General features: G+C 34.7%; 6 protein-coding genes and 1 long non-coding RNA gene across 9 annotated transcripts in view; 2 read left to right on the forward strand and 5 right to left on the reverse strand.

The window, feature by feature from the left end:
* Positions 1 to 21,567: 21,567 nt before the first annotated feature.
* Positions 21,568 to 35,117, reverse strand: LOC148941209 (uncharacterized). Its single transcript, XM_089103830.1, has 3 exons — positions 35,015 to 35,117; positions 31,842 to 31,952; positions 21,568 to 24,435 (listed from the first exon to the last, which is right to left on the reverse strand). The coding sequence occupies exons 1-3, from the start codon at positions 35,115 to 35,117 to the stop codon at positions 24,092 to 24,094; spliced, it is 558 nt and encodes a 185-aa protein (XP_088959956.1). The 3' UTR covers positions 21,568 to 24,091.
* Positions 35,118 to 35,126: 9 nt separating this feature from the next.
* Positions 35,127 to 64,187, reverse strand: LOC148941210 (uncharacterized). 3 transcript variants are annotated; one of them, XM_089103826.1, is made up of 4 exons: positions 64,143 to 64,170; positions 48,114 to 48,355; positions 38,832 to 38,957; positions 35,127 to 35,356 (listed from the first exon to the last, which is right to left on the reverse strand). In XM_089103826.1, the coding sequence occupies exons 3-4, from the start codon at positions 38,914 to 38,916 to the stop codon at positions 35,127 to 35,129; spliced, it is 315 nt and encodes a 104-aa protein (XP_088959952.1). In that variant the 5' UTR covers positions 38,917 to 38,957; positions 48,114 to 48,355; positions 64,143 to 64,170. The 3 variants fall into 3 exon arrangements, with proteins under 3 accessions (XP_088959952.1, XP_088959953.1, XP_088959954.1); XM_089103827.1 differs by lacking the exon at positions 64,143 to 64,170 and adding an exon at positions 64,047 to 64,065; XM_089103828.1 differs by lacking the exon at positions 48,114 to 48,355 and having other exon boundaries at positions 64,143 to 64,187.
* Positions 64,188 to 69,558: 5,371 nt separating this feature from the next.
* On the forward strand, positions 69,559 to 130,593 carry crn (pre-mRNA splicing factor crn). Its single transcript, XM_089104413.1, has 9 exons — positions 69,559 to 69,687; positions 89,150 to 89,239; positions 94,076 to 94,272; positions 104,306 to 104,466; positions 106,956 to 107,246; positions 111,710 to 111,882; positions 115,961 to 116,182; positions 121,130 to 121,912; positions 130,369 to 130,593. The coding sequence occupies exons 1-9, from the start codon at positions 69,640 to 69,642 to the stop codon at positions 130,513 to 130,515; spliced, it is 2,112 nt and encodes a 703-aa protein (XP_088960539.1). The 5' UTR covers positions 69,559 to 69,639; the 3' UTR covers positions 130,516 to 130,593.
* Positions 130,594 to 136,463: 5,870 nt separating this feature from the next.
* LOC148941212 (uncharacterized) lies at positions 136,464 to 143,576 on the reverse strand. The gene is made up of 2 exons (XR_016143290.1): positions 143,527 to 143,576; positions 136,464 to 137,011 (listed from the first exon to the last, which is right to left on the reverse strand). It is a non-coding gene; the product is annotated as an uncharacterized LOC148941212 (long non-coding RNA).
* Positions 143,577 to 168,603: 25,027 nt separating this feature from the next.
* LOC148941213 (uncharacterized) lies at positions 168,604 to 196,843 on the reverse strand. Its single transcript, XM_089104027.1, has 5 exons — positions 196,704 to 196,843; positions 194,838 to 195,053; positions 180,457 to 180,566; positions 176,738 to 176,892; positions 168,604 to 168,793 (listed from the first exon to the last, which is right to left on the reverse strand). The coding sequence occupies exons 1-5, from the start codon at positions 196,798 to 196,800 to the stop codon at positions 168,649 to 168,651; spliced, it is 723 nt and encodes a 240-aa protein (XP_088960153.1). The 5' UTR covers positions 196,801 to 196,843; the 3' UTR covers positions 168,604 to 168,648.
* Positions 196,844 to 212,768: 15,925 nt separating this feature from the next.
* LOC148941214 (uncharacterized) lies at positions 212,769 to 223,943 on the forward strand. Its single transcript, XM_089104028.1, has 3 exons — positions 212,769 to 212,985; positions 216,526 to 216,691; positions 223,724 to 223,943. The coding sequence occupies exons 1-3, from the start codon at positions 212,769 to 212,771 to the stop codon at positions 223,872 to 223,874; spliced, it is 534 nt and encodes a 177-aa protein (XP_088960154.1). The 3' UTR covers positions 223,875 to 223,943.
* Positions 223,944 to 228,012: 4,069 nt separating this feature from the next.
* ScsbetaA (Succinyl-coenzyme A synthetase beta subunit, ADP-forming) overlaps positions 228,013 to 288,358 on the reverse strand; it is a 101,870-nt gene continuing 41,524 nt past the window's right edge. Inside the window, exons 4-7 of the mRNA XM_089104120.1 lie at positions 274,388 to 274,531; positions 263,653 to 263,813; positions 236,902 to 237,021; positions 228,013 to 228,285 (exon numbers count right to left, since the gene is read on the reverse strand). Coding sequence (XP_088960246.1) covers positions 228,121 to 228,285; positions 236,902 to 237,021; positions 263,653 to 263,813; positions 274,388 to 274,531 — 590 coding nt within the window. The 3' untranslated portion in view covers positions 228,013 to 228,120. The remainder of the gene's footprint in view (positions 228,286 to 236,901; positions 237,022 to 263,652; positions 263,814 to 274,387; positions 274,532 to 288,358) is intronic.

Consider the following 288,358-nt stretch of genomic DNA (forward strand, 5'->3'; position numbering starts at 1 on the left):
AGTAGGTAAACAGCTAACAAGAGTGGTGGCAACCATAGGTTTATTACGAAATTTACCATAGATCTTAGTTCCTCCACTGACTCCAGGGGCACACAGGGCGCCAGTGAGTATCCCCCAATCTTCACTCAATTGGACTGCTGCGTAGATGTCCCCCCACCCTGGGATGAGATTCGTCTGGAGGGCTCTTCGGTTCGTACAAGCAACATATAATGTACAAATAGCAATGCATTACGCAAGCAGGTAAACAGCTAACAATAGTGGTGGTAAAGTGGTGGCAACAATGGACTTGTTACCTCAATTAATACCATTTAAAGTACAAACAGCAATGCATTACGCGCCCAGATAAACAGCGAACAAGAGTGGTGGCAAAGGAGTGGCAACAATTAATTTATTATTTCAATTAATACCAAATAATATACAGACAGCAATACATTACGTAATCAGGTAAACAGCTAACAAAAGCGGTGGCAATCAATGACATTAATAGCGTATCACACCTGAATAACTAGTTTTACCTTGTTCAATCACATTCAAACTTTCCCGGTGACATGGAAGAAAAAGCGCATGATATCAGCCGTCTATTATAAACTAGTACGTTTATGGGGAAAATCTGTCAAAATGGATCAAACGTTTAACCTTGAGGAAATTGGTCACCTTCAATATTAGCTACTATTTCCTTTTCTCCCCTTATGTATCTCAGGACTATTTTGTTAATTTGATCATTGACTAAATATTATTCTATTGGTTAATTGTTCACTTAAAATTTAACGACTTCTTGTTTTTTTTATGGTTGAATGTGAGGTACTACATACATAGCTCACATACTGAATATACTTCCATTATGAGAAGACGAAATTGAGCTTCATTACATTCGTCAATTTGGATTCACAACACAGCTTCCCATCTCGTAGCTGCCAACCCTACTGTTCTGAATCCACACAGCACTCTATCCCACCACTTCCCCACTTCATATCTTCCAGTCAAACGACTACCCATCTTTACAATTCACTACTCTATAACTCTCGGGCTGCAACTCCTCTGCCTAAAGACCCTTAAGGAAATAAAAAAAAAATATTTCTAACTTACATTAAAATCCCAATTTTCAGTTTTGATGTTAATGAGGCGAAATTTGCTCTATGATCATTAGGATGGCCAATTCATGAAATAACAGGGGAGGACAAATTTAGCAGGGGAGCTAAATTTGCTCTATGATCATCAGGATGGCCAATTCATGGCTCTAGAAGTGATTGCTCTAACTACCGTGGAATAACCCTACTGTCTGTCCCGGGAAAACTTTTCTCAATGGTCCTGCTAGATCAATGTCGAAATATCATTCGTAAAATCCGGCGACTGGAGCAAGCTAGTTTCATGTCGGACCGTTCAACCATCGAGCAGATTTTTACGATCCGACAAATCATAGAAAAAGCCACGGAGTTCCGACAAAGCTTTTTTTACCTTCGTCGACTTCCGTGCTGCGTTCGACTCAGTGGACCGAGAAGCTCTTTGGCGGATTCAAGAATCGACAGGCCTCCCTGAGAAATACTGCAGACTATTCAAAGCTCTACACCATGGGACGGAGAGCTGTGCTCAAGTGAACGGCCGGCGCAGCCCGTTCTTCCAAATCACGACAGGAGTGCGCCAAGGATGTGCAGTGGCCCCAGAGCTCTTCAATGTCATCATAGACTACGTTATGACAAGGACTACTTCACGTATCAGCTTTGGACTCAAGTTTGGAGATCGTGTCATTACAGATGCTCATTTTGCCGATGACCTGGCCATTCTGGCGGACTCCATGGAGCAGTTTCTGGAAGCGCTTCGAATCCTACGAGAAGAGGCTGTAAAGGTAGGACTGCAGATAAATTGGATTAAAACGAAAATTATGACGATAGACACATCTTCCCCAGCTGCCAATCCTTCAGTTAGCCTAGACTAGCACAACTAGCATCGAAGCTGTCCAAAGGTTCATTTACTTGGGCTCCCTAACTTCTTCCGATGACTGGCTTCTTTCTGAACTACAAACGAGAATATCCAAAGCGTCTTCTGCCATGGGCAGACTGAACCGTCACCTCTGGCAAAAACCAAACATCAGTCGCACAACGAAGCTGCGGATTTTCAACGCCCTCGTCAGCACTGTGATGCTGTATGGAGCTGAAACGTGGCAAGCTTCAGCCGCAACCCTCAAGGCAATTGATGTCTTTCATTCGAAGAGCCTGAGGAGGATCGAAGGTCTACGATGGCTCGACTTCGTCAGCAATGAGAAGCTGCTGCAGCTCAATAAGCAGTCTCGGTTTTCGACCCAAGCAGCCGAGCGAACACTTCGGACACCTACTTTGAATGCTTCCACACATACTTGCGAAAACGATCCATGACTTCGACCCTGTCAAAGCCGGTCGGAAGTGACCATGCGGCCTACCAAAGGAACAATGTTCTGATAGCCTGTTTAAGTCCCTGCCGATGTCAAATATCAATTTGAGCGTTGTGCAGACACTTGCCATGGACCAAAGTGGATGGAAGAAACACACACAACTCTCTACGCCAAGCAGTGCCCGGCAAGATACATGAGTCAAAAGTAAGTCAATTCATGAAATAACAGGGGAGGACAATGATTTATTTTGGATTGTTTTTAAATTAAGATACAAAACAATAATATTTGCACAAACCAAGGGAAGGGTTGTGTAAAATATATAGGTTGCTTTTCCCTGATTTTTAAAAAAATTAAAATACCAAATATGGTATGTTCCAAACTATAAGGGGTCTCTTATTGGCGCTCCTGATGGGCATCTTGTGCAAGTTTGCCTTATTTATACAATTGGCTCAATAGGCCTAATTTATAGAAACTTGTTTAATATAGCCCTGAGCTAGTATTTCCCAAGTAAAAAGCCATTATGTAAAATAACAGTAAGAAAAAGCAGCATATTTCTATGAAATTAACACAAATAAACTAATATATCATATTTCCCCATGCTTGGAGGATTATACAAAACTAGCACTTCACTGAAAACACAAAACAGTATTGGATTTCTGTGCACTGGAAACATATACCTTTGAAATATATTTCGGAGTAGAAAAATAAAGCGTTTTAGGATGTTGTATACGTCCTATAAAAAAAAAGCCTAAACAAAATATACAAAGAAAAAAATAACTGATTCTAAATAAAAAAAACTTACATGGAGATGACTCAATGCGGTAAAATTCATTGGAAATGTGGTTTTTTAATGTGAGGCTTCCTTTCGTGTTCTTTTTTTCTTTTTTCCTTTTTTTTAGCGTTTGTTGTGTTTTGTTGTTTACATTTATATGTTTTGTTGGGGCTAGTTTTTATTTCATTAACTAAGGATTCCGGATGTGAAATCAAAACATTAAGACTATTATTATGATTTTTGTATTAGAACTTATTTTGATTTTTCATTGTCTTATTTAGAAAATAAATCTGTTTTAAATATACTTCCGCTTCAATTGTTAATGGAAAGACGGTGTGGTCCTAGAAACTATTGGAGTTTAAAAAAAATGGGAGAAAACCAATCGCTTTAGAACATTCAAAAAGTTATTTATATAATTCTTAAATCACCAGAAACATCAAAATAACATAAATAACAAGAACATCAAATAATAAAACAACAGAACAAAATTTGCATTTACTGAAAAAAAAACAAATATACGTAGATTTTCTGATATTTGTTCCTGAAGGTCTTAATAATTTTTGATTTCTTATAGCTAACAGAGTGAAAACATATGAAATGTTTTTTTTAGTAAAGTGCAAATTATGTTCTGGTCTTGAGATGGCATGGTGGTTGTCAGCCCTTTTTATATTAATTTCTGCTAGTTTTGAGTTTGACTCGGTTATATATTGTAATTTCTGTTCGTTTTGAGTTCCATTTACTTATTGATGGTGATTTGTGGCAGTTTTACGCTTGGAAGATTATTTCACTTAATTTCTGCTCATTTTTTATTTAATGTAACCCTTTACCTTTCTTCAAAAAACTTACTTTGTGAAAAATGTTGTTTTTAATCAACTGTAGAAAAAAAAATATAGTAACACGCCAGTAGTCATCCAACATGTTTCATTTTCAATATTTAAGTTTCCTGTTTTTTGCTGTTGCTTTTTTTTTTTTTTTTTTTTTTTTTGTTCGATTAATAATATCTTATCTGATATTCGACAAAATGCTTGAAAGTGGAAACAAAATGTAGTGTTTGGCCACTACTGGACTAGCTTCCGACTCCTGTGGCCTGCAGCAAGTAAACCTCGAGTGTCAAGCCTAGAAGCAACATCTTCCATATTAATCCATATTAATCCACATTAATCCACATTAATCCAATTTTGTTGTTTGTCGCTCCAAGCTGATCAACGGCATTCTCTTTGAAGCTTCTTACATCTCCTGGATTTGAATAGCTCATTGCTTGCTATTTCTCCGCGAGCTTTATTGTTTTCTCCCAATAAACACATCTTTCATGTCGTCTCTGATGGCCTAAAGTGACTTCTATAGATCCTTTAATAACATCCTGGAAAGTCTACCATTCTTCTCCAATACTTGTGATTTCTTGATCTTGAGTGTAGAGAAACGAATAAACAGTCGTCCAGGCTCTTTCTCTTCTTGAAAACAAGCAAAGGCTTAAAGAGAGCTTTGGAAATTTATTGTTAAAGCCATTTTTTTTTTATTCAGTTTGTGTCACCGGTAGACAAGGCTAATCTCAATCTGGGGTGTAATTTGCTATGACAAATTACGACAACTTGCTAATTTGCATAATTTGCTTTGCAGACCCAGTTTTTCCCCGAGACCTCATTTTGCCCCCTCCTCTCTCAGCTGAAATTTAGTTTTTGCAAAAAATCTTGTCTAAACTAAGATAAGCATACATAGTTCAAGTATCCAGAAAAACAGGTCAGTTTTCTTTAGTATATCTTTGCCTTTATGATAATACATGGCTCATTTTTCAGTTTCAACTGTCATTTTCACTTGATTTGGGAAAATTGGCTCCAATTTTACCACCCTCCTCCAGGATTATGACAGAATTACGCCACTGTTCTCAATGGGGGATGCCCAGAATCTAAATGTTCGAATAAAGTGAAGTTTGAATCTTGCCCTTCCGTATTTTGCCCTCCACGAGATTAGATGTGAAAGTCAATGCTCGAGCGCAATATTTAAAGATAAAGAATGCAACATCAGACTTGACAGTCAATACCGATTGAACTGATCTCTTTTTCATGGTCGTTCAGCCCAAAATGGGATAGGGTCTTCGGGGCCAGCCATCCTGTGCTTTCTTACACCATTCTTGATAACCTTCCTCAGACTTCTCCAGGTACCCATTTTGGAGGAGGGCCAACTCTGGTGGCTATTCCCATATTGTGGAGCATTGTGAATAAAGCAGCTCGGCGGCATCGTGTTTCAGAACACACAAGACCTATTTTGGTCTTTCATTGATCGCTTTTTGGCCTCTTCTTGTATTTAGTTGCAGAACATCTCTCTTCGCGACTTTCCATGAAAAGTGCACTTAATGAGTAGCATCAGCATTGGGTCTGGAGGTGTCAAATGGCGGGGGATACATAACGGCCTACAACTATTAAGCTGTTGATAGATAAAAACTAGGGTAGATGGTAGGTGGTATGATAGGTGGATGGTAGGGTAGGTGGTAGAGAAAAACTAGGACAAAAGCCCTAATTTTATGTGATAGACCTTACTATGCTTTACCCCAAGGTGCTTCCTAAGTCTGAATATAGAAAATGAACCAAATTAAAAATTATAACTCCACCATCTACATCTTCCGAAACACTTTTTAATTCTGTTACTGAAATTTTTTTCTTCCCAGTCACAAAATTCTGGTAGATGCAGTGCAGCTCTGGCATATGGTGGAGGGATTGGCCTCTTTTTCACACTCAAAACACAGTGTTGAGTTTCACCCAAGAGTTCTTCGTTGCTATTTTCTTGACCTCGTGACTCCAAGCTTCCTGAATTGAGCAAAAACTCGGCCATGTTGAAACGAAGATCAATGAGCTGTTTGAGGTCACCCGAAACTTCTGGGCCATGGCCCTTCAGCTCATGAAATGCATTGGCTAGTGCAGCATCCACAAAATGATGAAACACACGCAGTCCATTTTTTAGTACGCGTCTCAAACTGATAATAGCTGACTATGCGGTCCACAAGGTCGACCCCATCCATGTAGGTGTTGTAGTCGGAGACTACTAGTGGAAATTTGACCTGCACGTAAGACCTCTGGCGCTTTTCATAACGTTTGACCTCTGTCTCCTCTTCTATACCTTTGCAGTTTGAAGACAGGAGAACCACTTTGTTATCATACCGCTAGGTCACGGCTACTTTTCTATCTGAGCGCACAGACATGACAGAGGTTCCTCTGCCCTTCCTTTTCATTTCTGTTTCGGTAAAAAGCGTTGGGCCGTTGGCACCCAAACGGTTCTTCATGATAGTTCCGGTCGCATTTATTTTTCTTTCAGCCAGCATGTCGAGGAGCTTAACAGACGAGAAGAATCGGTCAAAAAAGAGGTAGGTGCCTTCTTGTAGGGTTTCAGACAAGCGCAGTACGATCCCAGCTGACAAGCCATGTGCTACCAGCTGTTCTCCCAGGGTGGTGGCTCCCTGGTAGATTTGGAAGTCAAGTATCAGCCCTGAGGAGCTGGCAAGGACAAAATTCTTTAATCCAACCGGATTGGGCTTGTTAGGGACATATTGCTTGAGAGTCGACATACCCTGGAAGGGTATCATCTGTTCGTCAATTGAACAGTTCCTGTCACGTGGCAACTGGAGACAGATATTCCTGAAGTTGTCGAGGATCGGCTGCACCTTCCAAAGTCTATTTTTGTTTTTTGTTTTTTGTCTGAGATTTCTGAATCAACAATGAACTTCAGGTTCGACCGGATTGTGAAGAATCTGTCTCGAGTCATCTTTTGCGATATGACTTCCACCCTATACTTCCCAGACCAGTACATGCGGATCCGAGGAAACTTGAGGTTCCCCATCAGGATGACAATGCCAAAAAAAGTTTTCAGCTCGTCTGGAGTTACATTCAAGCTTTTATGGTGGGCCAACTGATAGTTGTAGTTCATGCAAAAAGCTGTACGTTCGAAGAAGCTCTCTGGGTAATATTGCAAAAGAATTGTTCTGTACTCCAATCGTCGTGGTCCTGGAAATGAGCGGGGCCTACGTCCGGGCCACGATGATTATCGAACCGCCGAGACTTCCTCCAGGACAAGGTTGCTGCTATTTTGTCAGCCTCCAAGCGTTTGGCACGGGTTGTTAAGGGTACGTCATCATGAGATTCTTCACTTTCAACATCTGGAAGAACAGCATAACTGCTTGATGACGGAATGGCTGCAACAGCTGGCTCACCATCAGAGTCTGAAGACGACAAAGAGTGGTTTTTTTTATCCATTCCTCATCATCATCTAAATCAGAGAGGTCCAGGTCACTCTCATCGAGCATTCCAAGGGTGTCAGCAAGGGAAACTACAATAAAGGAACAGGTTCAGTAAGCTTGAAACCAATAGGTAGATAGATAGATAGATAGATAGTGATTGGCAAAAGAACAATCACAAACCCTAGTGGACCGAACTTGCATTTCTTAGTAACAAAAAATACAATAACAAAATAATACAATAACAACACATAGTTACCACTGTAACGAAAACACGTAAGGTAACAGTCAGAAAATACAAGTCATAAATATAGGTCATAACTACAAAATATTTTAAAGGTCATAATATAAAAAGATAAAAAGGGTAACAAATAAAATAACCGAATATTCAACAATGAAAAAATAATATAGCCTACAAAATTTATAGCAGACTTGCGGGTTGTGATTTTGGTTGATTTTATTTGTAAAAAAGGGAATAAAAGTTTTTTATAACGTAAGGAAGAAAAGGGTATGGGAGACAGGATGGGGGTGGGCGGGGACACTATATGGGGGTGGCGATTTCTTATGGGTGAGTGGCGGCTAGGTTGTTGCCTATTTAGTAAATAAAACAATCATTGGCCTCTGCTATCCCCGTTAGAATCAAGATTTGAACTACGAAAAATCAACCCTAGCTTTATACTCGATTGGAACCGCCTGTCCACAGACGTGGACATGGAGGTTTTCCAAGTTCCAAAAGATGGCACTTATCAAACTAACTGCTTTTAAAACTTTCTAAGCACTGTCTACAATCAAGAGAGTACACCTGATTTTTCTCAGAACTCGTTCTCACCACTTTCTTTTTTTTTCTTTTTTCTTACCTTTGCTTTTTTTTTCATCTCCTTATTTTAGCCTTTTCTAGTTTGTAAAAACACCATTAAAAGTCGCAGAAACTTTCTGAAAAAAATCATAGATGGCTTTTCAGGTCCAAAAAGCACGTTGAAACAACGAAATCTTTGCTAGATGGCGAGGCCTTTGCACAAAAAATATTTTATGGGGGTGTCCACAGACGTGGACACCAGGTCCCAGGAGGGTATAGGAAGGGGGAATGAGTCCATTTCAAGATGTAAAATATTTATCGTTCCAAAAAATGGAAATGGGTTAGGGAAAAAGAAAACAGTTTTTTATACTCATAACCAGTTTTTTTTTTTTTTTTTTTTTTTTTTTTTTTTTTTTTTTTTTTTTTTAAGCTGCAATCTAAGCTGACTTGAAATTCATCAGTGGGAGTACTGGTCTGAATGACATTGGCATGAAATATTGAAAAGATTACAAACACGAAAGAAAGAGCTATTTCCTTTCACTTAAATCAAACATCTTTAGATTCCCATGAAGTTTACTTTTTCAAGCTTCAATCATTGCTCTTAGTGACACAACATTAATCAGAGTTCTTAGGAGTTTCCGCTTTTTCGCATAAAATCGATTATACAACTATTTGTCTATAACTAATGGAGATTCCCAACATGGGTCCCAAAAGCAGCAGGGACTAATTCCCTTGAATCAACATAATTTACTGAAGATGTTTATTTTACATAATTTGAAAACTCTCTTAGGATAGTGAAGAGTAGCATGGACAAAATAAGGTTTGAAAGAGAGAAATATAAATTTATTCTAGCAAAAAAAAATTAAAAATAAAAATAGTTTAACGGCCACCCTGAGAAGTCAAAAATATTCTGCGGGAAGCGGTAAATTACATACATTATAATAACAAAAACTTGATAAACAAACAGGTCACATTTCCCCTACTGCCCCACAAACTTTATAAGTGAAGATCACACAATAATAATGCCACGAGAGCCCAACCTCCCCCCCCCATCAAAAAAGGAAACAAAATTAAAAATCATTCTTATTAAGAAAAACCCCTGGATAACTATCTTGAAAGAAAAATATGACCAACATTTTTTATAATTAAACTGTTCGTTGTAACGAACTGTAAGTAAGGAGCGACTCGGTCCAATTGTAACCAAAATTCTAAAAATTGAATTTTGATACTTATTTGTACATAAACAGAAGACACTGTTTATGTTTGCTCCATATATATTAAATTAATTAAGTTTAATGTTACCCACCAAAAACAAATGTTACCCAATAAAATGTGCTTGATTTTCGAGCTCAACCCCCCCCCCCACAACTACCAAAAAAGGAACATAATTAAAAATCATCCTTATTTTAAAAAAATACTGGATTACTATCATGAAATAAAAATATCACCAATATCTTTGTTTTAAATAGTTCGTGGCAACGAACTGTAAGTAAGGAGCAACTTGGCCCAATAGTAACCAAAATTCTAAAAACGGAATTTTTTTAAAAATTTGTACATCAAAAGAAGTCACTTTTTTATGCTTGCTCCAAATATATGAAATTAATTGAGTTTAATGTTACCCATCACAAGCAATGTTACCCAAGAAAATATGTCTGATTTTCGAAAAGCTGGAAAACAACTCCAAGAACTCAAGCAATCCTAATGAATACCACACCATCAGATTCAACATATCAGAGAGCCCTACTGTATATATTTCAAGCTCTTATCTATAAAAATTCTATGATTTCGTTTTTTTTTTGCCAGAAGAAAAATCAGGAATTCTTGTATTATTTTATCATTTTTTTCCCCAGGGGTGATTGCATCGGACCAATGGTCCTAGAAGATCGGGATAGGGCTGATTTGAACGAAAATCAAAAGTTCTAGGGCCCTTTTTAAGTGACCGAAAATATTGGAAGGCAACTAGCCCCTCCTCCCACGCCCTTTTTTTCCCCAAAGACATCAATTGAAATTTTGATATAACCTTTTCATTCAGCATGTTGAAAGGTTCATTAACTATGCCTTTGGGGATGACATGACCCCCCACCACAGCCCCTGGAGAAAGAGCTGTAAGTTGTGTATATTGCCCATCGTTTATATTTAGTATTTGTTATTGGGAAACATACAGATTTTTTGGGCGCAGGGGGGGGGGGGTAATTCTCTGAGAGGCAGAATTTTCAAAGGGGAGAATTTTTCGTGGGGATAAAAGTTTCCAGAGAAAATTTTGCACGGGAGGAGGAAAGTGGACTTCCACATAGGATCTGAAAAAAAGGTCAGAAATTAAATAAAATACTCACAAATTTTTTCAACTGAAGTTTTTCAAGCCTAAAACGAACAGAAATTATTCCGTATATAAGGGGGGCTGCCCCTTTCTCAACTCTCCCTCTTTTCGTTAAAGATCCACTTCTTGTCACAACTATTTAAGAAAGACTGCTCAAACACAAGGGTCACTGAGAATTAATGAGAAGTATTTTTAAAGGACTTAAGACTATAGCGCAGCGATCCCCAAAGTGATTCAGGTGGAACCCTAGAGGGTACACAGGAGACTCGACAGGAGTCTACGTTGACGAGACAAAAAAATATAGGTTCACAATTTGCAAACTAGGGTCCACGATAAACTTATCTGGTTTAGATTGTGAATATTGGCTTGATTTCACCTATCAATACTAATAGGATTACTACTACTAAAACTACTGCTAACAACTCACTAGAGCACCAAGCTCCTTGAGGCCAACATAGCAACGCATACTTCTCGTCTATCCGAATCTAGTTAAAGCCTTCGTCTTTACACCCTCCCAGAAAGTTTCAATTTCCCTTAAATCTTTCCTTATAACCTCCTCCCATTCCACTCGGGGAAGACCTGCTTTTCGTTTGACCATAGAAAGTTGGCTGACAAGGACGATTTTTGGCAATCTGTCATAGGTTATCTGCAGAACGTGTCCTAGTCATCTCAACCTTTCTTTTGTTATAGCCCTAGAAAGTGAGATTAAATCACATTTGTCTTACAGCTAATTGTGTGATAAACGGTCAGTCAGGCAGGTACCCAAGACAATCCGTAGATAATTTCTCTGGAAAATGTCTAGCAAATCCTCCTCAGTTTTTTTGGAGCGCCCACTCTTCAGAACCACTCGGTTGGAGCACCACTGTCATCATTGTACCTTCCAATATTATGTAGCTAAAAAACAAGAGTTCGCAAACTTATCTCCATTCTTCCAAACTTTTTTAAACTCTGAAAAACAGCCTGGACCTTGGCTATTCAACTTTGGCATCTTCGCCGCACCACCGTCATTATTAACAAATAAACAAAAAAAAAGTATTTTCTACTGAAATTAAGGAACAACATTGAAACTTAAAACAAACATACATTAAACCGTATGGGGGGTGGCCCACTCCTCAATCCCTCGCTCTTCACGCTAAAGTTTGTCAGTACTTTTAAAAAGCTTCTGTTTTAATTAAACCGTTCTTGTGTTTCATGAGTCATTCTAAAAGAGTTAGGATAAAAAGTCAGACTTTACCGTAAAGAACAACGTATTGAGGAGGGGCAACCCCCTCATATACTGAATAGCTACTGTCCGTTTTAGTGTTGCTCCTAACTTTCAGTTAAAAACTGGCTTTTTTTTCATTCAATTTCTGATCATTTTTCAAATAATGCCGGGAAATGTGGTTTCACCTATTCAGAAAATTCCCTCCCCCACGGAAAATTGCTCAGTGAAAGTTCCTCCCACAAAAAATACCCTACCAGAAAATTCCTTCCGGACAATTCCATCCTCTCTGAAAATTTTTTGCTGACGATTCAGTCTGAAAAATTCTCCTTAGTTTAGAAAGACTTTAATTTCTGATCGTTTTCAAATCATGCCAGAAATCCCCCCTCCATTGGAAGTTATTCCCGGACCCCTCCCTCCAGTGGAAAGTAGCTTGCCCGGAAAATTCCTCCATGGAGAATTTCTCCTCTGAAAATCCCTCCCTAACGGAAAAATCCTCCAGACATTCCAACCCCACTAAAAATTTCCCCCGGGATATTTCACTCGCCTGAGATTACAAGTGGCCAAGCCTATTAGGTTTAGGTCACTTTTTCACCTGTGACTCCAAGCAAATTCAGTCCCCCGTTTTGCATATAATTCCAGTGGATATTGTCCGTCATGAGTCAACCCAAAATCATCCCGATCATCCATCTCTTAGTTTTATGACCATCTACCATAGTTCCTCCCTAGGATGGATGGATGATAGATTATCTATCAACAAGTGAAATGTCATCTTTTTTATACAATTCTAAAAAAACCTTATGCCAGGCTTGCCTCTCACTCACAATATCTGTCTTGGCCTCTTCTCCAATTAGCCACAAGACGGAATAGTTGCAAGGGATTATAGTTCAGGAGTTTATCATTAGATATATTGGCCTTGGAAGCGCCTACCATGTAACCAACATTCAAAGACATTTTGGTAGCTGGCAAGCTAACCTTCATTGAGTTCATTATTCCAGTACATTATGATGCGGGAACAGTGGAGGCAGGGGCATCAATTGGGTGGGAAGGGGTATTATTGCCCCCTTACATTTTATATTTATCTTTTTTGGAATTTCCACTAAAAAAGTGCTTTCCCTAGATCCTGGAAAATAGTTTTCTTTGTATCTTCATAAATGAATACCTTTCTGGTACTTTCATAAAGAAAAAAACTTAAAGAAGCAAAAAGAAACCTTGAATCAATAAACATGAACTAAAAATTAAACAATAAAATAAGCCCCTTTGTACCGTCATAACCAGTAAACAGCTGACGCACTAACAGTGACATAGCTCACAGTTTTTTGTTGTTGGTTTTTCTTGTCTTTTTTTTACGTCCGCATCATAAGCAAAACGACTAAATTTTTAAGCTTTTTTTTTGTATCTCCATAAAAAAAAACAAAAGAGGATCCCCCTCCCCCATACACAAACTCACATTTTCTTGAATTAGCGCCTCTGAACGAGAAGTTCACAGAGGTCTTGATTTGATACTCGTTTAACATAAAAATCCCCGCAATGCATTGGAGGGATTTACATTCGAGGGATCCTCATAAAAAATCCCCATACATATACACATACATTTTCTTGATTTAGCACCTCTGAACGAGGAGTTCACAGAGGTTTTGATTTGATACTCGTTTGACGTAGGCAGGGTTTGGACAGGTCGGTTCGTATGAAATTATAGGCTCTGTCCTATTTCTATAGGATGTCCCCGGCCAAAATATAGGCCTAATATAGGATTCGGAAGTCTTCGGGATCAGCTCGGTGGTAGATGGCGCGGGTTGCCTGGTCACATGAATTCGTCATTTCCCGAGTTTTTGCATTTATCTTTTTTTTTTTTTCAAATAAAAAATGTACAAATAGTAAAAAACAGTAAAAAATAAGATACTCATACTATGCCAATGATTGACTGATACAAGTAAAATATTTGGAATCACTCTTCCTGCTTCTTGGGTATCAATTTCGATATGAGGTCAATTTTTCAGAGACTGCTCCATTCTCACAGATTCCACCACCTGCTCTCTTTCACTTGTTCTGGACTTCACAGCTCCTTCGAGCAAAGAAACAGCTAGGGCAATGTCTATTGAACTCTTGGACTCGGCAGCCTTCTTCATTCTATCGGTCGCTTCCTGAAGTAGAGTATCTGCTACTGTTCTCTTTTCTTGCTCTGATGCTCTAAGTTTTTTCCTTTTGCTTTCCAGGTCTTCTATTTCTTTCTTTTTGTCGTGGACCTCCTGCAAGTTCCGCTTGCTGTCCTCTTCGAAAGCTGCTTTCTCCTTCTCGGATAGCCTTTCTTTTTTCTTTTCATCCAGATATTCTTAATACCGAGACCCTGCGGAACATGCAAGATTCAACAGCTCTTTTGTAATAACAAACCGTTCTGGTTTTCCTCCATAAAGCCTCAACGTGTCATATACCATGAGTCTCGCATCCAGAACGCGTTCAGACATCAAGGCCTGGTCTTCACCGAGAATCCTACCCACGCTCAACATCTGCGCTGCCATGCGACAACGTCAGCACCGCTTTGATAAGCTTGGTAAGTTCTGGGTACTTGCTGTCCCCGCGCTCATTCACCAGTCCAAAATAATGGCTCCAAAAATGATCGATCCGAGTAATGTCCTCACGGGGTCCAGTTTCCGTACGCAAAAGCAGCCACTCAGCCTGGGCGACGTCTGAGCTTACTCCAATCGCAATCTCGCGTACCACAACCGCTATGTCTGCAATGCTTTTTGAATCCTTCATGTTGATCGGACTCAAAGAGCGTAAAGGCTCTAGAAAACCATCCTTTTCCAGAGGACATTTGTTCAAAATATAGCGAATATCCGCAATAAAATTTTTTGGCACATTGACATAGAAAATGGCCTTGTTCAGTGTTGCTTTCTCACCGAAAGCTCGTTCCACATTTTCTGAAGCTATGGGTGAGAAATTTTCAGTCTCGGTCAGGAAATCTGGAGTAAAGACCCGTCTGCAAAGCGTCACAACTATTCTTTTGATCCCTGAGTGCAGAACATGAATGAGAGGCTCTTATTTCTGGAACAGTTGGGTGAAACTCATGAACAGTTCTGCTGAGGCTAGAACAAACTCGAGTTGGGCCTTCATCCTTGCATTTTTGATATAAGCCACAATCTTCAGAAATTTGGGAGTGGACAGAAGATTCTTCAGTTTTTTCTCTCTCAGCACGAAGTTCAGGAAGTACTCTAAGATTGCCGGCCACTGCTGCATGTCGTATGCCAGCGGCTTGGGACATGCTTCATGAAAGCATTCTCTGGCACTTCCATTTTCTTTTGGCACTTTCGATAGTCTTCACAACGTGCAGGTCAGTCGTAAAAAAATGAATGCACAAGCATAACAAAGTCGGAACTTTCTTCTCCGAACACCTGGAGACCTTTCAAGAAAGTTTTATGAATTATATGGATGTTGCAAGTACCTGTGTTCAACATTCCCTTTCTCGTCACTTTCTTTTTTTCGGCATTGAACTTGTTCCAAACGCTTTTGTTGACGTTTGGTCCGTCACTTCCAAGCGTGATCAGTTTTTCAAGTGGCAGCTGTTTCTGCTCAATGGCTGACATAATCTTCCTATACAGGTCATCACTTGTCGCGTGGCCCATAAAACTTGTGCATAAATCTCTGCTCTGGATTTCGTTTCCGTATGAGCACCAATATCAAACACGTATCTGTAACTCTTTCATACCAGTGTCGTTATTGTCTAGTCATATTCTAGTAAAAAATATTACTAAATTTACTTAACAAACAATTTCTTACAGTAGTGATTCAGCCCATAGGTGTTAAGATAAGTGAGTTTCTCAGCACATAGGGACATTCCGTCGGGGATCTTACCTGGGAACATCGCATGGAAGGTTGCGAAAATATGGTCTGAAGAGTTAGCAGACATAGAACTCTGTACCGTCTGAAGTGCCCATATTAACTCAGCTTTATAAGCAGCAACACGCTCACAAAACATGCTTGTACCAACTAATGGTTTATCCTTGGTTGTTTCATCAACTCAAGATTGTCTGGTCAGGTGCAGCTGTAGTGGATGCAGTTGAGCAGTAACTGCAGCTTTTTATTCTGTAGATCGTACATATTGGCTTAGCCGAGCAACCCCAGCTGTGCAACCAGGATTTTTCAAGCAGAGTTTGCAAAAGAACGAGTACTGGTCGTTCCCAGTCTTACACCTTTCGTCAATTTTTCTACCGCTGCAATCCGTCTTAGCAAGCCATGAACTATTGAACTTGGTAGGCCCCATACTTAATTACTAAGCGTCACCTGCAAAATAGTATCCCGCGATTAAAAGGCCATAAAAAGAAAAAATGTGGATATGTCCGAAACTGGGCCGTATTCGCATCGGCCTTTTATAGCGTTCAGCCAGGAAACACATAAGTCGCAAGAGCTCAGAGTCTCATTAAGCAGAGACTGCTAGCCTATATACTGATCTTCACTCATTTCAGACAGACCCAACATGACAAACAACAAAACATAGGCTATTAAGTCGACATAGCAGCATAGACTAGGCAGAAGCAGCTTACTAAGCTCGACACAAAGCATTAGTTAAGTTCAAACAGCTCAACAGTTGTAATTAATTATCGATCTACACTGAAAGACAGCACAGTCTACAGGCAGAGTCAAAAGCAAAGAAAAGCACATCTTGGCTTACTTACGAGCAGTGAAAATTGCAAATCATGAGCAATGTTCTTGGTGCTCTTCCGCCGACAATATAGGAATAATAGGATTTTAGCCAAAATATAGGCATTTTATAGGAGTGCATTAAAATATAGGAATTTATAGGCGAGTCCGAACCCTGCGTAGGGAATACCCACATTGCATTGGAGGGATATCCATAAAAAAGGACCCCCCACACACACACACATTTTGTTGAATTAGCACCTCTGAAAGTGGATTGCATAGAGGTCTTGATTTGATACTCGTTTGACGTAGGGAATCCCCACAATGCACTGGAGGGATCTTTATACCCCCCCCCTCCCCACACACATATTTTCTTTAATTAGCACCTCTGAAAGTGGATTGCATAGAGGTCTTGATTTGATACTCGTTTGACGTAGGAAATCCCCACAATGCATTGGAGAGATTTACTTCTAAATTAGGAGACTCATCACTTGTTTTACCTTATTTTATTTTACTCACCTTTATTTACTCTTATCTTTTACTAAAAAAAAATTTTTTTAATTTAGATTAATATAAAAAAAAAATTAATACAATTTTTTTTTTTAATCAGAATGCTCGAAATAACTAATAGTCTTACAATTGTTTACCGGAATCACACAACCAAAACCGAAAATTTAATTTATTTCATTTTATTTTTTAATTTACTCCTCGACTTGCGTGGTTTGATGATGCATCAACCGAACTATTCGAACCTTTTTTTAAGATTTTTCGAGTTAAGGCTTCGGTAGCTAATAAATTATGTTTGTAATGTATTGTCTTTTACTAAGATGAAAAATTAAGGTTGTGAGTTTGTTTCATGTAGATCTAACTTTATTATTGCGTTACAGGCCCGCAAAGATTATTTCTCTTTGGTTGTTAAATTAGTACTTTTTTTAATGTTTGATTCATGTTGATTACCTGGTAAAGTCCTTAAGGCCAACCTGTAGCTTCAGGAATTTTCCCGTAATTTTTCCTTTTTTGTGTATTGATGATTTATATTTCTCTCTTAATCAGTGAAGGAAAGCATTTTTCATCAAGCATCGATTTTTATCGATTATCATTTCGATTTTTACCCATAAATGTATTCGATATTTTGTATCGCTTTATCCGATTTCTTGATTTTTCAATTTAACAATTTTATTCTTTATTGTCAAGTTTCGATTTGTATCAATAAACTTTGAATCTAAAAAAAAATAAATGTGAAAAAGTGATAAACACGAAAAAGTGACAAACAACAGAAAGAAAAAAGTAAAAAAAATGGAACTTAGATAAAAACACATTAAATATTAAAAAAAAAGTTGATATACTAAGCTTGTCATTTAATCAATTCATCAGTGAATTATTTTATTTGTGGCCTACAATACAAAATTAAAAGACAAACAACAAAAGTACGAAGAACAAAAGGGAAATCTTTTTGTAAGACAGTGGAGATAATTTGAATGAATATTTCGGCCCTATGTCCAAGGGCCGTCCTCAGCAAGACAAAAATATATAACAGAAAAAAGACTCACAACAACATCCGACCAATAAAACCAAAAAAGTGGAAATTCTTTCAAAACAATCCTAGCATCATTACTTCAGCGAAGTTCAACCAGGACTGATAAAAAGTAAGGTAAAACAAGACGATTCAATGAAATGAAAGAAAATAAATTAAAAACATGTTCTTATTGCTAATCCAGCCTTTTTGGCAGCTAACCTCAAAGGTCTTTTTTGTAACCGGTTCTGTGTTAATGTCTATCGGTTTTTTAAAATATTTTGTAAGATCATTTTTAATTAAATTTGTGTATAGAGCATTTAGTGTTAATTAAACTATTAATTAAAAATGATCTTACAAAATATTTTAAAAAACCGATAGACATTAACACAGAACCGGTTACAAAAAGACCTTTGAGGTTAGCTGCCAAAAAGGCTGGATTAGCAATAAGAACATGTTTTTAATTTATTTTCTTTCATTTCATTGAATCGTCTTGTTTTACCTTACTTTTTATCAGTCCTGGTTGAACTTCGCTGAAGTAATGATGCTAGGATTGTTTTGAAAGAATTTCCACTATTAATTAAAAATGATCTTACAAAATATTTTAAAAAACCGATAGACATTAACACAGAACCGGTTACAAAAAGACCTTTGAGGTTAGCTGCCAAAAAGGCTGGATTAGCAATAAGAACATGTTTTTAATTTATTTTCTTTCATTTCATTGAATCGTCTTGTTTTACCTTACTTTTTATCAGTCCTGGTTGAACTTCGCTGAAGTAATGATGCTAGGATTGTTTTGAAAGAATTTCCACTTTTTTGGTTTTATTGGTCGCATGTTGTTGTGAGTCTTTTTTCTTTTATATATTTTTGTCTTGCTGAGGACGGCCCTTGGACATAGGGCCGAAATATACATTCAAATTATCTCCACTGTCTTACAAAAAGATTTCCCTTTTGTTCTTCGTACTTTTGTTGTTTGTGATGGAAAGGCAGTGTGGTCTTCGTCCCCAAAATTAAAAGAGTGATACAAAAGTTTAGTTTATGATTCAAAACATAATACACTTAAATAACACAAGATTTTAAAAACACAAGAATTAGAAAAAAAACAGTTGAACGGCTTTCACACTTTTGCAGATTATGGAGAAGGCTATATAAACCCTTTTCTCCACAAGTTGCTAAAAAGAGCACTTTCCCTAATATCCCCAATAAGAATATCCCTAATAGTATCAACAAACAATATAAAAACAAGAAAAAGCCGATATGTATAAAGAAAAAATATTTTTTAATTAAATCAAGTACCCAAAGACAGGCATTAGGGGTGATTTCCTTGCCAACAAAATTATATAAAAATAATAATATAAAAAATCGGTCGTTTTATATTAAAAAAAAACGGTCGTTTCTCAAATGTCAGCTATAATCAAGTAAAACGAAACGACGGGAAACTGAAAAGAAACGAAATTCAAAGGGAGAAGATGAAAAAACAGAACTAAGTAGAGACGCAAAATTTAGACCAAAAATTGTCGCTATCTATGTATAGGTTGCGTTCCAATAGCCATTAATAGCAATTAGTTAATTGCTTATTAATTAGTTAATTAGCAATTAGCAATGTCATTAATAGCAATTAGTTAATTAATCGTGATTCCCTCAAAAACACCAAAAAATGTATCCCGTACGTTCTTATCCCATACGTACTGACACGTACTAAAAGCGCGGGAGAAAATAAAAAGCGGGTCCCTTTATTCATTATGAGCGTAAAGGGGGGTGAGGGTGCTGCCATCCACCAATTTAGGATGGAGGTAATGACAAATAATAATGAAAAGTATTTATTTTAATTCTGGAACGCAACCTCACTTATATGTAATTATGATTAAATGCACAATTTAACATAAATCCTTTATCTCAATTCTGTAAAGAAAAGCTTTCTTGCAGGTAATTTTCAGAATAAAACCCACTAAAAAAAGAGAAACAAGTGTAAAGCAAAAAAACTTCTAAAGCAAATAAATGTAAATATAAAGCAAATAATGCAAAATAATATTAAAATGTAAAAATAAAGCAAATAATATAAAGCAAATAAACTGCACATTTCATCAAAATCTCTTGAATAGAATTATATGGGCCTTAGTCATGCAAATTATGTCGGGACTTATATATCAGAGAAAAAATTCAATAAAAAAAAAAAAAAAATTCGCAGAAAAATTTCTTTAGTCGTAAAAGTAAAATGTTATTTTGGAAACGAATTTGCAAGGAATTTTTAAAAGAGCCAGAAACCCCTCAAAAATGACACAAGTTTTGCGGTGATGTCATTTTTGAGGGCTTTTACAATGTTATAGGGAAATTACTAGTTAAGTTTAACATGAAGGTGCAAAAAAAAGGCCTAAAATATTCGACCCTATTGTTCCTAAACATAACTTTTACCTTTAAGATCATATTTTGGTTTGATGAAACTAAACCAAAATAAGAACTCCGTTGAACTTCTATATGAAATTTTATAAATTTTAGGGAAATTACTAGTAAAGTTCAATATGAAGGTGCAAAAAATTAACGCCAAAAATTTCATGCTCAATTGTTGCGAAAATTTTTTTAGCTTCAGCATCGTTGCATAGTTTGATGAAAAAGAACCGAAAATAATAACTGTGTTGACCTTTTACAAAGTTTTAGGGAACTTACTAGTAAAGTTTAATATGATGGTACAAAAACAGGGCTAAAAATATTCAACCCCCACTGTTCCTAAATATTTTTTTTATTTTTAAGATCATATTTTGGTTTGAGGAAACAAAACCAAAAAAAAACTACGTTGAACTTTTATATGAAATTCTACTAATTTCAGGGGAATTACTAGTAGAGTTTAACATGATGGTGCTGATGGAAAAAAAAAAAAAAAAAATCATGATTACTTTGAGCTTTGACAAAACAGGGGCAAGGAGGATGTCAAACCGCTTGAAACTTAATTAAAATGTAATTTAATTAAAATTCAATTAAGACAAGCTGTGATCTCTTACAACAATAATGCCGAAGAAAGAAATGTAAATTCAGAAAGGCAACTAACCAAAACTTGAAATTATCTAGTGAGATGCAATACGGTCAAACAAAGTCAGAAAATATAAACATAAAACATAAAATAATAGAAATATTATAAAAAAAAACTAAAATAAAAAAGAAAATCTAATGTCAAATATAAATAAACATTTAAATTTCCGAATTCAAAGTCATTCCGTCCAATTGCTAAACGAAACAAATTTCATTCGCTTTTTCAATTTTAGTCTTATTTAAATATCTTCAACCTGTTCTAACTTTATTTGAGTTACTGTAACAAACTTAATTTATAAGCTGTATTTTTGATAAGCTAAATAAACTTATGCTAAAATGAACTGTTTTAGGCTGCTTTAAACTGTATTAAACTGCGTTATAGGTAAGATTTTTCTATAAAAGACAAACTCATTTTTCTAGAATTTTCTATAATAAGAAAAATGTGCTTATAATAAGACAAATTTGCTGTAATAAGAAAAATTTGCTATAATAAGAAAGATTTGCTATAATAAGAAAAATTTGCTTATAATAAGAAAAATTTGCTGTAATAAGAAAAATTTGCATTAATAAGAAAAATGTGATATAATAAAAAATGTGCTATAATAAAAAAAATTTGCTATAATGAGAAAAATTTGCTATAATATGAAACATTTGCTTATAATACGACAAATTTGCTTATAATAAGAAAAATTTGCTAAAATAAGAAAAATTTGCTATAATAAGAAAAATTTGCTTATAATAAGAAAAATGTGCTTATAATAAGACAAATTTGCTATAATAAGAAAAATTTGCAATAATAAGAAAGATTTGCTATAATAAGAAAAATTTGCTTATAATAAGAAAAATTTGCTATAATAAGAAAAATTTGCTATAATAAGAAAAATGTGCTATAATAAGAAAAATTTGCTTATAATAAGAAAAATTTGCTATAATAAGAAAAATGTGCTATAATAAGACAAAGCGTGTATTTTTAATGATCCACCTTGCTTAGCATTTCATTTTGAGTTAGGCTTGTTTATAGCGTTTTACAAGTAAGAGGAGTGTTCGTCATTATGAGAATCATCTTGAGGATATTTTCGATGTTTCTGTAAATAAATAGCTATTGAGTTTTATGTTTTTTGTCTGTTTTAGTGTTTTATTATTACTATTATTATTATTTTTTGTTTTTTTTAGTATTTTTTATATATATATCATTTTTATTATTATTCTAATTTGTTTTTCATTTTTTGCTGATTAAAATTTCCATATGTGAAACCAAAATATTAGGTAAACTACTATTTTATTTAACTCACTGTTGTAACAGAAAGCTTTTCAATTATTACGGTATATATTTCTACACTTCAAATTTATTCACAACATATTTTTATTCCCGTGACTGTCATAAAACTAAAAACAGAATTTATATTCACATGGGTCTCTCTAAATATCCAAATTATTATAACAGTTATACGAAACGAAAAAAAGAGAAATTTCCAGAATCATTCTTTTGGCAAAAGAAATAGCAAAAAATTTTCAGCTTTAGATTGAATATCTTATAATGCATATAATTTTTTTTAATTTTTAATTAAATTAATTTAATTTTTAATTAATTAATTATAATTTTTACAAGCTGTTTTCCATAGTCAAATTCAAAAAACCAATGTAAAACCCGTCCCTTATCCCGTGAAAAATTGTTATTTGCCCTCCCCCAAATCAGGTTTACGGGTGCTCCCCACCTTATATCTATTAAAATTTTAAATTGAAAATTTAATTTAATAATAAAGATTACAAATTTCTTTCAAATCTTTATAGCTGAAAATTTAAGAAATTAAAAAAAAAAGATTAAGATTAACAAACTCTATATTAAAGATTAGATGACATAAATTTTTCATAATGACACCAGAATGAATTCCATAAAAAATTAACTTCCATTCAACTTCATTCAGAAACTTTTTGGTACCTGAATGAAAGTCTTTAGCTGAATATAACTTCTTGGCACATATCCAACACATTACATTATTAAATGTGACACTTTTCCTGATAAGCATATACAGAAATGGCACCATCAACACCATGACGACACCATGGACGGAATAAATTACAACCAAAAAGTCACTGTTAAGTAACGAAAACTGAAATAATAATATCGTTTGGCAGATATAAACGTCATTTCATCAAATTTGGCAAGACATATGACATTAAGTCTAAAAATGAACAAAAACAGAACTAAAAATCTGAGGAAATAAAAAACAAAACAGAGAAAAGGAAGAACTGGAAAACTGACAGAAAACATAAATTGAAAACCATGAAAAAAGTGAACACACAAAAGCATAAAAAAGGAAAAAAATCGAAGATAAATATAGTGCGTAGTAAAGCAAAACCAATAGACTGAAATAAAAACGATTATTTTTCATTGTTTTTTTTATTTAGGAAATTTTTACTTCTGTTTTCTATTCAGTTTTAAACTTTTGAAATCAATAACTACTTAAAGGGGGAAAAAATACTGAAACATAATGAGATTCATAAGATTAAATTTAATTATAAAACTGCATTTGCAAGCCTATATTGTAATTTGTTTTCCAACTTAAACATAGTTTATAGAATTTAAAAAATCCTCAATGTTTTTTCGTCTTCTAATTTACCTGATTATTACCACGGTTTTCTTTCAGTTTTTATATTTTTCTTCATAGTTTTCTATTTAGTTTAAATGACACATTTCTAGTATCTATTCCTAGCTTATTCCAGTAATTGTTTACTAACACTCATTTGTAAAAAAATTATTGATCTTTGTTTTTAACTATAATTTTCTATGCATATCTATATAGATATGCATAGCTATGCATATCTAGGCAGTACAGCTTATAATAATATGTCTTTGTTTTTTTTTGGGTGCCTTTTTTTCCTTTTTTTCTTATAATTTACATATAAAATTTTTATTTCATACGATAGAAAACAAAGACCGAAAAAAAAATAAGGAAAAAAAAAGCCAAACGAAGGTAATTTTCACCCAGTGAATACATTTGGGTTAATTTTCTCTTCTGTGCAGGTTACTTCCAAGGATTTTTTTTTCCTTTTCGTTTTCTTTTTCCCTTTCGTTTCAGTCTTTTTCATTGGCTGAAAATTACTATTTGGTTTTATCTTTCGGTAATTACCATCTAGTAGTTACCATACGAAAATTACCATTTGCCTTCGTTATTATATTTTCTTCAACTTTTATTTTACGTCATGTAGAGCCAGTGTGGTCTCAGAATATATATATGAGTTCTATAGGCTAAACATTTCCTTTTCCAAATATTTTCCAACACTATTCTCTCCTCCTAAATCTCTCGCAGTACTACCTTTCCTATCCTTAATCATCAGCAGCAACCGAGACACTTTTAAAAGAAATATAGCTACATCTAGTCTATTCATTTGTGCCGCTTTGTGCAGTGGTGTTTGTCCATCACAATCTAAAACCAACGGATCAGCACCTTTTGATAATAAAAGTGAAAGTATTTCTTGATGACCCTGATACGCTGAACGATGTAGTGGTGTCGAGGAGCATGAGCGCGTTTGCGCATTGACGTCGGCACCGGCTTCTATTAACATTGCGCAGGTTGTTAATGCTCCTAAAAGTAGAACAGTAGCTTAAATTCGATAATGCACATTAGAAGAGTGTATTGGTTTTAGGCGACATGAAGCCATTTCGTGCATCGACACCAACACCACAGACACCGACACCAACACCGATTTCTATCAAACTGCCCAGTCTCTGAGTGCTTCTGAAAATCGAGCACCAGCTGGAATTGGATAATTGTGGATCCCAAGCTAGACAGCAGGACCGCCGATTGGGGGTAGGGGGGTGTATTGCTCTCTAGATTTTGAATTTTTTGTTACTTTCCTCTAAAAATCGAAACACAATGCGAAAATTTAGCATTTTTTAACAGCGATAGCTCAAATTCGATCACACATAATAACAGTAGATTAGCGCAAAAACACAAAAGTGTGTTCGCACTATGATATCAGCTCCACTTTCAATGAAAATTTAAAGTTTTTGAGTACTCTTAAAAATGGAGCGATAGCTTAAATTCCATGATGCGCATTCACAGAAAGCTTTGGTGTCGAGTGACACGATTGCGTTTGCACCTCGAAATCGACACCGGTTTTTAAGATAAGCACTCATTTTGGCTTACAAATGTTTCTTAACACTCCAAACTTGTTCAAATTGTTTTTCTCAACCCACTGACCATTTTTTTTTGCTTTTCGTCAAAATTACAAGACTTGATAGCGAAGCGATCAGAACACTTGCCAGTCACTGTGGTAACTTAGGTTTCAACCTTACATAGACAAGTTTTAAAAAAACTCAAAAATGGAATTCGAAATCCAACTTGTTCCAATTGGAAACCAGCAGGGTATAGTAGTTCGAAATTTTAAGCGTATAAATATTTACAAAAGAATGAATACAACTTAATAATAATAAAATCAGAAGACTAAAAATTCAAAAATGGCATAAAAAAAAATAATTCGCATTTTCAAATAGGATTTTTTTTTCCCAAAAAACGAGGGGCGCAAAGTATAACTCTATTTTTTATCTTGTTTTCCTCGGTTCAGCTACTTTTTTTCATTTATGCAGACAAATGAAAAAACAAATGAAAATAAAACATGAAATAAATGAAAATATCTATAAATGTCAATAAATGAAAATAAATGAAATAAAAATAGAAATTGATGTATGTGTAAAGAATCCATTTTGTGCCCCTCTTTTTCCCCTATTTTCATAGATTCTCGAAAAAAGATAAAAAAAAAATCTACTTTTTAGTCCATTTTGAAAACGAATCTACCAAAAAAAATATCTGCACTTTCTTGGCTGAGCCTCCATGTTTGAAATTTTTTAAAAATTTACCGACAAAACAATTACCTTTTTTTGATTAATTAAAAAAAAAAAAAAAAAAAGTTTTTTCCACTCAAAGTAAGTAGCAACATTAAAACTTAAAACGAACAGAAATTATTCTGTATATCAGGGAGGCTGTCCTCTCATCTATACCCCTCTCTTCACGTTGAAGTTTTTTAGTATAATAAAAAAGTTTATGATTCTAACTAATCGGCCCTTGTGTTTCAAGAATCGTTTTTAAAGAATTGGGATAAAAGGTCGAACTTTAGCGTAAAGAGCGGGGTATAGAGGAGCCCCCCCCCCCTCATATACGGAATAGTTTCTATTCCTTTTAAGTTTTAATGTTGCTTCTTACTTACAGTAGAAAATACTTGTTTTTTTATTTAATTTCTGATCGAGTTTCAAATAATCCCAGGGAATCCACCTACCCCTCCACGGAAAAGTTTCTCCATGGATATTTTTCCCCCCACGTAGAATCCTTCCCCAGGACCATTCCATCCTCCCAGCCAATTTCCCCTAGAAAATTTCTTGCGTACGATTCTGCCTGAAAAATACTCCTTAGCATACTTTCATCTGAAAAAGACTTGTTTTTTATTTAATTTCTTCTCGTGTTTCAAATAATCCCAGGGAATCCACCTCCTCCTCCACGGAAAAGTTTCTCCATGGATACCTCCCCCCCCACGTCGAATCCTTCCCCCAAGAAATTACCCCAGGACCATTCCATCGTCCCAGCGAGTTCCCCCTAGAAAATTTCTTGCGTACGATTCTGCCTGAAAAATACTCCTTAGCATACTTTCCTCTGAAAAAGACTCATTTTTTATTTAATTTCTCATCGTTTTTCAGGTCATGGCGGAATTCCCCTGTGTGGAAAATTTTTCCCGGAAATCCTCCCCCTAATGAAAATTGCTTCTCCCGTGGAAAAATCCCCATGAAGAATTTTTCCTGGCAATAATCCCCATGGAAAATTTCTCCCGTGGAAAATCCCCCAGAGAATTCGAACTCCACTGAAACTTCCCGCCGGACAATACCTCGGAGCATCCTCACATGAAAAATGTGGTCACTAACGACAAAGTAAGAAAAATAAAACGAATTTCGTAATTTCCTCTGGGAAGTTCAGCCTTGGAAACTTCCATCTCAATGGCAAATTCTCCCCATAGAAAATCCCCTCCCCCTGAGAAAAATATCCGTATATTTCCAATAACAAATACTGTTTGTAAACAATGGGCAAATTTCATAGCTTGCGGCCCTTCCTCCAGGGGCTGTGGGGGGTCATATCATCCCCAAAGACCTAGTTATTGGACCTTTCAACTATTCTAAACAAAATGGCTAGTGTCAAAATTTTGATCGGACAAATCTGGGAAGAAAGGGCACGGGAGGGGGGATAATTGCCCTCCAAATTTTTTGGTCGCTTAAAAATGGCACTAGAACTTTTAAATTCCGTTCAAATGAACCCTCTCCCAATCTTGCGGGACTGTTGGTTCAATACGATCATCCCTGATAAGAACAAAGAAAAAAAAAACAAAAAAAAAACAAATAAACACGCAATTGTGATCTTTCTCCACGCAAAAAATACGAAATTCCACATTTTTGAAGATGGGAGATTGAAAACTCTATAGGAGGGTTCTCCAGAAAAAACTGAATCTGACGGTCAATTTTCAATAAGATTCCTTCACTTCTGGAGAATGTTTCCTCTCTTTTCGAAAATCAGGCAAATTTTCTCGCGCTCGTAGCTTTAATGGGTAATAATAACTTTATGAAATTGACATATTTGGAATCAATATAAAAAGCCAATTCTTTTGATCTATTTTTATCAAGATTCTGTTTTTTAGAGTTTCGGTTACTATTGGGCCTCGTCACTCCTTACTTACAGTTCGTTACCATGAACTGTTTAATAGAGCCAATTTATTCTTTGCAAGTGTACGCTTTTAAAACGATGGAGTTAAACACGTCTATCTATCTCTTTAAATTCTATAATACTTGCTTTCATAATTTTCAACTCCTAATTTGAATTGACAGAGCCTTCCAGGAAAAGCAGAAAACAACCAAATGATATTAGAATTCAATTTAACAAGATGGAGAATTGTGTTAAAGAGCATGTTTGTATCTAACAAACCTTCCAAAATGACAGAAACATGACGAAAAAAAATAATCATGCTTAAAAGTATGATCACATTCAACAAACCTTCTAAGAAAATAAAAACCTTATGAAGAAAAGAAATAATCCACATATTAAAGTACCAAAGACATCAAAGAAACTACATGTTTCCCCCTGGACCCATCTTAGGTTTATCCATATCTTAAAACAGTAATTCATTAATATTTTTCTTTTGGTTGTTTAAACATTTTTAGGGCAGCACCAATTTTGTCAGTGTTATCATGTTGAACCGTCAAAAAACCGCAAAACTTATTATTTAAGTTTGGCAACTCTTTTCGTTCGTAAAAATTCAAATGTTAACAATCTGTTAAACCCCAAGGACAGCTACACCTTCTTAAGCGGTTTGATGCATAGCTTTTAAGCTAACTTTTCATCCATTCTTTTTTTTTTCAATTCTTTCAAATTTTTTTTCAAATTTTCGATTTGAAAATTTTCAATTTTTTTCAATTTTCTATTTTTTTTTTTTTTCCATTCCTTTTTTTTTTTTTAATTTCATTCCCGCTACAACCACAATCTGCATAGTTGCGTATAAGGGTCTTCGAAAACTACGTTCTAAACTTTTTCATTTCCACATAACCAATTCAAACAATCGGATTTATTTCCCCTGTCCTCTGTGCTTTAAATTTTCATACAATGGGGAAACAACAGTAAAACAGAAAATTTACTTGCAAGAAATGTTGAGGCTCGAAAACGTTTCGTTCTTTTTTTTGGCTAAAATTTTCCATAAAAAAACAATCAGGTCGTGTGATAAATTTACAGGCCCGAAATTTTTCTTAACAAGAAAGTGCAGACAATTTTGAGTTATTTGGCTTCCTTTTCTAATACACGCTAGTAATGTTATTGGATTAACCCAACAAGTCACAAAATTGTAGGATATTTATCTGTTTTTCCTATAAATAAAAATAGCTTCATTTTATCACAACAAAAACCTAAGTATTTGATATAGAATTCCAACTGTTCTATTTTCCACTCCAAAACGCTGGCTAAATCCAGAACTTGTGGAGTGTGCCATAGGATGGAAACCAAGGACGTGAAAAGATTATTTTCTAGGGTAGGCGAATATACTAGGCTATCTTGAGTATACAACTGCAAGACGGCAAGTAGGCCATCCTCAGCTCTTGCAGACAATCTTGTAGGCAAGTAGGCCATCCTCAGCTCATCCTCGGCATTCTCATTACTAAGCTCTTGTAGGCCATCCTCAGAGCAAAGTCAATAGTTGAGTCAATAGTAAATTTTTTGACCCGAAGAAAGAGAAAATCCAATTCTTTTGATGTATTTATTTTTATCAGATTTTGTTTTCAGAGTTTCGGTTACTATTGGGCCGACTCGCTCCTTACTTACAGCTCGTTACCACAAACTATTTAATAGAGCTAGTTTATTTTTTGACCTCTTGTAAATCAAGGAGAAACATTTTCAAGAATAGTTGATCATTATCATATGTTTCATTACCTATCATCATATGATCCGATATCGTAACATCATATGATCATCAAACCAAATTATCATTACATGTAGGCTGAAGGGATGGGGCACACTCCAGGCGGAATGTGTCTCAGATCACTCCCTCTCCCATATAAATTCAAACATAGCAACAGGCAAAAATATTTTGGAATATGGCTCAACCTGATAAATGAAAAAAAAATTAAAGTATATCCATTTAGGGTAGTTGTTAATTATGCAAGGGGGAAAATGTCATAATTAAGTATGAGCAATTAAATTCTATGTTATGACAAATAAAACTTATTCTAATTAGTCACTGACATGATTTGTAATAGCTAAAATGTCATTATTTATTAATGTATACTCTTTAAACCTTTTGGAACGAGGACACTGGCTTAAACACAAGAAACAAAATATTAAACTTACACCCAAACATAAATCTAGGAATATAATGCAAGATGATTAGTAATTACCAACGAAAATATAATATAATTAAGAATGACAAGTTAGACAAGGCATTGATAGGAGTTGTAATAGCGAGAAATGGCATTATTTCTCAATCTCTCATTGTGGAAATCCCCAAAACATCTGGAAGGCAATATTTCTTCTTTTCTTTCTTGATATACTCGGCACTCACTGTATGTACAGCAGAAACTCAATTATCCAACCCCAAAACGAATTCGTGTTTATTCGGACAACTAACCCTGATCAAGTAGTACACAAGTTTGCTTGTGTAGTAACTTAGGTTTTGTCTACTTTGTCCTTATTCTTTTCTAATGCTGAAAGTTTCAAGACAACCGTCGGCCAAACTTCTGTGGCCAAACAAAAAATGAATCGTCCTCGAATGGGATGGGAGGACTCATCTTAGGTCTACTGAAATGCGCTGCAAAGTTTTCTGGACATGTTTCGTCTGGCAATAAACTGAGAAATAATAGGGTTTTGTGTTCTTTATGTAATATTGCCAGTAGACTACCATATTTTTGTTAGTGTTGCCACCAAATAGTATGAATAACGGATAAGAGTGGAAACTAGCGCTAGTTCCGAAAAAAAAAATTACCGACGCCATCTAAATCAAGTCTATGCATCGTCGCCATCTAATTTTCAAGTCAAGTCTACGCATGCACGGACGGGTCAGAACTAGTATTATTAGTCCATGACCCACCGCTCTCTGTCTAAACATTTTGTTACTGTATTAGTCTAGTTACCAACTGCTATTGGACTCCGTTGTGCCGTATACTTACGCGATTTCAACCACATTTTCGTAAAGCCTTGTTTTGGTTAATACCATTCATCCTGCCCACACAAGTTTTTATAAGTGGATCATTTTTTGACAGTCGGCTATGATTGGGCAGCCAACACAATTGTAGAGCCTTCAAAAATTTCGAAGGCTTTGATTAGCTGTCCAATCAAAGCTGGCCCTGCTGCTGGCAGGATGAATGCTGTCACTCAAGACGAGGGTTTACTGTTTTACAGTTGTATAAGTTCACTATGCATCATGTTTGTATAATTATTGATAAACTTTCCGATTATTAATTTCAATCAACTGTGCTTTCAGTAAAGTTCGTGGTTTCCGCCCAATTTTGTTTCTTGCTCCTAATAGGATTCTTTTTTTCTGCCTTAACTATTAAACAGATAGAGAACTTTTCTAGCAGCATAATGTAGAGCTGTCTATGGTGAAACCACAAAAAAAACAGAAAGTTTACTTGTAAGAAGTGTTGAGGATCGAGAATGTTTCGTTCTTTTTATTCGCTAAAAATTCCCATAAAAGAACTGATCATAATTATAATAGCATAATGTAGAGCTGTATATCATGATCAACGACTGGTATCAGAATCTGTTTCTTTAGGAATTTCTTCCTCGACCATTGCCACTATCTGAAGCTCCTTATAGGATTCTTTTTTCTTCCTTAACTATTAAACAGGTAGAGAACTTTTCTAGCAGCATAATGCAGAGCTGTATATCATGATCTTTAATATATATATATATATATATATATATATATATATATATATATATATATATATATATATATATATATATATATATATATATATATATATATATATATATATATATATATATATATATATATATACATTAAATATTAAACTTGTTTAATTAATTGTTTAATTTTATTAGACATAAATATTTATATTAAATATAAGTATTAAGCTGTATATTATGATTCTTTAAGAATTTCTTCCCCAACTATTGCCACTATCTGAAGCTGCAAACGAATTGTCACAGCATACAAGATGAAAATCAACATGTATGCCACGGTAAAACAAAGAAGAAGAGTATCTTATAAGCAATAATCTCTTTCATTTCAATTTATCTGAAAACCAAAAAAAAGTATTTAATAATGCTAAAATATCCAAGTGACCAGAACAGACTTTTTAAGTGAGGTTTAGTTATATTGTTATTTATTTAATGCAACTCTTTGTTTATTGAATTCAACCATCTGTGTTTTCCGTAAAACTTGTGCTTTCAGAGGAGTTTTGGACTTTACTCCAAAAAGGATTCTTTTCAAATAATAGGCGTACAAGTACCTTTTCTGGCAGCATAATGAAGAGGTGTATACCCCGATCTATCTCTGGTATCAGGATCAAATCCAGGTTTCTCTAAGAATCTCTTCACCCGACTGTCGTCACCATCTAAAGCTGCAAACAAAATTGTTAAAACAAAGGATGAAAATCAACATTGGTTTATAATTATACATAAATCGGTATATACATATGGGGCATTATGGGTTTATATGTGTATATATGTGGTTTAGTGGTAATATGATTAATTCTACATAATAAATGATAAAGAGGAAAAAGAAAATTAAAGATTGCCCAGTGATAATTCAATTGAACCTGTTTCATAATAAGGCGATACATTAATTAGTACCACTAAACGCCCATCACTATATACAAACTTAATTATCCAGAATCGTAGAGTTCAAGCACGCTATTTGAATTAAAAAATCTAACATTTTTCACAAAAAGCTGAATCACACAAGGGACGCGATTCAATTTACTCGATTCCGATTTCAAAAACCTCGATCCCCATCATAAATTCCCGATCCAATTCACTGTCTCATGACAAAAAAAAACAACAGTCGATTAGACTCAATTCCTCCGATAATTTGGTAAGGAAATCTACTTTTTTCGTTTTGTTTTTTATCCCCATTCTTATGCGCTTGAGCAGAGAGAACAGGTTAAAGTGCATTTCGACAAGGAGATTATTCAACTACCTTCTTGCTTTCTTCTCCGTTTTCTTTTGTCATTTTATAGTATCAATTATCATCTTTGGGAATTTTCTTATGAGCTTACTAAGTTAAATGCAGCGCTCCATTGGCAGCCATCGGGTCCACACCGCAGGGGCAGACCCAGAAACACCCTACGTCGAACGTACCAGACAGATCTCCGTAAACTGCACACATAAATCCAACCTCAGTGGGAGGACATACTTGCAACAGCAAACCGGCGGGAAGATTGGCGGCCCCTTCTTGATGCCCTGGGTGCCTCTGGAGGCACAGGCGGATCTAAGGTTTAAGGTAAGGCTTACTAAGTTCGGTTAACTTAGTTTAATTAACGCAAATGCCAATTAAAGACTTTTGACAGGTTTGAGCAGCCACAAAACTAACCTTATTTGTAGTCATTTACATCCATTTTAACTTTGCCTTCATTTATCATTGTAATTGGGGCCTTTTATCTTTTATTTCTTCGCTGGTAGTAATTTCTTCACGTTCCAATTTCAAATTCGCTCATTAATGCTTATGAAGAATTGTATTTTTGAAAATAAGATTACATAAGAAAAAGTTTGAAACGTGTAAATTAGTTTATTCAATAACGAATTTCATGTTTTACTATTGTGTTACGTATAGTAAATTGGTTATTTTTCTAATCAAAAACAAAGAATGGCATTTTTTTGTGAATTGTATTTAAGCAAACGAGAGCTTTTCAGTCGAGACTATTTAGCCCTTTTCCTTTTGACTGACTCTTGAGTCAAAATGAGCTTGATTTTTTCCAATTCATTGGTTGCTCCTTATTTATCTTGAATCTTCTTAAATATCTTGCAGTAAATCATTTGATTTTAGGAGTTTAAATATCAGAGGATATACATTAAGTTCTGTGCTCTATGTACAGGTATGGTCTGCTAGACTCTTAGCTGATAGTGAGATTTTTTGGTTTTTGAAGTAATCTAATAGTTAACATTGCAGGGTATAATGCGCAGACGAAAGCGTACTACATTCAAATAGGCATTGGTCAATTGTTTAATTTTTTATATTGCAATGTCTGCAAAAAGGGGATGAGAGAATTGAGTCACTTGAATTAGGAAACTGATACAAAAAACCCTGAGAATTTATCCCATTTGAGCCAGACTGAATTCTATGATAAATTTTAGAAAGGTGCTTATTGGAGAAAGGAGATCAATTTGGTTCATTCTTATTTAACATTACCTCTGATAATCTCCAGTGATAGATGTCTCTGATGGGGGTTAGTATCCTGGTTGGTTGGTCAATATTCAGAGCATTTTTGTGAATTTCGTCTGCCTGGTGGTTACCAGTTATTCCCGAATGGCTTGAAACATACTGAAGGTATGTTCTTATACCTCTTGAAGCAAGAGTGTCAATAATGCTAAGACAATAAAATGCGTCTATATCCATCTTATACTGAGAAGCTGAATACAGCAGCTCTAGGCTTGACAAAGAGTCAGAATAAACTATAATATTAGTAAATTAGGAATCAAAGGTTGATTATTCGTAAGGTGCTCTAATGCCATAATTTTGACATTTAACTCTGCAGACATTATAGATATATTATCATACAGTCTCTCACCCATTCCAATATTAAGGGGTGGGAAAAAAGTTCCACTTGCCACCTTCCCATTCATTTTGGATCAACAGAAATTAGGAAATGGTTTTTATATGTATTGTATTAGATTCAGCAAATTTTTTCAGATGAAAGCTATTTAGTCCACTTTGAGAAATTTGTATTTATTATGGGGATTGACCAACTCCATGGGGGGGCAATGTAGGTACAATAGACTTTGCTGGCACTGGGAATTTCTTCTAGGTACTGGCAAATACATGGATGGATTTCTAAACCAGTTATGCTGGGTATGTAATCTATTGGCTTAAACTTTTGTCAGATAATTTATTAAAAGAAACCTTCGTCTTTCATTTATTGTTGATAATCCACTCTCAGTAAGGAGAAATTTGGTGAACTATTGAAACAAACTGAAATTATTTTTCTTCTCCTTGAAATGCCAAGCCTTCTAGAGTCCACAGCGGTCTCTTTTTGGCTCCACGACAATTTTCCTAATCTATTCGCATATATTATTGTGTTGCGGGAAGCAGTCTTTCAGCGTTAGCTGGTTAAGTTGAGTTTACAGGTAAGCTAGGCTTGAGAGCAGCAACACCTTGATGTCAGGGATATTTGCTTCACTGAAAATTTTCCTAATATTTATTACTTCTTGCTGGATGAATTGGAATTGAAAATCACGTGGTTCAAGGATTTTTGAATAGAGTTACAAAATCGGCAGCATGGATAGGTTCGTTTATGCCAAGTAAACTCCTCATTTTTCAATATTAAAGAGTTACTCTTAAATTTATTTTCACGCTCATCAAATTAAAAAACAATTAAGTCATGCAAAAAAAGGATTAGTGTACGCATTAGCAAGAAATCTAAGATTTTCATTTTTTTTCCAATCGAATAAAAAAAAAAAATCTCACCTGCACTCCAAATCATTTTTTCAAACTCCATTTCATAAATTGTCTGCATTGTAGATGGTGTTGCTGCCTGATGAGTGCAGGAGGTATGACTACGCTGAGACATTACCAATGGTTATTCGTCGTCTTCTGGTTCAGGTTCAGGAAATTCTTTCCTTAAAGTCCAGCTTGATATAATACTACAGTCATTGGTTTTACCAGAAACAGTTGAAGAAGTTACAACTCGATAGCCAATTATCTCAAGAGCATTGAGGATGACGATCGGATGATTACGGAAAATAAATGAATGCTTATCATTAGATCCTTCAATTATTAGGAGGGATTTCAGTTCTAGAAGCTCGTTTGCTAAAAATTAAATCTACATTTTATAACTGCTTATTAAAGGATATCATAGAAAGATAAAACACAGAAAGAAATTTGTTCTTTGAAGAAGAGCCAATGTCTTTTATTCATTTTTTTCTTCTAAAGCAGTATAATACAAGCGTTATGCTAAATTCTGTTTCTTGCAAATAACAGCACAAATGCAAGTGTTCAAAAAAGTGATAAGCATGTTTAGCTTATAGCTTACCTTGTAAGGGATCAATTTCTTATATGTATATTATTTAAAAAAGGAAATATAGAAAAAGGACTAGACTAATGTTAAACCAAGAGATCTAAAATACTGCCCCTACTACTAACAACCCACTGCAACACCAAGCCGCCTGAGGGCAAAACAGCTGTACCCACTCCTCCCCTACCGCAATCTATTCAAAACTTCCCTCTTTACACCCTCCCAAGAAGTTCACATTTCCCTTAAATATTTCTTTACTTCCAAACCTATAAATTCATTGGTTCTGATGTTACCCATCAAAAGCTAAGAGCCTGACGAAATGTGTTTGACACTCGGAAAAGAAGGGTAACACCCACAAAATTCAACTGGTCTTAGGAAAGTCACACCATCAGATTTGGCATATCAGAGAACCTTACTGCAGAGGTTCCAAGCGCCTATCTGAAATTATGTGGAATTTTGTATTTTTACCAGAAGAAAGACCACGGATGCATGTTTATTTGCTTGTTTGTTTCTCCCAGGGGCGATCATATCAAACCAACGATCCTATAAGATCGGGAGATGACTCATTTGAACAAAGAAAAGTTATAGTGCCCTTTTTATGAGACTAAAACAATTGGAGGGCAAAAGCCCCCTTGCATGTCCTATTTTCCGCAACGAAATCCAGTCAACATTTTGACAGCCATTGAGTTCAACATGACTGAAAGATCCAATAACTATGCCTCTTTGGAGGACATGATCCCCCACCGCCCCTGGGGAAATTTCCTTTAAATCCTTTCTTACAACCCCTTCCGACTCCATTCAGGGACGATCTGCTTGTCTTTTGACCCTATATGGTTGACCAAAAAACATGATCTTTGGTAATCTGTCAACCATCATCTGCAGAATGTGTCCTAGCCATCTCAACCTTTCTCTTATTACAGCCCTAATAAGTGGCATAGAACCACATTTTTCATACAGCTTACTGTTTGATATACGGTCGGTCAGACGGGAACACAAAACAATCCATAAACAATTTGAAGAGCCCACGTTTTAGAACCATGCTTGAGCACTGTCATTACTATAGTTTCCATTATTTTAACCACTTAACTGCCTATTCTTCCAAGCATTTCGTAACTGGGCCTTGGACATCCTACATTTTATATTTTCACTGCATCTACCATCTTTACTAATAATACTACCCAGCTGAGTAAACCCATCTACTTGATTGATGTTCTTGTTACTCACCATCACCTCTTCACCTTCACTTATTCCCAGCCTTAGCCACTTAGACTCTAATTTATAGACTACTCTGGTTTTTGGAGTGAGCAGGCATGTGATTTTACTTTTTTGCATATCCTAAAGTACAAAGGACAGTGAAAGTAAAATCTAGTCTTACTGATTAGACAAGTAGAATCTTACCCCACTGTACATATCTTTAAAAATAAGAAAAACCGGAAATTGAATTTTTATTTAAGAAACCTCCATTTGCAGCAGTCTGTGCCAAAATGAAAATAGAAGAAACATAGGTGAAAAATCAGCAAAAAAATAAGCTAAAAACACTGGACACCAAACAAATGTTAATGTTTGAATTTGTGTGAACAAACAGCATTAACAAATGTAATTAATTAGTTTTGCTTATTTATTTTCACAGTTGGCAACACTGACGAAAATATGGCGTTTTCCAACAAAAGTCATGATTTTGAAAAAAGCAAAAGAAAATTTTTTAGAAACTAAAGGCTTTCAGATATGAACAGACAAAAGTTGGGCACAGTGCACAAAAGATATTTTGATTTTGATGTGCTTGGTACTTTGAGGATTTCATGACAGACCTTTCATCACTCAGTAAAAGTACTTAAATTATTGCCAGAATTTCATCAGCCTAGTTGTCCTACCTGTCTACCATGAATTAAATTAAAAAACAAGTTTTTTCAATGGAAAGTAAGGAGCAACATCAAAACTTAAATCAAACAGAAATTATTACGTGTATGAGGGGTATTGCACCCTCCTCAATACCTTGCTCTTCATGCTAAGGTTTTTTTTAGAACTTTTAAAAAGCTTATTATTCTAATTAAACAATCCTTGTGTTTCAAGGGTCATTCTTAATAATTGGAACAAAATTCAAACTTCCGAGTAAAGAGCATAGAGTAACACTTTTATGGGGTGTTTCCCCTTTTTTGAAAGTCAGGCAAATTTTCTCAGGCTTGTAGCTTTTGATGGGCTAAACAAAAAAACATAGATATATTTGATTACATATAAATACAAAAAAGTAAATGAAGAAAAACGCTAATAAAAAATCACTACTGGCATGGGAATTCAACATAATACCCCTAGAGACTACCCAGAGCCTCTAAGCCATGGACCAACAGATACCCCTGGCAATCTTTCCTTAGAATGCTATTGTAGAGTTTACAATGTAAAAACAGCATGAGATTTGTGGTATTTTAACTTCACTAACACAATAGATGTTGCACATAACAAGATTTCGTAAGGCTGGTTGTCTTATTTATAAACAAATTTAATAAATAAACAGTCATGAATTAAATAAATTTACAATGAAAAACACTCACTCTGAACTGGTTGTGAATCATGAATTTTTGTGAGGTGAAATCTAATCAGCAATGGAGTCAAGGAAAAATTTAGCACTGACCCATCAGTAATTTTAATCAGGAATATTTGTAGTTATTGTAATGATCTTAAAAATCATAATTTTTAAAAACAAACAGTTTTGTTGATAATTAATTTTACAGGTGATAAGTCTTTTCCTTAGACAGCCAAAAGAATAGCTTTTAGATTACTGGCTCTTTGCCAATTTAAAAGCTCTGATGCCTATGTTATACTGCCTAATGCCTATGTCAATGTCAATGCTTATGTTATAGAGCCAAAAAAGAAACTACTAGAAATTATAACAAACAATGAACAAAAGTAAAAACAATGAACATGAACAGACAATGAACAGTATAAACAATGAACAGAAGTAAAAAGAAACAGATTTTGGGCTTAATTAATTAAAAATTAAATAGACATGACTGCAAGTAAGTCTCAGATGAGGGGAGTGAAACATATCAAAACATTTATATTTCAAAATATCTCAATTTTTCAGAAGAGTTCTTTAGATCAATATTACAGATATTCCCTCAATTTGCCATGCGTGTAAGCATGAAGAAAAAAACGGTAATTGTAGTTTTTAGGAAAGGTGGAAGAATATGGTAAGGAAAGATGGTGAATATAAATTACTTTCATTATCACTAATAACTTGGCCTATAGGTAATTATAAAATGTTAAGCTTCTTACCTTTTAATCCACTGACAGTAACACCAGAATTTTTACTTGAGGAACTCCCAAAATGTAAAGGACCAGATACTACAACATAGGGCATACTAATACGATTTTTTCTCAAGTTCGTACTATCCACAGGTCCTAAAAAAACCGAAAAGCAATAAGTTTTATTTTACTATACTTATCTATTTATTTTGCCATGTTTATCTATTAGATTATTCTTACAATCTTCAGACATTGTATTTTGTTTTTCAACTTATACAAGCAGTATAGAGCTCTTGAAAAAGCTGTCAAGAAAAGTGCCTGTACTGATAAGCAAAACTTTTTAGAACATAAAGCAATGGAGGCAGAAGAAGCAGCAAAAAGAGGAGACTCAAGAACTGTTTACAGAATCACCAATGATATCATAGGGAAACGACCGACTAATAGAGATAACCCGTCACAGATCCATCGGGGATGCTGGTGGCAAAACAGAATGAAGTCAATTAACTATGGGCGAATCATTTCAAAATTTTACAAAATAGACCCACCCCAAAAGAGCCCCCTGACATTCCAGAGATTCCCATCTTCTTCCTGAATATCAGCACAGATTCACCTTCTGCCAGTGAGATACAAGAAGCAGCAAAGAAACTGGAAAATGGAAATCTCTGGGACTGGACTGCATATCTGCAGAGATGACAAAGGCATCAATATCCTCATGTATCTTCCTTTGGTCTTTACTCTTTCCTTAGATTTGGACAACGGCCAAAGTACCATCAAACTGGAAACGCAGAACACTCATCGGTATATTCACAAAAGGAGACGCTATCGAACTGGGAAACCGGTCGGGTATAAGTTTACTGTTAATACCATGGAAGATCCTCTCACATATTATCCTACAGAGGATCCGAACACAACTTGATCATCATCTCCGAGACAAACAGTATGGATTCCGGCCAAATCACTCATGTGCAGAACTTATATTCACGCTTAGTCTGAAGAAAGCAGGGAGTGGCGTTTGAAGACTTATATGATCTTTGTTGATTTCGAGAAAGCCTTTGACTCCGTAGATCTTGAAAGCCTATGGAAGATTCTCATCCACTAATGAATCCCTGAAAAAAGAGTGACAATTATTACCGCCATGTATGAGGATGGTGAATATTGCATCAAGACACCAGAGGGCTTTACCCGTTTTCCCGGATTTGTTCAGGAGAAAAACAGGGATGTGTTCTATCACCATTACTTTTTGTAATAATGGTTGATTACATCCTGTGAAACACAGGGACAGAAGGCATCAGATTAAGCCCTGAAGTCCAGGTCAATGATATTGAATTCAGAAACAACTTAACAGTGCTTGAGTCAAGCAAAAAGCAGCTTCAAGAATTACTTGACGAGGTCACGGTAAAGGCAAACCATCTTGGCCTACGTGTGAATGCTGAGAAAACCAAACGCATGGTGTAAGTAAGTAAGTACGACGGCACTAGACCCTTAAGGTCCAAACCGGCGGTGCTGATCTCCGTTTCGTGGCCCTTTAGCCAGGACTAGTCAACGCATGGTGACTAGTGACTCTCCCCTGTCCATTAAATATGGCAACCAAAATGTTGAGCAAGTTGTCCAGTTCAGATATCTGGGAAGTATCATTGAGAACACCGGCTCGATAGTGAAAGAGATACTCATCAGAATAGGACAGGACAAATGGCGCCTTCAACAAACTACGTCAAGTATAGAGGTCTCAGAGGTTTTTTTAAAGCTACGTCTTTTCAACAGCAATGTTATGCCAATACTACTCTACGCAGCAGAAACATAGCACCTGAATCCAGAACAAGAGTAAAGAGTCCTGGCTTTTAAAAACTTGCGTCTTCGTAGAATATTGAACATCCATTGGTCACAGAAGGTGACAAACCAGTCAATCCGTGAAATACGCAACAACCTCTAATAACCGACATCATCAGAGTCAGAAGGTCGAGATATTTGGGCCACGTCCTACGTATGGATGACCATAGACTCCCAAAAGCCGCTTTACACTGGCAACCACCAGGAACTCACAGCAGGGGAAGACCCAGAAACACACTGCACCAGACCTATCAAAGAGATCTACGAAACCTGCACACCTCCGTTCTACTAGAATGGGAGGACGTCACTGCAGCAGCAAACATGAGGGAAGATTGGCGGCTCCTCCTTGATGCCCTGGGTGCTTCAGGAGGCACAGGCGGATCTAAGGTCCAAGGTAAGGTTTTCAACTTATAAAAATTATTATTTGAGGAACTCCCAAAAAGTAATGGACCATTCACTATAACGTAGAGTCTGATAATACAAGTTTGTCTACAGTTCTTATAAAACAAATGTCTGTGCCTAATGAGCCTCAGCAACATTGAAATCCAGCAACATTGTGTGTCAAGTAAACAATAAGAAATATCTTATGCTTATCCAGTTAACATATATTTTTATGATTAATGTGTCGAATATGGAAAGAGTTAGACTTTGGAAAGAATAATGAAGAAGCCTATACTTACGTATATAGGGAGTAATTTCCCTGTCTTCTATTCTGAAATTATTTTCAAAGACCCCTTCCCCCTCTTACATGGGTTCACCTCTAAAAACACCCTTTTTTGTATATTTGACTCTTCTCCCACACTAAGAAGAATCATCTGATCTGCCAACCAGTGGTTAAACCTATTTTAACTAATGATTACATATAGGCATTATTGAAGAAAAAGCAATAAGTTTTATCATTCTAAATTTATCTATTTATCTTACCATATTTATCTATTAGATTATGCAACCATCAGACATTGTGTTTTGTTTTTCAGATTATAAGAACTATTATTTGAGGAACTCTCAAAAAGTATTAGACCAGGCAGTATAACATAGTCTGCTGATACAAGTTTGTCTATAATTCTTACAAAACACGAATCTGTGTCTTATGAGTCCTAAGGAAAAAACAGAAAAGCAACTATTTTTGTCTTACTAAATCTATTTTATATTTGTGTATGTACCTTCATATATTTATCTATTAAATTATGCTTAAAACCATCAGTTATTGTGTTGGTTTTTTAACTTATAAGAATTATTACTTGAGAAACTCCTAAAATGCAATGGACCAGACACTATAACAAAGACCATCTAATACAGGGTGTTCTGAAGGTCTTATGATCCATATTTCATAAAGAAAGACAAAAAAGCATTGAGTTTCATTGTAGTAAATCTACTTTCTTTGTGTTTATCTTTTTATCTTACTGTGATTAACTATTAAGTTATTTTTCCAACCATCAGTTAATGTATTTTTCTTTTCAATGCATAAGAGAATAGCAGTGCAGCTCCATGCCCCCCAAAAGAGGGGATGGGTTGCAAATTTATAGTAATATAAGCAAAGGAGTGAAATTTGAGCAGCAGAGTGGAGTAATCAAAACAAAGATCCACTTTAAAAGAAACAAAAAGTGGCAAATTGCCATTAATTCTTGCACTCTAAACTTTTAAAAGGGACTGAACCTCCATTCCAGATGTTTCTGGGTGCATCAGCTTTATCAACTGTGCTGCCACAAGGTAGTGCTTCTCCTTGCAACAGGTAGGGTTGAACAACAATCTCCAAGATCTCCTGGCATGGCCCTATCTAATGCCCTATTGCAAGGTTATATTGATATTGTAAGGCAACAAATTTGATAGGAAGAAAAATATGCATAATAAAGTAACAGAAATTGAACTGAAGGAAGGTAGTTAAATCTAAATAAATAGTCAAAGCTTTGCCCATTCTTTGAGTACCATAGTTACACAGATGCTATCTATAATAACTGATATTGACTGACATCCAGCAACAGTGTTCGTCAAGTGCAAAATAAGAAACATTTTAGGCTGATCCAGTTAACATATATTTTTATGATTAATGTTTCGAATATGGAAAGAGTTAGACTTTGGAAAGAATAATGGAGTAGCCTATACATACATGTATAGGGAGTGATTTTGCTCTAACATGGGTTCACCTCTAAAAACGCCCCTTTTTGTATATTTGACACTTCCCCCAAAATAAAAACAATCATCTGATCTGCCAACCAGTGGTTAATCCTATTTTAGTTAATGATTACACATAGGCATTATTGAAAATAAAAATACTACTTCAAAAATGTTTTCATTTTATGATATATCCTTCCTTCATCTGCTTTATTGGCAAGTTCCAAATCCCTTCAAATTTAACTAGCAGCTAACAGAAGTTTGTCGCATTGATGGTTAGAGAATTCGAAATGATTTTTTGGCATTGCTTATAAAGAATATACACAGATATATCACAATATATTCTGAAAATCAAAGCAATTTTTGCAACCATCCCAGCTGAGTGGTTAGCATACTAGACTTGAAATCCTTTGTCTGTGAGAATATAGGCTTGAGTCCTGGTGATACTTGTTATCTGGTTTAGAATGTGGGCCAGCAGTATGTCTCTGTAAGCTCAGCCAGAGTTGACCCAGCTCCAAAAAGGTACGTGGAAAAATCTGGGGGAAAACACAGGAAGCACCAGATGATTTGCTGCCAACCATGCACTGCACTCCCATCCAAATGCAAAGGAATCAGGAAGTACCTGCACTATGCAGACCATTGGTCAACATGAATAAAAGTGTTTTTTTTTAAGCAATTTTACTTAACTGAAAAAGTTCTGTTAAGTTGAATTTAAACAAATCACAATAAACTTTGACTTATGCACCCTCAAAAATGTTCAATAGATTTTGCAAAAATGAACACAAAAATTTCTCTCAACCTTAAAATCTGTAGACTCTGTCAATAACTAAAAGTCGAATAAGATATGCTTTAAATGTTTTTTGGATTTTTTTAAAAATAATTTTGACTTATGTTTCTTAACATCGATTTTGCTTCCAGCATCGATTTTGCTGGAAGAGTTCTGGCAGAAGTCGACTTCGCTGACGATGTTGCGTTGGTATGCAAAAATCTCACTGACATCAAAACTACCCTGGAAACGCTAGCTTCTGTTGCAGGAAAACTTGGTTTAAATGTAAACTGAACCAAGACCAAAATATTACCTGTGGACAAGACACCATGCAGCTCCCTGAAAACTATAGAAGTATGTGGCCAAGATGTTGAGATAGTCAAGCAGGTCACCTACCTTGGTTCAATTGTTTGCACAAATGGAAATCTAGGTTAGATTCAGACATATCAGCAAGGGTGGCAAAGGAAAACGCCGTTTTCGGCTGCTTACTGAGAACAATATTCCACAAACCCCAGATCAGCCGTCTCATGAAAGCTCGTATCTACTCTGCCTAGGTAGTAAGTGTCATGTTGTACTAGTCAGAGACTTCGCCTTTGACGGAGTCGCAGATCATGAAGTTAGATGCTGTCCAGTCAAAACACCACTGCAAGATTGAACACGTTAGGTGGCTCGACAGGGTACAGAACATAGATATCATCCAGTCCTTTAAATTACCCCCCTGTCCAAACAGCTTGAGTCCCGCTCGCTGCATTGGTACAGTCATTTACTTCGCCTACCCACTGAAACACCTGCCCGAGCTATATTTGACTTTGACCCAACTGCAAACAGCTGGAAACGCCCAAGAGGTAGACCACATATGAGATGGGCGGATATCATCCGTGATCGACTCACAGCATGGGGCATCGACCCCAATGAAGCTCCTACCCTGGCACAAAACAGGCCACTCTGGAGACGACTAACGGCGCTGACGTCTGGTTCCTTCTACGCTGGCGACGCTGCCAAGCAGGAGCTTTAAGCAAGCAAGTATGTTTCTTAAGCATGTTTATTTAGCTTGGTGGTAAGTGCTGTGCTTTATACTGTTTGTATTAGTCCATAAGGGTACTGGTGGAGTTCATGTCAACATTTGAAGGAAATGTTATAATAAAAAATTTATTATTAATACAGCCTAGTCAGGAAAAGTCATTATTATACTAAATGTTTTTACTATAGATTGTTCCTCATTATTCACTGTAATGAAAACCGTGGTGAAATCCAAGCACTAGCATCCCATGAAATCGGACATGCTTTTGATTTGTTGATATATAAAGGTATAGTACTTGATATAAGTGTTAGATGTGTTGATCCTTGTAGTTTTGGAGCCACTCTATGATGTGTATTTTCACTTAAAAGCTGATCTTTCGATTCCTGCAGCCATCGGCGCGGAACAGATCCCATTAATTGACAGTGCCATTGAGTTGTCACCATGCAGGGGTCGGTCGCGACGAGGTGCGCGAAATAAGTGACTTTAGTTACTTGAGGACACCAAAAAAGTGACAAAAAGTGACTACTCAGAAGCCGTCAGAGCATAGCAAGATGGATTACAAGGATCCCAATTACTACCGTAAGATCATCACTGGTCTATGAGAGCCCGAGAAGTTACAGACAGAAAGGCTGAAATCCTTATTTTTTTTCTTCAATTGATTTTATTTACTTATACAAAACAATTAAAAAACAAGCATCTACCACAACTAGGTATAACCAATCACTGGATATTATGTCATCACTTCTTTGACTTTTTTGAAAGACAATCAATTAGTTTAGATTTCCTCTTCAGAACAAGTACTTCAACCGATTCATCATTACCTGTCCTTTCCCTTTCTTTGGAGCGAGCTTTTAATGCTGCTTCCAGCATACTTTGAGCAAGACCGATGTTCAGGAAGTCCTTCTCTTCCACAGCTTTCTTCAACCGTTCCCCTGCCTCTCTCAGAAGGGTATCGCCTATTTCCTTCTTCTGCTTAACCATCTCTTTTTATTGTACCATGTCTGACTCTAGGTCCTCTATTTTCTGCTTCTTCCATACCATCTCCTGGGTTTCTTGTTCAGCATCTTTTTTCTCAGCTTCAAGCTTCTCTCGCTCTGATTCTTCCTGTCTTTGCTCAAAAAGGTACAGTTCATAGCTGACTCTAGCTGATCTAGCCAGACAAAGCAGCTTCTTTGTGATCAGCACACGCTCTGGTCTGTTCTCATAGTCGCGGAGCGCATCCGCAACAAAAGCCTTAGCATTCAGTGCCCGCTCTTCTGTACGCGCTTGAAGGCGAGTCATCAGTAGAGCTGACCGAAAAAATCCTCTCTCTATGTCTGCACTTCCATGATAGAGCGACATAGCTGCCCAGACGATCCAACCTAAGGACTGATATTTGGTTTCACTAGATCGTGTCTTCAGTTCCAGGATCTTTTGCCAATAGATGTTGATTTGAGTACTCTCTGTGGGTGGTGGCACGGGATCTGACTGTGATAACAACCATTCTCCCTGGACTTGCTCATGTCTGTCTCAAATGGAAGTTCTCTCGCGATGTGGAGGATATCACAGCAACTTGCTCCTTGACAATCTTGACTGGGACTGGGCAATCTACTTAGGCAGGCAAGACTTTGGAAAAACTCGTTGTTCACGGGGCATTTTGTCAGCAGGTATTGTACAGCAGCTTTTATATTCTTCTTGATTCTCAGGAAAAAAAATATCCTGTCTTTCAGAATAACTTTTGAAGAATCCAGGGCAGCCATTACCCACTCATAACACAAGGCTTGCTGTAAGCAAACATCTACAGTACTATCGAAGTCTTCAAAACTACCGAGGATCCGAAGATTGACATCAACAGCCAGCACAATCTGCCCCAAAAGAACTGTGCATAACCGTCTCAGCTCAAAGTGTACCACATGTCTTAACGGCTCCTGTCGTTGAAATACACCAGTGAAAGCGGTGAAAATTGCTGCAGCGTTTATAATGAACTCAATTTTGGCTTTCATTGTTTACTTTTTTAGCCAACTTACAATTCTCAAATATTTTGCATTTTACATCAGGTACTTCAGACTATTTTTCTTTGGCATAAATTCTAGGAAATATTCTATCAATGCAGCCCACTGTTCACAAGCGGCTTGCTGCTTCTCGTGTGGTGAGCCATCTCGTGGGGACGTGCTTCACAAACTTATGCTGAGGAACTTTAGCTTTCCATTAGCACTCGCTGAAATCATCAGAGCGAGCTGGTCATCCGCTGAAAAAGTGGTAAACAGCGATTATCATATCAGAGCACTCCTCCCCGAGTTCTTGTAGCCCTTTCAGGAATGCATTATGCACTGCGTGAATGTTGCAGGTTCCAATATTCAATAAGCCTTTTCAATACATTTTTCTCTTTTCTGAGTCTACGATTGACCAAACTTTCTTACTGACAGCTAGGCCATCACTTGCACGCATCAGCAATCTCTCAAGTGAAAGTCCTTCACCTTCAATACTCTGTAGAATTTTCTTACTGGTTGCATGTCCCATATAATATGTCTGAAGATGCCAAGTAACAACTTTTTTCCGCTCTTTTGACCAGTATTGAACTCTTATTTGGAGCTCCTTTACCCCACCATTGTTCGTTGTTTCATCATATTCCAGCACAAAGTCAGATTTCTAAATGTCTTTGATTAGAATTTCTCGAAAGTATGGATAAATAGCCTCCGTCAACAAGTATGTCACTTTTTTAGCATTTAACAAAAAGCCTTCTGGTACAGCATTGGGGAACATTGTTCGGAACACCTCGGCAATATGATCACACGAAGCTGCAGCAAAAGAACTAGCAATAGTCTTTAAAACCGAAACTATCTCCGCCCTTGACGCTGCATCTCACTTGCAGAGCAATTCCAGATTTTTTTGTGGTACACTATCGCCAGTCTGTGAGTTTGGGTGGTTTCCGGTTGGAGATGATGCAGCGAGTCTCAACTGACGCTGGTTTAACATGACAGAAGCATTCTTTTTGTGATCTTGTGTGGCTCCATGTTGAAGAAGGGCCTGGAACCCTTTCTGGCAGCTGAGTGTCTTTTTACAAACTTTACAATAGAACGAGCTGTCATTGTCACTCCCTTTTGTGCACCACTCTTTCACTTTACGCCCAGCGCCGTCTTCCCTACTGAGCCAGCTCTGCAAAAATTTTGTCTTGCCCATTATTTACAGCGACCTGAAATAAGAATGGGTTTTAGGACGGAATTCAAAAACACATAAAGCTAATACAAATACAAACTGAAAAACCAATGAAAACACGAATTGAATCTTACATTTTGACGTCCTCAGACCTGTGGGCATGCATGCCTTTTGCAGGAAACGATCTAAAATTCAAGAAACTGGTTAACACTGAAAATATACAGAAGGAATCTCGGCCTAACTGTCCATTTGCTAAGCAACCAGGCAAGAATGAATGCTAAGTGAACCAACGGCCTGAAAAGAACCATAGGCAGGTATGGTATGGTAGAACTAATTTAATCAATCATCTTATTGGCAAGAGCCTAGATTTTAACACACACTAACCACATTAATCAAAGCCATAGACATCATGCATGTTGAAATATAGTTCAAACTATCAAAAAAAACTTACCTTTTTTATGAATTATGCCACAGTCGACAGTCAACTATAACATACAGTTTCAGCAAAAAAATTAGGTCCGAAATGTCGAAAAAAGCGACTTTAGTGACAAAAAGTGACAGGTCCCCAAAAAAGTGACAAAAAGTGACTGCAGCCAATCCCTGCTAACACTGAAAATATACAGAAGGAATCTCGGCCTAACTGTCCATTTGCTAAGCAACCAGGCAAGAAGGGATGCTAAGTGAACCAACGGCCTGAAAAGAACCATAGGCAGTTATGGTACGATAGAACTAATTTAATCAATCATCTTATTTGCAAGAGCCTAGATTTTAACACACACACACATTAACCACGTTTATCCCAGTCATAGACATCATGCATGTTGAAATATAGTCTAAACTATCAAAAAAAGACTTACCTTTTTTATGAATTATGCCACAGTCGACAGTGAACTATAACATACTGTTTCAGCAAAAAAAATTAGGTCCGAAACGTCAAAAAAAGTGACTTTAGTGACAAAATGACAGAAAGAGTGACAAAAAGTGACAGGTCCCCAAAAAAGTGACAAAAGTGACTGCAGCCAATCCCTGCACCATGTACCAATCCTATGTTGCCAGTAAAAAAAGGAATAAGGCAGGGTGCTATTACTTCACTGACTGCATTTAACAATAGCATTATTAAACCTAAGTCTAATGCCCTGACTACATGTATTCTTCTTGGAATTGATGTATTTATTTTGAAGTGGTGTTTTCTTTTGTTTTCTTGTTTTGCTCCATCTGCCTTTGTTTTTGATGGGTTTATATATATATATATATATATATATATATATATATATATATATATATATATATATATATATATATATATATATATATATATATATATTGGGAGTTGAGGAACAGGGTGAAGTAAAGTGAAATGCTTTCAGAATTAGTATTAGGCTAGTAAAAAGCCTATAATGGGTTATTCTAGGATTTTTCAAGTTGTAGTCAGAGTTTTTTTTAATATTCCCTTATGATGTGGCTTAACCATAGACTAGTGCCAACATAAATTGAAAAAAAAAACAGTACGCCTAGATGCTAGAAATGCCTTCAATCCCATTTTTTAAGCCATAAGAATGGAAAAGAATAAAGATAAGAGCTAGAAAACATCTTCCTACTGTATAATTAAGGCTCTGAATTCCTGGGTAAATTTGCAGTTGGCTATATAATTTAGCTAGGATGAAAGTGAAAATGTCACTTGATGCCTTTTTTTATGCTTTTACATAATTCAATAATTGCTATTCTACTTTTTATAGTTAACTGTGGGGCTGTTTCTTTTCTCTTGCCAATCTTTTGTTTTGTTTGTGTTGAAGTTTTGCCCAAGGTTTTTCAGGTTGTCTGTCAGTTTGTCAACATCTTCTTGAATGATGACTTTGTCCATGTGTGATGCCATTTTTCTATAGAGTTTAGTGTCATCTGCAAAAGTCTTGGTTGAGCTTAAAATACTGCTGCTAATTTTGTTGATAAACAGTATGAACAGGAGGGGCCAAAGAACACTACCTTGAATGATTCACTTGTCACTCTGGCTGGTTCAGAAATTCTGACCAACTCTGACTCTTAGCGTTCGGTTTTTCAGGAAATACTCAACCCAGTTTGGTAGTTGTGACTGGAGACCGAAATTCTGTAATTGTTCGACGAGATGTGGACAGGAGATGCCCTCAAAAGCTATTTCAACATCAAAAAATACTTCCAGAATACTGTGGCCTTCTTCCAGAGCTTGGGTCCATTCATTCAGCGTGTCTAATAGTTTTGCGGTACAACTTTTGTTTGGAAGGAGCCCATACTGATCTGGGTTTATCAGTTTGTTCTCTAAAGCATGGTGCAATATGCAGTCTCTGATACACCCTTCCATTAGTTTATAGACCACTGACGTGAGACATACTGGTCTGTCATTTTCTGCATTTGCCCTTTCCCCTTTCTTATAGATGGGCACAACAATTGCTTCATGCCAGATTTTTGGCAGCTCCCCTTTGTCTATAGATGTCTGGAAAATCTCCAGCAGTGGCTCAACAATGTACTCAGCACATTCATTTAGCCATACTGCCTCAATTCCATCTGGGCCTTTTGACTTGTCTGTCTGAAGCTGGTTCATTACTTCTTCTTTTATGAGTGTAATTTCAGGGGTTAGTTTCTCTTTTGTGACAGCTGGGTTGTCTTGTTTTGGTTTAAAAACTGAGCTGAAAAAGGAGTTGAAGGCAGTTGCCTTTTCTGACAGTGTTGTGGCTGTCAATTCAATTTTGTTGACCAGGGTTGGTATTTGTTTCCTTGATGTGAGTCTGGAGTTGACATGTTTCCAGAACTTTTTAGGGGGTGTTTTTGCTTTACTTGCTATCTTTTTCTCATGTTCTCTTTCAGTGTATCTTGTTGCATTGTGGAGTTTGTTTCTGGCCCTGTTGTACTGCACCTTAGCATGTTGTGTGTCCAAGTTTAGAGATTCCAGTTTTCTGATTTTCTAAATTTTTGACTCTTAATGTTCATCAGCCGCTTCAGCTGAGTGTCAATTTGTGGTAGTGTTCGAGGCTGACAGCTTTTCTTTGTTTTGGTTGAGCTTTCAGCACTACAAATTATAATGTCTCGGAATAGTTCAAATTTCTGGTCACAGGTCTCTCCCATCTGCAAGCAAGTCCAGTCCACTTGATTAACTGTTTCTTTAAGCTTTGATTTATTGAGCTTTCTGAATTCCTTTCTGTTGTGGTACTGTTGTTTTGTTTGATTTAGGTTCAGCTGGACAAGTAGAGTGATGTAGTTGCTTTTTCCTAGTGGTGGGAATGAGTTTAGTTGATATACTGTCTCAGGACTGCAAGTTAGCACTAAGTCCAGGGTGTTTTCCTTAGCATTTTGGCAGAATCTGGTTGGTCCATTTACCAATTGAGTCAGACAATGGTCTTTGAGCATACTGACAAAGGGATGATTAGGTGCTTGGTTTTCATCCCATTTGATTTATGGGAAATTGAAGTTGCCTAGTATGTACAAAGGGTGTTTCATGTCTACGAGTTTAGTGAGAGCTGCGTTAAGGAGGTGTAGGGATTCTGTTTTCTCTTCAACTGTTTGTGATGGTTACCTATAGACACAACCAAAAACAGCATTGGACACTTTTATGAAGAGTGTCTCTATTCCAATCTTGGTGCTATCTGCTCCTGGAGAGATTTACTGGTATTCACACCCAGTTTCAACATAGATGATGCACCCTCTGCTGCACTCCTGTAGGTTTGATGCTGCAACTTCATAGTAGGGGATATGTATTTCTGAATCCTGGATAGCTATGTTTAACTTTGGACAGACTTTGGTTGTGCAGATCATGTCTGCTTTCACATTGTGAAAAAGGAGCTTCAGTTCACCCAATTTTTTTTAACAGTTGGTCAGCATTGGTATACAGGATGCACAATTCCTTGAGCTTTTTGTCAGATTTCCAGATCTTCTTTCTGGGAAAGTTGTCACATTTCTTATTGGTCAGCACTTTGGTAGCAGGGTCTTTGGAACCTTTGTCATTGAAGATGTGGTCAGTTACAGCATGATAAGTCTTTTGTTTTTTTGGCAGTCTTGCTGTTCTGAGAGTTTGAGGATTTCTTGGGTTTTCAGTTGATGTCTGGTTACTGTTCTCTAAGGTTCTCAGTTGTCTATGTATGTCATTTTGGAAGAAGATCTGAAGACTTTGCCTTTTCTCATATGGTTTTTGGACTATGTCCCTCTTCAGTTGTAGTTCTGATTCAGGGAGCGTAATCAGCAATGGTCATCCTCTAGACCTAGCATTTGCTTTATTTCCTTTCTTGTTTCTGAGCCTGGTGGCTTTCACAATAGTGGGAACCAGTAATTCAAGCTCATTTTCTATTATTTGCTTAACCTCAGACAGGCAATCAACATTTTTGTTCTCTGGCAAGTTTTTCACAGTGATGTTTGTTTTTTGTTGCTCTGCTTCCTGTAGGCAGAAAGCTTCTTCTCTCATAATTTTTCTCACTTTGTCTGTGTTGACAACCATCTGTGAGTAATTCTGTCAGATGTTTTCAAGCCTTGAATAGAGGTCTAAGAATGCACCATCTACATAGTGGTGCATCTTGTCAAAACTTCATTTCTGGGCAAGCTCTGATCTTAGGAGTGCTATTTCAGAGGACATTTGCTTCACAGAACTGTCAACTCCTGCTATCAAGACAAACATGACTTAAATTCCTGGAGACAGAGTTGGGGTGGGAGTGTTTGGTAGTCTAGTTGGGTTTTTTGCACCTTGTTAAGATCCCCTACTGGAAGGAGTTGGTTTTTTTGCACCTTGACAAGGTCCCCCACTGGATGGACTGTAGTATTTAGGTGGGTTTCTGTTCCTGGTATGTCTGTCATTCATGATTTGTTATTTATCTAAGGGGGACTCAAGCTATACAAAAGCATAGTATATACAATTGGGTAAAATTCTACTTTAGTTACTTTTGGCTATCTTGGAAAGGAGTTGGGTTAGGAAAATGAAACTTTCAGGGATGGATGTACATGCTAAGGTTTGTCCCGGGAAGGTACTTTGAAGTACCTACCTCCACTCATCCCCCCCCTCTATATAAGGGTAAATTACTGCAAATTACTAGTTGTTTTTAAATCATATTTCATCCTATATTACTCTCATAAATATAAATCACTGCTTACCTTACACAACTTCTGCTTTTAACCTTGTTCATTAAAATATATTCCAAAATACTTTTTAAATCCTAAGCCATTTAATTTTCAACCCATGCGGACTTTCTTTATGGTATATGAAACCCAGTTAGTTGTGATGTCACACTTGCCTTATCAGACACACTTACCCTTAAGAGTAGCAGGCACATGCCAAACGACTCTGTTGATAAGACCATTTAAACTGTATTAATTAGGGAAAGGATTTCACATGAGAGATCAGTAAAAATAACCTACTCCTTTTTAGAGGACAAATTATGTCATAGGAAGATGTTTAGGAAGCATTAATAGATAGAGTGCTAAAAACATCAGAATCGACTTCAGAGGACACGTTATATCACGGGAAGAGGTTTTTAAAATCCCCCTTCCCCCCAAACTAAAAATGTACAAAATTTTAATTTAGAATGTGTTAAATTTTTATAAAGCAATAATAGATAGAGAACTAAAAGATTCAGAATGGACTTCAGAGGACACGTTATATCACGGGAAGAGGGTTTTAAAATCCCCCTTCCCCCCCCACTCAAAATTTTCAAAAATTTTATTTTATAAGCTTTTTAAATATTTCTAAAGCACTAATAGATAGAGAGCTAAAAACATCAGAATCGACTTCAGAGGACACGTTATATCACGGGAAGTGGTTTTGAAAATCCCCCGTCCTCAAAAACACAAAATTTTACAAAATTATACTTTTGATGCTTTTTTAAATATTTCTAAAGCGCTAAGACATAGAGTGCTAAAAACATCAGAATCAACTTCAGAGGACACGTTATATCACGGGAAGAGGTTTTGAAAATCCCCCTTCCCACCAATCTCAAAATTTTCTAAAATTCTACTTTAGAAGCTTTTTTAAATATTTATAAAGCACTAAGAGATAGAGATCTACAAGGTTCAGAATCGACTTCAGAGGACACGTTATATCACGGGAAGAGGTTTTTAAAATCCCCCTTCCCACCAAACACAAAATTTTCAAAAATTATAGTTTAGAATCTTTTTTAAATATTTATAAAGCACTAAGACATAGAGTTCTAAAAACATCAGAATCGACTTCAGAGGACACGTTATATCACGGGAAGAGGTTTTTAAAACCCCCCTTCTTCCCAAACTCAAAATTTTCTAAAATTCTACTTTAGGAGCTTTTTAAATATTTCTAAAGCGCTAAAACATAGAGTGCTACGGGAAGAGGTTTTGAAAATGCTCCTTCTAGGATGATTTTCAAATCACTCTACGGGAAGTGGGATTTAAAACCCCCCTTCCTCCCAAACTCAAAATTTTCCAAAATTCTACTTTAGAAGGTTTTTTAAATATTTCTAAAGCGCTAAGACATAGAGAGCTAGAAATATCGGAATCGACTTCAGAGGAAAAATTATGTTATGGGAATTTGTTTTTTAAATCCCCCTTCCCCCAAACTCAAAATTTTCAAAAACTTTACTTTCAAATCTTTTTTAAATAGTTCTAAAGCGCTAAGACATAGAGTGCTAAAAAAATCAGAATCGACTTCAGAGGACACGTTATATCACGGGACGTGGTTTTGAATATCCCCCTTCCACCCAAACTCAAAAATTTCAAAAATTATACTTTAGAAGCTTTTTAAATATTTCTAAAGCTCTAAGACATAGAGTGCTAAAAACATCAGACTCGACTTCAGAGGACACGTTATATCACGGGACGATGTTTTTTAAATCCCCCCTACCCCCAAACTCAAAAATTTCTAACATTCTTATTTAGGAGCTTTTTAAATATTTCTAAATCTCTAAGAAATTGAGTGCTAAAAACATGAGTCTAGACTTTAGAGGACACGTTATATATCGGGACGTGGTTTTTTTAATCCCCCGATCACCCAAACACAAAAATTACACAAATTTTTCTTTAGAATATTGTATCAATATTTCTAATTCACTAAGATATAGAGATCTAAAACTAACATAAGTGACTAAAGAGTACAATTTATTTAACGGTAAGATGTTTTTTTACTCGCCCGTCCACCATAACTCAAAATGTTCAACATTTCTTATTTATAATATGTGTCTATATTTCTAAAGCTTTTAGATATAGAGTTATACAAAAATCCTAGTCAAATTAAGAGGACAACTTATATCACGGGAAGATTTTTTTTAAATCCCCATTCCACCAAACACAAAAATTTCCAAAACTTAACTTTAGTAGCATTTTTCAATATTTATAAAGCGCTAAGACATAGATTGCTAAAAACATCAAAATCGACTTCAGAGGACACATTATATCACGGGAAGTGGTTTTTAAAATCCCCCTTCCTCCCAAACTCAAAATTTTTAAAAATTATACTTTATTATCTTTTTAAATATTTCTAAAGCTCTAAGACATAGAGTGCTAAAAACATCAGAATCGACTTCAGAGGACACGTTATATCACGGGAAGTTGTTTTTAAAATCCCCCTTCACCAAAATCTCAAAAGTTTATAAAATTCTGCTTTAGTAGCTTTTTAAATATTTCTAAATCTCTAAGACATTGAGTGCTAAAAACATCAGAATCGACTTCAGAGGACAATTTATTTTACGGGAAGATGTTTTTGGAATCCCCCTTCCCCCCAAACTCAAAATTTTCCAAAATTCTACTTTAGAAGCTTTCTAAATATTTCTAAAGCTTTAATAGATAGAGTGCTAAAAACATCAGAATCAACTTCAGAGGACACCTTATCTCACAGGAAGATGTTTTGAAAATCCCCCGTCCCCCCAAACTCAAAATTTTCCAAAAATATAATTTAGAAGATTTTTGAATAATTCTAAAGCTATAAGACAGAGAGGGCTAAAAAAATCAGAATCTAATTCAGAGGACACGTTATATCACGGGAAGAGGTTTTTAAAATCCCCCGTCCGCCCAAACTCAAAATTTTCAAAAATTATATTTTATAAGCTTTTTAAATATTTCTAAATCACTAATAGATAGAGTGCTAAAAACATCAGACTCGACTTCAGATGACACGTTATATCACGGGAAGAGGTTTTTAAAATCCCCCTTCTCCCCAAACTCAAAATTTCCTAAAATTTTACTTTAGGAGCTTTTTAAATATTTCTAAAGCGCTAAGACATAGAGCGCTACAAACAACAGAATCAACTTTAGAGGACAATTTATGTTAAGGGAAGATGTTTTTTATGTCATTTGAAGATGTTTTTGAAATACCCATTACCCATTGAAATTTTGACAAAACAACATTTTACCTTAATTTTCAGTTATCAGTTTCTTTTTCTCTGGCTATAGTTCTGAAAATGCAATTTCAGTTATTTGAGTAGAATTTTAAGCCATATCAATGTTTTATTTCCAAAATTTAGGAAATGTATTTGCATATATTTAAAACCTTATAAGTTGGGATTGAGAAAAATTTTGAAGCTGAAAACAATTTTGTTGTACTTCATTTAAACAGACCCATTTACAAGTTTTACAGTAAATGGTCCATATGAGTGCAAAAATATGGAAGAACCAAGAAAAAATGTAGTTGATATGATTCGACCGTACGGATCTTAATCTAACAAAATTGGAGCTCCTGGCATAAATTTTTTCCAATGTCACGCTTTGAACAACCAAGTTTTCATAAATTTTGGTACTAAAAGTTGAAGATAACGCTTCGACCTAAGACCTCAGTTCCTCCAGAAGCCCGCAGGTTGTCGGTGACTAGCCTCCAATCGTCTCACAGGTGAGCCACTGCGTATATTTCCTCCAGCCCAGGACTGAGACTCGTCTGGAGGGCTCTTCTGTCACGTTCGCACGTCTTACGAAGCGCATTCTTTGGTCCTTCTCGATGACTTGTGCCTCCCGCTTACCGCTGAAGGAGTAGATTTGAGAAGTCTATAGTCTAAAATGTGGAGGGTCTAATCATGTTCGTTTTTTCACAACTAAGGCAGTGTTTTGTTGCCTTGTTTGGGCACGGATTTTGTCGTTGCCGACATAGTCTTTCTAGCGCATGCTTAGGATCTGGTGAAGGCAATTATTTTCAAAGGCAGTAGGAAACGTCTCTAATTCTGCAGTTAACTTTGGATATTCCTAGGACTAACTCAGAACATACCAAACGCTGCCCTGAAACAGCCAGAATCTCAGCTTCCACGAGTGAAATGAGTCACTGAAATGCTGCGTTAGCCACTGGTTAACTAAAAATTTTCTAAAATTATGCTTTAGGATGTTTTTTAATATTTATAAAGCTCTAAGACATTGAGTGCTAAAAACATGAGAATCGACTTCAGAGGACACGTTATATCACGGGAAGAGGGTTTTAAAATCCCCCTTCCCCCCTAACTCAAAAATTTCCAAAATTTTACTTTAGAAGCTTTTTTAAATATTTATAAAGCACTAATAGATAGAGCACTAAACATGTCATAAGTGAATACAGAGTACACATTATGTTAAGTGAAGTTGTTTTATGACTCCATCGGCTCCCAGTAATAGAAATTCCGCAATAACCTTCCCCATTACCCCCAATCTAAATAATTTAAAAAAATATCCTTTCTAAGCTTTATAAAAATTTATAAAGCATTTAGATCTTTAGTGATAAACCCCTCAGACTCAACTACAGAGGATAGCTTATATCATAGGAAGAGGTTTTTAAAATCCCCCGTCCTCCCAAACTCAAAATTTTCCAAAAATCTAATTTAGAAGCTTTTTAAATATTTCTAAAGCACTAATAGATAGAGTGCTAAAAACATCAGAATCGACGAGGATATTTACATCTGTTAAGAAGCGACTATTTCAAATGCAGGAAAAACCCATACTAAGTTGACCTATCTTTCCAATATATTCATAACCCAATTCACTGTTATCTTTGTTCGACTATTCCCGCCGTTTAACAATGAAACAATTACTTAAAGCCGCAATAGATATTACGAGTTACAGCTTCAGTCTTTAAATGACAATTATTGAGATATGTCTTGCAATTTTTGTGAAATAAATTTCTGTGGTGGTATCGTTCAATTTTCTACTGTTGAGGCAGTCTTAGAGTTGTATTATAACCATGGCATGTTATTGAGAAGCAGGAATTGTGATATTTGTGGCCCGATTTGCGTAAAATATAGAAAATCATTCCGTTGCCAGAAGTCTAGGCTTATACCTATCCGAGGTGGCCGTGAATATTCTCAGGTAAAGTGTAATTTTTCAAAATCGATCTATGACAAAACATGGATGGCTCGTTCATACCTTTCTGAGCTAGAAAATTTCCGTTTTTTGAGGATTTGGCTTCAAATACCACCTCCAAGGGAGGATTTCATGATCAACAATGTTACTTGTTGTAAACAAACCTTTGTGGATTGGAGCCCGTTCTGCAGAGAGGTTTGTATGTACATATGTCATTCAAACTTCGCTCCTTTGGGAGGAGAAGGAGTCATTGTTGAGATAGATGAAGCCCATTTTGGGAAGCGTAAATATAATAGTGGTCGGATTGTCAAGGGTAAATGGGTATTTGGTGGAATAGAGTAAGGAACTGGTAATTCATTTATGGTTTCTGTGCCGGATAAAAGTAGTGCCACGTTGTTGGGAATTATCCAAAACCAAATCCTGCCAGGGACAACAATTATCAGCAACTGTTGGAGGGCCTACGATTGCCTGGCTAGCCAGGGCTATCAGCATTTACATATCAACCACAGTATAAATTTTGGTGACCCTGCAACAGATGCTCACACACAAAACATCAAAAGACACTGGCATGACGTTCAAGACAATATACCCAAATATGGCAGAAAAGAAGAACATATGGAAGGATATCTGGCAGAGCACTATTTCAAAAAAAATATTCAATCTCCTCGAGAATGCACCATTTCATGAAATATATATCGGAGCTTTATAACCCCAACTAATTTGTTTTTTATGGGTATTATTTACTAATTAATGTTTAAAACGTTGTAACAGGAAATTTTGCAATTTACAGTATCTAAACCCATTTGTTCTTAAAGCAATTCAAATGTTTTTGTCCAAATAGTTTAGTGTAGCAATCTTCATTCTTGAAGCTACGAGACGTTATTAAAGTGTAAATAGGGAGAGGGAGAGAGGGGGCAGAAGTAATTATTTGACTATAGATTATTCGGTACTTGTGCATTATAAATAATCCACAACTGTAAACTAAATAAGTTAATTTTTGTTAATGTTAATTAAATAAAATAAAATATTATTAAAATATAAAATTTTATAAACATATTTTGTATTGTTATGTGCACAGTCGGGGGTGGGGCGAAACTCAGAGCATATATTAAATACGTAACCTAACCCAGGTACCTTTTTCCCTCCCTAAATCCAAAAAAACCACAGTTTAAATATTGTAAACGCAATAAGAAATCACGCTTTGCGATCCATTTGTCTAACAAATACCCGTTTGTCTGGTTTCCTCGTACAGTCTATAGTGGTGGGCTATTTATAATGCACAAGTACCGAATAATCTATATTCGTTTTATTATTTTTTTTGGAAACCCCTTAACATTTTGAGTTGTGTAACAACATAAAACATATTCAAATAGCTTAATCCTATAATGTTGAAAAATTTTGCTTTTCTTTTTTACATCCGCGATTTAAAATATGTAAAAAATGTTGGAACTTATATAAAAATTTTCTTTCGAGGGTGTAAAGGTTAGTTGAAAGGAGATTTGATCGGGGGGGGGGCGGCCGGCCCCCCCCAGGTGTAAGCAAAATGCTCGTGGTGTCCTTGCTTCTACTAATCTAAACTGACAAGTTTGTTGAAATATTTTGCAGCAGAAACATACTCTAAAATCTGGTTGGTAAATTGCATGTCTAACAAATTTGTCTGAGTTTCGTAAAAGGGGAAACAACCCCTAAAAGTAAAAGATTTTAATAAAACTCATACCATCAAATTTGTGGTTCTTGGCGAATACCCGCCGGAAAATCCCCCCCGGAAAATACCTCCCCGCAGAAAATACCCCCCTCCCCACGAGAAATACCCTCACGGAAAATCCCCCCTCCCCCCCAAAAAATACCCCCGTGGAAAATAAGGCTTTTAAAATTTCAATTTATCAACCAGATTTTAGAGTATGTAGTGGGAATGGGATGAATGGTAAGGGAGATTTCTAAAACTTTGAGTAACCTTTAAAAATTTGTGAGTTATAGCAACTGAACCTTGCAAAATAGATCTTCTGTTTAAATGAAGTACAACAAAATTGTTTTCAGCTTCAAAATTTTTCTCAATCCCAACTTATAAGGTTTTAAATATATGCAAATACATTTCCTAAATTTTGGAAATAAAACATTGATATGTCTTAAAATTCTACTCAAATAACTGAAATTGCATTTTCAGAACTATAGCCAGAGAAAAAGAAACTGATAACTGAAAATTAAGGTAAAATGTTGCTTTGTCAAAATTTCAATGTGTAATGGGTATTTCAAAAACATCTTACCATGACATAAAAAACATCTTCCCGTAACGTAAATTGTCCTCTAAAGTTGATTCTGATGTTTGTAGTGCTCTATGTCTTAGCGCTTTACAAATATTTAAAAAAGCTTCTAAAGTAAAATTTTATGAAATTTTGAGTTTGGGGGGAAGGGGGATTTTAAAAAACTCTTCCCGTGATATAACGTATCCTCTGAAGTCGATTCTGATGTTTTTAGCACTCTATCTATTAGTGCTTTATAAATATTTAAAAAGCTTATAAAATATAATTTTTGAAAATTTTGAGTTTGGGGGGAAGGGGGATTTTAAAAACCTCTTCCCGTGAGATAACGTGTCCTCTGAATTAGATTATGAGGTTTTTAGCACTCTATATGTTAGTGCTTTATAAATATTTTAAAAGCTTCTAAAGTAGATTTTTTGAAAATTTTGAGTTAGGGGGGAAGGGGGATTTTCAAAACATCTTCCCGTGATATAATGTGTCCTCTGAAGTGGATTCTGTTGTTTTTAGCACTCAATCTATTAATGCTTTAGAAATATTTAGAAAGCTTCTAAAGTAGAATTTTGGAAAATTTTGAGTTTGGGGGAAGGGGGATTTCAAAAACATCTTCCCGTAACATAATTTGTCCTCTGAAGTCGATTCTCATGTTTTTAGCACTCAATGTCTTAGTCCTTTAGAAATAATTAAAAATCTACTAAAGAAGAATTTTAGAAATTTGTGAGAGTGGGGGGAAGGGGGATTTAAAAATCAGCTTCCCGTGATATAAAGTGTCCTCTGAAGTCGATTCTGATGTTTTTATCACTCTATGACTTAGGGCTTTAGAAATATTTAAAAAGCTTATAAATTATAATTTTGGAAAATTTTTAGTTTGGGTGGAAGGCGGATTTTCAAAACCACTTACCTTGATATAACGTTTCCTCTGAATTCTATTCTGATGTTTTTAGCACTCTATGTCTTAGAGATTTATAAATATTTAAAAAAGCTTCTAAATTAAATTTTTTGAAATTTTTGTGTTGGGGGGGAGGGGGATTTAAAAAAAATCTTACCGTAACATAACGTGTCCTCTGAAGTAGACTCTGATGTTTTTAGCACTCAATCTATTAAAGCTTTAGAAATATTTATAAAGCTTCTAAAGTAGAATTTTGGAAAATTTTGAGTTAGGGGGGAAGGGAGATTCCAAAAACATCTTCCCGTAACACAATGTGTCCTCAGCACACAAGTCTTATTAGTTGATGTAAATAAATCTGAGTTAATTCTAACTATTTAAAAAAGCATAGCCAGTAACATGGTGGACAATTTTGAGTGCTGGGGGACGGGGGATTCTCAAAAACTCTTCACATGATATAACTTGTCATCTTAAGTCGAGTCTCATGGGTTTAGAAATATCTGTCTTATTGATTTATAACTAATTAAAAAGATCAAAAATCAGAAATTTATAAAATTTTGTGTTTGGGTGGACGGGGGATTTTAAAATCCTCTTCCCGGGATATAACGTGTCCTCTGAAGTCGATTCTGATGTTTTTAGCACTCTATGTCTTAGCGCTTTAGAAATATTTAAAAAGCTTCTAAAGTAGAATTTTTGAAAATTTTGAGTTTGGGAGGAAGGGGGATTTTCAAAACAACTCCCCGTGAGATAAAGTGTCATCTGAAGTCGATTCTGATGTTTTTAGCACTCTGTGTCTTAGCGCTTTATAAATATTTAAAAAAGCTTTGAAAGTAAAGTTTTGCAAAATTTTGTGTTTGGGGGAAGGGGGATTTCAAAAACATCATCCCATAACATAATTTTTCCTCTGAAGTCGATTCCGATATTTCTAGCGCTCTATGTCTTAGCGCTTTAGAAATATTTAAAAAACCTTCTAAAGTAGAATTATGGAAATTTTTGAGTTTGGGGGGACGGGGGATTTTCAAAACCTCTTCCCGTAGAGTGCTTTGTAAATCCTCCTTGAAGGAGGATTTTCAAAACCTCTTCCCGTAGCACTCTATGTTTTAGCGCTTTAGAAATATTTAAAAAGCTCCTAAAGTAGAATTTTAGAAAATTTTGAGTTTGGGAAGAAGGGGGTTTTAAAAACCTCTTCCCGTGATATAACGTGTCCTCTGAAGTCGATTCTGATGTTTTTAGTACTCTATGTCTTAGCGCTTTAGAAATATTTAAAAAAGCTTATAAAGTAGAATATTTGAAAATTTTGAGTTTGGGTGGAAGGGGGATATTAAAAACCTCTTCCCGTGATATAACGTGTCCTCTGAAGTCTATTCTGAAAGTTTTAGCTCTCGATCTCTTAGAGCTTTAGAAATATTTAAAAAACCTTCTAAATTAAAATTTTGGAAATTTTTGAGTTTGGGGGGAAGGGGGATTTTAAAAACCTCTTCCCGTGAGATAACTTGTCCTCTGAAGTCGAGTCTGATGTTTTTAGCACTCTATGTCTTAGCGCTTTATAAATATTTAAAAAGCTTCTAAATTATAATTTTGGAAAATTTTGAGTTTGGGAGGAAGGGGGATTTTAAAAACCACTTCCCGTGATATAACGTGTCCTCTGAAGTCGATTCTGATGTTTTTAGAACTCTATCTATTAGTGCTTTAGAAATATTTAAAAAGCTTATAAACTATAATTTTGGAAAATTTTGAGTTAGGGTGGAAGGGGGATTTTAAAACCCTCTTCCCCTGATATAACGTGTCCTCTGAAGTCCATTCTGAAAATTTTAGTTCTCTATCTATTAGTGCTTTATATATATATAAAAGATTCTAAAGTAAAATTTTGTATATTTTGAGTTTGGGGTGAAGGGGGATTTTAAAAACCTCTTTCCGTGATATAACGTGTCCTCTTAAGTCGATTCTGATGTTTTTAGCACTCTATCTATTAATGCCTCCTAAACATCTTCCTATGACATAATTTGTCCTCTAAAAAGGATTAGGTTATTTTTACTGATCTCTCTTGTGAAATCCTTTCCCTAATTAATACAGTTTAAATGGTCTAATCAACAGAGTTGTTTGGCATGTGCCTGCTACCCTTAAGGGTAAGGGTGTCTGATAAGGCAAGTGTGACATCACAACTAACCAGGTTTCATATACCATAAAGGAAGTCAGTATGGGTTGAAAAATTAAATGGCTTAGGATTTAAATAGGATTTTGGAATATATTTTAATGAACAAGGTTAAAAGCAGAAGTTGTGTAAGGTAAGCAGTGATTTATATTTATGATAGTAATATAGGATGAAATATGAGTTAAAAACAACTAGTAATGTGCAGTAATTTACCATTATATAGAGGGGGGATGAGTGGAGGTAGGTACTTCAAAGTACCTTCCCGGGACAAACCTTAGCATGTACATCCATCCCTGAAAGTTTCATTTTCCTAACCCAACTCCTTTCCAAGATAGCCAAAAGTAACTAAAGTAGAATTTTACCTACATCAAATACAAATCCTCCTGGGTATATACAGCAAAATAGGATAATTGGTATTTCTAAAAAGAGATCCTTGTAGGTAAGTCAATAAACTAATAATTTTAAGTATTTGATCTTAAATAATTTTAATAAAAAATATATTAATATACAGCTTAGATTATTAGCTTTTCTCTGGTATTTATAATTCTTTTTAATTACTCTTTGGTAACAAAATGTGAGGGTTTTACTTTTACTTAATTTTACTCAATTGGATACTGGTTTTTTACCCTATTTATTAAGCCACTCAAAAATAAACATTTTCCTACTGTTTTAATTTAACTGTGGGTTTTTTTAATGCTGTAAACAGAAATAGCACTGAATTTTGTGATTATTTTTCTCTTATCACACCTACTTTACAAGATGGCAAATAGCCTTATCAGCTAGAATTCTACACATGTTACACAGTAGGCCTAAACATTTTTAATAGGCTAGGCCTAAACAGAATACACGAAACTACAAAAAAAACACCTGAGGTCATGGACATCTTTCAGAACCATTTATGAGATTACTTTCTCATTATTCAACAGCTGGCAGATATTAAAACCTATGATTATCATAACATACCAAAGTTTAACAAAAGTGCAAATTTTTATTTAAAACCTTTTGCCGTTTAGAGCAGTGTTGCCGACTGCAAACGTCATAAAAGAGTAGAAATCAAGGCCAAAAAAGAGTGCAAGTTGTTAAAAGCGTGTGCAAGTCAAAAAATTTGCTGTTCTTCCCCTTTTACTGTTCTGACCATTCTTACGTCATTTACACATAATTACCAGTTATCTTTCGATCGATAATTTTTCAATTTTTCAATTGTATTTAAAATAAAGTTAGTAAATCAAACTGTAAATAATAAGTTAGATAATGATTATCATTCTTTTTTTTCGCTTAAAAGGTAATGCTATTCATGAAATCTGTTGATGTTTATTTTAATTGCTTAGATCTTTAACTGAACTATAGTTGACTGCATCCAATGTTTAGTTAAAGTTTTGTCACCATTTTATCCAAACGTTTTGAAAGGAATATAAGAGGTCCAAGTAACTAGTCGTGAACTATAGCTTACTTCACTGTAATCAAGTCAAGTACCGTGTCCTAGCACAGCGAAAAAAAAAAATGGAAACAGAAACAAAACGGATCTATCAAAGGAGATAAAGGGGCCCCCAAAGGTAAACCATTTATTTGTTCGAAATACTCCCCTCTAAATTGAAAAAAATAAGAGAACTTATTGCACAACCTTACTAAATACATAATTACAGAAACTTCCCAATCTGTTTTGCCACTAATCAAATCCAAATTTCTTAACAGCTTTCCATCTAGAAGAGTTTCGGCTGCTTCCACATCAATATTTTGTACATTGATACAATGTCGAGGCTTGAAAGCAAAGAATTCGAAGAAATTTCTACTTTTTTCAGTTTTTCAACCAAATTTGAAGAATTCTTAATATACGAACTTTGTGTAGACAAAAGTGGTTTACAGATTGACACTAACCATTTGCTCAAAACACTTGTTGGTGACCTTGTATTTGACACAATTGGTCGTAATGGTAGGTTAGGCTTATGAATTTTGGGAAGACCATATAATTTAGGGCACAAGGAACTGCGTGGCAGGCATTTGTAATAGAGTTGAGGTGTAATTTTTCCTTCATCCTTTAAGCACTTCAATTCGTTCTTAAACTTATTTGTAAAAGAGTCTATTGGATTATACGATAGCTTCTTGTATGTTTTTTCATCATTTAGTAAACTCTTTAATTTTGATTCGTAGTCCTCAGTATTCATCACAACTAAAGTGTGACTCTTATCTGCTTTTGTAATGGTAATTGAACCATCCTTTTTCAAGTTTTTAAGAATTCTTATGTCTTTGATGGTCGTACTAGGAAATTCCGGTTTCAATACAAAATTAGACAGGGTTTTTACGGTAGAAGCTCTTACTAAGCTAACATCTGGAATGATAGTAAAGCATCTTTTACGTTGGTTGATAAGTGGGCATAGTTTATTTAGACAGTCAAAGGTCTTTGATTCTCTTTCGGAGTCCAAATGCTGAATTTAAAGTTCGATATGGATGACTTGCCAAATTTATTCCTGATCATTTTCTTCCAATGAATTTAGAACTTCAAGACAGTTAGCTCATTCAGTGACAAAATTAAGCTGTGTAGTTTCATCGAACGATTTTGATTAATCGTATATTGACTGACATAATGGTGTAGATAATTTCTGAGACCACACTGCCCGTTTTTATGCAAATTCAATTTACATTTGGGCACTTTCAAGGAAGAAAAGTTTGAACGAAGCTTACATTTCAAGACTTCAAATCACATTATTAATGATAAAAGTCGAAAAAGAGCTTTAATAGTGAGAGATCAACTCTCCCTGGAAAATCTTATATCAAAAAAAGTTAGTGTAAGTGACTTTTGTTTTATTCAACAAACAGGAAAAAATCACTTCAATCATGACTTTCGCCTTTCCAGAGAAAGATTGCTAAAAAGGCTTTCAAAATAATCAAAAAATATTGCGGTAATACCTTCGTCAATTCTTGGACCAGGTTTGGTTAATTTTTAAGCAAGAATTTTAACGATACAAGAACAATCAGTGGTTGAAAAGGGTCCGAAATTTTGTTTTAAACCAGATAAAGTCCCCGTGGAAGATAATATCTCTTCAACAGAAACATATTTGCATAAAAACGCAAACCTAACAAAAGATGTTAGCTTAGTAAGAACTTCTACCGTAAAAAAACTGTCTAATTTTGTATTGAAACCGGAATTTCCTAGTACGACCATCAAAGACATAAGAATTCTTAAAAACTTGAAAAAGGATGGTTCAATTACCATTGCAAAAGCAGATAAGAGTGACACTTTGATTGTCATGAATACCGAGGACTACGAATCAAAATTAAGAAGTTTACTAAATGATGAAAAAACATACAAGAAGCTATCGTGTAATCCAATAGACTCTTATACAAATAAGTTTAAGAACGAACTAAAGTGCTTAAGTGATGAAGGGAAAATTACACCTCAACTTTATTACAAATGCCTGCCACGCAGTTCCTTGTGCCCTAAATTATATGGACTTCCCAAAATTCATAAGCCTAACCTACCATTACGACCAATTGTGTCAAATACAAGGTCACCAACAAGTGTTTTGAGAAAATGGTTAGTGTCAATATGTAAACCACTTTTGTCTACACAGATTTTGTACATTAAGAATTCTTCGAATTAGGTTAAAAAACTGAAAAAAGTAGAAATTTCTTCAAGTTCTTTGCTTTCAAGCTTCGACATTGTATCAATGTGCACAAATATTGATGTAGAAGCAGCCGAAACTCTTCTAGAAGGAAAGTTGTTCCGAAATTTGGATTTTATTTGCGGAAAAAGCGATTTAGATGTTTCTGTAATTATGTATTTAGTACGGTCGTGCAATAAGTTCTCTTATTTTTTTTCAATTCAGAAGGGAGTTTTTCGAACAAATAAATGGTTTACCTATGTGGGTCCCCTTATCTCCTTTATTAGCTAATATTTTTGTGGAGAATATTGAAATAATTGCGTTAGATTCATATTTTTTAAAACATATTTTCTGGGGCCGGTATATGGATGACATTATTTCAGCATGGGATTATGGGGGGGAGCAATTAAAAGGATTTTTGGAACATCTTAATTGTTTGGGAGGGGATTTAAAGTTTACCGTTGAATTGGAAGAGAATGGGAAACTTCCTTTCCTTGATGTTCTTCTTTTGAAAAGTCAAAATAGTCTGGATTTTAAAATTTACAGAAAACCGACAAATAACAATAGATTTTTGTCTTATAGCTCCGGTCACGCTTGCCAAGTAAAAATTGGTTTGATCATTTTTTTAACTGATCGGATTTTTAGTATTTGCTCTCCAAAATTTGTTGAGGATGAGTTGTCTTTTCTAAGGAAAATACTAATAAGCAACTTCTATCCAGAATGGTTAATTAACCAGACTGTTTCAAAAAGAAGAAAAAGATTTCTAGAGATTTCTAAGGAAGTCTTGGAGACAACTCGGGAGAAGGACGTTTTTTGTTCCTTACCATATGTACCAGGGCTAAGTGAAAAACTTAAAAGAATTTTACAAAGCAATGGTCTAAGGGTAGCTTTAAAGATTAATAATACTTTGGGTAGTTTTCTAAATTCTGGGAAGGATCTTACTTCATTGGGGCAACAAAGTGGGGTTTATCAGATCCCATGTACTTGTGGAAGCTCATATGTGGGACGTAGTAACCAGAATTTGGAAATGAGATTATTACAGCATAGAGATTCTCTTTCGTCGGCTTTAAAGCAAGATTCTAAGTCTGAACATTTTACTTCAGCCGTTTCGGAATAAATTTTTAGCTTTCCAGATCATTTTAATTTGTTTGATAAAGTCTTTTTGATTTCTAGGAACCGGGGTTTAAAGCAAAATTTTCGTGAAACTCTTGAAATAAAGAAAATCTTATTCAAGAATATTACTTTGAATCGGGATACAGGTGAATATGGGCTGGACTCCATCTATGAAAATTTATTAAAATCTGACAGAGTAAAGTTCAATTCACCCAATGTAGTTGACTTTTGTCCAGATGTTATATCATTAAACGCTAATGAACCAAATCCACGAAGGTCAAAGGGAATAGCTTCCGCCTTTGCTTTAAAAAGAATTAGAGATTTAAACAATATGTAGCGTAATTTAATTTCGTATATAAAATTTTGTTTTAAATCGTTTTATTTTAGTTTTACTACTGATGACGGTTACTGTATATGTGACAGAAATATAAGGTATTTTTTGTGAATTTCTATCACTGTTATCATCATCACTGTCTATTAAAAGGATTTTATCCCTATTTGAACTTTTATTTATCGTCATGGAAAGGCAGTGTGGTCTCCGAAATTATCTACACCATTATGTCAGTCAATATACGATTCATCAAAATCGTTCGATGAAACTACACAGCTTAATTTTGTCACTGAATGAGCTAACTGTCTTGAAGTTCTAAATTCATTGGAAGAAAATGATCAGGAATAAATTTGGCAAGTCATCCATATCGAACTTTAAATTTAGCACTTGGACTCCGAAAGAGAATTAAAGACCTTTGACTGTCTAAATAAACTATGCCCACTTATCAACCAACGTAAAAGATGCTTTACTATCATTCCACTTTACATCCCATGCTGTTTAAAAGAGCCAACAAGACACAACTATTGACAAATAGGTGAAAAACCCTCTATAAATGTTGACATATTGACTGGAAAGCATCTGAAGTGGAAAAAGCTGCAAAAAGAGGTGACAGTTTTTCTATAAAATTTGTAGAAAAATTATCGTTACAAAATATGACAAAACCATGGAATGGTGACATCAAACTCACCATTACAAATCAAGTACGGAGATAGAGAGTTTGATTAGATGGTTTAACTAAAATACATGAAAGCGTTGTCCAAACGTAAGAATACTACAGAGAAAAGTGGGTCTGTTTTTGAAGTTAACCAAATGGAGTTTTCAATAGAATGAAGAGAACTAGGTATTAGAACGTCATCTCGCGTCATCATAGTAGTAGTAGTACTACTACTTCTAGTAGTACTACTACTACTAGTAGTAGTGTTTTTGCTCTTTTTTTAGGCAGTGCTATTGCGCTGCCTACGATAGTGAATTTAAATCATTTTTAGTTTTTACGTGATTTTTAAATAATATTTTAATTTTTTTCCTAATTCAGCCCATGTCAACCGTTTTGTTTTGGGTAAAATCGTATTGATTTTTCCATCTAAATTGTTGTTGTTAAATAAATAAATAAACCATATCATAAGAAATTCTCCTCTTCCCGATATCAGTACAAATGTTACAGTAACCTATAGATATTAAATTCTGGGAGGCAAAAATAAATGAAAACGAAAACCACGCAGAGTGGATAATGAAACAGGTTTCTATTCCGAAACGTACCATGAGATATATATGGAAAACTGCTGTGAAGATATCATGACCATACTCAAAACAACATGAAACCGTTTGTTTTCACCAAGCCAAATTCAATACTCAAAATATATTTTAAGAAGAAGCAGACTAAAAATTAGTGATTCATACTGCAAAAATACTAATAGAAATGGAAACAAGCCCACCGAAACCCATTAAACCTCCTAAAGTGGCAAAAGTAAGGTTCTGTGGCATGTCTTGGTAGATTGATGATTTTTAGGATCAATATAGGTTTGGTTATTTTTCTGGTGAAAGCTAGGTCCATGGGTGTATTGGTGAATATGGAAGGCTAATAGTCTAAGAGAGTGGTTCGCCTAGAAGAAACACTATAAAGAAAAAGATGCACACAAAAAAACATTATTACCATTTGGGGTAGGTTAAATATCTAACCTACTGGTTGGCCACCTCCAAAGGAAACATGCAAAACAATTAAAAGTAGTAGGCTAAGTAGGCTATCTATAGGCTATTTGATGCTATAGGAAATTGGGTAAATATTTATCAAATCATATTAATGAGCTACAACTAAATTGAATATACCACTTGATGCCTTTTTTATGCTCTTTATTAATATAATAATCATTTTTGTTGGAAATGAATTTTAGCCCCACCCCTTTCAGGGTATATATTTGCACAGGCGTGGGGTGGGGGTCATTTTATTTCTGAGGTTCCTGAGAGTTCAGTTTCATCTTTCCCCCCCACTCCCCAAATGTGCAAATAAAAAACCTGAATTGGTATATTTAGGGCTGGGGGCTAAAATTAATTTCTGACAAAAATGATTATTATATTTGTAAAGAGCATAAAAAAAGGCATCAATTGGTATATTCTTTTTATTTGTAACTCAATAATATGATTTGGTAAATATTTAGCCTACAGAAATTGTCTTGGTAAAATTTTAGTTTAGCTACTTCTTGCCATCTTGAAAAGTGGTTATATTAGGAAAATGAAACTTTCAGTAATGAATCCAGGGCCAAAAACATATTCCAGGAAGGTATTTCCAAGCTTCCATATTAACCCTCTTCTGATTTCTAAGTCTTAGAAATTTGCATACTTGACAGGTCTATAGTCTGCCTGTTGAAATTTTGACAAAAAAAAATTGCATTAATTTTCAGTTGCCACTTTCCTTTTCTCTGGCTTCAGTTCTGAAGATGCGATTCCTGTTATTTGAGTAGAATTTTAAGCCATATCAGTGTTTTTTTTCTAAATTTAGGAAATATATTTGTGGATCTTTGAAACCTCATAAATTGAGATTGAGCAAAGTTGTGAAACTGAAAATAGTTTTTTTGTACTTCATTTTAGCAGAAGATATATTTTACAAGGTTCTACTTTCATACCACAAAGATTTTTAAAGGTCATCAAAGGTCAGGGCCCTCCAGAGGGAGAAAGATAGTTACTTCAAAATACCTCCCCAGTACATACTTTAGTCTGTAGACCCATCCCTGAAATTTTCATTTCCCTAAATTAACCCCTTTCCAAGATAGCAAAAAGTAGCTAAACTACCTAATTCTGTTATAGAGCAAACATAAATAAAGTCATACAGATGACATTTTACACCTCATCCTGTTATAGAGCAAAAAATAAATAAAGACATACAGAAGATGTTTTAGGTTTTTCTTATATATTGTATAAAATAACCATTTACTTGCTTAACTCATATCCGGCCAGGTTGGTCAATTTGGGGCTTCTCCTCTAATGGCACCTTAACAATATTTTTGGTATGCCTCCCTGTTTGTTGCAGTCCTCAGTTGTTCCTGGGTGGGGTGGTCAGAGAAATTTTCCCACCAACACTTGGGAGGTCTTCCCCTGGGGCAAGAGACATTTATTTTTGCCCAAAGGCTATTTTAGGCAGTTGGGCTGGAGACATATGCTGAATGTCTCCTAACCATTGAAGCTGTTGGAGCTTGATGGTCTGCATGATGGCTTGAGGGTAATCCAATTAGGACAGCAGTTGTTTGTTTGATACTCAGTCAAGGTAAGTGATACCACTGAGCTTTCAGAGCAATTTAGTTTCAAAAGCTGCCAGTTGGTGCTTGTCATTGGCTTTTACAGTCCATGTGTCTGCTCCATATGTTGCAACTAGAGTCACTAAGGCAGGGAAGAGTCAGATCTTCAGTTTTAAAGGGAGGTATTTATTTTTCCAAATAGAGTGCAGTGACTTGAAGCATGCAGAGGCAAGAGCCAGGCATTGTTTGATGTCTTTTGAAGAGTTGTTTGTGGATGTCAATACACTTCCAAGGCAAACGAATTGGTGCACCCATTTGATTTTCTCACCCTGAATAGTGGCTTTCATGCGGGGGGGGGAGGGCTAGTCTCTGCATGCTGTGTTATTCTCATCACCTTGGTCTTGCAGGCGTTTATCTTCAGTCCAGAGCAACTAGCTGCTTTGGCAATAGTGTTTGCACTGGCCTGGGTTTCCTTTATTTTTTTTGTTCAAATGATTAATGTCATCAGCATATGCAAGTAGATTAAAAAGGTATCCTTCCAATACTTTCCCCATGTTATCAGGGACAACTACCAGCACACTGTTTAGGAATAGGCAGAAAAGATTGGGTAAGAGGAGTCACCCTTGGAGAACATTTGTAGAAGTAGGAAACTCCTCAGTGAGTCCTTCACTAGTCTGCACCATGCTACTTGTCTTTTTGTACATACTCCTTATAATATCAGAGGGAATTCTGTAGTGAGCCAAGATATGCCAGAGACCATCTTGCCAGATTAGGTTAAAGGCTTGCTTAAAGTCAATGAACAGTTGGTATAACTCTTTACCAAATTCCAAATATTGTTCTGATGGAATCTGGCTTGATTCTTGGTTAGGTTATATATTATTGTTTTATCTCAGTATTGTATTATGTTGTCATAATCAATATATTTCAATATATATATATATATATATATATATATATATATATATATATATATATATATATATATATATATATATATATATATATATATATATATATATATATATATTATAGATGATGCACTTAAATGTCATACAAAACACTTTGCACTAACCTGGTTCTATATAAAGATTAAAGAAAATAATAAAATGTCTTACAGAAGACTTTTTGTCCTACCATAATGGCAGCATTGTCACTTTTGTCAAAGGGCATGACAGCTGTGGTAATTAAAAGTGCAACATATGCCATTTGGGTCAAAAATGAGTTATGTATGTGTTGTGGGTAAACTCAGCACAAGAAATCAAATGGTGCAGTCAGAATTGTCCTATCTTCTACAATAATGAAGATAAAAATCGTCATATGCCCCTAAGTGGTTAATGTCTCTTTTTCTTTATTGGGTCTTTTTTCAATTCAGAATGACAGAAGAGGATTATGTTATGGAGCTAAAACTTGGGGACCAAGCATTTGTCTTCTTTTTTTGTCAAGGTAAAAGAAGAAATATTCCTTAAAAACAGAATAATTTTAAATTTGCTTGGAATGCTTAAATTTAATTTATATCACTAAAAAGAGCATAAAAAGTCAGTTTAGATTATTTTTATTATTTATTTACTTTATTATTTTAATCATAAATGGATTAAGCCATATGCTCATCTCATGTAACACAAATTACATACTGTGAGCAACTTGGCTCATAGTATGTGAGCAAATAAAGTATATTTATTTTGGAGGGAAACCAAAAAAGTTCAGAATAAAAAATAATGGGATCTGCATCAAAGGAAGGCTCAGTGAGCCTTCCTTCCCTATTTCTGAATGAAGGGGGACCAGGGCACCTATTGTTAATAGTATTGATTATCCTTACTCTTAATTTACTCTTGTTCTAGACCAGGGCACCTTGTATTGAAGGAGATGTTGTAGAAAGTGCGAAAAAGGCTCATTTGATTCAAATTTGGAGTGGCTAGTGCCCTTTTTAATAGTCAAAAGTGATTGGAAGGCAACTAACACCCCTTCCACGCCCACCATTTCCCCAAACGCATCCAATCATCATTTTGAGATAGTCATTTTGTTCAGCGTAGTTGATTTCCATATAGAAATTACGTTTCTGAGGAGGACATTGCCCCACAGCCCTCAAGGCAACGGTTGTACGTTATCCCCTGGGGGCATATAAGATTTTTATAGAAAGCATTGTCGTAGAAACTTCAAAAAATGTTCATCCAATTAGAAATTCAAAGGTAGTGCTCTTTTTAATAATCAAAAGTGATTGGAGGGCAACTAATCTCCCTCTCAGGCCCATCTTTTCCCCAAACACATCCAATCAAAATTTGGAGATAGCCATTTTGTTCAACATAGTTGAAAGTTCTGAAAATTAGGTCTTTGAGGACGACACCTCCCCCCCCAAAGCCCCCTAGGGCAAGGGTTATAAGTTATGCCCTGGGGGCATATAAGGTTTTCATAGAAAGTGTTGTCGTAGAAACTTCAAAAGGGGCTCATTCAATTGGAAATTGAAATGGATAGTGCCCTTTATAATAGTCGAAAGTGATTGGAGGGCAACTAACATCCCTTCCACGCCCACCATTTGTCCAAACACATCCAATCAAAATTTTGAGACAGCCATTTTGTTCAATGTCGTTGAAAGTTCTTGAAATTAGGTCTTTGAGGATGATACCCCCCTCAGAGCCCTCAGGACAAGGGTTGTATGTTACGCACTGAGGAAAGATAAGGTTTTTATAGAAAGCTTTGTCGTAGAAACTTGAAAAGTGGCGCATTCGATTGGAAATCCAAAGGACTATTGCCCTTTTTAATATTCAAAAGTGATTGGAGGGCAACTAAACCACTCTCACGCCCACCTTTTCCCCAAACCCATACAATCAAAATTTTTAGATAGCAATTTTGTTCAATATAGTTGAAAGTTTTGGAAATTAGGTCTTTAAGGATGACACCCCTCCCCCCAATGCTTTATAGAAAGCATTGTTGCAGAAACTTGAAAAAGGGCTTATTCCATTGGAAATTGAAATGGCTATTGGCCTTTTTAATAGTCAAAAGTATTTGGAGGGCAACTAACCCCCCTCTCACGCCCCCCATTTTCCCAAATACATACAATCAAAATTTTGAGATAGCCATTTTTTTCAACGTAGTTGAAAGTTCTGGAAATTTTGTCTTTGAGGATGACAACTCCCCAAACCCCTCTGGGCAAGGGTTGTAAGTTATGCCTTGGGGGCATATCAAGTTTTTATAGAAAGCATTGTATCTTAGTATATACAACGTGTAATGAACAAAGTAAAGAACGATGTTGGCACCAGGTTTTTTTTTTTGGCCAGAGCACTTTGTATCAAAGGAAATTAGAAACTTCGAAAAGGGCTCATACGATTAGAAAATGGACTGGCTAGTGCCCTTTTTAATAGTCGAAAGTGATTGGAAGGCAACTAACACCCCTTCCACGCCCACCATTTCCCCAAACTCATCCAATCAAAATTTTGAGATAGCCATTTTTTTCATTATAGTTGATTTCCAGTTAGATACTATGTTTTTCCAATTCCACGCCCACCATTTATCCAAACACATCCAATCAAAATTTTGAGATAGCCATTTTGTTCAACGTAGTTGAAAGTTATAGAAATTAGGTCGATTGGGCTAGTACCCTTTTTAATAGTCAAAAGGGATTGGAGGGTAACTAACCCCCCTCTCACGCTCACGTTTTCCCCAAACACATCCAATCAAAATTTTGAGATATCCATTTTGTTCAACATAGTTGAAAGTTCTGAAAATTAGATCTTTGAGGATGAAAATCCCCCCCCCCCAAAAGCCCCCAGGGCAAGGGTTATAAGTTATGACCTGGGGCATATAAGGTTTTCATAGAAAGTTTGGTTATAGAAACTTCAAAAGGGGCTCATTTGATTGGAGATTGAAATGGATAGTGCCCTTTATAATAATCGAAAGTGATTGGAGGGCAACTAAGACCCCTTCTACGCCCACCATTTATCAAAACACATCCAATCAAAATTTTGAGATAGCCATTTTGTTCAATGTAGCCTAGTTGAAAGTTTTGGAAATTCGTTCTTTGAGGATGTTAATCCCCTCAGAGCCTTCAGGGCAAGGGTTATAAGTTATACTATGGGGTATATATGGTTTTTATTGAAAGCTTTGTGTTAGAAACTTGAAAAAAGGCGCATTTGATTGAAAATTCGATTGGGAAATACAGGTGTGCCACATAATGCCCTATCATAGGAATAATGCCTAAGTAAAGAACGATGTTGGCACAATGTATTATTTATTTATTAGTTTTTTTTCTCTTTAGACCAGGACACTTCGTATCGCAGAAGTTGTCGTTGAAACTGCAAAAGGGCTCATTTGATTAGAAATTGGAGTGGCTTGTGCCCTTTTTAATAGTCAAAAATGATTGGAAGGCAACTAATACCCCTTCCACAGCTACCATTTCCCCAAACACATCCAATCAAAATTTTGATAGCCATTTTGTTCAGAGTAGTTGATTTCCAAATAGAAACTATGTTTTTGAGGAGGACACTCCGCCACAACCCTCAGGGCAAGGGTCGTAAGTTATGCCCTGGGGGCATATAATATTCTTATAGAAAGCGTTGTCGTTGAAACTTCAAAAAGAGTTAATTTGACTGGAAATTCAAAGAGCTAGTACCCTTTTTAATAGTCGAAAAGGATTGGAGGGAACTAACCCCCCTCTCACGCCCACCTTTTCCCCATAACACATCCAATCAAAATTTTGTGACAGGCATTTTGTTCAACGTAGTTGAAATTTCTGGAAATTAGGTCTTTGAGGATGACAACCCCCTCCCCCCCAAAAAAAAAAAAATCCCCGGCAAGGGTTATAAGTTATGACCTGGGGGCATATAAGGTTTTCATAGAAAATGTTGTTGTAGAAACTTCAAAAGGGGCTCATTCGATTGGAAATTGAAATGGACAGTGCCCTTTATAATAGTCAAAAGTGATTAGAGGGCAACTAACACCCCTTCCACGCTCACCATTTATCCAAACACATCTGATCAAAATTTTGAGATATCCATTTTGTTCAACATAGTTGAAAGTTCTGAAAATTAGGTCTTTGAGGATGACACCCCCTCCCCCCAGCCCACGGGGCAAGGGTAATAAGTTATCTCCTGGGGAATATAAGGTTTTCATAGAAAGTGTTGTCATAGAAACTTCAAAATGGGCTCATTCGATTGGAAATTGAAATGGACAGTGCCCTTTATAATAGTCGAAAGTGATTGGAGGGCAACTAACACCCCTTCCACGCCCACCTTTTATCCAAACACATCCGATCAAAATTTTGAGATAGCCATTTTGATCAAATTAGTTGAAAGTTCTAGAAATTAGGTCTTTGAGGAGGTTAACCCCCTCAAAGCCCTCAGGGCAAGGGTTATAAGTTATACCATGGGGTATATATGGTTTTTATTGAAAGCTTTGTGTTAGAAACTTGAAAAAAGGCGAATTCGATTGAAAATTCAATTGGAAAATACAGGTGTGCCACATAATGCCTTATCATAGGCATAATGCCTAAGTAAAGAACAATGTTGACACAATGTATTATTTATTTATTAGTTTTTTTTCATTAGACCAGTACACTTCGTATCGAAGAAGTTGTCGTTGAAACTGCGAAAAGGGCTCATTCAATTAGAAACTGGAGTGGCTTGTGCCCTTTTTAATAGTCGAAAATGATTGGAAGGCAACTAACACCCCTTCCACAGCTACCATTTCCCCAAACACATCCAATCAAAATTTTGATAGCCATTTCGTTCAGAGTAGTTGATTTCCAAATAGAAACTATGTTTTTGAGGAGGACGCTCCGCCACAACCCTCAGGGCAAGAGTTGTAAGTTATGCCCTGGGGGCATATGAGGTTTTTATAGAAAGTATTGTTGCAAAAACTTAAAAAAGATCTTATTTTATCGGAAATTGAAATGGCTATTGGCCTTTTTAATAGTCAAAAGTTATTGGAGGGCAACTAACCCCCCTCTCACGCCCGCCATTTTCCCAAATACATACAATCAAAATTTTGAGATAGCCATTTTTTTCAACGTAGTTGAAAGTTCTGGAAATTTTGTCTTTGAGGATGACAACTCCCCAAACCCCTCTGGGCAAGGGTTGTAAGTTATGCCTTGGGGGCATATAAGGTGTTTATAGAAAGAGCTGTATATTACTATATACAACGTGTAATGAACGAAGTAAAGAACGATGTTGGCACCATGTATTTTTTATTTTTTTTTTAGGCCAGGGCACTTTGTATCGAAGGAGTTTAGAAACTTCGAAAAGGGCTCATTCGATTGGAAAATGGAGTGGCTTGTGTCCTTCTTAATAGTCGAAAGTGATTGGAAGGCAACTAACACCCCGTCCACACCCACCAATTCCCCAACCACATCCAATCAAAATTTTGAGATAGCTATTTTTTTTAGCGTAGTTGATTACCAGGTAGAAATCATGTTTTTGAGCTGGACACTCCCCCACAGCCCTCAGGGCAAGGGTTGTAAGTTCTGCTCTGGGGGCATATAAGATTTTTATAGAAAGCATTGTCATAGAAACTTCAAAAAGGCTCATTTGATTGGAAATTCAAAGGGCTAGTGCCCTTATTAATAGTCGAAAGTGACTAAAGTGCAACTAACCCCCCTCTGACGCCCATCTTTTCCCCCAACACATCCAATCAAAATTTTGAGATAGCCATTTTTTTCAACGTTGTTGAAAGTTCTGAAGATTAGGTCTTTGAGGATGACAACCCCCCCCCCCCCACCACCATCAGGGCAAGGATTATAAGTTATGCCCTGGGGGCATATAAGGTTTTCATAGAAAGCGTTGTCATAGAATCTTCAAAAGGAGCTTATTCCATGGAAATTGAAATAGCTAGTGGCATTTCTAATAGTGAAAAGTGATTGGAAGCCAACTAACACCCCTTCCACGTGCACCATTTATCCAAACACATCCAATCAAAATTTTGAGATAGCCATTTTGTTCAACATAGGTGAAAGTTCTGGAAATTAGGTTGGCACAATGTATTATTATTAATTTTGTTTCCTTGAGACCAGGCAACTTGTATCAAAGGAGTTGTCATAGAAACTTCGAAAAGGGCTTGTTCGATTGGAAATTGAAATGCCTAGTGCCCTTTTTAATAGTCAAAATTGATCGGAAGGCAACTAACACCCTTTCCACGCCAACCATTTATCCAAACATATTCAATCACAATTTAGAAATAGTTATTTTATTCAACGTAGTTGAAATTTCTGGAAATTGGGTCTTCGAGGATGATAACCCCTCAGAGCCCTCAGGGCAAGGGTTATAAGACATGCCCTGGGGGCATATAAGGCTTCTACTGACAGCTTTGTCGTAGACAGTCGAAAAGGAGCACATTCGATTGGAAATTCAAAGGACTAGTGCCCTTTTTAATAGTCAAAAGTGATTGGAGGGCAACTCACCCCTCTCTCACGCCCACCTTTACCCCAAACACATACAATTAAAATTTTTAGATAGCCATTTTGTTCAACGTAGTTTAAAGTTTTGGAAATTATGTCCTTTAGAATGACAACCCCCTCCCCCACAGCCCTCAGGGCAAGGTTTGTAAGTTATGCCCTGGGGGCATATAAGTTTTTATAGAAATTTTTGTCACAGAAACTTCAAAAAGGGCTCATTCCATTGGAAATTAAAATGGCTAGTGGCATTTTTAATAGTCAAAAGTAATTGGAGCGCAACCAACCCCCCTCTAACGCCCACCATTTTCCCAAGGACATACAATCAAAGTCTTGAGATAGCCATTTTTTTAATCGTACTTAAATTTTCTGGAAATTATGTCTTTGAGGATGACAACCCTATACAGCCCTTAGGGCAAGGGTTGTAAGTTATGCCCTGGGGGCATATGAGGTTTTTGTAGAAAGCGTTGTCGTAAAACTTAAAAAAGGGCTCATTCGATTGAAAGGACTAGTGCCCTTTTTAATAGTTGAAAGTAATTGGAGGGCATCTAACCCCCTCTCACGCCCATCATTTCCCCAAACACATCCAATCAAAACTTTGAGATATTCATTTTGTTCAACGTTGTTAAAAGCTCTTGAAATTGGGTCTTTTAGGATGACAACCCCCTCAGAGCCCTCAGGGCAAGGGTTGTAAATTATACCCTGGGGGCCTATAAGGTTCTTATAGAAAGTGTTTTCGTAGAAACTTCAAAAAGGACTCATTCGATTGGAAATTGAAATGGCTAGGGCCCTTTTTAATAGTCGAAAGTGATTGGAGGGCAACTAACCTCTCTCTCACGCCCACCATTTATCCAAACACATTCAATCAAAATTTTGATATAGCCATTTTGTTCAACGTAGTTGAAACTTCTGGAAATTATGATTTTGAGGATGACAAACCCCTCAGAGCCCTCAGGGCATGGGTTATAAGTTATACCCTGAGGGCATTTAAGGTCTTTATTGAAAGCTTTGTCATAGAAACCTGAAAAAGGCCGCATTTGATTGGAAATTCTAAGGGCTAGTGCCCTTTTTAATAGTAGAAACTGAATAGGGAGCAACTAACCCCTCTCTCGCGCCCACCATTTCCCCAAACACATTCAGTTGAAATTTTGAGATAGCCATTTTGTTCAACGTAGTTGAAAGTTCTGGAAATTACGATTTTGAGGATGACAAACCCCAAAAACCCCTCAGGGCAAGGGTTGTAAAATATGCCCTGGGGGCTGATAAGGTTTTTATAGAAAGCGTTGAAATTAATGAAATAATTGAAAGGGCTAGTGCCCTTTTTAATAGTCGAAAGTGATTGGAGGGCAACTATCCCCCCTCTCATGCTCAACATTTCCCCAAACACATCCAATAAAAATTTTAAGATAGTCATTTTGTTCAACATAGATGAAAGTTCTGGAAATTAGGTCTTTGAGGATGACACTCCCCCCAGAGCCCTCAAGGCTACGGTTGTAAGTTATGCCCTGGGGGCATATAAGGATTTTCTAGAGCGTTGTAATAGAAGCTTCGAAAACTTCGAAGGGCTAGTGCCCTTTTTAATAGTCGAAAGTGACTGGAGGAAAACTAACACCCCTCCCACGCCCACCATTTCCCCAAAAACATCCAATAAAAATTTTTGAGATAGACACTTTTGTTCAACGTAGTTGAAAAGTCCGGAAATTATTTCTTTGAAGATGACACTCCCCCTCACATCCCTCAGCAAAAGATTCTTTTAAATGTTTTCTATTAGAACTTTAAGAAAACAAAGATTAATTAAGATCTTAAGGAATAAATATCAGCATATGTATATTAAAATGACAATGCACATTTTTTGACTAAATTCATTTGAATTGTTTGCAGTAAAGTACAAATTATATTCTAGCTTTTAGAAAGCATGGGGTTTAGAACCTTACTCAGATTAATTTCAGTTCGTTTTGAGTTTGACTTATTTTAGTTTCTGTTTGTTTTGGGTTTCATTTATTTATTGATACTGATGTGTGGTAGTTTTATACTTGGTAGGTTATTTGATTCTATTTTTGTTCATTTTTGGTTTAATGGAGTTCTTCATATTTTTTTTTGAAAAACTTATTTTGTGTGAAAAGTTTTTTTGATTAATTTAATAGAAAGGAAGAGTGATTATTGTAGTCAAATGCTGCAAACCTAGCTAGGCCACCATTGGATTGCTCATTTTATGCTATTTCCTTATATCATGGTTATCTTTATAACAACCCTTCTATGGTTTTAGATGTAGCCCTAATTACACATTTCTCAAGCAAATGAATGTTCTGCTATGCTAGCCTATTTCATAGGATAAGACTCCTGGTATTCAGACAGTACATATTCTTGGACAAATATCTTGATTAAAATGTATCTTTCCCAAACATGGAAAATAGGTTCCAGTAGAAGCCTAAGTTTTCAAATACCTTTGGTCCTCAGTTTGATAGATTATGAGCAAGCGTTCGATTCTGTTGATAGAAGAGCTTTAGTAAAGGTTTTATCCTTGTATGGTATACCAGACAAATACATTAAAGTAATTAGTGCTATGTACGAGAATAACACTGTTGCGGTTAAGGTAGAAAATGAGGTTAGTAGCTGGTTTTGAATTAAATCAGAAGTTAAGCAGGGTTATGTTTTATCCCCCTTTGTATGGATTATTTTGATGGACTTTGATGTAAGGAGCACAGGAAAGGCAATGGGAGACCAATAAATCAAATGGGGAGGAAAAAGTCTCCTGGACTTGGATTATGCTGATGATTTAACCATCCTAGATGAAAGTGTGAGCAAAATGAATGAAGCTTTAGAGGTTTTCTGAGTTCAGGGTGCTAGAATTGGTTTGAAAATTAATGTTAGGAAGACCAAGTCACTAAGGCTAGGAATAAGTGAAGATGAAAAGGTGACGTTGGGTAATGAAAAGATTGACCAGACGGGCAGTTTCACTTACCTTGGTAGTAGTATTAGTAAAGATGGTGGGAGCAGTGAAGATGTTAAAAATAGAATAGCCAAGGCTCTGGGTGTTTTTTCGCAGTTAAAAAAAAGTATGGAAGAATAGGACGATAAGTCTGCAAACAAAGATTATAATATTAGAAGCTACAGTGGTGATAGTTGTCAAATATGTCTCTGAAGCATGGACGCTCCGAAAATCGGATGCAGATTTGCTAGATGTTTTCCTGAGAAATTGCTTAAGGATTGTTCTGGGTACCCTGCTGACTGACCGTATTTCAAACAATAGGCTATGCAAAAAATGTGGCTCAATACCGCTTTCTAGGTCTATAATGAAAGAAAGGTTGAGGTGGTTAGGGCATCTTGTGCGGATGAAGGATGACAGATTGCCGAAGATTGTTCTTTTCGGCCAACCATCTAGGGCTAAACGGAAAGCAGCTCGTCCCCGTCTGGGGTGGGAGGACGTCATAAAGAAAGATTTAAAGGAAATGGGAACTTCGTGGGCGGGTATAAAAAGGGAGGCTTTGAATAGATTGGGGTGGAGGAGGAGCGTGCGTAGCTGTGTTGGCCTCAGGCGGCTTGGTGCTGCGATGAGTTGTTAGTAGTAGTAGTAGTAGTAGAAGCCTAGAATTAGGGCTGTTGAGAAGGAAACATGTTAAGAAAACAATTCTTACTTCATAATATGCAGAATGATTGTAGTTATGACATTTTGACTTCAATTCCACTATACCTTATGTGGTAACTACAATTTTTCTGCATATTATGAAGTAAGAATTGTTTTCTAACTTCTAAAATATGAAGTACAAATTGTCTTAGGTATAAGCCTGGGATTATGGCTCTAGAGAAGAAAAAATTTTGAAAAACCAATTCATACTTCATGATATGCAAAATAATTGTAGTTAACACATTCTGACTGCAATAATACTGTACTTGCCCCCCTCCTCTCCTTATGTGCAAATATATATCCAAAAATATATATTTCCCATGCATTTTGCCAGGTGTCACTCTTGTTTCATTCCTTCTACTTGTAAATTGAATAAATGCTGACAAAAGAAGGGACAGAAAACACATAGGAAATCTATAATTTGGGCTAGCCTGTATATTTGCTCATCAGGGGGAGGGGGTAAATGACAGTGAAATTGTAGTCAAAATGTGTTCATTACAATTATTCTGCATATTATGAAATGAGAATTGTTTTCTTAACATTTTCCCTTCAAAACAGCCCCAATTCTTTTGGCTTCGACCCAGATTTCTATTCTTTTCATGAGGTAGTCTTTATAAGTTTAGATAGATGGCCCTGGCTGATAGTCAGGACTAGGCTAGTTGGGATTGGCTGACTGTAGTCTTGGAAGACACTGTTTTTCAAAGTTTAAATTTAGATAAAAATTACCACTATATCCTAAGATAGCCTATTCAATTGAAATTATTTTAGTTTGCAGTACTTGTGTTTTATTAAATCTGTCTACAATTGAGTCTGTCTATGAATTAGCTACATTATTCAAACTTTAAGATCGTGTGTCCAAAATTAAGCAGCATTTTCAAGGATTAGGCTCATGCTTTAAATGTATGCCCAATATTAGCTTGGCTATCCACTACCAGTGCATTTAAAATGTTCAGCATTCTTTGTGGCTAAAATTAGGGCCCGGCCAATATATCTGCCGACTGATATTATTGGGCTGATATGAGGATAAGTGTCTTTGTTGGATATTGGAAGAAAAATCTTGGGGGCAGAGCCACCGGCCAAACCTGACCTTAGTGGAGAGAGCAGCACAGGTGATTCAAATGAAGTGCATTGCAGCAACACACCCATTGCATGGTGGCACATGGAATCAGCACATGGTGGCTTCAAGAACGTACATCCTCTACCAAAATAACTAAAAGGAATAAAATAAACCATACATTTGGTTTAATGAGTGTTCACTTGCGTGGGTGAAACCTCCAAGATTTAATCAGTTAAAACCATGATATCCAGTCAGGGGTGCAGCTAAGGAGGATAGGGGGTGTTGTAAGGTGGGTAGGGAGGGATTTCAAGATGTCGCCGCTATGTGTCAACGCCTTGGAAAATTTTGCTTGTGTGTGCATTTGTTGGCATACTGGACAATTTTGTTGACACATTTTATAAATCCTTCATCCAAATTGAAAACTGTGATTGCACCCCTTTATCCAGTGTGCCTAGCATGGATTCGTTTTTAAGACACCATATCATATGAATGTAAAGTTTTCAAATTAATATGTGAATTAATAAAATCATAAGTCCTGCTATTGAAATTTGGGTTTTGAATAATCAATTTAAATAAAAATCTTATACTTCTTTCAATCATATTTTCACGTATTTGTATTTATGTAACTAAACCGGTTTCTTTGATTATTTTTTTTGTTATTTGTCACTTCTGCAAATGTCCACCATTTCGTTTGTGTGCTCAGAAGCTTCTGATCAGAAAGGGTAAAGAAAATCAAACAATTCTTGTAAATGACCTAATTTTTGGAATCCACAGTGAATTATTGAGGCTGTTCTTTGGTGTATAATAGACATGGGTGGACCTAGAGCAAAATCTTGGGGGAGGCCCAATGTGACAAGGGCGCCATTGAGCAAAATCTCGGGGGGGGGGGGGTCAATGTCACAAAGGTGCCAATAATTGATCAAATTGACAAATTCATTCTAAAAAAGAGTAAATGAAGAAAAAAACAAGATAAGATGGTGCCAGAAAAATCTTGGGGAGGGGGCCTGGTTCCCCCCAGATGCCCTGGAACTGCCATTGATAATAAACCAGGAAGAAGCACGTGAGTATGAATATGGGCAGATAATGGGGGGTTTAACCTTTTGGTAAGGTTTTTTTTCCAGTGGGAAATTTATTCGCAAATTTTATTGATATCGTATCGCTATGCTACCAATATATCGGTATCGGTATCAAGCCCCAAAATCTATATCTGTTGGGTCCTAGTTAAAATATTCAAGCTAATGACATTCTTAGTAAGAAAATTTAACAATGGAACAATCTGGTTTTTAAGTGGTATAATAGAGATTTTGCAATAATTCATCTGCTGAAATGGTGATTAGCCATCTGACTGCTTGGTATCTTACTCCTAGGCTATCTGTTCAAAAAGGTTTTGTGCAGCCTTGACTTGATGAAATTTAATTATGCCTGAGTAAATTAGTGTTTCCTTATGGAGAGTACTAATCTGATACCAAAATTCGTACTTTAAAATATGCTGCATATTTTTATTAATCAGATTTTCATGTTTCCTTTCATTACTATCCACATCTTTAAATAGTATATATATCCAACTAATCTGATTTGGAAGCTCACACCATATCCCTTGCTTGTTTCTTTGTTCACTTCACTTGTAATGTATTTTTTCTTCTTTTTTCTCAACTAGTTCCACAACAAACAAAATCACCAACACTGATTTCATCCTCTCTAGTTGGAATGTTGTCCATATCAACATCAAGATCCAAGTCATTACTGAAGACCATTTCTCTTTCACTATTAGAGCTTGCATCTGCTTGCCTAAAAAGTCTTTCTTCTGTAGTCATTTTGCTTGATTTGCTGATGTTTTTCTTTTCACTAAAAATACTTCTTACCTACTTAAGACATGGCAAAGGTTATTCAGCCCAACTTGGAACCAGGAAGCTGTTCAACTAGGTTCTGCCAAAGTGATCTGTCCTCTATCTGCGGATGAGTGAGTTGAGGTCCACATGTAGCCATATTTCCAGAATTCGCCTAGTGGTTCGACAACATTCTTTATGACGTTCCGCCATAACTTGATCTGGCCTCCTGGTCTTTTCTTCCAGGAGGAGGGAGACACTGCAGTAAGGACCTGGCGTGTTACGGTAACCTCTAGCCGGTGCATTACATGGCCGCCAAGCCACTTCATACGTCTTTTCTTGATTATACTTGACATTGTAAGTTTTTGTCAAAACATTTTCATGAGCTTGTGGTTGCTGATTTGTTGTGACTGTCTGATGTTACAGATAGCTCTTAGGCATTTCCAGTCTAGAACGTTCAAATGTCATTCTTCCTCTGCCTTTCGTGGCCAGGTCTTGCAGTCATATAGGATTATATAGTGTATGCATGTCGAGTATATTCTTAGTTTTGTGCTCAGTTTCTTGTTTTGACCACAGGGATCTGCTCAGTTGTCAAAAAGCACACCAAGCTTTGCTGATCTAAGTTTGGACCTGATTCAGTGCTCCACCCATAGTATCCATAAGTCCTCCTGTATATTTGAACTCTTTGAGTCTGTCAATAGGATCTCTATTAAGATGTATAAGATTGGTATCAAATCGTTATTTCTTCACTGGTAGTAATTTCTGCATGTTCCAAGTTTCAAGTTTGCTCTTTACTGCTTATGAAGAATTGTATTTTTGAAATTAAGGTTACATAAGAAAAAGTTCTAAACGTGTAAATTAGTTTATTCAACACTGAATTTGATGCTTTCCTGTTGTATCATATTTTGAAAATAGTTTATTTTTCTAATTAAAAACAAAGAATGGCACTTTTTTTTAATTATTTAAACAAATTGAAATTTATTTTCATGCTCATCAGATTAAAATAAAAAAAATAACGTCATGCAAAAAAGAATTAGTGTATGCATGAACAAAATATGAAATGTATAAAGTATAGAAATGTATAAATGTATTAACACAAATCATGCTACAGTGTTTCTTACTGAAGAAGAACAAGAAGTAGGTAATTGAAGATTTATGTTCCTTATGCTACGCGCCAAAATGGCCCGCCAGGCCCTTTCTAGTGTACATCCAAGGAGCCTTCTTCCTCCTCCGCCTGTATTTACGGCCCCCAAGCGAGGGTGCCCCAATTTCTATTATGGACCCCCTAGGGACTAGGCCTGTGAGCCATTGGATTGCTCACATCTGTTGGTAACCTCTACAGCTAAGAATTCCTTATCCCTAAATGCATGGCAATTGCAGGTTCAGACTCCAGCAATCCTGAATTCAGAGGTGATAAATGTTGGAGTTAAAGCACGAAGAAGAAGAAGAAGAAGATTTTATTTGAATAAACGAAGAAAGACAGTTCCTACTAATTCTGCAATGTCATAAACAAAAGCGAATTATCGAGAATTCTTTGTCATCCATATGCCACAAATAGCTTTGTAGTAGGATTTGGACTGGCCATAACAACTTCTGTCTAGTGGATGCGGTTTATGGCTTGTGTGTGGTCAGGAGGTTAATGCAATAATGTTGGATTTTTTCATAAGCTCAAGCAACTCAATGGTAACATTGCTTGTGTGATTGTTTTTTAGAAACAGTACTGGTCTGTCAACACTTTGCTTGCTGTGGCAAATGAAATTCTCCCCCCCCCCATTTTTATTGTTCTTCCACAATAAAATTAAGGAAACAGTGTTGTCTCATTTCCAACAAACCCTAATTTCCAAGTTTTTCTTTTAATCTTAGAAAATTATATTTCCACATCAAACACTAAAATTTGTACAAGCAAGTGCATCCCTCCCTCCTCATTTGTTTCTTTCCTTCTCAGCAACTATTTTTCTTTAAATTTGAACCATGGTGTTTCCAGTTTCATCTAGATTCCAAACATCATATTTGAGATGAGTGTCAAAAGAGTGATCTTTTTCACTATTTAGAAAGGCAAATAGTAAAAAAAGCAAAGGCTTTCTCCCTGTACTCAGGCCCTCACTTAAAGTTAGAGCATTGGAACAGAAAAAAAAATCCATTTTGGAAAAAAAAAATTAAACTAAGCCAGCAAACATTTTCTAATGTCTTTTTTAAGACAACTGAAGGTATTCTAGAGAAGATTGTGACATATATTTCTCGTATGTTTACGAGAAATATGTCTGTGACTGTGACATATGTCTGTGACTGCCACAATTTGACATATGACTGTGACATACGTTTCTCGTATGTTTACGAGAAATATGTCTGTGACTGTGACATATGTCTGTGACTGCCACAAAATGACATATGACTGTGACATATGTTTATCGTATGTTTACGAGAAATATGTCTGTGACTGTGACATATGTCTGTGACTGCCACAATATGACATATGACTGTGACATATGTTTCTCGTATGTTTACGAGAAATATGTCTGTGACTGTGATATATGTCTGTGACTGCCAAAATATGACATATGACTGTGACATATGTTTCTCGTATATGTCTGTGACTGTGACATATGTCTGTGACTGCCACAATATGACATATGACTGTGACATATGTTTCTCGTATGTTTACGAGAAATATGTCTGTGACTGTGACATATGTCTGTGACTGCTACAATATGACATATGACTGTGACATATGTTTCTCGTATGTTTACGAGAAATATGTCTGTGACTGTGACATATGTCTGTGACTGCCACAATATGACATATGACTGTGACATATGTTTCTCGTATGGTTACGAGAAATATGTATGTGACTGTGACATATGTCTGTGACTGCCACAATATGACATATGACTGTGACATATGTTTCTCGTATGTTTACGAGAAATATGTCTGTGACTGTGACATATGTCTGTGACTGCTACAATATGACATATGACATATGTTTCTCGTATGTTTACGAGAAATATGTCTGTGACTGTGACATATGTCTGTGACTGCCACAATATGACATATGACTGTGACATATGTTTCTCGTATGTTTACGAGAAATATGTCAGTGACTGTGACATATGTCTGTGACTGCTACAATATGACATATGACTGTGACATATGTTTCTCGTATGTTTACGAGAAATATGTCTGTGACTGTGACATATGTCTGTGACTGCTACAAGATGACATATGACTGTGACATATGTTTCTCGACATATACAAATTTCAGTGTTTGATGTGGAAATATAATTTTCCAAGATTAAAAGAAAAATTTAGAAATGAGGGATTGTTGAAATAAGACAACACTGTTTCGTTAATTTTGTTGTGGCTGAACAGATGGGCTTATCTGCTTTTTTTTCAAAATTGCTTGTTGTTTTTTTTTGGCTAAGCTAACTTGGCAATTAGTTTGAAAGTATACTAGTAGGCTAAGTAAAGAAGGAAATAGTCTATTCACGCTATATAAGATTAGTTTTGGATGGGTCCTTAATTCCCTCACCATTATCAGCACATATCTAATCTGTATAATATATCTAATCTTTAGGGTAAAATAGCATTTACAAAATCTGTTTTTGGAATATTTTTTTAAAAGCCTAACTATTCATTTGGTTTTAATTTTCATTCATTAATAGTATATTATCTGCAACCAGTGATGGTGTTAGAGAAATGGAGAACACTAGGAATTAATCTGGATAACAATGCTCGAGTTGAGTCTGACTGTTATTTTCTCACAAATTATATAACTTGATATTTTCAATTTACCTTATAATTTTAAAATGTTTTTTTATAGGTGAAAAACAAAGCTCCTGCAGAAATTCAAATCACTGCTGAACAGTTACTAAGAGAAGCCAAGGAGCGTGACCTTGAAATTGTTCCTCCTGTAAGTATTTTTATTCTCTATTGGTAGTCTGCGTTCTAACCTTTTTTGAGAAGTTTTCCATGCCTTATGCAGAACTTTGAAGATATGCCACACACTCCATATACGGTCATTTTATCAAAATTCATATCCTGGTTTGAAACGGTTTTTGAATCTGTGTTGAATTGTATCACTGAAAAATTCTTCCAAGGTTTAGTTGTTTCTTGTTTTTTTTTTTTTTTTTTTTTTTTTTTTTTTTTTTTTTATGAAATCAAGGTATATTTGCATAAATTCGACTATTGCTGTCATTTTTACTATGCTTGTACTATTTTTCCCCCAAAATTTTGGGCTGATGGTCATATGAAAATATTGTAGGTTTACAGTACTTTTTTAAAGTAGTATGATTCTGAATACTGGACATAAAGGGCATTTAACTTAATACCCTTTTTGACGGAAAGGGTATTATTTACCAGCTTTGAGCGTAGAAATTTTTGACGTAATTGACGTTATTTGACATAAAGGGTATTATTTACCAGCTTTGAGTTTATAAATTTTTGACGTAATTGACGCTATTTGACATAAAGGGTATTATTTACCAGCTTTGAGTTTATAAATTTTTAACGTAATTGACATTATTTGACATAAAGGGTATTATTTACCGGCGTTGAGTTTATAAATTTTTGACGTAATTGACGTTATTTGACATAAAGGGTATTATTTACCAGCTTTGAGTTTATAAATTTTTGACGTAATTGACGCTATTTGACATAAAAGGTATTATTTACCAGCTTTGAGTTTATGAATTTTTGACGTAATTGACGCTATTTGACGTAAAGAGTGTTATTTACCAGCTTTGAGCTTATAGAGTTTTTTGTAATTGGACTTCCAAGACGTAAAGCATGTATTGTGCATTTTATCATTTTTGAAAAATGTGTCATAACTTATATCACAATTTCAAGCTATCTTTTGCAGTGGAATGGTATACTCAGAAGTCCAGATTTGTTTTTATTAACTCATTTAAAACTCTTCTAGCAACCAAAGTAGAAACTGTGTGACTTAGCTGAATTAGCAGAAAATTTATATCAGAAAATTTATATCAGATAATATCAGAAAAATATCAGAAAATTTATACAAAGAGGAGCATTTGAAAAAAAAGGGCAAAGGGGATTAATTAGAAACACATAAAATTACATTATTACATTTAACATATAAAATAAAATAATAATTTTATTTTTAATATTATTATTTTCGACAATTTTCAACTAATTTTATTTTCAGTATTCTTATTTTAATATTATCATTGTTATTTTTAACATATTATATAAATAACAGTATTATCTTTTCTTCATTTTGTCCAGAAGGAACATTAAGAAAATTCAAAGTGTTTGTGTGAAAAAAAAAACATTCGAAATGATTTGAAATTGTGGACGAAACAACTTCTTAAAAATTAACCTAGTTTTTATATATAGACTAAGACCAGACTATCGCCTTTTTACCTTAGTTGTAATTATACCATAATTAAGTGGCTTTCACACTATATGCCTAATTTTCTATGCTAAATGGTTAAATTGACTTTCCTGTAATGTAAAATAAACCTACGTAGCTTAAATTCTGCGTGGAGATCGAGTCTACTTGGCATCGCCTATGTTACAGATCGAATTTTCTCTGTAAGGTTACGTAAGGTAACGTAGTTTTACGGTTTGCTAGTGTAGATTTACGGTTTACGGTGTAGATGATACGGTTCACGGTTTGCTAGACACTCTTCATGTAGTGCGGAAAAAGTGCTGTAGTGCTGATTAATAATTGGTACATAACATCGAAAACCAGCAATCTACTTTTTTCAAATTTCTTTTTATATAATTTGGCATGATAGTCACACGTATTAGTTGTTTTTTTTTTAGAATTTATATGCCCTTAAACATTTTTTAGATTTGGTGTACCCTAAGCTCCAAACTTTTTTTAGATTTGGTATACCATTATTTTCAAACTGTCTTTGAATTAACTGTTTTAAAGCTCGTTATAGCCCCCAAAACGAAAAATCACTGACCTATGGATAGATGATTTATTAGTAACTGAACTGGAAAACCGGTGTTTCACATCTACAACTAGGAAAACTGTAAAACACTAAAAAAGAGAAATAAACACAACAAAACCAGAAAGGAGAAAAAAAGACTACGAACTAAATATTAAGTATATCACTTTAGACATCAACTATGAACATTGATCAAATCGGGCCGTATTAAGAAGAAATTGAATCACTAGAGAACGAGTAAGTTTACAAACACTAAGTAAATACAAATCGAAAGGAAAGAAGATTAACAACTCATTTAAACAATTTATCAAAAGCGAGTGAGGAAAAGAATAGTTATTACATTCAAAGAGGACGTAATAACAATTTTCAACACCGCTATACGAGCAGAGTGGAGTCACTTTTCCCAATTCTGTGTAGGAAATAATTTAGGTGGCTATGTCCAGTTATAAATTGAGTTAAGTAAGGAGACGGACTAAAATTTTTAAAAGACAAAATACCATCCTTATTACTAAAAATGTTCATCGTCAAGCTACTGACGGAATTCTCAAACCTATTATACCATTTATGATAAATTGCATTAGTCAAAATGGTACGAGGGACAGAAAGAAAGGGAGTGGTATTCTTTTTTATAAAAATATCTGTGCCCAAAAATTGAGCCACTAATTCATCAGTAAAGGTACTGTGATGAGCAGAATGGCGGAATAATGGAAATACAAGGGGGGGGGGGGCCGAGAAATTTGGCCAGACAATAGGACGGTTTTTATTAAAGTAACGTAACAACGATATTTCAATAGCTTGATAGTCAATTGGAAATACACCGGAAATGTCGGCTATGACCTCACTTGAGGCAGTTCTGATAGATTTGGGAACCAACATCAAGGAGGGCCTTTGAGCTGAAAGTAGGGCTTTCCTTGTGTGTTTTCCTGATTGGACTGATCCGTATAGGAGCAACATACAGAATAGTACTTTCAATAACCCTTTTATTCAGCAGCCTTAGAGAGGACGGTTTTAGATCCCAAGTTGATCTGGCAATTCTAAGAAGGCGGCTTGAATATTGTTTAGCTACCACTGACCTATATCAATTAAAAAAAAAAGGATGTAAAAAGAAAAGTATTTGAAAAATATAAACCTGAAGAGAAAATTACCTAAAAATACAGAAGATGAGAAGAAAATGTTAATATTTTTCTTTTTTCTGCACAAAAAGGTCAACAAAAAGTTCAAGTAGTTACGGTAAAGAAAAATAGGCTATATTTAAAATAATTGCAAATTGGGGTCAAATTTTCTAAAAATTCTACCTTGTTTTTACGTTGACTCCAACTGTCTCTGATGCTTTAAATTATTTACTATCAGCTCTTTACTTGAAGTTATTCCATGCTTGATCAGTCTTTATGCAGTGCCAAAAGAAAAAATTAATAATAGTAATGAGTGACGCATAATACCAAGAACTAGCAATTTCTTTTTATTTCAAGTTTCTTTGCAGTTTATTTGACATGACCAGCTTTTTGACAATCGGTATACCATTTGCTTTAAAATTTCTTTGAATTAACTGAATCAAAACTCTTAAAAAATTCCTGATCCAGATGAATTAGCAGAACATCAAGATATAGAAAGAAAAGTATTTTAGAAAAAAATCTGAACCGTCTAGGGTTCAACGGAAAGCAGGTCGTCCGCGGTTAGGGTGGGAGGATGTCATAAAGAAAGATTTAAGGGAAATAGTTTGGGGCGGTTGGTGTGGTTAAAGGTGATTAAGAGCGGTTGGGGTGGGAGGATGTCATAAAAAAGGTTTGAGGTTTTAAATAGATTTGGATGGAGAAGGAGCGTGCGTAGCTGTGTTGGCCCCAGGGGCCTTGGTACTGCGGTGATTTGTTAGTAGTAGTAGTTCCTTCTTTTGATGTACAGAGGTTATCAAGATAGTTCATGTAGTTTTGATGAAAAAAAAACTAACATTGAAAATAATCAGAAATTGGGGTACAAATTATGTAAAACTTCTAAAAAATTTAACCTACTTTTTTACATAGGCTAGAACCGTCTCCAAACTTTGTTAGTATTCATTATCAACTCTTCATTTTTGTTTAAGTTATTCCATACTTAGACATCTCCATGCAGTGCTTGAAAAAACAATAAAAAATTAACAAATCACAAATTAATAATAAAATATAATACCTCGAAACAAGCAATGTACTTTTTTCAAATTCCTTTTCACACATATTTTTGTTTGAGAATTAGTATACCCTTAGCTTCAGATTTTTGAGAATTGGCACTTCTTTAGCTTCAAGCTCCCTTTGAATTAACTGAATTAAAACCCTTTACAGCCACCAAAGCAGAAAATTCCTGACTCAGATGAATTACCAGAACATGAACATGATAATGATTTCATCAACAACAGATGATTGGTTAGAAAAACCCAGGAAATAATAGAAATATCTTAATTGTTTTTCTTATTTTGTTGTACCGAGGCTATCAAGATGGCTGACATAGTTTTGGTAAAAAAAAAAAAAAATTGGGACAAATTAAATAAAACTTCTCAAAAATGTACCCTACTTTCCAGTCATCTCCGAGCTCTTTATACTATTGACTATCAGCTCTTGACAATAGTTGAAGTTAAAACATTCTCCATGCTGTGCTTAAAACAACCAAAAAAACAACTAACATCACAAATTCATAATTGGCATATTATACTAAGAACCAAGAAATATACTTTTTTTTTTAATTTCTTTACATGCATATTAGTGTTTGAGAATTGGTATACCCTTAGCTTCAATCTTGAGAATTAGAACTCCTTTAGCTTCAAGCTCCCTTTGAGTTAACTGAATTAAAGCTCTTTATAGCCACCAAAGCAAAAAATCTCTGACCCAGATGAATTAGCAGAATATCAACACAGAAAAAGAAAAGCATTTGAAGATGCTCTACGGAGGAATAGAAGTGTCATTGGGAATTGGATCAAGTATGCTAAATGGGAAGAGTCACAAAGAGAGGTCCAAAGGGCAAGGAGCATTTACGAAAGAGCTTTGGATGTGGATCACAGGTGCTCCATTTAATCTTCTTCTTCTCAATGTTGTATATTTTGTAGACATGCTTCTTAAGATTTTTGAAATGGCCAACTATGTTTTCTTTTTTATCCCTCATCCCTCCCAGAAAAATCGAAATCCCTTTCAAAATAAATCCTCAAAATTCAAAGGGCACGAAACGTCTATGAAAGAGCTCTGGATGTGGTTCACAGGTACTCCATTTATCTCTGTTCTTCTCAATTTTGTATATTTTATAGACATGCTTCTTAAGATTTTCGAAATGTCCAAATATTTTTTTTTTCTTTTGTTTAATTCCTCATCCCTCCCAGAAAAATTGAAATCCCTTTCAAAATAAATCCTCAAAAAATCAAAGGGCAAGAAACATGTATGAAAGAGCTTTGGGTGTGGATCATAGGTACTCCATTTATTCATCTTCTTCTCAATTTTGTATATTTTATAGACATGAATCTTAAGATTTTTGAAATTGTCAACTATATTTTCTTTTATTTAATCTTTCATCCCTCCCAGAATGCTCAAAATCTCTTTCAAAATAAATCCCTCCTTTGCTTCTTAATTTTGTATATTTTATAGACATGCTTTTCAAGATTTTTAAAATGGCCAGCTACGTTTTATTTTATTTAATCCTTCACTCCTTCCAGAAAAATCAAAATCCCTTTTAAAATACATTCGTTTAAACAGCCCATACTGGCGTAATGTCGAAAAAAGTGTATGAAACGGACTTTGGGCTGAAATAAGTTGAATGGGAGCTTATGCCCCTGCCCTTTTACAGTTACACCTGTGGATGAAACCAAAATTACATACGACTACAGCGCCAATAAAATATCCCGTAGTACAATTTGGTGAGTTGGGCTATATTCAAATTTGAGGCGAAAATTTTTTGATTGACCAATCAGAGTGATAATCTGCTCTTTCAATCAGTTCATGATAACTAACTGTAAGTAAGGAGCGACCCGGCTCCTTAGTAACCGAAACTATAGTAACCGAAACTCTAAAAAACGGCCTGAGAAATATGGCTGATTTTAGAAAAAAGGGGGAAAGACTCCCTAAATGTTATAGACCCTTAATGAAAATCATACCATAATATTCAGCGTATCAGAGAACCCTACTGTAGAGGTTTCAACCTCCTATCTACAAAAATGTGGAATTTTGCATTTTTTGCCAGAAGAATGATCACGGATGCGTGTTTGTTTTTTTTTTTTTTTTTTTTTTTTTTTCTTCTTCTTCGCCAGGGATGATCATATCGATCCAGTAATCCCAGAATATCGTGGGAGAGCTCATTGGAACAGAAATTAAAAGTTCTAGTGCCCTTTTTAAGTCACCCAAAAAAAATGGAGGGCAACTAGGCCCCCTCCCACGCTCATTTTTTCCCAAAGTCACCTGATCAAAATTTTGAGATAATCATTTTGTTCAGCATGGTTGAAAATATAATAACTATGTCTTTTAGGATAACTTAATCCCCCCATGTTCCCGGGGGGAGGGCCGAAAGTTATGAACTTTACCCAATGTTAACATATAGTATTGGTTATTGGGAAGTATACAGACGTTTTCAGGGGGGATTTTTTCTGGTAGGGGGGGGGGTCGGGGGTTATATGGGAGGATCTTTCCATGAAGGAAGTTTTCATGGGGGAAGGGACATAGCTATGAAGGGGGGGCCGAATTCCCCAGCATTATTAAAGAAAAAGATCAGAAATTCAATAAAAAAAAAACAAGTTTTCAACTGAAAGTAAGGAGCAACATCAAAACTTAAAACGAACAGAAAATATTACGTATATGATTGGGTTCACCCCCTAGTCAATACCTCGTTCTTTAGGCCAAAGATTTTTTAGTACTATCATAAGAGTTATTTGTTATAATTACCAGCCTTTGTGATTAAAGGGTCATTTTAAAGAATTGGAACAAAATTCGAACTTTAGCTTAAAGAGCAAGGTATTGACTAGGGGGCAAAACCCCTAATATACGTATTAAAAATAAATTAATAAAGAGGCTCGTTACGTGAGTTAATTCGTAAGTTAAGTATATTTATTACTAATAAAAATGTTCGTAAATAAAATTAAAAAAGTTTCGAGGAAGCCATTTAACCAAAAAAAGTAAAATTAATATGCAAATTTTGTTTTAATTATTCATGTACGATGAGCCAAAATCAAAACCTGCATTAATTCGAAAACGTTCAAAAATTAAATAAAAAAAAAGGAACGACGTTAAAACTTATTTTTTACTCAGAAATTATTCCTCAGAAAAAAACTCAGAAATTATTCCGTTTATGAAAGGGGCTTTCCCCACCTCAACGCCTCGCTCTTTACGCTAAAGTTTTTTATTGTTTTAAAAAAAAAAGTTTTAAGACAGAGTCAAACTTTAGCGTAAAGAGCGAGGTGTTGAGGAGGGGACAGCCCCTTTCATATACGGAATAATTTCTGTTCTTTTTAAGTTTTGATGTTGCTCCTTACTTTCAGTTGAAAACTTGTTTTTTTGATTTAATCAATATAAAGATTAAATCTTGGAACAGTAGGTTCCCCATATATATGATAAATCGGCCAAAATAAGCAAACACATAGAACTAGCAAACTGCTACTACTACTAACAACTCATCGCAGCACAAAATGGCCTGAGGCTAACACAGCTACGTACGTTCCTCTACCCCAATCTATTCAAAGCCTCCCTCTTTACATCCTCCCAGGAAGTTCACTTTTCCTTGAAATCTTTCTTTATGACATCCTCCCACCCGGACCGCGGACGACCAGCTTTCCGTTTAGCCCTAGAAGGTTGATTGAAAAGGACGATCTTCGGCAATATGTCATCCTTCATCCGCGAAACGTGCCATAGCCCTCTCAACCTTTCTCTCCTTATAGCCCTAAAAAGCGGGATTGAACCACACTTTTCGTAGAGCCTACTGTTTGAAATACGGTCAGTCAGCCGGGTACTCAGAACAATCCGTAGACAATTTCTCTGGAATACATGTAGCAAATCTTCGTCCAATTTTCGGAGCGCTCATGCTTCAGAGCCATATTTAATCACTGTCATCTCTGTAGCTTCCGAAATTCTAATCTTGGTTTGCCGACTTATCTTCCTATTCTTCCAAACTCTTTTTAACTGTGAAAAAACACCCTGAGCCTTGGCTATTCTACGTTTAACATCTTTACTGCTCCCATCGTCTTTACTAATAGTATTACCAAGGTAAATGAAGCTGTCCACCTGATCAATTTTTCGTTATCCAACGTCACCTTTTTATCTTCACTTATTCCTAGCCTTAGTGACTTAGTATTCTTAACATTAATTTTGAAACCTATTCTAGCACCCTGAACTTGCAAAACCTCTAAAATTTCCTTCATTTTGCTCAAACTTTCATCTTGGATGCTTAAATCATCATCGTAATCTAAGTCCAGGAGATTTTGTCCTCCCCATTTGATTCCATGATCTCCCATTGCCTTTCCCGTGGTCCTTAAGACAAAATCTATCAAAATGATTCACATAAAGGGGGATAAAACCCAACCCTACTAAACTCCTGATTTAATACAAAACCAGCTTCTAACCTTATTTCCTACCTTAATCGCAGCAGTGTTACATAGTACTAATAATATTAATGTATTTGTCAGGTATACCGTGCAAAGATAAAACCTTTGCTAAAGCTCTTCTATCAACAGAATCGAACGCTTGCTCATAATCTATAAAACTGAGGACCAAAGGTGTTTGACAACTCAGACGCTTCTCAATTATTAACATAAAGGGAAAATTTGGTCGACAAATCCTCTACCTTTTCTAAAACCGCACTGTTCTTCTCTTAAAACTTTGTCTACAGCATCTCGCAGTCTAAAAAGTATCATACTACTAAGTAATTTGCTACCTACAGAAACTAGACTAATGCCTCGATAATTACCACACTCACTCTTATCACCTTTCTTTTATTGCTGCTTGCACGTAGAGTCATGATATTTGCCTAAAAACGTAAATAGTCTCCAACCACCATTACTAAAAAATTTTCTTTCTATATGATAATCTGTTTGTAAAACCATTGGAACTGGACATTTTAAAAAGCTTATTGAATGATTAATTTACAAATGTTGTTTTTACTGTCAAATTAAAAAAAATGGAGCAAAATTCTCTAGGAAAAAATAATATATGCGTTAAAAAATAAAATAATTGCAGTTTAAAAAAGATGTTTAAACTTTTTTTTATTATCCTTGTATTTATCATACCCCGGTTCCGAATGATATTCAGGCTCTTAACTATATTTACAAAATCATAATTAGTATAGAAATAAACCTTATCGAGTCACTGAGTGGTAGTCTAAAATATTAACGTCACTAAAATATCTTGCAGAAATATTTAAAATTTCACTCTCATCTTCTACATTTTTTTAGTGAACTAATTTTATTGCCTTGGTTGAGATCCTTGAATTTGGATGCAGCACGGACCTGATCACTCTGCATATTTTACTTCTGCCCCTACCCCTACATTGAAGCCTGCCGTAAAAATGCTTCTCTTTCTCACTTTGTAGAAATTCCGATGGAGCTTTTTTTAACTTTTATGAGCTACCAGCAATTCTATCGTAGATTACCATAAATAAAGCTTCTAAAATTATTTTATTTATGCAATCGAGTCATGATATTTGCCTAAAAACGTAAATAATCTCTAACCACCATTACTAAAAACTTTCTTTCTATATGATCTGTTTGCAAATGTGAGCTAATTTTATTGTATTGGTTGAGATCCTTGAATTTGGATGCAGTCCTGAACTGATCCCTCCATATATTTTTCTTCTGCCCCCACCCCTACATTGAAACCTACCGTAAAAATGCTTCTCTTTCACACTTCGTAGAAATTTCGATAGAACATTTTTTTTTAACCTTTATGAGCTTCGATTAATTCTATCGTAGATTACTATAAATAAAGCTTCTAAAGTTTCGCTCTTTTATTTATGCAATTGAAAAGATCCTCTGTAATCAAAGGCCGTCGTGCACTGCGTGGTATTCACAACATGTTTTTATTTTTTCAAGCAAGGTAGTGCGGCATTAATTGTAAACAGCGTCAACATCTTTTTCATCATGCTAAGACCCCCTATATTGATTACCTCATTTCTTTGTATTGGGTGATTGTAAACAGTATCAACATCTTTTTCATCAGGCTAACACCCCTATATTGATTACCTAATTTCTAATTAGATTTGCCTGATGTTATTTATCATCATAGTTTAATTTATTTCAAATAAAAATAAGCATCAACTAAATTACAAATAGCCCCCCAAAATGTTGTAAAAACCCTTGCAGCTGGGTGGCAGGTGGGTCATTGTAAACAGCATCAACATCTTTTTCATTAGGCTAACACCCCTATATTGATTACCTAATTTCTAATTAGATTTGCCTGATGTTATTTATCATCATAGTTTAATGTATTTCAAATAAAAATAAGCATCAACTAAATTACAAATGGCACCCCAAAATGTTGTAAAAACCCTTGCAGCTGGGTGGCAGGTGGGTCATTGTAAACAGCATCAACATCTTTTTCATTAGTCTAACACACCTATATTGATTACCTAATTTCTAATTTGATTTGCCTGATGTTATTTATCATCATAGTTTAATTTATTTCAAATAAAAATAAGCATCAACTGAATTACAAATGGCACCCCAAAATGTTGTAAAAACCCTTGCAGCTGGGTGGCAGGTGGGTCATTGTAAACAGCATCAACATCTTTTTCATCAGGCTAAGACTCCTATATTGATTACCTAATTTCTAATTAGATTTGCCTGATGTTATTTAGCATCATAGTTTAATGTATTTCAAATAAAAATAAGCATCAACTAAATTACAAATGGCACCCCAAAATGTTGTAAAAACCCTTGCAGCTGGGTGGAAGCTGGGTGATTGTAAACAGTATCAACATCTTTTTCATCAGGCTAAGACCCCCATTTTGCTTACCTAATTTCTAATTAGATTTGCCTGATGTTATTTATCATCATAGTTTAATTTATTTCAAATAAAAATAAGCATCAACTGAATTACAAATGGCACCCCAAAATGTTGTAAAAACCCTTGCAGCTGGGTGGAAGCTGGGTGATTGTAAAGAGCATCAACATATTTTTCATCATGCTAAGACCCCTATATTGATTACCTAATTTCTAATTAGATTTGCCTGATGTTATTTATCATCATAGTTTAATTTATTTCAAATAAAAATAAGCATCAACTAAATTACAAATTGCACCCCAAAATGTTGTAAAAACCCTTGCAGCTGGGTGGCAGGTGGGTCATTGTAAACAGCATCAACATCTTTTTCATTAGGCTAACACCCCTATATTGATTACCTAATTTCTAATTAGATTTGCCTGATGTTATTTAGCATCATAGTTTAATGTATTTCAAATAAAAATAAGCATCAACTAAATTACAAATTGCACCCCAAAATGTTGTAAAAACCCTTGCAGCTGGGTGGCAGGTGGGTCATTGTAAACAGCATCAACATCTTTTTCATTAGGCTAACACCCCTATATTGATTACCTAATTTCTAATTAGATTTGCCTGATGTTATTTATCATCATAGTTTAATGTATTTCAAATAAAAATAAGCATCAACTAAATTACAAATGGCACCCCAAAATGTTGTAAAAACCCTTGCAGCTGGGTGGCAGGTGGGTCATTGTAAACAGCATCAACATCTTTTTCATTAGGCTAACACCCCTATATTGATTACCTAATTTCTAATTGGATTTGCCTGATGTTATTTATCATCATAGTTTAATTTATTTCAAATAAAAATAAGCATCAACTGAATTACAAATGGCACCCCAAAATGTTGTAAAAACCCTTGCAGCTGGGTGGCAGGTGGGTCATTGTAAACAGCATCAACATCTTTTTCATCAGGCTAAGACTCCTATATTGATTACCTAATTTCTAATTAGATTTGCCTGATGTTATTTAGCATCATAGTTTAATGTATTTCAAATAAAAATAAGCATCAACTGAATTACAAATGGCACCCCAAAATGTTGTAAAAACCCTTGCAGCTGGGTGGCAGGTGGGTGATTGTGAACAGTATCAACATCTTTTTCATCAGGCTAAGACCCCCATTTTGCTTACCTAATTTCTAATTAGATTTGCCTGATGTTATTTATCATCATAGTTTAATTTATTTCAAATAAAAATAAGCATCAACTGAATTACAAATGGCACCCCAAAATGTTGTAAAAACCCTTGCAGCTGGGTGGAAGCTGGGTGATTGTAAAGAGCATCAACATATTTTTCATCATGCTAAGACCCCTATATTGATAACCTAATTTCTAATTAGATTTGTCTGATGTTATTTATCATCATAGTTTAATTTATTTCAAATAAAAATAAGCATCAACTAAATTACAAATAGCCCCCCAAAATGTTGTAAAAACCCTTGCAGCTGGGTGGCAGGTGGGTCATTGTAAACAGCATCAACATCTTTTTCATCAGGCTAAGACTCCTATATTGATAACCTAATTTCTAATTAGATTTGCCTGATGTTATTTAGCATCATAGTTTAATGTATTTCAAATAAAAATAAGCATCAACTAAATTACAAATGGCACCCCAAAATGTTGTAAAAACCCTTGCAGCTGGGTGGCAGGTGGGTGATTGTAAACAGTATCAACATCTTTTTCATCAGGCTAAGACCCCCATTTTGCTTACCTAATTTCTAATTAGATTTGCCTGATGTTATTTATCATCATAGTTTAATTTATTTCAAATAAAAATAAGCATCAACTTAATTACAAATGGCACCCCAAAATGTTGTAAAAACCCTTGCAGCTGGGTGGAAGCTGGGTGATTGTAAAGAGCATCAACATATTTTTCATCATGCTAAGACCCCTATATTGATTACCTAATTTCTAATTAGATTTGCCTGAATTATCATCATAGTTTAATGTATTTCAAATAAAAATAAGCATCAACTAAATTACAAATGGCACCCCAAAATGTTGTAAAAACCCTTGCAGCTGGGTGGCAGGTGGGTGATTGTAAACAGTATCAACATCTTTTTCATCAGGCTAAGACCCCCATTTTGCTTACCTAATTTCTAATTAGATTTGCATGATGTTATTTATCATCATAATTTAATCTATTTCAAACAAATATAAGCATCAACTAAATTACAAATAGTACCCCAAAATGTTGTAAAAACCCTTGCAGCTGGGTGGCAGGTGGGTGATTGTAAACAGCATCAACATCTTTTTCATCAGGCTAAGACCCCCATATTCTTTACCTAATTTCTAATTAGATTTGCCTGATGTTATTTAGCATCATAGTTTAATGTATTTCAAATAAAAATAAGCATCAACTAAATTACAAATTGCACCCCAAAATGTTGTAAAAACCCTTGCAGCTGGGTGGCAGCTGGGTGATTGTAAACAGCATCAACATCTTTTTCATTAGGCTAAGACCCCTATATTGATTACCTATTTTCTAATTAGATTTGCCTGATGTTATTTATCATCATAGTTTAATTTATTTCAATAATAAGCATCAATTAAATTACAAATAGCACCCCGAAATGTCGTAAAAACCCTTGCATCTGGGTGGTTGTATTCCCTTAACAATTAAACAGGTGAACAACCATAAACAACGCAAACAAAAGCAAAAAATAACAGAGAAAATATATAACCAATCTCCCACTGGTCCATTCTCTAATAATGAGTCCATTCTCCATTAACAGAGTTGTTCAAATTTTTATAATTATTTCCTATCGAGGACTATAAAATTACACACATAGCACATGTCAGTGCTACTTTTATATTTTTTAAACTGTAACGAATTAATAGGCTATGTGTTTTTTTTTTCATTTATTGTTTTAAGCTGTGTACTTCAAATGTTAAAGAAAAAATAAAATACCAGCCTTCTCCTTTCGAATTATGATTGATCAGTTACGGGTATCTGCTTGGTAGGAATACTCTTTGTCTTTTCTTCATCATATGACGACTACATTAAAACCCTTGGAAACGAATTTACACTTTTTCTATTTCATGAAAAGAACTTCTTTTTAGTTTTTATCTGGTCTTTCGAGTTGGTTTAAGAGTAATTTTTTCCTCTATTTGAAGTATATGATTTTAAATATTTTTTTGTTTTAATTCCTCCCTCTCTCCTCTCAGTGACAACAAAAAACAAAGCGGAACTAATTTTAACTCTCGATGTCACCTACACTTTTATTGTTATTATCAACCAAATTTGACACACTATAAGTTCCCATATGAAAATAAAACAAATCTATAAAACCAACAAAATTAACCTTTTCGCACTAAACGCCTTCCTGTCTCCACAGGAGTGGCTACTCTTAACCATTTCTTAATCATTTTCGTAATGGTGACTTGTCTTGTATATATATATAAAAAGAAAGCTATTATAACTCTTTTTTACAAACACATCATTTATGCAGAAAAGGTAAAGCATTGAACAATACTTACAATTATAGCATTTTAAATCTAGCCTTTGTCTTTTTTCTTTACATTAAATAAAAAAAAGAAGTTTTTTTTTACTGAAAGTAAGGAGTGACATTAAAACTTAAAACGAACAGAAATGATTCCGTATATGAAAGGGGCTGCCCCCTCCTCAACCCGTTTCTCTTTACGCTAAAGTTTTTTATTGTTTTAAAAAACAAAGTTTTGAGACAGTCAAATTTCAAAAACAGTCAGAAAAACACTCTAAACTTTGGCTGTTATAAAAAAAAACACAAACAAATTTTTACTATTATTGCTAATAAATTAATAAAAGCAACGCCGTTTAATAAAATTAAACGGCGTTGCTTTTACGTAATAAACGTAATTTAACGTAATAAAACGTAATTTTACGTAAATAACGTAATTTACGTAATTTAACGGGGTAATTTTAAATTTTAAAAATTAAATCTATTAATAAAAGCAACGCCGTTTTACTTAATCACGCCTTCAGACACAAAGTAAATACGCAAAACTCATTTTCTTCTTTAAGCATACATTTCAATAAAATCTCCAACAAAAGGCTTCATCTCACAGAAACCAATTTTGTATTTCTTAGATTTTTTTTTTTTTTTTTTAGAAATCCTACTCTATGGCTGAAATATACAGAGATGGAAATGCGAGCAAAGCAAATAAATCATGCCAGGAATCTATGGGATAGAGCTGTTACCCTTCTACCCCGAGTGGATTCTCTCTGGTATAAATACACATACATGGAAGAAATGCTTGGAAATGTGGCAGGTTTGTGCTTCTAGTCTTGCCAATATTTCTGTATAATATCGAGGACAGTGGAAATGAAATCAGATTGTTTTAATTGGTTAAGTGGAAACTTTCACAGTCATATATATCTAAAATATTAATAAAAAGAAAGTTTTCTTTCTTTTTATGTTTTGGTCTTGCTGAGGACGCCCCTCGGACATAGGGCCGAAATATTCATTCAAATTATCTTCATTGTCTTGTGAAAAGATTTCCCTATTTTTCTTTTTGTTTTAATGTTTGTTATGGAGAGGCAGTGTGGTCTTCGTTGTTATTTACATTTTGTTCAACCTAGATGAAAGCTCCGTAAATTATGTCTTTGAGGATGACAACCCCCCCCAGCCCTTAGGGCAAGGGTCGTAAGTTATACCCTGGGGGCATGTGAGGTATATATAGAAAGGGTTGATCGTATAAACTTCGGAGGAGGCTCATTGGATTGGTAATGAGAAGTTCTTGGGCTTTTTTTTAGTATTCAGAGTGATCGGTGGGTGGATCTCTCCCCCCCCCACACCTCAGATTTTCCCGAATTGCATCTGGTAGAAATTTTGAGACGGCCATTTGCTGTCTTAGAAACTTCGAAGAGCTCATTCGATTGAAAATTGAAAGGGATAATGCCCTTTTTAAGATTCAGAGTGATCGGAGGGTGGATATATCCCCCCCCCACACTTCGCATTTTCGCGAAATGCATCTGATAGAAATTTTGAGATGGCCATTTGTTGTCGTAAAAACTTCAAAAAGGGCTCATTTGATTGGAAATTGAAAGGGCTACAGCCCTCTTTAATAGTCAAAAGTGATTGGAGGGCGACTAACCCCCCTCTCAGGCCCACCATTTCCCCAAATACATCCAATCAAAATTTTGAGATCGCCATTTTGTTCAACGTAATTGAAAGGTAAAGAAATTATGTTTTTTAAGGATGACAACCCCTCCACAGCCCTCGGGGCAAGGGTTGTAAGTTATGCCCTGGGGGCATATAAGGTTTATATGGAAAGGGTGATCGTATAAACTGCGGAGGGAGCTCATTGAATTGATAATCAAAAGTTCTAGTGTCTTTTATAAGATTTATAGTGATCGGAGGGGGGATAACCTTTCATACCTCGTATTTTCCCGAAATGCATCCGATACAAATTTTGAGATGGCCATTTGTTGTCGTAGAAACCTCAAAAAAGACTCATTCGATTAGAAATCAAAAGGGCTAGTGCCCTTCTTATTAATCAAAAGTGATTGGAGGGCTAAAAGCCCCCCCGCCCCTCTTCAACGCCCATCAATTCTCAATACACATCTAATCGAAATTTTGAGATAAGCAATTTGTTTGGCATAGTTGAAAGGTCTGGAAATTTTGTTTTTGGTAACCCCCATACCTTTTCAAGACCAGAACAAAATTTGCATTCAACTGAAAAAAAAAAACGGCTGCGGATTGTCAGTTTAGTATACATATCCTGATATATATTCCTTGAAGTTTTAATAATTTTTCATTTATAGAAAAAAATTGAAACTGAAAAAACACAAACAAATGACCGTGGAGTGTCAGTTTAATTGACATATTTTAATATTTCTTCTGTAGGGTTTTGATAGTTTTTATTTATGAAAGTAAGAACGATGAAAACATTTCAAATGTATTCTGTTTTCAATAAAGTGCAAATTGTGTTCTGGGTTTGAGAAGGCTTGGGGGTTATCAACCCTACTCATGTTAATTTTTGCTCGTTTTGAGTTTGTCTCAAATATTTATTGTAATTTCTGTTTGTTTTGAGTTCCATTTATTTATTGATAGTGATTCGTGGTAGTTTTACACTTGGAAGTTTATTTGACCTTGTTTTTGCTTACTCTTGGCTGAATGGAACTTTTTACTTTCCTTTGAAAAACGTGTTTTGTGGAAAAAGTTTTTAAAATTAATTTCTGTTCTTTTTTTATTGACTTAGTCTTTTTCTTGGAAAAAATAATATTGTATATCTTTTCAGTTTTTTTCTATACAGTCCATAGTATGGGTTGCTATTTGTATGTTGGAGAAACTGTTTCAGATATTTTTTATTCCCGAGACACACAGTATTTTTCAATTTAATTTTATAGCTTCTGTAGTTGACCGGAAAAATAAAACCTAATATCATTCTCAAAAGATTCTATCTATGCTATTTGACAACCTGGATGCGCTTGGAAGATTATTTGACTTTATTTTTTCCCATTCTTTGTTTAATGGAGCTCTTTACTTTTCTTTGAAAAACTTCTTACGTGGAAAAAGTTATTTTAAATTACAGCATATAAAGCCTATTCCTTTGATGTAATAATTTTTATCACAACTTCCTTTTTTAAAGTTTCGTTATTACGAATTCTTTGACAACTGGTTTGTCTTTTTTGTTTTTGCTGGTTGAAAATCACGCTTGCTTCGAATTATTTTTTTTTTCGTTATTCTAGTTTTTGTGGCATATTGCTATGTGAGTAGTTGTATTGCTTAAGTCTATGTCTCTTTTTTATTTTATAGGTTGCCGTCAAGTTTTTGAACGCTGGATGGAATGGGAGCCGGCCGAGCAAGCTTGGCTAACCTACATCAAATTTGAATTAAGATATAAAGAATCTGACCGTGCGCGTGCCATCTATGAAAGGTTTGTTTATGTTCATCCAGATGTCAGTAATTGGATTAAATACGCACGTTTTGAAGAACAGCATGGGTATATTACAAGTGCTCGTCAGGTTTACGAAAGAGCCGTTGAATTTTTTGGCGACGATTATCTATATGAAAAGCTGTTTATTTCATTTGCAAAATTTGAAGAAGGCAAGTCTCGTTTTCAACCATATTATTACAGAAATTATTGTTGCAATATCGCGCTAGAACGTGTTAATAACTAATTAATGTAAACAATTATTCCAAAGCTCGTGACGCTCCGGGCTTGAAATCCTGAGGTCAGGGCTTCGAGTCCTGGTGTCGCTGCTAATTTGGTTTAGATGTCGCTGGTAGGGGTCAATGGTGTGACCTTGTAAGCTCAGCCAGAGTCGACCAAGCTCTAAATGGGTACTGGAGAAATATGGGGGAAAAACATGGGACGCAAATTTAATAAAAGATGGGACGAAATCGAACCTAATAGAAAAGAATAACTTAAAGAGAATTGTTTCTTTGCTGACACCTCCTCTTATTTGATATAGTTAAATCAAATCTTGATTGACGTTCTGAAGAGGTGGTTAGATCTTAACCGTTAGGAAATTATAATTTATCCTTCTCGCGCCTTTGGGATGGACACCGGCGTTTGGACACCGTCTGGCCTCATGGGCCAATACTTAGTCCAACTTCAGTGGAGTGGGAGGGGAAGTGGGCTTATAAAATCTTGTCTTCAGAACCTTTATCAAAAGATGTTATCAAATCTTGATGAGATTTGTTGGAAATAAGCGTAAATGTCCTAGTTGGGGCTTTTGGGCGTCTGAAAATGAGTTCCTCTGCATAATGAAGGGGAATCATTGTCATTGTCGAATCTTATCATTGTCATCCGTCATATCATAGGAAAAGACGGTCAGATATCAACCAAACTTTGTGGGAAGTAATACCTTATATCCTAGTTATGCCTTTTGGAAATCTGGACCTAATTTGACCTTCGGAGCATTTTGAAAGGGTATTAAAAAAACAGCTGAAAAACATATATAAAAAATTACTTCATCTAAAGGTTATAAGTGAGTGACAGTTTTTAGCTAACTGAGACAGTTCATTTCTGGTAGCATGAGAGGTGACCAGGAGGTTAAAGTCTGACCTGTCTGATGGAATGTGTGGGATCTGAATGCTGCCAAACTTTCTTGAGAAAGAATTGGAATGGAGACTTTAGCGCATAAATTTTTGTTTTGTTTTTTGGGTTCTTTTAGGCAACGCTGCATTACTAGTCTGATGGAATGTGTGGGATCCGAATGCTGCTAAACTTTCTTGAGAAAGAATTGAAATGGAGACTTTAGTGCATAAATATTTTTTTTTTTTTGGTTCTGCTAGGCAACGCTGCATCGCTAGTCTGATGGAATGAGTGGGATCCGAATGCTGCCAAAATTTCTTGAGAAAGCATTGGAATGGAGACTTTAGCGCATAAATTTTTTTTTTGTTTTTTTGGTTCTTTTAGGCAACGCTGCATTACTAGTCTGATGGAATGTGTGGGATCTGAATGCTGCTAAAATTTCTTGAGAAAGAATTGAAATGGAGACTTTAGTGCATAAATATTTTTTTTTGTTTTTTTGGTTCTGTTACGCAACGCTGCATCGCTAGTCTGATGGAATGAGTGGGATCCGAATGCTGCCAAAATTTCTTGAGAAAGCATTGGAATGGAGACTTTAGCGCATAAATATTTTTTTTGTTTTTTGGTTCTTTTAGGCAACGCTGCATTACTAGTCTGATGGAATGTGTGGGATCTGAATGCTCCCAAACTTTCTTGAGAAAGAATTGGAATGGAGACTTTAGCGCATAAATATTTTTTTTTGTTTTTTTGGTTCTGTTACGCAACGCTGCATCGCTAGTCTGATGGAATAAGTGGGATCCGAATGCTGCCAAAATTTCTTAAGAAAGCATCGGAATGGAGACTCTAGCGCATTAATATTTTTCTTGCTTTTTGGTTCTGTTAGGCAACGCTGCATTGCTAGTTTTTAATCTGTTAAAATTAATCTATTTTAATTAAAATTAATCTGTTGAAATTAATCTAAATTTTAATCTATTGCTAGTTTAAACTTAATCCATATTAAAATGTCAAAGTTCCCTATTTTATAGTTGCTCTTTTCGAACTAAGAGGTTTGATCCTTTAAAGAGCGGCTCAGGGGCATGAACTTTTTGAATAGGGTGGGACTGTTGAAGAGTTCTGCCAATGTATTGGCCCGAGACTGCTTTTGCAACGTATTTGAAGGAATAGTTATATGAATGTTCCACAAAAGGGTCTTAAGACAGTAACTACAGTGTATCATATTGAAATAGAAAGACTTAAATTGAAATACGTACCCTAAATTGAAAGTAGATAGTTTGAACTTGAAAAAGAACAATTGTTATTGATTTAGATTGGATATAAAAAGGTTTGCTTGAAACAATTGAAAAAGAAAGCCTGAAATTGCAATTAAAAGCCTTGTGGGAATGAGAAGCCTAAGCTAAAATAGATTAGAAAGCTTTTAAGTTTTTTTGCAATGAGAATATCTTCTGAAAAATAAAAGATATTTAACGGTTTGAAAATATTACAAAATTATAATAGAATTTAGTAAAATATTAAAAAAAATTTCTAGAATTCAAATTCTAAAAAAATTCAATTTTATTTTATACAAATTTCAGTTTTTGTCAAATAATAACAAAAAATTGCTTGTCGTAGAATATCTTTACTAATACTAACTATTAGAAATTTGTCTTAAAAGTCTAATGTTAAATTCACAAAATTACACTTTCTCCATTTTATGTTTTTTGTCATTCTGTTCTTTATATTTTTTTCTTGAGTTTTGCTTTGGTTTTGATTATACTATTTTTCTCTTGCTTTTTTCTAATATCTCTTTCTCGTATTTTCTATTTTTGTTTAATATATTCGGATGTCTTTGTATATGTAAATTCTCCTTTTCAGAACTTTTTTTTTCTTCCTATGTGTTTTTCCTCAGCATTTTACTAATATTCCGTTCTTTAATTTGTGTTTCTAAATATGTATATTTTTTAGAATTTTATTCTCTTGTTTGGTTTTGTTTTTATGATAATTCTTCTTCATTAAGTTGTTTCTTTTGCTTCCTTTGGCTATTTGGTATATTCTTTCGAGGCTGTAATTTTTTCCCTAAATTTTATCTTTTTTCAATATTTTTCCTCCTTGCTTTATTCCTTTTCTGATTTCTTTGTTTTTTTTAACTTTATATTTTGTTTCTTATGCATCATTTTACTGTGTGATATTTTATGTCAAGAATTTTGTTTTTAATTATAATTTAATTACTTTAACTAATTAATAAAATAATGCGGCAATAAATCGCCACCTTAGAGTGAAATTGTCCCACTACTTTAAAACTCGCTCGGAGAAAAATGTGCTCAGACTTTAAACGCTCCCTTTCAAACGCTCTTTAGTCCAGTTGATAAAATTGTGTCATCTTAATTTTTTTTCCTTTGACCGTTGATTATAGTGAAAACATGCGGGGTAGCTTTGTTTCATAAGTAGAATCTGGTGTTTTGCAAAAAGGACCTAAGTTCACTTTTTTCCGAAAATGAGTGCATGGTTCGAAAGAGCTCGAAGCGATCTATCGACTATTCGATCTCGAAGAGCTTGAAGCGATCTGTCGACTATATCGATCTATCTATCTATTCAAAATGGTCTTATCTTCAATTCTGTCCGAGTTATAAATTGTTCCAAAACGGCTTAAAAAAGAGCGTAAGTCCCTTATCTTCTAAGTAACGAATAATTCAGTAATTTGGACATTTGCAACAAATTCCGATCGAATAGTAACTAGAAATCAGTCTAGTTAAATTTAAATAAAAGATTTTTTTTCTTCAAAAAATATTTAAATGAGAGATTTTAAATAAATAAAGGATTTTTTTCTTTTAAAAAATCTTTAAAAGATTTTTCATTGTGTTTTTATTTTCATTTTGCTCTGCTTATAAGTTAGTAAGAGTTAGGCCTATTTATAAGTTAGCTGATACTCTTTCATAAAAACTAACCGGTAAAGTTCTTGGTAAATTCACAGAATTTTCAGAAATCCATCCATTTCTAAAAAAATATAGAATTAAGAAAAAAGACCTACAACCAAACCGTTCCTGTTGGTGAACATCTTGTCATTAAAAATTTAAATTCTAAAAAATGTAACCGAGACTTAAGAGCCCTCCTCTTATTTTGGAAATAGCTTTGAAGTTAGTTTTTCCGAAGTTAGGCCTATTTTGCAAAATGCCACGGAATTTAGCTGTCAGCAAAAGTGCTGACGTGTTGATTAGGATAAAACTGAATATTCTGTTGCTAATCAACAGAGGATGGTATAGAATCTACACAGAGACCATTATTGTGAACAGTAAAAATCATGCAAAAATATCAGATTTAAAAAATTCTGGCTTCTAATCGAACAGGATAATTTCCCTCTCAGGCAACGAAATGTAAATATTTATGATAAAGTGTAATTAATTATTATGTAATAATTAATTATATGTTGTTGCTTAGCAATTATATAACCTATTAACTAATTATATATTGATTCTAAAATATAATCAATTTTAATTATATAATAAATTACATAGTTTGGTTATCACGAAGTATGAAAAATATATATTTTTTATTCTAGGTCAGAAAGAGCACGAGCGAGCTCGTGTAATTTACAAATACGCCTTAGACCGTATACCAACTGAAACAGCGCAAGAATTGTATAAAGCATATACTATTCATGAGAAAAAATTTGGCGATAGAAATGCCATTGAAGATGTTATAGTTAACAAAAGAAAGATCCAGTATGAACAGGTAATTTTAAGGGCAGTCGCACGTTTCGTCGGTGTTGCCACGTTGAACCATGAAAGTAAATAAATAAAACTAATTAGTTTTATACTTTCTCGATCTCCCATCCTCACCGGTGCAAATTATGGGTGTGTGAACGCTATTGGCCTCCTCCCTCCTGGTTTTTTAATTACTTTTTCTTTATCTTTATTTTTTTTTTTTTAAGGCAAAAATCAAGTATTAACAGGTAATTTTAAGGGAAGTCGCACGTTTCGTCGGTGTTGCTGCGTTGAACCGTGAAATAAATAAATAAAACTAATTAGTTTTATACTTTCTCGATCTCCCATCCTCACCGGTGCAAATTATGGGTGTGTGAACGCTATTGGCCTCCTCCCTCCTGGTTTTGTAATTACTTTTTCTTTATCTTTATTTTTTTTTTTTTTTTTTAAGGAAAAAATCCAGTATGAACAGGTAATTTTAAGGGCAGTCGCACGTTTCGTCGGTGTTGCTGCGTTGAACCATGAAAAAAATAAATAAAACTAATTAGTTTTATACTTTCTCGATCTCCCATCCTCACCGGTGCAAATTATGGGTGTGTGAACGCTATTGGCCTCCTCCCTCCTGGTTTTGTAATTACTTTTTCTGTATCTTTATTTTTTTTTTTTAAGGCAAAAATCCAGTATGAACAGGTAATTTTAAGGGCAGTCGCACGTTTCGTCGGTGTTGCTGCGTTGAACCGTGAAATAAATAAATAAAACTAATTAGTTTTATACTTTCTCGATCTCCCATCCTCACCGGTGCAAATTATGGGTGTGTGAACGCTATTGGCCTCCTCCCTCCTGGTTTTGTAATTACTTTTTCTGTATCTTTATTTTTTTTTTTTTAAGGCAAAAATCCAGTATGAACAGGTAATTTTAAGGGCAGTCGCACGTTTCGTCGGTGTTGCTGCGTTGAACCGTGAAATAAATAAATAAAACTAATTAGTTTTATACTTTCTCGATCTCCCATCCTCACCGGTGCAAATTATGGGTGTGTGAACGCTATTGGCCTCCTCCCTCCTGGTTTTGTAATTACTTTTTCTGTATCTTTATTTTTTTTTTTTTTTTAAGGCAAAAATCCAGTATGAACAGGTAATTTTAAGGGCAGTCGCACGTTTCGTCGGTGTTGCTGCGTTGAACCGTGAAATAAATAAATAAAAATAATTAGTTTTATACTTTCTCGATCTCCCATCCTCACCGGTGCAAATTATGGGTGTGTGAACGCTATTGGCCTCCTCCCTCCTGGTTTTGTAATTACTTTTTCTGTATCTTTATTTTTTTTTTTTTAAGGCAAAAATCCAGTATGAACAGGTAATTTTAAGGGCAGTCGCACGTTTCGTCGGTGTTGCTGCGTTGAACCGTGAAATAAATAAATAAAACTAATTAGTTTTATACTTTCTCGATCTCCCATCCTCACCGGTGCAAATTATGGGTGTGTGAACGCTATTGGCCTCCTCCCTCCTGGTTTTGTAATTACTTTTTCTGTATCTTTATTTTTTTTTTTTTTTAAGGCAAAAATCCAGTATGAACAGGTAATTTTAAGGGCAGTCGCACGTTTCGTCGGTGTTGCTGCGTTGAACCGTGAAATAAATAAATAAAACTAATTAGTTAAACCCGGAAACGCTTTTCGCTCGTTCAAACATAAACATTCTGTCGATTCCCAAAGGCAACAGCACTTTAAAGCAGTGCCATGACCCACCTAGGCATTTCTGAAATCATGCTGTCCCCCTCGTCAAATATAAATTTTGTCATCCAAAATTAGTGGTCACCTGAAGGACGCTTAAAGGTTCATTAAATTGGTATTTTTTTCGGTATATTTATACTGATGAAAAGTATTGTCTGTAGAGAACCCTTTTTATTCAACGAATGACGTCATTGGAATACTATTATCTATCTTCTTTTGCTGTTTAAATGCAGGTAAATGTGACGTCATTCTGCTGATTTTTCACCCAAATTTTTTCGTTTTTTTTGTTTTTAGTTTGGTGCCCGTTGCTACCAGAAACTATTTTATAGTTTATAAAAATATTTTATATTTATTCGTTTTTTTTTGTTTTTAGTTTGGTCCCCATTGCTACTAGAAACTGTTTTATATTTTATATTTTTATATTATAAAAATGTATTTAATTTTTTCGTTTTTTTTTTGTTTTTGGTTTGGTGCCCGTTGCTACCAGAAACTATTTTATATTTTATATTTTTATTTTATAAAAACATTTAAATTTATTCGTTTTTTTTCGTTTTTAGTTTGGTACCCGTTGCTACCAGAAACTATTTTATTTTTATTTTATATTTTATAAAAATATCTTATCTTTTTTCGTTTTTTTTTTTGTTTATAGTTTGGTGCCCGTTGCTACCAGAAACTACATAATGAAAGTCTTTTTCATTAAGAATAGAATTCTAAATTTTTTATTTAATATATATATATATATATATATATATATATATATATATATATATATATATAGTTGAAATTTTTCACTGAATGAAGTTTTCACTTGATCGATTCAAACAATCAAATTCCACTTTCACTGTCAATGGTGCTGAAAAGATTACATAAGACAGATTGTCAAATACTAGTAGACGGATAAAAAACATCTTGAAGTGGATAAAATTGATGTTCACAATTGTTTCGTGAAATCTCTAACTCACATATTTGATTTCCCTATTAATTCTCGATTCTTTAATTCTCTATCACATTTCTATATTTTATTTTACTTTTCTATTCTCTTTTCTTTTTTTTTGACATCCCTGATGCTTGGTTAAGATATTACTTTTCATTCACCTCGTGCTCGGTTGTGCAAAAAACAAAAAAAAACGAACAGCCAATAATCATAAACAAATAGCCGGCCATCCTTCTCGCCCCCCTCCCTCCCCCCTTTAGAGCCACGAGCGTAATTGCGCTTTATTGAAAAATAAATAGATTGCTATGAATATAGACAGTTGTTGATTTTAAGTTTTTTTCGTATTAATTTTTTATGCTTTTGGATAAAATGGAATTAAAAGGAAAAATGGTGCCGAAAATGGAGTATTTTTTAGAATTGTAAGACTAAATTGAGTTAAATTGGAAAATTTGTATTAAAAAGTTTTCGGTTGTTTTCTTTAAACTTGATTAGTATTTAGAATTCTCTTTAATGATTTTCAAGAAAATTGCTCCTAGGAAATGTTGTCTAATCAGGTCAATCGGTTTTACTGAAAAGTTCAAAAATTCCTAATTAAAGTTTTAATATTTAAAGGTTTATATTTTAAGGTTTAACATTAATTTTTAATACTTTTTTTATACTTTTTAATTCAATAAATTTAAAATACCTTTATATTTTCTAGTTTTACTTTTTAATTTTCTCTTCCCCTTGTGCTCAGTTTTTTTTTCTTTTTATTTCTCTTTGAAACTTTTTTTTTATAATTTTTCTGATTTAAAAGAAAGGATCAAAGAACTCGCGGTTCCCACGAGGTTTATTTTTATTTATTTATAAAATTGCCTTTTCTTTTTTTTTCAGTTTATATGTAGTAAGTGAGTAAAATATTGAGTCCTGCCACAAACAAATCTGTATAGATTTTCACGTGGTAGGTCTGTTTGATATGATTTTTTTTTTGTGAATATTGGTCTTTAATAAAAATGAATTTCTCTCTTTCTCTCTTGCAAATTGCGAGATGCATTTCTTTTTTTCTCTACTAATTTATAAAAAAAATTTCCGAAAAGAAATTTTTCAAAGAAAAGTAAAGAATAATGTAAAAATCTAAAATGGACAGAAATTAAGTCATTTAATGATTCAAACTTAAAACTAACAAAAATCACTGAATAAACAAATGAAACCTAAAACAAGCGAAAATTAAAATGAATAATCACTTGAAATATAAAGATAACAGCACTGCTATGACTAGACGAAACCCAAAACAAATAGAAATTAAAATTATGAATCGAGTCTAATTAAAAAAAAAAAAAAAAACAGAAATTGGTGCATATAAGAGTAGGGATGCCCCCTCCTTTGATTCCCCAAAGCTTAAGAGTCATGTGTGCTTTCAAAATTTTTAAGTTTTCTGCGTTTGCAACCTTTCGCACAATTACTTTTTAGGAAGTCAAGTCAAATCCTTTAAACTACGATGCTTGGTTTGACTACCTCCGCCTCCTTGAGGATAGTGGCGATGAAGAAGTTATTCGTGATACTTACGAAAGAGCAATATCCAATGTGCCTCCAGTTCAAGAAAAGATGTATTGGAGGCGATATATCTACTTTTGGATTAATTATGCCTTGTACGAAGAACTTGAGACACAGGATATGGAAAGAGCAAGACAGGTAGCTTACTACTTCCCATTGCCGTTGATTAATCTATTGTCTGAATATTAATCACTAATTAATAGATTCTCAATTCTCATTAATAGATGAGTCTCAATTAATTGTTGTATTACAATCCATCTTTTTTTTTGCGCAACTTCCGCCGGGTTCGCTTCAGTGATGTAGATTCACAAAAATATAGGGAAGAGGGGGTATATTTATTTTTTAGTTTTTTGGAGAGGGGAGCAAATTTGTCGTTTTATTCAAATATTTGTCTAATGAAAGTACCAAAAAAGCCATTTTAAGACAAAAATATCTTCAAAATACCATCCAATTAACGCCACTGCCTTTCATCCTTTTAGACCATTTTTGACGAAATCAAGAATCCCCTTTATGGGCCATATTTTGCCTCTTCAGTACTATTAAAATGGACGCCTTTTAACTGTTTTTTGAGCTTTGGGAATAACAACGTCAGAAGGGGCCAAGTCTGGGCCACAGGATGTATGTCGCAGCAATTCTAATCGAAATTCGCTCAGAACTTCTTTTGTAACCTGTGGAGAGTGCGCTGGGGCGATATTTTAATGCAAGACAATTACAGAATGGAGCTTTTATGGACACTTTTTGCCTTTTTAGCTAATTCTGCTCTTATTTTTCTTCAAAACTAGGCTACTTTGACAGTTTTTTCAGTTTTTTGACCTCATAGAACCACAACTCATTCAGAGGCCTCTAAAACGGTTGCCATTTCCTTGTTAACAGAAATTCCGCTTTTTTGGATGCCCCTGAACTATAAGTATGCCCCCACATGTGAGGTATGAGCCCGCCCCCCCCCCCTGAGATTGATCGAAGAAATATTCTCTTAGAAAAATAAAAATTGTGGCAAATAATCCATTTTTGGAGTTTCCGTAAAATCAGAGGATAATCTCCAGAAGGTTGGATTTCAAAAAGGATCTTCGGGTTTTTCTGACCGATTTGGTCGGAGTTTGTCATATCCCCCCTTCCACTGTTTACGAGGAATAGTGCACCCAATTTACCACTCATGGTAAACGGGTTAGCTTCAACCAAAAGCCTACAACCTAAGCCTAAAACAAAAGCCTACAACCTTCCATTTTTTATGGAATGATCCAATTTCCCGAAAAATCTATGCAAATAATAATATTTCCCGATGCGAATAATAGTCTTCCTAAGCTAACTGTAGTTTTTTTCTATACCACTAATGACTATAAGATAAACATCTATAAGATAGATGATATATAAGATGATATATAAGATATATAAGATAGATAAGATAAGATAGAAACATCTATAAGATAAATATAAGATAAACATGACTATAAGATAAACACTAATGACTATAAGATAAACAAAAACATCCGAAATCGGTTAAACTAAAGTTTCTTAGTGTGTTCCAATATGAATTGAATTAGCGACTATAGTGATTTGAAAGGTGATTTCAGTGATTTGTGATTTGATTAATGGCCTTAGATGGTAATTATGTGGTAATTTGAAAGATGTTATGGCTTTTCAAAGGCGCTGTCTCATGTAAAACTGGCATTCAAGAAACATTGGCTTTCATAGCTTTTCGGATAACTTTTTGACGTTTGTAATAGTGTTTAATATTAATGAAATGATTGATGATTGATAGAGTTTCTTTTTTTTGTTAAATTTACTACGACACGTTTTCGTATGCCTAAAAAGAAAAAAATCTAACAAACCAAGTGCGTCAATTCTTTCAGAACAAAATTCCTGGTAACTTGTTTGACATTCTGACTTACAGAAAACTAAAAACATCAAAATTCGATAAGTGTTTTTCCATTAAATTTTCAGTAATACACTTTCGTGTACTTAAAGACAAAAAAAAAAAAAACTAGCCTATTGCTATCGACGCCTATTGCTTTGTGCAGAATAAAAATCCCGATTTTTAAATAGAAACACTGGCTTAAGGTTAATATTTGCCAAATAAATAGCAAATATGTCAGATCCATGTTCATAGGCCATCATAGGGCTGAAAAAAGAAAAGAAATAAAACACAGAGCCAATGGAGACTAAAATATAGAAATGAATACGGTATTTAAAAAGGTATTTACAGTATTTAAAAAGGCATATTTCAAATGGTATTTACATTAAAAGAACCGAAAAGACTATATCTGAAGACAAATATTTGATGAAAAATAAAAGAGAAAACTCAATGAAATGCATCAAAGTGATTTGGGAGAGTCCCTTTTCTTAAAAAGAGAAAGTCTAAATTGGCTAATACCCTTGAATACCCTATTTCAAGGAAGAAGACACAAGTTGTGATTTCTTTTTCGGACTTTTTCGGACTTTTTGGACTTTTACGGGGACTCTTATTTAACATCATTTAGTTTTCTTCGGGATTTCAGACAAGTTTTATAGACTTTTATCCATTTTAATGAAGAAATCTAAAAAATGTATTTAGCAGATGCAGTTTAGCGTAACCTAACCTGTGTACGGTCGCTTGCTCTGTGTTTAATAAACTTATTTTGGGGTCTTAAGATAATAAAGCTTTTTTTTCAAAATACTTCCTGTTTGTATGTGTATCCCGTCTTTTTTTTGTACCCCACTATTTTTTATAAATTATAAATTCCCCTCAAAATGTGTCATGTATGTATATTATGCCTCCTTTCTTTTCTTATATGTACACTTCTCTCTTTCTCTTTTAAAAAAATCCTTACAATGCTTTATATTTTTATCTGTGTTCCCCTTTATTCATTTCCCCCTCCTTTTTCTACAGAGCATGCATTCCTTGTGGAGACCAGTTTCATGTTTTTTCTTCTTATTAATGAATTTAAAAAATCCTTTCTTGCTCTGAGAGATGGTCAGAAATGAAGCTTTTAGTATTAAAATTTTATCCTGTCTTTATATCTCATCTTCACTTGACTAAGTAGCCTACTAGTAATTCTAAACCTCTCATTATATTATCATAATAGCGTAATAGTGATGGTTAAGTAAAGAGATATGTGTCTTCAATGTATTGTGTTGTTTTCTTTTATTTTTAACGGTCATTTAGTAGAAGGAATTGCCGTAGAAAATTGGGAAAAGGCTTCTTCGAGAGCCATTACTGAAGTGCCTATTAAGAGTGGAACTGGATAGTGGGTAACCGCGCCCCTGTGCCCTTTCTTGATCCTGCAGACCACCGCGTCATAATTTCAAACATCTTAGATACCCATTTTCACTTAAAATGGTCGAAAGGCTAAAAGATGTGCCCCCAGGGGATATGACCCAAGCAGCCCGAGGCGCTAAGTTCCTGAATGTTGCATATTACACGTTTTTCTCAGGTATATATTAGTATGAAACATGGATGCACAGGCTGGGCTCCCAGGTCCTCTAACACCCCCGATCTCGTTCCTCCTTTCACCACCTACCTTTTAGCAGTAAGGTTGGCGTGTTGCACTTTGTTCGAAGCAGATTTGTGCTAGGAGTTTCAATCAGTATTAAAGAAGGTATTTAGTCCATGGCCGCTCCAACACTAGATAACCAACTGCAAGCTTTTCAGCAGAGACGTTGACAGATTTTTTCCGTGGATCAGCTTGACCCTAATGGAGTAAGTACCTAGGGCCAATGGGACATAAGGATAATGATTCTTAGAGAGGCACACTCGTCTCCACAAAAAATCCCCATACCTATCAAACTTTTGGGGCAAGTGCCTTGAACCAAGGGGATAGATTTTTAGAGGCGTATATCATCCCCAAGCCCACCTACTTTCCGCTCGGATGTTTCAGATGTGTCTGAAATTTAGTTGGCAATTAGCCATAGTTCTTGATAATTTCTTCAATAAAATTTGGCTCGTACGGTATAAGAAGTTTGGGACTCCCTGTATGAAACTGAAGCCTGTTTGTGTCCGGACTGGTCACTAGTAAGAATTTTCTTGTGGAAAGTCTTCTTGGTTGTAGATACCTGCCTACCGGATATCAAGCGGAATTTAGTAATTTTGCTTGTCCGATGGGCCAGGGCAAGCTACATATGAAGTAACCAATCTTATGTAATCAATTGAACACGAATTAATTGATATGATTAAATTCTAGCTTTTGTCCACCACGTCCTGGGCTCGGCAGCTTCGCACCTTGGCCCAAGGCTGTCTTTCGATTGCCTGAGTATCTTTTTAATATTTTACTGAATATTTGGAGACGTTTAGTGGGTCTCTAACTTCCTCAATCACCCCCCCTCCAAGGCCAACTTTGTATCAAAAACATAGTCATGTTCCACCTTGTTTGAACTGGAATCGTGCAAGGATTTTCAATTTATATGGTTAAAGGGCCGGTATGGGGATCAGTGTTCTGACTCGATGTCAAAATAAAATAAAACTGGGCTCAAGTAAGAAAGAGATTATTCTCGACTCTTTGCAAAAGCAAACTAAGTACAGGCACCTGAATTTCGTAGGGCTGGTCAGAACTTCAAAGGTGCAAAAATAGCTAAGTCTTGACTTGGTAAAAAAAACAAAACAGCTAAACCTAACCTATTAGTTTTCTAAGAATCATTACATCCTAACTTGGTGGAAAAACGGATGTCCTGAATGGGTTCAAAGATTAGTTAGCTCCTGATTCTGTGCAAAAAGCAAAAGCTCTGTCCAAAAAACAAGTTCAAGCTACGACATTTTGCAGCATTGCTGTTGAATGACTCGGCGCCAAAAAAGTCCAAGTTTCAAGATTACGCAGTATTTTTACGAACTGACTCGATACAAACCGATCTTATCCCTCGGCCCAAAAAGAGCTAATTTCGGGCTGGAAATTTAGACTCGCGCACACAAGTTCCACCTAAAATCAAAGTAATTATCTAACGTTTTAATTCTTAAGAAAACAGATTTTAAAAAAAAACTGCAGTTATTATTCAACTTGAAAGGGAACTTGGGAGAATTGGAGACACATCAAAAATTTGATAGGTATTTTGAATTTAGTCTAAAATTGTGAAACCAATTGAAGTATTAATAATTTAAGGTCTACTTTTTGGTTTCAGGTCTACAGGACTTGTTTGGAAATAATCCCCCACAAAAAGTTTACATTTGCAAAAATTTGGCTGTACGCAGCTCAGCTCGAAATCCGTTTAAAGGAGTTAACCTCTGCCCGAAAATTACTGGGCAGAGCAATTGGTATGTGCCCAAAAGAGAAACTATTTAGGGGCTACATTCAACTTGAAAGGGACCTTGGAGAATTTGACCGGTGTCGAATATTATTCGAAAAATATTTGGAATTTAGCCCTGAAAATTGCAAGGCGTGGGTACAATATGCAGAACTAGAAATGCTTCTTTCTGAAGATGATCGTGTTAGAGCTATATATGAACTGGCTATTAAACAACCTAGGCTAGATATGCCAGAGGTTGTGTGGAAAGCCTATATTGACTTTGAAACAGGGGAGGAAAGATATGATAAAACGAGGGAATTGTATGAACGATTATTAGAACGAACTCAGCATGTGAAAGTTTGGAGAAGCTATGCCATGTTTGAGCTAGCTGTGGCAGCCAGTGGGGAAGAGGCTGAGAGGCCTGGTAGTTTGAAAGAGGGCGTTGCGACTGCGAGGTCCATTTATGCAAAAGCCAATAAGTCTCTTAGAGAAGCACAAGCTGCTATTCCAGAAATTAACGAAGAGGCGATTGCGATGAAGAAAGAAGAGAGGTTAAGTCTGCTTGAAGTTTGGGCAGAATTTGAGCAAGAATATGGTGATGAAGAAACTATTGATAAGGTTGAAAGACTGATACCAGAGAAGGTTAAGAAGAGGAGAAAGATTCAGACTGAAGACGGGGTAAATATAATTCTTTCATATGTAGTGCATAGATAGTTGTATTGATATTATAGTTACCATAGATAGTTATATAGTTACTATATATTTACAGTTATATTAGCCAAAGAGCATGTTGGAAGATAGGCATAAAAAAAGAAAAAAAACCGTAGCGAATACTCTCTTGTGAGATCTATAGAAAAAATAATTTGTCCTTCCTCCGGCTTCATAATTATAAGTACCCTTGCCCCCCCCCCCCTTTAAAAAGAGAAAAACTTACTAAAAGTTTAATGTCGATCCCTCATCTGATAGAAATTTTATATCAGTTTATAGATAGATATATTGATATTATAGTTACCATAGATAGTTATATAATTATTATATATTTACAGTTATATTAGCCAAAGAGCATGTTGGAAGATAGGCATAAAAAAGAAAAAAAACCGTAGCGAATACTCTCTTGTGAGATCTATAGAAAACATAATTTGTCCTTCCTCTGACTTCAAAATTAAAAGTACCCTTGTCCCCCCCCTTTAAAAGAGAAAAACTTACTAAAAGTTTAATGTCGATCCCTCATGTGATAGAAAGCTTATATCAGTTTGTAGATAGATATATTGATATTATAGTTACCATAGATAGTTATATAGTTATTATATATTTACAGTCATATTAGCCAAAGAGCATTTTGGAAGATAGGCATAAAAAAGAAAATAAACCGTAGCGAATACTCTCTTGTGAGGTCTATAGAAAAAATAATATGTCCTTCCTCTGACTTCAAAATTAAAAGTACCCTTGCCCCCTCCCCCCCCCTTAAAAAGAGAAAAATTTACTAAAAGCTTAATGTCGATCCCTCATCTGATAGAAAGCTTATATCAGTTTATAGATAGATATATTGATATTATAGTTACTATTGATAGTTTTATAGTTATTATATATTTCCAGTTATATTAGCCAAAGAGCATGTTGGAAGATAGGCATAAAAAGAAAAAAAAACATAGCGAATACTCACTTGTGAGGTCTATAGAAAAAATAATTTGTCCTTCCTCCGGCTTCAAAATTATAAGTACCCTTGTCCCCCCCCCCTTAAAAAGAGAAAAACTTACTAAAAGTTTTATGTCGATCCCTCATCTGATAGAAATTTTATATCAGTTTATAAATAGATATATTGATATTATAGTTACCATAGGTAGTTATATAGTTATTATATATTTACAGTTATATTAGCCAAAGAGCATGTTGGAAGATGGGAATAAAAAAGAAAATAAACCGTAGCGAATACTCTCTTGTGAGGTCTATAGAAAAAATAATGTGTCCTTCCTCTGACTTCAAAATTAAAAGTACCCTTGCCCCCCCCCTTAAAAAGTGAAAAACTTACTAAAAGTTTAATGTCAATCCCTCATGTGATAGAAAGCTTATATCAGTTTATAGATAGATATATTGATATTATAGTTACCATAGATAGTTTTATAGTTATTATATATTTACAGTTATATTAGCCAAAGAGCATGTTGGAAGATAGGCATAAAAAGAAAAAAAAACATAGCGAATACTCACTTGTGAGGTCTATAGAAAAAATAATTTGTCCTTCCTCCGGCTTCAAAATTATAAGTACCCTTGTCCCCCCCCCTTAAAAAGAGAAAAACTTACTAAAAGTTTTTTGTCGATCCCTCATCTGATAGAAATTTTATATCAGTTTATAAATAGATATATTGATATTATAGTTACCATAGATAGTTATATAGTTATTATATATTTACAGTTATATTAGCCAAAGAGCATGTTGGAAGATGGGAATAAAAAGAAAATAAACCGTAGCGAATACTCTCTTGTGAGGTCTATAGAAAAAATAATGTGTCCTTCCTCTGACTTCAAAATTAAAAGTACCCTTGCCCCCCCCTTAAAAAGAGAAAAACTTACTAAAAGTTTAATGTCAATCCCTCATGTGATAGAAAGCTTATATCAGTTTATAGATAGATATATTGATATTATAGTTACCATAGATAGGTATATAGTTATTATATATTTACAGTTATATTAGCCAAAGAGTATGTTGGAAGATAGGCATAAAAAATAAAATAAACCGTAGCGAATACTCTCTTGTGAGGTCTATAGAAAAAACAATTTGTCCTTCCTCCGGCTTTAAAATTATAAGTACTCTTGCCCCCCCCCCCCCTTAAAAACAGAAAAACTTACTAAAAGTTTTATGTCGATCCCTCATCTGGTAGAAATTTTATATCAGTTTATAAATAGATATATTGATATTATAGTTACCATTGATAGTTATATAGTTATTATATATTTACAGTTATATTAGCCAAAGAGCATGTTGGAAGATAGGCATAAAAAAGAAAAAAAAAAACCGTAGCGAATACTCTCTTGTGAGGTCTATAGAAAAAAATAATTTGTCCTTCCTCCGGTTTCAAAATTATAAGAACCCTTGCCCCCCCCCCTTAAAAAGAGAAAAACTTACTAAAAGTTTAATGTCGATCCTTCATCTGATAGAAATTTTATATCAGTTTATAGATAGATATATTGATATTATAGTTACCATAGATAGTTCTATAGTTATTATATATTTACAGTTATATTAGCCAAAGAGCATGTTGGAAGATAGGCATAAAAAAAGAAAAAAACCGTAGCGAATACTCTCTTGTGAGATCTTTAGAAAACATAATTTGTCCTTCCTCTGACTTCAAAATTAAAAGTACCCTTGCCCCCCCCCCACCCTTTAAAAGAGAAAAACTTACTAAAAGTTTAATGTCGATCCCTCATGTGATAAAAAGCTTATATCAGTTTGTAGATAGATATATTGATACTATAGTTACCATAGATAGTTATATAGTTATTATATATTTACAGTAATATTAGCCAAAGAGCATGTTGGAAGATAGGCATAAAAAAGAAAATAAACCGTAGCGAATACTCTCTTGTGAGGTCTATAGAAAAAATAATTTGTCCTTCCTCTGACTTCAAAATTAAAAGTACCCTTGCCCCCTCCCCCCCCCCTTAAAAAGAGAAAAATTTACTAAAAGCTTAATGTCGATCCCTCATCTGATAGAAAGCTTATATCAGTTTATAGATAGATATATTGATATTATAGTTACTATTGATAGTTTTATAGTTATTATATATTTCCAGCTATATTAGCCAAAGAGCATGTTGGAAGATAGGCATAAAAAGAAAAAAAAAACATAGCGAATACTCACTTGTGAGGTCTATAGAAAAAATAATTTGTCCTTCCTCCGGCTTCAAAATTATAAGTACCCTTGTCCCCCCCCCCTTAACAAGAGAAAAACTTACTAAAAGTTTTATGTCGATCCCTCATCTGATAGAAATTTTATATCAGTTTATAAATAGATATATTGATATTATAGTTACCATAGATAGTTATATAGTTATTATATATTTACAGTTATATTAGCCAAAGAGCATGTTGGAAGATGGGAATAAAAAAGAAAATAAACCGTAGCGAATACTCTCTTGTGGGGTCTATAGAAAAAATAATGTGTCCTTCCTCTGACTTCAAAATTAAAAGTACCCTTGCCCCCCCTTAAAAAGAGAAAAACTTACTAAAAGTTTAATGTCAATCCCTCATGTGATAGAAAGCTTATATCAGTTTGTAGATAGATATATTGATATTATAGTTACCATAGATAGTTATATAGTTATTATATATTTACAGTTATATTAGCCAAAGAGCATGTTGGAAGATAGGCATAAAAAAGAAAATAAACCGTAGCGAATACTCTCTTGTGAGGTCTATAGAAAAAATAATATGTCCTTCCTCTGACTTCAAAATTAAAAGTACCCTTCCCAGTTTATAGATAGATGTTTCCATGGACAATATGTTTCCATATTGTAGTTACCATGGATAGTTATATAGTTGTTTTGTATTTATCGTAGTTTCACTAGCCTGTCGGTCAATAGATATAAAAAACGCAGTGGTAAGTATAATAAACAATTTAGTACAGAATTAAATATAAGGAGGAGATATTTAAAATGAATCCACTTCCAAAAGTAATAGCACAAAGAGCACAAAGTAATAATAATTAATAGCACAAAGAGCAAATATTGCAAAAAGGAATTATTCCAATTTTTAACCAATTCAAGGAGCAGGAATAAATAAATCTTTTTTCTCAGTCTTGGCTGAACCTATGTAAGGTGAGTTAGCTGAGACTCATTACAAATTTATTTTGGGATTTTAGTTAAAAAAAAAAAATTATCGATGAGATTTGAGTAAGCTTATTGTTACTTATTTGTTAATTTTTTATTTTCCTAATGACGGTTGATGCATATGTAGCCAAAATATACGCTTAGCTTGTATTCACTTTGTTATTCATTATCTTCACAATTTTCTCGTTATCTTCTCTTATTTGGTATAACAAAGGAAATATAACTCGCCCCTTTCCCCCAACCACGAAATTATCCTCTTACCCTCAAGAAAGAGTAAAGCTCCCTAAAAGTTTCTACTGGATCCCATTGCCATGAGACAAAGCAGGATCCAAGTCCGTAACCATTTTGAATTTTTATCTTTATTAATTATTTTGAATTTTTTATATATATATATATATATATATATATATATATATATATATATATATATATATATATATATATATATATATATATATATATTAGCTCTTTTTTCAGTAAATGGTGAATGGAGCACCACGTGCAAGGTTGCCACCCGGTGAAAAAGAAATCTAGATGTTTGAAAAAATCACTAAATCAGCAAATAAATCACTAGATTATTGACTAGAAATCACTAGAATTAAAATACTCTTTATCATTGTAAATAATAATTGTTTTGTGTCTTTACCATGTTCTATACAGGCGTACCTAAAGGAAGGGGGTAAATTCCCCCCCCTTCTTGATGTGGAAAAATACCTTTAGATTGATTTTTTGTTGTTTTCTTCAAGCGAAAATTACCCCTTTGAAATTTGGGAAAATGCCCTTTTACATTTTTATGCAGAGTATTTCCCCGAATCGGTACCCTTGGCTTATACGCCGATCACTGAAAATTGGTTATCAGTGATCTAATCGAAATATTTACTTTTTCTTTTCATTTTTTTTCCTTGTCGACTCAAAACTCCTTTTTTTCCAAAAAGTATAGAAACTATTTTCTTTTTGCTCTAGCTGAGCACGTATAATTACTGGAACATTAGCGACAGTTTTGAAAATGGCCTTTTTATATTTTCATGGAAAAAATTTGTCCCACCTTTCACAAGTTTCGATAAGCATCGGTATTATTGCTTCTTTAATAATAAAAGAAAGAAAGAGGTACTTGTTAATTATACGGAACATACCCAAGAAGTAAAGTTATGTTAATCCTAATGAAATATACCAAAATATAATAAAAATATAATACTTTGGTCTATATTATAATATAACACGGACTGTATATTTGCAATTAGGGGGTATAGGGGTAAAGTAACCAAACTTTACCTTACCCCCACCCCTCTAATGTGCAAATATATAGCCCAAATTATACAAGTCCAATGCATTCCGTCACCCATTATTTGTCTTTGTGGCTATGAAACTGGTTTTCATTATCCTTGTTATCCTGAGAAAATCATACTTAGCACACTTTTATCCCCAGATCTATCTTCAGGGGCTGCATGAGTCATGTTAAATCTAGAGGTACAGTTTTGGAACCTTTCAACTATGCTAGCCGAAATGGCTATCTCAAACTTTTGACCGAATAATTTTTGACGAAAAAAGGGACGTGGGAGGGGGGTTAGTAGGCGTCCGATCTTTTTGGTCAAGTAAAAAGGGATACTAGAATTTTTTTTCCGTTGAAACGAGCCCTCTCCCGATGTGCTAGGACCGTTGGCTTGATACGATCACCCCTGGAAAAAAAAATTAAGACGCATCCGTGATTTTTCTTGTGGCAAAACATACAAATTCGAACACTTGCAGATAGGGGCTTGAAACCTCTATAATAGATTATCTGATACGCTGAATCTAAATGTGATTTTAATGAAAATTCTTTGACTTTTATCGGGTGTTTCCTCCCTCTTTCAAAAATCAGGCAAATTTTCGCAGTTTCGTAGCCTTCATAGGTAAAACTAAGCCTAATGGATCTTATATATTTGGGATCAACATGATAAGTCGATGATATATCGATAGATATCAAAATTCAGTTTCTTAAAGTTTTAGTTACTATTGAGCCGTGTCGCTCCACTCTTACAGTTCGTTACACAAACTGTTTGATATGTTAGCACATAAATCCAAAAACTTTAGGAATAGGATGCTATCTGCAATTATTAGGTCTTTCAATTACAAATAAGAGAATTTGAAGAATAATTAGTTTCGGTTAGATATTAGAAGTAAAGATTAAAACTATAGACAATTCACAGAGTAGATATCTCCCCCCCCTTTCTCCCAAGTGACTTCAATCATAAAACTACAATCGATTTAATCTATCTAGTTATATTACAAATCCTATTATAAAAAGCACTAAGCCCTATTTTCTTTTATTTATTCAGAAATTTATATCTAATGTGTACTTAATTATATTTAATGTGTATATTTAATTATATTTACTTTATATTTAATGTCTTATTTTTAAGTGACTTCCTTTCTGTTATATTTGCAGTTGTAAAGGGTGTATTCATATGTTCTATTCACTCCACTTTCAAAGGTTTTAAAAGAATAAAATCTATATTTATAGCTTAGAAATTACATATAGAGAGAAAACATAAATTTGATAACGAAAAATTGACCAAAGGAAGTTTTGTCAAACTGGTAGTATTGAAGATTTTTGCAGTTTCGTAAGTGACTAGGTTCTCATATTATCTTGATGATAATACTCTGGGGTTTGTATCTGATTTGGACATATGATAGGAAATCAGAAGTTTCAAAGGTGGTATATTTGCATAAATGCCAATCTGGAACATATTAGGAACTGTAGTGAATCACTCTTTTGCGTTTTTTTTTATTATTATTACTTACCTTCCTGTATGATCTATTCGATTGAATCATGAATCTACGCGCTAAATCGTGAAAGATCACTAGATTTAAGAAAAAATCACTAGTTTTAGAACAAAAAATCATTGTAATCACTAGCTAGAAGAAAATCACTAGGCAACATAAAAAATCACTAAAAATAGTGATAATCACTAGGGTTGGCAACCCTGACCACGTGACAGCATGAGTCTGAAATCGGGGGATATAGATAATTTGAAAGTTCTAAATGAGTTGGCTATCTCTGATTTTATGTTTAATGTCAGGTTGGATTTGATAAGAACGTTTGTTGTTTTGCGAAACGAAATGGTGAAAAAGGGCCTGAAATTAAAAAATGTAAGTTTGGCTGAGTTTTCCTCCGTGTTTTACGACCATTGGTTTGATTTGATACTCTGTAGAACCATTTTCAGCGATTTAACAGGGTATTGAAATGAGGAACAAAGGGGTCTCTGACGCAGCGACTAATTTATGTTGAATATCACTATTTTTTCTTTTGGCGTTTCTCCCGGTTTAAACATTACGTTCAATTTATAATGCAAAGTACTTTCATTGGTATCCCTTATCTTGGTGAAATTCGGATCACGGAGAAACAGAGAGTTATTTGTAAATAATTTTGTGACTCAAAATCGTTTCCTTCGTTTTACTGGCCTAAAATTTCTCGCAATAGAACCAATGAGGTGAAATTCAACGTTTCGTCCTTTTCATTGGCTTAAATTTCATTCCTGAAACAAACGGGTTTTGAAACGGCTTACATATCTGGCATACCGTTAAAGAATAATGTTTTATCCCTGTAAAAATACGTTACAGACGTAAACAATTTAAAGTACACTTTTTGTTACGGACGTAATTAAAAGGAAACATCTTACTCTCTTTGGTCACGTATCTACCATCTGCGTTACAAGTGTGGGAATGTTCAACTATGCTCTCCCTCAGTTCTCAGTTTTTCATTTGGCTAATAGTATCTATGTGTACAAACTAAGTATGAGAATCAAGAGGTAGTCCAAATATAGTTGCCATTGGTCATTTTTAAAGGTAAATATTAAATAGTCGAGACCGGCCGCAATAATTCGAAAGGCTTTAGGTGGCACATTTTTCAAAAAGGTATTTATAATCCACCCTACCAACCTGGTTTGATCCACGCTCCTTCGTCTAATTTGGGTTTGAATATAATTAAGTATTTGTTTTTCAAAAAAGTGTTAAATCTGTTTTCCGACAATGCACAAACGCACTTGAAATTGGAATCCAGTTGCTCTTTATGAAGGATACGCTATTGTGTATGGCTTAATGTTTTCAGTAAAGCCTGGTGTTTTTAGTAAAATCCTGATTGTCTGACGTTCTGCACAGCAATATTCCAGAATCCGGAACCTATCCCATAAGCGTGATATTTACCATTTTTTCATCCATATTAAAGTTATACTTATGCTTATTTGATGCTTATTTATACTTACATCATTTTTTTATACTTATTTTCACTTTTTATTTATACTTGTTATCTGAGAAATTCCTTTTTCTAGGTGGATGCTGGGTGGGAAGAATATTTTGATTTCATTTTCCCAGAGGATGAAAGTGCCAAGCCAAACCTGAAGCTGTTGCAGCTGGCTAGGATGTGGACGGAGACTGGAGGAACTGAATCAGACTCAAGTGATGAAGAGGAAAGCTGAGTTTCGTATCATATGATGAGTATCAGATTAGTTTCGTTCTTATTTCAGTTTTTTAATAAAGTTGCCTTTTTCAATAAGTTTTTATCTGAGATGTCAAATTTACTCTTTTGAAAGGTCAATTTTTCTTCCAAACCGTATTTTCGGGTAGGTTAAAATTAGGCATCTTGACCTGATATTCGTTCTATTTCTTTTTTCTGTCAATTTCGTTTGAGAGTATATTGCAAATTAAATGAAGTAAGTTTGATCAATATACCTTCGTCAAGATCCCGATTCGAACCATTTGGCAAGTAAGGACACAAAAAAGAAATGAGATCGTGAAATTACCTACATCATAGTGGCAGGTGAAGCAAAAACGTTAATTTCCTAAAACGATGTGATCGGATATATTGTTTTTCATCGTCAGAAAATAGATTCTAAAATGGAGCAAAATATAAAATATAGGGAAGAGCAACATAATTCTAAAGGTTCATAAATACTTACGAGAAAATCGAGCTCTGCAAAAAACTACTGAACCATGCGCAGTTCTTAATTAAATAAACGAATGATCGAATGAGCTATTCTTAACGAATCAACTCTCTTGTTTCCTTAAGATTTTAATCCCTCGTCATGGACGAAAGAAAACGGATCCTATCCACAGCAATTATATGCGCCAGAAATAGCTCCAGAGCTATTGGTGGCGCATAGGGCGTCGACATTTCAGCTGTTGGGTCTATTTTACAGAGACAAGTAGCAATCCCGTCGTCTAACCTTGCTGCAGCGGGGATTGATCCCTAGGCCCTGCACTGTAAAGCAGAGCATCAATCCACTCTGCTGCCACAGGGTATTGATATTTCATGTTTCTAAGAAAGAAAACGGATCCTATCCACAGCAATTATATGCGCCAGCAATAGCTCCAGAGCTATTGTGGGCGCATAGGGTGTCGATATTTTAGTTTCTTGGTTTGTTTTATAGAGACAAGTAGCAATCCTCTCGTCTAACCTTGGTGCAGCGGGGATTGATCCCTAGGCTCTGTGCTGCAAAGCAGAGCATCAATCCACTCTGCTGTCACAGTGTATTAGCAAGCATTGATATTTTATATTCGCTGATTGCACAATTGCACAATCACACATTGGTCTGAAGTAGCATTTCTGCTAATCTGACTTCTATCATTGAAAAATAAAATTTCGAACTTAATTCTATTGAAAGATAAATCAATTCTATTATATTCGCCTTTAAGATATAAAAGTTTGATCTGAGATAGCATGTAGTTCTGTTAAGGTTCAGAAGTTTATCTGTGTAAAGCCTCGTCGTGATTGACATCATTTACCCTCCCAGCAGCAGGGCCGACTTCCACTGGATAGCTAATCATAGCTTCCGAAATTTTTCAAGGCTGTCGAATCATAGCCGGCTGTCCACTAATGATGCACCTACAAAAAATGCCGCTGGTAGGGTGAATGATGTCAATCAAGACGAGGTTTAAGTTATTAAAGATACATCAGAACCTTTGACTATGTATGAGGTATTCCCTTTGGATTGAGCCTCTGGGACACCATCTTCGGCAAAGACGAGGGACCTTGTCTCAAACCTTTGCGTACCTTGAGGACCGAGGCTTTCAATAGTGATTGTGGAATGGGTTATCCAATCCAGAGATCCGTCAAATCTGCCAATAACAAGATAGTTATCAGACATGAGCATTGTAGAGAATAGCTGCAAGTGACAAAAGTGCGGGACCACACCTAAGCCCTTTAACGAAAACGATATGGCATTGGCGGATACTACAGAACCGCACAAAACAATGTAGAACCAATTTTTAAAAGAATTGCGGAAACTGTTTCGACGATATGAAGAACTAGTATTGATAGGAATGCCCTTTCAATTATTAGTATTAATACTCAGTTATTACTCAAACAAGACCTTAAATAATACCACTTCAAAATAAGTACTTAAATTATTGATGAATAAAATAATAATAGTTAAATATTTTCAATTATTTAATATTTAAATAATGGTGATGTAATACTTAACAAACTGATAATAATAATACTTATTATTGGTAGGGAACAAATACAGAAAAAATATTATCTGGAATATGATCGTGAGGTGCTATAAGAGTACACCCTGGAAGTATCCTGGAACAAATGCTGATGTGATACACCATCGACATCCGTGAATTTGACGTGTAATATTAGACACTTACTAACTACTACTACTACTACTAACAACTCACCGCAGCACCAAGCCGCCCGAGGCCAACACAGCTACGCACGCTCCTCCTCCACCCCAGTCTATTCAAAGCCTCCCTTTTTAAACCCTCCCACGAAGTTCCCATATCCTTTAAATCTTTCTTTATGACGTCCTCCCACCCCAACGAGGACGACAGGCTTTCCGTTTACCCCTGAAGGTTTGCCGAAAAGGACAATCTTCGGCAATCTGTCATCCTTGAACCTCTTAACGTGCCCTAGCCACCTCAACCTTTCTTTCATTATAGCCCTAAAGAGCGGTACTGAACCCCATTTTTTATAAAGCCTGTTATTTGGAATACGGTCAGTCAGCCGGGCACCCAAAACAATCCATAGGAAATTTCTCTGGAAAAAATCTAGCAAATATTCATCCTCTTTTTATAGCGTCCATGCTTCAGAGCCATATTTGACCACTGTCATCACTGAAGCGTCTAAGAGACACTTGGACTGTGATATCGCATTGGTAAGGCCCTCTAAGAATTGAACAGCTCAGTTATGAAGTCACTAGACTTTTTACTTCCAGGAGATGAGAACTGGGCTTTGAAATAGGTATGCTAGTCATCAGAATTGAACTTTGAAGGTCAGCAGCAACTCTCTTTTCGTTACGTAGTTTCCAAATAAGTTCAGGGTTTTCGACAGTTCGGCATGAAAACTAATCTTCTATTCCAAGTGGTGACTTCTGAAGACACGAACAAATTTACGCATAGAAAATTTAAGACCGAATCGACGGTTTCCGAATGAGCAGGACATGACTAGCTCAATAAAGGAATACCAAAATGACGTGTCTCGTTTTAATAAGTTCTGGTTTTCTGGAGAATCATGGCACTTGATTATTTTTACTGACGTATTTGAGTCATAGCCTTTGTTCATAGCCTTTGTTATAAAGTCATAGCCTTTGTTAGTGCATGAGTTGTTTCAGTGTAAAATATGATCCGTAATATTTGAGCTTCTTTTGACACATTTTCAAGTTCGACCGAAGGAGCAAGAATGAAACTTTAACCTTTGGAAAGTTCAAGTCACGGGCGAGCTAATAAAGAGCTATCTCCAAATCTTTCCTATTTTACACATAACGTCTTGTCTTGGAAGTCTTGTCTAGAAAGATAGAGGGGGGCAATTACATATTTTTACAATTCTTGCACAATTCTCAAACCGACAAGGAGCCATTTGCGTGAACATAAGTGAGTTAGGTTTTATTGTTTTCTTTGCTTTTCTGTCTCGCAGAAGATAGCTGTTGGTCATATAGCCAAAATATTCCCTTAGGATTTATTTTAACCGCTGTCTTTGGAAAATTCCTCATTCCTCGTAACTTCATGTTTTGTGTGATGGAATTTTTTGTTACAAACCCTATTTTTCCTCTTCTTAATTCAGCTTTATTAGTTGTATAAAGATGCTTGTTAGGTACAATTAAATATCTGATTTGCCGCTGGTCTTTTATCGAGGTTTTTAGATGACTATTGAATCTTTTATTTTGAAAGAGTCAACAAAGAAACTTTTGGAAAACCTCCTCAGGAAGATCATTCCAAATCGAAGTGAAACAGCGGAACTCAACAAAAGTGTGTACGTTACCATCCTTTTTGAAAAATTTAATATTTTTGTTGATATTAATCTTAGGATTTTCATACATTTTGAATTTCATTCTATAATGTTAGTCAAGATTGTACACTATTTAGGGGTGTATAAACCTTCTTTCTAAAACTGAACAACTTTTCACACATAAACAGCTTTCGGTAAGAAGATGTAAAATGAATCAATTTTTCATATTTAATCAGCATAGATAGCATATATTGTTGAGGCATATATCGTAATCAAAATTTATTTTTTTTTTAGATCTTTTGGTTCTATCGTCGAAAATTTGTTACTTACTCTGTGAAAATTGAAATATTTTCAAAGTTGAAAATTCTTGGGCAAAATGCAAACCTTCTCCTTATAACTGGCAACAAAACTAAAGTTTCCTACTGAGAAATTGATTCCCTCTGAGAAATTGATTTTTGATAACAATATATCCAGCAAAAGAATCGACTTATTTTTATAGGGATTACAAGTCTATAAAATTATTTTTCATTTATTTTCTAGTATTCTTCATTATTTATTTTCCTATTATTTATTTTTCTATATTATTTTTATTTATAATCTATTATTTATCAAATTTTACCAGTCTGGGAAAATTTGGCTAGTTTGTGACAAACGGGGTAAACACCCCTAAGAAGAGAAGTTTGTCGTCAGGGTGAAAAATTAAACTATCCAGTCCCGTGTAAAAAAAACGCTATTCCGCTAAGTTTTGCTTAAAAATGCAAAGTTTTTATTATTTTTTTGTGGCCCTATGATATTTGGAGAAGACTCATTTGAATGGTAATTAAAATCTCCAGTGCTATTTTTAAATAGCAAAAGAAGTCGCGTCACAGCAAAGAGACGTTTTAGCCATTTCGTGGCGTAATTTTGACCCGAAGAGGGCCAAAATAGAATAAAATGAAAATTCCGAGATAGCCTTTCAATTTAGGAGCATCAAAAAGTGTATATAGCTTCTGTAGATAAATGGTAGATTGGGTTGATTGGGTAGATTGGGTTGATGCACATGTTGTGATCCAAACCTCGTTCTTTATGGCTTTGGACTTCTATTGACAAGGGTGATTTCAGTTTACCCTTGTTTTTTTTTGTAGATAAGGGCTTGAAACCACTCTAAATGGGTTTTCTGCAACCCTTATTTTGAATACGTTATTTTCGTCGAGATCGTCTTCCTTATTGGAGGTATTTATTCACCTTTTTCGAATTTAGACTATTTTTTTCTGGCTTATAACTTTATACGGTTAATCTTAAACTGAACAAGTTTTGCATATCTGTAATCATGATATTACGCCAATTCTTTTTATACGTATAACGCTAACAAAATTCATTTTTTTTTTTTTTGTTTAATAGTAGCACAAGTCACCTTTTACTTCCAGTTCGTTTCCACGAACTTTTTGATGTGTCTGCCTAATCTTGAATAGCCAAATCTTAGCATTAACTAAACCTCATTCTTAGTCCAGCCTCAGCAATATTGCTTGTCTAAGGGTATCCCTTCGTCCGTTTCGTTACAAAAAAAAAAAGAAAAAAAAATGTAGACCTCAACATTCTAAGTCAAGTGTTGTTTTTTGGTTTTCTATTATAACATAAGAGATTACAAGGACTGGGGCAATGCAATGGTATGGACAAGTTTCCGGGATTTACTTACTATCTTCGCCAAACAAAGTATGGGATAACCAATATAAAATTATTTCTGCTTGGCTACTCCTTCAATTCTAGCGTTTTATATTATGCCACATGTGGTGAATGTTGCTATTTTTATATAACAAAACACACACACACACACACACACACACATATATATACACACATATATATATATATATATATATATATATATATATATATATATATATATATATATATATATATATATATATATATATATATATATATATATATATATATATATATATATATATATATATATATATATATATATATATATATATATGTGTGTGTATTATGTATATATTTAAAATGACCAGTAAAGGTAATAAGATTTTATAGTTTTAGCGATAAAAGCTAAATGCTGGTTTTGACCTAGCTGTACCACATTTTATTTCTAAGGATCTTTCCTGTAATCTAGGTTGTTTTACCCTTTCCAAAGTGGGTGTTTCTTTGTCAATGATTTCCTTTCTTTAAATTATAAATATGTTCACATTTCGTAAGAGCTTTTATTTAAGGAAAATATGTTTTGCACTGATAATTATGTTCAACAAATTAAAATACCACACTTTAATTTTGCTGTTACTTACATAGGCGCAAACATTGGAAAGGGCCTAATGAGCAAAGCCCCTCCTCCCCCTAGATGTCACTTTTGTGAACTTAGACTTAGAATAAACACCTGACAGGGTGCTACAGAGCCTGAAAACAGTAAATTCTTGTGTACTGGGATCAAACTAATTTCAAGTGATGATATCTAGTCCCCTCAGAAAAGCTGCTAACATTGCCCGCTTGATCGCTTAAGCATGTATAATTGATAATTCTCCATCGTAGACTGAATCTTCATCTTCTTCAATATTTTCATCTTCTTCTGGTGACTCGTCCGTTTTTTCGTCACTACCTTGTCTTTTTAGCCTAATGTCATCATAGGGTCCAGTTGATTGAGCTGCCCTGGCTGCCTTAGGGTTCAAATTGTTTAATAAAATCACGTCATCTGAGCTCAATGGAAGACTTGATGCAATTGAAAAAATGATAACGATTATGGCAAATACCTGCAATAAGTTAGATAGATTTAAAATAAAGTATATTTGTAATCCTGTTATCTATAAGGATTCAAATTGGTAATATTTCAGTTGTTGGTAATATGGTAATATTGTATATGGTAATATTTAGTTGTTGATTGGTAATCAACAACTGAAAATTGGGTAGTCTTGTTGGAGCCCCCTCCCCTTAAAAACGCTGTAATCACAACGAAATTCATACCTTATATAGTATTATTATTATGAAATTATTATGTTATACTTTAATTATAATATTATAAATTTAATATTATTCCATTATAATATATTACAACTGCAATTACAATATAGAGGAATTCCGTTGAAAATTGCATTGTAAGCGCTTTGAAATCTGACTTCGTTTGGTCGGTGAAAATTAATTTCCAAGCTAACCTTTTTCATTCAGTTCAGTTCAGATCTGTTCTAATAATACATTACATTTAAATTACGTACAAATACTTTTTAAAATTAAATTCTGGCCCATAATCTATCTTAATTTGGCCGTCTAGGACAATCCTAATGAGGAAATATCAAATATTGTTGTTAAATGCATCACATAGTGGCCTCCATTTGCCAGCCAGATTGAACTCAAATTGCCTCCCAACAATTCAATTAAAATAAGAATGAAAAAAACTTAAATTTCAATCTCAACAGGGAAGATCTGATATTGCTCTCAAAATTAATACTAAAATAATAAATAATTATCCATCTTCTTTTACTTTTATTCGTCATCATTTTAATTCTCTTTCTATTGTTTAACGCCTGTTATTCAGATGTTTTTTTTAGATTTATTTTAAATGATGCAAGACTAGGTTTAATTCTAATTGCCACGGGTAGGTCATTCCAAACTCGTGAACATAAATTGTGAACTGAAAAATCAGACCGAACACATGGCGTATACGGAACAACCAACAGGCTTCTATTCCATGATCTTCCCTGGCGTGTTTCAGCCACATAAAAAATTCCTGAAAAGCATTTAGTAGAGAATAAAAGTATTTGTAAACAAAAACTGAGCAATTAGAAACTCCCAAGCCATCTAAAGAAAATAAAGAGTGTGTTTCGTTAATTACGTTTTATTTTTTATTATTTTTCTTTTTTGTTAACCGTATTTGTATAGGATTGAAATGTCGCCTTCCAGACAAGAGAGCATTATCGGATATAGGACTGAATCAGCGAAAAATAAAGAAGATGAAAAATTCGTTGTCTGTATGCTCAGCTTTTAATAGTGTGTGCAAGATAATTAATGCCGTTTTTGTAAAAAAAAAGAAAAAAAAAGCCTGATCATGGGGATAAATGGACCGAAGGATTTGAAAATCCCGAAGAATTTAGCCAAGAACTAATGAAACTTTAAATAATAAGGGACCTATAGAATAATATTTAATGAAATTCTACTAATAATAATGAGGTGAGAATTTAGTGTTGCTGTGGCAGTGCTTCTGCTGTCTCTGAATCCTCTGGGTTTTCTCAAATATCCTGAAAAGAGGCTTGGGTTCTCCAAAATCACCCCGATAATTGACGTTGACGAAAATTAACTATTTTTTTGGTGTTAGCGTTCGTGTTCTTACGAACGTTAATTTTTGGGGAGGTTCCGGGGAATCCAATTTTATTCTGGGATATTCGGGAAAGCCCTTGATAATTTGGGTTTTTTGGAAGCACTTTTTTGTAGCCAGTCTAGAGAGAGAGTGCTCCTACAAGAGTTCCAACATTAGTTTTAGTATTTGCCCACTATTCATTTGTCGCAAAAAGGTACTCGAAAATAGAGGATTTCTCGTAAAGAGAGATTCATTTGTGTAAAGAGGGAGGCTTTGAATAGATTTGGATGGAGGAGTACCGTTCGTAGCTGTGTTGGCCTCAGGTGGCTTGGTGCTGCGGTGAGTTGTTAGTAGTAGTTATTAGATTCATTTGTTGATGACTTTTCTTACCACGCAAGTAATCAAATAAAGTAAGATACAAAAAAAAAAAAAAATGAAAGACTATGCTACAAAAGTTCAGATTTATAATCAAACTAAAAAAAAAAAAAAGTTCTGATCACCTTAAATATGAACCTTATTCTTTTTTCCTGTTGAAACAGGAAAAAGACACAAAATTAAAGAGAACTAATATTTTCTGTTAAAACAACAGAAAAAAGAAGAGAAAATCAACAACGACAAAAAAGAAAAGAAAAAGAATTTTCTGATTCCCAGTTCCAATACCTACAAATGTCTGCGTAGATTTTTAGGTACCTGCAAATATGCACATTTGCAGGACTACATGTACTTACATGTGTGCATGCACGTACACGCTCATAGAGGAGGGTAGAGGAAAGGGGGAAATCCTTTCAAAACATTGACTTGATAATGCTCTGATTCGTGTTTTGACTAACCAGGGAAATCTTAGGATCTTCCAGCTAGGGCCAGACCAGCTAGGGCACCCAGGCTGGTCATGGGTGCACCTAAGTCTACAGAGAAATGATAGTTTTTTCAGCATTTTCTAAGTAACGCAACTGACTGGGAGAAATATGGGAAATTGAACGTGCAGAGGAGACGTGGTTTAAGAGAAGAACAATTTCAAAGGAATATTCGTTCCATCATTCAATTAGACTAATAAACGCAGCTATCGATCCAAGAAAGTTTCATTGTGCTTCTAATGCAATGTTTTGCGCATAATTTAAAAATAAGAGTAATATTCTTATTGACTGACGGTTTTTCTGTAATTTCTTTATAGTTTGTTTCCAATAAAATGTTGCATAAAAAATTACAATGGGAAAACTTTCCTAATGGAATAAAGCTTTGAAATCTTCAACCATTTAATTGACAAACAACTTATGGAAAAATGATTTTAAAAACAATGAAAGATTCTAACTGTATTTTCTATAAGCTTAAAAGTCTCAACGAGATCAAAATGTTTTAATTCCAAAAATAATGTTTCTGAACTCCAGGCATAGAGTTCCTTCCAGGTTTATGCTTTTTCGCTATCCCAATGTAAATGTTTGAAATTTCATTTGAACTTCAATATTTGTCTCCTATGTTAACTCGAACATTAATGGAATGACAGGAAAGCTGCCTAACGGGTCTAGTCACGTGAAAGACAAGATTGGAAAGGCGCTCACACAAGTTGAAAGAATTAATGAAAAGTGACTTTCTCCCTTTGAAAAAAAGTTTAACACACCTAGGCCAACAGACTGAGAAAATATTCATGCCAAAATGTTCTTCAACCTGAAAACCGATGAGAGTCCTCTTGCATCGGCAGACATGATCGCAGCAGTGAATTGGCCCAAGAATGACTTATCACTCGTTGAAAACTGCCTGACCTCAGAAATGGTCATGAGGGTTTGAACAGTGACCGCATCAATCTGGCAATCTGAAGATGTCCCGTGCAATTGAACTGTGGCGTAACTATGAAAATTTCTACGAAAGATAAAGTGCTTATCTGTGATAACTGGTGGGGAATAAACCTGATTTCTCTACCAAGTGCTGTAGTGGCTCTCAACAGGCTTGAAAGACTGAAAAAAGTGCTCGATCTGTATTTGAGAGAAGAGCAGCATGGCTTCCAGTCCTGTTCATTTTTTCTCAGACATTATATTCACGTTCAGAACCCTCTTAGAAGAAGCAAATCAGCGGTCCAGTAAGATCTAAATACTCTTCACTGACTATGCAAATATCTTTAATTCAATGGACCCAGACAATATCCGGGAAATCCAGCACTATTGTGGTGTCTCCAAGCATATAATAAGCCTGATCATACACTTTTACGAAAACACTCATACTATATTAGGACCTAGGGCCAACTATATATTTTAGAATAGTATTATAGAGTGTTGCAACATAGCGTTTTGTAACCGTTCTTATTTTTGTTTCGATGGACTGTGTTTTAAGGGAAGTGACGAGCTTTGGAGTTATAATTGGAAAAAAAAATTGATATAGGCCCTTCCAGAAAGCGCAAACCAGTGGCTGCAAGAGCTCCATGAGGAAGAAAGTTAAAAAGCAAAGGGAGCTGGATTGTCAATCAACATTGACGATGTGAAATCTATAGTAACATGAGACCCCCCCCCTTAAACTGGTACATAGCAATTTTAGAATAAAGTTCATGAACTTAAATACCTTGGAAGGCTGGTCGAATACAAAGGGGAAGCAAACAATAAAATCAAGAGAAGAATAGTTAGGGGAATCATCGGGTTCAATTGACTCAAACCAGTTTGTAGATAAAAAAAAGTACTCTCTTTCCTTGAAACTGTAATTTCTTTGAAGCAATGTTTTATCAGTTCTGCAATGAGCTATCGAGTCCTGTTAGCTCGATATGAGAGTGGAAAAAATGACTGAGAGTGTCCGAAAGTATGCTTGAGGCACAAATTGAACTGTGACTGGTAAGAAAACGTTGAGATTCGTCGTAAAACTGACCAGCATCTTATATTAAGTGATGAAGAAGAAATATATATTTATCTTGGACATGTCTTTCCGATGGAGGAGTCAGAAATCGCTCCTAAAGTGCAACAATGGCAGCCAATTTGGGCATCGTCAGAGAGGGACACGGAAAAACGTGCTCAAGTGCACGTACGACCATGATTTCCAATGTGGAGATCACGGGGGTATACGTCACTCCAATGCCAGTGAAAGGTGCTCTCGCCAGAGCAGCCACGTGAGATGTCCGTAGAGAATTTGTCGATGCCCGTGGGCCACAGAGGGCCCAGGAGAAACTAATTTCTAAGTAAGTTCTCCTGTACCTTCTACTCAAGACCAAAGTGGCAGCTACTAAATTAGGGCTTTAATGATCAGTTTAAAAGAACTTTTATGCTTACTGTAAGTTTTTCCGTAAGTTTTTCAATACTTCGATTAGTGTCTTAGACATCGTTGCTAATCGTATCCATCGTATCCTTCTCAACGAAAAATTGTTATAAAAAAGTGTTATTTACTTACTTACTTGTCATTGAGATGACGCGCAGGCTGTTCAACCGTTTTCAGTGCCGAAAATTTTTTGAGGTTCAGTTGTCGGTTTTTTTGTAAGGTAGCAAGTATGTCACCTAACCTTGCGTCAGATCGGATCCAACACTAGGTCTAGGAAAATCGGGCAGATATCAGTCCACTAGCCACCACAGGGGTCAACCACTTAGAACCATAGAGAAGAAATTTTGATTGATTGGGAGTGTTTCGGTTTTACTCAGACAAAGCGTGATCGTTCCACGGTCGGATTTCACGTCGCCAGATGAGAAAAGAAGTTCATGTGGGCGAATTTTCGTTTTGATTCTAATTTGGTTCAAAGTTTTCAAATTCCCTCAGAACCATAAAGTTTGAAAATTCGTAGATGAAAAACGACAAATCTTACAAAAGAAAAGAGGAGATAAATATTTGCCTTTATTTTAGTTTGAGTTTTCCTTGCATTGACTCTGGGTTTTTAAGACACAGTTCTACTGATTTGAGTAGGCTTTTAGGCGATATTAAATAAAAAAAAGTTTTTTTAAACTGAAAGTAAGGAGCAACATTAAAACTTAAAACCAACATAAATTATTCCTTATAGAGGGGGGGGGTCGCCCCCTTCTCAATACCGTGCTCTTCAGTAAGACAAATAAAAATAATTTTATATAGGAGTTCACCCCCTTTCCACGGAAAATTTTCCCCGTTGAAACCCAGTTTCGCAGTCAGAATTCTCGTCGCCCGATGAAATGAGAAGTTGATGCGGGCGAGTATTTAGTTCATTCTTAATTCGGATCAGAATTTACAAAATCAATTTGAGGTAAAACATAAAAAAAAATATAGACGAAAGAATGAAGAATCGGTTCATTTTTAATTCGGATCAGAATTTACAAATCCCCTCTGTATTTAAAAGTTCCAAAATTCCTAGAGAAAAAAAAAAGAAAAATTGTAGAAATCTTAGCAATTCTCCTACCAGACGGGAGTCACATGACGATGTAGTTTGATTGTATACACTTAATGAAGTCCAACCTCTTCTGTCAAAATTTAGCTGCAGGCAAGGGCATATCCAGGATTTTAGTTCGGGGAGGGGGGTAAAAAAAACTTAAAAACGCATCTATTTTTAGATTTATTTTTATATTTTGCCGTGCTGGGGCAGCCTCCTTTGTCCTTTTCCTTCTATATGTTATGATGTTTTTTGGTTTATCTTCTTTATCTTTATTTTTGGTGTACTTGAATTCACCGTAATAATTGTTAGCCTTCCTTTCGAGTTTAGCTCCCTGTTGGTTTTATTTAATTATTTATGTTGTTTATATTTGTATGAAATACAATTTATCTATCTGTCTATCTATCTAAAATTAGTTTATATGCATTTTGTTCCGTTTTTACGATTCACACAAAAATTGCAGAGGGGGGGGTCAAACCCTGAACCCCCAGGGATATGGCCTTGGCTGGACGGTCCTTATGAGCTGTCTGTTTAGTGAAATCTAACATTACTCAAAGTAAAGGTAGAAAAAGAGTAAATACAAATTATCTTTACGGTTCCTTTAAGTAATCTTCAAACTAACAACCCCTTCCCCGAAACGAAACCATGTTTGGCTAATATAAAAAAGATGACAAACTTACAAAAGTAGATTTCATTTTAAAACTTATTCAAGAAGTTAGCACTAGTATTTTTACTTCAATACTGTGACACATTAATGGAATTTGGGTCTCTTTAATATAAAAATTATTTTATTTCATAATCTGGACGAAATTTTCAGAAGAATTCACTATTCACCTTGCTTTTCATACCTTATTGTCGTATATGCTTCCTGAATAATTGATTGGTTCTCTTCCTTTGAATATGTGACTTAAGTTTGCTGCGCGTAACTTGTGAGCTTTGAATTTATATAAGCATTAAATGCTCATTATATTGTGCAATCTGCACAAAAAGAGATTTCGAATTTGACCAAATAATTTCGATACTAAACATTTTTTTCCCAGTGTAAAAGACGTTTTTTTCAAAAGTAAATGAGTCTGAGTTTTGTACAATGAAACATTCGTTTGCCCGGAATATTTGCCGATTTTGATATTTCATGTTTTTATCCGGTCATTTTGTCATTCAGTTATAAATATTTTTATTAGTGCTGCTAATTCAGGGGGGTAGTTTCCCCCTCTATATTTAAAAAAAAACCTTTTTAAATTTTGATTAAAAAAAGACATGCCCCACACGCCTAGATTTTGAAAAACGCCTTTTTTGTGTCTTTAATTTTACAATTTTAAAAACCAAGCTCCCTCCCTCTCCTATATTTTTATGAATTGGAGCCACCGATTTTCATTATGTAAATTGGAGCCACCGATTTTCATTATGTAAATTGGCTATATTTCATTAGGCTATAATTTGTCAGGTTGGTTTCTTTATTTTTTCTTTTTTCTATTTTATGCTCCGTCCTTTTCAAATTTTTGTAGACTGGTTGTTAATTAAATAAATAAGTAAATTAGGTAAAATCTGAACGTTAAAAAGGGTAGTTTTTTGTCTGGTACTTAGGCAAGAATCAATTTTTTGGAAGGGGGAATGAATCGCCAAAATCCCTCTAAACAGGAAAATTACACAAAAGATACTGAAAAATTGCGTAATTGCGTAAAAATTGCGTAATTGCGTAAATTGCGTAAACATTGTAAAAATTGCGTAATTATTGATATTTAAGGAGGAGGCATTGGGCGAAGGACTTCGCAGCTTTGCATGCATATTTAGAAATAATATTTTTAAATTATAATGACACATTCACACCTTGACACTGGAATAATGGTGAAAAGTGTTATTCCATTCTATCCTCTTTAAATCCCAAAGCGGTGTAGGCATTTGATTTATAATTTCAACTAAGCCTCACCTAGGTTGTCCCGACTGCCTTTTTCTTCCTTGAGGATTGCTCAGTAATTTATTTTTTAGCTGAAAACAAACAGCAAAACAGACAGATAAAGTGAAATTTATTTCAAGATTATTCATTGCCATATAGACTTTTATGAGATCTTAAAGGATATTATTAAGCTGCAGAACTAAATTAGTAGAGAAACAAAAATTTTCAGCTGACCCATAGAAAGTTTCTTCGCCGCATATAATTTCAAAAATAGAATTTAAAGTTCACTTTCTCCACATTCGTTAATCCTGATGGCCGCTTAAGTCGCTCTTTCGTGATGCATAAAGCTAATCGTATGAAAACACTGTTAAGGATTCTTTTTGGGACATACTTTTGAAAACACAAATCCGTTGAAACATTTCTACTTTTCTATCTTTTCTTCGTTTAATGCATATTCTCTGAAAATTGTCTATACTAATAGTCAATCCCGCTTTCTTGGTCTATAATGACAGAAGTTTGAGATGGCTAGGGCAGTTCTGTGGATGAAGAATGATAGATTGCCAAATATTTTCCTCTTCGGCCAACCGTCTAGGGCTAAACAGAAAGCAGGTCTTCTGCAGTTAGGGTGGGAGGATATCGTAAAGAAAGATATAAGGGAAATGGGAACTTCCTGGGAGGGTTTAAAGAGGAAGGCTTTGAATAGATTGGGATGGAGGTTGAGTGCGCGTATCTGTGTTGGCCTTAGGCAGCTTGGTGCTGCGATGAGTTATCTCACAAATAATTCAATCATCTTTGTAGCGAGAGCTGCAGCCAAGTAAAGACCAAACTACGGCCCGTAGTAATTAAACATCTGAAAACATGTTTTAGAAAAAAAAATCTAGTGACAAAAAGCAGTCATTTGTAGTAGATGTAATGATGGTAACTAATTTCGATTAGTCTTAAGAGTAGAATGTAAGTATGAAAACAGATTTATAGAAATTTTGAAAAAGAGCTTAAAGTTTTCGAAAATTGTGTCGGATCGAAATCAAAAGTGCACTCCGGAATCATCATGACCGACAATTGCTGCCCTCAACCTCGAACAACAAGAAAAATTATCTTTTGCCTGGAAAGCACTAGTGTGTCTCCTTTTTTCTTATATTTTACTACTTTTGAAATGAATAACCCGTAGCAGGTGAACCTTTCTATGTTTTTAGGCTTGCACGACCAGAAGGTGGCGTGAGGTAAGCTGGCGTTCAACCACCACAAACTAATTTGCTTCTGGTGGAAAAACAATCTGGTGGAATTTAAGCTTCTAATAAATTAGGATGTCTCACTAATAATTAATAATAATTTATTTTTTAACCCGCTAAAGTAACAAAAACGGAGTATAAATAGAAGAAAAAACAAAAAAATGCATACAAAGCGACTAAATACACAGTAATACACAGTAAAACACTAAATACACAGTGAAGTATACAGTCCACTCATTTAAATTTTTCCTATTCGAACCAGTAGCTGACTGTGATCATAAGCGTACATAGAATTTTTTTCGGGTTCCAATAATAAAATAAATTGAGCCCAGTAATAAAACATATATATATATATATATATATATATATATATATATATATATATATATATATATATATATATATATACGCCTTTACAGTAAAAAATGGTCCCGAGACGATCTTCAAGGACGGACGGGACTTAAGTCAAGTCAAAGAAGTACTGATTTCAATCAACCATCAGCCAGTACCAAGGACACCAAAATAAAGCATTTTTCTGCCATCAGTCAGGACCCATCTTAGGTCTATTGCTGCCTGGAAATTGTAATTTCTAAGATTTTTCTTTCGGTTATTTCAAATTATAAAGTAATTAGCACAGTGTCGCGTTCTTGCCAGTATTGCTATGTTGAGCCGTGAAAATGAATGATAAAAACTAGTTAGTTAAATTTTGCAACGCTTTTCGTTCGTAAAAATTCAAATCTTAACAGTCTGCTGATTCCTAAAAACTACCAAACCTTCAAAGGAAAGCTACATTATCTTAAGCTGTTTAGTGCCATACATTTTTGGTAGATATTTTGCTTATTCACCAACGTTCCTGTTTTTTTTTTTTTTTTTTTTTTTTTTTTTTTTTTTTTTTTTTCGCCTGTTACTACCAAAAACTGTATAACTGCATATAAAAGTCTTTTTCATTCAAAATGGAATCACCGAAGATAAACATGAATGTGCAGTTTTCCACTTAACCAGTTCGGATGATCATGTATCATTTTCGACAACCCTGGTAATTTAACTGCTTCTCAGACCGCATCACTTTTGGTATCCGCATAACCAAAAGTGATTCGGACCGCATCACTGCATCCTTTGTATTTTGGATCTTTGTATTTTGGTCCTTTGTATTTTGTTCCCAAGGATACTTTTAAGTCTGATAAAGAGGAGGATTTGTATTAAATTCTCCTTCTCCGATAAGTCTAAAAATTGCCTTAGAATTAAAACAAGAGAAAGGATCGTTTAGAAAAGGAGAAAGATATGTCAAAGTTGAAATGAAACTGTGCCGGGTTAACTTTATCTCTTATCAAGCGTTTGGTTCAGCGTAACCAAAAATTGATTGTCTGACATTGTGCAAAATTACCAATTAAGCATAGCTGTGGGAAATATACTCTGTAGACTTGGATTTGAGGGGGCACCCATTTTCTTCCACTTGGTGTAAATCTCAGAAAGCCAAGTGTGCCGCACGGTTCTTCCTCACTTGGCACAGTTTTTGCCACCCTTGGAACACTTCCGCCACGCTTGGAACACTTCCGCCATGCTTGGCACACTTCCGCCACGCTTGGGACGCACCACCTGGTGGGCGTGTGTGTGTGTGTGTCATAGATGAGAGTGAGCGCCTCCTCGATTGAATTAGTATTCGTAGACAACTTTGTTAAACCAAATGCCTTCATGTCGCTTTGTTTATATTTTTGTAGAGTTCTTGAGCCGAAGCTAGCGCATTGAACCTAATTTCAATTACCCAGTCGAGTTTTAATTGCTTGTGATGAAACTATTTACGAAACGAAATTTAAGTACACTTAGATTCTAAATAGTATGCAAGGCTCTAAAATTAATGAATGTATTTTGTGTGGTGTGGTTCTAAAATATTGAAGTTGCCAAAGTGCACGTAATATGCGTGGCATGAATAAAAACTTTATAAAATGTGACTTGACTTTAAAATTTCCAGAAAATTCATTTTGAAAAACTTCTCCTTACTGAGCATCTCCCCAAGGGCGTCACTTGGGGGAGCATTTGCCCCCATGATTTTTACCCTGGCCAATATTTTCGAGAAACAATTACCCCCACCGCAATATTTTTGGGAATTGACTCCACGTCATCTCATGCGATTGGCCCTCGTATTTTTTGAAAAATAGATTTTCATGTATTTAATTAGAAAAAATGCCCCCAAAGATTTAAAAAAATACATTTTTTTGCATCTTCATTTGGGAATCGAAAAAACCTTATCCTCTCCCCCTACATTATTGCAATTTGCCACCTTCAGATTAGAATTAGTGAACATCGCGGTGGCTCCTATATATATATATATATATATATATATATATATATATATATATATATATATATATATATATATATATATATATATATATATATATATATATATATATATATATATATATATATATATATATATATATATATATATATATATATATATATATATATATATATATATATATATATATATATATATATATATATATATATATATATATATATATATATATATATATAAGTTTGCTCAACTAAAAGTAAGGAGCAACTTTAAAACTTAAAACAAAAAGAAATTAGTACGCATATGAAGGGGGATGCCTTAACACCTCGCACTTTACGCTAAAGTTTTTTCAGTACTTTTTAAAAAACCTTCTTATTGTTCTAATTAAACGATCCTTGTGTTTCAGGCGTCTTTCTCAAAGAATTGGGACAAAATTCAAACTTGAGCTTCGTTAAAACTTAAAACTTCGTTTTAAGTTTTAATATTGCTCCTTACTTTCAGTTGAAAAAACTTGTTTTTATATTTAAGTTATGATCGTTTTTTGAATAATGACAGGAAATATTACTGCGACTCCACGGAAAAATACCCCTCTCCACGGAATTATCCTATAGACAATTCAATCCCAGTGAAAATTTACCCCGATCATTTACCCTTAACATCTCCGCGCGTAGAATTGAGACTGAAAAGAAAAAGCAAGACATGAAAAGCAATTTTGTATAGGAATTATGGCAAATCCCACACTGCAAAATTTCCCCTGAAATATTCACCCCCTGGAAACTTTCCTCCCCATGACACATTCCGCCATAGAAAAACCCCCTAGCAGAAAATTTTCCCACCCTACCCAAAAATGTATGCATTCTTCCCAATAAAAAATACTATGCATAAACAATGGACGAATTTTATAACTTAAAAACCTTTCCCCTTGGACCTGGGGGGGGGGTCATCTTATGTCCAAAGGCATAGTTATTGGGCCTTTAAACTAAAATGAACAAAATAGCTATCTCAAAATTTTGATCGGTCAATTTTGGGAAATGGGAGCGAGGGAGGGGGCCTCTTTGCCCTCAATTTTTTTCTGTCACTTAAAAAGGGCTCTAGAAATTTTAATTCTTGTTCGAATGAGCCCTCTCCCAATATTTTAGGGCCACAGGGTCGATACGACTGCCACTGGGTCAATATTTAGGGCCACTTGGTTGATACTTGTAGACAGAATTTTGAAACATCTACAAGAAGGTTCTCTGATACGCTGAATCTGATGGTGTGATGGTGTTTCTCCCTTTTTTGAAAATAAGGCAAATTTTCTCAGGCTCGTAACCTTTGATGGGTAACACTAAATTTAATCAAACTTACATATTTGGAATCAGAATAATAAGCCGATTCTTTTAATATATGTATTGGTATTAAAGTTCCGTTTTTTAGACTTTCGGTTACTATTGAGCCGCGTCGCTCCTTACTTACAGTCTGTTACCACAAACTGTTTGATAAGTGAAGCCACATGGATAGTGTCTCTAAATTGTCTAAATAGCCCATTTCAAGACAAAGGCTTCATAAGGTCTTGTCTGTGAGGCTGGGAGAACTGTCTGTAGCCCCTGTCCCTAAAATTATTTACCTTGGTTTACCAATTGGAAAGGATCTCAAAACTACCCGCTCCCTTCTTATTGATCATCTCCGTAAACACCTGGCTTTCGCTTACAGTAGAGTAGTTTCATCTATAATCCGTTTCAATCGTTTGATTCTGGCTCGACTTTATAACGCAGCATCCCTTCCCCATTTCCTGTACCTATGCCTATTTTGGAGAATTTTTCCCGAGCCAGAGAAAAGAAACCTGAAATCCACATTTTTTAAGTATGTAAAGTTCCTGTTGTAGCTCCTGCCATGGGCGAGAAATTTGCACCTTGTTAAAAATTTTATAATTGCTGACCTGATGGCAGCTATAACTGAGCAAATTCAATGGTAAAAAGAGAAAGTTTTTTTCCAACCTTGGTACCATTTGCTAAGACAGTGAATCGCTGTCCATTTAATTTTGTTTCCCCGTCTCTTGTTATATTTAGTCTCTTGTAATATTTAGTCTCTTTTTATATTTAGTCTCTTGTCATATTTAGTCTCTGGTCATATTTAGTATCTTGTCATATTTATTGTATAGTCATATATAGTGTCTTTTCATATTTAGTCTCTTTTCATATTTATTATCTTTCCATATTTAGTTTCTTGTCATATTTAGTCTCTTGTTATAATTAGTCTCTTGTCATATTTAGTCTCTTGTAATCTTTAGTCTCTTGCTATTTTGAGTTTATTGTCATTTTTAGTCTCTTGTGATATTTAGTCTCTTGTCATATTTAGTCTCTTGTCATATTTAGTTTCTGGTCATATTTAGTTTCTTGTTATATTTAGTTTCTTGTAATATTTAGTATATTGTTGTATTTAGTCTCTTGTCATATTTAGTCTCTTGTAATATTTAGTCTCTGGTAATATTTAGTCTCTTGTTATATTTAGTCTCTTGTAATATTTAGTGTCTTGTAATATTTAGTCTCTTGTAATATTTAGTCTCTTGTAATATTTAGTCTCTTGTAATATTTAGTCTCTTGTCATATTTATTATCTTGTCATATTTTGTCTCTTGTTATATTTAGTCTCTTGTCATATTTAGTGTCTTTTCATATTTATTCTCTTGTAATATTTAGTCTCTTTTTATATTTAGTCTCTTGTAATATTTAGTCTATTGTGATATTTAGTCTCTTGTCATATTGAGTCTCTTGTCATATTTAGTCTCTTGTTATATTTAGTCTCTTGTCATATTTAGTCTCTTGTTATATTTAGTCCCTTGTCATATTTAGTCTCTTGTCATATTTAGTCTCTGGTCATATTTAGTCTCTTTTAATATTTAGTGTCTTGTCATATTTAGTCTCTTGTTATATTTAGTCCCTTGTCATATTTAGTCTATTGTCATATTTAGTCTCTGGTCATATTTAGTCTCTTGCTATATTTAGTCTCTTGTCATATTTAGTCTCTTGTTATATTTAGTCTCTTGTCATATTTAGTCTCTTGTCATATTTAGTCTCTTGTAATATTTAGTCTATTGTTATATTTATTCTCTTGTAAGATTTATTATCTAGTTATATTTAGTATCTTGTCATATTTAGTATATTGTCATATTTAGTCTCTTGTCATTTTTAGTCTCTGGTAATATTTAGTCTCTTGTCATATTTAGTCTCTTGTTATATTTAGTCTCTTGTCATATTTAGTCTATTGTAATATTTAGTCTCTTTTAATATTTAGTCTCTTGTCATATTTAGTCTCTGGTCATATTTAGTCTCTTGTTATATTTAGTCTCTTGTCATATTTAGTCTCTGGTCATATTTAGTCTCTTGTCATATTTAGTCTGTTGTCATATTTAGTCTCTTGTGATATTTAGTCTCTTGTAATATTTAGTCTCTTGTAATATTTAGTCTCTTGTAATATTTAGTCTCTTGTAATATTTAGTCTCTTGTCATATTTAGTGTCTGGTCATATTTAGTCTCTTGTAATATTTAGTCTCTTGTCATATTTAGTCTCTTGTAATATTTAGTATATTGTTATATTTAGTCTCTTGTTATATTTAGTCTCTTGTCATATTTAGTCTCTTGTCATATTTAGTCTCTTGTTATATTTAGTTTCTTGTCATATTTAGTCTCTTGTTATATTTAGTCTCTTGTCATATTTAGTCTCTTGTCATATTTAGTCTCTTGTCATATTTAGTATCTTGTAATATTTAGTCTCTTGTCATATTTAGTCTCTTGTTATATTTAGTCTATTGTATTATTTAGTCTCTTGTCATATTTAGTCTCTTGTCATATTTAGTCTCTTGTCATATTTAGTCTCTTGTCATATTTAGTCTCTTGTCATATTTAGTCTCTTGTTATATTTAGTCTCTTGTCATATTTAGTCTCTTGTCATATTTAGTCTCTGGTCATATTTAGTCTCTTGTAATATTTAGTCTCTTGTCATATTTATTCTCTTGTTATATTTAGTCTCTTGTCATATTTAGTCTCTTGTCATATTTAGTCTCTGGTCATATTTAGTCTCTTGTAATATTTAGTCTCTTGTCATATTTAGTCTCTTGTAATATTTAGTCTCTTGTCATATTTAGTCTCTTGTCATATTTAGTCTCAGGTCATATTTAGTCTCTTGTCATATTTAGTTTCTTGTCATATTTAGTCTCTTGTTATATTTAGTCTCTTGTCATATTTAGTCTCTTGTCATATTTAGTCTCTGGTCATATTTAGTCTCTTGTCATATTTAGTCTCTTGTCGTATTTAGTATCTTGTAATATTTAGTCTCTTGTCATATTTAGTCTCTTGTCATATTTAGTCTCTTGTTATATTTAGTCTCTTGTCATATTTTGTCTCTTTTTATATTTAGTCTCTTGTCATATTTAGTCTCTTTTCATATTTAGTCTCTTGTCATATTTAGTCTCTTGTCATATTTAGTCTCTTGTTATATTTAGTCTCTTGTCATATTTAGTATCTTGTCATATTTAGTCTCTTGTCATATTTAGTTTCTTGTCATATTTAGTCTCTTGTTATATTTTGTAGCTTGTCATATTTATTCTCGGGTTATATTGTGTCTTTGGTTATATTTAGTCTCTTGTCATATTTATTCTATTGTCATATTTAGTCTATGGTCGTATTTAGTGTTGTGTAATATGTATTCTCTTTTCATATTTATTATCTGGTTATATTTGTTGTCTTGTCATATTTAGTCTCTTGTCATATTTAGTCTCTTGTCATATTTAGTTTCTTGTTATATTTAGTCTCTTGTCATATTTAGTCTCTTGTTGTATTTAGTCTCTTGTCATATTTAGTCTCTTGTCATATTTAGTCTCTTGTCATATTTAGTCTCTTGTTATATTTAGTCTCTTGTCATATTTAGTCTCTTGTCATATTTAGTCTCTTGTTATATTTAGTCTCTTGTCATATTTAGTGTCTTGTCATATTTAGTCTCTTGTCATATTTAGTCTCTTGATATATTTAGTCTCTTGTCATATTTAGTCTCTTGTTATATTTAGTCCCTTGTCATATTTAGTCTATTGTCATATTTAGTCTCTTGTCATATTTAGTCTATTGTTATATTTAGTCTCTTGTCATATTTAGTCTCTTGTTATATTTAGTCTCTTGTCATATTTAGTCTCTTGTCATATTTAGTCTCTGGTCATATTTAGTCTCTTATTATATTTAGTCTCTTGTCATATTTAGTCTCTTTTTATATTTAGTCTCTTGTCATATTTAGTCTCTTGTCATATTTAGTCTCTTGTCATATTTAGTCTTTTGTCATATTTAGTCTCTTGTCATATTTAGTCTCTTGTCATATTTAGTCTCTTGTTATATTTAGTCTCTTGTCATATTTAGTCTCTTGTCATATTTAGTCTCTGGTCATATTTAGTCTCTTGTCATATTTAGTCTCTTGTCATATTTAGTCTCTTTTTATATTTAGTATCTTGTCATATTTATTATCTTGTCATATTTAGTCTCTTGTCATATTTATTATCTTGTCATATTTAGTCTCTTGTCATATTTAGTCTCTTGTTATATTTAGTCTCTTGTAATATTTAGTCTCTTGTAATATTTAGTCTCTTGTAATATTTAGTGTCTTGTCATATTTAGTCTCTTGTCATATTTAGTCTCTGGTCATATTTAGTCTCTTGTTATATTTAGTCTCTTGTCATATTTAGTCTCTTGTAATATTTAGTCTCTTGTTATATTTAGTCTCTTGTAATATTTATTGTCTGGTCATATTTAGTCTCTTTCTATATTTAGTCTCTTGTAATATTTAGTCTCTTGTCATATTTAGTGTCATTTGATATATAGTGTCTTGTCATATTTAGTCTCTTGTCATATTTATTCTCTTGTAATATTAAGTCTCTTGTAATATTTATTCTCTTTTTATATTTAGTATCTTTTCATATTAATTCTATGGTAATATTTAGTCTCTGGTTATTTTTAGTCTCTTGTCATATTTAGTCTCTTGTCATATTTAGTCTCTTGTCATATTTAGTCTCTTGTCATATTTAGTCTCTTGTCATATTTAGTCTCTTGCCCTATTTAGTCTCTTGTAATATTTAGTCTCTTGTCATATTTAGTATCTGGTAATATTTAGTCTATTGTAATATTTAGTCTATTGTCATATTTATTCTCTTTTTATATTTATTATATTGTTATATTTATTCTCTTGTTATATTTAGTCTCTTTTTATATTTAGTCTCTGTTGATATTTAGTGTGTTGTTATATTGATTGAAGGGTCATATTGAGTCTAATGTCATATTGAGTCTATTTTTATATATAGTTTCTTGTGATATTTATTCTCTTGTCATATTTATTATCTTTTGATATTTATTCTCTTGTCAGATTTATTATAATGTCATATTTAGCATATTGTTATAGTTATTATCTTGTCTTATTTAGTATCTTGTCATATTTAGTATCTTGTCATATTTATTATTTTGTCATATTTAGTCTATTGTCATATTTAGTCTCTTGTCATATTTAGTCTCTTGTTATATTTAGTCTCTTGTCATATTTAGTCTCTTGTCATATTTAGTCTCTGGTCATATTTAGTCTCTTGTCATATTTAGTCTCTTGTCATATTTAGTCTCTTGTTATATTTAGTCTCTTGTCATATTTAGTTTCTTGTCATATTTAGTCTCTTGTCATATTTAGTTTCTTGTCATATTTTGTCTATTGTTATATTTAGTCTCTTGTCATATTTAGTCTATTGTCATATTTAGTCTCTTGTCATATTTAGTCTCTTGTAATATTTATTCTCTTGTCATATTTAGTATCTTGTAGTATTTAGTCTCTTGTAATATTTAGTCTCTTGTAATATTTAGTCTCTTGTCATATTTATTCTCTTGTAATATTTAGTCTCTTGTCATATTTAGTCTCTTGTCATATTTAGTCTCTTGTTATATTTAGTCTCTTGTCATATTTAGTCTCTTGTCATATTTAGTCTCTTGTTATATTTAGTCTCTTGTCATATTTAGTCTCTTGTCATATTTAGTCTCTTGTCATATTTTGTCTCTTGTTATATTTAGTCTCTTGTCATATTTAGTCTCTTGTCATATTTAGTCTCTTGTTATATTTAGTCTTTTGTCATATTTAGTCTCTTGTTATATTTAGTCTCTTGTCATATTTAGTCTCTTGCCCTATTTAGTCTCTGGTCATATTTAGTCTCTTGTCATATTTAGTCTCTTTTCATATTTAGTCTATTGTCATATTTAGTCTCTTGTCATATTTAGTCTCTTGTTATATTTAGTCTCTTGTCATATTTAGTCTCTGGTCATATTTAGTCTCTTGCTATATTTAGTCTCTTGTAATATTTAGTCTCTTGTTATATTTGGTCTCTTGTCATATTTAGTCTCTTGTCATATTTAGTCTCTTGTCATATTTAGTCTCTTGTTATATTTAGTCTCTTGTCATATTTAGTCTCTTGCTCTATTTAGTCTCTGGTCATATTTAGTCTATTGTCATATTTAGTCTCTTGTCATATTTAGTCTCTGGTCATATTTAGTCTCTTGTCATATTTAGTCTCTTGTAATATTTAGTCTCTTGTAATATTTAGTCTCTTGTGATATTTAGTCTCTTGTCATATTTAGTCTCTTGTCATATTTAGTCTCTGGTCATATTTAGTCTCTTGTCATATTTAGTCTCTTGTCATATTTAGTCTCTTGTTATATTTAGTCTCTTGTCATATTTATTCTTTTGTCATATTTAGTCTCTTGTTATATTTAGTCTCTTGTCATATTTAGTCTCTTGTCATATTTAGTCTCTTGTCATATTTAGTCTCTTGTCATATTTAGTCTCTTGTAATATTTAGTCTCTTGTTATATTCAGTCTTTTTACCATCTCTTGTCACATTTAAACTAGTTGACATGATTTTTTTTTTAATTCACTGATGATTATATGGATTATTTGGGTTTAATTTTTTTACAAATTGCGGCTTGATGCAACGATGCTTATATTGCTTATTTTTGATCAGTATTTTCGTTTAGTATTGATACGATTTTTTTTTTATAATTCACTGATGATTATTTGGGTTTATTTTTTTTTTACCAATTGCGGCCTGACGCAACGATGCTCATATTTCTTATGTTTGTTCAGTACTTGGGAGTTTAAAAAGTTTAAAAAGTAAAATTTCTTACGTACCTGCAGAGCAGTGTATAATTGAGTTTTTGTTTCTCGTCTTTGTAATTTGTTCGATGTGTTTTTTTTTGTTTTATTTTGTGTGTCGGTTTTTTTTTCTTTCATTTTTACTGATACTCCGTCTTTTGTACCTTATTTTGACGGGTAATAAATAAACAGTAATAATAATAAAGACATTTTAGGATAGTCACCTTACGGTTCGCTAAAAGCAAAACCCTACGAAAATTTATAGTCTGTGTAAATGAAGGTCTTAACATAAAGCCACGGGGTATGAATCTCCACTTACTATTTCTTCTAGACAACCAGCTTGTTTTATACGCAAAACTTTCCATTTTGTAATCAACCTAACCATCTTAAATTAAATCTGGTTCTTAGGCCTTTAGAGGTTGCGGACCCTCTTTACGTACACCTTATCAAGCAAGTGAATAGGGTAACACACGGTCTATCAGACAAGAAATTCTTGTTCCTGAAAGTCACATCATATGTATATAACAAAAATATATTAACTAATGTACATAAAAAGGCGTCAAAAAGGGGATAGGGTAGGCAACAGACCTATCCTAATTTTTCAGACATATTTCTAAGCTTATGTGCTAACTTTTAGTAAAGCAGTTTTGCCCCCTTAAAATTTCCTTATAGTTTGGTAGGGAAATGAACCAAAAACAAAAAGCTGCTATAAAAATCGTTTTTGGTAAGTTCCTTTTAGTCATCACCCGGGTATAATTTAAATTTATTGCTATGTACCAAATGTACATTATATTTACCACAGCTAATTTTCTAATGCTTAGAAATCAAAAGTCAAGTAAAATCATTTAAAGTTCCCATGACATAAAGATAAAGACAATCGTTGCCCTTTGAACTTATATTAAGTCTATTCGAACCGGAAAACAGTTCTTTTGTAAGATTTTGCTTTTGGTCATTTCAATATTTTAGAACTTCTGGGCACTACCACATTTTATTCAGTGTTGTCAAGTTGAACTGTAACAATAAATAAGCAAAACTAAACAGTCAAATTCGATAACAATTTTTTCGCAAAAATTCAAACATAAATAACTTTCTGATCCTCAAAGACAACTGCGCCTTCGAATGAAAGTTCCACGTTCTTCAACTGTCTAGCACGTTCTTCAGCTGGCATTTTTAGCTTATTTTTACTTGTATATAGTGCAAATGCTAAATATAGTTTAATTGAGGCTTCCTGATTGATCAAATTTGAAATTTCGATCAATCAGACATATATTTCAAGAAAAGTCTTGTTGAAAGAGTGCTTAAAACTGTCCATTTGAAGAAAGCTGTCACAGTTCGGACATATATTTCAAGAAAAGTTTTGTTGAAAAGAGTGCTTAAAACTCTCCTTTAACACTCATTTGAAGAAAGCTGGAACAGTTTGGACATATATTTCAAGAAAAGTCTTGTTGAAAGAGTGCTTAAAACTCTCCTTTAACAATCATTTGGAGAAAGCTGTCACAGTTCAGACATATATTTCAAGAAGAGTCTTGTTGAATGAGTGCTTAAAACTCCTTTAACACTCATTTGAAGAAAGCTGTCACAGCTCCGACATATATTTCAAGAACAATCCTTTTGAAAGAGGATTATCAATGCTTAAAACTTTCCTTTAACACTCATTTGAAGAAAGCTGTCACAGTTCGGACATATATTTCAAGAAGAGTCTTGTTGAAAGAGGGCTTAAAACTCTCCTTTAACACTTATTTGAAGAAAGCTGTCACAGTTCAGACATATATTTCAAGAAGAGTCTTGTTGAATGAGTGCTTAAAACTCCTTTAACACTCATTTGAAGAAAGCTGTCACAGCTCCGACATATATTTCAAGAACAATCCTTTTGAAAGAGGATTATCAATGCTTAAAACTTTCATTTAACACTCATTTGAAGAAAGCTGGAACAGTTAGGAAATATATTTCAAGAATAGTCTTCTTAAAAGAGGACTATCAATACTTAAAACTCTCCTTTTAAACTCATTTGAAGAAAGCTGTCACAGTTCGGATATATATTTCAAGAAGAGTCTTGTCGAAAGAGTGCTTAAAACTCTCCTTTAACACTCATTTGAAGAAAGCTGGAACAGTTTGGACATATATTTCAAGAAGAGTCTGCTTGAAAGAGGACCATCAATACTTAAAACTCTCCTTTTAAACTCATTTGAAGAAAGCTGTCACAGTTTGCACATATATTTCAAGGAGAGTCTTGTTGAATGAGTGCTTAAAACTCCTTTAACACTCATTTGAAGAAAGCTGTCACAGCTCCGACATATATTTCAAGAACAATCCTTTTGAAAGAGGATTATCAATGCTTAAAACTTTCCTTTAACACTCATTTGAAGAAAGCTGGAACAGTTAGGAAATATATTTCAAGAAGAGTCTTCTTAAAAGAGGACCATCAATACTTAAAACTCTCCTTTTAAACTCATTTGAAGAAAGCTGTCACAGTTCGCACATATATTTCAAGAAGAGTCTTGTTGAATGAGTGCTTAAAACTCCTTTAACACTCATTTGAAGAAAGCTGTCACAGCTCCGACATATATTTCAAGAACAATCCTTTTGAAAGAGGATTATCAATGCTTAAAACTTTCCTTTAACACTCATTTCAAGAAAGCTGGAACAGTTAGGAAATATATTTCAAGAAGAGTCTTCTTAAAAGAGGACCATCAATACTTAAAACTCTCCTTTTAAACTCATTTGAAGAAAGCTGTCACAGTTCGCACATATATTTCAAGAAGAGTCTTGTTGAATGAGTGCATAAAACTCCTTTAACACTCATTTGAAGAAAGCTGTCACAGCTCCTACATATATTTCAAGAACAATCCTTTTGAAAGAGGATTATCAATGCTTAAAACTTTCCTTTAACACTCATTTGAAGAAAGCTGGAACAGTTAGGAAATATATTTCAAGAACAGTCTTCTTAAAAGAGGACCATCAATACTTAAAACTCTCCTTTTAAACTCATTTGAAGAAAGCTGTCACAGTTCGCACATATATTTCAAGAAGAGTCTTGTCGAAAGAGGGCTTAAAACTCTCCTTTAACACTCATTTGAAGAAAGCTGGAACAGTTCGGATATATATTTCAAGAAGAGTCTTCTTGAAAGAGGACTATCAATACTTAAAACTTTTCTTTTAAACTCATTTGAAGAAAGCTGGAACAGTTTGGATATATATTTCAAGAAGAGTCTTCTTGAAAGAGGACTATCAATGCTTAAAACTCTCCTTTTAAACTCATTTGAAGAAAGCTGTCACAGCTCCTACATATATTTCAAGAAAATATTTTTGAAAGATAATTATTAATGCTTAAAACTTTCCTTTAAAACTCATTTGAAGAAAGCTGTCACAGTTCGGACATATATTTCAAGAAGAGTCTGGTTGAAAGAGTGCTTAAAACTCTCCTTCAACACTCATTTAAAGAAAGCTGGAACAGTTCGGACATATATTTCAAGAAGAGTCTTGTCGAAAGAGGGCTTAAAACTCTCCTTTTAAACTCATTTGAAGAAAGCTGTCACAGTTCGCACATATATTTCAAGAAGAGTCTTGTCGAAAGAGGGCTTAAAACTCTCCTTTAACACTCATTTGAAGAAAGCTGGAACAGTTCGGATATATATTTCAAGAAGAGTCTGCTTGAAAGAGGACCATCAATACTTAAAACTCTCCTTTAACACTCATTTGAAGAAAGCTGGAACAGTTCGGATATATATTTCAAGAAGAGTCTGCTTGAAAGAGGACCATCAATACTTAAAACTCTCCTTTTAAACTCATTTGAAGAAAGCTGTCACAGCTCCTACATATATTTCAAGAAAATATTTTTGAAAGATAATTATTAATGCTTAAAACTTTCCTTTAAAACTCATTTGAAGAAAGCTGTCACAGTTCGGACATATATTTCAAGAAGAGTCTGGTTGAAAGAGTGCTTAAAACTCTCCTTCAACACTCATTTGAAGAAATCTGTCACAGCTCCGACATATATTTCAAGAATAATCTTTTTGAAAAAGGATTATCAATGCTTAAAACATTCCTTTAACACTCATTTGAAGAAAGCTGTCACAGTTCGGACATATATTTCAAGAAGAGTCTTGTTGAAAGAGTGCTTAAAACTCTCCTTTAACACTCATTTGAAGAAAGCTGGAACAGTTCGGACATATATTTCAAGAAGAGTCTGCTTGAAAGAGGACCATCAATACTTAAAACTGTCCTTTTAAACTCATTTGAAGAAAGCTGGAACAGTTCGCACATATATTTCAAGAAGAGTCTGCTTGAAAGAGGACCATCAATACTTAAAACTCTCCTTTTAAACTCATTTGAAGAAAGCTGTCACAGCTCCTACATATATTTCAAGAAAATATTTTTGAAAGATAATTATTAATGCTTAAAACTTTCCTTTAAAACTCATTTGAAGAAAGCTGTCACAGTTCGGACATATATTTCAAGAAGAGTCTGGTTGAAAGAGTGCTTAAAACTCTCCTTCAACACTCATTTGAAGAAATCTGTCACAGCTCCGACATATATTTCAAGAATAATCTTTTTGAAAAAGGATTATCAATGCTTAAAACATTCCTTTAACACTCATTTGAAGAAAGCTGTCATAGTTCGGACAAATATTTCAAGAAGAGTCTTGTTGAAAGAGTGCTTAAAACTCTCCTTTAACACTCATTTGAAAAAAGCTGGAACAGTTCGGACATATATTCCAAGAAGAGTCTTGTTGAAAGGGTGCTTAAAACTCTCCTTTAACACTCATTTGAAGAAAGCTGGAACAGTTCGGATATATTTTTCAAGAAGAGTCCTCTTGAAAGAGGACCATCAATACTTAAAACTCTCCCTTAACACTCATTTGAAGAAAGCTGTCACCGCTCCGACAAATATTTCAATAAAAATATTTTTGAAAGAGGATTATCAATGCTTAAAACTTTCCTTTAACACTCATTTGAAGAAAGCTGGGACAGTTCGAACATATATTTAAAGAATAGTTTTATTGAAAGAGGACTATTAATGCTTAAAACTTTCCTTTAACACTCATTTGAAGAAAGCTGTCACAGTTCGGACATATATTTCAAGAAGAGTCTTTGTGAAAGATTGCTTAAAACTCTCCTTTATCACTCATTTGAAGAAAGCTGTCACAGCTCCGACATATTTTTCAAGAAAAATCTCTTTGAAAGAGGATTATCAATGCTTAAAACACTCCTTTAAAACTCATTTGAAGAAAGCTGTCACAGTTCGGACATATATTTGAAGAAAAGTCTTGTTGAAAAGAGTGGTTAAAACTCTCCTTTAACACTCATTTGAAGAAAGCTGGAACAGTTCGGACATATATTTCAAGAAGAGTCTTGTTGAAAGAGTGCTTAAAACTCTCCATTTGAAGAAAGCTGTCACAGTTCGGACATATATTTCAACAAAAGTCTTGTTGAAAAGAGTGCTTAAAACTCTCCTTTAACACTCATTTGAAGAAAGCTGTCATAGTTCAGACATATATTTCAAGAAGAGTCTTGTTGAATGAGTGCTTAAAACTCTCCTTTAACACTCATTTGAAGAAAGCTGTCACAGCTCCGACATATATTTCAAGAACAATCTTTCTGAAAGAGGATTATCAATGCTTAAAACTCTCCTTTAACACTCATTTGAAGAAAGCTGTCACAGTTCGGACATATATTTCAAGAAGAGTCTTGTTGAAAGAGGGCTTAAAACTCTTCATTAACACTTATTTGAAGAAAGTTGGAACAGTTAGGAAATATATTTCAAGAAGAGTCTTATTGAAAGAGGACTATCAATACTTAAAACTCTCCTTTTAAACTCATTTGATGAAATCTGTCACAGTTCGGACACATATTTCAAGAAGAGTCTTCTTGAAAGAGTGCTTAAAACTCTCCTTTAACACTCATTTGAAGAAAGCTGGAACAGTTCGGACATATATTTCAAGAAGAGTCTTCTTGAAAGAAGACCATCAATACTTAAAACTCTCCTTTGACACTCATTTGAAGAAAGCTGTCACCGCTCCGACATATATTTCAAGAAAAATATTTTTGAAAGAGGATTATCAATGCCTAAACTTTCCTTTAACACTCATTTGAAGAAAGCTGGAACAGTTCGAAAATATATTTCAAGAATAGTCTTATTGAAAGAGGACTATTAATGCTTAAAACTTTCCTTTAACGCTAATTTGAAGAAAGCTGTCACAGTTCTGACATATATTTCAAGAAGAATCTTGTTGAAAGATTGCTTAAAACTCTCCTTTAACACTCATTTGAAGAAAGCTGTCACAGTTCGGACATATATTTCAAGAAGAGTCTTGTTGAAAGAGTGCTTAAAACTCTCTATTTATAGAAAGCTGTCACAGTTCGGACATATATTTCAAGAAAAGTTTTGTTGAAAAGAGTGCTTAAAACTCTCCTTTAACACTCATTTGAAGAAAGCTGTCACAGTTCGGACATATATTTCAAGAAGAGTCTTGTTGAAAGAGGGCTTAAAACTCTCCATTAACACTTATTTGAAGAAAGTTGGAACAGTTAGGAAATATATTTCAAAAAGAGTCTTCTTAAAAGAGGACCATCAATACGTAAAACTCTCCTTTTAAACTCATTTGAAGAAAGTTGTCACAGTTCGGACATATATTTGAAGAAGAGTCTTATTGAAAGAGTGCTTAAAACTCTCCTTTAACACTCATTTGAAGAAAGCTGGAACAGTTCGGACATATATTTCAAGAAGAGTCTGCTTGAAAGAGGACCATCAATACTTAAAACTGTCCTTTTAAACTCATTTGAAGAAAGCTGTCGCAGCTCCTACATATATTTCAAGAAAAATCTTTTTGAAAGAGAATTATTAATGCTTGAAAACTGTCACAGTTCGGACATATATTTCAAGAAGAGTTTTGTTGAAAAAGTGCTTAAAAGTTTCCTTTAACACTCATTTGAAAAAAGCTGTCACAGATCCGACACATATTTCAAGAAAAATATTTTTGAAAGAGGATTATCAATGCCTAAAACTTTCCTTTAACACTCATTTGAAGAAAGCTGGAACAGTTCGAACATATATTTCAAGAATAGTCTTATTGAAAGAGGACTATTAATGCTTAAAACTTTCCTTTAACACTAATTTGAAGAAAGCTGTCACAGTTCTGACATAAATTTCAAGAAGAATCTTGTTGAAAGATTGCTTAAAACTCTCCTTTAACACTCATTTGAAGAAAGCTGTCACAGTTCGGACATATATTTCAAGAAGAGTTTTGTTGAAAGAGTGCTTAAAACTCTCCATCTGAAGAAAGCTGTCACAGTTCGGACATATATTTCAAGAAAAGTCTTGTTGAAAAGAGTGCTTAAAAATCTCCTTTAACACTCATTTGAAGAGAGCTGTCACAGTTCGGACATATATTTCAAGAAGAGTTTTGTTGAAAGAGTGCTTAAAACTTTCCTTTAACACTCATTTGAAGAAATCTGTCACCGCTCCGACATATATTTCAAGAAAAATATTTTTGAAAGAGGATTATCAATGCCTAAAACTTTCCTTTAACACTCATTTGAAGAAAGCTGGAACAGTTCGAACATATATTTCAAGAATAGTCTTATTGAAAGAGGACTATTAATGCTTAAAACTTTCCTTTAACACTAATTTGAAGAAAGCTGTCACAGTTCTGACATATATTTCAAGAAGAATCTTGTTGAAAGATTGCTTAAAACTCTCCTTTAACACTCATTTGAAGAAAGCTGTCACAGTTCGGACATATATTTCAAGAAGAGTCTTGTTGAAAGAGTGCTTAAAACTCTCCATCTGAAGAAAGCTGTCACAGTTCGGACATATATTTCAAGAAAAGTCTTGTTGAAAAGAGTGCTTAAAAATCTCCTTTAACACTCATTTGAAGAGAGCTGTCACAGTTCGGACATATATTTCAAGAAGAGTCTTGTTGAAAGAGTGCTTAAAACTCTCCATCTGAAGAAAGCTGTCACAGTTCGGACATATATTTCAAGAAAAGTCTTGTTGAAAAGAGTGCTTAAAACTCTCCTTTAACACTCATTTGAAGAAAGCTGTCACAGTTCAGACATATATTTCAAGAAGAGTTTTGTTGAAAAAGTGCTTTAAAGTTTCCTTTAACACTCATTTGAAAAAAGCTGTCACAGATCCGACACATATTTCAAGAAAAATCTTTTTGAAAGAAGATTATAAATGCTTAAAACTCTCCTTTAAAACTCATTTAAAGAAAGTTGTCATATTTCGGACATATATTTCAAGAAGTCTTGTTGAGAGAGTGCTTAAAACTCTGCTTTAACACTCATTTGAAGAAAGCTGTCACAGCTCCGACATATATTTCAAGAAAAATCTTTTTGAAAGAGGATTATCATTGCTTAAAACTTTCCTTTAACACTCATTTGAAGAAAGCAGTCACAGCTCCGACATATATTTCAAAAAGAGTCTTGTTGAAAGAGTGCTCAAAACTCTCCTTTAAAACTCATTTGAAGAAAGCTGTCACACCTCCGACATATATTTTAAGAAAAATCTTTTGGAAAGAAGATTATTAATGCTTAAAACTTTCCTTTAACACTCATTTGAAGAAAGCTTTCACAGCTCCGATATATGTTTCAAGAAGAGTCTTGTTGAAAGAAGATTATAAATGCTTAAAACTCTCCTTTAAAACTTGTTTAAAGAAAGCTGTCGAAGTTCGGACATATATTTCAAGAAGAATATTGTTGAAAGAGGGCTTAAAACTCTTCTTTAACACTTATTTGAAGAAAGCTGGAACGGTTAGGAAATATATTTCAAGAAGAGTCTTCTTAAAAGTGGACCATCAATACTTAAAACTCTCCTTTTAAACTCATTTGAAAAAAGCCATTCACTCATTTGAAGAAAGCCAGTCACAGTTCGGACATATATTTAAAGAAGAGTCTTGTCGAAAGAGTGCTTAAAACTCCTTTATCACTTATTTGAAGAAAACTGGAACAGTTCGGATATATATTTCAAGAAGAGTCTGCTTGAAAGAGGACCATCAATACTTAAAAATTTCCTTTTAAACTCATTTGAAGAAAGCTGTCACAGCTCCTACATATATTTCAAGAACAATCTTTTTGAAAGAGAATTATCAATGCTTAAAACTTTCCTTTAACACTCATTTGAAAAAAGCTGTCACAGCTCCGACATATATTTCAAGAAAAATATTTTTGAAAGAAGATTAGAAATGCTTAAGACTCTCCTTTAAAACTCATTTAAAGAAAGTTGTCACAGTTCGGACATATATTTCAAAAAGAGTCTTGTTGAAAGAGTGTTTAAAACTCTCCTTTAACACTCATTTGAAGAAAGCTGTCACAGCTCCTGCATATATTTCAAGAAAAATATTTTTGAAAGAGGATTATCAGTGCTTAAAACTTTCCTTTAACACTCATTTGAAGAAAGCTGTCACAGCTCCGACATATATTTCAAGAAGAGTCTTGTTTAAAGAGTGCTCAAAACTCTCCTTTAACGCTCATTTGAAGAAAGCTGTCACAGCTCCGGCATATATTTCAAGAAAAATCTTTTTGAAAGAAGATTATCAGTACTTAAAACTTTCCTTTAACACTCATTTGAAGAAAGCTTTCACAGCTCCGATATATATTTCAAGAAGAGTCTTGTTGAAAGAGTGCTCAAAACTCTCCTTTAACGCTCATTTGAAGAAAGCTGTCACAGCTCCGGCATATATTTCAAGAAAAATCTTTTTGAAAGAAGATTATCAATACTTAAAACTTTCCTTTAACACTCATTTGAAGAAAGCTGTCACAGCTCCGACATATATTTCAAGAAGAGTCTTGTTTAAAGAGTGCTCAAAACTCTCCTTTAACGCTCATTTGAAGAAAGCTGTCACAGCTCCGGCATATATTTCAAGAAAAATCTTTTTGAAAGAAGATTATCAATACTTAAAACTTTCCTTTAACACTCATTTGAAGAAAGCTTTCACAGCTCCGATATATATTTCAAGAAGAGTCTTGTTGAAAGAGTGCTTAAAATGTTCCTTTAACACTCATTTGAAGAAAGTTGTCACAGCTTCGATATATATTTCAAGAAAAATCTTTTTGAAAGAAGATTATAAATGCTTAAAACTCTCCTTTAAAACTTGTTTAAAGAGAGCTGTCAAAGTTCGGACATATATTTCAAGAAGAGTCTTGTTGAAAGAGTGCTTAAAACTCTCCTTTAACACTCATTTGAAGAAAGCTGTCATAGCTCCGACATATATCTTTTTGAAAGAAGATTACAATGCTTAAAACTTTCCTTTAACACTCATTTGAAGAAAGATGTCACAGCTCTGACATATATTTCAAGAAGAGTCTTGTTGAAAGAGGGCTTAAAACTCTCCTTTAACACTCATTTGAAGAAAGCTGGAACAGTTCGGACATATATTTAAAGAAGTGTCTTCTTGAAAGAGGACCATCAATGCTTAAAACTCTCCTTTAACACTCATTTGAAGAAAGCTGGAACAGTTCGGACATATATTTAAAGAAGTGTCTTCTTGAAAGAGGACCATCAATGCTTAAAACTGTCCTTTTAAACTCATTTGAAGAAAGCTGTCACAGTTCGGACATATATTTCAAGAAGAGTGTTTTTTAAAGAGTGCTTAAAACTCTCCTTTAACACTCATTTGAAGAAAAAATGGAACAGTTTGGATATATATTTCAAGAAGAGTCTTATTGAAAGAGGACTATCAATGCTTAAAGCTTTCCTTTAACACTAATTTGAAGAAAGCTGTCACAGTTCGGACATATATTTCAAGAAGAGTCTTGTTGAAAGAGTACTTCAAACTCTCTTTTAACACTCATTTGAAGAAAGCTGGAACAGTTCAGACATATATTTCAAGAAGAGTCTTCTTGATAGAGGACTATCATTGCTTAAAACTACCTTTTAAACTCATTTGAAGAAAGCTTCCATTGTTCGAGCATATATTTCAAGAAGAGTCTTATTGAAAGAGGACTATCAATACTTAAAACTCTCCTTTTAAACTCATTTGTAGAAATCTGTCACAGTTCGGACACATATTTCAAGAAGAGTCTTCTTGAAAAAGGATTATCAATACTTATAACTCTCCTTTTCATATAACATTCTCCTTTAACACTCATTTGAAGAAAACTGTCACAGCTCCGACATAAATTTCAAGAAAAATCCTTTTGAAAAAAAGACTTTCCTTTAACACTCATCTGAAGAAAGCCGTCACAGTTCGGACATATATTTCAAGAAGAGTCTTGTTGAAAGAGGGCTTAAAACTCTCTGTTGTCACTCATTTGAAGAAAGCTGGAACAGTTCGGACATATATTTCAAGAAGAGTCTTCTTGAAAGAGGACTATCAATACTTAAAACTCTCCCCTTTTAAACTCGTTTGAAGAAAGCTATCAAAGCTCCGACATATATTTCAAGAAATGTCTTGATGTAAAGAGTGCTTAAAACTCTCCTTTAACATTCATTTGAAGAAAGCAGTCAAAGTTCGGACATATGTTTCAAGATGAGTCCTGTTGAAAGAGTGCTTAAAACTATCCTTTGACACCCATTTGAAGAAAGCTGTCACAGCTCCGACGAATATTTCAAGAAAAATCTTTGTGAAAGAGGATTATCAATGCTTAAAACTTTCCTTTAACACTCGTTTGAAGAAAGCTGTCACAGTTTGGACATATATTTCAAGAAGAGTCTTGTTGAAAGAGTACTTCAAACTCTCTTTTAACACTCATTTGAAGAAAGCTGGAACAGTTCAGACATGTATTTCAAGAATAGTCTTCTTGATAGAGGACTATCATTACTTAAAACTCTTTTAAACTCATTTGAAGAAAGCTGTCACAGTTTGGATATATATTTGAAGAATAGTCTTCTTGAAAGAGGACTATCAGTACTTAAAACTTTTCTTTTAAACTCATTTGAAGAAAGCTGTCACAGTTTGGATATATATTTCAAGAAGAGTCTTCTTGATAGAAGACTATCAATACTTAAAACTACCTTTTAAACTCATTTGAAGAAAGTTTCCACTGTTCAGACATATATTTGAAGACGAGTCTTTTTGAAAGAGGACTATCAATACTTAAAACTCTCCTTTTAAGTTCACTTGAAGAAAGCTGGAACAGTTCGGACATATATTTCAAGAAGAGTCTAAGCTTAAGGGGACGAGAGAGGGATGCCTCTACAAAAAAAGTTGGGCCCTTAGCTAAACTTCACTAAGTTTAGTGTGCAGCTTTAAAAAAGTATATTTAATCAAAGGAAACTATACAAATATGAGGCATCGAAACTCAGACATTTTCTTTATAAATTTCTCTACATTTTTCAGGGCTGCCTTGACCAGATTCCATGGCTTTCACATAACTTCTGCTGAGCCTATGGAGTGCATCCTCTTTGACAAACTCGTTCTTAGTGTCCAAATGTGGTAGAACCAATCTGAAATAATAACTTTAAGTTGGAGTTAAGATCTATGCTCTTTTTGTTAAAACATTAGTCAATTTTCATCACATATTGACAATTTTGACTTTTTTAGTAATCTTAAGTCCACTTGAAAATAACTACCAAAGAAATCAAATTATTCCACCACTATTCTGCCCTACTACTACTATGATAATAATATTGATAATTTATTTTTAACCCACGTCACATACAAAGATGACACTCGTGGAGGATAACAGAAAAAAGGAAGAAAATACACTGCTTACATGAAAACCATGCTTATATGAAAGTTTGAACAGCAGAGTAAATAAAGAAAACAAAGAACATTGAAGTCACAGAAACACAAGAAAATGAAACTATTTGCAAACGAAGGAGGCTAAGACGGTTGAATGGACCAAGACTTAATGGAGCGTCATTTAATAATCGTTAACTTAATAATTAAAATGTTTGAATAATATCTGTTACTAAATATACCAAAATTAATATTACTATTACAGAAATTTTAGAAGAAAAATACAGCCAACATTGAAGAAACTATGCTACTACTACTACTACTGCTGAAAAACAAACTATACTACCAAAGAAACAGCATGAACCACCCTATACTGCTACCACCACTGCTAACAACTGGCTGAACAACCAAGCCTTTTGAGGTCAACCCAGCTGACCGCGCTCTTTTTTTAATCTGCTCTATTCAAAGCTTTATTATTCGTCCGCTCTCGTGAATTAACAATTTCATTATACATTCTTCATTCTGACCTCTGTCTACCCCGTTTTTGAGATGGCCTGCTTTTTTTCCTGCTTTATCGGTGAAACGTGGCCTAGCCATCTTAATCTTTCTTTCATTAGGTCCCACCAAATAAGATCCCACCTCCTAGGAGGTGGGGATCGAACAACATTTTTCGTACAGGCGTACAGGTGTTTGATATCCGGCGAATCAAACAAGTACTTGGGACAGTTCCTCTATTCAGGGCCAGATCCAGGATTTTTTTTCGAGGGAGATACTTTTGGGAGGGGATTGACAAAAAAACATTAAAAACGTAACAAAAATTTGTTTATATGTATTTTTGTTATGTTTTGATACATTTCGTGGAAGGTTCAAAAACCCCAAAGCCTCACTCCCTCCCCTTGGATACGGCGTTGCTTCTAAATATTAATTTATTTCTATTTAATGGTACTGTGAAAGTGCTTTGAAATTAAGCTTAGTTGGTTAAAATCTCTTTAAAGTTTTGTTTCCATTTAGTCGCAAATTTTGTGCTTAAAAAAAGGTTGAGCTAATGCTCTAAGAAAAATAAATGTGTTTCAGGAAAAACGCGAGAATTTTCAAGATAAGAGTTAGTTTGAACTGGATATTTGTGGCGGGCGAAGTTTGATGCAAATTGACAAATTTCTATCTCTGGAATTTACCTTAAATTAATCGCAAATTAATCACTGCAATTCGCATAGTGAAATCGCCTTGTTGTTTTTATCTGTGAAAATTTGTCACTTTTTGTTACAATTAAACTAAAAAAAAAACAGTTTTTTCAACTGAAAGTATGGAGCAGCATGAAAGGATAAAACGAACATAAATTATTTGTACCTGGTGAAAATTTACCCCAGAAAATTATCCTTAACATTTCCACTTGTAAAATTGAGTCGGTAAAGAGAAAGTAAGACATAAGAAGAATTTCGTATAGGAATACTGGCAAATTCCCCAGAGTCAAATTTCCCCCGAAAAATTCGACCTTTAGAAACTTCCCTACCCATGGAAAATTCTCCCCTTTGAAACCCCCCCCCCCCCCCAGCAGGAAATTTGTACCCTCACCCACCTGAAAAATGTATGCATACTTCCCAGTAACAAATACTATACTTAAACAATTGGGAAATTATAACTTGAAGACCTTTCCCCAGGGGCTCTGGGGGACATAATATTTCCAAAGGCATAGTTATTCGGCCTTTCAAGTATCCTGAACAAAATGGTTGTTTCAAAATTTTGATCTGACGATTTTCATAAAAATTGGGCTCGAGAGGGCCTAGTTGGCCTCCAATCCTTTTGGTCACTAAAAAAGGGCATTACAACTTTTAGTTTTCGTCCAAATGAGCCCTCTCCCAATATTCTAGGACCACTGAGTCGACACGATCACCCCTGGACAAAAAAAAACAAATAAACGCGAATCCATGATGTTTCTTCTGGCAAAAAAAAAAATTACAAAATTCCAAATTTTTGCAGATAGTTTGAAACCACATTTAGCTCAAAAACTCTACAGTAGGGTTCTCTGATACGTTGAATCTGATGGTGTGTTTTTATTAAGATTTTACGACATTTAGGGGTGCTTCCCCCTTTTTTGAAAATCAGGCCAATTTTCTCAGGCTCGTAGCCTTTGATGGATAAGATTAAACTTAACGAAACTTATATGTTTGAAATTAGCATAATAAGCCGATTCATTTGACATTTCCAGTGTTGCCAACGCGGTACATTGTACCGTTTTTGGTACAATTTAGAGGTCCTGGTACAATGCGATACATTTGAAATCTTTTTTGGTACAATCCAAATTTTAACGTCGTTTACATCTCGTGAACGAAGTTATTGGCAAAGGTGGTTTTGAAGATCTATGCGAAATCATCAAGAAGAAGAAATTCTCAATAATAGTTTATTGAAGCACAGACTTGAGTAACAAAAAGAGCCCGGTTATAGTTGTTCAGCACCTTCATCTGAATGGTGTTGATCGAGAAGACAGTTTTCCTGTAAGGGATTCCTTCTAGAGACTTATAGAAGTTCAGCAATATACAGCCGAATATATTTACCGGGCTATAATTAAATTACTTTTTTAAGAAATTGGAGTTCCAAAGACAAACCTAACGGGATTTGTTACAAGCGATGCATTGACTACGATGGGGGAGCAAGGTAGTGTCTAGGCGAAGCTATCAGAAGACTGCTCAATTTTATTTGTATTTGGTTGCTCATGCCATTCCATTCACATATGTGTCAGCACTGCCGGCAAACAATTTCTAAAAGAAATTGAAGATTTTTGTCAGGATGTATACGGCTATATTTGTCGCAGCACAAAACGGGCCATTGAGATTTTAGAATTGCAAAACTGAATGGAATTGAAAGAACATTGAATTTTGAGACATATAACAACTCGATGATTGTCTAGAGAAGCCGTTGTTACTCAATATTTGGAACAGTGGGATTACTTAACTTTATTCTGTCGTGCGGAAAGTCTTAAAGAAGCCAACAAGCCAGGTAATGCTACTGTCATAATAAAAATTTGCTGTCAGTGATTTTAAAGGCTTACTTTGCCTTCCTGGTGTATATTTTGAAGTATATCGAAAACCTAAACAAGCAATCTCAGGCAGAAGACGCCCAGATTTATCTTGTCTACAATCGTTTTTCTGAGGTGTACAAGACAATACCATCACATTTTTTGTTGCCTAGTTATACCAAAGAAAGTGATTTCCGCCTCATAAGCCCACATGAAACTAACTACTACGTAGATGTCAAGGACATAGAATGTGGGGGCCGAGTAGAAGTGATTTTTATCAAAGAAAAGGTATCTCTATCTGCTGCAGTTGAGTTTAAAAAAGAGTTTAGGAAATTTTTGCTCTTAGATGATCTGAGAAAGCGTTTTTTTCCACTCCAGGTATTCATCGGTAAGGAACTTCGATAGGCTTCATCTACGCTATGCTATGGGAGCAGAGTAAAATCAGCCAAACCTGGTATCGGAAAATATCGTCCAAGAGTGGAAGAGATTATCCTTATGCTCTGAGGTTGACGCTTCGATTGACTCTGATCCAGTCGTGTTTTGGACTCGGGTTTACACGCAAAAAGATATTAATGGGTCAAAGCGCTTTTCTCTGCTGTTGACGTTTCACTTTAAGCGTACTTGTTCTCCCACACGCTTCCGCTGCTGCTGAGTGAATTTTCTCAGCTGTCAATCTTAACAAAACCAGCATTAGAACTCGTTACGGTTTCACCACCTGGAAAGGGCTTCTCAGTGCAAAACGGATTTAAATTCTAAAAGAATTTAAAACCTTCCTTGAAAATGGTTCTGCATCAAAAGTGGAAAATGTGGAAAAAATGTGGAAGAGAATTTGAAAAAGCTGGGATATAAGAAGAAACAGCAGAAAAAATGACCAACTAGAACAAATGTTCCGCTTTTTTTTAATGTTATATTTGTATTACCTTTGTACTGTTTAACCTGATTTCTTGTGAAATGTAGTCGAAATACTTCTGTTAAATTAATTTACTTCTGATTGGTAGAATCGACCAAGAACGTATGTACGATGACCAGGGAACTATGTGGTCAACGCTTAACTTGCCGGTAGGTAGCCTAGTCCGTGGACCCATGGGAACCTGTGGTGTTAGTATTTGTAGCTTTTGGCGCTCGTTACTCATCCTACGGGCAAATTATAAGTTGTTGACGCTACGTTATTGTCCTTACTTTATTCATTTTTCGCCTTAATGCTCAAAATTTTGAAAGAAAGGATTAACCCCAACAATCAGCTTCTAGAACACTTTTAGAAAATTTTACTGAAACTTTCTTCTAAAATCTTTTTAGCGGTTTGGGACTGCTATTTTGCTAGGCAGAAACAGTCTATAAAGCATTCTTCATATTTCAGGCTATGAGGTTGCTATTGCCTTGGATTTATTTTTCCTGCTCTTGCCCTAGAATTTTTCCTCAGTTTTCAGCGAAATCAATTAAACATAACTACCGGCGAGCGTCGCAAAGCGACTTGAGCGGCGAATTTTTAGCCTACTGTTCAGATGGTACAAATTAATCTCTTGTGGCACAACTTTGGTCAGAAAACTGGTACAATTTATCTCAAAGCGTTCGCAATGCTGGACATTTATATTGGCATCAAAATTCCGTATTTTAGAGATTGGGTTACTATTGATCCGGTTCACTCCCTACTTTCAGTTCATTACCACGAACTGTTTGATTTAGCTCAATCGTTGTAAAGATAAGTATTAGCCAAGCTCTCCGAGTTTTAAGTTTTGTTTATCGATCTCTAAGTAAAATGAAAAAGTGTAAACATACAAGTAACGAATAAATCTTCCTTTCCTTTGAAGACAGCGTATAAAAAAAGCTTTAAATGGAATAAACTAGAAAAATCACAAAAAATAAAGAAACAGAATATTTCAGCTTCACATTCACATACCTTTATCAAGAGGAAAAAAACTAGAAACAAACACACAAGAATACAGCACAAAAAGATGAACAAATATACAATTAGAAGAAAGATAACAAAAAAGAAGAAACTCGTATATGAAAAACTAATATGGTTTTGTCTTTAAAACTTCTGAAAAACCCTTCTTCATTGTCTTTATTTTACCTTCTTTTTTCCTTCTACTTATCTTTATCTTTTTATATACCTTTATTTTATCTTATCTTAATCCCCTTCTGCTTATCTGTCTATTCTTGTTTATTTCATTCACAAACGGAAGGGTATTCAAGTGCAAGAAATCAAATATTAAAGTAGTAATTTTTGATGCATGCATGAAATTAAAAATAAAAAAAAGTTTTTTTCAACCGTTTGTAACGAACAACATTTAAACTTAAAACTAACAGAATTACTCAGTATATGAGGAGGCGCTGCCCTCTCCTCATTACCTCGCTCTTCACAATTTAGTTTGAATCTTTCTCACAACTCTATTTTTCAAAACAATAAGAAACTTTAGCGTAAAGAGCGAGGCTTTGAGAAGTGCTTATAATACTCACTATAACAGACTTTAAATTCTTAAAATAAATTGATAAGATTGTTTTTGTTTTAAAATGTAAGCAAATTTTCTATCAATAGACATTATAAAAAAATGTTAAGTTAAGTTTAAGTTTTCTTAAGTTTAAGTTAAATGCTTAAGTTTTTTAGCGCTTTTAAAAAGCTTCTTATTCCAGTTAAACTTACTTTGGGTTTCAGGAGTCGCTCTTAAGGAATTGGGACAAAAAGTCAAACGTTAGTGTGAAAAGCGAGGTATTGAGGAAGGGGTGCCCCCCTCATATGCGGAATAGTTTATGTTTGGCATAAGTTTTAATATTAATCCTTACTTTCAACTGAAAAACTTGTTGATTTACTTTCAGATTGTCTTTCAAATAAGGCCTAAAAATCCACCTCCCTCCTCCATGAAAAATTTCCGCTAAGAAAAATTACCCCATGGAAAATTTTTCCCGCGTAAAACTTTCCTTAGGAAAATTCCCCCGAACAATTCCGTCCCCACTGAAAATTTCCCCGGAAAATTTTCTGCGGACAAATTTGTCTGTAAAATTCTAGTTACTTTCATTCGAAAAAGACTCATTTTTTATTCAATTTTAGATTTTTTTTCAAATACGGCCACAACCCCCCTCCCCTTGTAGAAAATTGTTCTTGGAAGCCCCCTCCCAATGAAGGTTTTTCCCATGGAAGATTATCCTCAAAGACCTAATTTCCAGAACTTTCTGCTCCGTTCAACAAAATTACTATCTCAAAATTTTGATTGGATGTGCTCGGGGAAATGGTGGGCATGAGAGGAGGGTTAGTTACCCTATCAACTATTAAAAGGGCACTAGCCCTTTCAATTTCCAATCGAATGAGCCCTTTTTGAAGTTTCTATGACAACACTTTCTATAAAAACATTATATGCTCCCAGGGCATAACTTACAACTCTTGCCCTGAAGGTTTTCATTCTCAAAAACCTAATTTCCAGGACTTTAAACTACGTTGAACAAAATGGCTATCTCAAAATTTTTATTGGATGAGTTTGGGGAAATGTTCAGCGTGAGAGGGGGGATAGTTGCTCTCCAATCACTTTTTACCATTAAAAAGGGCACTAGCCCTTCCAATTTCCAATCGAATGAGCCCTTTTGGAAGTTTCTACAACAACCCTTTCTATAAAAGGGTTGTATATTACAACCCTTACGCTGAGGGCTGTTGTTGGGTTGCCATCCCCAAAGACATAGTTTCCGGAACTTTCAACTACGTTGAACAAAATGACTATCTCAAAATTTTGATTTGATGTGTTTGGGGAAATAGTGGGCGTGAGAGGGGGATTAGTTACCCTCCAGTTACTTTCGACTATTAAAAATGGAACTAGCACTTTCAATTTCCAATTGAATGAGCCGTTTTTGAAGTTTCTATGAGATCTATAAGAACCTTATATGCCCCCAGGGCATAACTTACAACCCTTGCCCTGAGGGGCATGGGGGTTTTTCTTATCAAAGACGTGATTTCTAGAAGTTTCAACTAAGTTGAAAAAAATGGATATCTCAAAATTTTGACTGGATCTGTTTGGGGATATGGTGGGCGTGAGAGGGGAGTTAGTTGCTCTCTAATCACTTTCAACCATTAAAAAGGGCACTAGTCCTTTCAATCGAATTAGCCCTTAATCGAATTAGCCCTTTTTGAAATTTTTACGACAACACTTCCTATAAACACCTAATATGCCCCCGGGACATAACTTACAACCCTTGCCCCGAGGGCTCTGGGGGTTGTCATCCTCAAAAACATAATTTCCATATCTTTGAACTACGTTTTGAACAAAATGGCTATCTCAAATTTTGATTGGATGTGTGTGGGGAGATGATGGGTGTTGAAGGGATGTTAGTTGCCTTCCAATCACTTTTGGCTATTGAAAAGGTTACAGGCCCTTCCAATTCCCATTCCCAAGAAACCAAAAAAAAAGAAATTATTAATAATAATACATTGTGCCTATATTGTCCTTTACTTAGGTAGCAGTATTGTGCTGCCTATGATCGAGTTAAGGAATGATAAGGACTTGCTAGATTGATAAATCGACCTTGTTATGCAAATTTGTCTATTTTTAATTTTTGCTTTTTCGTCATACTCTTATCCAGTATTTTTTTTCCTCCTTTTACCATAAATTAATAAGAATAAAACAATTTCTAGTCCCTTAGAGGACATAAGAGAGGTTCTGGTTTCGGCCAATCGACGAGCCCGAAAATAGAGTCCCAGTGCTTGTGTGTTTACCGAATTTCTTCCAGGGTTTCCAAAATGGCATTATTAGTAGAAGAAATATATCGTTCCATCTTAGAATCGGCAGAAGCCTTGCAGATTACCTCACGTCGACGTCCGTGGTCAGAAATTCCGATAGTGTTGAAAATATCGTTCAACGACATTATACTCTGCAAAGAAAAGACTTTCATACAACTTCGCCATACAAACATGTTAGAAACATGTATTAACGAGTTCAGTGATTTTTCTTTAGGGAATAATACATGATGGGTCTCTACACATTATTTTACTTGTATCGATATATATATATATATCTAGACATTTTTATCTACTTGTTCATTCAAAACTACTACTTGTGTGTAGATTTGTACAATAATACATTTTGCGTAGATTGACATTGTCCTTAATTAACCAATCACAGCTAAACAAACAATTTGATTCGGTAGCTCTATCGAGATCTTACCAAAGACACTAAATAAAATCAGCAAGAAAACAGGAACGCCAATGATGGAATTGTGGGGGGTGGTGGTGATGGCATGAATTATTTTGATTTTTTGGTGAATGTAAAAAAAATAACTTTTGAATCTAGAGAAGAAATAACCCCCCCCCCTTCCTCTTTACTGAACACAAAACACATTCTCAATGTTTTTTTCTTTTTGACTTTAATAAATAAAAAATCATTAAAACGTTAATGAATAAATATAAGTATATGTATTATACTGACAATCCACCGTCATTTTTTTTTCAGTAAAGTGCAAATTATTTTTCTGGTCTTGAGAAGGCACGGGGGTTGTCAGCCCTGCTCATGTTAATTTTTACGCGTTTCGAGTTTGACTCGGTTGTTTATTGTAATTTCTGTTCATTTTGGGTTTAATTTATTTATTGATGGTGATTTGTGGTAGTTTTATGCTTGGAAGATTATTCGACTTTATTTTGGCTCATTTTGTTTTAATGGAGCTCTTTACTTTTCTTTGAAAACTTATTTTATGGAATTTTTTTTTAATTTATCACTTTTAAAGTCAAAACAACCTGTATTTATTTTTTATTATATTCAAGATAACTGGAATGAAAAACGGGGTAGTGGCTTCAATTTACAAATATTTAGGGGAGAAAAGAAAAAATTTATTTTTGAAAACCAAAGGGGGGGGGGGTCAATTTTGTTATTTTATTTTATTTCTATAATGATATACCTAAAAAAATGGAATTTTCAAAGAAAATAAATCCATAAATGGTATGTTCAAAATCTAGGGGAGGAGTAAAAGATATACGGGGAATATACCCCCCTCCAATTGACACTACTGGAAGGGTATGTAACATCTTAATGTTTGAAAGATGTAATCTTATTTTAACATTCTTCTTATGTATGCTTTACAAGCCATGGAGCCTTCGGGGGGTTATCTTTGTTGTACGTTATTTGTTTCTTTCTTGGAATGTATCTTATGCAAATTTATTAAAAAAAATTTCATTTAATATAAGAAAAATTAAATCTTCTGTTGTTAAGTCAACATCTTGCAATAGCGAATTATGAGCGATTTGTGGTGGTTTAGTTTTTGGTAAATGATGTGAAAGTTGTGGCTTTATTTTTGCTACGGGAATATTGGAATTATTTAGAATATTTATTTAGAATATTTTTGAATATTTTGAATTGTTTTGAATATTTTGAATATTTACCCATAGTTTTTTGGAATAAGGATACTTTATTCCGCTTAATTCCTATATCGTTTTATAATTTTCTTTCGTAGTAGTTAATTGATTAATTTGGATTGTGACAAATAATACTTATAAGCTAACCATTCTGCTGCATAAATGATGCATATGATTCTTCTTGACATTTTTTAAAAACAGAGATTGTTAGATTCATTAGATTCATTATCAACTGAAGTCATGGACTGAGAACTGAAATAACTGGATAATTAGGCTGAAACATCATCACTTCCTGATTGCGCCCTTTTGATGCACCTTCAGAGAAAATTAAGTATATATCCTTGTAACTAAAATCCCTCCTCAAATATGAACAACATTCTCAAAGACCTAAAACTATTAATTAATCAAAACATAAACCTAATGATATTCTTTATTTGTATAAGGAATTTTAGTTTTTACTCTATTATATTTTTTAAGCATGCCTTGATAATTAAAAAATTATGATTAGTTTCCATTTATTTATTTTGTCTTCTCTGCCGTCAGGGAGAAAAGAGATGTTACAATTTTCTCATTCACAACTAATTGAGCGTTACTAAAATCAGGTTATCGGTACCTGGTGGGAATTATTTAGAAAATTTATTTAGAATATTTTTGAATATTTGGAATTATTTGGAATATTTTGTATATTTATATAATTTTGATAATTAATTAAAGCAACGTTTCCAGATGTTTCATTGCTATTGAACCGTTAGACCATATCCCAGAAACATTCTAGTCGTTAAACAAAAAAATGGTGGCCATATTGGCTAAGCCTTGAAGCGGTTATGGAAGTAGGTCCCTTCTAAGCTAGCTCTATTTGCCTGCAGACAAATAAATAGGGGTTTTCAAATTGAACTAGAGTCTATACTGGATTGCTGATTTTAGATCCATGATTTTAGATAGTAAATATATATCCACCTCCACGCTTCCTTCTGCCAAGAGCGAAAAATATTAAACCATAAAAACAAATATTTTTATAAGCTATGTATTCGTAGTCGCTATAACCAGGAAAACTTCGCCCCTATGAGATCTAAACTTCGCGCTATCGGATCTAAAATCAGGGTAGCAGTTTGATAATTTGGGACGCTTAAAGCTGGGATAGCAGCTTCCTAATTCCGGTACCTTAGGAAATCCAATAAATAAGATTTCTATTTTAATGATTTTTTCAATTGAGCCCGAAGTTTTCCTGGTTATAGCGACCACAAATACATAGCTTATAAAAATATTTATTTTTATTGCTTAATATTTCTCGCTCTTGGCAGAAGGAAGTGTGGGGGTGGATATATATATATATATATATATATATATATATATATATATATATATATATATATATATATATATATATATATATATATATATATATATATATATATATATATATATATATATATATATATATATATATATATATATATATATATATATAATATATATATATATATATTATTTGAAAAAAACTACGTTTTCTAAAGAGTTAAAGAGGCTGAGTTACAAGGTCGAACCTTAAAACGTACAGGGATTAGGAGGCACAGTTGGGGGGTCTGCCCCCCTAACCCCCCCCCTTTCGCAGCCTTTAAATAAAAAAAAGTTTTTTAAACTGAAAGTAAGGAGCGACATTAAATCTTAAAACGAACAGAAATTATTCCGTATATGAAAGGGGCTGTGCCCTCCTCAACGCCTCGCTCTTTACGCTAAAGTTTGACTTTTTCACAACTTTCTCACAACAGAAACCCATACGCAAATAATTTCTTGGGCCAAACTGCCTGTCTATTTATAATTAAAATGAAATGAAAACATAGAAAAAGGGTAAAACTTTTCATGAGACAATAAATTTTGAACGAAAAAAAGGACAAAATCGTTTTTTATACAAATAAGAATAAAAGTCTTACTATTTATTTGCGATTTTTCTAATTATTTTGGGTTCAGTCTTGACTTTCCAACTTCGCCCTAAACCTTTACCTTGGTTGTGTTTATTAGCCTTATTTATTGAATCCTTTAGCTAGCTTTGCTAGTAAACTTAATTCTATGACTGTTTTAGTTGTACTTACTTCTATAATCTTTGTCCATTCCAGATTATGCCTATCTAGAGAGTTTCTTGAATTTTCCCATATTTTGGAGCTAACAGAAGTAGCTAGTGCTCGCCCGGTCCTGCCACCTCCTATAAAAAAGGAGCGAAATATTCACTTTCCTTCTAAAAAAAACCTAAGAAAAGCGACTCCAACCAGAGCTAGCGTTGGAGAATTGTCTCTCTGGTGCTGCTTGAGTGAAGAGTTAGGCGAGTAGGAAGCTCTGACGCGAGGAACTGTTTGGTAAGAAGTTCTACTTGGGGTTTTGTATTTTTGGGAATCGAGGGGTTACCACATTGTCCTTGGTCAAAGTGACTTCTGGTGAACTTCAAGACAATCTTAGTTTTGGGCCTGCGTTAAACCTGAGAAGTGGAATAACGATTTGTTTTCCCAGTTTATAGGTCGAGGAGAAAAGGCAGGAGGATCTCAGGTCATGTTTCCTCCAAATGCGAAGTTCTTCCAGATTTTTGGGTATTTCTTATTCAAATTTTCAGTTTTGATTTACTATTGTTCCCGTCTCAATCAATCATCAATCATTTTATTAATGCTAAAACACTATTACAAACGTAAAGAAAATTTATTTGGCCCAAGAAGCTTGGCTTGTTGTGAGCCATACAACACTATAATAAAGCACTAAAAGTCTCCGAACAAGAATTTTGTGCATGTGCCTGGGTAGGTCAGATAAATACCTTGAAATCTCTTTTTAGGGTTTCAGACTATAAAAAAAAATGCTGATGTTCTAATCATTCTTGTCGTAGAAATCGGTATCTGACTTAAACACATTTTAAAGCTTCGAACAATATGAAAGACACAACGTCGTTTGTATCACGTCTTTTAAGACCCTTCTTACTTGATGGAAAAGGGCCATAAGGATTCGCTACCCTAGGAAGCTTATACAAAGATATTGCGGGGAGTAGGTTTGCCTTGTCTTAAATTAAATAAAAAAAACTAGTTTCCTTCAGCTGAAAATAAGGAGCGACATTAAAACGAACAGAAATTATTCCGCACATAGAAGAGGCTGCCACTTCCTTAACAACTTGCTCTTTAGGCTAAAGTTTGACTCTCTGTCACAACTCTACATTTTAAAGTAATAAAAACTCCATCAAACTCGATTCAGCATCAAGCAATACAGCATTAAAACTTGTTTTTTTATGCATCTATTGATCAGGGGCGTCATTTAGGGGGGAGGGCTGGCTGGGGCTAAAGCCCCTTCCTGATTTTAGGAGGGGCCCCAAATCAGTTGTCACAATTTATGTCGATTTGATTTGAAGTTTGAAAAAAAAAATCATGTAAAGAGTGTTCTCAATTAAAACAAATCCGTTTCTAATATATTTGTACTTCACAACAGTATATAGTGAGCTTTATTCCCAAGCACATTTATTTATTATTCCTTTTTCATGTATCACGACATATTTTTATTGCCTTGTTGTTACAGTCACGGTGACCAGCTTTCATTACAGTAAACTAATTGGGCCCAGGATCCGTAATAAAATTATACATATCGGTTACGTGATCTTGGCGCAGTGATCCCCTCCATATATACGTATTATAAACTCTATATTTCTTTGAGACTGTTAGTGAATCTGTTCTGACTCTTTTCTGAGTCGTGTGTGACTCGAGTCTGCTCGGTTTCTGGACTTAGTAAATAAAACACTATTTTGTACAACGGCGGACTTTTTGCGTTCCTAGTAGCCATAGACGTATTATCAAACAGTTCGGGGTAGCGAACTGTAAGTAAGAGTGACCCGGCTCAATAATAACCGAAACTCTAAAAAAACAATTTTTGATACAAATAGATGCATCAAAAGAATTGTATTTTTATGCTGCTTTTAAATATACGCTACAAGTTTCATCAAGTTTAGTTTTACCCATCAAAAGTTAAGAGCCTGAGAAAATTTGGCTTATTTTCGAAAAAAGGAGGAAACACCCCCTGAAAGTAATAGAATCTTAATGAAAATCACATTATCATATTCAGCGTATCAGATAACCCTACTGTAGAGTTTGCAAGCCCCTATCTCCAAAACTGTGGAATTTTCTATTTTTGCCGGAAGAAAGATCGCGGATGCGTGTTTATTTGTATTTTTGTTGTTTTTTCCCCAGGGGTGATGGTATTGAACCAGTGGTCCTAGAATGTTGCGAGAGGGCTCATTCAAACGGAAATTAAAAGTTCAAGTGCCCTCTTTAAGTGACCAAAAAATTTAAAGGGCAACTAGCCCCCTCCCGCGCTCATTTGTTTCCCAAAGTCACCGGATGAAAATTTTGATACAACCGTTTTGTTAGGCATAGTAGAAAAATCTAATAATTATGTCTTTGAGGACGACTTAATCCCCAACAGTCCCCGGGGGAAGGGCTGCAAGTTATCAACTTTGTCCATTGTTTAAATATAGTATTTGTTATTAGGAAGTATACAGACATTTTCAGGGGGGTTCTGGTGGGGGGGGGGGGGCGGGGGAAGGCGGTTACTCGGAAGGACCCTTCTACGGAGGAATTTTTCATGGGGGAAGAGGATTTTCATGAAGGGGGCGCAGGATTTACCAGCATTATTTAAAAAACAATCAGAAATTATAAAAAAAACAAGTTTTTTTCAACTGAAAGGGGTTGCCTCTCCTCAATAGCTCGCTCTTACGCTAAAGTTTTTTTCAACTTTTAAAAAAGGTTATTATTCTAATTAAACTGCCTTTGTGATTCAGAAATCATTCTTAAATAACTGAAACAAAAATCACTTAGGCTGTTATTAGGTTATCATTAGTTAAAAAAAAGTAAAATTTATATACAAATTTCATTTTAATTATTCAGGTACGGCGACCCAAATTCAAAACCTGTATTAATTCAAAAAAGTTCAGAAATTAATAAAAAAAACAAGTTTTTTTTAACTGAAAGTAAGGAGCGACATTAAAACTTAAAACGAACAGAAATTATTCCGTATATGAAGGGGCTGTCCCCTCCTCAAAGCCCCGCTCTTTGCGCTAAAGTTTGACTTTTTGTCACAGCTCTACTTTTTAAAACAATAAAAATTTTAGCGTAAAGAGCGGGGCGTTGTGGAGGGGACAGCCCCTTTCATATACGGAATAATTTCTTTTCGTTTTAAGTTTTAATGTCGTTCCTTACTTTCAGTTAAAAAAACTTTTTTTTTATTTAATGGTTAATAGAAGCCAGACCGTATGAGATTTTGAAAGTTTCTTACGATTTTTCTTCTTTGCCTCCAGTCAACATTCTAAATTTGGCATTCAAAATGGTTATTTCATGAATCTTGTTTCTCGAATTATCTTGAAATTTAGCTTCTTGAACAGGAAAAAATCAAAGTGGGAATTTCCGACCAGTAATTTTTGTTACATTTCAGGAAAGATAAGAAAGACAAGAAAAATATATTATATAAAAAGACAATTCAAAGAATCGATAAAAATCTTAAAGAACAATACTTATATAATATCTCACACACCAAAGATCATAACAAAACGAAAATGTGCAAAAGGAAAAGATTTGTTAATAAGACATTGTTAAAATAGACATTGATAAGACATGAAGTTAAAAAGAAAGTGTACCAACAATCAAAGACCAAATATTTTGACTTCACAAACGGAAGGCTTTATTAACGGGGGGGGGGGGCTTAGCTTGAACCAACTTAAAAAAAAGGTAAGAAAACTAGAAAAATTTAACTAGTAAGAGTTATACAAGAACAACATGGACACTGAAATAAAAACTCAAACCTATCGATTGGGGTCACTTTAAGAAAATTTGCGATTGGGGAGAGGAATTTACCGTTGAACATCCATAGGGAGGTGGAAATTTGTTGTTTTTTTACAATTTTCATTGAAAATACCATGGCAGTGTCATGAGCGGCTAATTTTCAGGTGGGCAAGCCCATATTATGTCAATTGCACCGCATGTAATTTACATTAACTGCCATCCTCATAGACTCAACCTTGTTTTGGGGAATTCCATTCAGAACTTGAGGTGAATGGAATCTTTTTTTGCCACTCTTCCAGAGCTGTACTGTTTTATCGAGAATAGCAGTACACACTACCAACTGTTTGTTAATGTTCAGAAAGCCACTGGCATAACTGTTCTTCAGCTGGAGTAACTATCTACTACAAGATTGGCATACTGGAATAGATCGGTAATGAGAGTTATGAGAGATCTATTGTTGATATTTAGTGAAAAGGCTCTTAGGAAATTGTTGGATTTCAATACTATGGTTAGAAAATATATTTAAATATATAAAATTATTATATAAAATCAAACTATACAAAATACATAGTTAGAAAATATTCTTAGAAAAATGAGACCTTGTCGGTTCTCAGTGTTACAATATAACCGTATGTTAATTTCCAACTTAAGTTCTGTCTGTATTCATTAAACACTTTTAAATTGCTTCTTACTATTATTAGTCTATTTTGGGAGAGGCCTGTACTAACCGCTGTGAAGAAATGTTGCTCTTCAACAACTGTGAGCTGACCAATTTAGGGAGCCCACAGAGGTTGCTTAGCCCCCCCTTAGTTCAGAATGAAATGACGCCACTGCTATTGATATCAAAAATCTGTTTTTAAGAGTTTTGGTTACTATTGAGCCGCGTCACTCCTTACCTACAATTTGCTACCACGAACTGTTGTACCACGAACTCTTTGATCACGCATAAGGTGATTAAAAGAAGTCACGCCTGTGATGAGTATTGCCTTACTACGAAGATGAAAAAGGAAAATAGAATGCTGCGGTACTTTAGCGTCGCTAACGCTACTCCCCTTACCCTTAATTCCCACAGGCTGCAATTTGCAGGAAAAAGCAGTTAAAACTACGTATTTCATTTGCAGAGAAAACGTGCAAAAATACTAGTAAAATAACAACTATACAAAACGCAAGACAATAGGTTATTTGTATCACGTCTTTTAAACCCCTTCTTACTTGGTTGAAAAGTGTCATAAGGATTTTTTACCCTATGAAGCTTATGCAGAGATATCGCTGAGAGTTGATTTCGCCTTGTCTTAACCTCCTGACGACCCTTGTCACTCTGGTTGGACATAGAGTTAATTATTTTTAGCACGATATTTATTGGTTGAAACGTCATCTACGTACCACAGTTGGAATCAGCGGATTTGGCTCGCCATCTGTAATTTTTTTTCACCTTGTTATTGGCATTATAAGAGTTATACATGTATTAAAGAAATTGAGGAAAGTTCGAAATTGAAGAAGAGCAGGGGGACAAGAGGTAAAAAAAATTCATAATTTTTCTTTGAATGAAAGGTGGAGCATGGAAAAAGAATAAGTTTTCTCAGAAGAACTACAACCTTATTTTGGGAGGAATTTTTCCATATATATCCATTAAATCATCTACTGGTTTGTGACTAAAGTTCAATGTCTACTCCCGTAGACATCGGTTCTCAATCGAGTATTTAAAGTTAGAAACATAAGGGTTGAAAGAATAGAAGAACTTCCTAGTTCAAATGTGTTTACTTTACTTTCGCTTATGGTCACCTTTAAAAGTGGAGAACCATGTTTTCTCATGAATTTACCGTGTCTGATGCCTTGGCAACCATCGACGCTAGTGATGTTGAGAACCATTTCTGCAGATGAAAGTGATGATGACCTCTTTTAGCCCCACGATACAGAACTTGAAGATACAAGTGAAGATGAAGATCCTAACAGCGACTTCCTTCCAGGCGATGAAAGCATCATCAATGAGGAAGTATCTGAGCTTGAGTTTGATTTTGAAGATGACATAGCTCTAGCCAAGTGGGCTCAAATATCGCAGCGACCTATGAAACGACCAAAATTGATGAAATGGAGAGAACGCACGAGGTTTGAGATTCCCTTGGGTCCAGAAAGAGATGAAGTTATCTTTACTGACCATTCTGATTGGAAACTGGAAGAGTTTTTCACATAGAACTTCCCCTAGTCTTTTTTCGACGAGACAGCATATGCCATAGACTACACCTATTAAAAAAAAAATGCCACAAGAGCCTGAATGTCTGGTGACGAACTTAAGACATTTTTGGAGTTGTAATATTGATGGGCAATCTCAAATATCCTCAAATCGAAATATACTGGAAGGCGCAGTACCAAGTAAACCAGATAGCAGAAAATATTTAAAAAAAAAACGTTTCTTCGCTCTAAGAAGCAATCTGAAATTTATTGTAGCCGAGGAAATTTCTGATGACATTAAGAAGAACAATGGGCTGTGGAAAGTTCAGTCATTTATTGACAGTTTACATACCGTTTGCCCCTCTTTCCCGAGGACAAAAATTGTTGAATTGACGAGCAAATGATACCTTTTTGCGGGAAAACATCGTAAAGGAAGTATGTAGCCAATAATTCAAACCCTGTTGGCCTCAAAAACTTTGTCTTTCTGCTAATCCAAAGGGCCTTGTACGTGACTTAGAGATTTATCAGGGTGCCACTACGCTTCCTGAAAGCATACGATGCCATGGCCTTTCAACTAGAATCGTACTCAGGATATCTCAAACTCTCCCCCCCCCTCAGATCTTGCCTCTACTTTGATCGATTTTTCAACTCAAAAAAATACTTGATCTTCTTTACGAAATGCAGATAAATGCAATTGGCACAATCATGCGAAATAGATTTAAAACAGAGACCGCACCTCTGAAGCCAGGGAAAGAAATGAAGAAGAAAGGGAGAGTGTTGAACATACCATTTGTGCAAGACGATTGAAAACTAGCCATCACGGAATGGTTTGATACAAGACTTGTGACACTAGGTCCGAATTGCAAGGCAGTAGAAGAAGAGACAACAGTGAAAAGATGGAACAAAAAGCAGGGGCAGAGGATCACAATCTCTCGCCCAAGGTCTGTAGCTGACTACAGCAAGTACATGGGTGGAGTGGACGTGGCTGTCGTATGATCAGTTATTACCGATTCGCTTCCGGAGCTAGAAAATGGACCGTAAGATCCCCTCATCATTTTATTGAAGCTACATCCTCAAACGCTTTCATTGTGATGCAGGCTCATGAAGAAAATAGCAGATCAAGCTTGAAACAAACTCATCTTACATTGTTTTCACGTTGCTGAGCAACTTCTCTGTCGGCCAAAATCAGAGCAGTATGTTGAGGAATAAGACGATTGTGAAGTATTTGCGGCTGGTAATTTCAATGAGTGACGACTATTACCACCTGAGAGAGCTAGAGGAGCCATTCATTTACCCGAACACCACGACCTAAAGAACGCGAAGAGGTGCCGCCTTCCTGGTTGCTCAAGGAAGACGAGGTGGTGGTATGTTGAATGTAAAGTGTTTCTATGGTATGTCTTGATGGTGACAGAAACTTTTTTTTGTTTCCACCAGTAAACTACTGGTAGAAACAAGAAAAGTAGTGTTTCTGTTTCCATGAAAAAAAAAATCCTGTTTCTTTCTCTTGATGAAAATAAAAGTGTTATGTAGTCGACATGTATGTCTGATTTATTCCGTTGGGATCCGATGTTCAAGGGAGGGGACAAGGGATTTTAGGAAGGGGAATGGAGTACAATTTTTGGTCATTTTTGAAATCAGTGATTTTTTTTAACACATGTGGTGTAAAAATTACACGTCTTCAATACCTATATCTATGCCGGTAGTCAGGAGGTTAAATCAAGCACAAGGCGGTTAAAAGAAACGAAGCCCTCATATCATTCTGACCTATGTCATTCCAAACCTGTGACGTATATTACCTTAATACTAAGATGAATAAGAGAAATAGGATGACATACCACCCCATTGTTCCATGTTACATACAATGAGTTCCATGAATAACACCAGTTTCGCTAGGAGAAAAGTGTACAAGTTTGCTAAGAAAAAAAAACATATAACTAGTTTCTCAAACAAAATCAACACTCAAAAAGTTCCATGAACATAAATCAGCACGCATCAACTTCCAAGAAGAAAACCAGTTTCATGACGAAAAAAATTAATATACAAGTTTCACGAAGGGAAAAAATGAACATGTATCAAGTTTCAAGAAAAAAAAATCAGCACTCAATAAGTTCCATGAACACAAATCATAACGCAACAAGTTCAAGTAGCGCTGCTACCCTTACCTCCCAATTGCTAGGATTTGCGGAAAAACGCAGTTCAAACTAAATATTCAATTCTCAGAAAAAATATAGAAAGATGCTTTAAAAACCCAGAAAAATGGAAAAAAAACGGAAAGATGCGGAAAAATAGCAACCACCGTTACCTTGTCCTACAGAAGTTCAGTTTCAACCCTCTTTTAAGAGGTTCAAAGGGAGAGTTTCTCATCTCTAGTTGTATATTTCTCTTACACGGAGTAGGATATTTCTAGAACGTATTAGCCAGGGCAAAATTTTGGAAATAATCTGTTGGTCCTGGCGCTTGGGGTGTTGTTTCATTGGATGGAATTAAACTTTCGAGTCTTACCGAGGACAAAGAACTAAAGAAAAAAACGTCTTAAAAGAAAGAAAAAAAAGCCTTGAAAGAAAAAAAAACGTTTGAAATAAAAAAAAAGAAAAAGAGTAGGGTTTTAGAACCCTACTAAAAACGGCTATTAAAAATGCCACTAGCCCTTTGAATTTCCAATCGAATGAAACCTTTTCCAAGTTTCTATGACAAAGCTTTCAATAAAAACCTTATATGCCCCAGGGTATAACTTAAAACCTTAGCCCTGGGGGCTCTGAGGGGAGTGTCATCCACAAAAACTTAATTTCCCGAACTTTCAACTACGTTGAACAAAATGGCTATCTTAAAATTTTGATTGAATGTTTTTGGGGAAATTGTGGGCGTGAGAGAGGGCTTAGTTACCCTTCAGTCACCTTAGACTATTAAAAAGGGCACTAGCCCTCTTAATTTCCAATTGAATGAGCCCCTTTTGAAGTTTCTACGACAACACTATCTATAAAAACCTTTTATGCCCCCAGGGCAAACCTTACAGCCCTTGCCCTGAGTGCTGTGGAGAGTTTGTCATCCTCAAAGACCTAATTTCCAGAACTTTCAACTACATTGAAAAAAATTGCTATATTAAAATTTTGATTTTATGTGTTTCGGGAAATGGTGGGCGTGAGAGGGGGATTAACTGTCCACCAATTACTTTCGACTATTAAAAAGAGCAGGGGCCATTTCAGTTTCCAATCGAATAAGCCCTTTGCGAAGTTTCTACGTCAACGCTTTCTATAAAAACCTTATATGTCCCCAGGACATAACTTACATCCCTTGCCCTGAGGTCTCTGGGGGTGAGGGTTGTCATCCTTAAAGATCTAATTTTCAAAATTTTCAACTACGTTGAACAAAAGGGCTATCTAAAAATTTTGATTCGATGTGTTTGGGGAAAAGGTGGGCGTGAGAGAAGGGTTAGTTGTCCTCCAATCACTTTCGAATGTTAAAAAGGGCACTAGACCTTTGTATTTCCAATCGAATGAACCCTTTTTCAAGTTTCTACTACAAACTTTTAATAAAAACTTAATATGCCCCAAGGGCATAACTTACAACCTTACCCCGAGTGCTCTGAGGGGGTTATCATCCTCAAAGACCTAATTTACAGAGCTTTCAACTACGTTGAACAAAATGGATATCTCAAAATTGTGATTGGATGTGTTTGGATAGATGGTGGGCGCGAGAGGGGTGTTAGTTGCCTTCCAATCAATTTCAACTACTAAAATTGACACTAGCCATTTCAATTTCAAATCGAATAAGCCCGTTTTGAAGTTTCTGGAACAACGCTTTCTATGAAAACCTTATAAGCCCCTAGGGCATAACTTACAACCCTTGCCCTGAGGACTGTGGGGGGGGGTTGTCATCCTGAAAGAGGTAATTTACAAAACTTTCAACTACATTGAACAAAATGGCTATCTCAAAATTTTGATTGGATGTGTTTAGGAAAAAGGTGGGCATGAGAGGGGGCTTAATTACCCTTCATTAACTTTTGACTATTAAAAGGGGCACTAGCCCTCTCAATTTCTAATTGAATGAGCCCCTTTTGAAGTTTCTACGACAACGCTATCTAGCAGAACCTTATATGCTCACAGGGCATAACTTACAACCCTTGCCCTGAGTGCTGTGGAGAGGTTGTCAGCCTCAAAGACCTAATTTGCATAACTTTCAACTACGTTGAAACAAAATGGCTATAACGAAATTTTGATTTTATGTGTGTGAGGAAATAGTGGGCAAGAGAGGACGGTTAATTGCCCACCAATTACTTTCGATTAATAAAAAGAGCAAGGGCCATTTCAATTTCTAATCGAATAAGCCCTTTGTGAAGTTTCTACGACGACGCTTTCTATAAGAACCTTATATGCCCCCAGGGCATAACTAACATCCCTTGCCCCGAGGTCTTTGGGGGCGGGGGTTGTCATCCTTAAAGACCTAATTTCCAAAACTTTCATCTACGTTGAACAAAAGGGCTATCTAAAAATTTTGACTCGATGTGTTTGGGGAAAAGGTGGGCGTGAGAGGGGGGTTAGTTGCCTTCCAACCACTTTCGACTATTGAAAAAGGCACTAGCCCTTTCTATTTCTAATCGAATGAGCCCTTTTTCAAGTTTCTACAACAAGTCTTTTAATAAAAACTTAATATGCCCCCAGGGCATAACTTATAACCCTTTCCCTGAGTGCTCTGAGGGGGTTATCATCCTCAAAGACCTAATTTACAGAACTTTTGACTACGTTGAACAAAATGGCTATCTCAAAATTGTGATTGGATGTGTTTGGATAAATGGTGGGAGTGAGAGGGGGGTTAATGCCCCCCCCCACACACACACACGCGTCGTATTTTCCAGAAACGTATCTGATAGAAATTTTAAAATGGCCATTTGTTGTCGTAGAAACTTCAGAAAGGGCTCAGTCGGTTGGTAATTGAAGGGACTAGTGCCTTCAATAATAGTCAAAAGTGATTGGAGGGCAACCACCCCCACCCACGCCCATCATTTCCCCAAGCACTTCCAGTCAAAATTTCGAGATAGTTATTTTGTTTGACGTAGTTTAAAAGTCCAGAAATTATGTCTTTGAGGATGAGGACCCCCTCACTGTCCTCAGGGCAAGGGTTGTAAGGTATGCCCCGAGGGAATTTAAGGTTTTTATGGAAACGGTGGTTGTATGAAATTCGGTGGGGGCTCATTGGATTGGAAATCGGAAGTTGAAGAGCCATTTTCAACTTCCGAGCCTTTAGTATTTGTGTCATTTCTGTTTATCCCCTGTTTTTTTCCTGGCCATAGAGGTTGAATAGATTGATTGATTTTTATGAGTCGAATTTATCGGTGGGCAGCTATACCCCTCCACGTCATATTTTCCCCAAATGCATCCGATGGAAATTTTAAGATACCCATTTGTTCAAAAATAGTCCAAAGATCTCATAACACGACCTTTGGGGTTGACACAACCCCCCAAAGTATGGAGATCAGGGTTTTAAGTTATACCCCGAGGGGATGTAAGATTTTTATGAAGAGGTGGTCTTGTTAACTTAAGAGGAGGCTCATTTGATTGAAAAGGCATAATTCTAGATCCATTTTAAGAGTCAAGCGTGATGGAGAGAAAATAGCCCCCCCCCTCTCCCTGATATCCTCTTTTCCCCAAACTTATTCGATCGAAATTGTGAGACAGCCGTTTTGTAGCCAACAGTTCAAAGAGAATATAACAATGTCTCAAGTTATCATGGAGGCACAATTGTGCCTACCCACCACACCGATATGCGCTTTCTGGTCCTAGAGGTCGCAGAGAGATGGCGGCGATTACATTTTGTGGCCTGAGGTCAAACTAAGACTAGTGAACAAATTCCCCCTTCTCCAACTTTATCTTCATGGGGTAAAGTGGGCCGGAAGTTTGGACCCTCCCACCACAGCCCCCTTTAACGTTGTCCGATTGGGATGAAATTTGGAGGTTAAGCTTTCCTAGGATCCAGGAGCTTTTCCTCGAAATTTCAGCTCAATCCGATCACTCCTTCCCTGTTTTCAAAAAACCAAATATAGCCACTTAAAATTTATCATCATCATTTCTTTTTTTTCTTATTCATGCCTACAGGCCAAAGTTGGCAACTGATCCGGGTGAATGAGGACTCATTTGAAGCAGAATTCGACCTTTTAGGGCCTTTTGATATTTTCAGACCGAAGAAATCATCCCCCGAATTTACATTTACGAAAAACCTCGTTTTCCTATAAGAGCCCATGTTAATTTTTCCCACCACAACCACAACCCCCCTTTAACGTTGTCTGATCGGGCTAAAATTTAGAGGATAAACTTTCCTGGGGCCTGGGAGATTATCCTCGAAATTTCAGCTCAATCTGATCACTCCTTCCCTATTTTCCAAAAACCAAATATCAAGTTTTGTGGGAATTTGCTTTGCGAAAATAGATCCCATTTACTAAAAAACAATTACAATTGTGTCTTATTAGTCCAGCGGTTGATACTTCAGACTGTCAGGCGGAAAACCCGGGTTCGATTCACCGTCAGAGCAAATTTTTTATATACTGAATTTAAACTTTAATAACTCCTGACACGATCAGCAAACAGTTAGTCAAGCAATAATAAGTAATAAACTGTACAAAAACGTGCAGAAATTATTTGAAAAAAAACTACGTTTTCTAAAGAGTTAAAGAGGCTGAGTTACAAGGTCGAACCTTAAAACGTACAGGGATTAGGAGGCAAAGTTGGGGGCTGCCGCCCCCCAAACCCCCGCTTTCGCAGCCTTTAATTAAAAAAAAGTTTTTTAAACTGAAAGTAAGGAGCGACATTAAATCTTATAACGAACAGAAATTATTCCGTATATGAAAGGGGCTGTGCCCTCCTCAACGCCTCGCTCTTTACGCTAAAGTTTTTATTGTTTAAAAAAAGAGTTGTGAGAAAGTCAAACTTTAGCGTAAAGAGCGAGGCGTTGAGGAGGGCACAGCCCCTTTCGTATACGGAATAATTTCTGTTCGTTTTAAGATTTAATGTCGCTCCTTACTTTCAGTTTAAAAAACTTTTTTTTTATTTAAAGGCTGCGAAAGCGGGGGTTTGGGGGCGGCAGCCCCCCAACTGTGCCTCCTAATCCCTGTACGTTTTAAGGTTCGACCTTGTAACTCAGCCTCTTCAACTCTTTAGAAAACGTAGTTTTTTTCAAATAATTCAAATATAAGAAATATATAGGCAGACTTTGAACTAAATCAAAACCAACTATGAGCATGTGAACTTTCAAAAAGGTGACAAAGCACTATCTCAAGAACCATTTATATTATTAAGTTAGATCTTTAAGAGTAAGTTGTGGGGGATTTTGAACTAGCCAGAAGGCACTATGTGTATTATGTTAGTACTACAACTACAGTCACTGTAGCTAATGACGCTTAGAGTATTAAGGTGAAACTCCTAGGAAGTGTTTAGGGGGCGTTCCAATTAAACAAAAAAAAACTGTATACATGCAGGTTTTCAAAAAGGTATATAAGCAATATCATAGGCAGCTCCACTCTATAAGAGCTAGAAATATAATTAAAACATTTAAAGAAGCTAATTGGATTACAAATTAAAATTCTAGGGTTCTTTCTAAGAGTAAAAAGAGATTGGAGGGCAATCAGCCGTCTCTCAAGCCGATTTATTTCCCAAACACATTTAGTCAAAATTTTGAGGCAACTGTTTTGTGCAGCATAGTAGAACGGTCCAGCAACTATTTCTTAAGGGATATTGGGCATGTAATCCCCCCCCCAATTATGCCAAACTATGGATTCTTATAAAAAAACGAAAAGATGTAAAATATTTTTTTTTATCATGAAAATGACTTTGTCAATAAAAAAACGAACAGAAATTCATCTAAAAAATTTTTTCCACAAAACAAGCTTTTCAAAGAAAAATAAAGAGCTCCATTAAGCCAAAAATGGACAGAAATAAAGCCAAGTAATCATCCAAGTCAAGTAGTAAAGTCTAAGTTATGTTCTGGTCTTGAGAAGGCATGGGGGTTTTCAGCCCTATTAATGTTAATTTTTGATCGTTTTGAGTTTGACTCGGCTATTTATTATAATTTCTGTTCGTTTTGAGTTTAATTTAATTCTTGATAATGATTTGTGGTCGTTTTAAGTTTGGATTAATTGACTTTATTTCTGCCAATTTTTGGCTTAATAGAGCTCTTTACTTTTCTTTGAAAACTTATTCTGTGGAAATTTTTTTTAAATGATACAAATATATGACACCGTCGTTCAGCCAGAGGGGCTGGTGCCCCCTTGCCCCCTTATGGGCGCCCATGGAAGAACGGGTAAAATGCATTTTTCCAAGCCTAGGGATGCGATTTTGTTGTTTTTCTCATCTTTTTGTCAATAAAAACACCAAAAAGAGTTTTTGGAAAACCCAGAGGGGCAAACAATCTAGGCTAAATTATCCAACCCCAATCGACACACCTAGGACCTGCCCCAAAGTTTCAGACGAGTAGCTGGAGCAATAATATAAGGACAAAAAAATTCTTACTAATCATCTAACCTGAGATAGCTCCAGCGGCAAGAATGTATAGAAGTCCAAGAAATACCAGCAGTATGGCTGATATGCCAAGTACAATTATTAGAGCATAAGATGGTGTCACTGTTGGTGCTATGGAGCCGTCACCAGTAGAATTGTAGAAATAAAAGAAGCGTCCGACCTCTTCTAGGTTTTCTCTTGTTGCAAGCTTTCCAATACCCTCTACTGGCTCACGGTTGCCTGAAAATAAACATTGGTAAGCAGCGAACAAAAAAAAGCGATACATTCCGAATTTAACAAGCGTTCTGTAAAAGGGGTTTCAACTTGTCGGCAGTCCAGTCTAAAACCGGTTTGAGTCCATTTAGCTTCTTGCACTCTAGAACTTCTGGCTACCCAAATCTTCCGCATAAATCTTGTCGTGCAAACATGCTAACCTGTTAAAGCTTTAGTGACGTTTCATTACGGTTTAATTTGGGATTAGGCCCGTTTTTTAGCACTAAGATCTTACATCTAAGATCTTGCATCTTTCTGTAAAGATTATCGTTTTTTAACTCATCTTTGTTCTACGATCTTACAGCTCACTGATGTTAGCAAAAAGTGTGAAGACCGCCACTGTTTTGCCATATAGAACAATAATTAGAGAACTTTGATGATCTACTCATCATTGTTCTCAGACCGCTGATCAGAGCCGAATGATGAAAGACATTTGCACAAAAACGACCAAAGATGTAAGATCTTTGTTCAAAGATTTCACTTTTAAGCGTTTTCTGACAAAAGATGTAAGATCATTGATGATCTTACATTGATGATCATAGCACATTGATGAGTGAAAAAACAGGCCTATTGATCCCAACCCTCAGGTAAGCAGTGAGTAAAAAGAAAAAACAAAAAAAGCGTATCTCCAAAAAGTAAAGAGCGCTCTGAAAATAAAACTTGAAATTTATGTTAAAGAAGGTCGACTAAGAAAATTATTTACAACACTTTCTTATTATTAACTTTTATATTTATTAACTTTATTTATAATTTTTTATAATTATTAACTTTTTCTGTATGTGAGCTTCAAAGTATCAAAGATAGGGAAAATGAAAATTGATTGTAGGGATTGGTGAAGTGTTAGTTTATAGGTGAAGTGTTTACTTATATCTTAATAAACTAGGAAAAATTGGGAATTCAGTTTTCTATCATAAATACCGGCTTACAAAGTTTTGTAGCTTTTGGTTGTAAGTTGATGCCAAATTAAAAAAATGTAATGTGGCTGAAAAACCAACAATTTGTAAGGTAAAAACATTACAGTATATGGTAATACGGTTTATTATAAATAAACGTGCTTGTCAAATATCATTTTACTTGGGAACTTACTTCCGAAAGGGGAAAGTACAAGTATTAATAGAAAACATCAAAATAGAAAAAATAAAAACAATTATTAATGCTAGTGACAGAAAAATAAAGTTGACTGGGTTGTCCATGTTCTGATTCTCAAAGTAAGGATTCAAAAGAAAGGTTCATATTTAACCTTATTTCCATAAGAAAGAAAGCAACCCACTAGGCATATTTTGGTCTTAGTTCTTCCCCTTTGAAATTTTAATCTTAACTTTTGGAATTTACAAAATCTCACTTAATATTAAACAAAAAACAAGTTTATTCAACTGAAAGTAAGGAATAAGATTGAAACTAAAAATATACAGAAATCATTCCATATATGAGAGGGGTTGCCCTTCCTCAACCCTCGGTATTTACGCAAAAGTAAGGGCACAAACAGCTTAAGGAGGGGTAATTTCCTTTGGAGGAGTAGTTGGGTAGAACTTGCGTGGCTTTTAGGTGGGGTGTTTGGTGAAATAATATATAGAAAAGAAAGGTAAGAATTAATAATGAAATAGAATGTTTGCCTACCAGCAAGAAAGTCCACAACACTGCCTAGTATTGAACTTGAGCCAGGTGATAATGTTAAGCTAAACATAAACAAATGGGAAACAATTTTACTAAACATTCTTTTTTGTTAAGCACATGCGTTTAACGCAAAAACTGTACCCTAAATGGGACAACAAATCGTATCGATAAATTAGTTTAAAATGATCTCAATTTTGTATTTAAACTTTTGTTTTCAAACTCGCTCACCGGGACAAGTGAAAATAATACCTTAATTAACTCAAACATGTGGCTTTTTTTGTATCGAAATTAGCTTAAAAAGCGTGCTTTCTTTAATCGAAGGAGGCGTTGCCTGAATAAATAGCTGCATGCGTCCTATATATTTTCCCCCAACAGCATGCAACGGATCGTCCTAGAATTCAGGGGGAGGCTCAATTGGTTAAAAATTAGAAGTTGTACTGCCTCTTTCAGGAATCGGAAGGGATTAGAGGGCAAATGGCCACCCTCTCTTGTCCTTTTTGCAACTCTGTCCCCCGCAGGCCCCTATAATATCATCTCAAGATTTTAAAATGGAAGTTTTGTTCAAAATTGTCAGATATTCCAATAAATATGACATGAGAGATGACATGATACCTTCCCCTATCCGCATTCACTGAGCCAGCTACCATAAATTGCGCAAAATGCCAACTGTTTATCAATAGATTTTATAGCGAAAATGTGGGAAATTGTGTGATCTTCGGTAGTCGATTTGACTCTAAACTCTCTGGGATCGTTCTCTGGACCAAGAGAACCCCATATTGTAGAGGGGAGGGTGTCAGGGTGACCTGGAAATGAACCAAAAGACTTTTCTTCCCTTCTATAAAACTTAGAGCCGTAAATCCTTGGGCCGAAAAGTACTTAATGTATAAAACTTTTATTTGTTTTACGTTGTTGAAGGATAAAATAAAAAAAAAGTTGAACCAAAAAAACTGTCAAAAAGTCTTTATCCGAACGGCTCGAAATTTATTTCTTCAAATCCTTAGGCCAAGGAAAGTTCATGATTCCCTGGAAAACAAGGACTGATGAACGGCAATTAAATTTTGTTCAAAACGAATTAAACCTTGAAGGTGCAAGTCCCTAGGCAAAGACGTTCAAGGTGAAGATAACTAGATTTAGGTTGGATAGATGCCCCCCTCCAATATTTAGCCCTCAACAGGGGTGGATCCAGGATTATTTTAGGGGCGCGCAAAATAGGTTGGTCTGAAAAAAAATATTTTGGGGGGGACGATAAATAGGTTGATCCGATAAACTTGGGTTAGGAGCAAGTTTAATTAACGCAAACCTGAGTTAATTAAGTAAATTACGCTACTTTAGACTACGCTAGAGGGGTGCCCCCCACTCCCCCCTCTGGATCCGCCACTGACCCCCAAAAGGGAAATATATTTTCTGATTGGCTTGAAACTTCTATACTTTAGTCGGGGCATGGAGACAGCAATGAAGAAAAAAAAAAAAAAAAAAAGAGAAAACTTGGCTCCCCCAAAATGGGAAAAGAAAAGGGACTAGAAGGGCAAGTACTTTTTTTAATTTGGCGCACAGTCCTCTCAGAAGTGGCGTTTGAAATAGTTCAGAATGTTTATATCTGATTCGCTAGAAACTTTCAAGAGTAGTTTCCTGGGTTAAGATGACCAAACGATTTGTTCCTTTTCTTTTAGGGGAGGGGAAATTCTGAAACTGGTATAAAAAATCCTTTTTGCCCCGTGGAGACTGACAGGGATAAATTCCTGGGCCAAAGGGAACCTACCATAAAAAGAAAACAATTTAGGGGCATTGTCCCCGCCCCTAAAATGAGACCCAAAATGTTCTTTTTTTATCATCTTAAAACTTTTATCCCTAAGTTTTTTAGGTCAACGAAACCCAAATGCATAAAAGAGAAAAGAGAAAAAAAGAGAAAAAGAGAAAAAAGAGAAAAAGAGAAAAAAGAGAAAAAAAGAAAAGGTAAAAGAGAAAAAATATTGGTTTCCCCCTATAAAAAGGGTAAAAAAGAAGACCCTAATACTTTTTTCTTCAAACGGCTTGAAAATTACACACGCAAAGTTTTGGGCCGCGGGAGCCCTCATACACAAAAAGGGGTAGATATGGGGCCCGGATCCCCAAAAACTGGTGCCGTAATTTTTTTTGGAATGGCTTAATATAAAGAAATGTTTTCAAACGAAAGCAAAGAGCGACGTTAAAAGTGGAATCGACAGCAATAACGTTTAAAAAAAGGCTTATGTGTTGTTTTAATCCAAAAGTATTTCAATGGACTGTTTTCTTATACAAATTGCAAAATTTATGTCAAGAGCATCACTTGGATTCTATAGAGTAACGTTTTAGCTCTTGGATCCTATTTTCAACCTAGAAATTTACGTTAAAACTTAAATGATGGACCCCCCCCCAATCGATCCCTCGCTTTTTACTCTAAAGTTTGATCTTGTCCCAAATTGTTTAATGATGAATTCTCAAACATAAGAGAAGTTCGAACTGGGTGAAAAAACTTCTCACAATGCATGACTTAATAACTAAATTATTTACACTCAAATGCGTTCACGAAAACACTTGTAAAATTTTAGCGTAAAAAGCAGGAGGCTGAGGGGGAGGGAGGGCAGTCCCCCTCGTACACATAATAATTTATGTTCTTTCTAAGTTCTAATGTCGCTATTTACTTTTCTTTGAAAAAAACCTGTTTTTTTTTATTTATTTGCTGAAGCGTTTTAAAATATAGTCACCTTTTTTCGCCCTTCGATATCATCGAATCATCATAATTTATATTTCAGGAATTAGTAAAAAAAAATCCACAAAAAAGTCAGGCACAGTCGGGCCGGAAAAAATACTCAAAATCGTATCGCTAGCAAAAATTTAACCCCCCCCCCCCAATTTTGATTCATTGGGACTGTACCCTATTGCCCTAAAAATTAACTTTCCTCTCAATATCTTGGATCACTATTTTTAACCTGCAAAAATCTGAAACTATACCTTTAACCATCGTTGCCAAATGGGGCGCATGTGTGAACTTTTTTTTTTTGTGGTTGAGAATGTAAGTCTTCATATCAATGTATTTACAAAGGTTTTTTTAACCAACTGAAGTTAAACCGACAACCGAATAATCATTCAACTTAAAACGAACAGCAATTACCTAGAAAAGGAGCAGGACTGCCGCTCTTCAAACCATCCAAGGGTCAGAGCGTCTGTCATATGTGGATGCACATATCGTATTTTAATTTAGATCGCTGTTTACATTAGCATAGGTTTTAAGTCCCACAGGAGCTTATAGGGCAAACATGTTTTGGCTGATAGGACACAAAAATTATAGGACCTCCCATATTCCTCCCTCATTGGAAAATTGAAGTCTCCTTACTCTACACTCCCCTTTCCTTTCCACTACCTGAGAGTTGCATCTTCATTGCCCAAACTGTTCCCAAGATTTTGCAGACATGCTACATCAATTACCTGAATACATGCAGTGTCTTTGGATTTACCTCTCTTCCCTCAATCTTATGAAATCCACTTGACCCCCCTCAAAACTCTCTGGATGTTTCAACTCAATACCCCAAGCTATCTCCAAGATATTGTAGATGATTTGAAAACTTTCTTGCACATTGTATCTTTTGATTTATATCAGGTTCACGTGTTGTTCCAGAGCATACCCTGGGGAAGCTCCTGGATCCTAGCCTAGAAAATGATCGCTAAGACCTACTAGCTTATCATAGAACCACGACCAAGAGTGGCCACCTCTTCTACTAAAACCTAACTGTGAGCAATGGGTAATTTCCACAATTCAGGGCCACTGCTCCTGTGGCTGTTGGCATAATGTTGACCTTGAAGGCATACTCATTAGATATTTCGATAGTTTTGAACAAAATAACAATCTCAAGCTTTTGATAAGATATTATGCGGGCTACAGAGGGGTCGAATGGCGGAAAAGGACACAGGAAGGAGGTTGGTTTCCCTCCAATCCCTTTAGTCTTTGAAAATTAACACTAGACCGTTCAGGTTACAGTAAAATGAGTCCCTATAAATTTCAGTGGTGGATCCAGATAGGGGGCGAGGGGGCGCGCGCCCCCTAACGTAGTCAAAAGTATGGTGACTTAATTAATTAACGCAAAAATGCATTAGTTTAGCTTTCTCCTAACGCAGGTTTATTATATCAACCTATTTCCCCCCCAAAAAAAAAATCCTGGATCAGCCCCTGCTAAATTTTCTATGCCAGACCATTCTACACGAAGTGGCCGGGGAAGTTTGGTGGCCCTTTGGCAGGCCCCCTTTTCTGGGTGGACCAATATTTTGTTTTCTGTTTTTTCTTCTTCATAAGATTTGCCATTATCAAGGGATTGAAGGATATAAGTTTCGAGTCGGTCAATAAACAATTCTTGGCTACTCATGGGTCCCAAGTTCATTGGAGGGACCGTGCCCCAAAACAATCGTTTTGTACATAGGTTCATCTTGGTCCAAGGACCTACGGTTGTTATGTTCTATCCGATCAGGGATAAAAATTGTTTGGTCCTTGCGCGGGCTCCTTGCCCCTCTCTCACCACCCCCGCAGCGAAATTTTTGATCCTTTTGACTCAAAGAGTGTTTTTTCAAACTTTCGAGCCCATCTTACATACAGCAGCAAAGAAAGCCTCCTACCCCTTCCTATTATAAAATCTGTGTGTAGACAAATGGCAATTTTTGTTATCTATACCCCTTCCCCAGGGGTTTCGGCGCCATGTTATACCGGAAGACGTATTTAATGGGCTTTTCAATAAAATTTTTTTACTTTTGGATATATCCAAATTTTGATCGGATGTCTTGGAAGGTTACGGTAGACGGGGTAACAAAAAAGGCGCAGTTGGGGGTTGGTTGCCCTCCCATCGCTTTCGACCTTAAAAAAGGACACTAGAACTTACAATTTCCAATCATATAGTCCCCCTTTAAAGTTTTATGACCACTCATTCTATGAAAGGTGGCTAGTGAAAAATAGTAATAATAATACATTAAAGGAACGTGGCTCATTGCTTAAGCACTAGCTCTATGTGGAACCTTAGACACTCCAATACCTAAAATTTATCTTTCTGAACGGTAGAATTATTTTTAATGTTTTTTTTTCTTTTATCGGCTTCTTACAAAACGGTCCTAGAGACCTTACAGGAACTGGCAGATGGTGTACTGTCATTATTTTTGTATCCCGAAATTTTTAGAGCAAATTTGTCCCAGATAAAACACAAGAAAGTCGCAATTTTCTCGCACAAATATTTGAATCAGCTGCTCACCCCTGCTTTTGAAAATCTTTTTACTTTTAATAGAGACCGTCATGATCATAATACAAGAAAATCTGATAACTTAACTCGTGAGTTTAGGAGCACCACTTGGGCATCTTTTGTGATTCGCCATTATGGTCCCCATGTTTGGAATATATTGCCCGAGCGTGTGAAAAATGCGCCTAGTCTTCCGGCTTTCAAGTCACGGGCAAAGAAGTTTCTTTTATCTCGGGAGTGAATTTGGTGTCAAGCTCACTCCAGGTTGTCATTCTATCTAATTTTTTCCTCCGATTTACTTTGCTGTTTTTTTTTGTTTTTTTTTCTATCTACTTCCTGTCTTTTCCTCTTTCTCTCTTTTTTTCCTTTATTCCTTCATAAGATAAGTTTCTTGTGTGTTGAGTAGCTCGGTATGAACGTTGTTTTAATTAGCTGGGAGTGATAGCCTCGCTTGCCCTTTCAAGCTTATTGGCTTTCTTGGCAGGCGAAAGGCGAATAGGGTTTGTTTTCTTTTTTAATAAATGTATATCTCATATCTTATAAATAAGTTTAAAGTATGCTATCTATTAATCGTCAATACTTACAATGTCCTACCAATTAAAATTTATGGTTGTTCTTATCATGTGTATAAGAAGAAGATCGAAGGAAATAAAAATGAGATAAGATGGAGATAAAAGTAAAGGAGATAAAGCAAGGTGAAGATAAAGAAAATAAAACAGATATGTGTTCAAAAAGTAATTTACAGTTATTTTTATATGTTGGTTTCCTTTCTGTCCATGATTGGACAAAAATCCTCAAATCCTCACATTAGCTTTATTTGTAATTTGTTTATCTTCGTTCTATTTGATGTTTAGCCGAATATTCAAACTTTTGATTTATTCAACATTCCCTGATAGTTTCAACTTTGTACCCTTAGCCGTTCATAACAAAAAGTAGATACGTCCCTTACACATCCTGGATGCACATAGTGTCCTTTGATTTAGTGAAATATTCCCCTCTTATTGCCTAAAAGTTTTAACTTAATACTCTTGTTTGTTCCCGAGATATTGCAGATAAGCCCTTTTACCAACCTGGATGCATATAGTTTCTTTTTATTATTTCCAACATCCTTTGAGAATCTCAACTTAATACCTTAAGGTGTTCTGGAGATTTTACAACTTCACCCTTTTGAATACCCAGATGCACATAGTGTTGTTTGATTTAGTTCAATATCTCCCTCAATATGCCTTGACAAATTCAGATTAATAACCTAAGTCGTTCACGAGACAGTGCAGATACTCCTTTTGCCAACTTCGATACACAATCACAGACGCTAGAAATTTCTCTTTCGAATCTCTGAAGTTTCTATTACCGCTTTATCCATACAAAGGGTCCTGGTCAATAGAAAAAAAAATAATATATTGGAGCCATGTTGCTCTTTACTTTGACGGTACTATCGCGCTGCTTCTTTTTTTTGTTTTTTTATTTATTATCATTATTCTTAATTCTGCACTGAGGATGGCTGACTGAAGGTCACAGCTGAAACTTTCGTATTTTATTCTTCATTTTTCACTGGCTTGTGATTTTTCACTGGCATTTTTCATTTTTATTCTTCATTTTTATACTTCACTTGATTATCCTCCTATTTTTCTTCGTTGCGATTTTTCGTTTTGTAAGCATTTCTATATCAGTTGTAGGAAAAAAAGCTGCTCCCGTCATAAGGGACTAGCCTGTAGTCACACAATTTTTTCTTTGTTCCCATTGGCTAGGTCAGATCTTTCAATGGATAGTGTTTCCCCCTCTTTGGCTCTTCTTATAGCCTTTTCACTTTCGCCCCTATGATTAACTACATCTTATTGATATAAAATAAAAAAAATAAAAAATATTTCAAGTGAAAGTAAGAAGCAACATTAAAACTTAAAACGAACAAAAATTGTTCGGTATATTTGGGGGGCTACTCCTTCCTCGGCCCTTACTCTATTTAATAAAGCCCGCAGGTTCCTTAAAAATTGCGCATCTTTCTTAAGGAATTGTGACCAAAAGTCAAACTTTAGCGTGAGGAACTGTTTGACTACTTAATTCACTAATTGTTTTATGTTTTTCTAGATTACTCATATGTTTTGCCTCTTTTTCCTGTTTTGTTGGCCCCCTTCCCACTAAGCTCCTGCTTATGTATCTGTAACCTTCTAATCATGTTTTGTAAACATTAAGTTTAAATATTCAACTTAATATATTTATTATTCGTTAAGTACTCAAACTATAACGGTCAAATAAAAAGAAGCCATCGCAAAATTCTAAGAATAATAAAATTTAAATTAAGATGAAAATAAAATGAAGAATTAATATGATTTTGAACATTTATAAAGTTTTGATTCTGCCCGTTATAATCGGTGCGTTATTGAATTTAAATATACATCTTACCATATTTATTATATATTAAGTATTCAAAACATAACGGTCAATTAAAAAGAAGCCGTCACACTATTCTAAGAATAAAAAAAATAAATCTAGTTTGAAGATGAAAATAAAATGAAGAATTAATATGATTTTGAACATTAATAAAATTGTGATTTTGCCTGTTACATTCGGTGCGTTATTAAATTTAAATATTCATCTTAATGTACTCATTATATATGAAGAATTCAAACCCTAACGCGGCAAATAAAAAGAAACTGTCACACAATTGTAAGTACAATAAAACTTTTATTAGGATTAAAGACTAAATAAGATTAAAACTTGATGAGATCATAAACATCCATAAAATTTTGATTTTGTCCGTTATAATCGGTGCGCTCATCCAAGATATTTAACAAATGAATGACTGTAAATGATATTAGATGGCTTAATAACATGCTTTTTAAAGTGAATATCTCAAATATCGATGGGTCAGTGAGAATCGTAACCTGATTAATGAGGTAATGAAATTTGTTCTAGATATAGCTTGTAATTTTCCGCCTCATTGAGAAAAGTAATTATAACAGACGTAAATTAAGCGGTCTCATTCAGTGTTGCCAGAGTGTTTGGGCACTCTTCTAAGCTGTCACGTATTGATTTCTTCATAGTGCGAAATTCACAGCAAATTGTTTTGAAAAACTGTACCTTTGGCGCATTTCTGCTGAAAAATGTGGTGATTGTAGCGTACTTCCATTTTTGGGGCTGTGCCAACCTGTATATATGGTTACACTCAGTGCTTCCACTATGTCGGATTTTTCCGACATTGTCGGATTTTCGGCCCTCTTGTCGGACAAAAAAATATCGTGTCGGACTTCGGAATTTTGTCGGATTTTCAGTAAAAAACGGATATTTTTCGGATGTGTATTTTTCTAGATTACTGGAGTCTCCAACTTCAATAAAAAAGGATTTTCAAACTAGTAAAATTAGAAGGCCAATTCTGTTAGGGATTTTCAGAAAGTCATTAGCGTTAGTAGTGACAGTTTGACAAGGTACAATTTTTGAAAATTTGCACATGCTGTGCTTCAATCTGCTCTGATATTTCAGTTAATTTCAAGATCTGAGGAAAGTTAAGGTGAGACTTTTTTCCAATGCCAGTATAAGATTAGAAAGTCTATTGCCAACATAGTAGCCTACAGGAGAGCTAGGCCACCATGGTTTAGTGACACCATGTGCTGCACAGGTTCAGAATGTTTTAATATCTCAAAATGGTCTACTCAAAAGAAGAATGCAAGTTGGGTGTGGGTCTAGGTATGTAGATCGGTAAAAGACTGGTAATTATGGCACTCTTCTTGAAGTCAAGTTTAATTCTAACAGAGAAATTACCCAGAATTTGTCCAGAACTTATCTGCGAAACACACTTGAACCATCGTAGCTATCCTGAACAGCACTATGGCCACTCAGGATAGAATAAATGGATTCTGCACCAAGCAGGATAGCCTACATGTAGCCTACATTTACCCTGCTGTGGCTGCATGTGTCTAGAACCTGGGTATGGAAGGAGAAAAAAAAAGTTTCTCTGAGAAGTAGGCTATAGCTAACCAGTCAGGAACTCTACTATTTTGCGATCATCACCCAGCCCAGACAACTTCCTCTAATGGAGAGAATCTGTCTCTTGTCAGTAATGCCCAGAGTGAAATTATTCCCAAGCACAGCTAACTTCCACTTAGGAGAAAAATTGGTAGATCTTCTCCTGAGTGGAAATTAGCTGTCTCAGGGACTCTATCTCGTTTTGGGCATTCACTAAGTAGTAGCATATCTACTTATCAGCCAAAGTTGGCTCTATTGCGCGATAGTCTCAAAAGAGTAGAGTTCCTGACTGGCTATAACTAGGGTATCCTACAAGGAAGGTTTAAAAGGTCAAGAGGGTTTCAATTTCCTTTGAGGCTACTCTGACTATCGTACAGTTGATTTACGCAGGCTTTTTCAGGTTGGTGTAGCCTATGTCATAGATTAGTTTTGTTTTAATATATCAAAAACTGTCATAGGCTATATAATTCACATTCGTTTTTTCTTTTCTTTTTTTACTATTGAGATCAAGAAAGCTACAATTATTCAGTCAAACTGTATTGAAAACAGCAAACCTATCATCTACGAGATTAATTCAAAATCATCTACACAATTATTCAATGTGCTTCACAGGTTCATCTTTTGCTAATATCTCTGTTAAAATGACATTCTGATTTAAGAAGAGCAGCTTTCAACAGTGAAGAGACAGTGAATTTCTTTCTTTTTGAAGTAAAGCATACTTTATAGATCCTTTGCTGTAATACACTTATTACATTTTACTTATCAAGTCTGCTTGCAGGAAGTACAATCATGTCGGACAGCTCGTCATCTTCTGAAACTGACATTGAATATCTTAGAGGGGAATAAAGGCGGAAAAGAAAGGGAGAAGAAAAAAGATCCTTCCCAAGAAATAAGGCTCAGAGGAAAAAAGCCAAATTCAACTGGCTGAATGTCCCTGAATTTAAAGGGTGGCTTGCAAAGGACAAGTCTTCTGATGAAAACGCTTTCTGTTCGCACTGCAGTCAGTGCTTGTGTTGTGGTAAATCCGAACTCCAAAAACATGAAAAGAGTGTGAAACACAGTGAAAGTGTAAGGAAATTAAAGGCTTCAAGAAAGCTCACTACAAGAATTGATCATATCCTTACTACAGCCAAAAACGAAGAAGAAAGCCTAAAGGCCAAGTTTGCTGCTTTCATTGTCGAAAACAATCTGCCTTTATCATTTATAGAAACTCTTGTACCTTTTCTGAAAAGTTTGCCACACAAGGCTGTTGTTGAAAAAATTAGTCTGGGCAGGCGAAATGTAACAAATGTGATCAGACAGGCATTAGGACCGCACTACAATGAAGTTCTGTGTGATCAGTTGAGATTGACGCCTTTTTCTATCATTATTGATGAACCAACTGATGTGGCAGTAAAAAAAACACCTTGCAATTGCAGTTTTGTTCTGCAATAAGGATTTCGAAGGAGAAGTCGACCTTCTAGATATGGTTGAGTTTTCCGACGGGAAGGGGGAAACTATTTTCAATCTGCTATGCAAAGTTCTTGAAGATAAAAAAATACCTACGGAGAACTGGGTTGGGTTCTGTGCAGACACTTGCAATACTATGTTTGGGTGTGAGAACTCCGTAGTCAGCAGAATCAAAGAAAAATTCCCATCTGTGATGTGTGTCAAGTGCAGCAGCCATTCCATTCATTTGGTGGCTTCTTATGCTTGGAAACAATTCCTAAAGCAACTGGAATATCTATGTCGGACTGTATACAATCACTTCAACATGAGTGCCAAAAGGCGCTCTGAGTTTGAACTACATCAGCTATTTACTGACACCCCAGTCCTGAATGTGCTTGCCCCAGGTCAGACAGGCTGGCTATCACTTCAGATGTGCGTTCAACAACTATTGCAGAATTGGGATGCACTTTTTAGCTAGTTTCAGTTAGTAGTAGCTGAAGATCCCACTCACTCAAACGACAGGGCATGGCAAGCCCTAAAGAATCCACTGCTTCGGATTCAGCTTGAGTTCCAGCTCTATGTACTGGAGCTGTTTACAGATTTCAATCTTCTTTTCCAAAGTGAAAAACCGTTGTTCCACAAAATAAAATTAGAGGTGGAAATACTCTTGAGAAAACTGGTCATGAATTCCATGAAGACCAGCTACGTCAGATCAACCTCGCCTTTGAATCATGACCCCGACAACGCAAGTGAATACCCTGCAGTGGAAGATGTGTACTTGGGAGTTGCAGCTCACGAGTCTCTTCAGACCTTGCAATCAAACCCGAGTACAAAAGCAGATGAACGTGAAGTGAAAGTCATCTATGAATGTGCTCGGAAGTTGTATGTAGAGGCGGTGAAGCGAATCAAGCAGCGATTTTCATTTGAAGATGAACTGTTTACATTGTGCGAAATACTTGACCCAGGGAAAACTTTGGATATCGGTGCTGTCACTCTTCTCCAAAAGGTCCTTCAGTGGTGTAAGGCACCATCGTGGGATGCATGAAAAATTATAGAAGAATGGCGGAGTCTACTGATCTTTGGTCTTCCAGATGTGACAGACGTCTGTGATTTCTGGCTGCATGTGGCTTCTTTGAATACGTCAAATGGTACGCAGAGAGTCCCCAACATATTTGGGGTTGTGCAGTATCTTTTAACCTTGCCTTTTTCGAACGCAGCTGTAGAGCGGTTCTTTTCTACGTTGAAAGACGTCAAAACAGATCATAGGAATTCGCTCAAAAGTGTGACCCTTACCTCTATCAGGCCGGCCAAGTCTGAAATGAAAAGAAATAAATATGTATCCCGAGACTTAGAGGTCGATGCTCCCCTCTTAAAACGACTCAAGTGTGTTAGAGCAAACGCGACCGCAGACGAGAGCTTTCAGTCTAGTGGAACTGCAGCTTTAGTTTAAGTTAGGTGCAGATGAAAGATGTAAGAGGGTAAGGAGCATAAGTGAATGTTTAAGCTGTAAGTATCTCTCCTAAAAGAAAACAAAAATCGAAAACCCTGTTTTGCATTACTTTTCCACTATTCTGGATGTCTCGTACACGGCGAAAATCGCCGGGGTGATCTTGAGAGCGGAAAAGAAATACATTTTCTTATGCTTCTACAATCAGGTTTACATCGCTCGTTTGGGCATAGTCCTATGGACTTGTGCAATCTACAAGGCAGAAGCTACAGCGTTTTTTGTTTTTTTTGAATATGCGAAACTATGGCCAAAGACTGCCATACTTGTTTACATTAATAGTCTGATTTTTGATACCAGTTTTCCAATAAATGAATACTCATGAGTAGCTAAGCATTTTTGAAATCGTCACCGCGTTCGTCACCTTCCTAGAGAGCGTGTACTAGACTGGACCATTAGGCCCATAAGGTATAAGACTGTCTAGAACGTGGCCAAGATCGTTACACAGCAGCCCAAGAAGAAGTAGAAGTTGCTCTCGGCCATTTGATCCGATGGAAAAAAGGCATAACAGAAGGTAAAATAGCATGGAAAACAATATAAAGAGGCTTTTTTACGCCCAGAAGAGGGATTTTGGTTCACAATTTTGGTTTTTCGTCTTCTTCTTCTTCTTCTAATTCACAGCAGGCGGGCTATTCAGTTGGTACTATTTAGCCCTTTTCATTTTGCTTCACACTGTGGGCTACAGAGCTACTGGGTTGCTTGTCTCTTATTTATTAGATATTCTCAGATATCTTTCAGTAGATCTTTTGACTCAAGGAGTTCAATTATAAGAAGATAGATATCGATTTCTGGGCTCTGTGTGCAGGTATAGTTGGCTAGGCTCTTGGCTGATAGTGAGATTTTGTGGTGTTTGAAGCATTTTAACAGTTTACAAAGCAAGGTATGTTGTGCAGACGTCAGCATATTACATTCAAATAGGCAATGGTCAATAGTTTCATTATTCATATTACAATGCCTGCAAAGAGGGGACAGGGAACCACTTGAATTAGAAAACTTATATGAGAATGCAAGGAAATTTAATCCATTTGTTCCAGAACGAATTCTATGATAAATTTTAGAAAGATACTTATTGGGCAAGGGGGAAAGGATAGGATTAATTTTATTAAAATTAATGTCTGATAGCCTCCATCGGTAAATATCTCTAATTGGGATTGGTCTCCCACTTGGCTGGTCAATATTTATAGCATTTTTTGCTATTTCATCAACCTGATGATTACTACTTATGCCAGAGTGGCTAGGATGGAAAACAAAATAGTATGGAAAGCAAAATAAACAGGCTTTTTTACGCCCAGGAGAGGGATTTTGGTTCACAATTTCGGTTTTTCGTCAAAATTCCGAATTTGTTGCAACTTCTTTTTCTTCTTGAAGCGGTTGACGGCGTTTTGAAAACATAGTGTCTTGGCTAATGGTCCACGGCGTCTGAATCGCAAATAGCTGCGTCGTCAGCGCAAGGAATTTCTAGTGCGGCTGCGTGCTAAAAGAAGGGCCAAAAGGATGAAAGCAGGAGTAGCGGGATCGGATTGGGGAACTCAAAGGCGACCCACTGCATCCTTTTCAGCCTAACACAACAGCAAGCTGAAATTGCCAAAATCATTTGGAGAAGAAGACGTTTGAGAAACCATTTTGAGCTGTTCTGAAAGTCTATAATAGTGTAGAAAATGAGAAGCTTTATTCTTGTAGTCGGACTTTTGTCAGATTTTTCGGGTCGAGTTGGACATTTTTCGGATTTCGGACCACCACGGTGTCAGAAAAATAGTCGGATTTTCTGTGGTCGGGTGTCGGAATTTTCAGGATTTTCAAAAAGACGGAACAGAAATCTAGTAGGAACAAAGTGGAAGCACTGGTTACACTGACGAGGATTCAAGCGAATAAAGAGCTGGATTTATAAGGATGACGAAATTAAATGATTTGTTTTTTGTTTTTTTTTATGATTTCAGATTTGAATAGCCAAGTATTCATTTGTTGTGTTTTTTTATGATTTTCGGTTTGAACAGCCAAGCATTTATCTGTTGTACCGTGTTTTATTTGTGTTATGATTTAAGATTTGAAGAACAAATATTTATTTTGTTGTATCGTGTCTCCAGCCAGAAGTCTTGAACCCTTACAAGTTAAACGAAAAAAATACACGAAGAAAAAGACATAGTTCAACCCAATGCAATTTGGCACCAACACGCTTCAAGAAGCCCCCTGAAAAGTTACCTGTGTCACGGGTGTAAAAGTAGATAGCCCAGTAGCACTAACCACAACAGCAACAACCTACAGAACTGGCTGCAAATTCTCGTTTTAGTAATAAATGCACCAATTCAGCATCATTTGGAATACCGTCTAGGCAAGGCCGTATCCAGGGCACTACTCGGTTTATCCCGCCCCCCACCCCCTCCCACCAAAAAATTGCCCAACCTGTAAAGAAAAGTAGCAAAAATACATATAAACAAAGTCTTTTTTCTTTTGGAAGGTTTTTTGCAACCCTCCCCCACCCCCAACAAAAATTTATAAAAAAGCTTTGCGCCTAAGTTACGTTTTTAGACAATTTCTTGGCAAAGAGACAGATGCAGGACGGGTTTTTCTCACTCATTGAATGTAGCTGTGGTTCAAATTTGGAACTTCATCCCCGAAACTGAAAATGAATCATTTTTTAAATTAAAACTGTCATTTTCGATAAACTTCTAAACTAGAGATTGATTTTCAAGATTTGGCAAAAAAATATTTGTCAATGAGGAGAAAGAAACAGAAAAATAAAGAAAAGAATCTAAAAGTAAATAAGCCCAAAAAATGTTTTATTAAAAGAAAATCAAAGAGGGAAATTTTTGCTTCATTTATTGAAACGTGTACAAATGTTCTTTTATAAGAATATGCTTCCTTACATGAAAAAAAAAATAAGATTAAAAAAAAAAACTAGAAAAAAGACATACCAATGCAACCAATGCAAAAAAGGGATTTTCCTTATTATTAAAGATAGGGGTCTGTAACTTTTTCTGTATGGATTGTTACAACCGGTAACAATGTTACCACTGGTATGACCGGTGGCGGATCCAGGGGTCGAGGCCCCCCCTATCATAGTCTAAAGTAGTTTAATTTACTTAATGAACGCAAATTTGTGTTAGTTAAACTTGCTCATAACGGAAGTTTGTCGAATCAACCTATTTTGCGCCCCCTTAAAAAAATCCTGGATCCGCCCCTGGGTATGACAATGGTATGAAGTGGTATGACAATGTTAATTCAAGTGTTGCAATCTTCATTTTGGTCCGATATCATTTGTCAGGGTTTTTAGGCTATTTTTCAAAATTCCCATAAATTCATTTTGCAATAAGTTTTTACACAATAAACATTTGTTTTCTTTTCAATTGAGTGTAAAGACCTGCATTAAAACATAAAATGGACATAGGTTATCCTAATATGTCAGAAGTCCCCCCTCCATGTCTCCCCTTTCTTGCGATAAAATTCCAACCAGGCATGTACACATATATTTTTTTTTTCGGGGTCCAACCCATGATATATAAATAAGAAGTACCCAAAAATTCGGGAAAACTTGGTATTTAACTTAGTAACCCTTGTAAAACACAGTAATTCCCTGCATGTTTCACCGGTCTTAGCATATGATAGATGTTGATACATAGGAGGGGGGAGGGCTAAGATATGGTAGGCTCTTAATGAACAGAACAATATCTGTTTTTTCAACCTTGGTACATTTTTTCTTGGCTTTTATTAAAAGAAACTTGTTTTTTAATCAAGCTGTATAAAAATAACAGAATATTTCTCAAATATCTCATAAAATTAGTGTCACAATTTGAAGCAATAAAAACAATAGTCAACTGACCATCTGATATAATCTTAAAATAAATGAACTGTAAAATCTCTTGCCTGGAGGAAATACACACTTAGTTTTTACCATAAGCCATCAAAATAATACAAAATCTTCATAATATAGTGGAAATTTATAATAAGATGGGAGAGGAACTAGAAACCTTAATTTTTGACGCTGTTGAAACTGGAAGATTTCTTTATGTTTATAACGGAACTACTTTGATTGCATCCATGGCTGCAATTGTTGGGACGATTCTACTAGCAGCTTTGCTTTGGATTGCAGTTGCTACTGCTTTCAAAGAGTATTATGGCGGGGGAAATTATGGAGGAGGATATAAAAAGAAAAGATCCGTTTATGGTAAGATTGTTTTGAGAGTATTGTTTAGTTGTAGTTTAATTGATTAGCAAGAAACTGTTCAAAAATGCCTTTAAAAGACAAGGGAAAGTGAAAATAAAATCTGATCAACGGTAAAATGAAAACGGTAAAATGATCAACGGTAAAATGATCAACGGTAAAATGGAAAATTCGACAACCTTTATAAATTAGTAGTATTAGGTGAAAAATAAAACTTTATAAAATTCCCCAAAAATTATACCTATGCTCTTTGTCAACCTGGATGCACTTGCACTCTTTTGATGGAGCAAATTGTAAAATTGTAAGAGCAGAAGAAGTAGTACTAGTAGCCCTGAGAGTTTCAACTTAATACCCTGAGTCATTCTTGAGATATTGTTGAGATGTCTTGTTGGCAATTTCCATGTACATAGTGCCTTTAGCAACATTTAGTTTTAAAGCATAATGAGAAAATTTAACAACTGTGCGAGGTTAATAGATACAATATCTCTGGAGACATAGTTACAGGACTGTTCAGCTATGCTGAACAAAATGGCTATCTCATAATTTTGATTGGATGTGTTTGGAAATTAATGGGCTTGGGAGGAGGGCTGTTTGCCCTCTAATCACTTTTGACTCTTAAAAAGACCACTAAAACTTTTAATTCCAAATCGAATTTGCTCCTTTAAAAGTTTCAATGATATTTCTATCTATGATAGAGCGGCACTACCTATGATATTGCTTTTATGCCCTTTTGGAAACCTGAATGCATATAGTTTTTTGTTTAATTGAAACTGCCCCTTAATTGAAACGTTCCTTAAAAGTTTCACCTTAATACCATTTGCACCAATAGATACAGTAATCGTAGCAGTAGTATTAAAGATGTACACATAATGCCTTCTTGCTAGCTCAAAATCCGCCACATCTTACCCTGAAAAGTCTGACTTAATAATGTAGGCCGTTCTTGAGCTAGATTGTCACCCTTTTGACAATCTATATGCTCATAGTTATTTTTGATTTTGTCCAACATCCGCATATATATTCCTTGATAGCTTCACCTTTATACCCTTAGCTGGCAGAGTAGCAATAGCTGTTGTCAGTAGTACCAATGAAAGTAGTATGCACATGGCACCTTTGGTTTTCTTCAACATCCACTTCAACACACGCTTAAATTTTCAACTTAATATCATAAGCGATTCCTAAAGTATTTCTGATACGTCCTCTTGACAACTTGTATGGGCATAGTGTGTTTCGATTGAGTTCAATACAGTTTTAATATTCCCCAAAATTTTCACCTTAATACCCTTATCTTTAGTAGAAGCAGTAGCATTAGGGTGCAAATACTGTCTTTTGTTAGTTCAACATTGCCCATATCCCCCACGATGTGGGCACAATGTATTATTTATTTATTTATTTATTATTTTTTTTTAGACCAACATTTTTAACACTTTTACTTTTTTTACTTTCATAAATAAAAAATCATCAAAACATTGAGGAATAAATATAAGTATACGTCAGTTAAACTGACAATCTACGGTTATTTGTTTTTTTTTCAACAAAGTGCAAATTATGTTCTGGTCTTTAGAAGCCATGGGGCATATTAGCCTTACTCATTTTAATTTCTGTTCGCTTTTTGTTTGACGTGGCTTTTTATTGTAATTGCTGCTCCTTTTTAGTTTCATTTATTTATTCATTGTTGTTTGTGGTAGTCTTACGCTTGGCAGATTGTTTCATATTATTTCTGCTTATTTTTGATTAAATAGAGCTCTTTACTTTTATTTGAAAAAACTTGTTTTGTGGAATTTTTTTTTTAATTAATCGAAAAAAACGACAAATAAAATAACAGGAAATTTACATAAAACAGTGGAACTGTTAAACCTTAAGAATATTTTGGATTTATATCTAAGAGCCGTCCTCAGAATGCTATGTGTGCAAATAAAATAAAACTCGCTATAAAATTGAATATTTAAAACTAAAATTGAAGAATTAAAACAGTCCCAGAATTATCACTTCAATGAAGTCCAACCAGGACTGGAAATAAAATCATATGAAACGAGGCGATTCATTAAGATAGGTTCATTGGTATTGGCTTTTTAATATAATTTGCGGAAGCTTTTTAATTCAATTTCTGTATAGACCATTGAGTGAAAACTCCCCTAAACCCCTACTTAATAAATATTGTTATTAAACTTAAGTTTAATTTCTATGCCTCACGAGCAACTTATTTAATACCCAAATCATTGCTAATGAGAGACGTATTTTCAAAAACTATTGTATAGCTGGGTTTTCAAAAATATGGCTGATTAGAACAGAATAAAAAAATGAACACTATTTAAATTTAATGCCTTGGTAATATCATTTTTACAGCCTTGCACGTTGCATGTAGAGCCGAAAGATTCTTAAGGTTTAAATAAGTCCACTGTCTTGGGTAATTTTCCTGTTGTTTTACTTGTTGTTGTTTTTATTATCGAAAGCTATTGTGGTCGTATCAAAAGGGGAGGCTACCGGATTAGACCCACCCCAACCACAAAATTTTGTCCTACACATAAAAAGTAATAAAATACATATAAACAAATCTTATTCCGTTTTTTTTTGTATAACACCACCCGTAAAATATACCCCCCCCCCCCGAAAAAAAATCCTAGATACGCCCTTGTGCTGAAATATGTCGTTCTAAAGAAACATCTTATTTTTTTTTTCTTTCAGAAAACCTCCCAGATATGGTAAAAGGCCCTACGGACGGGTATGATCAATGCCTTTTTGTACGCGCATGACAAATTGGTTTCATTAAATCATAGCTTTAAAAGCTACGAAATCTCAAATTAAAAAACAAAATAATATTTCCATTTTATATACAAGCTGAAGTACATGACATCTTGATATCATTTTGCCATAATTCGATGATTATTGAATATAAATATATTAAATAAGAGTATTACACTACAATATTCCGATTACAGTACGAATTGGACTCATACGGATGGAGCATAGGATGTAAATTCGTGTTTCATACTTAGTTTATACTGTTTTAAAATTTTAGTTTTTTTTAATCTGGGAGGGGCAATGACATCTAGGGAGGTGATCCCCCGTGAAATGGCTCTAACAACACAATTTACGTAACACAATAAAAAGAAGTTATTAGTTAGAAGTTATAACATTCCAGTTGAAAATATTCAAGCAATTAAAATATTTTCAATCAATATTTTGCTGGTTCAAAAAGAAATTTATCATACGAGAACCCTTACGAGTTATTAAGACCTAACTCCTTGCAAAAATAATCTAGAGGCCAAAGAGACCAGTGGTCTATTTCATAGCCCCCAATCTCCCCAATAACCCTTTATTTGCAAAATCCCGTTTTAAACAAGAATCACTCAAGGACTTTGTTTTTGTAAAAGAGGAAAAGTGGGTCAGAGTACCCCCACCCCACCTCTTGACGCCGTCCAAAAACCTGTTTTTGGAGAAAGGTGGACATATTGTACCTTGTTAGGTCTAAAAAAAAGTTTTGAAGCGTTTCGTCTTTGCTGAAAACTTGCTTGTCTAAGGTATGATTTAATTTCCCTCTTTCAGAGAATGACAGCAAGCATCAATCACTGCTGGTAATCTTAATGGCTTTAGATGAGGAGCTTATCAAAAATCAAGCCAGTGAAGTTGAATGTGCAGAAAGTTTCATCTGTGAAGTTTATCTACAGAAGTTAAATAGCAAAGTAGTGTCACTAATCGAAAATATGCTAAAGTAAGTCTGTATTGAAAATTTATGAATAATTAACAAATTGTTGTCAAAAATATAATTTTTCCTAAAATTTAAGGTAAAATTTATTTAGCGACCCATAATACTAAAATAAAAGCGTAGTATTAAAATAATGCTGAGACCCTACTACAGCAACTATCGAAAGGTCCGTTGAAAATGAGATTTTACTAATGCTAAGAATGAGTTAGCAATAATTTGAGCCAATTAGAATTTTTTTTTGTTTATAGAACTTCTTACGTGGATTTTTAACCGCCAATCAGAAAATTCTATGAAAAATCTAATTGGTTTAGATTAGGGCTAGCTAAATCTTGCTAAATTCAAATTTCATTGTAACGGACCTAAAGTGCTTTTGAGTTTTTGAACTTGTTCACTTTTCTCTCTATAAGGTATAATATAGTAAAGAAATTTGAAAAAGTGATAATAGAAAACATGAAGCACAAAACATATTCTTTCATTTATGGCATCGGTCAGCAGCACGGTTGCCACCCGGTGAGAAAAAAAATCCCTACATTTTAGTGATTTTCTTCAATAATATAGTGATTTATGTGCTGATTTTTTTGTTTATGCAATATAAAAATACTAGAAATAATGATAAAGCACTAGAGGTGGCAACCCTGGTCAGCAGACTTACCAAGTAATAGAAGAAACTTCAACCCATCAAGTGCCTACGAACATATTTGAAAACGCCTTCGCGCCCCATTCTATGATTACATTTTCTAAACGATCGTTTAGAAAATTTACAGAAGTTCTCTTTACCGAATTTACTGAAATTCATTAGCGAAATTACCGTTTAGCGAATTTAGCGTACATTTTTTAGTGCTACAATAGCTACGATTACGAGTACAGACTTATTAAACGATTACGAGTACGGACTTATTTAACGCGGACATATTCAAATATGGACCTTTTGCATAATGTGTTTTATTTTGTATATTTGCTGTTGGTAGAGACTAGAGAGTCTGTTACTTTCTTTCAGACAAAATCATGTAGTTCAAATCGAATTTTTTCATAATAAGTTCAAAATGTAATGAAGTTTTCACAGCCCATATTTTCGTAGATTTCTTGAATTTAGAATAAAAGGCTTAATTTTTGTGGTAATTTTAAGCAAAGTTTTCAAATAAATAAGGGCCAAATTAATTTATCTTTATTGAAGCAAGTTCAAATCTGCCAATTCTTCTACGGTATTAAACAAAAAAAAAAAAGTTTTTTCAAATGAAAGTAAGGAGCAGCATTAAAATGTAAATGGACAGAAATTATTACGTATATGAGGGGGTTTTCTCCCTACTCAACACCTCGCTCTTTACGCTAACGTTTTTTAGCACTTTTAAAAATGCTTCTTCTTGTTCTAATTAAACGAACCTTGTGTTTCAGCAGTCATTGTTAAAGATATTGCGAAAAAATTCAGACTTTAGCCTAAAGAGCGAGGTGTTGAGAAGGGGGCAACCCCTCTCATACACGTAATATTTTTTTAATTTTAAGTTTTAAGGCTGCTCCTTACTTTCAGTTGAAAAAAACTTGTTTTTTTTACTAAATTTCTGATCATTTTTTAAATAATGCCAGGATATCTGACTTCACCTCCACGGAAAAATCCCTCCTCCTCACAGATATATCCCCTAGACCAGGAGTTCACAAACTGTGGTAAGCGTACCCCCTGGGGATAAACAACGTTTTTAGAGGGTACGCGATTTGTCTAATATTTAGAAAACCAAGATTTGTTTAATATTTTAGCTTTAGTTTACTTAGTACCGGTAACTGAGAGGGGGTACCTAAAATGTTTTGTGAGTAAAAAGGGGTATAATGTCTAAATAATATTCCCTTGAAACATTCATCCCCTGGGAAATACCCCCCCCCCATGGAAAGTTCTCCCCATGAAAAATCCCCCAGCAGAAAATTTGTCTCCCCCACCCGTAAAATGTATGCTTACTTCCCAATAAAAAAATACTATGCATAAACAAAAGGTAGATTTTATAACTTAAAGACCTCTCCCCAGGGTCTATGAGGGATGATGATATCTACAAAGGCAAAGTTATTCGACCCTTCAACTATGCTGAATATAATGGCTATCTCAAAATTTTTATCGGATGATTTTGAGAAAAACAAGGGCGTGGGAGGGGCCTAGTTGTCCTCCAATCGGTTTAAGTACTTAAAAAAGGCAATAGAAATTTTAATTTTCGTTAGAATGAGCCTTCTCCTGATATTCTAGGACCTCTGGGTCAGTACGATCACCCATGAGAAGAAAAAATAAAAGAATACAAATAAAACAATTAAAAACGCATCCGTGATCTTTTTTTCTGGCAAAAAGAGCTCGAAACCTCTACAGTAGGGTTCTCTCGTACGCTAAATCTGACGGTGCTATTTTCATATAGATTCTATGACTTTTAATGGGTGTTTCTCCTTTTTTTGAAAATCAGGCATGTTTTCTCAGGCTCGTAGCCTTTTATGAGTAAGGCTAAACTAAGTGGAACTTATCATGGGCGCCCATAAGGGAGGGGCAGGGGGGGGGGCTCCAGTCCCACCTTGCTAAATGACGCTGCCATATATTTGTATTAATTTAAAAACTTTGTCCACAAAACAAGTTTTTCAAAGAGCAGTAAAGAACCCCTTTAAGCCAAAAATGGGCAGAAATAATGTCAAATAATCTTCCAAGCGTAAAACTAATACAAATCACTACCAACAAATAAATGAAACTCAAAACGAATAGAAATTACAATAACTAGTCGAGTCAAACTCAAAACGAGCAAAAATATATATTACTAGGGCTGAGAACCCCCATGCCTTCTCAAGACCAAAACATAATTTAGGCTTTACTGAAAAAAATGACCATGGATTGTCACTTTAATGTGTCTATACATATATTTATTCCTTAAAGTCTTAATTTTTTTTGTATTTATTTAAGTACAAAAAGTAAAAAAAAATGAATGAATTTTGTTTTCAGTAAAGCGTAAATTATGTTCGGGTCTTGAAAAGGTATGGGAGTTATCAGTTCTACTAATGTTAATTTTTGCTCGTTTCGAGTTTGACTCGGCTATTCTAATTTCTGTTCGTTTTGAGTTTTATTTATTTATTGATAGTGATTTGTTGTACGTTTACGCTTGGACGATTGCTTGACTTCATTTTTGCCCATTTTTGGCTTAATAGAGCTCTTTATTTTTCTTTGAAAAACTTGTTTTGTGGAAAAAGTTTTTTTTAATTAATTTCTGTTCGTTTTTATTGACATGGTTATTTTCAAGAAAAAATTTTTATTTTTGGATTTTTTTTCTATAAGAATCCATGGTTTGGCTTACTATTTGTAAGTTTGGAAAAACTTTTCAACAATTTTTTATCCTGACACAAATAGTATTTTTTTATTTAATCTTATACCTTCTCAAGTTACATGAAAAAAAAACTTAACATCACTCCCAAAGATCCTATTTATGCTCTTTGACAACCTGGATGCACTTACACTCTTCTGAATTATTTAAATTGTTAGAGGAAAAGTAGTAATAATAGTAGCCCCGGAAGTTTAAACTTATTACCCCCAGTCGTTCTCGGTATATTACTGAAGTGTGTTTTTGGCAACCGCAAACGCAATACCTTTTGATTTAGTTTTAAAGCAGTATTTAGTTATATAGCATAATGTGCCAAGTGCATAATTGTGGAGGGTTGCCATGCTCAATATCTCTAAAGACATAGCTGCTGGATCGTTCTACTATGCTGAAAAAAATAGTTATCTCAAAATTTTGACTGGATTTGTTTGGGAAATAAATCGACTTGAGAGACGGACTTCTGGCTAGTTCAAAATCCTCCACAACTTACTCTTAAAGGTCTAACTTTATAATATAAGTTGTTCTTGAGATATTGATTTGTCACCTTTTTGAAAGTCCACATCCCCATAGTTTCTTTTGATTTAGTTTAACGTCCGCCTAAATATTCCTTATGTTTGAATACTGGAAACACTGGTAAATCCTCATGGGATTATTGAAAATAGCATGTCTATTTAACAATTTTAATCGAATTTGTATGGTGAACAGGGGATTTTAGGGAGGAGGTGCTAATATTTCTCCATTACGCTTGACTCTTAAAATGGAACTAGTACTATACATTTCCAATCAAATGAGCCTCCTCTTAAGTTCAAAAGACCCTTTATAAAAATCTTACATGCCCCCGAGGTATAACTTGCATCCCTTACCTCCATTCTCTGGGGGGTTGTGTCAACCTCAAATGCTTTGTTATGTGATCTTTGGAATATTTTTGAACAAATGGCAATCGCAAAACTTCTATCGGATGTATTTGGTGAAAATATGACGGGGGGGGGGGTATAGCTGCCCTCCAACAATTTTGACTCTTAAAAATGGCACTTGAACTTCCGATTTCAATTCCAATGAGCCCCCTCCGAAGTTTAGACGTTTCCATAAAAACCGTAAAAAGACATTTCCATTATGCCCTTGGGGCATAATTTACAACCCTTGCCCTGAGGACTGTGGGGAGGTTCTCATCCTCAAAGACAAGACTTCTGGATTTTTAAATTATGTCAAACAAAATATCTACTCTCAGAATTTTTATTGGAAGTGTTTGGGGAAATGATGGGCGTGGGGGGGATGGATGCCCTCCAATCACTTTTGACTATTAAAGAGGGCACTTTTCAATTTCCAACCGACTGAGCCCTTTTTGAAGTTTCTACGACAACAAATGGCCATCTTAAAATTTCTATCAGATGGGTTTCGGGAAAATACGAAGTGTGTGTATGTGCTTCTGCGTGGGGAAATGGGTATCTGCCCTCTGATCACTTTGATTCTTCAAAAGAGTACTAAAACTTCTCATTACGAATTCAACAAAACCTCTCCGATGTTTATACGACCACCCTTTCTATAAAAACCTTATATGGCCCAGGGGTAACTTAAAACTCTTGCCCTGAGGGCTATGGGGGGTACATCCTAAAAGACATAATTTCTGGACCTTTCAACTACGCTGAACAAAATGGCTAACTCAAAAATTCTGATTGGATGTGTTCCGGGAAATGATTGTGTAGGGGGGGGGGGGAGCTGATTGACCTCCAATCACCTTTGACAGTTAAAAAGGCCAGTAGAACTTCTGATTATCAATCAAATGAACCCTCTCTGAGGTTTATACGACCACCCTTTCTGTAAAAAACTTATATCCCCCCAGGGCATAACTTACAATCATTACCCTGAGGGTTGTAGGGGGGGGGGTCATCCTCAAAGTCAAAATTTTGATTGGATGTGTTTGGGGAAATGATTGCCGTGGAAGGGGTGGGGGACTGGTTGCCCTACATGAGCTCTTTTTGAAGTTTCTATAACATTCCTTTCTATAAGAAGTGCCCTGATATAAATAAAATAAAAAAAAATAATATATTAAGCCCACATCGCTCTTTACTTAGGCAGTACTATCATGCTGCATATAATATCTTGTTTTGAGATTTCTATTATACAGCATTGGAAGTGCTGATTAGACCAGGTAAGCCCCCCCTAAAATTCAGCCTATGGGAGCCCATGAAACTTATATATTTGGAATCAGAATATAAAGCCCATTCTTTTGATATATGTATTTCTATCAAAATTCCGTTTTTTAGAATTTCGAGCCGGGTCACTTCTTACTTACAGTTTTTGTTAACACGAACTGTTTAATATGAAAACTGTAGTGAACTTACTTTTAGCTTACCACGTCTATTAACATTGGAAATTAATAAATAGTTTATGCAGAAAATAGTCATTTGCTTAGTTTAAAGTAGGGTGCTTTTTACTTAAAATAGCAATAAATAAGCACTACCTGTCCTTTTAGGCTATATGGCAAAAGTGTTGAATTTATCTCCAATTCAATACCTGTACTAACGTACTGTAAATTACTATAAAAAATTCAAAAATGGGAAATTCAAACAAATCAAAAATAGGATTTTGTAAAGCACTGCTACCTACTGCGGAATAATCTTTTGATCTTTTCCCAAAATTTCTTGAGTTCTAGACAGAAAATAGTCAAAATTCATACGCAAACTGTGGGCGCTAGAAGTGAAGGTACTGTTATAAAATCTGGGAAACACGCGAGAAGTGAAGTTTGGTTAATGCTAATGAAATAAAACAAAATAGAATAAAAATATAATAGTTCAGAATCAAATTTGGGCTATATATATACATATTAGGGGTTGTGGGGGTAAAGCATAGCACATATTAAATACGTAACCTAGCCTAGGTCCCCCCCCCCCCTAAACTCCAAAAAACTGAAGTTTAAACATAGTTCCCGAAGTGAGAAATTCCTTGTCTATACAGCATCAGATACGAAATTACAGGGTAATGGCTATCTGATCTATGGTTTTCTCGAGTCGCATTCTCGCGTGTTGCCCAGATTTTAGATATGTACCGAAATAAATCAGACAATAATTTTCAGGCTATTGTAAGTATTGCAACAAAAAAAACGTAAAAAATCGTATTTTTTTTTTTTTTTAGCAACAAAACTCAATTAATCAGCGTAAAGAATTTTTAGATTTTAGTGGCAAAAAGTTGCATCATGAGCAAAATTAAACTTTTTTGGGTGAAAATTGTGTTGTTATGTGCTATATACTAATATAAGAGGTTTTTAAGTGATCAAGTCGTAAATAGTTTTTTGGTTCCTCTCTATCCAAATATAACAAAGAAACACAAAAAATATATTAAACATTATGTAAATCAACTGACCCGTAATTTTAGTATTGGCTTTGAATACTTTAAGACTTAGCTTTTAGATACAGCTCTTCTTATTTTGTTCTTAAATCCCATCATTTCTGTATTATATTACCGTTTTTTTTTTTTACATTTTTACTTTTATGCATTTTATTACGCTGCCGTATAACTCCCTTTCCCCTTAAATTTGCCTCTCTTAATACCAGAATTATCTTTTAATCTTTGTCTTAATTATCTTGTTTTGTCTTAATCTTAATTATCTTAACAATATTAATTATCTTAATCTCTAATTAATCTTGTCTTTGTCTTAATCTTTTAATCTTGTCTTTTAATCTTTATGTATTATCGAATTTTTTTTTGTCAACAGAACAGGAAACAGTGAAAACAACAATTTGGATATGACTGGAGGAATTGCAGAAAAAATTCTAAGATACACAGAGGCTGCTGAAAGAGGGAGGCGAGGAAAGAATTGTAAACAGCTTTATCATGGCTGCAAAAAAGTGCTGAAGGTATCTTGAGCAGGATTTATTATTTTGTGATTAATTATGTCTAGTTCCAATACGCAAATAAAACTTATTTCTGGCTCACTTTTTATTTCTTGCTGGCTTACAAAACTAATCAGTCTGCTTTGACAATGCGTTTCGACCAATGAAAATTAAAAAATAGTACGCCAGTTGTTTGAAATCAAAGAAAATGGCCAAAAACTATTGGTGAAGCTGTTCTCAAAGACAGGATCAGATTGTGCTTGAGCCATATTATCCTGCTAATCTTCCCTTTAAGGACAGCTTAGAAAACCGTTTTTGGCATTTATTTCACAAATTCGAAAATGTCAGATTAGACCGTTAGGCATGATAACGACAAAATCTTGCTTGCAATGAGAAAGTCGACTCCTACCAGAGCATGGTTTAGAGAAGATTCACAGCTAAAAAGACTACAGTGAACAGATGCACCTTTTGCAGGGTGTCAATTCACGAAAATATATGGGGAAGGGGGGGGATGTATTTTTCATAGTCTGGGGGGAGGGAGCAGGTTTGCTGTTTTTCGATTAAAATACCCAGAAAAGGTATTATTCAATGAAAATACAAAAAAAAGTTTTTCAAAACCAAGGATGGAGGGGGAACAATCATTACTCTGTCCCACCCCAATTGACGCGCCTATATTGATCTGAGACCGAATGGTTGACTTTAATGTAAGCTGAAATTCCAGGAAAATCGCTTTGCTTGCGGCAACAGAGGCATAGACAGGTGTTTTAGCGCCCGGAAGCAATGTCGGTTTTCGCATTTCCGTTTCCAGGATTAAGAAAAAAAAACAAAAAAAACATCAACAACAAACTAAATGTATTTATTTAAAAATGTCCTAACAGAGAAATACAACCCGTCTTTAAGGGTTTTAGTATTCCCACTCTACACCTACTCTGCAACAACCCACCACACGCCACTCTACCCCAATTCTCCATCACTAAACTCCCCACCTACAGCTTCTCATCTCACAACTCCAGCCTGTCAAAATTTTTGTCTGAATTTTCAGTTTTACATCTGTAGGCTAAAACGGTCATGTGATGAGCCCTAACATAAGTGTATTCTCTTACCTTTAATTACGCCACTGTGGATTAACCGTTGGTGAATGTCAGATGGTTGTTAATTTTAACCAATGTTGGAAAAGACAGGTTCAAAATTAATTTCTTTTTCTTCTTCATCTTGTTGAGGTATTAGGCTTGAGGCTTGTTAGCACTTTTTAGTCTAACCTACTGGCAAATTCCTTCACATTTTTCTACTTTTCCTTTTATTTTTCTACTTTTCCTTCTATTCTTCTCTTTTCCTTCTATTCTTCTACTTTTCCTTCTATTTTTCTTCGTAGAGTATTTAAGGAACATTCTTCGTTTGAACCACATCCAGTCCAGACTGGAGTTCCATATATTTCTTGATGTCTTAAATCGTGTGGAGTAAATTCACCTCACCATATGAATTGTTATTTTATCCACTAAGTCCTTATTCTTTTCTTCGCATCACTAAATAGCCCGCAGTTTCTTGAAAATATTCTATGGTTTCATGGCCTTCTCTACACACATATAAACCTGTTTCTGTCCTCTTATGGCTCATAACCCTTATATAACCAGTTCTTATGCGGAAAGTTACGTTAGATGCATCTCTTCTTGTAGGAATTGATCCTTTTCCAGGCTCTTTGTCAAGAAAATATTGAATATATCTGTTGATTGAATTTCTAAAGTTTTCATTTCCCTTACTGCTACTACTATTAACAGCTCACCGCAGCACTAAGCCACCTGAGGCCAACACAGCTACGCAAGCTCCTCTTCCATCCCAACCTATTCAAAGCCTTCCTCTTTAGACCCTTCCACGAAGTTCCCATTTCCCCTAAATATTTCCTAAAGACATCTTAATACCCCAATGGAGGACGACCTGTTTAGCCTAAGACGATTGACCAAAAAGGAAATTCTTTGGCAATCTGTCATACTTTATTCGCAAGACGCGCCCTAGTCATCTTAACCTTTCTTTGGCCCAAGAAAGCGGAATTGAACCACGTTTTTTGTACATCCTACTGTTTGAAATACGGTCTGTCAGTCGGGTACCAAAACCGTCCGTGGGTAATTTCTGTGGAAAACATCTAGCAAATCTTCCACCTTTTTTTGGAGCACCCATGCTACAGAACCATGTTTCACTACTTTCATCACTTTATCTTTCTATATTCTAATCTTCGTTCGCAGGCTTATCTTCCTACTCTTCCAAACTTTTTTCAACTGTGAAAAAACAACCTGGATCTTGGCTATTGTACTTTAATATCTTCACTGCAAACACCGTCTTTATTAATAATACTACCAAGGGGTCAAGATAGCTACACCACTTCACTAGGCCTTATCACCGGGGGGTCAGTTACTATTTAGTTATCTAGAAACAGTTCTTATTGTCCATAGACAATGTAGTTATGGGTAGGGATCGAATGGGGTTGATTTTTTCTGCTTCATCCGATTTTTAGTTTGTTTTCCTCTCACCCACCGTATTCTCCAAGCGTTATTCTGTGTCTCTGAAAACATAGCTATCATCATTTAGAAATATTTGTAGAGACAAACAGAAAAAAAGAAAGGCAGAGAGGGAGAGAGAAAAAGGGTGAAAGACAGAGAGAGAGAGAGAGAGTAAGAGATATTTTTTACTAAAGTTTGACAAAACGACTTTTTAAATCACAATTTTGCATACAAAGGTTTTTAAGACGACTCTTTGTACATTCAAGGGCTTAAGACATATTCTTATAAGATTTAAGTACTTAAGTAGATAATTTCGGAGACCACACTGCCTTTCCATGAAGATAAAAGTTCATATAGCGATAAAATCCTTTGGTAAAATTCTACTTTAGCTACTTTTGGCTATCTTGGAAAGGAGTTAGGTTAGGAAAATAACACTTTCAGGGATGGGTCTACAGGCTAAAGTGTGTCCCGGGAAGGTATTTTGAAGTACCTACCTCCACTCCTTCTCATTCTAGTGGGTCCTGAAATTCGCTACATGACGGGTCATACCTATTGAAATTTTGACAAAACAAAATTTTACTTTAATTTTCAGTTATCCATTTCTTTTTCTCTGGATTTAGCTCTGAAAATGCAATTCCTGTTATTTGAGTAGAATTTTAAGGTATATCAATGTTTTTTTTTTCTTTTCAAAATTTAGGCAATGTAGTTGCATAGCTTTAAAACCTTATAAATTGAGACTGAGCAAAGTTGTGAAGCTGAAAACAATTTTGTTGTACTTCATTTAAGCAGAAGATCTATTTTGAAAGGTTTCACTTTTATAACACACAGATTCTTAAACGTCATCATCAAAGGTCAGGACCCTCTAGAGGGAGAGGAGTGGAGGTAGGTACTTCAAAATAACTTCCTGGGACATACTTTAGCCTGCAGAACCATCCCTGAAAGTTTCATTTTCCTAACCTAACCCCTTTCCAAGATAGTCAAAAGTAGCTAAAGTATAATTTTACCAATCCTTTAAATGGACAGTGATAAAATTCACAAAAATACTAAATATTTGGTCACATGCAGTGACCGTCATCAGTAGTTATACTAGTATAACTAGGCTATTGATGACGGTCACCGCATGTGACCGAAATATCTAGTATTTTGTGAATTTTATCACTGTCTATTAAAAGGATTTTATCCCTATTTAAACTTTTATTTAAGTACTTAAGATATATCTTTAAAACATTTAAGTATCTACGACGTATCTATAAGAGTTTATGAGCTTACGAAATATCTTTATCAAATTTAAGACATATCTTTAGAACACTTAAGTACCTATGACATATCTTTAGCACATTTAAGTGCTTAAGACACATCTTTAAACGTTTAAGCGCTCAAGTACTTAGAGATATTTCTTTTACAATATTTAAGTGCTTAAGACATGTCTTTATAACGTTCAAAAACTTAAGGCATATCTTTATTATAGTTAAGTATTTAAGAAATGTTTTTTATAACAGTTCAGTGCTTAAGGCATATCTTTTTAAGATATAAGCGCTCTAAACATAGCTTCATAACAATTAAGACGGATTTTTAGAACAATAAAGTGCCAAAAATTTATCTCGACCGAAAGAGCTTTTCACTCTAAGAATCAAGAAAAGTTAAGAATCATTTTTAAACTAATTAAATAACAGCTAACACAAACAGGGACTCTACTTTAATGAAATAACAGATCTATACACAATAATAGACATTAAAATTTTATATTTGTTTTTATGTTAGATGGGAACCTAAGATGGCGAAAAAGATCACATCGGAATCTCGAACTTGACATCGATTTCTGCTTGCTTTGCCAGACTGACTATGTTCGATAATTTAACAACTAGGCGTGCTGCTTCTTCTAAATTGTCACAGGGTAAAATCTTCATCGCCGAATTGGCGATAAAGACCTTAGCGTCATCTACATTTGTTCCCTATAAAAAATTAAACAGTTAACTAGTTAAATCAACATTCACTGTGGATGGAATTTTTTTTTGTATGTAAGCAGCTAAACAATAAAGAAGAAGAAAATAGTCATCATTGATAAAATAAAGTGTTGTTAAAAGATATCAACTAATAATTTAACTTGCCTAGAAAATTTGCCTGATTTTCGAAAATGAAGGAAACACCCCCCAAAAAGTCAAGGTATTTAAATGAAAATTGCCTCACCAGATTTAGCTATTTCGTTGGAGAGGAGAAAGGCACTCTAAAATCACCAAATTCCTTTTATATCATCTAATATAAACGAAAGTGTAGGGTACCCTTGGACCCAAAAAGTCATCCTTGATAAAATACGGTGTTGTTGAACGATATCACCTAATAAATTTACAAGTTTGGGTAACAACGTATTTATAATAGAATAGATTGACAGAATACATTTTATAGGCTAAAATTAATGTTGATTAAACCTTTTCTGTTTCTAAATAGTTTTGTGAAAGCTGGATAAATAGACTTATTTATCCATACCCCGTATCTACTTTTTATTTATCTATATATCTGAAAGTTATTATTGACCTACACTTTATCTAAGTCTACGACATCTATAATATACTTAGTCAAGACGTAAAGCTTAGATGCCGATACTGCATGGGTGGCAGCGATAGACGTCTCCATAATTTCCTTATTGGAACTGAAACCAACAACCTTAGCATGAAACAGATTGTGTTAAAGTGTATAAAGGAAAATATCTCAATGGGCCCTATTTATAAAACAATAAACGATTTTAGCTTCATTTATCATAGGTAGAACATTAGTGAAAACATTAATTTCGTTTAGGCTAGAAAACAAAAGAACAAAAATGCGTTAAAAAACAATTTCTGCAAAAATACGTTGCGAGTCTTTATGACTGGAAAAGCCAACTTAAAAGGTCGACAGATGACACGGATTTTTTTTTTTTATATATTTTTTTTTTTTTGAAAATTCCAAAACGGAATTTTCTTGGTCAAACTTGTGTTTAAGAAGCGGAAAATTCAAGTGGAAATCTGATAGTGGTAAGAGTCAATCACTTTCAATTGACAGTATCGAGAGGTTAAGCAGAATTTCTTGATAGGTCAAACTTTTAAAATAATTTAGAATAAACTTCAATTTCTAAAAGCTTCTTTCACATCCAGTAGATGTTGTTGGAAGGGTACAAAAGATCCTGAATGCAACAAAAAAAAGAAGGGAATTGCTAGTTGCTATCTATTGAAAATTCTGAGATAGTAACTGATTTAAAAATATCATAAACTATATATAGAGCTTCCCAGTTGTAGAACCAGGCTGCAACAATGCATAAATTAAAACAAATCCAACTGAAATAAATTCATTCTAAAAATAAAGTCGGAGGTTAAATCCAATTCGTTCAAAAAATTAATTGCGCATTTTAAAATGCATTTAGAAGAATTCTCCACAGCCAAGGAAAAAAATATACATAAATTGAATGCTGGATTTTCTTTTCACCTGGTGATTCGTGGATTAAATTCCAAACATCCTCAAATCGAACTAAATTAATTAAGTACAGTGCTAATATTAATTATAAATTCTTTAATCTGTAGTTAATCAAATTCATACATAAAATTAAATGGCCATTCTAAAATGGTAAAAAAATATGAACCAAATAATTCAGGAAATTCTTTTCACCTGGTAATTCGTGGATTAAATTCCAGACATTCATGAATCAAACTTAATTCATTAATTAAATTGTTAGATTAATTATAAATTCGTTAATTCATCTTAAATAAAAGATGAATTGAAATCCATTAATTAAGATACATTCATTAATCAAAATTAATTCACTAATTTTCTTTTTTTATTCTTTCCCTTGTTACCCCTTTTCCACTGGGTCAATTTGGCCTCAAAACAGTTTAACTCAAGAATTGCCAGTTCCTTTAAATACAAAATATGACACTCAATCCCACCCATTAATCAAATAAAAAAGAAGGAGAAAGAAAGGAAAACCATTTTTCTTAAGCTTTAAAGCGTAAGAGAGGATAAAGCTCATCCTTAATCATTTAGAAGTCTATTTACACTCCCTGTTATATCTGTCTAAGATTTTTAAGTAAATCGATAAGACAGGCTTTCTATGAGAAAGTAGAAAATACTTAAATGTGGCGTATAATTTCCATTTGACGAGAGACATCCCTTAAAAAGACAAATAAATGAGACAATACTTTTCAAGTTCTTGATGAGTCATCGTTTGTCTTGTGGATTTTCCCTGGATTCTCATGATTACTTTATATTAAGTAATTTTAAGAAGTAGAATAAAAATAAACACATTTAGAACTAAGTAGTATACATATAAAAAGGGAAAACATTTCAGTCGAAAAATAAATCAAGATTTTAATAAACAACTTCATAGGCAAACTGTTTTATTCAAAGCATCAGGGACATCAAAATAAAAACATTTTTAGCCTCCTGAACTCATTCTAGGCCTATTCATACCTAAGAACCGCAATTTTCTAATATTTTTTTTTTCAAAATCAAAATTTTGAAGGGCAATATTACAAGATCGTCAATGTCGCCACGTTCAACTGTGAAACCAAACAAGCAAAACTATTTGTTACAATTGACAAAATTATCGCCCAAAAAAATTAAAAAATTAACAATCCGGCGATTCCCAATACCAATTAAACTTTTAGGAAAGCTAAATCTTCTTAATCTGTTTGGTGCCATATATTTTTAGCTTAATTTTTGCTGATTTTTCACCCACGCTTCTTTTTTTCAAATTTGGCAGCCGCAACTACAAAATAACTGCATTTTAAGATATATATGGTTATGTAAGTTCCATTTAACCAATTCAAACAATCACGTTTTTTTACTGTACTTGGCAAATGAAGTTGCATTAGTGATTTCCCTATTTAAAAAAGAAAAACAGAAAAAAGAAGTAATTTCTAAAATAAAGGAAAATATACGGAGAGTAAAGAGAAAACAAAGAGAGCTTCCATCAGAGAAGACTGTTTAGATTTTTAAAATGTCTTCTCCCAGCTAATAAAAAATCGACGATAAGCGGAAATAATAGAATTAACTGGCCATACAGAGGAAGCAATATACAAATCAGTTTATTATGTTGACATTCTTATGGAATTCGACAATAAGTTTAAAATAAGAACACCAACCAATAACAATATTGAAAGCTAATTAAATAAAATTAAGATAGAAAAACGTCGTGTTTCAGAAACCCACAGGAAAATGCATAAAATAGATGCGGGTTTCCTAGAGTAAACATTTTACTTCAATCATGTTTAATCACTAATATTTCCATGAACTATGTTTCTATAAGGCACTTATATAAAGACACTATGATATAGAGTAGAATGTAATAGACACTAGTTTAGAGTACCTCTATACAGAGGCACTAATATGCCTCTTCAGATGCCACCAATGGGTATATACCAAATAGAAGAACTATTTTGTCCAACCCAAGGCTGGCCACCACTTACTCCGTATAAAGCAGTTGGCTAAGTTTTCTTGTCAGTTGACAAGATCAGATTTAAATCAAATATGAACTAAACTTAGTTCCCCTAAGGTACTGAATAATTTAACAATTAATCTCTGTGTAGATTTAGATTCAGCAAGCTTTCATGATAATCTAACAATAGTATGAATTGGCAAAAACGAAAACGAAATAATAGAATTAACTGGCCATACAGAGGAAGCAATACACAAATCAGTTTATTATGTTGATATTGTTATTGAATTCGACGATAAGCTTAAAATAAGAACACTAACCAATAACAAAATTGAAAGCTAATTAAATGAAATTAAGATAGAAAAATGTCATGTTTCAGAAACACACAGGATACAAAATATTAGAAGTTCGATGTGAAAATAAAATTTACACCAAGAAAAATATTGTGAAATTGATCTAGCTAATGGATTTATTTCTTTTTTGATATGAATGACACTAGTTCTTGGGCTTTTATTTTTGGATTTCGCAAAAAAAAGCAAAACATATGTCGGGTAATGTATCTTCTTGTCTTTTTTAACAATTAAGATGCTCGTAAAACTTAATTCCATTGAGGAACTACCGTTTTTAGCAAACTATATGATGGCGAAGATGTAACTCTACTTACTTGTGCTTGAGACGAGGCACAGGCTGTTCAGCCGCACTCAGCACCGAGAATACGCTCGATCACATTCTGCCATTGTCTTCTATGTACTATTTGGGGGCGGGTGGATTCCAACCATGACTTGTCCCATTTTCGTCCGTGCTGGTGGAATTCAACCAAAGGCTTAAGGTTTTTATTCAGTGTGGCATGTCAGGTTTCAGCTTAAACTTCTTACTTTCTTCTACTGGGAAGGAGGCTTCAATTCGAGGTACTGGCGGGTCACGTACTCGCTTGGGACCCGTACGACGTGTCCGAACTATACGAGCCTTCTGATCTTGATGATAGCGGAAAATGAATGCTTCTGATTACATATTTGCATTAGATGCTCGTTGCTTAATCTTTGGCTAATCATGAGGCGGCAAATAGCTCTAAGGCACTTTCAATCAAGGATTTCAAGTGAACATTCTACTTCTGCCTTTAGCGGCCAGGTTTCATATCCATATAGCAGAATGGAGCGAATCCACCAGAAAACAGACTCGGACTTTCTTAGTTGGCCGAAAATGCTCCAGCCGTGATTTTGTTCGAGGCTCCGCTCTTGAAATCATGCAGTGACACGAGATACCGCAATTCTTCTACTTGTTCAAGCTGTTGTCCATTTAAAGTGACAGACGAATTACTATCCGTAGACAGGTACTTGATTTTTTGCATGGCCAGGTTTGCCAGGCTAGCACTATTTGCCACTCTCAGCGACATGTCCATGGCTAGGACGGTTGATTCGGCTAGGAGTGTACCATCGTCTTTGTATTCAGTATCCCCGACTTTCTCACCGCTGGTTAGTTCGATCCTGTTTTCTGACTTTATGGATTTTTTGGAGGTCCAATCAATCAATAATATTATTAAGAAAGCAGAAAAAAATTTCTAGGCAACTAAATTCTGTTTCCTTCCCTACAAAAATCCTGCTAAACTTTATAAAGTTTCGTAGTTTTTTTTTTTTTTTTTTTAGCACAACAGAGCTTTCCAGCTTTTCGAAAGCACAAAAAAACTTTTTAAGCCATCCCCAGAAAAATCCTGTTAAAGTTTTTCTATATTTTTTTTAGGATGCTGGTATATAGTTCGCAGATGATATATCCTCTAGGTAAAAATGTAAAGAATACGGCATTGGACTTCACAGTCCCGTAGCGGCGGTGCTGATCTCCGTTTCTTGGCCTTTCAGCCAGAAAGTGCAATGGGGGGTTGGGGGCCAACCATCCTGTGCTTTCGCACACCCGTTCTGTTTGCCTTGCCGAAACTTCTCCACGTACCCATTTACAGCTGAGTGGACTCTTGTTGAACTTACAGAGTCACACCAATGACACTCGTCCCAAACCAAATAATTGGGTACCCTAGGATTCGAACCCTCGCCCTCTCGGACAAAGAATCCTAAATCCAGCTCACCAATCCACTCGGCTAGGACGGCTATATCCTCTAGGGCAATTGAAAATTAAATTACAATTGTGAAGATGGCGAACGGCAGTCCCCATTGATGAAAAAGAGGGGCTAAAGGGCAAGGAAAGATATAAGAATCGTATATTCTACAGTTGATAGGCCTTAGGTTAAGGTGACGGGACAGTGAAAGCAAATGGGAGAAATCAGAAGAGGCTTCACTATTGCACAAGAGAAAACCCACTCCCGACAAATTTGATCACGTTTAAAGAGCAGAAAAAAAATGAAAATGTAAATTTACTGCTGAACTTGATTTTAATGCACTAACCGTCTAAAAAATTTTCTTTTTTGTGTTTGCACTTTCGTGTTTCCAGGATTTTTTTTTTATTTTAATAAACTAAGCCTCTCACGGAAAACGTTTTTTCGCGTTTGCTCTTTCGTGTTTCCAGGATTTTTTTTTATTATTTTAATAAACTAAGCCTCTCACGGAAAAGTTTTTTCGCGTTTGCTCTTTCGTGTTTGCACTTTTGCTTGAACATGACTTGTTGAACAGTTCGTGCTTTTCAAGAGACGTAAAAAAACTGACTTCACAAAAAATTTAAATGAAAAAATTAATTATCAATAAAGCTAATATAGGATCAGAAAAGGCAAATGAGGCAAAATTCACAAGGCAAATTTTGGGCATCAATACTCATTTTTAGAGAACATCCATGAAATCATTTGATGGTAAACCAAAAAAAATAAAAAAAAATAAAAGCAAAGTTTTTTGCTATGTTATAAAAACGAAGCAACAATTTTTTTTTTGCACGGGGCAAGTTGACACAAACTTAAAAAAAAACTTTTTTAAATATTTCAATGACTGAACCCTTACTTTTAGGCTTTTACCCATGGTACGAATATACCATAGCTATGCTTCTTATTTGGATGATTATTTAAAACTTTTCTTAAACATAAAATTTAAACTTTTAACACGTTTAAAAAATTAAACCGTAGTTGATTTATGGATTGTTGACAAAAAATTAAGGCTCGACACAGACTAAAAGGCCATAGACAACATTTTAGTCGAAGTCTGTATTGGCCACGTTTGTGTCCAAAATACACTCGCATTTGAGAAGCGATTACCTTAGTTAAGTACTTAGTCGGATCAAATGAAGTCAACCCCTCTCTTTTTCACCAGGGTTGAATAACAAGCTTTAGAAAGCAAATGCATTTTTGGTTCTTTACCTAGCATAGGCTTGTAGTTAACTCTCTTAAGGGCAGTGTAGTTAACTCTCTTAAGGGCCCATATAAAATAAAAAAGTTCAAAGAACCTACTAAAACACCTAAAGGCAAAACTACAAATATGGAATTATAATTGTACTAAGATGTAATGACTAAAAGTTTATCGGGTCTAAGTAAAAACTCGAAAAACCCTATTTGTGTAAGCTGATTTAATGAATTAGTGGAAGTTGGAACTTTTAAAAGAGTCTCGACTCAATATAACAGTTATTGATCCAGTTGTATACCTCGGACCAGGTGAAAGAACAGCCTATAGAAGTTTCTCAACATCGTCAACATTACTGCTGATGAGCCCCCCACATAGCAGCAGATCGGTCCACATGGAGGAGCATTTGTTAGGCACCTTACGCCATACACATCACGCGGCAGGATCCTTAAGTCAAGTGAGTCAACTTATCAACTTGTGACATCCTAGAAGAAATCTAGATGTCTCCCTCCCAAGCCCTACTTTAGAAAACAATATGAAGTACTAATTATTAAACAGCTTCGCCTAAAAATTATGATGGCACATAAAGTGTTTTGATTTTATACGACACATTAGTCTTTTGAATTTTATATTAATTCCTTAATATTCTTTTTAACAGTAAAATCAAGATTCAACTTGAAAAATTGCATCAGTGTCTTTTTAGAATAATTAAGTATACTTGTGCCAAAAGTTTCTTAGCTATATCCGTCGCAACGGAAAGTAATGTTCCACATTTTCCCAAGGAAAAATTTAGAAAAATGGAGTCTTAGAAATAATACAATATACATTGCTCTAACATTTAAAACTAGTTTGGGAAGAAGGTAGAAAACATAATTTAAACGATACAAAGGAGTTAAATCAAGTAAGATTATATAAAAAATTTAATTAAAATAAAATTAAAGATACATGCACTACTCAGTCCGAAATCAAAATGATCTTCTCAATTTAGGATCAGGAAACTGAAACTTATTAAAAGCAAACGATATAACAAAAGACATCATTGAAATATATATATATATATATATATATATATATATATATATATATATATATATATATATATATATATATATATATATATATATAGGAAAAACAGAGCTTTGAAGACTTTTTATATATTCAAAATAAAACCCTTTTTCTATTTTTCCTACAGAGCTTATGATTAATGACGGTGCGTTTGAAGGATTTTTCTTCATATGACCATTTGCTCTTACATCTTCAATTTTGAGTATGTTTCTATAATTTTATTAATAATAAAACTCTTGTTATATATATATATATATATATATATATATAAAATATATATATAAATATATATATATATATATATATATATATATATATATATGATTTTGTCTCTTCAAATAAGACCAGCAAAAAAAGAATAAAACGATAATAAACATGTATTCAATTGCTTCAATTTCAGCTAAGTGTAAAACATGACAAAGAAATTAAAAGTTCTAGCCCTCTTTGAGAGTTATCGCATCATTGCTTAAAAGTAAGTATAACGTCATTAAACGTTCTTTATCTTGATTGAAGCAACATAAACTCTGGAAAGTGTTAGCTTTTATTTAGACCAGCCCCCGGAGAGGTGTAATCCCCCCTCTTCTTACATGATGGTTGGCCGTCCGCAAAACAAACTATAAACCAGACATATACCATGCAAGTTTATGGCACTGCAGTGTCGATTGCTGGCAACAAAGAAATCAAGAGGCGTATCCTACTCGAACTTGGAATTGTTAATCTAATGCATTATTACATTCTTCTTAAAAAAAGAGTCAACGTCCCGTAAGGTCACCGACAGTGAATAAAAAGACAAACCCGGCAGATCGTTGCAGTGCAATAAAAAAAGGCCTTACCTGCAGCCGGCACACAATGGGTATCTTCAAGTTCAATTCTTGAGCAGCAGCAATAATACCGTGAGCGATAACATCGCATCGCATGATACCACCAAAGATATTAACTAAGATAGCATGTACCTTGAATAATTAAATTACATCAGCCAGTATATTTAAACAGTTAGATAGCAAATGTCAAGATTTGAAAAAAATAAAAAATACAAAAATGAGAAGAGGAGAAAAAAATTGGAATCCAAAAAGGAAAGCACTTCTTCCATTACTTATGCTATAACAAGTACGTACACGAATGATACTGTAACCTTAAATGATTGTCGAACACCAGGGAAAAACAGGCAAAACAAAAAAAACACAGACTAAAGGAGGAATAGAAAAAGAGGAATCAAGAAAGAAGAAGAGTTTCTTCCGTCATTTACACAACAAAAAGTGTGTACTTGAATGAGAACGTACCCTTAAATGATCCTCATTCACCAAGGAAAAACCGTCAGCACCAACAAAACAGAAAAAAGTAAAAACAAGCAGACAAAACACTCAGTAAAGGAAGAACAGAAAAAACTCAAATAGAAAAAAAGAAAATCCAAAAAGGAAAACAACTTCCTTCATTATTTATGCTACAGCAATTGAATACATGAGTGAGATCATACCCTTACATGATAGTGCATCACCAGGGTAAAACAGTCAAATCCGAAAAAAAAGAGTAAAGGAGGAATAGGAAAAGAGGAATCCAGAAAGAAGAAGAACTTCCTCAATCATTTATGCAACAATAATTGTGTACATGAATGAGAGCGTACCCTTACTAAGGAAAAACAGTCAGCACCAACAAAAAAGAAAAAGGTAAAAACAAGCAGACAGAACACCGAGTAAAGGAAGAACAGAAAAAAATGAAATAGAATAGAAAAAAAGAAAATCCAAAAAGGAAAACAACTTCCTTCATTATTTATGCTACAGCAATTGAATACATGAGTGAGATCCTACCCTTACATGATTGTGTATCACCAGGGAAAAACAGTTAAATCCGAAAAAAAAAGAGTAAAGGAGGAATAAGAAAAGAGGAATCCAGAAAGAAGAAGAACTTCCTCAATCATTTATGCAACAATAATTGTGTACATGAATGAGAGCGTACCCTTACATGATTGTCCATTACTAAGGAAAAACAGTCAGCACCAACAAAAAAGAAAAAAAAAGTAAAAACAAGCAGACAGAACACCGAGTAAAGGAAGAACAGAAAAAAATGAAACAGAATAGAAAAAAAATGAAACAGAATAGAAAAAAAAAGAAAATCCAAAAAGGAAAACAACTTCCTTAATTATTTATGCTACCAACAAAAATGAAAAAAGTAAAAACAAGCAGACAGAACACCGAATAAAGGAAGAACAGAAAAAAATGAAATAGAAAAGAAAAAAAGAAGATCCAAAAAGAAAAACAATTTCCTTCATTATTTATGCTACAGCAATTGAATACATGACCAATTGATTACATGATTGTGCATCACCAGGGAAAAACAGTCAAATCCGACAAAAAAGAGAAAAGGAGGAATAGGAAAAGAGTAATCCAGGAAGAAGAAGAATTTCCTCAATCATTTATGCAACAATAATTGTGTACATGAATAAGAGCGCACCCTTACATGATTATCCATTACTAAGGAAAAACATTCAGCACCAACAAAAAAGAAAAAAATAAAAACAAGGAGACAGAACACCGAATAAAGGAAGAACAGAGAAAAATGAAATAGAAAAGAAAAAAAAGAAGATCCAAAAAGAAAAACAACTTCCTTAATTATTTATGCTACAGCAATTGAATACATGAGCAATTGATTACATGATTGTGCATCACCAGGGAAAAACAGTCAAATCCGACAAAAAAAGAGAAAAGGAGGAATAGGAAAAGAGAAATCCATGAAGAAGAAGAACTTCCTCAATCATTTATGCAACAATAATTGTTTACATGAATGAGAGCGTACCCTTACATGATTGTCCATTACTAAGGAAAAACATTCAGCACCAACAAAAAAGAAGAAAAAAGTAAAAACAAGCAGACAGAACACCGAGTAAAGGAAGAACAGAAAAAAATGAAACAGAATAGAAAAAAAAAGAAAATCCAAAAAGGAAAACAACTTCCTTAATTATTTATGCTACCAACAAAAATGAAAAAAGTAAAAACAAGGAGACAGAACCCCGAATAAAGGAAGAACATAAAAAAATGAAATAGAAAAAAAAAAAATAATATCCAAAAAAGAAAAACAACTTCCTTAATTATTTATGCTACAGCAATTGAATACATGACCAATTGATTACATGATTGTGCATCACCAGGGAAAAACAGTCAAATCCGACAAAAAAGAGAAAAGGAGGAATAGGAAAAGAGTAATCCAGGAAGAAGAAGAATTTCCTCAATCATTTATGCAACAATAATTGTGTACATGAATGAGAGCGTACCCTTACATGATTGTACATTACTAAGGAAAAACATTCAGCACCAACAAAAAAGAAAAAAGTAAAAACAAGGAGACAGAACACCGAATAAAGGAAGAACAGAAAAAAATGAAATAAAAAAAAAGAAGATCCAAAAAGAAAAACAACTTCCTTCATTATTTATGCTACAGCAATTGAATACATGAGCAATTGATTACATGATTGTGCATCACCAGGGAAAAACAGTCAAATCCGACAAAAAAGAGAAAAGGAGGAATAGGAAAAGAGTAATCCAGGAAGAAGAAGAACTTCCTCAATCATTTATGCAACAATAATTGTGTACATGAATGAGAGCGCACCCTTACATGATTGTCCATTACTAAGGAAAAACATTCAGCACAAACAAAAAAGAAAAAAGTAAAAACAAGGAGACAGAACACCGAATAAAGGAAGAACAGAGAAAAATGAAATAGAAAAGAAAAAAAAGAAGATCCAAAAAAAGAAAAACAACTTCCTTAATTATTTATGCTACAGCAATTGAATACATGAGCAATTGATTACATGATTGTGCATCACCAGGGAAAAACAGTCAAATCCGACAAAAAAGAGAAAAGGAGGAATAGGAAAAGAGGAATCCAGGAAGAAGAAGAACTTCCTCAATCATTTATGCAACAATAAGTGTGTACATGAATAAGAGCGTACCCTTACATGATTATCAATTACTAAGGAAAAACAGTCAGCACCAACAAAAAAGAAAAAAAAAGTAAAAACAAGCAGACAGAACACCGAATAAAGGAAGAACAGAAAAAAATGAAATAAAAAAAAAGAAGATCCAAAAAGAAAAACAACTTCCTTAATTATTTATGCTACAGCAATTGAATACATGAGCAATTGATTACATGATTGTGCATCACCAGGGAAAAACAGTCAAATCCGACAAAAAAGAGAAAAGGAGGAATAGGAAAAGAGTAATCCAGGAAGAAGAAGAACTTCCTCAATCATTTATGCAACAATAATTGTGTACATGAATGAGAGCGTACCCTTACATGATTATCCATCACCAGGGAAAAACAGTCAGCACCAACAAAAAAGAAAAAAAAACTAAAAACAAGCAGACAGAACACCGAATAAAGGAAGAACAGAAAAAAATTAAACACAAACTAAACACAACTTCGTTAATTATTTATGCTACAGCAAGTGAATACATGACCAATTGATTACATGATTGTGCATCACCAGGGAAAAACAGTCAAATCCGACAAAAAAGAGACATGGAGGAATAGGAAAAGAGTAATCCAGGAAGAAGAAGAATTTCCTCAATCATTTATGCAACAATAATTGTGTACATGAATGAGAGATTACCATTACATTATTATAAATGAATAAGTAAAAACTGTCAGCACCAACAAAAAGAAAAAAAAAGTAAAACCACGCATACAGAACACATAATAAAGGAAGAACAGAAAAAATTGAACTACAAACGAAACCCCACGTCGTTAATTATTTATGCTACAGCAATTGAATACATGACCAATTGATTACATGATTGTGCATCACCATGGAAAAACAGTCAAATCCGACAAAAAAAGAGAAAAGGAGGAATAGGAAAAGAGTAATCCAGGAAGAATAAGAACTTCCTCAATCATTTATGCGACAATAATTGTGTACATGAATAAGAGCGCACCCTTACATGATTATCCATTACTAAGGAAAAACATTCAGCACCAACAAAAAAATAAGGTAAAAACAAGCAGACAGAACACCGAGTAAAGGAAGAACAGAAAAAAATGAAATAGAATAGAAAAAAAAAGAAAATCCAAAAAGTGAAACAACTTCCTTAATTATTTATGCTACAGCAATTGAATACATGAGTGAGATAATACCCTTACATGATTATACATCACCAGGGAAAAACAGTAAAATCCGAAAAAAAAGTAAAGGAGGAATAAAAAAAGAGGAATCCAGGAACAAGAAGAATTTCCTCAATCATTTATGCAACAATAAGTGTGTACATGAATGAGAGCGTACCCTTACATTATTGTCAATTACTAAGTAAAAACAGTCAGCACCAACAAAAAGAAAAAAAAAGTAAAACCACGCATACATAACACATAATAAAGGAAGAACAGAAAAAATTGAAATAGAAACGAAACCCAACGTCGTTAATTATTTATGCTACAGCAATTGAATACATGACCAAATGATTACATGATTGTGCATCACCAGGGAAAAACAGTCAAATCCGACAAAAAAGAGAAAAGTAGGAATATGAAAAGAGTAATCCAGGAAGAAGAAGAATTTCCTCAATCATTTATGCGACAATAATTGTGTACATGAATGAGAGCGCACCCTTACATGATTATCCATCACCAGGGAAAAACATTCAGCACCAACAAAAAATAAAAAGGTAAAAACAAGCAGACAGAACACCGATTAAAGGAAGAACAGAAAAAAATGAAATAGAATAAAAAAAAAAAAGAAAATCCAAAAAGTGAAACAACTTCCTTAATTATTTATGCTACAGCAATTGAATACATGAGTGAGATAATACCCTTACATGATTATACATCACCAGGGAAAAACAGTTAAATCCGAAAAAAAAGTAAAGGAGGAATAAAAAAAGAGGAATCCAGGAACAAGAAGAATTTCCTCAATCATTTATGCAACAATAATTGAGTACATGAATGAGAGCGTACCCTTACATGATTGTCCATTACCAAGGAAAAACAGTCAGCACCACCAAAAAAGAAAAAAGTAAAAACAAACAGACAAAACACTGAGTAAAGGAAGAACAGAAAAAATGAAATGGAATAGAAAAAAAAGAAAATCCAAAAAGGAAAACAACTTCATTCATTATTTATGCTACAGCAATTGAATACATGAGTGAGATCCTACCCTTACATGATTGTGTATCACCAGGGAAAACAATTAAATCCGAAAAAAGAGAGTAAAGGAGGAGTAGGAAAAGAGTAATCCAGGAAGAAGAAGAACTTCCTCAATCATTTATGCGACAATAATTGTGTACATGAATGAGAGCATACCCTTACATGATTATGCATCACCAGGGAAAAACAGTCAAATTCGAAAAAAAAGTAAAGGAGGAATAGGAAAAGAAGAATCCAGGAAGAAGAAGAACTTCCTCAATCATTTATGCAACAATAATTGTTTACATGAATGAGAGCGTACCCTTACATGATTGTCCATTACCAAGGAAAAACATTCATCACCATCAAAAAAGAAAAAGTAAAATCAAACAGACAAAACACTGAGTAAAGGAAGAACAGAAAAAAATGAAATGGAATAGAAAAAAAGAAAATCCAAAAAGGAAAACAACTTCCTTCATTATTTATGCTACAGCAATTGAAAACATGAGTGAGATCATACCCTTACATGATTGTGTATCACCAGGGAAAAACGGTAAAATCCGAAAAAAAAGAGTAAAGGAGGAATAGAAAAAGAGGAATCCAGAAAGGAGAAGAACTTCCTCAATCATTTATGCAACAATAATTGAGTACATGAATGAGAGCGTACCCTTACATGATTGTCCATTACCAAGGAAAAACAGTCAGCACCACCAAAAAAGAAAAAAGTAAAAACAAACAGACAAAACACTGAGTAAAGGAAGAACAGAAAAAAATGAAATGGAAGAGAAAAAAAAAGAAAATCCAAAAAGGAAAAGAACTTCTTCCATTATTTATGATATAACAATTGAATACATGAGTGAGATCATACCATTGTACGATTAAATAAAAAAAAAAGTTTTTTTAACTGAAAGTAAGGAGCGACGTTAAAACTTAAAACGAACAGAAATTATTCCGTATATGAAAGGGGCTATCCCCTCCTCAACATCTCGCTCCTTACGCTAAAGTTTTTTATTGTTTAAAAAATATAGCTGTGAGAAAGTCAAACTTTAGCGTAAAGAGCGAGACGTTGAGGAGGGGACAGCCCCTTTCATTTAAGGAATAATTTCTGTTCGTTTTAAGTTTTAACGTCGTTCCTTAATTTCAGTTAAAAAAACTTGTTTTTTTATTTAATTTTTGAACTTTTTTCAATTAATACAGGTTTTGATTTTGGCTCACCGTACATGAATAATTAAAACAAAATTTGCATATTAATTTTACTTTTATTTGGTTTAATGGCTTTCTCGAAACTCGTTTAATTTTATTTACGAACGTTTTTATTAGTAATAAATATACGTAACTTACGTATTAACTTACGTAACGAACTTCTGTATTCATAGATTTTTAATACGTATCTTAGGGGGGTCGCACCCTAGTAAATCCCTTGTTCTTTTAGCTAAAGTTTGAGTTTTGTTCCGATTCTTTAAAAATGACACCTTTATCACGAATGCCGTTAATTAGAATAAATAGCTCTTATGAAAGTACTAAAAAAATCTTTGGCTTAAACAGCGAGGTATTGACTAGGGGGTGAACCCAAACACATACGTAATATTTTATGTTCGTTTTAAGTTTTGATGTTTGATGTTTTTTTATTTAATTTCTGATCTCTTTCTTTAATAATGCTGGGAAATCCTTCACCCCCTTCATAGCAATGTCCCTTCACCCATGGAAAGATCCTCCCATATAAACCCCGACCCACCCCCCCACCTACCAGAAAAAATCCCCCCTGAAAACGTCTGTATACTTCCCAATAACCAATACTATAAGTTAACATGGGGTAAAGTTCATAACTTTCAGCCCTCCCCCCGGGGACGTCGGGGGATTAAGTCATCCTAAAAGACAAAGTTATCATATTTTCGACCATGCTGAACAAAATGGCTATGTCAAAATTTTGATCGGGTGACTTTGGGAAAAAAAAATGAGCGTGGGAGGGGGCCTAGTTGCCCTCCATTTTTTTGGTCACTTAAAAAGGGCACTAGAACTTTTAATTTCTGTTCCGATGAGCCCTCTCACGATATTCTAGGACCACTGGGTCGATACGATCACCCCTGAAAAAAAAAACAAAAAAAACAAAAAAACAAATAAACACGCATCCGTGACCTTTCCTCTGGCAAAAAATGCAAAATTCCACATTTTTGTAAATAGGTGCTTGAAATCTCTACAACAGGGTTGTCTTACACGCTGAATAGGATGGAGTAATTTCCATTAAGGTTCTACAATTTTTAAGGGGTCTTTCCTCCTTTTTTCGAAACTCAGCCAAATTTTCGTAGGCTCTCAACTTTTGACGAGCAATACTGAATTTGGTAAAGTTTAAATATTTGAAATCAGTATAAAAATTTGATTCTTTTGATGTATCAATTGGTATCAAAATTCCATTTTTAAGGGTTTCGGTTACCATTGAGCCGGGTCACTCCTTAACAGTTCGTTACCACGAACCGTTTGATTGTCTAGCACCATGAACGTGCAGTCCAAAACAACATTTTACCAAAAGAGCAGTCAAGGGGCAGACAAGGTGGTGATTATTGAACAGTTAGTGGTAAAATACTGTAATTAAGGAGCAACTCTAGCTAATTGTGCGGTAGCTTAAATTTAAAAAAAGGAGTTTGATAAAAATACTTATGAAAACGGAGTTTTGACAAGTATATCTTGATGAAAAATGAAGTTTCACATTCAACATGGCCGAGGACCCTAAGGCGGAAATTTCAAGCTCCTATGTGCAAAAGTATGAAATGTGGCCTTTTCCTCCAGGGAATAAATAACAGGAACATATTTACCCACAGGTGATCATATTGTAGTACGGGTAGTACAAGTAGCGGGTCGTAGAATATGTGAAGAGGACACATTCCAGCAGAAATTAGAAGTTATAGTTCTTTTCTTAAGTAACAAAGGAGAAAGTGCATCAGAAAATCGCTGATTTCTGCCGTTTTGTACTACAGAACAGAATGTTTGGCCTGAATTGAGCCAAAACACTATTGAGTGAAAAAAAGGCCAACCGGATGATAATTATTGACAAGATATATATACAGCCTACAAGTTTCAGATCTAGCCACAGCAAAGTGTAGATTTTTAACCCTTTGTGCCGCAAAAAAAAATTTTGGCGCGAAGGGGGCCACAATGGCATCAAGCAAAAATATAATATATCCTCACAGTTTCGATTTGTATATGTCTAACTGTGTAAATGTCCGTGAATATATACACATTCAGAGACTGTGTAAATGTTCAGTCAGAGGAGTTCCATTTTGTTACTGCTATGTTGACTTTTATAAAACGTAAAATAAGCTTGAGTAACGGAAAATTCTATGCAGATCTCTAGTCTATTTGGCAATGCCTATACCATGGACAAAATTTGCTTCGTAAAACACACAACGTAGTATAATGTCTTAAGTTATGCCAGTGGGAAAAATTCTACGACGTAGTGAAAAAGCACCATTAAGATAAAATATTAGCACTGATAGATATTTTGAAAAGCCATTTTGTTAAAAATAGTCAAAAGGCCTACCAATTAAGCCCCCGAGAATGCCAAGCCCCCCGCTGTCCCCGGAGAAAGTAATGCAAACAACTACTTGTGATATTGAATACGACTGCTTGTGACTGCGACTACTTACGACTGCGATTACTTGCGACGGTGATTGCAACTTCTTGCACAGAGATATGTTTTAGACAGGGTATATAAATCTGCTCAATTTACACGATCTTCGCACGAAACTTAAAATGCCATGGCAGTGAAAATGAAATATATTTGCCAGGATGGGTTAAGTGAAAACTCATACAACCAACCATTACAAAAATGCAAAAAATTAGGAGTTCAATTGTTTTCCATAATTTCTTATTTATAGTTTTCCCCATATTAAGTTTTCTTATTTATTTTCACGATTCTATGTGGCAAAACTGACCAAAATTTAATACTTCCCTAAAACCTCCAGAATTTTTAGTAAGCCAAAAGAAAAATATTAAACAAGATCTCGGTTTTCAGGTATAAATAAACCTAAGATCACAGGGCAAGATGTTTTTATTTTAAAGTCCTAGGTACTATAGAAAAAAAAAAAACAAAAAAAAAAACACAAACAGCGTCTAATCCATCCCAGTCGAGTCTCATAGCTAACTGTCTAGGAAACCTCTTACATTTTTTTGCTCAGATGACCACAGCAGTAATCCCTTGTATTCATTCAAGTTAGAGGTTCAATTTCGAGGGACTTTCTTTTTTGTTACTTTGAAAGTCACAGCGAGATTTAGTTCAATCAAGCAGAGAGAAATGGAAAAAGAGAACACTTGTATGGATTAGATGGGAATCAGGACATTAATTTCTTGAAAATAGGAGAAAAAGAAAAGCATGTGGTTACCAGAAAGAAGCTAAAATGTTATCTAAAATTTGTTTAATCTAAATCAGACTCGGGGTAATTTCTAAAAAACTAATAGCAAATGCCTGCAATTCCTTACAGAAAGACTTTAGCTAATACTTTTTGTAACTTTATACGATAATTTAATCCTTTAACAAAAGCGATGATAATTTAGTATGCAAAAAGCATAGAAAAAACAACTAATCTTTGATTTTTATCATACTTTCGAACAGTGTCCCCCACGAAAAAAGCCGAAAAAAAAAACAACAAAAAAACAAACAAAACAAGATATTTGACTGTAAGTCTTCTGTAAAGAGACTAAATCGTTCAATTTCGGTTATTGATCTTGAAACCAGCTTTGGTGAATAGCATCACAGTTGTCTTATTTTCGAAAAAAGGGGGAAACACCTCCTAAAAGTCATAGAACTCACACAATCACACATTTTATGAAAATCACACCATCAGATTCAGTGTCTCACAGAACCTTTCCAAGGAGGTTTCAAGCTCCTATCTGCAAAAATGTGGAATTTTGTATTTTTTTTTTTGCCAGAAGAAAGATCACGGGTGTGTGTTTATTTTTATTATTGTATCGACCCAGTGGTCCTAGAATATAGCGAGAGGGCTCATTCAAACGGAAATTAAACGTTCTAGTGCCCTTTTTAAGTGACTAGAAAAATGAAGGGCAACTAGGCCACCTCCCACACTCATGTTTTTCCCAGTCCCCCGATTAAAATTTTGAAATAGCTATTTTGTCCAGCATGGTAAAAAAATACAACAACTACGTCTTTGAGGATGACTTAATCCCCCACAGTCTCCCGGGGAAGGTCTGCAAGTTATGACTTTGCCCAATGTTTACATATAGTATTGGTTATTGGGAAGTATACAGAAGTTTTCAGGGGGGGGCTGGTATTTTTTTTGGGGGGGGGGGGTCAGGGGAAACGTGGGAGGATCTTTCCATGGAGGAAGTTTTCATGGCAGAAGGGACATTGCTACGAAGGGGGCGCCGAATTTCCCAGCATTATTTAAGCAAACGATCAGAAGTTAAATTAAAAAAAGCAACAATTGTTTCAATTGGAAGTAAGGAGCAACATCAAAACTTAAAACGAACAGAAATTATTACGTATATGATTAGGTTCGTCCAATTATCATTACCTCGCTTTTTACACTAAAGTTTTTTTTGTACTTTTATCAGAGCTATTTATTGTAATTAACGGCCTTCGTGATTAAGAGGTCATTTTTAAAGAATTGGAACAAAATTTGAATTTTAGCGTAAAGAACGTATTTACACTGATATGTCCATGGATTCCCCCAGTCCAGCGGGGATGCCCCCAGTCCCTTTTGTATCTATGATAATGTTTCAAAAGTTTGTTAATGGAAGGTACAATAATAAAATTGACATTAAATTCAGCTACTTTATATTCAAGGGATGTTTCCCTGTTGCTTTCGAAATAATTCTCCAAGATGAAGGAGAATAATAGGGATAATTTCATGGCATATCCCCAGCTACAGGAAAACACATAGTCCTAATTTGTCATGAACCAAATCTTCTTGATACAAGAGAAAATAATAGGGAACTTGAGCATCAAGATAAACACACTTGAAAGACATATCTTCAGCAAACGAAGAGTGATAAGTTATGTTTCTATAAGTGAGAAACATTAATAATAGGGGCGGGTGGAGTCTGATCCTAAAACTAAAGATTTTCGCAGCTTACCCGTAATTTTACAGACTACGTAATTTTTGCGCTTTTCAGCATCCCCCCCCACCCTTTCGCATAACATTTTTTTTTGTACATGACAGGTATCAAGATAAAATACACATTGATTTTGAAATTGAAAGAAAACTTGGCATTTGTAAGAAAAGTTGTCAAATCCGCAATGGAGCCACCCACACGAAAAGTGTCAAAAAGCACTGTCAATCAACTGATGGGTATGTGTATGGTTATGGGTACTGATGGGATGGTGTATTCCATCTACAATTAAACAAAACACTAAAATGAGAGCTGGCTGTTGTCCGGTATACTGGACATTGGTGATATCTACTTCGGGGCAATCAAAATCAAACAATAGCATTAAAATATTTTTATATTCCTCAATGTGTGAGCTTTGAGATGAAAGATTTTTGAGATTTTAGTACTGTAAACTAGCATATTTTTATTTAAAGTCACAAGTACATAAATTATTTACTGCCCGGTAACTCATATTTTACCTTAATGGTAAATTTTCACTGCAATGGGGCTTTTTGGTGCTTTTTTGGTGCCGTTTCTAAGATATTGCAGAAAAACCATTTTGATAGAAAAGCCATTCAGATGTATACAGTGTCATTTGATTTAGATAAATATACTCCTCAACAGTGGCGTGTTTCGTGTAAATCCTGGGGGATTGGGAGTTGGAGCCAATTTTCCCAAATCAAGTGAAAATGACAGTGAGAAATGAGCCATATAGTACAATTCCCTAAATATTTTTAACCTTTTCGGACCCACCCAGGATCAAACGTTCCCATCTTTTTCTATGGTAAATTCTGCAAGTAAAACATTGACAAATTTAATGATTTATATTACTTGCATCGGGAGTATTGAGGGGCTTGGCATCCCCGGAGGCATAATTAGTAGACCTTTTGACTATTTTTAACAAAATGGCTTTTAAAAATATCTATTATTGCTGATATTTTACCTTAATGGTGCTTTTTCCCTACGCTGTTGAACCTACGCGTTTTGGCATAATTTAAGACTTTGCGCTACGTTAAGCGTTTTACGGAGCAAATTTTGTCCGTAGCGTAGGCTCTGCGAACTAGACTCAAGTTCTGCATAAAATTTTCCGTTACACAAGCTTATGTTACGTTTTAGAAAAGTCAACATAGCAGCTACAAAATGAAATTTCTGGATAAGCAATGAATAAATTTTGAAAACTAATTGATAAACTTTCCTAGAAAGCCATTCACCCTTGGTGAGAACTTACCTCCATCTCCATTTCCCACTTTTAATCCACAAATAGCTTGCTTAAAATGATTTTGAAGATTTAAAACGATGCCTACGATGGTTTTATGGATTTTTTTTTCACGTTAGCATAACGTTAGGACTTGTTTAAGTATGACACATTATACATAACACAACGTAACTTTTTTTATACTTAGTACATAAAATTATACAGGCAGTGTGAAAGCCGCTTAAAACCGTTTTCGACTTAATAGTTTCCGAGAAAGTATTTTAAAGTTCAAAAATGTATACGTATTATAAATTTGTATTTTATATGTTATAGGCCTAATGAATGGGAGCAGCCCCTTGCCGCCGTGGGTAACTAGAATGTGAATTTTGAAATTGTTGTATCGTAAACTAATGGATGGAGAACCGTATGAATGGGGAAATTGATAAAGGTAGAAATCTATAGAATGCCGAGTAAGAGGTAAGTTAGATAGGTAGTAGATTAAAGGAAATGATAGTGAAATAGTGATGAATTAGACTACAATTAAGCAGGGAGTCTTGAATAAAAATAAGAAATAAATGAGATTGATTTTTTATTTTAATTTCAGGAGTAAGAAAAAAATAATACCCGGTTGGATTCTAGCCCATCATCATGATGAAGTATCACCAACCCATCATCAAGAAAGCGAAAACAAAAGAGGAAAAGGAAGAAAAGGAAAAAAAAGGAGAAAACAGAAAAGGAGTTACGTCCAGGATATTTTAGTATTAGACCAAAGAACGCTGGATAAAAGAAGGAAAAAAGAAGAATTTGAAATATGAATTAGAAAAAAGATTTTGTATATTTTTAATATCATAGTCTATTTCTGGAAAAAAATACAGTTCCCGACACTGGGGACGTGTAATTTATGCCCCCAACTAAGTTCTCCCAACCTTAGACGCCACTCACGACAAATGCCTACCTATTCCGATATGCAACAAACTAAGACACGGATACTACACCTATTGAAAATTTTTTCCTCGTAAATTTAATGACCTGACAATATTGAATGGAGCAAGTCGATCCCAAAATTAGAACTTAAATCTTGTCTCACAAAATTAGATCGGAGACAAGAGAAATGAATTGGGAAAAGCTAATCTTCTTAATGGCATCAGAAAAGTAATTAGATATAGCACTTAATTGTGGACAGAGAGATTTCCGGCTCTAGGCTTCAACAGAAGTCGAATTTTGCACGAGCAGTAAGATTTATACCCCCCCCCCCCCCAAAAGCAAATAATAGAACCGCTTCTGTTTCGACTGATTTTTACATTATTAATACAGTTTAAATTTGATTATAAGGGCCAAATATTTTAACAGGCCCAATCTTAATACACTTACGTCGTATCTTACGTAGTAATCTTACGTCGTCAACAGAAATAGCTTGATTTCTCTTTGCTGCTTATAATTTAGATATTCAAACCAAGTGAATATCCAACTTTTATTTTCAAAGAAATTGCAATTGGATCGAAGCTTGTTTAAGAAGATTACGCAGACAAAGACTCATAAAACTAGTCAGTCTTAACTGTGGTGGGGGGGGGCATGTCTTTAACCTCCAGCTGTTTCAATCTAACGTCAAAGTTCATACTTTTTTTAAGTGAAGTAAATAAAAGTGCAATTATACACAGCCAGAAACTTTTCAGCCAATAGATAAACATCAGTATGTTTATTTAACTTACAAATGAATATACCTGTTTATTCTTGGCCCTCTTAACAAACAAATGGGTAAACGTATAGTCAAAATTAGTATATCTATGAAGTCATGATTTCATTCTACCTAATACAAGACACCTACATAGAACTTAGAGAGAAGTAAGAATAAGTATGAAATCAGAGTTATAAGTAATCAGAGTATATAGTATAAGTAAGTAAAAGTATAAGTAATATATAAGTAAGTATAAGTAATCAGTAATAAGTGTATTATAAAACATAAAATTGCGAAGAAAGGATGAAAACGAAGACAATTAACAATTAACGCATGCGCTTCACAGTGTGCAAATGCATTGGCCCAAAATAGCGAGATAGGACGCAGCACAAATGAGGTGCGTGGACATCTTTGCCACCCTGAACAAGAACTTCCAAAACCTGCTTAGTTTGCTAATCTTTAAACGAAATCGAATTTTTTTTTGTAAACGAGAACGTTACTATACAGTATTTGTATTTATTTATTATTATTTTTAGTTAACATAATTCGCAACGACAGTGCCCCAATGTTGCTTGTCATTTACCTAGATCCATCATTAAAGCTTTGCATACATAACAAATGTATGCGGGGGGGGGGGGGGGGGGAGGTAAACAAATAGCTGTGATCATATACCTATACAGGTCAAGACAGTAGGAAAGGGAAGTAATTTTCTTCCCCCCGAGTTTGCACAATGGACAGGAACAAAGTAAAAACGTGGCCAAAATACGTCGCAACTGAACTTGATGTGGCTATATATTTTTGGAATTGGTGGCAATAAGCAAATAGATGGATAAAATATGCCACAACTGAACTTGATGCATATATTTTGGAATTGGCGACAATGAGCAAATAGGTGGCCAAAATATGTCACAACCGAACTTGATGTGGCTATATATTTTTAGAATTGGTTGCAATAAGCAAATAGGTGGCCAATATTTTTCACAATTGAATTTAATGTGGCTATATATTTTTGGAATTGGTGGCAATAAGCAAATAGGTGGACAAAATATGTCACAACTGAACTTGATGTGGCTATATATTTTTGGAACTGGTGGCAATAAGCCAATAGGTGGCTGAACTATGTCACAAGTGAACTTGATGCGGCCATATGTTTTTGGAATAGGTGGCAATAAGGAAATAGGTGGCCAAAATATGTCACAACTGAACTTGATGTCACTATATGTTTCTGGAATTGGTGGCAATAAGCAAATATGGAGGTCAAAATATATAATAACTGAACTTGATGCGGCATTACATTTTTGGAATTGGTGGTGATAAGCAAATAAGAGGTCAAGATGTGTCCTATCTTTTTCCTATTTTCATGAAGTGGCAACAAAAATCATTAACTGGACCTAGCGTAAATGGAACTTCCAGTCTTATTTGTTTCGCAATATGTTGAGAATTGCTAATTCACAATAAACTTTTGGTTTCAAACCAGAAATTGGTTTATTTGCATTTTTGCAGTAAATTATTTAATTTACGAACCAATGACGTCAATTGGGTGGGAGGCATGTACCCCCTAGGTTTTAACCTTCCTTAGATTTTGGGAAATGCCCCTTTTTTTTAATAGAGAATACCAAATTTTTTAGTATTTCCCTGGAAAATCTAAAAAAAACGACAAATTTGTCCCTTACGGAATTTGAACAAAATATTCTACCTCCCTCAACGAAATTTTCGTGAATTGAACTAATGTCATATACTATTTGAAACTTTGCAGTAAGTCCTTGATACAAATATACTCTAGACACTGGACCGCTAGCAGTATAGCAACACATAGTGAAAAAATGGAATATATAAAAGAAAAAAGAAAATAGAGCTCTAGTCAGAGCTCAAAGCTTAAGTTCCTGAAAACCAAGGGCTTCAATTGGGTATTTTTTAAAAATACTACGTTTTATCATTATTGTTGAAAAAAATTGGTTTGATAATTTTATTGAAAACAATGTCCCCACCCCCTCTAGATTTTCACAAATTAATTTTATTTTCCATTACATTTTCGCGAACTGACGCCGCTGCTGAGAACACGTTTATATTATCCAACTGCCACCAAGGCATTCTATAAATATGTTTTTAGCATACCAGTGACGAGAAAAAAATTATACCCTTGCTATTATTCAGTTCCAATTTTCGTTCTTAACAAATGCTCTAGATTTTAAGGTAGAGGCCTAGAATTGGGGCTATTGAGAAGGAAAAATGCTGAGAAAACAATTCTTACTTCATAATATACAGAAAAATTGCAGTTAACAAATTTTGAAAGTGATTCCACTATATTTTTACCTCCAGCTTCCTCTAACGTGCAAATACATAGCCTAAATTGTTATCTAAGCCTAAATTTACTAAAAAATAATAGCCTAAATTTACGGATAAATGAGTTGAAACAAGAGGGACATATAATTTGGGCTATATGTTTGTATGTTGGGCTATATCTTTATATGTTGGGCTATATGTTTAAGAGGGGAGGGAGGGGGCGAACTATAATGGAGTCAGTTTCAAAATTAGAAAAATACAATTTTTCTGCATGAATTGAAGTAAGAATTTTTTTCTCAGCACGTTTCGTTCTCAATAGACCCAATTATAGGTTTATACATATCTTAATTCTTAACCCCCCCCCCCACCCAACAAAAAAACCACTCAAACTGAAACTGAACAAGCCTCCAGTTACATAAGGAAACCAACTGACATGTTTTCATCACATATATTTTATACTTGTTTTATATGTCAGAAAAAAAAAAAAAAAAGTAATGAGCGACATTAAAACTTAGAACGAGCAGACATTATTTTCTATATAGGGGGCTGCACATTCAATTCAATTCAAACTTTTATTTCCTCCGAATACGAAGAGTAAAAAAAAATAAAATAAATAAAAATAATAACCGCTAATCAACAGGCCATAAAATTATTTTAAACTATATAACAACAAATACGCAAAGGCCTTCAATCAAAACTACCACACAAATTAACACTTCATTCAATAGATAATAAATTAACACTTCACAAATTAACACTTCATTCAAAAATTAAATCAAATAAAATAAATTAAGCTTCGTGCGCAGCTCTATATAAATTATGAGAAAAAACATTTAATTTTGATAAAAAGTTATTTTGCTTTTTATCCAAAACATCAACAGGTTTTTTTATTTTTTGTATATTCATTAAAAAAAGTATTTAATTAAGATTTAGAAAAGCGGCACAGGAACTTAGCAAAATTTAAAAAATGGGGTTTTTACATGCGCAAAATTATTAATTCTAAAAAATGGGAGAAGCTATCAAAAAAATAAAATCTGAGGCAAAGCGACTGTATTATATACCCGAGCCAGTGATTTTCAAGAAAAAAGATCGCGAAGACAAATTACTGCCCCGAAACTAGACGCTATTCTACTTTTAACTGCTTTAGAAATAGAAGCACGGCATAGAGCTAAAGCTGGTCCATAAGGCACACCAAGATATAAAAAAGAACGGTTTTAAAATACTATCATAAATACGAACAGAAATTTCTGAATTAACCAGATCATTAGCCTTAGGACCAAGAATTAAAAACTGACATTTTTCAGGGCGAAAACGAAGTCCATGCTCGCTAAAAACCTTTGCTAAAAAATCTACATTTTGTTGAAGTGACTGAAGCGATCGACTCAAAAGTAGTAAATCATCTGCGTAAGCAATCCACGACAGATCAACCTTTACCATAAATAAAAGTCAACTGAATTTGATCAAATAGCCCCGAAACAGTAACATTGAAAATCAAAGGAGAAATAATGCTTCCTTGTCTCAGCCCCCTACATAACTTAACATTATAACCACTAAACTGATTCTTCCACTTGATACGAGTACGAGAGGAGCCATACCACTTTTTTAAAACCAAAATTACTGGTAGTGGGACATTATTCTTCAGAAGCGCAGTCATAGCCCAAGAATGGATAATTGAATCATACACCACCGCAAAATCTAACGCAAGTTTATAAACTCTATCCCATTGCTTACAAAAGGATATTATTATTGAAAGGAGGGTATGAGCAACATCCATGCTTAGACCCTTGCGGAACCCAATTTGATTCAGGCATTGGTTACAAGACTCCAAATACTTTAATAAAACTAACTCAAACATACTTCGTTGACCGCTTTTTAAACTAAAATCTTAAAGAACTTCAGAAAGAAAGGGAAAACCCTTCTCATATAAGGAATAATCTCTTTTCTTTTTAAGTTTTAATGCCACTCTTTACTTTCAGTTGAAAAACATTTTTTAAAATTTAATTCTTACCATTTTTCAGATACTACCAGAATCCCACCCCGTGTAAAAGTCCCCGAGAAACTTTCCTCCCTACGGAAATGCTCCCCCCCCCCCAAAAAAAAAAATCCGTATGCTTTTAACGAACTGTTTGACAAAAGTTTATTGCTTTATACGTACACACATGTACTTATATATTTAATACACCTAGATAACAGATATCTATATCCTCCCTAGCAATACATAACCTACACTCACATAAAATATAATAAACTCAGTACTTAATCGAGTCTTTTCTATGAATTCTTTAGTTGATGGGAACAATATAAGAGCCCATTACTTTTATTGCGCTCTGTTGAAGCCTTTGAGGAAATGAGAAGTTTCCCTTTTCATTAAGAAATCATCGCAGGTGATAATTTACGAGTGCTCTCCAACAGGAAATAGGGAGTCTGTACCACTAAGGGCGAAGATTGCAATTTTTCAACCTCCTTGGAGAATATGTATATAAAACTTCATTGTTCATACAGAGGCATCGTTTACTCTCAAAACTTGTTCCGCTTGGAGCCCCCATGGCATGTGACATGGTGGTACGCACGTCACGTTCCTGGTGGTACGTGATTTTGAAAGTGGACAGACCCTCGACTTCTAACGTCGCTGTCATGCTGAAAGGTCTGAAATTTTCACAGTTCTGAGATAATTGCCAAATACTGCTTGTTAGGCTGTTCCCAAAGGGATGATCAGCATCAAGGCCGTACAAGGCCGTAGGGGAGGAGGTAGCCTAAACTAACATAATCTAACCTAACCTAAATTTAACCTTTATCATCACAACTTGCACAGGACTGAAAAAGCTGACCCACAAAGCTAATTGAACTCAAACAGAGAAAATGGAATTTCGAGTGAATGTCGACATTAACCAGATTTAACGTATGTACGGTAACATATACAAAGGAGCTGTTCACTTGCCAAATCGGCTAATTTCATTCAAAAATCACTGAGTAAAGCAGTAAGGAGATATAGTACTCAGTTTGGATACACTCTATTGATCATCCGATGAAGAGAACAACCCGAGCTTCTGTGTAGCATTCATTTCTTCATCAAGTGGTAAAAAACCCCAGAAAGAATGTAAGTTTAGCGACATATTACTGTTCTGGTTGGATAAAATATACTAGCGTGACTAAATAATTTCTGAAAAAAAATTATTTATTAGAAACTAACTGGAAAACAAGTTAAAAAAATTATTTAGAAATTAATGCCATCTAACTGGCTAAGAATGATAAAACGAGAAAACGAAGAAGAGCAAGGTAAGTCAGTCAGTGAAAATACAAATAGTTCGGCCAAGACCACCGCTCAACCATCCACAGTGCAGAAATAAGAAAATGAGGTAACAGTCCACAGGATAATACAAACCGACAAACATTAACAAACAAAACTAAAATAGAGACGCCCCTTCTTTAGTAACGATGAAGGTTTAGTAACGCGTTTCGGACGGCGTGGTGAGCAAAGCGTCGGCGAAGTTGAACTAAAAACGTACAAAGTCTACAGTGAAGTAGGTGGCATTTGGAATTTTTCATTCGGGGAAGGGGCACTGGTTTTAAACTTAAAAGTTCCCTAATATCAACGACAAAAAAATAGAAGATTTATAGAAGCAAGATAAGAAACTAACCTAAATTATTGAGTTTCGATAAAATCTCTCCATTCTTAAGTGTAAAGAAAAGAATAAAACACTTTCTTTTAAAACCAATAGAAACATGAAACCCATTAAGGAAGGAGTTTATGAACACAATCAAGTTCTAAATCTGGCCCAAGTATCCAAGAACATTTCAAGTTCAGAAGGTCTATTCTTATTTTTCACATATAAAACGGTAATTTTGGTTTGAAAGTGACGCACGTTCCTGTCTTTACTTGTCTCCCTTCGAGAAGGGGCTTTACTTTTGGATAAGAGATTTATACAGCAAAGATTTCCCATAGGTGCTTAAAAACAAATAGGCTATTCAAATAAAAGCTTATACAGCATTGCGAGGAGGCAATTCCTTTTTAAAAAAGAAATAAAAAAACTAATTCTGTTGGTTTATACAATAAATACTGACAAAAAAAAAAAAAAAAAAAACTATTTACACGCTTAAAACTTCACACAATTGAACCATTCAGGTACTGCCTTATTCTTTTTTTTTGGCTAAAAATAGTGCCTGGTTTGACCATCAGTCTAATTGATGCATTGAGGCGTAAAAAAGGTAGAGTTATTTGTCTCTCCAGAAGTGAGGAATACTGGGATTGTTTTACGAAAATATGTCACTGATATAAGCCAGTGAAATTAAAACCCATTTTATTTAATACAAACGAATTCAATGAAAAATCTTTATTTTTTCTCTTTATTTTTTCTACTGAAACGCGTAACTAACCTTATTTGCCTAAACCATCAAAATTTGGGCTTTTTTTCTTTTAAAATGATTTTAACAGTTATTTTTTTTCTTTTGAAAGTAAAATTCATAGTCAAACTTGTAAAAAACTTGAAAAAAGAAAAAAAATCGACTAACTAATAAAATAACTAGGAGGAAAATTAAATAAAAAAATAGTTATAACTCCTGGATTACTTATTTCTAAATTATTCTGAGGCAAACTCTACATTTCAAATAACAAAGAATAAGAAAACTCTGGAAACTTGGAAGTATAATTTATTCTCCGAATTTTAATCTGGTCCTCAAGTGTTTTTTATGTCCTATTTTCAAAAGCTAGTGTTAAGTTTTAATAACTTTAAACAGACAATATATCAGCTTTGTTTCTCATAAACGTCGCCATATTCTCTTTAACCTCTTTTCTCGAAAAGCGAAGTGACTACGAATGGCCTGGAATGAATGCCAATCCTATGAAGATCACATCTAAGAAATTGGATTTTATACAGGCAAACAGGAAACAAATGTTTAGCAATCCCATTTATCGCTTTCTATTAAGATAATTGTTAAGAACAATTAAAGAAAGATATCACGCCAGTGAAGGCATCCACTCCTACATTACTTTCTTTTTATTTAATATTTACAAAGCCTGTTGGATTGGCAAACATGAGATTCTAAAAGTAGTTCCTGCAATAGGAGAACCACTGATTACTGAGCACAAAAATTTTATCGGGGGGGGGGGGGACTAGAACTGCTTAATTTCGTTTAGTATATACCAACACTATTAGTATATGTGTTTGTAACTTTTGTCTTGATAATTATTTTCATTAGGCCAATCTTATTTCAGTTAGAATTGTGTATTGGCTTATTTATTGGGCAAGGCACTATGCCCTGGCTTGGGTTTTTGCGAACAGGCAGTTGGTGGTTGGTCGTTATTTTCCTTTTTAGTGTGGTAGTGTTTTATTCTTCTCCATTTTTTCTTTTGTCTCCTTTTTATTATTTTTTTTATTTTCTACCCCTTGCATTCCCCGCTTGCGGGGATGGGAGGGGGAGGGGGAATTTGATGTTGAATGGTTTATTTGAATTGACTACCAGCATCGTATATTTGTGGCTTTCTTGTTCGAATAATATAATCTTATTTTTATATAAGCTGATTAAGCATGTTTAGTGCAGTCATTGCTTTCGCTATCCCGAAGTTTTTTGGGGACTTTCCCCAATTTTCCGAAAAGACAATTGGCTCCTCAGAATCTCCCCGAAAATCTAAGTTCGTAAATATACGAACGTCACCCAGAAATACATATAATTAATTTTTGTTAATGATAATTTTCGAAGAGATTTCGAGTCAAATGTTCTTTTGAGGAAATGAGGGGAAACCCCGTAAAATTCGGTGATAGTGGAAACATAGTTGTAGTACAAAAGGGACCTTTTTTGTATCAGTATTAATTATTCAAGGATCTTGAGCCCTTTCCCGTTTCGATTAGGATTTCAGAGAATTCTCCAGACCTGACGTTGCAACGTAAAGGCCTGGACGAACGTAAAATTTTCCTTTTTCTTTTTTTAATTTACAAAACACAGCCGTTCAAAGAGGAAGTCAAGTAAAGCCATTACGCATGTTTAGATAAACTTTCTGCAAATCCTATACTAAGAATATTCAGTTCTATTGAGTCTCTATATTCGAAGACACGGCATTTTCTCCAACTTAAGCTATGTAAAATTAAACAAAAGTAAATGCAATATTATAATTCCTGTATTATCTTACTTTAAAATTAAGCTTATTAAAGCAAATTGTCAGTTTCTGGTCTTCTTGTTTCAAAAAAAAAAAAAAAAAAAAAAAAAAAAAAAAAAAAGCCTAGGGGGTTTTCAATTTTTTGTTATTTGTTATTATTATTTTTTTACCACGAGCCCTAGTCATCACTAGAATCTTGGTACCTGTTGCAGTGATACCCACTTTTCAAAATTCTAAAAACAAACTGACACTTTATTCGCCAGGACGAAGGGTCAATGACCACGAACTTGCCTTAGAATTACCAAACTCAAATTACCCCTGTGTGGGGTGTCAAGCCTAACTGGAAGCAACTACTTTAAGTAACTTTGACTTACCACGTCGCTGCTAAGTAAAAAATAAAAAAAAAACTTATCAAATTATGAAACCCAACAATTCTTTCAAAACTTCTTGTTAATGCAGTTTAAAAAAAGATACATTCATTCAGGGTTGCTACCCGGTGACAAAAAAAATCCGTATATTTTAGTGATTATCTAGTTGGTTTAGTGATTTTCTTCAAAAATCTAATGATTGGTATGAAAATAAAGTGATTTTCTTAGACAACATAAAAAATCACTAGAAACAGTGATAAATTACTAGAGATGGCAACTTTGCATTCATTTTAGCTAGAAAATTTTCAGAATCTATATTCAAGAAGATATTCCTGACAGATTATTTTTCTACTGTTTTAAACAAAATCTACATCTATATGCAAGCGTACACAATATATAAACACAAACACACTATACAAATGGTACTAGTTGTGTACCGATATTAAGCAACCCAGTTGTAGTATCAATAACGGGAAACAGTCGCAAAAGTCCTCCTCGTAGGCGCCAGGAGAAATCATTCATAGAATATTTTTGCAACGTTTGTGGAGTCCTGCCTGGAGAGTAAAGGTGTAACTCAGGGCCAAATTCATGATAACTGAGGCCCTAGACTATAGTTTAAAGTAAAACATTCAGTTTAGATTTTTCTCTTGAGAGTTTTCACTCCTTACTTTTTTCATATTTTTAAATCTAAAGATTGCATATACCAGACACGTCGGCAGAAGTTTTTTTCGGGTAGGCGGCAATAATAAGAAAAACAATTTCATTTTATAAGTTGAATAAGAAGTGTCTAGAAATCCGAGAAAAATTTAGGATTTTAAGTGGGACAGAGGGTTCCAAAGGCCCCCCCCCCTGCATACATTCGTGGCTGTTACAGCAGAATCGATATATTAAAATTAGCTCAAGTGCATTCATAAACAGTGTATTTTAAGGAAACCCTAGACGGTCAATCTTTGATCAAAAGCTTCCGTCAATCGATTGACGAGTGCTTCAATCAACCTTCAATTGACTCTTTAATCAACCCTTAAATCTTTACCAAAGCTAATTTCAAGTTTAATTTTAACTCACGGCCATATTTTTAGTTTCAGTTCAGAGTCGGGTAGTGAAGTGTCTATCGTGTGTGAAATGCAGCATAATACTGATTTGGTATAATAATTTGCTCCATATAATAATTGCAGTATAACAATTTGCTCCACATTTGTACTTTTTTTCTGGTTTATCTTCCATTGTTGTATGGCGCGTGACTGACGCAATTTTTGAACAACACTAGTCTAGACGGGCAAAAACCGTCGCCAACCGATTGAGCCATTTAAACTTTCTATAGCCGTCAACGCGTGACTCAAGCGTCAAACAGGTTCCTAGACGGTCACTCATGCTTGAATCAATCGATTGAGGGAAGCTTTTGCTCAAAATGATCGGCCGGCTAGGGTGTCCTTTACGGCAATAGGTACAATATTTTATACAAAGGAGAATTTCTTGGGTGAGGCTCCCTGCTATTTCAACCAAAATTTGCAGATACATTCAGTTAGTATTTAAAAGATAGCAGTAAAAAAAAAAAAAAAAAAAATTGATAGGCTGCTGTGGACTTATCAGGTAGGAATTTCTATAATCTATAAAGTAGATTGTATACAAATCTACATATTAAAATCAGCTTCAATACGAATCGGACAGTTAAATTTTGAAATCAGAGTCTTAAATGAGACACAATAAAAGTAAAAGAAGCAAAGATGAGAGGTAAATAAAATTCGTCTTCTTTTTTCTAAAGTATAAATTTTTTACAGTTACTCGATTTCCTCGATTTCCTCGATAAAGTAGATTCTATATGGATTCTTATATTATATATACCGTAGAATTTGTATACTAAAATCAGATAAAACACGAATACAAGATGATTAGATTACAAGATTAGACTTGATATGAGACAAAAAAAGAGGTAGGGCCAATGACATTAAAATATTGTTTTTCCTTAAATCTAAAAAACTATTTTTAAATTTATTAGCTCTACCTCAGTCAAATTGGCTGAAATTAGATTCTATAATCTATCTGGAACAATTCTATATTCAATAAAGTAGACTATATACGGATTCTTATAATAGGCCTATATATGCCGTAGAATCAAGGCCATATCCAGGGGAGAATTAAGGGGTTTGAACCCCCTTGAAATATTTGTCCAATTCGTAAAAACGTAACAAAAACGAATATATAAAAATTTTTGATGCACTTTTTAAAGTTTTTGTAACTCCCCACCGAAAAAAAATCCTTTTGTACCCCCCCCCCTTCAAAAAAAAATCCTGGATACGGCCCTACATAAAATTTATGCATTAAAATCAGGTTTAAACGCAAAAACCAAGATAATTGGATTGGAAGATTAGAATTTGATATGAGACAAAAAAAAAAAAAAAAAAAAAAACTATAAAGGGAAGAGCCAATTAAACGAACTATTATTTTTTCCCAAATCTAAAAATTAATTTTAAGATTTGATCGCTCTCCCTTTTTCAAACTGGCTGAATATAGATCCTATAATCCATCTGGAACAATTCTATATTCTAAAAAGCAGAGTCTATAACGATCCTTGTATTCTATATACAGCAGAACGTATACATTAAAATCAGGTTCAGGATCCTGGCAACTTCTTCAAAACTATCCTAAAAATATCTTACAAAAAAAGGACTATCCTCCAGGGGATAGATTCATTTTAGAATCCCTAATCCGAAGAATCTACACTGTCTCAGCAGAAAGTCCTAAAGTCTAATATCTTATAAAGTTTACATTGCCATTTCCTGGATATATCATTTCCAGGAAATATACTTCCAGATCAGCAGTATTCATCATTGTTTATACTACTTTTAAGCTCCCTTAAGTTTAGCGTCACGCTCCCTTCTGGGGAGTTGGGATAAATCTGTTTTTCTGTATTATCCTTTTGTCAACAATAGGATATATTTGACTACTTTTAAATACAGAGCTTTCATTTGTGAAAGACATAAAGCATGTCTGTTTCTATATTGATTTAATGTGGTCCCCGCCTTTTTGTTTACATTGTGACTTACATAATGAATGCCTTCCACGTTGTTGGAGTTTATCTGTTCTTCTGAAAAGAATAATTTTGGTTTTATTGCCTTTTCTTGTTTTTATTTGTTGGTTCTTTTGTTGTCGTTGCTATTGTGTCGCGTAATTCCTAACTATTTTATCATATTGGTTTTTACTTTATAATTAAACGTGAGGAAGGTCAGTTCCCTTTAAGAAATATTTTTTTTTTTGTCTTTTAAATGTCTTTATTTTAGTTCGTATCAAAACTGCAGATTCAGCCATAGATTCAAAGTGCAGATTAAATGTAGATTACAAAGGTAGATTAAAAAGTATATAAATATAGGCTACTAAAATAAATGAGTACATAAAATAAGTATAGATAAAAACAAGTATATTAAAAGTGTAAAAAAGTTGATTAAGATAAAATATAGATTCAAAAGTGTATAATGCGTGTAGGTCAAAAGAGTAGATTAAAAGTGTAAATAAAGACCAGGTCACAAGAGTGGATTAAAAACGTAAAATTGTAGACATAAAAATTGAGACAAAATAAAGATGTAAAAGCATAAAGTAAGTGTGGATCATAAGAACAGATTAAAAGCGTAAAAAGTAGATTAAGACAAAAATGTAGATTCAAAACTGTAAAATATTCATTTCATACAAAGAATATAAATTTCACAGAATAGGTTATTCATTCCATAAAACAAGAAAAAAAAACTATCTAGAATACATTCTATAATATACCTTGGGATCAGCAGTGATAATTTTAAAAGCTTCTTTAACTTGATCAGCAGATGCTCCACCACCAACATCGAGGAAATTAGCTGGTTCTCCCCCATGAAGCTTAATAATGTCCATTGTTGCCATTGCCAAACCAGCACCGTTCACCAGACAGCCAATATCACCTAGAAACCAGAATTAACCTCAAATACAGAACAAACTAGCCAATCTATATAGTTTATAATCCTTATTATTGCTGTACTAAGCGAAAGAGACGCATCTCAAGAAACAGGAGCATCTTGAACAACCCGATGTAATGGGAATATTAAGTTTACTTTTAGCTTTTTTTCTGTTTAAGATTTTCCTCCCGCTTCCAGAAGTACTTAACAGGCTAGTTCTTACGCAAATATAGAACATGTGTTTGTACAATATTATAGGAAGAATAAGAATAAAAAACGAGTATCAATACAGCGTTGACACTGAAAAGAGATGTGTCGCCTATGTATTATTTTTAACCAGGTCGTTTCATATAGAAGGGGAGATCATAATACTTGGGAGAGGGATCATCCTATCGGAAATTGAAACCTCTATTGCCCCTTGTTCAGGATCAAACGGGATCAGAGGGTACTCAGCAGCATTCCCAACGCTTTTGCCCCCGGGAATCCAAGGAGTCATCCCATGGTATCGGATAAGAATTTTGAGACAGCCATTTCGCTCACTCATTCAGAGGTAAACAAATATACTTTCAGTAGGGACAAGACCCAAGCAACCCGTGAAACGACGGTCCTCAATTATGCAAACGGCCCATCGTTGACAGATAAAATTTTGTTGAAAAAATGTGCCTTTGCCCCCCCCCCCCCAACCACTTTTTAGTAAAATAAACGTGAACCACCTTGTTTAAAACAAAATCATGAGATGACTTTCAGTCTCAATGCCACTTGAGCCAAATTTAAGCTGCAGACAGACTCAAAGCAAAAAAAGCTGACTAAGTGCGAAATAGAGCGGCCCAATCTCCGAACTCGTTTGGTGCAGAAACAAACTAAGGACTAAACACTAAACACTAAGCACTAAACAAAACTAAGCACTATGATGATGCAAAAAACAGCTAATCCTTGGTGGTGATGCAAAAACGGTAAGTACTCGGACTTAATCCGTAAACAAACGAATTAAGTCTGATCTGTGAGCTTCAACGATCAACAGTTCGTGGTAACGAACTGTAAGTAAGGAGCGACCCGGCTCAATAGTAACCCAAACTCTAAAAAAAACTAAAAAAAAAAAAAAAATACATCAAAAGAATCAGATTTTTATGCTGATTTCAAATATAGCCTATAAGTTTCATCAAGTTTAGTCTTACCAATCAAAAGTTAGGCGCCTGAGAAAATTTGTCTTATTTTCGAACAAAGGGGCAAACACCCCCTAGAATCATAGAATCCTTATGAAAATCACATTATGAGATTTAGTGTATCAGAGAACCTTACTGTAGAGGTTTCAAGCTCCTATCTGCAAAAATGTGGAATTTTGATTGTTGCCAAAAGAAAGATCACAGATGCGTGTTTATTTGTTTTTTGGTTTTTTTCCCCAGGGGTGATTGTTTCGACCCAGTGGTCTTAGAATATCGCGGGAGTGCTCATTCGAACGGAAATAAGAAGTTCTAGTGCCCCCTTTAAGTAACCAAAAAATGGAGGGCAACTAGGCCCCCTCCCACGCTCGATTTTTCCCAAAGTCACTCAATCAAAATTTGAGATAGCCATTTTTTTCAGCATGATCGAAAAATATAATAACTATGTCTTTGAGGATGACTTAATCCCCTACAGTCCCCGGGGGAAGGGCTGCAAGTTATGAACTTTGCTCAATGTTTACATATAGTATTGGTTATTGGGAAGTATACAGACGCTTTCAGGTTTTTTTTCTGGTAGTGGGGGGAGGAATCGGGGGTTACGTGGGAGGATCTTTCCGAGGAGTAGATGTTCATGGGGGAAGGGACATTGCTATGAAGGGGGCACCGGATTTCCCAGTATTATTTACAAAAACGATCAGAAATTAAATAATATTAAAAAAAAAGGTTTTCCACTAAAAAACTTTCCAACATCAAAACTTAAAAAGAACAGAAACTATTACGTATATGATTTGGGTTCGCCCCTAGTCAATACCTCACTCTTTACGCTAAAGTTTTTTTTAGTACTTTCACAAGACCTATTTATTCTAATTAACGGGCTTTGTGGTTAATGGGCCCTTCTTAAAGAATTGGAAAAAATTCAAACTTTAGCGTAAAGAGCGAGGTATTGACAAGGGGGCGAACCCCCCCCCCCAATATGCGTAATAAAAATATACGAATATAGAAGTTCTTTACGTAAGTTAGTTCGTAAGTTACGTAAATTTATTACTAATAAAAACGTTCCTAAATAAAAGTAAACAACTTTTGAGAAAGTAATTTAGCAGAAAAAAGTAAAATTAATATGCATATTTCGTTTTAATTATTCATATACGGTGAGCTAAAATCAAAACTTGCATTAATTTAAAAACGTTCAGAAATTAAAACTTAAAATGAACAGAAATTATTCCGCATACGAAAGGGGTTGTCCCCTCCTCAACGCCTCGCTCTTTACGCTAAAGTTTAACCCTTTATCACAAGTCTATTTTTTAAAACAATAAAAACTTTGAAAATTTTGTGCTATGGAAATTTGATGACGCTGTAAAAAACCGTGTAGATTCCTAACTCAGTGTAAAACTGAGCTACGGACTGTGTCGATAAAAAAACAATTCATGTCCTGACTGAGATACATCTGTCATACGAAAAACATCTGAGTCACTACAGCATACGTCACTTTTTTTCACAAAAGTATAAATTATTATGATTCATACCTTTCACTTTTTAGTCAATAAGTGTGCAACAAGGATCCTATTATTATTACCTTAAGAACATACAGCCAAAGAAGCTTCCAAATTCACAAGCAGCCCTATTCCCTACTCATAAACCTTATCCTTCCTACCCGAATAGTTAAGTTTCATACCGCCTTATTCCATGTTTCTTAACCTTGGGACTTGGGAGATAAGTTTCTGAGACTCCTAACAAGTATAGTTCAAAATGATTTTTGTGCACTTGTCCACCTAAATCCATTTAAATCAACCCTCGCTTAACTCAACCTCACTCAAATCCAACCCTTCTTCATCTTGACCTGTTGCAGGGTTTGAATTGAGGGGACTGAACTAAATGAGGGTTGAATTGCACAGAGGTAAAGTTGAATGGAGGCTAGGTGGTTTGCGTATGACTTAGCATGTTTTGTTGTGCTGTGTTGTGATTTATCTTGTGTGTGTTATCTTTTTTGGTGTTTTAAGGTGTATTATGGAACTTTTTCGTTTGAAACCTATGACTTAGGATGTTTTTGATGTGCTGTATCGTGGTTTATCTTGTCTGTGTTAGCTTTGTTGATTTTTCAACGCGTATTTTGGAACTTTTTCATTTGAAACACATGACTTAGGATATTTTTGTTGTGCTGTATCGTGGTTTATCATGTCTGTGTTAGCTATATAGTGTTTTAAAGTGTATTTTGGAAGTTTTTCGTTGGAAACTTATAACTCCGGATATTTTTGTTGCGCTGTGTCGTAATTTATCTTGTCTAGTTACCTTTGTTAGCGTCCGATATGGGGCATTTACTAATGCCATTCCTTGTAGCTTTAATGTCAGCCTTATGGCTCACTTGTTATTTATCACCTGAAAGCTTTGATTTTATGGGACTTGTGTTACTTTTGACCATATCAACAATTTTTCTATTTATATTTTGCAGTTTTTATCTTGCCTGAATTTTATTTTTTCCATGAATTTTTCAGTATTTAACATAATACTTGTCGTTTTTATTTCCAGGGAATAAATTTATGTTTAATTAAGTCGTTTCTCTTTCTGCTCCATCAAATATATATATATATATATATATATATATATATATATATATATATATATATATATATATATATATATATATATATATATATATATATATATATATATATGTAACAGCTGAAAGGACAGAATAAAAGTCAAACAAGAAGCAATTATTCATAATATCTTGGAAAGATTTAGCTCTAATCCATAAAGATTAGTGCTGAAGCTTGTTGATGATTTTTGGTGATTACTTATTAAAAAAAATTTCATAAGCATTATAGAACTTGCTGGCTATGTAAGGTTATATGAACTGACACTTCAAGCTCAAGTGATTTATCTTGTTTGTGTTAAATTCGTCATGTTTATCATGTTTGTGTTTCATTGTACATTTAGGAAGTTTTTCTTTAGAAACGTGGGACTTAGGATTGTTTTATTGTTCTGTATCGTGATTTGTCGTGCCAGTGTTAGATATGTTGATGTTTTAAAGTATATTTTGGAAGTTTTTCGTTTGAAACGTATGATTTAAGATGTTTCGATAGCTATCTTAACCTATGTAGGTCCTGTTAGAACACTAATAACCCTGTAATAGGCAGGTGTATCTAATGGACCAAAACCAATAGGAGTGGGACGCTTGTGCTCTCATGTGGGAAGGGTTGGAAATTATTTAATCGAGCCGGTAAACCGAACAGGGGATTTTTATTGCGTGCTAATGTCTATAACGTAGCAAGTATTCCTCGAAACAGAATATTGAAAAAGGTTTCATAGTCCAGATGATTAAGCACAGCTCCATTGGATGGAAATGTCATTTCGGGTCCTGATAGGGACAAATATCATTAGAATATAAAGGTTCCCCGAGAAAGACATATTGAAAGAAAATGAAATCTCAAAAAGTGTTATTTAACACCCCGTGTGTACATCGTCATTACGTAGCACCCCGCGTGTGTGTCCTCCAGAGTTAAAAGCAGGGATCCCCCACTGGAAGAAACATGTCACGTCTCATCCGTAACACTTACCATTAAACATTCCTCATTATTTAACAGCTCCCATTAGACATTCCCCATTATGTAAAAGCTAAAGAAATCTTGAAAAAACGTCTGGGAAAAACGTCTTGATATATTTTGAAACGTCTTGAAAAAAGTCTTGAAAAAAAAAACTCTTTGAAAGAAAAAGAAATCCTGAAAAAACACCTTAAAAAAAAACGCCCTTGAAAGAAAAAGAAGCCTCGAAAGAAAAAAAAATCTCGAAGAAAAAAGTCTCTTAAGTATTATGAAACATCCCGCATGTGCGCCATCATTACGTAGCACCGCACGTGCGCGCTACCATTACGAAACATCCCCATGTGCGCGCTGCGATTACGTTACACCCACATGTGCGCTGTCATTACATAATGCCCAACTGTACTCTTCCTCAGTTACAAGCGGGACTCCCCCGCTTGACTAACGGTCTTTAACACGTCGTATTAAGTAATATTCGCATAACTAAACATTCCCTATGACGTAAAATTTGCATCTCTTAGAAAAAATTTCATTTAAATTATAAGCAAAGTAAACTCTCCCTATGACGTGACAAGCAAATGTAAACATTCCATATAATGTAACATGCACCTGCATCTCTTAGTTTCCTAATATGACGTAACTAACACCTGCTGGCTGTCATGGAATGACGGTATAGGGATGCGCTTAAAACTACGGATAGGGGTACGCTTGAAACACGGATGCGCTTGAATCCAGGGTTTTCACGGAATCCAGGGATAGGGTTTCCCTGAAATAGATTGCGGCATAACTACTAATCACTATACCATATCTGTAAAACACCACAAAAAACCATAAAACACTATATCTGTAAATCACCGCAAAGCGGATGACAGAAAAGTTTGTTTCACTGAAACCGTAAAGAATTCCAACACTTTTGATCCGATGAAAACTTTTCCTTTTCAGAACCAAAATATTTCACCATGGGACTCATATATATCTATTAACCTCACACTGGAGAAGCATTTAATTTTCGCATAACTTTTGTCCCAAGTTTCCCGAAGTTTCTTCCCACTTTCCCAGTTTTCGCAAGTTCTATAACAGCTAGAAAATAATTCTAGTCGCCTCCGAAAATCAAAAGATCATTTCTCATTTTGAGAAAAGGCTATGTAGCCAATAACTTGACAGGGAAATGAATTTATCAATCTTCTCTGTGTTCCCAAGAAAATTAGAATGGGGTTGAGAAGATTAGCTTCTAGTTTAAAGGCAGTTTTGGCATAAATAAAAGAGAATATATTGCGAAATAGCATCGAAAAATCCGGGGATGAATTATATTAACTTTGAAATAACCACATTGAAAAGCACTAAAACCAATGGAATGCTTTACAGTTAAAATTTTCTTAAGGTATTCTCTTGTTTCATAAAAAGAAGCAAATTTAAATCTTCTTGAATTTCATCACTTGATAAAATAAAAGAGATAATTCAAGTGAGCCGAAAAGAAGAAAGACCAAAAGATAAGGGAGAGAGAGGGAGAGAGAGAGAGAGAGAGAGAGAGAGAGAGGGAAAGATATATATATATATATATATATATATATATATATATATATATATATATATATATATATATATATATATATATATATATATATATATATATATATATATATATATATATATATATATATATATAGGCTATCACAAGAAGAAAATATGTCACACGGTAACACAGAATAGAACATATTTAACATAGAATAATAACAATTTATTGGTGGTCACCCATGAAAAAAAAGAGAAAGGCAAAGTACAGAAATAAGGGAAAAGAAAGTACTTTCTTTTTCAGTCATTTTCAATATGGCCTGCTCTAAAATATTGGTAAAAAAAAATTCCACTGCCGTTGTTAAACAATGGCCGATAATGTTAAAATAATAATAATAATAATTCATCGGTTCCCACTCATGCAAACTAAGAAGAAAAGCGAAGTACAAATCATAGGCAGCGCAATAGATCTGCCTAAGTAAAGAACTATGTTGGCACAATGTATTATTTTTTTTTCCATATCCGGGCACTTCGTATCGAAGGAGATATCGTAGAAAGTTTAAAAAGGGCTCATTCGATTGGAAATTAGAGTGGCTAGTGCCCTTTTTAATAGTCGAAAGTGATTGGAGGGCAACTAGCCGCCCCCCCCCTGCACAATGCCCATCATCCCCTCCAATCAAAATTTTGAGATAGCCATTTTGTTCAGTGTAGTTGATTTCCAGATAGAAACTATGTTTTTGAGGAGGACACTCCCCCATAGCCTTCAGGGCAAGCGTTATAAGTTATGCCCTGGGGGCATATAAGGTTTTTAGAGAAGGCATTGTCGTAGAAACTTCAAAAAGGCTCATTCGATTGGAAATGCAAAGGCCTAGTGCCTTTTTTAATAGTCGAAAGTGATCGGAGGGCAACTAACCCCCATCTCACGCCCACCTTTTCCCCACACACATCCAATCAAAGTTTTGAGATAGCCATTTTATTCAACGTAGTTTTAAGTTCTGCAAATTAGGTCTTTGAGGATGACAACCCTCTCACAGCCCTCAGGAAAAGGGTTGTAAGCTATGCCCTGGGGGCTAAGGATTTTATAGAACGCGTTTTTTTAGATAGCCCTTTTGTTCAACCTAGTTGATTTATAGAGAGAAAATATGTTTTTGAGCAGGTCACTCCCTCACAACCCTCAGGGCAAGGGTTTTAAGCATGCCCTGGGGGCATATAAAAACGGTGTTGGCACAATGTATTATTTTTTTCCTTTAGACCAGGGCACTTCGTATCGAACAAGTTGTCGTAGAAACTTCAAAAAGGACTCATTCGATTGGAAATTGAAATGGTTAGTGCCCTTTTTAATAGTCGAAAGTAATTGGAAGGCAAATAACACCCCTTCCACGCCCATCATTTCCCCAAACTCATCCAATCAAAATTTTGAGATAGCCTTTTTCTTTCCGCGCAATTTAAAGTCCGGGAAATTATACCTTTGAGCAGGACACTCCCCCCAAAGTCTTCAGGGCAAGGGTTATAAGTAATGCCCTGGGGGCACATAAGTTTTTATTTAATCTTTGTCGTAGGAACTTGAAAAAGGGCTCATTAGATTGGAAATTCTAATGGGTAAAACCCACTTCTCACGCCCACCTTTTCCCCAAACACATCTAATCAAAATTCTTAGATAGCTATTTTGTTCAGCGTATTTGATTTCCAGATAGAAATTATGTTTGTGAGGAGGAAACTCCCCCACAACCCTCAGGGCAAGGGTTGTAAGTTATGCCCTGGGGGCGTATAAGGTAATTATAGAAAGCGCTGTCGTAGAAACTTCAAAAAAGGCTCATTTGATTGGAAATTCAAAGGGCTCCCTTTTTAATAGTCTAAAGTGATTGGAGGGCAACTAACCCCCCTCTCACGCCAACCTTTTCCCCTAACACATCCAACCAAAATTTTACGACAACCATTTTGTTCAATGTAGTTGAAAGTTCTGGACATTAGGTCTTTGAGGATGACAACCCCCCAACAGCCCTCAGGGCAAGGGTTGTAAGTTATGCCCTTGGGGCATATAAGGTTTTTATAGAACGCGGTGTCGTAAAAACTTAAAAAGGGCTCATTTGATTGGAAATTGAAATATCTAGTGCCCTTTTTAATAGTCAAAAGTGACTGGAAGGCAACTAACACCCCTTCCACGCCCACCATTTCCCCAAAAACATTCAATCAAAATTTTGAGATAGCCATTTTGTTCCACGCAGTTTAAAGGTAAGGAAATTATACCTTTGATTAGAACACTCGCCCCACAGCATTCAGGGCAAAGGTTATAAGTTATTCCCTGGGGGCATATAAGTTTTTATTGAAATCTTTGTCGTAGAAACTTGAAAAAAGGCTCACTCGATTGGAAATTGAAATGGCTAGTGCCTTTTTAACAGTCGAAAGTGATTGAAGGGCAACTAACACCCTTCTCACGCTCACCATTTGCCCAAACACATCCAATTAAAATTTTGAGATTTTCCATTTTGTTCAACGTAGTCGAAAGTTCTGGAAATTATGTCTTTTAGGATGATAACCCCATCAGAGCCCTCAGTGCAAGGGTTATAAGTTATGGCCTAAGAGCATATAAGGTTTATATAGAAAGTTGTTGTAGAAATTTCAAAGGGGGCTCATTTGATTGGAAATTGAAATTGCCCTTTTTATTAGCCGAAAGTGAGTGGAGAGTAATTAACACCGCTCTCACGCCCACCATTTCCCCAACGTAGTTGAAAGTTCTGGAAATTATGTATTTAAGGATGACATACCCCCCAGAGCCCCCAGGGCAAAGCTTGTAAGTTATGCCCTGGGGACATATAAGGTTTTTATAGAGTTGTCGTAAAAACTTCAAAATGGGCTCATTCAAGTGGAAATTGAGAGGGCTAGTTCCCTTTTTAATAGTTGAAAGTGATCGGAGGGCAACTACCCCCTCTCACGCCCACCATTCCCCCAAAAACATATAATCAAAATTTTCAGATAGCCATTTTGTTCAATGTTGGAGAAAGTTCAGGAAATTAGGTCTTTGGGGATGACACCCCCCCCAGACCTCAGTGCGTGGGTTGTAAGTTATGCCCTGGGGACATCAAGGTTTTTATTGAAAGCGTTGTCGTAGAAACTTCAAAAGGGCTTATTTGATTGGGAATTGAAGGGGCTAGGGCCTTTTTAATAGTTGAAAGTGATTGGAGAGTGAGTAACACCCCTCTCACGCCCACCATTTTCTCAGACACGTCCAATCAAAATTTTGAAATAGCAATTTTTTTCAACGTAGTTGAAAGTTCGGGAAGTTGGGTCTTACAGAATGACAACCACCCTCACAGCCCTTAGGGTCAGGGTTGTAATTTATGCCCTGGGGGCATATAAGGTGTTAATAGAAAGTGTTCTCGTAGAGACTTCAAAAAGGGCTCATTCAATTGGAAATTGGTAAGGGGTAGTGCCCTTTTTAGTAGTCAAAAATGATTGGAAGGCTTGACATTTTTATAGTAAAGATCGATGTGGGTACAATACATTATTTTATTGTTGTTGTTGTGGTTTAGACCAGGGCACTTTGTATCGAAGGAGTTGTCGTAAGAACTTCGACAAGGGCTCATTCGATTGAAAATAGAAGGGGCTGATGCCCCTTATAATAATCGAAAGTGATTGAAGGGAAACTAATCCCCACCCACGCCCCCCCTCCCATTTGCCTTTAAGTTTAAAAACTAAATGTTGCCATAAGATTAAACCAAAATGCACTGTGTTAATGCTAATTCCCAATAAGGCATCTCAGTATCACAAGAACGACTGAGGGTATTATGTTCAAACTTTCGGGGCTACTTCTGCTCTTAAAATTTAACCAAATCACAATAGCGTAAGTGTATCCAAGCTATCAAAGAAAGTAAACAGATGTTTTTTTTGCGAATGGTATCAAGTTTTCTATTTCAGGTCTTAGAGGACGTATGACACTAAATTAAACACTACTATTTGTGTCCAGATTTTTAAAAGAGTGTATGTTGTTAAAAATTACAGAAATTACAATAAATAACCGAGTCAAACTCAAAACGAGCAGAAATTAAAATAAGTTTGGCTCAAAACCCCTATACCTTCCCAAGGCCAGAACATAATTTGCACTTTCCTGAAAAAAATACAAATGATTTTGCATTGTCAGTTTAATATAAATATACTGATATTTAGTAATCGAAAACTTAATATTATTTGATTTATTAATGTAATAAAGTAAAAACATTTATATATTTTTTCGTTTTAAAAAATCATTTTGATTGATTTTTTTAAAAATCAAGAGGAAGAAAGAAGGAGAGAGAGAGAGAGAGAGAGAGAGAGAGAGAGAGAGAGAGAGAGAGAGAGAGAGAGAGAGAGAGAGAGAGAGATTAACATATAATACCATCTAATGCAATATAGTTGAGATTGTTCTTTGCTGCATCCACTTCTTTAGGATCTTCTTGACTCCAATCACGGAGGTTGAATACATCCTTTTGACGAAACTCAGCATTATCATCAAACCGCACTTTTGCATCAAGGCAAACAACTAGAATATAAACATTGGTCATTCCTTACGAGTTGTGTGTTTATTCCTTTCATCTAATTCCATTTCCTTTCTTCTTCCCAATCTCTTGATATTGTAATGGTTTTAGATGCATTTCTCTTAATACTGGTCGATTTTGTAAGGGTAGTAGCACTCATAATTGGGAACTCACACTCAAACAGTGCTCAAGGGCCAACAACAAGTTTCCTACGACGTCAATCAATCTTTTTTGGCATTGTTCTTTCTACTATTAAAACTATTTAACTCTTTTATCATCGTTGTCCTTTATTTTCTTCTTATACTTTGTAATAACGATTTTTTATTTTTTTTGCGAAGCCATGTCATTAAAGAACAATGATTTAATCAACGAGCAAAAGAATGATTACTGTCCTGTACTTCTGCGAAAAAAGGTGCTATAATTCCATTGGTTTATTTTTGTGATGCATTTTTGCAAGCCAATCGCACTTTTCCTTGTTTAGGGCGAAGAAAAATAGTCCCGCCTTTTTGTTACCGGGTTTACTCTTGCTCAAGCTTAGCAAATACTGAGTGACACGTATAGACTAATGGGAAAATGCAGTTTCTGGAGAGACAAATAACTGCCTTAATCCAGTAAGTTAACTTATTCCAACCGTACTAATTTCTTGCATTTACTAACAATTATAAAAAAAAGGCACACTTTCAAAACCATGCATTAGAAAGAATGAAGAAAAGAAAAAGAATTTTCGAAAAATTGAGAAAGATAATACTGGTTCCTGAGAGTAGGTTAAGTTTGCAATATTTCATCTATTGCAATAATTTATACATAGTATCCATATTATTATTTTTAAATTATATTTAATATTACTACTATTATAAAATCCTTATGAGTGTTGAGAGGGTGAGAGCTCCTTTTTTATTCTACAACAAAAGTTTATTTTGGATTATTAATTTTGAAATAAATAATTATTTCAAAAAGCAAATCCAATAAGTCGGCTCCTTTTTATCAAGTATTGTCCACGCAATACTTGTTACGTAATACTTGTCCACGCAGAAGTTATATTTTGATTTAAAGAATTGGGTTTGACATGGCCAATGCTCTCCTCACGTTTAGGGTAAACCTAGGTATGGTATTAAAAACAAGCAGAAACTAAATAAAAACAATTCTCTTTAATGACAGCAAAGAGCGATATCAAAGCTTAAAAAAACTAAAGTTGTTCCGTATAAAAGGGGGCTACCCCCTTTTCGATCCAACGCTCTTTACCCCCCGCCCCCCCCCATTTTGTCTCTAACGCTTTAAGAACGTCTGTTCCAACGCAAGGGCAAATGAAATGGGAGTGGAATAAAAACTGTTTTCACAACAACGGAAGAGCATTAAATAATATAATTTTGAATTTATATGTTTTAAAAGACAATCAGTTGCACACTTATTTGACTCATAAATTCTCTCGGCATGACAGCATAAAACTATAGCGGTAAGAGCAGAGAACGGAGGGGGATTGGGACAGCCCCTTGCATTTAAGGAACAAAATCTGTTCGTTCAAAGTTTTAACATCCCCCTTTGCTTTCATTTAAAATATTTTTTTATATTTATTAGTAATATATGGAGGCATATTGTTGCACAAAACGAAAATATTCACTTAATTATGACCGGATAGCCTACTTATTAGAGGCAGCGCAACAGCGCTGCCTAAGTAAAGAACGATGCTGGCACAATGTATTATTTTTTTTTATCTTTTAGGCCACGGTACTTCGTATCGAAGGAGTTGTCGTTGAAACCTCAAAAAGAGCTCATTCGATTGGAAAATGGAAGGGCTTGTGCCCCTTTTAATAGTAGAAAATGATTGGAGGGCAACTAACACCCCTCTGACGCCCACCATTTTCCAAAACACATCCAATCAAAATTTTGAGATAGCTATTTTGTTAAATGTAGTTAAAAGGTCCGGAAATTATATTTTTGAGGATGACACCCCTTCCCACAGCCCTCAGGACAAGGGTTGTAAGTTATTTGTCACTAAGGGTTGTAAAATAATTTTTTTTTTTTTTTGCGTTTAATAGTAATATATAGAGGCATATTGATGCAGAAAACGAAAAAAAACTATTTAATTATGACGGGACAGCCTACTTATCCAAAACTTAAAGACGTTCAAAATAAATTTCAAATTAGCATGGTGAAAGAATCTCCCCCCCCCCCAAGAAGAACCTAAATCCGGAACTTGAATTATAGCATAAAAACGAATGATGACCAGCAACCTACGGATCGAATACAAGTATTTCTAATTTTGGTTTAATTGTTGCTTATTTACCAAGTTATAAAGCAGTTGTCGCACAAAAACGATAAAATAGGTTGCTGAGTCAACGGTTTGAATCCAAGTGTTTTTATTTTCAGTTTGATTCTAGTTAGCTTATGAAAGAGTTAGAAAGGAAGAGCTTTTAAGATCACTTCTCAGAGAAAAAAAAAATCCAAAACAAAGAGTAATAATCATCTGAGGTGTTGACAAAAATGATTTTCACAAGTACAAAAATATATCTTGGCTGAATTCACACGAAACAGCACAGTAGGGAAATAGCAAAATAAACAATTAAGAAGGAAGAGCTTTAAGATTAATTCTCACAAAAAATACAAAAACAAACAGTAATAAACATTTGAGGCGTTGACAAAAATGATATTCACAAGTAAAACAACAAATCTTTGCTGAAGTTCACGAAATAGCACATTTCGCCAACAAATAAATCCAGGATGACACTTTTTTAAAATTCTTCAGCATAATTTTCAGATAAAAATTGTCGCGAACATTCATACTCTCTCGCCAAAAAACGTGACAGATGTCGAACTCATGTCTTAGAACAAAAAAGCGGCATGGTATCTCGAACCAACAGATCAAAAGCAAGCAATTTTATTCCCAATCTAATTTATGATACTCGAAAAACATTATTCAATCTCGAGAAAAGTTGGTTTAGCAAAGTAATCGATACTATATCTGGAAGCAAGTCTACAGAAGTAGATAAATTAAACCGAAAATTGAAGGGGAGAACCCGAATTAATGTTTGACAAACAGAAAAATATCAGACTTACGAAGACTGATAAAGACAGACTTTAATCAGACTCTATTAAAAATATCAGACTTATTTTTACGAAGCAACCAAGTTATTGTTTTTTACATGCAAATTGATAAATTAATTAACTAAATTACGAATTTTTTGAAGCTTTTGCTTACACAACTTGTTTGATTTTGAGCAAAGAAGTCTAAAGAAAAAAAGAAGAAAAATTGTAATAAAAATGCAGTTTAATGAATGACAAAACTTTTAATACAGAAAAGCTATCCGAAACTAGTCAAAGAAAGGTCGACGCTTAGATATTCTTAGACTCTTTAAATAGATTTCTTTTTTGCTTTTAAATTAGGTTCAAATGAGACTTTTGATTTTTTTTTCTTTTTTATAATAGTTAAATCAGTCCAAGTCACTTGCGTGTTTATGAGGAGCTTCAGAAGAACCTATTTTATCATGCACTTGGTGCGTGATATCTATGAAATGTCAAATACGGTTACCAGATTTGACGCTCATATATACAAAATTTCAGGCAAAGAATGTATCTTGATTTCAGATGGCCTAATAGGTCAGAAGGAATTAAGGTACATGTAGCGTGAAATACATGCACGTAATGCGCATGAAAAGCGTGACATAATATGAACTTCAAAAGAAATATACCAAACCTTAATTTTGCAGAAAAAGTACAATATGAAATACTTAGAAAATTAACTATACACAAAAGCAATCATTACAATGAAAACCAGGGAATAAAGTAAAAGAAAAAATCCTTAATTAATAAATAACACATTTTGACGACCGTAGTTAAAAATTTTTAAACCGAAAAGAATAAACATTAAAATCAGAATAGAATTAATTCAATTTCAAGTTAAACGTAAAATTAAAATCCAAATTAAAATTAAATCAAAGTAAAAACACTAAAACTGGCCAAAAAGTAAATAAACGTCGGAATTGAAAATGCGGTAAGACAAAATGCAGTAATAAAACAGAGTAGCAGCAGAGGAGAAGGAAAGGAATAGAATCAATATGCATAAAATTATGTACACACATACATACGCATATATATATATATATATATATATATATATATATATATATATATATATATATATATATATATATATATATATATATATAACATACATGGTAAAAATACACTAATAAAAATCCGTCCAAAGAGAATAAACTCGAATGAAATTAGAGCGAAGTTTCAAAAACAACGTTTTACATGATTCTTCTGATGTTTCTTATAAGCAATCTAGATGATGATGCTAAACGTAAAATTTATGATTTGAATTTTCGGACACTGGATATTTCAGAAAGGAGGTCTAGGTTATTGTTCTGGAAACCATATATATTTTATCCAACAATGAGTTAGACTATTGCCAACCCAGAACCCTGATTTCTGTACATTGCCTTTTTAAAGCAAATACTATTTCTAAAACTCCTCTATTAGAACGACGAAAAAACATCCCAACTGCTCTGTTATTATTAGCAGTTGAACTATACACACTTCAAATCACGATATACTAATAAAACACAACCCTAAAACCGACAAGATTTGTCATTCCATACTAAAGGGCTTCGTCTCCCCAAAGAAGGCCTGAATTTTGATGTCCTTGGTACTTCAATGAATACCTCTGTGTATCACGTCATACTTTCCAACTTATCGACATTTTTTCCTATCCTTAAAATTTTAAAATCTAATACAGCTCGCTTCATTAGAAAAATTCTCAACAGAGGCTTATGTACAAACAATACCTGGAGCAAGAATACCGAAGGCAAACTCATTATTTTCAAAATTACTTTCAGTCCAATTTTCGGAGGCTTGTTTCAGGAAAGTTACACAAGGTAGATATCCATAAAATAAAGCTTTAAAGGGAAAATAAACCTTCTTAAGGTAAAAGAGTCAAGCTTTGCATGATAAAGGCTTTAAGCTTCAATGAATCATTGAAAGAAGAACGCCACACCGCAACGAAAAGAGAAACGCCACACCCCAAGATGAAAAACGAATATCAGGTCCCTTAAACTATAAATACGCAGTTAATAAGCCCTTACTTGATTCGAAATCTCTTTATATTCTTTCACGTGTGTCTTTCGTTTTTGTTCAACTACACCATTATGTCCCTGTGACCCTCAGAACTAGCCCATTTTGTCTATGGTTATTCTACATACCATCATCTTAATTCTGGTAACATTCGAAATCCGTTCAATTCATCAGTCAGTTCAGACTCCCACCCCATGACTGCCTATCATGCAGTATGGAATATTCTGCCTGATATCCTAGAATATCCCTGCAAGCTTTGGCTTGACTTATCCCTTGCAATAGAGCTTTGAGGAGGGGGGGTATTTGATGATTTGTTAGCTTTTATTGCTGAAGTTCAGTGTCGAATTGATGTTTGTTGGATAAATCTATCTATCAATCTATCCAAAACAGAAAATAGAATTTTCAACATTAAGTGAATAATCCCTCACCCTACTTTCTAGGTTCATCTGAACTATATGCCGAAGCCAGGAGAAAAAACAGATGAGATATAAGTCACTCTATATTAAGAAATTAAATAAATAAAAAAAAGTTTTTTTTTAACTGAAGGTAAGGAGCGATATTAAAACTTAAAACGAACAGAAATTATTCCGCATATGAAAGGGGCTGTTTCCTCCTCAACACCCCGCTCTTTACGCTAAAGTTTGACTCTTTCTCACAGCTCTACTTTACAAAACAATAAAAAAAAAATTTAGCGCAAAGAGCAGGGCGTTGAGGAGGGGACAGCCCCTTTCATACACGGAATAATTTCTGTTCGTTTTAAGTTTGAATGTCGCTCCTTACTTTCAGTTAAAAAAAACTTGTTTTTTCTATTTAATTTTTGAACGTTTTTGAATTCATGCAGGTTTTGAATTTGGCTCACCATACATGAATAATTAAAACAAAATTTGCATATTAATTTTACTTTTTTAAACTAATTAATTAAAAAAAAACTTCCCGAAAAATAAGTTTTTCAAAGAAAGTAAAGGCCATTTTAAACTTAAGCTCAGCAGATACAAATACCTGTTAACGTTAAAAATAAGAACGACCAAAAAATACTATTAAAGAGAAAATAAAAATCAAAACGAACAGAAATTAAATAAACAATCATAGCAAAAAACATACAACAAGTAATAATATAAATGAATAAATAGATCCTAAAGCGAGTAATACTTAGATTGAATATCAAAATCAAACTTAAAACGCAAAAAAAAATTTTGTTACTGAAGTATAAATGAAACTTAAAACGAACAGAGATTAAATAAACAATCAATGCAAACAAACATACAATAGATATTAATGTAAAATAATAAATAAATCTTAAAACGAGTGAAACTTATATTGAATATGTAAATCAAGCTTGAAACGAACAAAAATTACTATAAACGAGAGTTTGGGTATCACCTCCTTCTCTCACTGTAAAGGCTAAAACCTACTGCGCCGAATTTTACACAGCATAAACTTTAGTGAGTGGCGTAAAATACAAAAGTACCAAAATTCCTTCCCCCTACGGAAAAAAAAATGAAATAAAATTTTCAAATTTGAAAAGGCTTAATTTCCACAGAGAGGGGGGATATTTTTCGGGGGGTAATCGCTGAGGGGTACATGCCAGCCACCAGATACAATATCTTTGGTTTATTATCACATAAAAATCATAATTAGGAAGCTGCTTAGCTAAGATTTGCTAGAAAATAACACAAACAAATGATTGCTTATATCGGCCACTATTTAACAAAATTCGAACTTTAGCGTAAAGAGCGAGGTAATGACGAGGGAGTGAACTTCCTCCAATACGTAATATGATGGGGTTCGCCCTCTCGTCAATACCCCACTATTTACGCTAAAGTTCGAATTTTCTTCCAATTCTTTAAGAATGACCCCTGAATCACAATGGCCGTTCAATTAGAATAAATAGCTTTTTTGAAATTACTAAAAACACTTTAGCGTAAAGAGCGAGGTATTGACGAGGGGACGAACCCCTTCTTATACAAAATAATTTCTGTTCGTTTTAAGTTTTAATGTTGCTCCTTACTGTCAGTTGAAAAACTGGTTTTTTGTATTTAATTGCTATTTTTTTTATATTGCTGGGAAATTCAGCACCCCCTTCATGGAAATTATCTTCCTCCATGGAAAGATCCTCCCGCGTAACCCAATCCCCTGAACCCCCATCACAAAAATCCCCCCTGAAAACGTCTGACCAAGTCTACTTTAACATGTAAACAATACTACCACATTCAACTCATTACAGCAACAAGACTCCTGAGGCGAACAAAGCTGTACAGGCTCCTCCTTTTATCTGGATCAGTTCAGATATTCACTTTTTATCCCGTCCCATAAAGTTTCAATTTCTTTAAATCCTTTCTCATGACATCTTCCCACCCCATTCAGGAACAACCTGCTTTTCGCTTGGCCCCAGATGCACGGCTAAAAAGCAGAGACATTGGTAATCTACCACCTTCCAGGAGCATCAAATGGTGGAGGGGGTCGTAAATCCCACCCTAGATTTTTTTGCCCCTTCCCCCTTACATATCCATCTTGGTATTTTCGTTGAAAAATATGTCTCTTTTTAGCATTTTCACTGAAAAAAAAAATCACCCTTTCCCCAGATTTTGAAAATGTATATTGCCCCCTACCCAACATTTTATAGGATTGGCAACCCCATCCCCGTAATCCGTAACACATGACCTAACTATCTTAATCTTTCTTTCATTATAGCCACAGAAAGCGGGGCCGAATCCCATTTTCGTACAGCATATTGTTCGATATATGGCCAATCAAACCAGTACATAAAACGTTCTTTAGACAATCCCTCAGGACAGTATCTAGCATATTTTCCACATCCTTTCGAAGCGCCCACATTCCAGAGAAATATACTTGATCACTGTCATTACCGTAGCTTCCAATATTAGTTTGCAGACTTATCCCGTATTCTTTCAAACTTTTTTGATTGCGAGAAAACATCGTTTTGACTATTCTACTTTTTATATATTGAATGTATCCACCATCTTTACTCAATATCCCCAGATCAGTGAATATATCTATTTGATCGACTTAACCGAGGCACGTAGATTATGATCGGCTCAGAGCTGAATGGAATTTTTGGGGAAAAAGGGAAATTTTTATGAATAATTGCAATTTGGAGACGTATCCATATAGGAGACGTAGACCTAATCGTGAATATTTCAATACCACTATAGACTGTAGCGTCTTCTTTTTCAAGCATGATGCACATTTCATACCGAACGTATAGACTCTGAGCATATACGTCATAACCTTAGTTCTGTTGCTACCACTTTAGAAAAAACAGGTTTTTCCATAGGCATACCGTGATGTGTATATCACAATCGCTTATTCGCGAAGGCGGAGTATGAATCTTATGTGGATTTAAATGTGTTTCACTTTCTTTTTTTTTACGGAGAGTATATCATTTGTCAATGCTGTATATTCTCTCGACTACTGTGTCTCCATACCGAAGAAAGGAGGAGAAAACAGAAATATAGGTGTGTTAAAAGGGCAGCTCATATTGGAATTAGTATAGAAAATATGCCCTTTCCCGACTACCTATGATCAACCCTTCTTGGTGCATTCCATATATCATCAGGAATTAATATATCTTCTAATGCAGCCCAAAACATGAAAAGAGAGTTAGATATGCTCAACTGCTTTGAATTTGGCTAATTTAACTGTTCACATGCCAAGTGAATACATGTGATCTATGCAGATTTTCTATCTGCATAGAATGAAAAAAATCTATGCAGATTTTTTTGGCGTTTGCTAAAAAGTATACAGTAGCGAAAAGTCCTATACTCCCCATTGCAAATTTTTTGACACAGATTTAAAACCACACAAGATTCATGACCCCACCTTTGTGCACGCGCAATGACAAATGTTATCGATGGAAAACCAAGTAGTAATTGAAACTATGGCTCTGACGTATATGCTAAGGGTCTAATTACGGGCTATGTAACGCGTGTCATATTTGGAAAAAAGATTTCGCTACTGGTATATACTTATACTGTGGTCAAGAATGTTCTTAGCCCTTTTAAGACAAAATCACTTTTTAAAAATAATTAGAAATAGTGATAAATCATTAGGGATGGTAACCCTGGACTGACCCTAGAAAAACCAGTAAGCGAATTTTAAAAACAAAAAACATCTTTAAATGAGACCACAATAAAATCACAAACTAAAAAACTAACAAACAAGCAAATTTAAATGAAGTAACTCCTCATTTCAAATAAGGAAGCAAATTATATTCTTTGACATTTATCATGCCCTGCTATGATAACTCAACTTCCAGCCCATGAAAGCACGAAAAAAGAATTATAAGAAATAAAAATGTAAAAACAACCGCTTTAGGATATTCAACGCCATATAATATCCATGGTGTAGAATGTCCTGCATTTGGATTACAGGTTGAATATTCCAGAATCCCTTCGTTTCTTCATTCTTTTAATGTCTTTTGGCTGCACCATTTTACGTGCGGGTGAAAGTTGTCCAGGGGGGGGGGGGGTATTTTCCAGCAGGAGCTGTTCGCGGGGAAATTTTCCGGAAGAATTGTTCGCGGGGAGGAACTAGCCAGACACCAAAAAAATAATAATCAGGTATCATTACAAGATAAAACTAGTTTTGTTTTTATACTGCCATTATTGTTAACCAAACTTAAATCACAAACAAGGAATCGTAGTCAATATTGAAGAAAACTAAAAAAAAACGTGAAAACACTAGTGAAGGGACTAATGTAGCTAGTGGGACTAGTGAACATACTCACAAGCATTATTGTCTCTTTTGTGGTAGCAAAACGAGTAAGTTGAAACATGGAAATGTTTACATCAAAAGTCAACTTTTCAAACTAGACGCAATGCTGCCACAGAAAAGGCTGAAACACTGAGTTAGGACTGATGGAACTCATGGGACCAATTGAAAATACTAGTGTTATCACCTCTTTTAGGGTAACATAATGTATAATTTTGAAGCGTAGACAGCGATTACATCAAAAGACAACTTCTGATGTCGACAGAAAAAAACTATCAACGCCATCTAACATGCGGCGACACTTGGCATTTTGTCAAGCTCGGTAATCATTTTTTTGTCAGGAACTGAGAATAAATACTTATTACAACCCTAACTTTACCAAAAACACCAATTAAATTATTTATACTTATTATTACAATGATAAAAACAACCAGTGTTGTCAAACGTAAGATGGCGTTAATAGTGTTTTTTTTTGTCCACACTAGCGCCAGTTTCCAGTCTTATAAGTTACATATACTCTTTGCACTAGAGTAGACTAATAAAGCAAGTGGGAATCAGTAGAGAATAATAGTGCCATTGCCTCTTTCGAGGTAGGATAAAGTAGAATTTGAAAAGAGCACATGTTGATTTTGATGACATCGATAACCAAATTACGAAACTACCCGTTGTGCTACCTTGAAAGGAGCAGAAACACTAGAGTCGGGACTAATTCACTAATTAGTGTGTTCAGCTGTCCGCATGAATAGTTGAACACACTAGCGTAATTGCGTCTTTCGAGACAGCATAGCGTGTAATTTTGTAAGGTCGACATGTTGACATCGATGGCATCAATAGTCAACTTGTGAAATTCCACGTTAAGCTACTTCGAAAGGAGCAGAAACACCAGAGACGGGAAAATGAAGCTAATGTGATTAGTTGAAAACACTAGTATTATTACCTCTTTCGGGGTAGCATAACGTGTAATTTAAAATGTTGACATCGATGACAATCAATATTCAACTTGTAAAATTACACGTTATACTATGTTGAAAAGGAGAAGAAACACTAGAGTTGGGACAAATGAAGCTAATGAGACTAATTGAAAAAAAAATAGTAGGCCTATTACCTCTCTCGAGGTAGCATAATATTTAATTTGAAATATTGACATACGTGACATCAATAGTCAACTCCTTTAGTTTGAAAAATTCCAGATAACAGCTTAAAAAACAGGAAAAACTGACCGATATCTCAGTTATCTCTTAAAATCTTTTTTCCCTTCATAGGAAAGTCTCCTGGAAATCTTATAAAAAGGGATAGATCCCTCGAAGTGGAAGAGCTGATACATGGTCTCCGAAAAAGCGTCACAAGACACGGTCCTAAAAACTCAGTATTTAAACTGACTTATTTTCTAATGCTAATTTATCTTCGAGAGAAAGATAATATCATGACTTACATTAGGCATGTATTCCAACTTCAAGGAACCCAGGGGAGATAACTCCAAAATTTATAACGGTAAACAGTAATAAACGTAATAATAACAATAAAGGAATAATAACTTTTGGAAAATGTTTTTATCGAAAACTTCAAATATTCAAGTTAAATCAGATGAAATTTACATTGAAATTCAATGAATGAAAGCTTAACAATAGCACGAAGCATTCATTTACAATACATTCAAATATCCACAAAAATTAAAAAACTAGGCTGCAACGTAATTGTTCCAATAAAACCACACAATTTCCCACCTCAGTGAAGTTTGGCCTGGTATAAAAACACACCTTTTTAAAGCTTTAAGAATTTATCGCCTCTCCCTTTCATATATCAAAGTAGCCAAATTTAAATTCTATGCGTAACCCAACACAAAAGAATAAACATTTCAAATTTACATAGAAACATAAAAGCTTTTAACTAAACATTTTTGAGAGCTTTGTGAACTACGCCAGATTATTCAAAATCTTTCACTATTATCCTTAAATGCTTATAAATTTCAACAAGAATACTTAAAAAATAAGAAAATTAGTCAACCCAAAACTATGTTCCTTTCGAAATTTTAAATATTCTAAATTTTATTCTGGTGTCATTTGAAATTTCATAGTTATTTTGGGATGAATTTTGAAAAGTTCTTTTAAGGTCAAATCTGTGGTCCAGCGTACGGTATCCCCCACACCGACCCTTCTCCCTGGAAAATACTCCCTACATTTAAAATTGAGCAGCCAAAGGAAAATTAAGACAAATAAAAATAATGAAGAAAAGAAAGGATCTTGGAATATTCTACATTCCAGAAAATGCATGTGCATGCATGCACATGCATTTGCATGTGCATGCATGCAATTTGCATGTGCATGCATGCAATTTGCATGTGCATGCATGCAATTTGCATGTGCATGCATTTGCATGTGCATGCATGCACATGCATGGAATTGCATGTGCAATTCCAATATGCATGTAGTCGTGGTAACGAACTGTAAGTATGGAGCGACTTGGGCCAATAGAATCCAAAACTCCAAAAAAAGGAAATTAGATGAAAATTTATATATCAAAATAACATGACTTTTTCTGCTGATTCCAAATATATAAAGCTCATAAAATTTAATGTTACAGATGAAACACTACGAGCCTGAAAATTAATATGCCGTATTTTCGAAAAATGGGGAAAACATTCTCAAAAAGGCAAGTGCTCTTAATTAAAAATCACATCCCCCCAAGGGTGATCGTATCGAAACAATGGTCCTAGAAGATCGAGAAAGGGCTATTTTACGCTATTATTTTAACGGCTCAGTTTCTGTTTTATCAGGGCAAATGAGCATATAGAAATATATGAGGTAAAATCAATGAATGAAGATCATTCTCAGTCGGAAATAAACAAAAAATAAAGACATTTTAATAGCGGTCACAAAAATCCGTCGGTAAAATTGACCAGCCGGCTAGTAAAATCCATTCCCCCCCTCCCCCCCAAAAATATATTTATCTGGTATCGACCAGTGATGCCTCTGGTCGATACCAGACCAAGTCCACGGAAAGCAATTGCTCGCACTTCTTATCCCATCCTGTTATATCTCTTTGCACTTCCATCATAGGGCAAATCTGCTACATCTATCGCTAATTTTATATTAAATAAAAAAAACAAGTTTTTTAAACTGAAAGTAAGGAGCGACATTAAAACTTAAAACGAACAGAAATTATTCCGTATATGAAAGGGGCTGTCCCCTCCTCAACGCCTCGCTCTTTACGCTAAAGTTTTTTATTGTTTTAAGAAATTAAGTTTGTGAGACAGAGTCAAACTTTAGCGTAAAGAGCGAGGCGTTGAGGAGGGGACAGCCCCTTTCATATACGGAATAATTTCTGTTCGTTTTAAGTTTTAATGTCGCTCCTTACTTTCAGTTTAAAAAACTCGTTTTTTTTATTTAATTTCTGATCGTTTTTTAGTTAATGCAGCTTTTATTTGCATAAAAATTTTACTTTTCTTTTGCTAAATGTATGTCTTTAAAAATTAACTTACGTAAATAATTTATATATTCGTATATTTTTATTCTGTCAAAAAATACAAAGTTGCAGATTTTGCAGATATGAGCTTGAAACCTATGTAATAGGGTTTTCTGATACGCTGAATCTGACGGTGTGATTTTCATTAAAATTCTTTCACTTGTAGGGGATGTTTCCCCCTCTTTAAAAAATCGAGTAAATTTTCTCAGGCACGTAGCCTTTGATGAGTAATACTAAACTTAATAAAATTTATATATTTTGAATCAGCATTATAAACACATTCTTTGGATATATTTATTGACATCAAAGTTCTGTTTTTAAAAGTTTCGATTACTATTGAGACGTATCGCTTGTTTTTTATTGTTTTTTTTTTACGTATATGTTATTACATATATGAGGGGGTTCTCCGCTGTGTCAATACCACGATCTTTACGTTAAAAGTTAAAAAAAAAATTTGATTCACAAACCCCTGAATCACACAGGCCGTTTAATTAGAAGAGGTAGCTCTTTTGAAAGCACTAAAAAAAAACTGTAGTGTAAAGAGCGAAGTATTGACTTGGGGGAGA

Source organism: Artemia sp. Qi Xiang Cuo, chromosome 18 (genome assembly GCF_049724085.1).
Source record: "Artemia sp. Qi Xiang Cuo chromosome 18, ASM4972408v1, whole genome shotgun sequence".
Classification (NCBI taxonomy): Eukaryota; Metazoa; Arthropoda; class Branchiopoda; order Anostraca; family Artemiidae; genus Artemia; species Artemia sp. Qi Xiang Cuo.

Bases quoted from the DNA above. Each gene is read 5' to 3' on its own strand.
- LOC148941209 (XM_089103830.1), bottom strand. From the start codon at position 35,117: ATGTCTCAGCGTAGTCATACCTCCTGCACTCATCAGGCAGCAACACCA. The intron at 31,953-35,014 runs GTGAGATTTTTT...TTTTGTTTGCAG, and splicing joins AAAAATGATTTGGAGTGCAG to CTTTAGATGGTGACGACAGT. The intron at 24,436-31,841 runs GTACTTGTACGC...TTCTACTTTTAG, and splicing joins TCATTATGCTGCCAGAAAAG to GAGCATTAACAACCTGCGCA.
- LOC148941210 (XM_089103828.1), bottom strand. From the start codon at position 38,916: ATGCCCTATGTTGTAGTATCTGGTCCTTTACATTTTGGGAGTTCCTCA. The intron at 35,357-38,831 runs GTAAGAAGCTTA...TTTAATTTTTAG, and splicing joins TACTGTCAGTGGATTAAAAG to CAAACGAGCTTCTAGAACTG.
- crn (XM_089104413.1), top strand. From the start codon at position 69,640: ATGGAAACAAGCCCACCGAAACCCATTAAACCTCCTAAAGTGGCAAAA. The intron at 89,240-94,075 runs GTAAGTATTTTT...AGCTCTTTATAG, and splicing joins ACCTTGAAATTGTTCCTCCT to CCACCAAAGCAAAAAATCTC. The intron at 116,183-121,129 runs GTAGCTTACTAC...TTTTGGTTTCAG, and splicing joins ATATGGAAAGAGCAAGACAG to GTCTACAGGACTTGTTTGGA.
- LOC148941213 (XM_089104027.1), bottom strand. From the start codon at position 196,800: ATGTTTAGTAAAATTGTTTCCCATTTGTTTATGTTTAGCTTAACATTA. The intron at 195,054-196,703 runs GTAGGCAAACAT...GTTTATTTTCAG, and splicing joins TGTTGTGGACTTTCTTGCTG to GCAACCGTGAGCCAGTAGAG. The intron at 168,794-176,737 runs GTAAACACACAA...TTATTATTTCAG, and splicing joins GAAACCCTGGAAGAAATTCG to ATTGGTTCTACCACATTTGG.
- LOC148941214 (XM_089104028.1), top strand. From the start codon at position 212,769: ATGGGAGAGGAACTAGAAACCTTAATTTTTGACGCTGTTGAAACTGGA. The intron at 212,986-216,525 runs GTAAGATTGTTT...TCCCTCTTTCAG, and splicing joins AAAGAAAAGATCCGTTTATG to AGAATGACAGCAAGCATCAA. The intron at 216,692-223,723 runs GTAAGTCTGTAT...TTTTGTCAACAG, and splicing joins CTAATCGAAAATATGCTAAA to AACAGGAAACAGTGAAAACA.